Here is a 288358-nt window from a genome sequence, read left to right on the forward strand (position 1 = left end):
AACTGTCCAAAATGTTTTGGTATCCTGGAGCATTCAAAGTTCATTTCACTGGAACTAAGGGGCCAAGCCCAACTCTTGAAAAACAACCCCACACCATAATTCCTCCTCCACCAAATTTCACACTCGGCACAATGCAGTCCGAAATGTAACGTTCTCCTGGCAACCTTCAAACCCAGACTGGTCCATCAGATTGCTAGATGGAAAAGCGTGATATTGTCATAAGAAAATCCAATAATGTGTGCTTACGGACTGTATCCCTTGCAGACTGTATTGATCTATATTGATATATAATGTAGGAACCAGAAATATTAATAACAGAAAGAAACAACCCTTTTGTGTGAATGAGTGTGAATTAGAGTATAAATAGGGGAGGGAGGTTTTTTGGGTTGGTGCACTAATTGTAAGTGTATCTTGTGTTTTTTATGTTGATTTAATAAAAAATAAAAAATAAATAAAATAATGTTTTTTTTTTTAATTTCTTGTGCGGCTCGGTACTAATTGATCGACCGACCGGTATGGGGCCGCGGCCCGGTGGTTGTGGACCACTGCTTTCCACCACTGTATCCGACGCTTTGCATTGGACTGTCATGTCTGTGTAATCATGTTTTGTTTTAAGTCATGTTTTGTTTAGTTTCTGGCTTTTCACTCCCTTGTCTTGTTTGCATGATTACCCATTAGTTTCACCTGTTCCACGTTTGGACTCATTGTGCACTCTTGTTTGTCACCATAGCAACCATTAGTTTTCACCTGTCACGTCACGCACCTGTTTCACGTTTTGAGTCACGCACCTGTTTTCGTTAATCATGTCTGTTATTTAAGCTTTTCATTTTCTGTTGTTCGTCCTGACGACATCCCCGCATTCTTACCCCTGTCACACTCTATGTACCTCTGCGCACTTCATGCCATGTCAAGTAAGTTTTGTTTCGATTCATGCCACAGTTAGTGTTTTGTTCAATTGTTCATAGTTTCTGCCAATGTGCAAGTTTTGTGTTTATAGTCTAGTTTTGTACCTTCGCCCCTGTGCGCGCCTTTTGTTTGATCCTTTCTTTGTAGTTATAGTGTTAAATAAATCATGTATTTACCATGACCAGTCCAATTCACTTGCACCTCGGGAGAACAAACCAAGCCATAGTCCAAGTCATGACATGGACTTGGTGATGTATGGCTTAGATGCAGCTGTTCGGCCATGGAAACCCATTCCAAGAAGCTCTCTGCGTACTGTACGTGGGCCAATTGGAAGGTCATATGAAGTTTGGAGCTCTGCAGCAACTGACTGTGCAGAAAGTCTTTGCACTATGCGCTTCAGCATCCGCTGACCCCTCTCTGTCAGTTTACGTAGCCTACCACTTTGTGGCTGAGTTGCTGTTGTTCCCAAACTCTTCCATTTTCTTATTATAAAGCCGACAGTTGACTTTGGAATATTTAAGCGTGAGGAAATTTCACAATTGGATTTGTTGCATAGTGGCATCCTATGACAGTTCCACGCTGGAAATCACTGAGAGCGGCCCGTCCTTTCACAAATGTTTGTAGAAACAGTCTCCCATGTCTAAGTGCTTGATTTTATACACCTCGGTGCCAAGTGATTAGGACACCTGATTCTCATCTTTTGGATGGTTGGCCAAATATAGTGTAGGTTGTTTATTATTGTTGACATAGGCAGTTTACAATGCTCTATTTTATTTTCAGTGTTCATGAAAGTGTATAAATGGAATTAAAAATATTGTATAGCTCTAAACCAGGGGTCGGGAACCTTTTTGGCTGAGAGAGCCATGAAAGCCAAATATTTTAAAATGTATTTCCGTAAGAGCCATATAATATTGTTTAACACTGAATACAACTAAATGCATGCATTTTTAAGTAAGACCAACATTTTTAGAGTATAATAAGTCTCTCATTCTTTTTAATAACATTGTTATTCTGAAGCTAACCAATAATAAATCAAATACTTCTTACCATTAATGCGACTTCTTGAACAGGTGCGGTATAAAACGGATGAATGGATTAAAATGCATGAGAATGTTTTATATTTTGAACGTTATTTTTAACACTGATTACCAGCGGAATTATTCAGTACATATCCTGTTAAGTAATGTCAACTAAGATTTATCTGAGAGCCAGATGCAGTCATCAAAGGAGCCACATCTGGCTCTAGAGCCATAGGTTCCATACCCCTGCTCTAAACTGTTTTACATAGTAAACATTTTTTTATGTCCCGTTCCTCTCGTCCAACCGACACAAAGCTGTATTTCTCCGTTATCTATAGCTGTACTTCAACATTCACAAACATCTGTCTTACTTTATTCAAATTCTACTACAATATATGCATTTAAGAACTTTGTTGACAATGTTAGAGATGAACGACTAAGAACAAGTGTATCGTGCATACAGACAGTTCATTTTATTAAAACTGCAGCACTTGTATGTGTTCATAGTATTCCACTTGGACATGCATGAAAAAGTAAATATATTCATATGATACAGATATTTACAGTACAAATACATTTTCTAACATCATCAGTCCACAATGGGAGTGTAAAAAAAAAGTACATGCGCAACCGTAACATTGTTGCAGTCTTCAACAAATTGCTCCTTTCACTACAACGACAGGTCAAATTAGTATGCTGGAGACTGTAAAGATAAACGTTATTGGTAATAAGTTAGACCAAAAGACCAAATTAAACTCGTAGGCTATAACAAGAATTTGATTAGAAAGTGTTGTGTAGCAAGATGTCAGGTGCTGAAAACAGCACAGACAACAGGTAATGAAGATGAGAACATTAATACAAGCTCATTTGGCATCAGCAAAGGAGTAAAGGCTAAAAGCAGGTCCATGAAAGGGACTATAGGCTAAGCGGTTCAGTCAAAGGTGAAAAAGAGTTGAACGTATTCCCCCGTTTACAGTACAGACAAAAGGAACATGAGGACATTCAAAATAATCCCAGGTCTTTGAAACAGACTGTCAGAACAACGTGAAAGGCATAACAGTGAACAAATACAACCAAATTATCGCAATGTTTTAGTGCATAAATACATGCTCTTAAATTACTGGACAGATATTATTTTGAAAACACCGGCCAAAAGAGATTAAAAAATATACACAAGACATTCGTATTGTAGAAAAAAAGTCCTAAAATGTTGTCGCCCTGTTTCTCCACCAGATGACAGACCAGCGTTTTCAAATAAACCTCATTCTTTGTCCTTACTTCATTGTCTCAGCAATGCAATGTTGTTGTTTTCTTAGGATATCGATGTTTATGCGGGGAAATAGGAGGCACCGACGTGGTTTTAAGGCAAGACACTGCTGGCAAGTGCAATTTCAAGCAGTGATAGTGTTGTAGATTGTTCACCACAAACATTTACTTTCCTCCCCACGACAAACAGTGAGCAATCTTTGTATATTTGGAAAGATGTGGTTTCATATTCATCTTGTCGATATGGCTTCGTATTGGTTTGGTAAAGATGTAGCATTTATCATATTTCCAAGCAGCAACAAATGTGCGACTGTCCTGAGAAGAAAGAGGCACAAGTAATGTCAATAGTAAAGTCAAAAACACCCTTAACCGTCAGGAAAAACTTTTTTCAAGATGGTATTTTGGTTTTTTGTACTAATTAAGTGTTGCCATTTTGAAGGAAAACCATAGCTGCACGAGGACATGAAATCTACCAGATTAAGAAGATGACACGCTAACAGTCAGAAGTACATCAATCGGGCAGTCTCAAAGAAGCGCGCAAGTTGGGATCAGCACTTTCTAAATCTGCATTACTGCACATTTGGAGCCAAGTATGCTTATAAAATGGTGAGTGCATGTTGAGGCACTATTTCTGGGTGACAACGCTTGAAGAAGTGTTTGATATCAGATTTTGTAGAAGAAGACAATCGTTAGGGCAGTGTGGCGGTCCGGTATAGAGTCTTATTGACAGGGGGTGTGGAGACACAAGTAAGGATAAGGAAATGGGGTAAAACCACCAAGAAAAAGGGGGAAGGGTTGGAGTCCAGCCCCTGTAGTCTATGGCAACATGAACAGGAAGCTCTCTCAAAAGTCTCAGTCCATTTCCAGAAGGCTGCTACTGAGCTCCAGGCCAAAACGTGATGGCTCCTATAGGTAGGGAGAGGGGGTGAAGGGATGGGAAGACGCTGCTTTCTTTTCTTTTTGACCCCCTGGGTGACGTGTGCAGCAAGTCTGTGTGCTCGCATTGTCTATCATCTGGCAGCTGAGTGCGAATGTGCAGCCATGATAATGTGGGAGGCTCCGCTCTCCACCCTCTGCTGCTGACCCAGTCCGGCCAGCACGGACATGGCCATGGCTTCAGCCGCCGCTCTGGAGCTTAAGCCGTTGTAGCCCGCGGAGGGGCTTGGTGCCAACGAGCTGTGCTGGATCACCGGCGCAGGGGATCCTGTCGTCTCTGAGGTATCTTTCATGCTCTCTTCGACAGCTACTAGAAGGAGAAGATGCACAAATGTACTTAAAGCAACAGATAAAGTGGCTACCAAGAAAACCATCACTAAAAAAAACAGTCCCTCCAGGAATTCGATCGCACAAATTCTACCAATTCCCGCAGATTATGCACAGCCTCGCAATTTTGTCCAATGCACGCAACTTCCCCGCACATTTATGCCAATCAAATTAGTCTTTGAGCGGTACTCAAACGGTACTCTGACGGACATCTACACCTCCCGCTGCCTCAACAGAGCCAGTGCCATCATCAAGGACAGCACCCACCCTGGCTCTGACCTGTTCCACCTGCTGCCCTCTGGGAAGCGCTACAGGTGCATTAAAACCAAAACAAACAGGCTAAAGAACAGCTTCTTCCCCAGGGCCATAACCATCCTGAACGGACTGCCCCATTGTCCCTCATAACTGCCTTCTCTTCGGTGCAATAACCCATTCCACCAACCACCCTGTTTTTGTTTTTGTTTTTTTCATGTATATATTCATTTCACACCATATTCATTGCACTTCTACATTTTTTATATTTTTATATATTTGCACATTGTTTTTCTAGCATGCACACATCGCACTGTATGGAATGGCCTCAATCTCGTTACCTTGCGTAATGACAATAAAGCTGATTCTGATTCTGATTCTGATTCTGAACCTGCAAATCAAGTCTAATCAAAACTTGTGTTTCTTGTGTAGGCGAAGCAGGGACACCAAAGTGTAATGTATCAACTCTTTACTCCTCAAACGGCACAATTGTCTTCCTCTTGTGCATCTCAGACCCAGTTTCCTGTCTAAAACGCTAAGCCTTCTGGGTAATGTAGTATACACTCCATACTTGGCATGCATGTATACATTTATTTAACCTTTATCTATTCAGGGTAAGGCAATTAAAACCAGATAAGCTCTCGTCGTCTTCCACTTACAAAGAAAATGAGCACTATGTATCACTCTAAACCAGAGGTCTTTAACAGGGGGTCCGTGAACCCCAGGCGGTCCGCAGATGCACTGCAGGGGGGTCATGATTGTTGTTTAGACTTTATTTTAAATAATTGTTCGTATTGCATTCACAATTTTTCCACAAATTACAATGTCTTTAAATATACATTAACACTTATTCAACAGTGTAGTTATAAAATTGCAGTGGCATGGACACCCTACTCACTGCACCTTGCACTTTTTGTAATAAAAACATTAATATTATTGTATAGTATTTATGTTAACATATAAGATAGCTTTTGACTAGCACTCTAAATGCCAACTAGCCATTAGCGTGTCAATTGTCAGCTGGCAATTAATGTGTCAGTTGCTAGTGTACTAATTGCTAGCAGTTGTCAGCTAGCAATTAACTGTCAGTTGCTAGTGTGCTAATTGCTAGCAGTTGTCAGCTAGCGAATAGCATGCTAGTTGCCAACTAGCTATTGGCGGTGCTATACCAGATTTGAATATTTTAGTATTACACAATAACAAGTTACCTTTAGGACCAGTTTAATTTCAGGGTTTCTTCAGGTATCAGCAAATCTAATATAATGATTTTTATTCCTTTTTTTAATACCACTTAAAACTAATTTAATGCTAATGCCCTTCCAACTGTCTGTATAGACAAAATTGTGAGAATTTGACAATGACAATCTTGAATGGTTGAAAAGTTTACATTACCTGTTACTGTCTACTAGTGAATTTGAATTGGCTCACGAGACTGTTTAATCTGAAAATGTATTTGTACTAGGGCTGCAACTAAAGATTAATTTGATAATCGATCAATTTGTCGATTATTGTCAACTTGTGATTAGTTATTTTGCCCACGCTGCAGAAGGCCTCTCTGGGTTTACAATCGACATGTTTTAATCAGGTTTGGAAAACTTAGCCAGCCACTTTTGCATTTCCCCGACATGTATTCCTTTTTGCACTGTTGCCATAGCGAGAGCACGTTCACAGGATGTAACATTCTAAGCGTACGCTGTTCTGACTGTGTGCAACAGCTGTAGACAATAGCCAATTGAAAGGTTCCGCCTATACTTCCAAATAAATGTATTAAATGTTTATATAATGAAAATAATTTGTGAATAACAATGTTTTTCCAGCCAGTGTGGCTGGGCCATGTGTTTGTTGGTAGACCTCACTCCCTGCCAACTTTAAAAGCAGTGCTGGATACAGAATTGACAGCTCAGGTTATTCACTCGGAGCTAGCACGTTGCACTCACTCGAAGGACCCAGGTTCGAGTCCCGGGCTGACCGGAAACAGGGACTTATAACAGGTGGATTACATGGTCACCTGGGCTGAAAAGTAATTTTGGTGGACGATAAATTGTCCCACAAATTATTGCAGATAAACAACATGATCAAGGCACTACTATAATCAAGATCAAAAACTTAATTATCCCTATTAAGTAAACAAAACAAATTAAATGGCTCCATCTCTGTTAGCAAACATTGCACTTCAATATTGAACATCTTGAAGTCCAAGTTTCCCCAGTTGGGACAACTAGGTTTGGATGCTATTGTCTTTTTTGTACCCGATGCCAGTTAGTCAGATTACTTCTAGACCTCCACCCCAGATCCCACCTCACTCCTACCCACTTCTCCAAAGTGGGCTGGCTCAGGGTGGAGGACAGAGTAAAACAACTTGCACTGAGCCTAGTCTATAAAATCTGCTACACCTCCCTGATACCGAAGTACATGTCAAACTACTTCCTTAACGTAAATGACCGCCATAACCACAACACCAAGGGGAGCTCCACTAACCACGTTAAACCCAGATTCAGATCTAACAAAGGTCTTAACTCATTCTCTTTCTATGCCACATCAATGTGGAATGCGCTCCCAACAGGTATAAAAGAAAGAGCATCTCTATCCTGCTTCAAAACCGCAATAAAAGTACACCTCCAGGCAACTTCAACCCTAAACTAACACCCTCCCCGGATTGTTGTTAATAACCAAATGTAAACAATCAAATGCAGATATTTTTCTTATGCCTTCTGATCTCTCTCTCTCTCTATGTCCACTACTTGCTGTACATATCCTACCAAGTCAGACCTACACTGTTTCAATGTCCATTTCTCTGTTCTCAATAGTTGATGACTGATGATAACAACCAAACCTAACCCCCGCCCCTCCACACCCTGAATTGTAAATAATGTAAATAATTCAATGTATACACCCTGATGATTATCTTGTGTGATGACTGTATTATGATGATAGTATATATGATAGTATACATATGTATCATGAATCAATTTAAGTGGACCCCGACTTAAACAAGTTGAAAAACTTATTCAGGTGTTACCATTTAGTGGTCAATTGTACGGAATATGTACTTCACTGTGCAACCTACTAAAAAAAGTCTCAATCAATCAATCAATGGCATACTTGGCCGTTCATTCGTCCGTGTTGATGGGCTCGTGTATGATGCTCATTCAGTTTGAAGTTGAAATAATAATCCCACACTGGGACATTGTAATCATCTTTTTTCCTCCTAACTGTTGTTACTTAGCTAGCAGTGCTTCTCACTTGTGAGTGGCGACAAACGAGACGATGTCCGCATTCTGCGTGTGTTAGCTAAAGGCTGAAATATACTCTTGCGTCACATAGCTTGCGTTTCACAAGGCGTCTTGCTCCTCCCCCAACGTACCCTCCCCTGACCTTGACGTGCACATCCCAAAAAATCTGGCTTCGCGTCATCGTTCACTAGTGAGGACAAAGAAAAACAAAAAGGTCATGAAAACTTATCACATCCTAAAAGACAATGTAAAGACAATTTTCATCGACGGCAAAATTAAAAAAAAACTTTATTTGATGCTTTTATTAGTTCCTTTGCTCTATTTTCTTTTGTTATCCCTTGCACATGTTTTTTGTTTATAATTTACTATGGTAGTTTTGTTTCAATATCTTAATTACTGTTTGAAAACTATAGAGAAAAATCTTTTCTATGTACATATTTAGAAAACATGTATGGAGACTAGGGTTGTACCATATACTGGTACTAATAAAGTACCACAGTACTAATGAATTAAAAATATACTGTCTTTGAAAAGTATTGTTACTTTTTTTATCCGCGTGCTGCCGTGCCGCGGTGACGTACAGAGCCGAGGAGCATGATGCTGAGAGTGTTAGCACGCACACACAGCTGCACATACAAGCATAAACAACATGCAGAGGAAGAATGGCAAAAAAACGCATTTCTACTGGTTAATAAAAAGGGTTTGTGAAGCGCAATATGGAGGTATTTTGCCTCAAAACTACTGATAAAGGTGACGCTTAAAATACGAAAGCGCCACCTACACACTGAGTTTAAAGTTCACATAGTCAACTTGCTTCCCTGCTGGGCACATACAGTTATGTAAAAGTGCACACAGCTGGTTGGCTTGTTGCCAATTATTAGCGCAGTCAAAACCGGCCACGTAGCGTAAACTAATGCAAGTGAAATGACTGAATTGTGTAACAAATTCCTACAATTTGTATTTTATCTTTAACACTGTGTGTTTTACCTGCTACATGTCTGAACTGTGTACTTTTAGCAGTATTGTTTTTAGTATTTACTAATTATTTTATTTGTCTTAAGCACAGATCAAGAGTGGCAATTATGGCAGACCATATGTAATATATACAATTGTAAATTGTTCTTTATGAGTGCAATAAGAAAAGCCCAGTATGTTTAATGACTTTTAATTTCTTTTTTAATCTTCTAAATGTGTTCTTTGAGTACGATTTTCTGTTCAAATAAAGCCAATAATGACATTTGTTTGTGGTCCGCATTATTTTGCAAAGTATCGAAATACATTTTGGCACTGGTACCAAAATTATGTAAATAGTTATAAAAAAAAGAGCTGTGATTGGTCAGCTTGTTACAACATAATTTCCAGGGTTCGCAAAACCAATCTACAGTACATGAACGTCTTCTCATATGATTTCAAAGCAATGTGTACACTAAAAGTGACCGTTCAAAATGATTAGTTCCAGCTCCAACATTAAAGGGAGTGTTGCTTCAGATGCCATTGGATGCTCATTAGGTCGATTGCGAGCTACCATTCCATCGCGGAGGGGAAGTCGGTGTATTGCCAGGCATTAAAAAATAGACCTAACATCTATTACCTATCATCAATCTTCAAAATGACGTAACATTCATCACTTTATTGACAAACATGGCAAGCGAAGGTCTAGTGAGATAACGCTGTCAAGAACGCACGAAACAGTTTTTATTTCAACACAGACTCTCCCTCCAAACACCTATCGTCAAAAGTGTTAAAATCAACCGCACCGTTCCTGTCTTCGCAATAAAAGTGCTGCTCCATCCTGCCTGCATTAAAAAAATAAGGACTGCGGAAACTGGCACACATAAACTAGTAAGCTAAGGGGTTAACATCCAATGTAGTTCTTGTAAAAGGTATAAAAACGAGTATGGAAGCTGGACGAATTGGAAAGAGAGGACTTTTTTTCCCTCCACAATGTAAATTCGGAAGTTGTGAAACTCATCAGCAATACTAGGAATCCTATCTGATTCCAATCAATGCAAGTTATCCTAATAAAGTAGTACACCAACTCATATTCTTGTCTTTGAGAAAGAAGGGAATCTTTATGCATTTCAACACGTTTGTAGATCTTTTCTGTAGATGAAGTATATCACCTTGACTTGCTCATTTGATATGTAGCTCGCCGGCTAAAAAGCGTGGGCACCCCTGGTTTACTACAACCACTACTACACACAGGAAAACGTGTGGAAGAGAATTGCAAGTAGGTCCCGCCTGTGCCTACCAAAACAAAGATAGTAGGTGACCGACAGGAGGCTGACTCTGTTCTTGTAATTCTACTGTACTGAGAGCGTTGCACATAGTGAGACCTCTTGTATTCAGCTTGAAAGCACAAAACGAGAAAGTAAACACATGTAGCAATTTATCGATGACGGCCCAGGTATAAAGGTCAGTTTCATTTATCGTTCACATAATTGACTTATCAACTACCTACAATTTGATTAATTTTTTTCTTGCTTGATGCAAATGTATTCAATGCTTTTTAGTGCCATTTAGGGCCTTACTCTTTGCAAAATCCATTTAATGACTTTTAATTCTTTTTAATGACTTGCATAAACCGTGAACTTTAAACACAATTTTATACAAGATACAAATAGGGGGTCCCAGCTTTATTTCTCCATCAGTTTGGGGGTACTTTGCGTTAAAATGTTGAAGACTCCTGCTAGAGTTCACAAAGGCTCTTGACATGCAAGGGTAAATAATCTGGAACATAAATGAATGTTTAAAATGCACAACCACTTCAAGTGTAAAATAAACATGGAGGATGTCTGCAACTTGTGGACAACAAAGCAGACAGCAGACAATAAGGAAGCCTTATGTGGTGTTTCTATATTTATGATTAATTATTACGATCTAATTATAACAAATTAAACAATACAGTAATGTGACAATGAGACCGGGGTATGTGCTTTTACTGCAATGTAGGGTCTACTTTTAAGTCTGTGTGATATAAGACGAGTAAAACAACAATACAGTATTGGTTTTCAAATTTTTGTTAAAATCCTGGTGTTTTTTTTAAGTTACAAGGAACACTTAAAACATTGATAAAACATTCATAAAATCCCAAGTTGATTCAATGTTATTGGAAAAAAATTATTGCAACTTTTGCCGCAACTTTCTGAAAAAGCTGCTGCAAATTCAGTCCTTTTAGGCGGCACCAATCACTAAAAAAGCCTGTGATATCTTGGAGGGACTGAATAACTGAGTGGAAAAAAAGATGATCATAATTACAAGAGTACTCCGTAAACTGAAGTCTTTGGACCATAAAATAAACTTAAAAATTCCTCCTCTGCATTCTGCACCCCTCAACGTTGTGGAAACTGGTTGGATAATTTCAGTTATGCTTAAGAAATAAATACTGTAGATGAAGACGCAGTAAAGAAGTCTCACCCAAGTAGGCCGTTTTCTTCTGTAGGGTGGTGACAGGACAGTCCTTGTGAGCCAGCAGCAACTGCTTCAAATGAGCCACCTCGTTCCTCAACAGCGATACCTCATTCTGAACAATCACAACATATCAGGAAAGCGTTACCAAACCAGTCTGCTCCTCAAGGGTAAAAAAGACCAACATTATCTACGGCTTATTCAATTAAAATAATTTTGTACGATGGTTTACAGTCTGGTTTACAGTTCCTGAGGGAACTCACCTGAAGGAATCAATAAAGTATTATCTATCTATCTATCTAGCCATCATAATTCAAACAGTGTGCATAAAGTGTAAAAACTGTAACTCCTCAACTAAACGCAACAAAAAATTTGGAGACAGATCCGGTCATATAGATTATTTTATAACGTCCCTCGACTTGTTAAGTAATTGTAACTAATTCGCTGGAGAGTACTGTTTGAAAGATACTTCTCAAACTTCTCTAACTTGACAGGGGTCTTGTCAGCTGATGTATGATGTATGATGATGATGCAGACAGCGCCACCCCTCAGGGTGAGTTTTCAACTAGTCCGCCCACTCCAAGACCGCTTACGTACCGACAGCGAGACGTTCATAGAGTTGAGCTCCTCTGCCTTCTTCTCTAAGGAGTTGACCCACAGTTTGCGTTTCTGTCTGCAACGAGACGCCGCGGCCCGATTTCTCTCCAGGAAGCGCTGCCTTCGTTCATCTGGGTCATCGTCTCCCGTTCGTCGCCGACGCCCACCTGTGGGTTGTGCTGGAGATACCTAGAGGGGACCAGGGGTGAGAGAGAAATAGACGGGATAGCGGCGACAGAAAAGGGAAACTTGAGTCATAGTTTGGTTATTTAAATGGATCATAGTCATTTCAGTTGGTCTATGTTTTGCATTAAAAGTCCCCTGGGTGGCTGACGAACAGACAGCACAACGTACCTGAGGTTGCGCAGGTGATGGAGCGTCTGGTTGCTGGACAAGCAGTTGGCTCTGTTCTGCCCTCTGTGGAACCATCGGACTGCCTCCCATGGACATCATACCCAAACTATGTCCTGACGGGCTCTGCTGGGACAGCGCGGCCTTCAGTCGCTATATAAAAATAAATCAAAGATGACAACTGAGTGAGCAAAATTAATACAGAGTTCAAACAGAGCAGCGTAACAGTGAATCAAGTGAATAAATCAGTGTGGAGAAAAAGGAAGAGATTTTTTTAGAAATCAAGCCTGCATTAACAAGCTGGCCAAATCAGTTTCTTCACATCAATACCTAATGATTCAGGAGGATTTAGAAATAGTCAGTTAATAATCAGTTACTGGAATTTCAATAAGGCCCGCACCAAACATGTTATGTTATGAAAGACTCCAGTCATTATTTAATACCAAACTTTAAAAACTTTTATTTTTGTAAAGTTTTAGGCATTCATGCTTGTTAGAATTACACAATTCTAGTTTGTAATCTGAAGTCTCATAACCCAATAATAGTAAACCTCAGTCAGTGGAATAACAACAAGTCATAAGATGACTGCAAGGTAAAGATGGAGACAAAAAGACAACATTGATAGAATTAAAAATAGCGTGCTAATCAAGCACTAACCATCTTTGCCTCAGAGTGGATGCTGTAGCCAGAAGGGGAGTTTGAACCGCTGCTGCTGCTTCCCAGTGGAGGACCAGGGATCCCAGGAATGTTTGGTATCATGCACATGGGTCGGGCCAGCTGGAGAACAGAACCACATATTGTAAATAGAATCATTATCCATTAGAATATGATTTGTAATGTTAGCTCTTGGCTTACATTGATGACAGAAGGTATCTGAACAGGCCCAGGTAGGACAGTCATTGCCTGGCCTGAGTGGAGCATCATCATGGGGTAGTGGCTTGTTGGTGAACTACAGTGTAGAAATGAAACATTCAGTCAAGCTGACAAATAGCAAAGCTTCCCTTTTAAACCACATGTACTATTTTACCACGTGAACTAGGGCTGGGCGATATGGCCTTTTTTTAATATCTCGATATTTTTAGGCCTTATCGCGATACACGATATATATCTCGATATTTTGCCTTAGCCTTGAACGATCACTTGATACATATAATCACAGCAGTATGATGATTCTATGTGTCTACATTAAGACATTCTTATTCATACTGCATTAATATATGCTCATTTTAAACTTTCATGCAGAGAGGGAAATCACAACTAAGTCAATTTAGCAAAAGTGTATTTATTAAACCGTTATTAAGCAGTGGCACAAACATTCATGTCAATTCCAAAACAGAAAGTGCAAAATTGTCAGAGACATTTTAAAACAAGCTATAAGTGCACTTTTGTGCATGATGACACACAAGATATTTCAACAAGTGTCACATAAAAATGAGCTGCATATCAAATAGTTTATGTCCTACGGTGTTGATGTGGAAATAGTTGCTTCGGCATTTAGTTGGTGTGGCACCGAACGGAGATGTTGACATGATGTAAAGACATATTTCCGCTTGAAGCCAAACCATGTCAGACGATGGATCCCGTGCTGTTTTTCTTGGGAATTAATTATTCCTCCATTTGTTACCAGATTTGCGTCTTCTTTCTCTCGTATTACCACTCAAACCACACCGTTAGCTGTTAGCATCACAGCTAATGTTACCATGTCGCTACCTCTCGCTCCGCATACGTCACAGTATGTGACGTATGTAAGAAGGTGCGCTTGTTTTAAAGTCTCTGTGAGAAGGAGAGACAGGAAAGAGTGAGAAACACATGCAGTTTAATGCCCCGCAGCTAAAAGCAACTGCGTGAGAACGTATACTCGAATATCACGATATAGTCATTTTCTACGTATATCGCACAGAGACAAGCCCAGCCCTAACGTGAACCCTGACATCAATCAAAGTAATTTGTGTTTTTCTATATGTGCCCTATGTGTAGCAGTCCAGGGTGTACCCCACCTCTTAACCCAAGCCGGCTGGGATAGGCTCCAGCTCACTTGTGACCCTGAACAGGATAAGCGGTAGAAAATGGACGACACTGAATTTCAAGGAATGCTTGAACACAATGATATAGTGTTTCAGGATAATATGTATGAGGTTCTTAATGCTTCGGTAAGGGCAACAAGGGAAGACAGCAAGGTGAAAGAGGTGCACAGGGAAAGAGGATAAATAACTCACCCTAAAGTACGATTAGAAGGTGGTGCCTGTGTAATAACGGAGGTGGGCGATGGCATGGTCGGCTGAACGGCGTCAAAGCCCAAGTGCAGTGGAAGAGAACCGGGACGCACTATTGTTGGTGTTGGTGCCGAGCTCCTAGGAGGGGTGTCCTATGACAATAGCAGTGTAGTGGTATTTAGCAGGAAACATAAAATACAGGAGGTGCCGCGTGTTCCTACCTTAACCTTGATCAAAGGCTCGTTTTTGCTGTCAGGTGTTGTAGAGATGGAGTCTGGGCTGCCTGGTGGTGACGAGTCAACTTCCACAGGCTCCTCTTCTTTCACCTTCACATCTGATGGCGTCTGCAAGCTCATGTCCAAAGCCGCTGGTGTGGGAGCAGGGTGCTAAGCACAATACCAAATAGATACACCGGTAAATATACTGTATGCATTTGCTCGTATTGAGGTATGAAGTGTTTTTTTAGCTCATGCACCCCTAAAATGAATACATGGACACCCAAATAATACATTTCTTCAAGCAGAAAAGTGAACGTTCAAAGTAAAGTGGATAGACACTTGTTGGGCCTGATCTACTAAGGGTATGTGTGTACTAAAACACTGATCGACTTAGGCTTATCAACTAAGCTTGTTTATTGAGGATTGCGACTCTTAAATGAGCAAAATAGGTAGCGCAATCTGTGTATACACAGAATAGGGCTGGGCAATATGGACGAAAAAGTAAATGTCGATATATTTTTACTTAACAGTTTATTTTCTGAGCTGTTAGTACCCATCTTGACTAGCTGAGTTAGTAAAAGTGTCACTGACTGTACAGTTGTCATTCACTTCAATTTCCCTGAATATCGCTCAAAAATGAATATCTTTATATACATACTTTCACCCAAAAATATATGGAGATATATATCAAATATCGAGTTTAACCCTCCTAATTACATAACATAAATGAAATAGAAAAATATTATTTCTACGTAAAATAAATAACATAGCTGTGCAAATAATACAAAATGTATCAAACTCACATTAAAAACTAAATAATAATAATTATAATATTTAAATTTTTAATATAATAATAATTAAAACAATTTTTATACATAAAAATGCATATAACTGCAAAAATACAGAGTGAAAGTTACTTTTAGACTGTCAATCAACATCCATCCATTTTCTACCGCTTGTCCTTTTAGGGGTAGCGGGGGTGGGGTGGGGGGGGGGGTGCTGGAGCCTATCTCAGCTGCATTCGGGCGAAAGGCAGGGTATGTCAATCAACATATAATGCAATAATTTATTTTCAAAAATATTTGGCTGTAAGCAGACAGACTCAGAACTTTTGTCTACATCATGCTCTTTCACTGAAAATATATTTGACTAAAACAATACAGTGTTTATAATGTAATGTAATCATAATGTATAATAATAATAAAAAAGCAATTACCATTTAAAGGATATACACTTTTGTCATTACTGTAGAATTTTTCACCATTGTACTGTAATTGGAAGGTAAATAACTTTGTTATCCTAACCAAAAAATAAAATTGACATGTTTCTGTAAGCAAAAATTTAATCTAAATAGATAGATTTTTACCAGTTGGAAAAATTTGTTTGAGCATTGTCTTTTTGTTATTGCTATCACGTGATCACAACGGCATTTTTGCTCGTTCATCTGTGGAGATGGGCTTATGTCGCCCATTTGAATTTAAGAAATAATAATTTTTTTCCTCCTAATTTATGTTAGTTTGCGCACTTCTCACCAGCGAGTTGCAAGGCTCTCTGTACTGTGCAGGGTTTCTACAGATAACTTAATGCTTTTTAATGACATTTTGTATGCCATTTAAAAAAATGTAATGCCCATGTTCGACTGCATATGGTTATTATGGATAGTCAAAAGCTTAAAATTAGCTGTAAACACACAATTGAAAGCATTTGACAATAATAATGTTGAATAGTTTAACTGTTATTATCTAGTGAATTAGAATTCCAATTCCAATTAGTTGATCAACATAATATACACAAAATACCCTTTTTTTTTTTTTTTTAATTGTATCTCTTTAAAACATACAGTAAAAATGCATATCATCTGAAAATATGCCATATAATCAGTGTTGGGACTAACGCGTTACTGTGTTAGTTTCGGCGGTAACTAGTAATCTAACGCGTTATTTTTTTATATCCAGTAACTCAGTTACCGTTACTACATGATGCGTTACTGCGTTATTTTTTAATGTAGTATCGGCTAGAAACAGAAGAAGTGTCGTCCTTCTGTCTCACAAGGAAAAGAAAAGGCGTGCTTTCCTCGACCGAGGAGCGGAGCGCAGGGGAGACGTTCCTCCAGGGCCTATGTACTTCGGGGCTAACACCCTTCACTTTACCCGGCAGTGGGTCTTTACAGCTCCGGACTCGAGGCTGAATGACGAGGCCGGCGGTTTGTTGCAATTTTGTGACTTTATTGGTGTCTTGCACGCAGCCATCCACCAAGCTAGAGCACCTGCACGCATCCACTGTTGCGCTCCCTCACCTCTCTCGCCCACTCACTCACTGACGTCACTCACTGACGTCACTCACCTCACATGCTGTCATTTCTTAAAGGGCCACACACACACGCTACTCTCGTAACAACTAAAAAGACATCATGGCGAAGCCAGAAGTCGAGTTACATGGAAACATTGTCACTACTTTTCTTTTGTCGAGCACAAAGAAAATAACATTTTAGTTAAATGTAAGTTGTGTCTTGGATCAAAGATCCCATCTACTTAAAGTTAAAGTGACAATGAGTAATGGGTAAATGGGTAAATGTGGAAGTAGTGTCAAAGCGCTTTGAGTACCTTGAAGGTAGAAAAGCGCTATACAAGTACAACCCATTTATCATTTATTTATTAATGATTGTCACACACACACTAGGTGTGGTGAAATTATTCTCTGCATTTGACCCATCACCCTTGATCACCCCCTGGGAGGTGAGGGGAGCAGTGAGTAGCAACAGTGACCGCACCCGGGAATACTGCCCAAAACAGCAATTCAAATCTGCTGAAACAGCTACATAAATGTAAATGGGTTATACCTGTATAGCTTTTCTACCTTTTTCAGGAACTCAAAGCGCTTTGACACTATTTCCACATTCACCCATCCACACACACATTCACATACTGATGGCGGGAGCTGCCATGCAAGGCACTAACCAGGACCCATCAGGAGCAAGGTTGAAGTGTCTTGCTCAAGGACACAACGGACGTGACTAGGATGGTAGAAGGTGGGGATTGAACCAGTAACCCTCAGATTGCTGGCACGGCCACTCTCCCAACTTCGCCACGCCACATAAGCAACATGCTTTGACGAAGCTAGTAAAGAGAGACACAGACTCCGATGCCACTTCACCTCCACCTAAGGATTTTAACGGAGGGACTGCTAGCCAGGACAACATTGATAGAGCCATTGCAGCGTATGTGCTAGAAGACATGCAGGCTATTTCTACAGTGGAGTCACCCGTTTTCTGGCAGCTAAATAGCATGATACCGGCATCAAACAACAAATGGCACAGAAAACATGTTCCAAGTACCTGGACAGTGAGTACATAAACATGGAAAGCGAGCTAAAGAAAACACTCCAAACTCTGCCTCTGCTCATCATTGAAGGTACACACTGTCAATTCTCTTATATACTATTTCATTCTAGACTTCTAGAGTGTTTGATTATCACTCTAAATGTATAGTCTATAAAGTTCACAAACATAAAGAGGGATGCTAGTGGGCCAGGCCAATCTTTCATTTCCTCTAAACTAAAACTGGGGAAATGTGTAGAGTCTTCTGGGCTTCACTACAGTGTTGATCTCCTGAATACATGATTTTATTTCACAATTCCTTGAGAGAAAAAATATGCCTGATTAGGCTTTGTGTATGTCATGTGTGCCTTCCTTGGGTGAAGCCAGCTTTACAGCTATGTTGTTATTATGCGGTTTGTTACTTATGTATGTTATGTTGCAGCTATTTAAAATAGTTTTGTCAATTTGTTGTGGCCTGAAATAAATTGGCCCTTTGAAACATATCTTTGTCTTTGTGTGTTGTATGTAGACCACATTGCTTAGCAGAGTTCAGTGATGCAAATGCATGTCAAGTTGATCAACACATTGTATTATTCTCCAGTGCAATAACAGTACTGAAACGAAGGCTAAAAGGGCATTAATGGGAGCCTTAAAAAAAAGGAGAAAAAAATAAGTAACTAAATAGTTACTTTTCACAGTAACGCATTACTTTTTGGTGTAAGTAACTGAGTTAGTAACTGAGTTACTTTTGAAATAAAGTAACTAGTAACTGTAACTAGTTACTGGTTTGCAGTAACTAACCCAACACTGCATATAATAGCCACAAACTGGAGAGTAAGTTTTTAAACCAGGGTACAATAAAAAATAGTTAAGGCTTTATGGAATAATAAATGAACATCATACTAAGAATGTGTATGTTTGGAAATGGATGATTGATTTAAACAATTTAGAAAAGTACATGTCATGCAATGATATTTGGAAAAATGCCAATAAGCCCTTTAATGCATTATAAATAAACTGAATCAATTTGATTAAATTGTATTTTACACCTAACACTTGTTTAAAATGGGTCCAGTAGATAGCAATTTATGTAGAATGTGTCAGGCAGCTGAAGGAGCTATCATTAATTTACTGTGGGAATGTCAGAGAATAAGAGTTGAGGTCTGCTAGAATTGCCTTGGTTGTCCATTGCACGTGAGGTGCCTACGTCATGAGTGTTGCTAATGCTCACCAAGTTAGCTTGTGTGTTAAACTGGAGAACACTGAAATGACTAGTGTATGAAACAAGCTGAGTGTCCGCTATGGAGGCAACGGTTTTCTCGCCTCATTTTGTATCCAGTTTTAAAGCCAGATCCGAAGAAAAGAAACACACTGACAGATTTAGCAATTTATCGATGACCGCAACGTTAATAAGTTAATTTTCATTCATTGTTTGATCGATTGACGTATTGACTATTGGCCAAGTACTACGATTCCAACATTTTTTTTTCATGCCTCTGGACATCGCATTTAATGCTTTTTAATGCCATTTTATTAAAATCCATTTAAGGACTTTTAATGCTTTTTCATGCCCCGCGGAAACCCAGCTTTTGTCTTCGCCGAGACAAAGATTGTTACTGACTGAAAAGAGGGGTCACTCCGTTCAGTTAATTCCACTGTTAAATAACAAGCTCAGGTGCTAAGACCGATGCACAAAGTAGGACCTCTTTCTTTCTGTTTGAAGCGAGACACGAACAAACACGAGGCTCAACAATTCTGTATGGCGAATATGGCTGTCACTCAAATGCCTGTGACGACAGGAAAAAAATACCTCAGCCTCTTGCGGTTATTTACCACACTAATTAAAACCTTGATGTCGATTCGATTTCGATTAAATGTGCGGCCCAAGTACATATAATAATCTCCTATGGTATATCCCTATGAAAACAATTCTAGAAACATGCTGTTTTTTTGGTGATGCTGCAACATTCCAGAAGTACCATCACAAAACCCCAGAGAACACCTTCGGCATGCCAAAAAAGGTTCTGTTTAGATCGCGCTTCTATCCTGCCTAGAAAAGGTGGTACAAATTATAGTTGTGCGCTGGATTTTCCAAAACAATATAAAACACTACAGGTTGTAGCATATGATGCAATGCGTGTGCAGTAATTATTTAAATAGGGTGGTCAGGATTACCTTAGCACGTATTATCAATTGTACATGCAGTCTTAGTAGGTCACACGTAACACAGCCACTAATAGTTTACGCAATTTTACAGTTTGCACATGCTATTTAGCACTTCTTACTTGGGATCTTAGAAAATCAAGCCCTTTATGTTTGAAGAGAAACTCTACAGATCATTCCCTTCAGTTCTATACAGTAGACTTGAATGACATGCATCTACTATACAGACAGACAAACAAAATCATAAAAAACAGCTACAATCTTACAGAGTTCTTTGCTCGCTTCTCATCGTCATCGTGGTTAAAGGAATTAGCCAGCTCATTGAATATACCGACCTCTTCGCAGTTTTTTAGAAAGCGGGTGGGAGTAGGTGTCTGGTCTGAAAAGAGGGAATGGACACCAAATAAAATATTTCTTAATCTCCAAAATAAATTCACATACTTTTAATTTTACTTAGGTGGATATCAGCGTTTCATAGTCTTTTATACCTGCAATAATGACAGAGTCAGTCCGAGGTGGTCCAAACTTTAGTGTCATCTCATGCTTGTGTTTGTGTACAGCCAAGTGGTCCTCATTGGTAAACCTCTGGAACAAGACAAAGAAAGAAAAAAGAAGAAAGGTAAGTAGATTAAATGGACATTGCTTAGGGCTACAGAAGCGCTAAAAGCAGCTATCATATTGCACTCATCAGAGACAATCGCTTGGTGATGCCTACTGCATGCCCCCTACAACGCATCAATCATTATGTGGTAAACTGTGTCAGTGAGGTTAATGTCCTTGTGTTGTAAATGGCTCCATCATCATGAGGTCATGTGCAGTGCATCCGGAATGTATTCACAGCGATTCACTTTTTCCACATTTTGTTATGTTACAGCCTTATTCCAAAATGAAATAAATTAACTTTTGTCTCCAACATTCGACACGCAATGCCATATAATGACAATGTGAAAAAGTTTTCTTTAGAATTTTTTTGCAAATGTATTAACAATAAAAAAAAACTAAGAAATCACTTGTACATAAGTATTCACAGCCTTTGCCATGAAGCCGAAAAGTGAGCTCAGGGACAACCTGTTTCAACTGATCATCTTTGAGATGTTTCTACAGCTTAATTGGAGTCCACCTGTGGTAAATTCAGTTTTTTTTTGGTAATGATTTGGAAAGGCACACACTTGTAAGGTCCCAAACTGACAGTGCATGGCAGAGCACAAACCAAGAATGAAGTTGAAGGAACTGTCTACAGACCTCCGAGACAAGATTGAGGCAAAAATCTGGGGAAGTGTACAGAAAAATATTTGTTGCCTTGAGGGTATCAATGAGCAGTGGCCTCCATCATTTGTAAATGGAAGATGTTTGGGACCACCGGGACTTTTACTAGAGCTGGCCGGCCATCTAAACTGAGCAATGGGGGGACAAGAGCTCTAGTCAGGGAGGTGACCAAGAACCTGATGGTCACTCTGTTAGAGCTACGGCATTTATCTGTGGAGAAAAGACAACCTTACAAGAGGACAACCATTTCTGCAGCAATCCACCAATCATGCCTGTATGGTAGAGTGGTTCGACGGAAGCCATTCCTTCTGTGACTCTCTGACCATGAGAAACAAAATTCTCTGGTATGACAAGACAAAGAATCAATATTGTAATATACAATTATGTCTGTAAATAAATAAATAAATAAATAAATACAAAAGATTTAACTACTTGGTGGGAATGCCAGATGCCATGTTCGGAGGAGACAAGGCTCATCACCAGGCCGATACCATCTGTAGATTCCTAATGAAGCCTTTAGCTTGATGCTCCTCTACTTTCTCCTGCTCCGCTTGCTGCGGCAATAACAAACAAAACTCCAGACGCTCCTCTTCGTTTTGTATAGTTTACTTAATAATTCAAAAACGTAAAACAATAACGATGTAGGAACAAATTAATGGCAAAATAAAGCGAGTTTGTTACAGTAAAAAAAAAGAGTTAGAAAAAGTAAGAGTATGAAAAAGTAAGAGTGAGGTCAAAAAACTGTGTGGCTCAATTCCCCCGCACCTGACTGCCATTACCCATAATACCTTGTGTCCAAAAACCAACCTACCCCACAGATCCTTCCGCCATTTATGCAATTTGAACAGTTACGTCATCAAATTATTTAGACAAATGTAATAATTACAAATAAAGTGTACCTTATGATTATTCTAAGCATGCAAATAAAGCAAATAGTCCCATGTTGGCTGAATAAACATAAAGCACCTTCCATAAAAAACTTAAATTAACTCAAACAGCATTTAGGCTCCTACACCATCCCTACAGTGAAGTACGGTGGTGGCAGCATCATGCTGTGGGGATGTTTTTCATCGGCAGGAACCAAGATAGAGTGAAAGGTAAATGCAGCAATGTACAGACCAGTGACGTGCGGTGAGGTTGATGGCTGGTGAGGCACTGACTTCATCACAGTCAGATTTACAAACATATGAACCCTAAAGAGTATCTTAGTCACCATTTGATTGGCAGCAGTTAACGGGTTATGTTTAAAAGGTCATACCAGCATTCTTCCCTGCTTGGCACTCAGCATCAAGGGTTGGAATTGGGGGTTAAATCACCAAAAATGATTCCCAGGCGCGGCGCCGCTGCTGCCCACTGCTCCCCTCACCTCCCAGGGGGTGATCAAGGGGATGGGTCAAATGCAGAAGACAAATTTCATTACACCTAGTGTGTGTGTGTGACAATCATTGGTACTTTAACTTAACTTTAACTTTACACATACAAACTGTAGCACACAAAAAAGCACATTTAATAAAAAAAACGTTATTATGGTCTTACCTTTACTTAGAAATTATAAGTCCATGCACCGCAACTAAAGCCCTCACTTAAACTTTCCACGTGCAAGATTGAATCTATTTAAAAAAGTGTAACCGAGGGTTTATAAATGTCGCCTATACTGTATAAATCTACAAAATAACAAACATGGAGGCTCCAGTTTACACGAGGACCACTTTATTTACATTCTTTCAAAAACCTCCGCAACGTGACATCATGTCCGCTCTTAGCGCCTTCAAAATAAGAGCTCAAGGCATATACTGTATAACAGCGCATAACAGGAACTTAACATCACAAAGAGGAAAGCCCATGAAAATAGGTTACAAAAGTTATTTAATAAGAAGCCAAAAAGTGCAAAAAACAATAATGTTCGTGTTGGAGGAGTTGTGAATTAGGTACACCTGCAGTCTGCAGGTGTATCTGCACAGCAGGCCAGCAGTTAGCCGAGTCATTGCGCAATCCATGTTGCGGCACTGAGTGACGTGCCTCAACTGGCTGCTGTTCACCGCACCGTCTCTTCTCAGTATTTGAACGGCAAATGTGAAAATTCAGCGATTTTGAATAATAATAATCTAAAACTGATGAAGTTAAATGGAAAATAACTTTATAGTATAATCACTGGATACATATAACAATTTCATTTTTTTTTTGTCCCTGCAGTCATTCACAACTCCTCCAACACCAACATTATTGTTTTTGCACTTTTTGGCTTCTATGAAATAATTTTTTTAAATAGATTCAATCTTGCACGTGGAAAGTTTAAGTGTGGGCTTTAGTTGATATAACAATTCTACGGCGGGGTGCAGGAGGCGAGCCTCAGCCAGTGCGTCTTTTGCAGCCGTTTTATGATCGCTCAGCACAAGAAATACTTTACACACATACAGTTGTTGACAAAATACACTGCACATTATATACCTCAGCTAACTAAACTATGGAAATGTATAATATAGTTCATATAGCAATACAGTCTCACTGCACAGCAGGCCAGCAGTTAGCCGAGTCATTGCGCAATCCATGTTGCGGCACTGAGTAACGTGCCTCAACTGGCTGCTGTTCACCGCACCGTCTCTTCTCAGTATTTGAACGGCAAATGTGAAAATTCAGCGATTTTGAATAAAAATAATCTAAAACTGGTGAAGTTAAATGGAAAATAACTTTATAGTATAATCACTGGATACATATAACAATTTCATTTTTTTTTGTCCCTGCAGTCATTCACAACTCCTCCAACACCAACATTATTGTTTTTGCACTTTTTGGCTTCTTATGAAATAATTTTTTTAAATAGATATAATCTTGCATATATAACATATAACAATTTAATTTTTATTTTTACATTTTTTTTCTTTCCATGATGGCAGGTGAGGCCCCACCTCACCTGCCTCTAGTGACTGCACGTCACTGGTACAGACACATCCTGGACGAAAACATGCTCCAGGGCACTCTTGAACTCAAGAGCCCAGACTTAAATCCGATTGAACATCTCTGGAGAGATCTGAAAATGGCTGTGCACCGACGCTTCCCATTCAACCTGATGGAGCTCGAGAAGTGCTGCAAAGAGGAATGGGAGAAACTGCCCTTAGATAGATAGGTGTGCCAAGCTTGTGGCATCATATTCAAAAATTCAATCGTAATTGCTCTTAAAGTTGCATCAACAAAGTATTGAGCAAAGGCTGTGAATAAAAAAAGCTCTTAAAAAAAACTTTTCACATTGTCATTACGGGGTATTATTGTGTAACGAATTTTAAGGACAAAAATCATTTTGATCTATTTTGGAATAATAAGGCTGTAACATAAAATAATGTGGAAAAAGTGAAGTGCTATGAATACTTTCCAGATGCACTGTATCTGGTTACTAGGGAAAGGAAAAAATGGCTGATACAACAAATAATTGAGTATAGAAATGCAAATTTAAAAAGGAAAAGCAGTATTTTCTCTTGGATTTTGTTGCATCGGCTCTTTGTGTTATTTTGCAATCGCAACAGTAAAAAGATTACCGCTGTTTAAGGAAGAAGTGCTCCAGTTTAAATTGTTACTCTATATTTATCATCACGGTTGTATGTATCAGTTGTTTCCAGTCACTTTGGCTGTGTGAGTCACTTGATCCTCTGCAGCTATTGACTGGTGAGTATACAGCTGTTCTCTAAACACGTGTAAAACAAAGTCTGCTAACATGAGTAAACATACACAAACACTGTGTGCAACTTAAAACATCCTTTTACATTGGAAGTCAAAAGCAAATGTTACTGATGTATTGACTGAAATGTATTGTTGTTGCAATTCGAACACTACAGGTACAATACAGCATCAAACAGTATGCACCATTTTGTTTTACCGTATTTTCCAGACTATAACCGCTACTTTTTCCCAAACTTTGAACCCTGCGGTTAATATATAGATTTTTTCCCCGCTAACAGCTAAATTATGGAAAATAAGCAAAGAAATTAAACAATGTTCTAAAATGAAACGCTTTAAGAAACTGTTCAAACTCGAAGTGTTTACAAAGTAAAGGAAGAAAAATCCTGATAAAAATCTTGAACCTTATAAAACAGCAGAAAACCTTATTCATCTCATAGACGATGACTAAAGACATAAATGACTTTTCTGTTTTGTTTGATCAGCTGTTTTACTGCAGAATTACAGGCAACGTTTGGAAACAATTAAGGTTTGTAAATAAACATTTACAAAATCTTTCTCTACGTAAACATCTAATTTCACAACGCACCCGTATAATAACCGTGCGGTTTATAGTCCGGAAAATATGTAATTAACTGAAGTCCTTTTGGTGCAAATTGACACAATTTGAGGATGGAGAAGGGTAACCCCTTGTAAAATGTATATATGTCCTGTAAATTGTATTTCACCATTGACCAATGTTCTTTTACTTCTAGTCAAACTAGTCAGGAGGTCAGAAGCTACTGGCATTATCCAGGACGCGACACTTCTTTGGAGAAGTGGTGAGGTGAATCAGTCAGAGGCGTAGGAGTAATAATCTTACTCTGGCACCAGCCTAGTTGCCATTGGCTGCAGCCTATTTTAAGGGTGCCGTGTTGCATTTGTGAATGCTGCTGTGAGAGAGTGAAGTGGAAACACAGTCAAGTGTCAGGGAGATTATTTTTAGCCTTACAGGGACGCATCGCCAATACAACAACTAATCACCGTGCTGGAGATACCGGTAGCTAGGATTACGCCTGCTGAGGTACAAAATACTGGGCGGCATATAATGGGGGTCAGTTGTTGCTGTTGTTGCCGTCGTTAGCCTGGTGAAAGGAAAACCTAGAGAAGAGCCAGGAGTCAAACATCCTCGACAAATTACAGCTATGATTCAGACTTTCCTGGTCGACAACTGTTGCTTATGCTGGGCAGCTGTAAAACTGCACTCAGACACAAAATGTCTTATCATATACTCAATGTCTCTCTCATTAGGCACACCTGCACAACCAAGAGAGGTTATAAAGTTCTGCTTAGACATAGACAATGGCAACAGTACAGTGTAGGCATCTGATGGGTCTCTGGCCCTAAGCCTGTTGTGACGGCAAAAATAAATTCCTTGATCCATAGTTCCATTCCTATATCCATGCACCAAAAAAATGTAATGAGTTTATCGCTTGCTCTGTATGTAAAGTTTTGCAAAATCCTAATAGTAATAGAGCTAACTTCTACAATAATAATGTACTGGACTAAAAACAGGCTAGCACATAACTTACACAGTAACTACAATTTACAAGTGGCATGTTTACTATTGGTACATAGACAAATCCTCCTCAGGAGCTTTAAAAAGTGAATATTACATTAATTGATTACACCGCTCTTCATGATTATTGCATAAGTTTTGGGCTGACATATCAGGTTGTCAAAAAACACTGTTTTTAAAGGGGAACTGTACTTTTATTGGAAATCGCTTACAATCATTATGAAAGACATGACGACGGATGTATTTTTAATGCGTTCTAACTCGTAAATAAACGTAAATAAAAGTCAGTTTACAGCAAAGCTAATGGGAGGTCCTCTATTCCGCCTAAAAAAACCCAATAAATAATCATCCAAAAACTGTCAACAATACCCCATTTATATGTCGTGACTTGAATATTAACCAAGTATTAGTGATATTGTTATTATAAGCGGTAACGCAAATAAACCGTCGTGATCACAAGCTTGCGTGCCAATGTTGACATGATCGACTGATGAGGTGTTTCCTCGTTTCCTTGCTCGTCAAACATTAATCAAGATCATAAATCATGCCTCTCACCTGGATGGTAGAAGAACAACGACAAAGACAAAAAAAAGATAAAGGACAAGAACGTATTTCGAAAAGTTGGTCCAATTTGACCACAAATTCAGACCCGGAAATGGCGAGAACGACACGAAAAGACGCTTGGTTCTATCCCCCCTTTCTTTGCAAGGATTATGAGTCATTCTTCATCTAAAAGGGTATATATGAACATCCTAGCAGTCGGCATCCAAATGACCGCAGACCTTGTACAGTAAGTGGTTTGTTGGCTCTCATCGTTATGTCTTTCATAATGATTGTGAACAAGAGGCAAAATTCTAAAAGAAAAAAGTGCAGTTTCCTTTTAAAGTACAATGGCCATCTGATTAAATCATAGTTATGTGCAAATTTTCTACTCTCAAATCACCACAAAATATTGCATCACCATGAAATATAACCACTCCCCTAATTGTACAAACCATTTATTGCTTTTTGACAACTAAGTTTTCCCTGTTCCAAAAATAGAAAAGTCCTAAAAACAATATAGACCATACCCAGCCCGTAGCTCTTGTCAACCTAGTGAAGCTTGGATTCCTATGGTGGATGTTCTATAATTGAGTTTACTGCATTAATCAACATATGGAAACCAAAGAAAATTCCTGCAAATAAAAGCTTGAAATTAACGCCGTTCCAATATTAAAAAACTAAATGACCTGGTTTTGAGCTGAAGATGATGTTATTCAAGCTGGTAGCGAGAAGATGTTCGTAAGACTAAAATGGGGAGTGACTCAGTGAGCTATTTCTTTGTCCTACAGCAGGGATATTCAACTAAATTGTTTTGGGATCCACATTTCCAAAAAGCTTAGGACCTGGGAGCCCGACTTCTCTTTTCACTTTTATTCTTATTTTGTATATTCCAGAGAACTAGCGTCATCTACTGAAAACATTTAAATTTGGTCTATTTATTTTGTTACTGTTACAGGAGCGTGCTGCTGTTTTTAAAGATCTGCAAAGATGTAAGTCTCTCACAAGTTTTTTTAACTCAACTTGCAGGCCACCAGTTGAATAGTCCAACGTATGAAAAAAGAGGTAAAAAAAAAGTTGGTACCATGAGTAACACTATTAGTCCAGCCAAATAAGTTGAACAATTGACTACTGACTGCATCTGAAATAAACTACAGCAACACTTTAGTTACCTAAATCACATGAAAAAATAAATGTTACTGCCAAAAAGTAGAGGGCTTAAATGGGATCCATGAGGAAAGACTCAGTTATGTAAAGTACAATTTTGGACTGGAGCCCAGTGGTCTATGTTTTCTGGTGGTGTTTTTAGGAATTTGCTGCAAAAATGTTTATCTCCCAAGTTTTGAACTAAACTCAGGCGCTTGTATAATGTTATTCCCGGGCCGAATTTTGGCCCCGGGCTGCCAGTTGAATAGACAATGCCTGGTCTACAGTATATGACCCCAACAAAGTAGCCCAACTTCATACAACTGAGAGTTTTATAAAGTCATGAATAACTTTAGACTGTCAAGCGATTTGTGGGTGCAGTTTATCATATGGAATGGTATAGTCTAGGTGTACTCCCCGGGTAATGCTTATACCAAATTAACATAACATGTCACTGCTTTCCTTTGGACAGTTACCATAAAATGCCATAACACCAGCTGGTGTACAATCATTGTAAATGTTGGTTGGTCAAAAGCACTTTGATCAATCACTATTGTTTTGGGCTGCTTCCTAAGTGTATAAAAATGTTGATAAAAATATAATTCTGAGAGTCAATATTCATTCATTCAACCTCGGTCCACAAACATATCGCTATCCACAACAATTGGGAGTTGAAACTTTTCATTCAGTCTATAAGCCATAGAAAAGCAAAACGTTTATGAGGTAACTTTCAAGTCACTTTAGCCACTCAGAGGTGTGAAAAAAGTAATTTCTGGAAAAGGGAGTTAAAACATAAACATGTGTGTGTTGAATACAGGACAAAACAAAAAAGTAGGCATAAAAAATAACATGTTCATGTAGACCTTACATAAAGCTTTGACAAAGTTGAATTATTATAAAGCATTGAAGGGAAATCCAACCGATTGCTAAAGTTACCTAAACTGCAGAATGAGGACAGCCAGCCGTATCTGTTTATGCAAGAGTTCACAATCAAACAAAGCTCGTCCGAATGCCACAGCTGCACACCAAATGCTGACATTCAGTGTCACTTTGGCTTCCGAGCACCACATGTGACTTTGTTGCTTTAACTAAATTAATCTTGATGTTTACATCACAGAAGAATGCTAAAGGACGATTGAAATGTTTTGAAGTAATCCCTGGGTATTTACAATGTTCATAGAAAAAAAATACATGATACATTTTTTATGTATGAAAAATACATTCTTTTGCCTGTATACCACATTGCCTCTGTTATTTTTGCAAGTGTGGTGAAGGGCTTATTATGAATCACAAATGTTTCTTAACCACTTATGCACTTTTATCTTCCAGAGCCCAGGAGAGGTAATCCATCACAGAGCATAAAACACCCTACTAAACACAACATTAGAAATAATTCTAGCTTGTTGGGAATAGCCTGCAATTCTACCAGACATAGAGTCTGTAACGGCAGTGAAATCAGGCGGCATCCCAACAAGACATTGGCATGTGAGCGTTCGTTTGCCGCTCGGTTAAATCATGGCTGCGGCTCAAACCTGTGTTTGCACGCGCACTGTTTTGAAAGTGACAGGTTAAAACAGTAGCTGGGCTCTGACTACTCAGACAAACTTTCAGTGAGTCACTGCTCAAGGAGACAGCAGTGTCTCACAAGATCGCATGCAACCTTCCCAATATCTTTATATATGTATAGTTTGAACACAATAAACATACACACAGAAATAAAAAGGCAGACTTACCTGTCCACAGCCAGGAGCGCTGCACACAAAAGGTCGATCATCGCCCATTTTTGCAAAGAGCTTGCAATGTAACTGTGGGAGTGGAGAAGGGGAGAACATTATTTTTTCTTGATTTGCCAATTGTGAACCCAGAGGGGCAAAAAAAAAATCCTGTATGGTGCGGGATGGTGTCTCTTGTAGTTTTTGGTCCGAGAAGGAAGCGCAATGTTAATTTAAAAATAACCCTGGCATGGAGAAAAAAAACATGCACAAAGGCAGTGGGACAAAGTTTCCCTGGTGATACTTCCTTTACACAAGGGTGGTTCGGCTGGGCCAATGACAAGCCACGTCCAGGGAGGACAAGAGCTACCGTTTCACGCAAAGACATCTCACTCCTTCGTGTCTTCTGTTCCATTTTGTTTGTGATCCCTCCTTCTCATATTACCACTCCCTCTCGTCACCTCTGTAGCCACACCCCTCTGCGTCTCCTGTTTTTTTATTCAACTCTTAACTGTGCACAGCTCATACATACACTGCTGGAGAATTCTCTGTCTAGCATATGAATCACTATAAATCCACTATGTCTGGGACCAATCAACATAATTACACAACTATTATCATGTACTGCTGTTAGTTGGCTGTGTGCAAAAGGACATCTACAACATACTCTCATTTGTTACACACAAAAGTGCACAGTCTCTGCCATCTGTAAGATTTTTTAGTTTATTTATGCTTGGACACACTATTCTAGTTTAAAACTGAAATGTATTTGTACTAATTGGTTTAGACATAATATTCCCAATCCCACATAGGTTTGAAAAGTTAAGCAAAGCACCTTCAGAACTACATTCCACTTTTCCTCAATACTACGATTTATTTTCCAAGAGCTCACTTTACACACACTTCAATTGGCTTCTCCACTTGTAGTGCGTGAAGCTACAGAGACATAAACTAAAGCGGCTCTTGGCCGGGATTCCATAAGCTGTCTCCACAGAGTAGAACAACTCCCCTTCAAACTCATCCCCAACTAACCCCAAAAGACCCCACCCTGCATCCGATATGCACAGCCAAACATTCCATGTGAAGACAAGACTAGAAAAGTCAGAAATGGTAGCAGCATTAAATTTAAATGACATAATTATGTTAACGGAGGAGGCACATTAATGTTTAAGCCTCCCTAAAAGTGAAGTCTGGCTGCTATTATGCAATGTTGTCCCACCGGCAGCATGGCAACTATCAACATGTATCAAGGGTCTTGCTGTGACTACAAGTAGAACATAAAAAAAAAATCCACTGCATCTTTCATTGTTTATAAAAGCATTGCAACAACTTCGTATGAAAGACACCATCCAGAGTTTCCGACCATGTGAACCTCTGGTGCACCTACAAAATGCATTAAGCGTGCAGCGTCGCATTACAGAGTGGGACAGCTTGTTCATTAGGTTGGCAAGGTATAAATGTCTGAAAATCTTCCCAGTGCTGAAGTCAGTATATTTCCCTCCATGTCCGTCTGCGAATACGGCTGCGACTGAGCCAAAAGCATTACAGAAAAGCTGCAAAGAACGCTACACCCTTGGATGACAGTGGGCTAGGGCTGCACAAATAATAAAATTTTAATCATGATCACGATTTTGGCTGCCACGATTAAATGAGGGTAAACGTCATTTATATTTTAAAAAGCAGGCTACGCTACATGATCAAATCAGGCACTTTCAACGCTTACAGCAGCACGATAGCAACATCGGCTCATAGTGTGGCCCCGTGAATCTGCTCCCCCCAAACCAGAAGCCATTGTGTATGAGCACAGAGCTCCAAGACTGCACAGCTGTTATTAGACGGCGAAGGTGTGGACGCCTGCACACCACACCACTGATAAAGTTTATTTGCAATCGTACTAGCAGGACTAACAGCTAGCCATCGTGCTAAATACAGTCCTGTGACTCTTTCGGTGAGTGCCAACATTTTCGTCAGTTTTCTGGTATACTGTGCTCCTCACTGGAATTCATGCACCCCATGCATCTGCACATGCGTATGAATCCAGGTAATGCAGGAATGTTACTTGAAGGACAATTTCACGTATGGCTTAATCAAATTTCTATTTCAACTTATCACAATCATAAAAATATTACGATCTAAAACTAGCTTAATGGTCCGTGCAATGTGAATGCAATTCCTGAGCCTGTAACAGTGAATGATGATGATAACTGAGCATTTTAGTGAAAGCAAGACCAAATCTACTAAAAGTTTGGGATCTCACCATGGTCCCTACATATTATTTGACAGGGCGCGAGTATGCCTAATCAATAATCACTAAAATCAACAAAAAAAAGTAATGCATTTCCGCGTTGACCTCAAAGACCTCTATGGAAAGTCAAAACCAAGGACCCAGATTTCCCTCACCCGGACATGGATCACCAGAGCTCCCCCCCTCTTGAGCCAGGCTCGGAGATGGGGCTCGATGGCGAGGTAACGTGGGTCCCTCCTTCAATAGACTCACCACTCATAGGAGGGGGCATAGAGGTCGGGTGCAGTCTGAGCTGGGCAGCAGCCAAAGGCAGGGCCCTTGGCGGTCTGATCCTCGGCTACAGAAGGTAGCTCTTGGAACGTGGAACGTCACCTTGCTGGGAGGGAAGGAGCCTGAGCTGGTGCGCGAGGTGGAGAAATTCCAGCTAGATCTAGTCGGACTCACTTTGAAGCACAGCAAGGGCTCTGAAAACAGTCCTCTCGAGAGGGGCTGGACTATCTTCCACTCTGGCGTTGCAAGCAGTGAGAGGCGACGGGTTGGGGTGGCCTCTACGTTGGGAGTTTAACCCAGTAGACAAGAGAATAGCTTCCCTCGTCCTTTGGGTGGGATTCAGAGTACCCGCCCTTTTTGGATTCCCTCGAGGGAATACGAGAGAGTGCTCCCCCTGGTGATTTCCTTGGTCTATTGGGTGACTTCAACGCTCACATTGGCAACAACAGTGAAACCTAGAGATGCGTGACTGGGGGGAACAGCCGCCCGGGGCTAAACTCGAGTGGTGTATTGTTATTGGACTTTTGTGCTCGTCACAGATTGTCCATAATGAACACCATGTTCGAACATAAAGATGTCCATATGTGCACTTGGCATCAGGACACTCTCGGACGCAGTTCGATGATCAACTTTGTGGTTGTGTCAACTCATGTTTTGGACACTCAGGTGAAGAGAGGGGCGAAGCTTTCTACCAATCACCAACTGGTGGTGAATTGGGTCCGATGGTGGGGGGAATGCCGATCAGGCCTGGCAGGCCCAAACGCATTGTGAGGGTCTGCTGGAAGGTCGAGCAGAATCTCCTGTCAGAGAGAGTTTCAATTCCCTCCTCCGGAAGAACTTTGAACATGTCATGAGCGAGGCGGCGCTAGACGTTAAGTCCGAGTGGACCATGTTCCATACCTCTATTGTCGAGGCATCCGGAGCAGATCGGAGCAGTGGCTGCAAGGTGGTTGGTGCCTGTCGTGGCGGTAATCCCACAACCCGCTGGTGGACACAATCAGTGAGGGATGCCGTCAAGCTGAAGGAGTCCTATCTGGTCCTTTTGGCTCATGAGGGTGGTGGTGTTAAGAGCACGTCCGACCGGTAGGAGGCCACGGGGACATCCCAGGACGTTGGGGAGACTTTGTCTCCCAGCTGGCCTGGGAACGCTTTGGGAGGAGCTGGACAAAGTGGCTGGGGAGAGGGAAGTCTGGGCTTCTCTAATAGGCTGCTGCCCCCGTCACCCGACCTCGGATTAGCAGAAAAATATGGATCGATGCGCGGATTTCCACGTTGACCTAATCGCGGATGAAGTCACAGAAAGGGCCAATAAAGCGGAATCCCCTGTAAATGCAGAGTATCATGCAAACTGACATAAATGTGATTAAAAGGCTGTCATTGTGAGGAGAAGGAACGTTTGTTTGGGAAAATAGTGTGTCCGAGACCGCTCATTCATCCCCGAAAGACTTTTTAAAATAAACAAGTTTGAGACGGCCACTTGAAACAGCAACTAAACTACAAAGCCAAAGCCAGCAAGAACAATCCATACACCCAGAGCTAGGGATGTAACGGTAAACGGTATAATGATAAACTGCAGTAAAATTCCTGACGGTTAGTAATACTGTTGAATTTTTTAATAACCGAAAAACTGTCATTTATTAATGCATTTTAGGCAGCAATGCTTACTTAATGGAAACGCAGTAACAGCTGTGCTGGCGCATGCACACTAGCATCGTTTGGCTGGACTTTGCCATGGCGATTTCCCCTCGGAGTAAACAGAGCCAACCAAGCGCTTGGTTCAACTTCATTTTCCCTCGCTTCATTTCTGTGGAGTCTCGGCGTACGTTTAAGAGCGCACTGCTGTTTTTAGATGGCAACAGGTGTGGACAATATTGGAGACAGACTCATTTGTCTCACACTAAAAGTATACAGCGAAGGAGAAATCGATTTAATGTTGCTTTCATTTTCTCAATACCGCGTCAATCAGCTGTGACTGACACATAATGACGTGAGGAAACATGCAGCAGGTGATGTGTCGGGAACGTTGCCGTCGATTCCACATGTCAAGCTCACAACAGCAGTACCCCCCTTCACAGTAACAGCACTCTGTGCAACATCCGGTTTAAATGTGCTAACAAAGAAAACGTTTTAAAAAGTAACTTACCGGCACACAAGGATAATGTACTTAAAGCACTTATTAATGTAATTATAAAAATATTATGCTTGGCCTTAAATAATGGTTTAAAATTGTCCAAAGGTGTATTGCACCGCTAAATGTGAGCATTTTTTCATTTTATTAAATGTTATTTATGACACAAAATGCCCACACTGTATGGTGGTAAAATAAGTAACAGGTAAAAAACTGAATAAAAAATGTATAAACTGGAAAAAATGAATGTTATTGTTTTATTATATTTCTATTGTTATTTTAAATGTATTATGATAACTTTACTTGTTGTTGTATATGTATTAGTAATTAATATCTGTTGTCTGTTCAAAAAATATTTGAGTTTTACATTCAGGTTTGGTGGTATAATAAATACTCATGTTTTCAAATTAATCAGATTGTCATATCAATCGCCATTTCATAATCAATCAAAAATAATCGTCATTATTATTTTTGACGTAATCATCCAGCCTTACTTTCACGTGAATACAATTATTACATTAAATCATCCTATATTTTTGTATTTTGTCATTTAAAGTACCAGTGGAATGGAAAAACAAGTTGCCTCTATATTGAAGCTATTATCATAAAAATAAGATTTTATGACTCCGAAAGACTTCCAAAGTTGCAATAAATAGATATGATCAAAATAGTATCAATCTCACAGAGATTCCCAAAGCATTTTGAGAGATAATAAGGAAAACAGTCATGTGATTGTGTGACGTCACGCTGGGAACCTAAATTCCCTTCCCCATCAACAACAATGCTAATAAAGCAGACTTTGTAAGAGGCAACTACGATTACTTTAGGAAAAAAATATGATATATATTTTTGTGCCTGAACACAAAAAGGATGAGCAATAAGTTTTAGAAAGCCAACTGCTGACCGGATGCAGCTTTATTGTGACACTAGCATCCACGTTATTGTTAGGTGCTGAACATATAAACCAACTAGGGATGTCCGATAATGGCTTTTTGCCGATATCCGATATTGCGATATTGACCAAACCCTTAATTACCGATACCGATATCAACCGATACCGATATATACAGACGTGGAATTAACACATTATTATGCCTAATTTGGACAACCAGGTATGGTGGAGATAAGGTCCTTTTTAAAAAATTTTAAAAAAAAGATAAATAAATTAAAAACATTTTCTTGAATGTAAAAGAAAGTAAAACAATATAAAAACAGTTACATAGAAACTAGTAATTAATGAAAATGAGTAAAATTAACTGTTAAAGGTTAGTACTATTAGTGGACCAGCAGCACGCACAATCATGTGTGCTTACGGACTATATCCCTGCAGACTGTATTGATATATATTGATATATAATGTAGGAACCAGAATATTAATAACAGAAAGAAACAACCCTTTTGTGTGAATGAGTGAAGGGAGGTTTTTTGGGTTGGTGTACTAATTGTAAGTGTATCTTGTGTTTGTTATGTTGATTTAATAAAAAAAAAAAAAAAAAAACGATACCGATAATAAAAAAAACGATACCGATAATTTCCAATATTACATTTTAAAGCATTTATCGATATAAGATTTGTCTTTAGATGTAAGGATAACGTTTTTTTAGTCTATGACGCGTTCAAATTATGACGTCATGTTAACGCTACCGCCCAACACTGTTTTACCTATTAAAATGAATAATCGTGATTAGTCATTTTGATTTCAATATTGATAAAAAATAATCGTGATTAATATTTTGGCCAAAATCGTGCAACCCTACTTTGGACCTTAAACACTCAAATTATTCTGCAATGGCTCCTGGTTTAATGAAGCAAAGGTCTCGGGTCCTCGTCTATGTCTGCACAGATCAAAACAGTTGTTTCTTCACACTCTGGAGAGAGGAAACATGTCAGTGTCAGTGCCCTCGCATAGTGCTTCCAATCCACTGAGCCTATTTGGGCAGAGACCCATCTGTAAACGGGACTTCGTCTGGTTCGTTATAGAGGGGGTGTGGACAATGAGTGGTAAGTTGACACACTTCAAGTGTTCAAATCTTACTAAAGTGATGCAAGATGCGAATTGTCACATTTGGTTTTGTGGGAAGTCCACCATAAACACCAAAATGACAAGCGTAAGTAGCTGTAATAACTGATATTTCAAGAAAGGCCGTTTATTTTCCGTAATGGAGGTGATTATTATTAGTTTAGGATCGGTGGCCGATCAATCGGCACATCCCTAGTACTTATGATGCTATATGTCAATACAAACTCTGCTATGGTACACAATTAGGAAAGCAACCAAAAATGTAGGAAAACAGTAGTTAAACAGAAATTTGTTTTAACGACATTCATCATGACTTCACACAGAACTTCAGTAAATCCTCCAAGACTTCAGCAATTGTGAGTATTAACTCTAAAGGTGTGTTTCGTTATCCATCTCACTTTCTGACTTTTAGTACGAATGATGGTGAAGAACAAAAATGTGAATATGACCATATAAGTAAAATAAACCAACCGCTAAGTATCTGCATTGTAGCGACAAAAGTCCAGGCTGTTCAGTATAATACAATGGTACCTCAACTTACGAGTAATTTCAAAAGGCCCGACTACCTCAGCGCTGTCAGTCTCTCAAAAGCATAATTTTGTTTCCCCAAAACAACATCCACACAGCAGACGTAAATCCATGAAAATAAAGAGAAGCTGCCGAAAAGTCTGCCTAACGTGTTTCAATTTGTTCTGTTCTCCAGACTCTACAAACTTGACGAGCAAGCAATAACTTTGCTGACTGGGTCTTAGCAGACATACATGTCAGTTGCTGTCAACTCTGACCTTGTCAGTCTGTCACTCAAAGAGGTCTGTGTGCAAAATAAAAAAGTATTTCCTATTTCTTATTGTTAGAGGACAGAGACAGTGTTGCCAATCTCATAAAAGAAACAAGCCACCAGCTCTATTTAAACAAGCCCAAAGTCACTTATAATAAGCAGATTCAGATTTTCAACTACTGTACAGTAATGGTGAATACTAGAGCTGTCTTCAAAATAGTCGAAGATTCGACGATTCGATTCGGAGGAGTCTGATTCAACTATCAGGCAGTCGAATCGTCAGACATTAAATCCCCCGTCCTACCATAGTGGGAGTTAAGTTTGTGCTGAGGCCCCGCAACAAGAATTTTTTTACTAATAGTGTTGGTAAGATGTTTCTACATGGGGGACCAGGTTTTTCGGACGCTCTGCAGTCAGACAGGAAGCTCTACGTGCCACCGCAAACCTCTGGTCGAGAGGTATAGCTTTCTGCTGCTGATAAAGGTAAAGGTAATGACTTTTACTTCCCCTATTTAGTAAAGTTTGATGTATTGTCAGCACAGCGCCAGAGATCTCACTAATTATTTCCAATCTCCAGCGTGTTTGTTAATCAGTCTCGTTTAGCCTTTTTTTTTTAGGTGGAAAAAGTTGCAAAAGACTGTTTTGTCCTTGTAAGTATTCGAAAAAAATCACGTTAAAGCGGCTAGATTTAGATTATGAGACATTATACTGACACCTAGTGACCAGACAGTAAAAGTTAAAGTTAAAGTTAAAGTACCAATGATTGTCACACACACACTAGGTGTGGCGAGATTATTCTCTGCATTTGACCCATCACCCTTGATCACCCCCTGGGAGGTGAGGGGAGCAGTGGGCAGCAGCGGTGGCCGCGCCCGGGAATCATTTTGGTGATTTAACCCCCAATTCCAACCGTTGATGCTGAGTGCCAAGCAGGGAGGTAATGGGTCCCATTTTTATAGTCTTTGGTATGACTCGGCCGGGGTTTGAACTCACAACCTACCGATCTCAGGGCGGACACTCTAACCACTAGGCCACTGAGTAGGTAGTATATACTAACATAGTCACAATCTGTTTATTTCTCACTTTAAAAAACAATACCATAGAACAAACTGACAGTCAACTATGGGCAAAATCTAACAAATCAGATTGGACTATGAAAATCCTTAGTTGAAGTAAAATTTGACTTCTTCTTCTAAGTTTTACTATACCAATTTCTCACTGTCACCAGCCGTCAAAGGGTATTTTAATTTATTTATTCTAATCTTACAAAGCATTATTACAGCAGTTTTTTTAAGTTTTACTTTACAAATTTCTCACTGTGACCAGCCATCAAAGGGTATTTTCATTTATTTTAATCTTACAAAGCATTATTACAGCAGTTAGCTTTTTTTCACATAAGAATGTTGAATTGTTCATTAAAAGTTTGCCTGTAAAGTTTATAGAGGTTTTATGATGACAGTCTGACTGAAAGTTAATAAAGGTTTTATGATGACAACAGTAAGCTTCCACTGCAGTTCAAAAAGGTGTGGGACACATCCTTTATATTCATTCAAACATTGACTATCAAATCCGCCTATTTTCAGAAATTTAATCCAAGGTGACAAGGAAGCCTTTAAACTGCCCAGTTTTTTTGTTCCCATTGAGCTGCAGCCAAGGTCCCTCAGTTTAACTTGGGTTTCTCCGACTCAGCAGGTGTAAGGGAACAGGCCCCCGCTATAACAAGCCACAGCCAACAAATGTTTGATGCAGCTTGCTAGGAAACTGACTAAACAAACTGTATTAATAGCTCACACTGAAACCATGACGCCGGAATCTGATGCTTGATTTGCCAGAGGGTAGGGGAGACCCCTGCAATAAGAAATTAGTAAGGGTGGAGGGTAGAGAACTAAAGCTGGCTATTGGTCAACAGAGGGATCTGGAGGTCCTGTTAATATGGGTTACGAACTTAAAAGCTCTAGGCGGAAATTGGGTGTGTACATGTATTGATGTAAGCAAGTGAACCTGAGATTTGGACAATGGAACAAATGAAATCCTACACTCACAACTGCATAACTTGTGGGGTGTAAAAGCTAAATTCATGCCATTCTACCACTATGTGCAGGATAATGAAGAAAGGTCACAAGGTACTTTTCTAAAAAATATACATATATAAAGTTAAAGTTAAAATACCAATGATTGTCACACACACACCAGGTGTGGTGAAATTAACCTCTGCATTTGACCCATCCCCATTGTTCCCCTTGAACTCACGACCTACCGATCTCAGGGCGGACACACTCTAACCACAATGCCACTGAGCAAGTGTACAACATATAACAGTAGGGATGGGTGATAAGGCCTAAAATATATGTCACGATATATATGCAGCCTCTTGCAATAACAATATATTATTTGGCATGTAAATGATGATAGAACCATTTCAAAACTGGGTGACAAACGCTGCTAATATAGCTGTAGACAAATACGGTAACAAGTTGCGTAATTTTCAGTTGTATTATTTTCTCAAAACTATTATTAACCTACTAGATAATTTATTGTTAGCATTGGGTTACTTTCTGTTGTAACATGGTTCGATCTACACTTCTGTTAAAATGTATTAAGCATTTATTCTTCATTGTTTTCACATTTTACATTAGTTTTGGGCGATACAACAAATTTGGGTATCAACACAATACCAAGTAGTTACAGGGGCTGTATTGATCATGCCAATGTTCATACTTAAAATTTTCAGGACCATTAAATAATTCCATTTAATGTATGTACTGTAATCAAACAAAAAATAGGATATGATAGGTTATCTTTTATTTAACCCACAATGGGAAAATTACAGTGCAGGTTTTTTTACATACGGTAAAATAAGTAAAACGTAATGACAAACAGAAAATGTGCAATAAATACTACATATTGCGCAATAAATGTATAGGTAAGAGATACAATAAAACAAAAACACTAACAAGAAAAAAGATCACAGTAATCACATAAGTGCGTTGTAAAAAGTCTTCTGGCTGTGGGTAAAAAGGACTTGCGGTAGCGCTCCTTCTTGCACTATGGTTATAACAGTCTTATTCCCTTTTATTATATACAACATTTATAATAAAGTCAATAGTAGGGCTGGGCGATATGAGGAAAAAAATGATGACGATTAATTTTTTCATATCATCCGATCTCGAATAATATCACAATGTTTTTTTCATTAAAGTCGGATTGTCCTGTGCAGAATTATATTGAGTACCTTTGCATCCCTACTGATAATACTGCAGTATCTTGTAACAGACATTTCCAACATGTTTGATCAAGGTAATATATGCTAATAGCTGACAACTGTCATTTTGTTCATATATATAATTGTGTTTACCAGAGGTGCAACAGTACAGGTAACCCACGCTACGGGCCATAACTGGGTTTTAGAGCCAAGGTTTTGCTTCTTTTTCGGTTCATTTTGTGTGAGCAAAGACAATTTTTTTCCCTCTCAAAGTTCTTTTGCTTGTCATCAGACACTTCATTCTGCAGTAAACAAAGTATCAGTAGTGTACTGAATACTATAAGACTTTTATTTTAAGTTAACATTTACTAAACATCACTTTCAAATGGTAAATTATTATTTGTACTCTTTAATTACCGTATTTTTCGGAGTATAAGTCGCACCGGAGTATAAGTCGCACCTGCCGAAAATGCATAATAAAGAAGGAAAAAAACAAAAAAATAAGTTGCACTGGAGCCTGGCCAAACTATGAAAAAAAACTGCGGTACTTGTATACATCAGTGCTTTGGCAAACAACATGCGGTGACCCAGATTATGGGGTTTTTTTACAACTCAAATACTGTAACATACATTGAATAAAGTTACACTAAAGTGCAGTTTGAATTTCAGGGAATGTAAAATAATGTATACCGACACATAAAACAAGTTTAATGATTATTTCAGGAACGAAATGTCTGCAGAGTTTTTCAGTTCATGTTTTATCAGAGCAGTTGAATCTTTGCAGATACATAAACAAAAAGTCGAAATAAGAAATGTTTAGATATAAAAATGCCATGTTCTAATTAAATTAGTGGGTGACTAATAAAGACTCATGTGAGTGCCTGCAAGCCCGCATTCAGGAGAGGATTACTGGTAAACTGCAGCAGATAATGAAACTAAAGCCGCAGCTCCTTTTAAATGGTGTTTCAACTTCTATGCGAGTGTTGGTCACAGTTCTTTATTTTATTTTTTATGGGCTTCACTTCCAGCTGTGTAAGGGGAAGAGGCACAATGCTGATTGAACATGAATTACGTCGGGACAAGACTGACTTTTGCGCAGTGGAATGGGAGGTCACGGACACCAACACTTTCACACAAACGCACGCGAACGTACAAAAACATACACACAGGATCACGGTCGATAAAGGCAGATTGTTCCGTGTAGGAATATACCGATCATTGTTGCTTCCCTACTGTTTACTACTGCGGTAACTTCTTACAGACATTTCCGCCATGTTTGATCGAGGAAATATGCTAACAGCTCATCACCGTGATCAAACTCAGATTAATTGCGATCAACGATCACAATCATATAATCGCCCATCCCTAGTCAATAGTGCAAAATAACTAAACTAAACAAAAACTACTATTGACTATTTTTCCTGAGTTTGTAAACACTAACAAAAACAACAAAAAACTGTTCTCTGATAATCAAAAAATATCGATCGAGTCATTGTAGTCATTGGCATTGACCATATAAATCAACAATACTTGATATCGTTGTCCACCCCTGTTTACATTCAAGAGCTCCAGATTAGCAGTTATCTATGCTTTTTCTTACTGTGGGTACACCAGCAATAATTATACTATAATTAGCAGAGGTGGGTAGAGTAGCCAGAAATTGTACTCAAGTAAGAGTACTGTTACTTTAGAGATGTATTACTCAAGTAAAAGTAAGGAGTAATCACCCAAATATTTACTTGAGTAAAAGTAAAAAGTATGTTGTAAAAAAACTACTCAAGTACTGAGTAACTGATGAGTAACATACACACACATATCATATATATATATATATATATATACACAGGTAAAAGCCAGTAAATTAGAATATTTTGAAAAGCTTGATTTATTTCAGTAATTGCATTCAAAAGGTGTAACTTGTACATTATATTTATTCATTGCACACAGACTGATGCATTCAAATGTTTATTTCATTGAATTTTGATGATTTGAAGTGGCAACAAATGAAATCCAAAATTCCATGTGTCACAAAATTAGAATATTACTTAAGGCTAATACAAAAAAGGGATTTTTAGAAATGTTGGCCAACTGAAAAGTATGAAAATGAAAAATATGAGCATGTACAATACTCAATACTTGGTTGGAGCTCCTTTTGCCTCAATTACTGCGTTAATGCGGCGTGGCATGGAGTCGATGAGTTTCTGGCACTGCTCAGGTGTTATGAGAGCCCATGGGGTGCCATGTCATCTGCTGGTGTCGGTCCACTCTGTTTCCTGAGATCCAGGGTCAACGCAGCCGTCTACCAGCAAGTTTTAGAGCACTTCATGCTTCCTGCTGCTGACCTGCTCTATGGAGATGGAGATTTCAAGTTCCAACAGGACTTGGCGCCTGCACACAGCGCAAAATCTACCCGTGCCTGGTTTACGGACCATGGTATTTCTGTTCTAAATTGGCCCGCCAACTCCCCTGACCTTAGCCCCATAGAAAATCTGTGGGGTATTGTGAAAAGGAAGATGCAGAATGCCAGACCCAAAAACGCAGAAGAGTTGAAGGCCACTATCAGAGCAACCTGGGCTCTCATAACACCTGAGCAGTGCCAGAAACTCATCGACTCCATGCCACGCCGCATTAACGCAGTAATTGAGGCAAAAGGAGCTCCAACCAAGTATTGAGTATTGTACATGCTCATATTTTTCATTTTCATACTTTTCAGTTGGCCAACATTTCTAAAAATCCCTTTTTTGTATTAGCCTTAAGTAATATTCTAATTTTGTGACACACGGAATTTTGGATTTTCATTTGTTGCCACTTCAAATCATCAAAATTAAATGAAATAAACATTTGAATGCATCAGTCTGTGTGCAATGAATAAATATAATGTACAAGTTACACCTTTTGAATGCAATTACTGAAATAAATCAAGTTTTTCAAAATATTCTAATTTACTGGCTTTTACCTGTACGGTATATATTAGAGATGCGCGGTTTGCGGGCACAACCGCGGAGTCCGGCGGATGAAATTTAAAAAAATTAGATTTTATCCACGGGTCGGGTCGGGCGATTGAAATTTAAAAAAAATTAGATTTCAAATAGATTAAGGCGGGTGGCAGTTAAACCAATTCGGAAATATATATACATAGTTAAATGTTGTTACCCACATACGAAAAACGAGCAGGCACCTGCAGCATATGCCACAACAGAAGAAAAGAAAAGAAAAGAGATGGACACTTTTACAGGGCGGAGAAGGGACGCCTCGCCGGGGTCCGGGACCGAGGCCCCTTCCCCCGAGAGGGCCCCACCGGGAGCCGTAGCTGAGGCGGTCCGCGAGAAGGGCCCGACGCACGTCCAGGGTCACCACCGCGCCCACCGCACCGACACCCCGCCTCGTCCGCCTTCGCCGCGGCCGGCGTCACGCGCAGCAGGTAAGCAGCTTACCTGCCCGCCACCCCCGTGGCCGGGGGCTCGTAACAGGGGTCACTCCGCGCGCTCCGCCCGCGCAGCTTACCTGCCTGCCACCCCTGTTGCCGGGGGCGCGTAACAGGGGTCACTCCGCGCGCAGTGCGCTCACGAAAGGGGTGGGGCTCACCCTGGTTGATATAGAGAGCAGGACGGTGGCCATGGAAGTCGGAACCCGCTAAGGAGTGTGTAACAACCCACCTGCCGAATCAACTAGCCCTGAAAATGGATGGCGCTGGAGCGTCGGGCCCATACCCGGCCGTCGCCGGCAGCGAGACGCGCTTGGAGGTGCGCTCAGCGCGGCTCCCATATGATTGCGCACTGGTGTGCGTCTGGGCCGTGACAGCGTGGCAAGCGAATGTCTGTGCTGCATTGGATCAGTCTCCTTTCTTTAACAGGCAAAAGCTTTATAACCTCACCATACCTGCCAACTTTTGAAATCAGAAAAACCTAGTAGCCAGGGTCCAAGGGCCGCAGGCCCCGGTATGTCCAGGACAAAGTCCTGGTGGAGGGTTCAGGGCTTCGCCCCTCGACGCAAAATGATTATTAGCATTCAGACAGGTTAAAATGTTGCTAAAACCATCACTTTTCTATCAGTCACAGTGACTTTTCAAAACAAAAATATTACAGCAAAAATCATATGGGTTGATTGGCATGTTTATTCTGTAAGCTAACTTCAATAGTTTGAAATTATTTTGACAGTTAATGACAGTTATCCTGTCAACCTTTCACAAGACTTCAATTTGTTAATTGAAAGTATAAACAGTATAAACACTTTTTACAGTAAACAAATGGTAAAACAGTACTAAACAATTCCATTAAAAAAAAAATTGGTGTCATTATTAACTTTCTGTCCAAGCTTGTATAATCTACTGCCTTGTTCAATTGTAAAAAATATTCTGTGCCTAAAATTCACATTTCTATCACAATTATCATACTGTAAACATGGTAAGCTAACTTCATTAAAATTAATAGTCCTGTCAATAGCATGGAATTACAATTCAAATGTAGTTTTTTTGTAAGCCTTTCAAAAGAATTCAAAATATGAAAAATTAATGAAAATTAATTTAAGCCATCAGACACTTGAAAAGTGGCACATCACATCTCTAATGTAATCATTTGAACTTTTCAACAGAAATAGCACTGCAAAAATATTAAGGACATACTTCTGTATTTTGGTAGTTATGCTGTCAACATTTAACAAGATTTCTTCAACTTGGACTTGAAAGCATAAATAGTATAAACACTTTTAACAGTATAACAGTACTAAACAATTCCAATAGATAACATTGGTGTCATTACCTTTTTGTGGCTAAAATCCAAATTTATTCTATCAGATTGATCATACTGCAAAAATGATATGGTAACTTTATTGCGCACCAAACACGAAGCAAGGCCAAAGCGCATGCATGGTGCAGGAGAACAAAGGACTTCTTTCATTTAAGGTTTGTGATAAACCATCAAACTCATTCGTTAAAAGGACTCTATAGTAATATAAAGCGAGTTTTTCTGGACATTATCATGCAAGAAAAGTTTATTTTTGGGACCGCGATCACCGCGTAATGATTTTTAAAGGTTGCATTACAAACATTTAACTGTCCCATGTGATCAGCCAGTGCGATTGGAAGTCCATGCTCAATTATTGCCTCCGTAAATAAAACTTCGGCATTTATCACATCCAAAGAATCTGTTTGGGCGACGAAAAACGTTGAAAGTTTTCCACTTGTATCGCTAGCAACGGCATTAGACTTGTGGTTTTTTGTCCCAACATGGTCTTTTACATCGCTAATTCCTCCGTGTCCGATCGAAAAATCTTGTCTGCACAAGGTGCAATTCGCGTAGTTTTCACCCTTTTTTTTTTTTTAATTAATGAAAAAACGTATTTTTTATCACTTGCTGGTAGACAGCTGCGTTGACCCTGGATCTCAGGAAACAGAGTGGACCGACACCAGCAGATGACATGGCACCCCAAACCATCACCCAACCATGCAAATTTTGCATTTCCTTTGGAAATCGAGGTCCCAGAGTCTGGAGGAAGACAGGAGAGGCACAGGATCCACATTGCCTGAAGTCTAGTGTAAAGTTTCCACCATCAGTGATGGTTTGGGGTGCCATGTCATCTGCTGGTGTCGGTCCACTCTGTTTCCTGAGATCCAGGGTCAACGCAGCCGTCTACCAGCAAGTTTTAGAGCACTTCATGCTTCCTGCTGCTGACCTGCTCTATGGAGATGGAGATTTCAAGTTCCAACAGGACTTGGCGCCTGCACACAGCGCAAAATCTACCCGTGCCTGGTTTACGGACCATGGTATTTCTGTTCTAAATTGACCCGCCAACTCCCCTGACCTTAGCCCCATAGAAAATCTGTGGGGTATTGTGAAAAGGAAGATGCAGAATGCCAGACCCAAAAACGCAGAAGAGTTGAAGGCCACTATCAGAGCAACCTGGGCTCTCATAACACCTGAGCAGTGCCAGAAACTCATCGACTCCATGCCACGCCGCATTAACGCAGTAATTGAGGCAAAAGGAGCTCCAACCAAGTATTGAGTATTGTACATGCTCATATTTTTCGTTTTCATACTTTTCAGTTGGCCAACATTTCTAAAAATCCCTTTTTTGTATTAGCCTTAAGTAATATTCTAATTTTGTGACACACGGAATTTTGGATTTTCATTTGTTGCCACTTCAAATCATCAAAATTAAATGAAATAAACATTTGAATGCATCAGTCTGTGTGCAATGAATAAATATAATGTACAAGTTACACCTTTTGAATGCAATTACTGAAATAAATCAAGTTTTTCAAAATATTCTAATTTACTGGCTTTTACCTGTACTGCTTGCCAGACTACATTGCGTTGAGGACGACTTTGTTCGCTTGTCAGGAGGGTCGGGTCGTACGATATTGACGATATACCATATATTTGATATAAATTTGGCCGACGATTGAGCTTTTAATAGTATTATATCGTGATAATGGGTTGGGTTGGGTTATACTTGTATAGCGCTTTTCTACCTTCAAGGTACTCAAAGCGCTTTGACATTATTTCCACATTCACCCATTCACACACACATGGTAGGAGCTGCAAGGCCCTAACCACGACCCATCAGGAGCAAAGGTGAAGTGTCTTGCTCAAGGACACAGCAGACGTGAAGCTGGGGATCGAACCAGAAACCCTCAGATTACTGGCACGGCCACTCTCCCAACCATGCCACGCCGTCCCCGATAATGCCTCTTGATGACACATTCTAGTTAAATGATAAATAAATAAATGGGTTGTACTTGTATAGCGCTTTTCTACCTTCAAGGTACTCAAAGCGCTTTGACACTACTTCCACATTTACCCATACATTCACACACTGATGGAGGGAGCTGCCATGCAAGGCGCTAACCAGCACCCATCAGGAGCAAGGGTGAAGTGTCTTGCTCAGGACACAACGGACATGACGAGGTTGGTACTAGGTGGGGATTGAACCAGGGACCCTCGGGTCGCGCACGGCCATTCTTCCACTGCGCCACGCCGTCGACAGTGATAAGCAAACAAACAACGCAATGAAGCATTCTTGTTCGCGCCTACCGTCCTTCCACAGTGCAAAGCCACTTCTAAGTCAGTAAACAAAGTGAGCGGATCGATACAGAAATTGTCAGTAATGATACCAAGAAGTATAGTATCATGTCAATACCACAGTGATTAGATTGGTATTATTTGTTTTCAAAAAATATTTTGTTGTTTTTGTTATCGTTTACAAACTCAGGAAATAAGTCCCTAGACACAGGACGACTTAAGAGCAAAAACCAAAAAATTTTTAAATCACGACCAGTAGTAGGAAATAATTCAAATTAGGAATGTGTCGATCGATCGGCCACCGATCAGCATCGGCTGATTTTCACAGATTCCTTCTGGCCGATACTGTATCTGAAGTCCCTCTGTTTACAAGCTAACTAGCTGTGTACCTCCACACTGTTAATAATCATCTCCTCCATTCATCCCTCTTACTATGAATTGATTACGTAGACCCCGACTTAAACAAGTTGAAAAACGTATTCGGTTGTTACCATTTAGTGGTCAATTGTACAGAATATGTACTGAACTGTGCAATCTACTAATAAAAGTTTCAATCAATCAATCAATCAATCCATTTCCCTCTCGGGGTCGCCATTACAGGAAATAAACTATTTCTTGATAAAGATACCAAGTATTAGAACAGGGTTAACTAAACAAAACCAAATGAGAGCAAGCAGGAGCAGGCATGCTAGCTAAGATAGCTAGCTTCAAACAACTGAAGTAATAAGTGCATAGTAAAAGTTTAAGACAGCGGAAAGTAAGCAGATATAACCAGGAAATTAACAAGTAGATTAATAAGAGTCCAGCCAGAGAATAATGTAACAGCTGGTAACTGTTGAAGTGTCAGCATTGTCACAGCCAGAAGTAGTGCATGACACACCAAGAGGGCGGACCGATTCATAAATTCAACCACATATGCGGTCCTCTCCAAAGTTTCTCATAGTCATTCACATCGACGTCCCATTGGGGTTGTGAGTTTTTCCTTGCCCTTATGTGGGCTCTGTACCGCGGATGTCGTTGTGGCTTGTGCAGCCCTTTGAGACACTTGTGATTTAGGGCTATATAAATAAACATTGATTGATTGATTGACACACACACTAGGTGTGGTGAAATTTGTCCTCTGCATTTGACCCATCCCCTTTTTCACCCCCTGGGAGGTGAAGGGAGCAGTGGGCAGCAGCAGTGGCCGCGCCCGGGAATCATTTTGGGTGATTTAACCCCCAATTCCAACCCTTGATGCTGAGTGCCAAGCAGGAAGGTAATGGGTCCCATTTTTATAGCCTTTGGTATGACTCGGCCGAGGTTTGAACTCACAACCTACTGATCTCAGGGCGGACACTCTAACCCAGGGGTCGGCAACCCACGGCTCTTCTTTAGCGCCGCCCTAGTGGCTCTATGGAGCTTTTTCAAAAATGTATGAAAAATGGAAAAAGATGAGTGGAAAAATATATATTTTTTGTTTTAATATGGTTTCTGTAAGAGGACAAACATGACACAAACCTCCCTAATTGTTATAAAGCACACTGTTTATATTAAACATGCTTCACTGATTCGAGTATTTGGCGAGCGCCATTTTGTCCTACTAATTTTGGTGGTCCTTGAACTCACCGTAGTTTGTTTACATGTATAACCTTCTCCGACTTTCTAGAACGTGTTTTATGCCACTTCTTTTTCTGTCTCATTTTGTCCACCAAGCTTTTAATGTTGTGCATGAATCCACAAAGGTGAGTTTTGTTGATGTTATTGACTTGTGTGGAGTGCTAATCAGGCATATTTGGTCACTGCATGACTGCAAGCTAATTGATGCTAACATGCTATTTAGGCTCGCTATATGTACATATTGCATCATTATGCCTCATTTGTAGGTATATTTGAGCTCATTTAGTTTCCTTTAAGTCATCTTAATTCAATTTATATCTCATGACACACTGTCTGTATGTAATATGGCTTTTAATTTTTTGCGGCTCCAGACAGATTTGTTTTTGTATTTTTGGTCCAATATGGCTCTTTCAACATTTTGGGCTGCCGACCCCTGCTCTAACCACTAGGCCACTGAGTAGGTGTTAAATTGTGGTATGCATGAATAAGAATACCAATTGATTAAATATCTGTAAAAAAAAATAAAAATGTAAAGTGTCTGTCCGCTAACAATACGAGACAATATGGTGATGTCTCAGCATGCAACAATTATGATGTCCTGGGGTGAGTTTTTCCTTGCCCTTATGTGGGCTCTGTACCGAGGATGTCGTTGTGGCTTGTGCAGCCCTTTGAGACACTTGTGATTTAGGGCTATATAAATAAACATTGATTGATTGATTGATTGATGTAATTGATCAAGTTACAGCTTTCAATAATGATTTTTAAGTTAGTCAAACTGTGCCAAAAATATGACCTACATTCTTAATGAAAGTGTTGACATGCATATGGTTACATATTGGCGTGTTCAGCATCTGAAGTATCAATATCAAACATATCTGTGTTCAAGCTATATATTCTAAATTTAAACTTGCAGACACTAAAAAAATGAGCAATAAAAGATGGAATTCTGTTAATAAGTTGCTAGTTGAGTTTTGTCTTTTTTTAGCCTCCCATCAATTTTAAGCACTCTTAGCCCCGCCTCTTACCGTAACAGGGGCCGGAGGTCGCTCCCTCCATTGGCGTATCAGCACGTCAATCAAGCGCTTCTAAAGCAATCAAAGCTTCCGAAGCTGTCACTTGGCTCTCCTAGCAGAAGCTGATTGGCTAAAAACCCCGAAATCAACTTTTTGTATCCACGAAAAAAAAAAATAATGGCTAACTGCTGTGGCTAACAACAGGCCAAAAGCACACTCGGCGTGGCTCATAACACCGTTATTGACACTTTCTGACACCAAGACAGCGTTAAACAAACGCTGAATCACGCGTACCCGAGGAAATGTGGAGTGTTTTAGATACTTAACGCGGCGTCAAAGTGAGCAAAGTTGTGGCAAAGACGATAGTTTGCTAGCACACTGACACTTGGTTCAAAGCGACTCGCAGGCACAACAGTTGGAATACTCCAGCCGAGGTGCACTTTTAAACACCAACACAACACGAAAACCACAGACTTTAGCGTAGTATAGCTTCAAGGGCAAGGTCAGGTTGAAATTAAATGTTAATAAAGTGTTTACAAACTCACTCTTGCGCCCCTCTTTTTGGCTCTCTCTCTCTCTCTCTCCCTCTCCCCTCTCCTGGAATTTGACACTCCCCTCGACGTCGAGTTATCGCGAGATCTCGTGTCATTCTCGCGGTGAGTTTTGACTGACGCACGCATCAGTGTTGTAAATGTGCATTAGTTTTAGGAATATATTTGTAAATTGTAAAGTAACGCATACTTTATAACAGAACCATTGTACATTAATACAAATATAACATATACAGGTTAAATAACCCCATCCACACTTTAATAGGTATACGTATATAGGTTCCGCAGCCTCCGAATCAGAACCTCCAGGTTCTGTAACAGCTTCTTCCCTCAGGCCGTAAGACTCTTGAACGCATCATAATTAAATTATCACCTCAACTCCCCCCAAAATGGATTAACTCGCTGGAATAAAAAAATACAATATAACATACATCCATAAACGTGGACGCATGTGAAAAAGTGCTATATATGTATCTGTACAGTAATCTACTTATTTATTTATATATATTTATTTATTTTATATATATATATGTATATATTATTTATATATATTTATTTATTTATATATGCACCTTATTGCTTTTTTTTCCTGCACTACCATGAGCTTATGTAACGAAATTTCGTTCTTATCTGTGCTGTAAAGTTCAAATTTGAATGACACTAAATAGGAAGTCTAAGTCTACATAGATACATACTAGAATGCAGTGGCGGACCATGCGTTTCCCACCTAGGCCTTCAGTGATCTCCGACTTCAATGGTTACCTCTCAAAATACCATTGATGTCACCACATGATCATTGCTGGATAAATACTATACTGGAACATCAACAGTATACAAAGCGGGTTATTTTCTGGCGCATTTAAAAAATAAATGATAACGCATCAGCAATTAAAATATATACCGTAAATTTATCTGCTTGGCTTCTGAAACTTCCGGTCAATAAAGTTTGGTTCAAAATACACACTTCTCAAAGATATATTAACTGCCCTGACCACATGATGGCGACAAATACACATGTAACAATGTTAATTAAATGACAAGCATGACACACTTTAACAACAAGAGTTTACAACTTTTAGTTGTAACAGAACAGCTGCAGTCAACAACTTGTGATCTGATTGGCTATCGCAACTGTCTATCAACTGTATGTTTTCTCAAATTAATCCGCACGGTCCTGTTGAGTATCAAATCACAGGACGTGTAAATGTCCGGGTGAACGTGAGGCCATCTGGAAGGCCTTACTAACAGCAACTCGTGATCTGATTGGCTGTCTATCAACTGTATGTTGATTCTGAAGGCGTCTGGCGGATTTGGTACAGCATGGCAACAATTCTGATTGGCTACAAACTAAAACTAAAAACAACAGCGCTGGAACGTTCATAATATGACATGAAGAGAATATGAATAATTATAGATATTTAGGGAAAGTAAATAAAAAATACTTGAATCTTTAATTATGATTTGATTGATTGATTGAGACTTTTATTAGTAGATTGCACAGTACAGTACATATTCCGTACAATTGACCACTAAATGGTAACACCCGAAAAAGTTTTTCAACTTGTTTATCGGGGTCCACGTTAATCAATTCATGATGATTTCTGATTATGTTAGGCCAGCAGAGAAGGCCTAGTAGAATGTTTAATTTCCATAAAAGTATTAAGTGCACTTTTGGCTTGGGACAAAAAGTGATGCTTTTTCTTTTTTTTTTCTGACAAAATCCTTCTGTCACGTCTGCACAAAAAAAGCTAAACAAGACCATAGAGACCCCCAATGGATCACTTGAGTAGTGACCTTCCCCGCCCCATCCACCCCCTGTCAATTTGCATCAGTATGAATCAGCTAAACCCTACAGCCAATGTCATAACACGGTCACATGGGCCACGCATGGGCGGGTGTCATAGGTTCGAGCGGGATTTGGAATTAAAAAAAAAAAAAAAAAAGACTGAAAAGACGTGGACTTACCCGTGCCAGTGCGCCTGATAAGTGAATTATACCAGGTAAGTGTAGCGGATTGTTAGGCATGGATGGTTTGTTGTACCCTTCAAAGTTGTGTTGTCTTTTCAGTCCAATAAAAAAAAAAAAAAACACCTTTGTCTCTGTGACGCTGCTGCTGCTGACTGTGACGTTTGCAGGAACTTTCCTCTTTTGATCTCATCCGCACAGGCTGAAATGCACTAATAATATTCACAAAACAGATGCAAAGAAAGGCAAAAAGAGAAGGCAAAGATTAGGTCAACTGGATTGCACGGTGAGTAAAACGCTGCCTTTTATTTACCGCCCTTTAGAAAAGATAATGTTCAATTAAGACTGCAAAGGCTTTTGGAGGATAAAAGCTGAAAGGCTCTAAAGAGATTAAAGGATGCTTGATTGATTAAGTAATTCATTACTCATAAAAAAATACCTCATGTACAAACCTTCATGCAGACTGTCTATGAGATCACAACTCTTTTAGAGCTTATATCATACTGTCGACAGTACATTATATTATTAATACATATTGGTATGTCATCGTGTTGGATATAGGTAAATGTTAAGTCAACCTATATTTTCAGCTATAATAAAGGCCAATCAATAATTAAGATAATGTCGACCAAAATAGCCTATTTTCATATTGCTTACATTATTTCATCGACTTTAAAGAGATGCTGCAACCGCAGTTAACATCCATGAGTAATGTTGCATCAACTTTATGTACAAAATGTGTCAACAAGTTGGCATATTAGATATGTGTTTGTATTATGCAACACATGATCCAGATCACACAAAAAACAGGAATGGCTTTGGTATTTCATATCTTACAGAGATCCATCCATCTTCTACCGCTTGCCCCTTTCGAGGTCACAGGGGGGGGGGGGGGGGGGGGGGGGGTGCTGGAGCCTATCTCAGCTGCATTTGGGCGGAAGGCGGTGTACACCCTGGACAAGTCGCCACCTCATCGCATCTTACAGAGATGTGGCATTTATATATATAATGCATACTTAAAATAAGCTCAAAAACACTAATTACTATAATAAGTGTCAAAGTAACACACAACAACATAATCTTGCAGGTATTGTTTCATTCGCAAAGAAAACATGTAGTATAACAATAATCCAAATTCATAACAATAATGCATTAGTTCCAGCCTTTGAAAGTGGTGCAGAAACGATCAACTGACATGTTTACTTCCTTATGCCCAAGAATTGGCGAGTACAGTATTTGGCAGCACATCCACCCTTACAGGGCGTGTGTTTATTTCAAAAGGAACACTCTGTAAATGAGCAAGCACTTGAGCATTTGCTGAAGGAAAAAGCTTTAGCTTGCATGGAGCTTGCAAGGAGAACACCGCGCATTCACCGACACCAAGCATTTCAGTGACTGGCAGGTGAGACTGTTCAGGAACACATACATGAAGTACACACAATGCACAAAGTTGTTTTGGCAACACTAGTTCTGGTAAAAACAAGTCCTGCAAGTGAAAAGTTGATAGCTGGGGAAAAGATGGATATCCCAATTGATGTGTCCGTTACTGTCCATTTACACTTAATCACACCATACAAGTTATTATAGGACTTAAGGAAAACTGTTAGCACCTGTCCAGAAGCAAAAGGTTATTTAATTCCCCAATATAAATACCCCAAAATGTAAAAGGCAAGTGTATACAGTATTTTTTTTTCCAGTGAAGACCAATCTAAATGGGCTTTCAACATACGCACCTCATTATTTATAATTTGTAGCTTCCTGGGGGAGAATGGAGTGGAGAAAAGCATAGATTACCAAGGCCTTTACTTTCATTAAAGCGACAACAAAAAAACTATATTGAAAACATAAACAGGATTGATTAGTTTGTACATCTGCAGCACAACAACACAATGTTTAACACAAACACACTTAGATACATAGTACAAAGCTTAGAGAGAGAAAATGTTACTTAATCAATGTTTGTGTTTAGATGAATTAATTTGGAAGTAATGAATAGAGTGACTGATGGGGAATAAACCCAATCATTCGTCTATGACAACAGCACCCTTGCTTAAAGTAATGTCCAGGGTAACAGCAGGCAAGTTATCATGTCATCAGACATCAAACACAACATTTGATACTAGAAAATAACAATCTGTTCCCTATTTCATGGTTTTATTTGACCTCATAGTGTAAAAGACAGTTGATCCCTGGATTCTTTCTCTCGGACATCCACAAGCACTTGTCTTTCAGTTAAAAGCGTATTTCAATTTGGCACAATCAAGACTTGCGCACGGCAACAAATATACATGCTCTTTATGCATGAGTTTGTTGAGTGCTTTGAGAGCGACTATGACAGGTGTTTCAAGTGTTTAGCGTTTGATAGGTGCACAGAGTTTAAAAGCAATAATATCATGTAAGTGTCCTGGTGCGTGAGTGCTCATGTGATTCTACCTGAGCAAACGCACCATTCCAAATTTGGGCCATTTTGAATTGAAAGATATTCTGGACAAAGTGTCATCCAATACCATGATGCGATGAAGGAGTAGTATTAGAAGTGTAAATGTAAAAATATGAATTAGCCAGGGCTCAGTCTCTCAGAAGAAGATATTCCTTGATGGTCTCTGGTAAAGGAAGCTCCTTCACAGCAGTGGGGAGGAACTGCACCCCCAGACTCTGTCGCACAGCACAGCGCGCCAGAGAGCGAAGCGTGGGCGCCTGAGCTACCATGTTGGTGAGCCTCGCAAGCAGCTGGGGATCCTTACTCAGCTCCCTCGGAAGCGTACCGTCGGCTCGTCGGATCTCGAAGCGGCCTGCCGCCCTGCACAGCAGTTCCAGGCACTCCTCTTCTTGTTCAGTGCCCAGGCCCCGGGCCAAGAGAGCCACCAGTCGAGAAATGGGCGTCTGACCCTTAAGGTTGGTCACGTGTACCTGGGCTCCGTAGTCTAATAGCACTTTGACACTTTCCAGGTTGCCTTTCATGGCGGCCCAGCTCAATGGCGTGTCGTTGTTGTAGTCTCTGGCATTGGGGTAAGCCCCGCTGTCAAGCAGCGCTCTTACACACTCCGGGTTATCTTTGAAGGCGGCCCAGTGAAGTGGAGTGTCCTTGTTGCCGTCCAGTGCGTCAGGTTGAGCACCGTACTCTAACAGCAGCTCCACACAGCTCTCATCTTTTTCTGCTGCGTAGTGGAGTGCCGTGCGGTTATAGCCGTCCAACGCATTTACCTGGTGTGGACATTTCAGTGTTAGTACACACGCCGTGACCCTCAAGAGTCAGACCTAAACTTGCTGGCATACTTTAGTCACATGACTACACTGTATAGCATCTTTAAAACATCACACGTTTCCCTCAATGAACCGCAGCTCTCCGTTGTCAGCAGTCCTCATGCCGCTACCACAAGGTTGCCTGTAGGCAAGACACTATTATCTTGGTATTCACTTGTGTTGCCAGATTTACAAGCTATGGACTGTGGGGATGCAATGATTATAGATTTGGACTGTACGATTATTGTCTGAGTAATAATCACAGTTTTACAATCAGCCCAAATACTATGCGTTAAACAAATTTCACAACAAAACATTTATAAAATCACAGACGTTCCTTAGAGATTTTGATGTGTTATTTATCACTGTCGAAAATAACAGTGATCAAATAAAAAACATTACAATAACAGGACAAAATAATGTTACAAATATTAATAATATTACATTACCGATTAATAATTGTAATATTAAAGTAAGATTGAGACTAACGTTATTGATCTTCCAAGGTAAAATGTTACTCCTGTGGGTAATAAACTCAAGTGTTATTGACATCAACTGTCATCTGTCTATTTATTCATTTTTTTAATTCTATTTTATGTTGTGTTGATAAAACCTGGAAAGCACATAATTAAATTCCCTTCAGGGTGTTGTTATTCTACAATATCCTGTTAGTGTTTTACACTTGGTATAACTTAAAATGCCGGTAGTTTATTGAAAACACACAGGAAGAAACAATCTCTATTGTTAAAATGGTCACTGAATGAAGCCATTGAGAGGAGTACCTGTTGCTGTTTGTTTGCACTGAATTGACTCAACGTTAAGCTGGTGATTGTAAGGTAATCCTTTATATTTAACTCAATTCTTCATGAAGTAACTTGCTACTAACACAATTTCACTCTGTTATCGAGTGTTATCTTTACAGCGGCGTGAAAAAGTAGGTGGCGATCCCGCAAACGCTGCACCATATTGGATTTATTAGAGCCTATAGCCACAACGTTCTTTTGGCAGGTTTTGCATAGAGATGTGCCATTGTCTTCAATGATTCCCTAATAATTTTTAAGTACCTGAAATGTTAATACACTGCAGTAAAATTTGCTGCTTTGTCCTGCTGCCATTTTTAAGCTAATACAGCATACTAGCGTGTCTCTCGATAGACTTAGACTTAGACTTGGATTTCCTTTTTATTGTAATTCAAATTTGAACTTTACAGCACAGATAAGAACGAAATTTCGTTACATAGGCTCATGGTATTGCAGGATAAAAAAGCAATACGGTGCATATATAAATAAATAAATATATATAAATAATATATAAATATATATATAAAATAAATAAATATATATAAATAAATAAATAGATTACTGTACAGATAAATATTATGCACTTTTTCACATGCGTCCACATTTATGGATGTATGTTATATTGTCTTTAGGTGCGTGTGAGCGTATTCACCTGGTGTAACTTTGTTTTTGTTCCGTGCAGGTTGTGCCGAAAATACTGTACAAGCATAATGTATGTTTATAGAGAGTGAGGAGGACTGAAACACAGTGTAGTAGAGCCCTTGTTATTAAATCACTGATGTTTTTAATCACGGTTAATAGTAAAACCGGTTAATCGTTGCATCCCTAATGGACTAATTACTGTAAAGAATATACACCAGTCATATTTTTGGAGAATTTTCCCTTCAGATGATACAACAAATATATGAGTGTACTCACATTTGTGTGATATTGTACATGTACACAATTGAAAGGTCCCGGGGCTCATAGAATGTGTCAGTCTTATAGCATGACTGCTATTTTGGTTCATGTGTGTGCAGCACTTAAATGTCAGGGCAGGTGGAATATAGTGGAGCGGGGTTCCAAATTTGGCTGCTATAGGTGGAAACAGAATACCCAGAAGTAACAGACAGTTCAGGGAAATTATCTAAAGCAGTGGTGTCCAAAGTGCGGTCCAGGGGCCATTTTTGGCCCACTGTTTTTTTTATTTTTTATTGACATGTTCTCAAAATTAAATGATTACATTATCGAAAAAGTGCATCCTGAAAGTATTCACAGCACTTCACTTTTTCCACATTTTGTTATGTTACAGTCTTATTCTATCATGGAATAGATTCATTTTTGTTCTCAGAATTCTACCCACAATACCCAATAATGACAATGTGAAAACGTTTTTTTAGAGCTGTTTTATCTGCACGTTTTCAAAAAACTGTGATTGATAACTGTATTTCAATAAGTTCATGGACTGACTGCCACCAGCTCGCAAGCTTAAATGCTAACATGAAAACAAGAGACATTAATGTACATTAAGAAACGATGCACCCCAATCTAAACTTTTATAAATACATTGCTGTCTGAGCAACGATAATGTTCAATTGTGCACATTAAACCTACAAGCTGTGTTCTCTGATCGTTCTATATTCAGAGGAATACGAGACGAAGTTGTGTTTACGGTGCATTCAAGGACCGCTGAACTGAGTCGATCGCCATAACGCCCGCCACAAATAGTAATAATACTATATTTTATTTGTTATTTCTCCATTAAGAAACGATACACCCCAATCTAAACTTTTATAAATACATTGCTGTCTGAGCAACTATGATGTTCAATTGTGCACATTAAACCTACAAGCTGTGTTCTCTCAGTGCAGAGTGATTGTTCTATATTCAGAGGAATACGAGACGAAGGTGTGTTTACGGTGCATTCAAGGACCCCTGAACAGAGTCGGTCGCCATAACGGCCACCAGAAATAATAAATAATAATAATATATTTTCTTTGTTATGCACTTTTCATTTAAAAAAATCTTAAGTGCTACACTGTAAACCAATTTTTAAAACAATAAAAGCTTAGCCATTAAAACAGATCAAATACTAAGACTAAGACTAAAACCCTATCAATGAAGCATAAGAATGCAAAATAGTAGGTTTTCAAACTGTGAGTCTATTTACTTTAGTTTAGAGCTGCAGCTATCGAATATTTTAGTAATCAAGTATTCTATTGAATATCCCGATCGATTAATCGAGTAATCGAATAAATCATATTTTTGCTTAATTTTCTTTTCTTTCTTTTTTTCTGTCCAGCTTCTCAGGCAAATCATATTGTTGATGTAGATGCCCATATCGGCTGTACAAATTTATTTTACAAAAGAGAAGTGTGGGATACTTCTCTTGTTGCCTTATTTGTATTTTGACTTTATTATATGGATTTATATTATTATTTGGTGCAGCCGGGCTGGAGCAATACTTTTGCTTAATTAAGGTTTAATTATACATGTTAAGATGTGCCCTCAATTCTTGCGTTTGGCCTAATTGTCTTATTTCCTAAACGCCTGTTTTCATTATTGAAGGCTGACACACACAGCTGAAATGCGTCCGCGGGTGATTGTGCCAATTTGTGTGTGCTAATAAAAACAGGTGCGCTCACAGCCCTATGTGCTGTGTGGTGTGACCGCATAAACAAAGTTCTTGTCTCTCGTGTGTTTTTGATGATTATTATACGGTGCTGTTTAAATGGTGGTTTCTCAACGCAAATCCGCAGAGCTGTTTTCAACCTGCCAACAATACATAAACAATATAAAATGACAAACCACTTAATAATGACGACAACAGTTTCACATTTTAAGAATGCAATACAGTTCATTGCATCTTTTGCATGCAAAATAGTAATCAATGTTCATTTTGCCATCACAACATGTTTGAGATGAAAACATATATATATATATATATATATATATACATACACATACATATATATATATATATACATACATATACACATATATATACATATATATATATATACATATTTATACATATATATACACACATATATATATATATATATACACATACATACATATACATATATATATATATATATATATATACATACATATACATATATATATATATATATATACATACATACATGCTATTGTGGTATGCGAGCTACACTTAGCAATGTTTGCATACGACTGCGTTTTCCTTCGTTTTTAGTGTGAAGTGTACTCACACCTTAGACAACTTTTGTCGCTTCTTAATTCCCTCGTTTTGCTTTGGCTCTTGTCCACTGATTTCTGCGTCTGCCATTGCGAGTTATGTCGGAGAAAAAGTTTACTAAACTCAAGCGTATTAAAAGGAGCGGTGTTGTGCAGTGCAGGGGGCGTATGATCTGACGTAAACACGCTGTGCAATACCTAAACTATCTATCTAAACAGTCCGTGCGAAACGTGAGCTTTGACTACTGAAGAAGGCAAAATTACATAAAAAAATAAAAAAAAGAAAGAAAAGAAAAAAAAACTTAACGACGCCTCGAGGTAGCAAAAATTCCTCGAATATATTTTGTCATCGAATTACTCGAGGAATCGTTTCAGCTCTACTGTATTTTTCGGATTATAAATCGCAGTTTTTTTCATAGTTTGGCCGTGGGTGCGACATATACTCTGGAGCGACTTATGTGTGAAATTATTAACACATTACCGTAAAATATCAAATAATATTATTTATCTAATTCACATGTCAGCAATCGTCACACACACGTCAACCAATAAGAATTCGGCGGGGGAGGGTCATGGCAGAAGTGCATTGTGGGTCATGGGATGCTAACTGCTATATGCTACTGCCGTAGCTATTAAAATGGATAATTTCTACATTGGCGGTAACTTATAAAAACAACAAGGGCTGAACAAAAATGGCACCGAAAAGGAAATCATATACTGCAGATTACAAACAGGACGTAGTGAAATATGCAGCATAAAACGGCAATCGAGTAGCAGAAAGAAAGGACGCTAGCGGCGCATACCAGGAGCGACAACGAGGAAGAAGATTTCATCGGGTTTAGCGATCAGGAGTGACAGATTGTTTGGTAAACGTATAGCATGTTCTATATGTTATAGTTATTTGAATGTCTCCTACCATAATATGTTACGTTAACATACCAGGCACGTTCTCAGTTGGTTATTTATACGTCATATAGCGTACACTTATTCAGCCTGTTGTTCACTATTCTTTTTTTTATTTTAAATTGCCTTTCAAATGTCTATTCTTGGTGTTGGATTTTATCAAATAAATTTCCCCCAAAAATTGCGACTTATACTCGAGTGCGACGTATATATGTTTTTTTCCTTCTTTATTATGCATTTTCGGCCGGTGCGACGTATACTTTGGAGCGATTTATAATCCGAAAAATACGATACTTTAGTTATTTAAAAAAAAATAACTTGGTCAAAAGATTTCTTGTGTGTACAAGTACTTTTTGAGCACATTCAACAATATAGCGATAATAATGATAACCGTGATATATTGGGGCGGTATAGCTCGGTTGGTAGAGCGCCCGTGCCAGCAACTTGAGGGTTCCAGGTTCGATCCCCGCTTCTGCCATCCTCGTCACTGCCGTTGTGTCCTTGGGCAAGACACTTCACCCACCTGCTCCCAGTGCCACCCACACTGGTTTAAATGTAACTTAGATATTGGGTTTCACTATGTAAAGCGCTTTGAGTCACTAGAGAAAAGCGCTATATAAATATACTTCACTTCACTATAAGATTTTCATATCATTACATCTCTATTTTCACAGCTAAGATAAATGTTTTTTTTCCTAAAATTGTTTAGCATAGAATGATGTACATTGAATTGGTTTTAGCATCTTCAATGTACAAAACGTATCCAAGTGGCCCCACTCACATTATTTTATTTGTATTGAATCTACTACACCATAATAAAACTTTGAAATGTGCCTGTAGTTAGAAGGTTTTATGTTGGTGACAGATTGACTTTGGGACAGATTTATTTAATTTCTATTATTTTCTATGGGAGAATTTAAATTAACAAATAAAAGGGTGGTTTACTTTGGAGGTTTCACTAGATGAGTGGTGAAATACTGTATGACGGTCGACATGTGGTGTCATGCATAGGTCATTAAAGTGATCAATCATCTAAACTCACCTCTGCTCCCTTCTCCAACAGCAGCTCCACACAGTCAGCATCAGCAACCATGCAGGCACAGTGTAAGGGCTTCAGTGTGCCATGCATCCGGTTTACATCAGCACCCTAAGTAGTGCAATACATAAGTTATGGATCATATACACAGATGGAATATGGAATATGGAATAAAGATAATTTTTAAGACAGGAGCAGGAAGATTACCTTACGGATGAGATCCTCCACATTGTCGTGCGGAAACGAGCGGATGGCTGCGATGGTGCGGATGAGCCGTTCAGACAAGGAGTATTTACTTTGAATGCTTTGCATGATGTACCACATAGTAGAGCTCATGTGTAACTGAAGACCATGGCACCCATGCAGGGGTGACACTGTGACAGTTTGCAAGAAACATTAGTTAGGAAAAACACAATAATTTCAACTACAGCAGTATCTCGACTTAAGAGTGTTTTGCAAAAAGAACTGTCTCTTGTCTAGTTATGCCCTTAAAATGCAAACAAAAACGTGTTACAAGCATCCCCGTCGTTAGTTGGAGTAACAAATGTCACATTAAACCCAGTAAGATCAAACCAAAACATCTGTTTTTACTCACTAGCATTAGCTTATAGCTAGAGATCTACACAACTTTGTTTCCCAACCATGGTAAGGAAGAAAGTGAGCGTGAAGGACAGTGCTTATAAAAAATTGATTATTTTCATTGAATTAAAGAAAGGAATCATCAAAAACATGACTCAAGCATATAGTCAACTTGGCGAAGCAATTCGAGCGTATCACTGCTAGATTGCGCCATACTGCAGCAAAATTAGTTTAACGCCAGACAACAATGTTAAAATAGTATCTAAACGGACAACATTTATCTATGAAAATTGTGTAAATTATTGCTACATTACTTCATAAAGCTAATGTTGTTGGTATAAATGGATTTGTACAAAACCCAAAACCAGTAAAGTTGACACGATGTGTAAATCAAAAATAAAAACAGAATACAATGATTTGCAATTTCTTTTCAACCAATATTCAATTGAATACACGGCAAAGACAAGATATTTAGGGTTTTAACTGGTAAACTTTGTTATTTTTACCAAATATTAGCTCATTTAGAATTTGATGCCTGCAACATGTTTCAAAAAAGCTTGCACAAGTGGCAAAAAAACTGAGAAAGTTGTGGAATGCTCATCAAACACTTATTTGGAACATCTCACAGGCGAACAGGCTGTTGGGAACAGGTGGGTGCCATGATTGGGTATAAAAGCAGCTTCCATGAAATGCTCAGTCATTCACAAACAAGGATGGGGTACATACAGGTTTTGGAGCGACATACTGTATGTTGCCATCCAAGCAAGGTCTTTTTCATGGACACCCCTGCATATATCAGCAAGACAATGCCAAGCCACATTCTGTACGTGTTACAACAGCGTGGCTTCTTAGTAAGAGAGTGCCTGTAGTCCAGACCTGTCTCTCATTGAAAATGTGTGGCGCATTATGAAGCGTAAAATACGGCAACAGAGACCCCGGACTGTTGAACAACTTAAGCTGTACATCAAGCAAGAATGGGAAATAATTCCACCTGAAAAGCTTCAAAACTTGGTCTCCTCAGTTCACAAACGTTTACTGAGTGTTGTTAAAAGGAAAGGCCATGTAACACAGTGGTAAAAATGCCCCTATGCCAACTTTTTTTGCAACGTGTTGCTGCCATTAAATTCTAAATTAATGATTATTTGCAAAAAAAAAAAAAATTAAGTTTCTCAGTTCGAACATTAAATATCTTGTATTTGCAGTCTATTCAACTGAATATAAATTGTAAAGGTTTTGCAAATCATTGTATTCTGTTTTTATTTACCATTTATACAACGTGGGTTCCCTCCGGGTACTCCGGCTTCCTCCCACCCCCAAAAACATGCACCGGGGATAGGTTGATTGGCAACACTAAATTGGCCCTAGTGTGTGAATGTGAGTGTGAATGTTGTCTGTCTATCTGTGTTGGCCCTGTGATGAGGTGGCGACTTGTCCAGGGTGTACACCGCCTTCCGCCCGAATGCAGCTGAGATATGCTCCAGCACCCCCGCGGCCACGAACAGGACAAGCGGTAGAAAATGGATGGATGGATGAACAACGTGCCAACTTCACTGGTTTTAGGTTTTGTAGATTATTGTATTGTTTTTTCATACAATACCTTATCTAAAAGACGTGTTGAAATTGTGCTGTTTTGGGGGGAACCAAGCACCGATTTTAATTCATTTCAATGGGTGACGGTGATTTGAGATCAAAGTGTTCAGAGAGTTACACAACTCTGTCACACAACCAATTACGCTCATAAATTGAGGTACTACTCTATTAAAATAAAACACCACCATTTACCAAAAACACATTCTGCATGTGTTCATGCATCATATAAATCATATTTCCGCCAACGATATCTGCTGCAACTGTTTTCGTGCAGTCAGTCTTAGGCTATGTCTACACTAAGCCGGATAAACCCCTTAAACAAATAATTATTTAGCCTTAGCCCCGTTTCAGTCACACTAAAGCATCGTTTAAGGTTCCCCTCCTTGGATAATTATTTACACGGGTAAGTGCGCCGTGTATTTCTTGAATCTCCGGCTCTTAACTTTGTGTGGACTCATTGATCGTTTACAAACTGAGTTCGGAGAGGAAGTGACGTCAGAAAGAACGCGCCACAGCCAGCTTCATAACAACCGAAGCTAAACACTGGAAAGATGGGAGGCAAGTCATCCAGACATGCCCGTGTTTCTCATTCTTCTACATGTACAGTACAGACACTTGTGGAAATCACAAATGAATACCTTAAGAGAAAGCGATTGCAGCTATTTCAGATACAACACTTCTCAGACGGCAAGAGAACTTTCAAATGTCGAGGTCAGCAGTGATTCTACTTACCGAAAAACTTTGTCCATTTGTCGAAGGAGACTCAACGAAAATGCGGTCTCCCGTGGATGTGATTTAAAAAGGTAGCATGTGCTTTGTATTAGCTGGCCGACTGGCAAAGCAGACTGTATCAGTTATTGTCCGCCATGTATGTCGTGGACTCGACGTCTAGGTCCAGAGTATATAAAGTCACAAAAAAGGAATGGACAATGAAGGTGAAGGCAAAAGAGTGAGGAGTGTCCTGACCAGATATCTAGTTCCCTAGATTGATTAATGTTAAATGTTCTTTATCACATTGTTTACGTGTTTAATAAAGATTTTATTAATTTACGATTGCTCAGGTGTGATTCACTACAAAAGGGCCCCACAGCACACTGGATTCTAGTTAATTGAAATACCACAACACTGGATATTGTTGAGATAAGTTACATTTAAGAACTTGCACACAAAGCAACACTGGAGGTGACTATGACGTGCGCATTTTCCAAGCATGCGTATTAGGTCGCGTTGCGCCAGAGGGGGTCTTAAACGACCATTGTGTGTGTGTGGACAAGGATAAGGTAAGGTGGGATTTACCCTGGATAACCTAGTGCAGTGGTTCTTAACCTTGTTGGAGGTACCGAACCCCACCAGTTTGATATGCGCATTCACCGAACCCTTCTTTAGTGAAAAAAATAATAATAATTTCAAATTCAAGACAAAGTGATATGTTTTTGGTAACACTTTAGTATGGGGAACATATTCTAAGTAACAGAGACTTAATTTAAAGTTATTTGGTTAGGGTTAGGGCCAGGGTTAGAGGGTTAGGGTTATAATAAGGCCATGCCATTTAAAGCATTAATAAGTACTTAATGACTAGTTATGAGCCAATATGTTACTAATTTGCATGTTAATAAGCAACTAATTAATGGTGAATATGTTCCCCATACTAAAGTGTTACCATGTTTTTTTACTGGTGCACAAAATGAACCGTGCATGAACATCACCTTGTTCAAAGAACAAAACCAACACAGTGCATAAACTCACAACAAATTACACGCCTGCAAATCAGTCTGACTTCTGCTGTTGCCATGTCCGTAATACGCCCGATAAGGGAGAAGTTTTTATTTACACGATGAGTTGGGTGTGTTTTGACCTCCGCCGAACCCCTGAGCCCGACTCACCGAACCTCTAGGGTTCGATCAAACCCAGGTTAAGAACCACTGACCGATTGTAAACAGGGCCTCAAGTACTGGGCCACAGTGAGGTGCGGGGGAAGGGGGGGGGAGACTTCCAGTGCTAGTGTCAATTCAGGGACGGAGTTACAACGGGGGAGAAATAAATCCTGGAGCCGTGCCTGTGTCCATTTATTTATGCTTAAACATACACACGCCTACATCTAATTGATTGGGGGGCATAGCAGAAAATTATTGAGAACCCCTAATTAAGGCCAAAACCATACACACAAATCCTATTTCCGTGTTCATCTCCCATTTTCTACCGCTTGTCCCTCTCAGGGTGGCGGGGAGTGCTGGAGCCTATCCCAGCTGCATTCGGGCGGCAGGCATACCACAATAAGAAAAAGTACGATAACTAACGGCATAATTCAAATTCCACTTTGCACAAAATTGCAACTTGATTGTGAGAATTAATGCTCATGCCTTTTAGACACGGCGAATGTTTTATTTGGTTGAATGTACATTATTTGCTCACGTTGCTGTCAAAGATGATCATATATTATTATGACAGCGGTGGCATTGACACAATACCAGACTAGCAGTTCTTTGACAACCTTGATTTTTGCTGGCTTGGCGAGAAAGTGCACACATATTAAAACGGCGCACAATGTACACAAACCGCGAAAGATAGTCAAGCAAAAAGCTGACGAGCATTCTTGTCTATTTTTGCAACCAATGCCTAACCACCCAAAGATAGCTAGCTAACAAGCTAACGCTACTACTAGCATCGGGGTGCGGAGGACCTTCGAAGCACATACAACACCAATGACAGCAATTTGAAGCATTTTCATCGGGCTTTGTGGTGACCCTGGCTTTGAATGTCCGAAATTCGACGGTTCCGAGTGAATACTTACCGTTTGTGGAGTACAAATTGAGGCGTTGACAGCTTGTGGTCTCGGCCGTTTGCTGCTCGGGTTTGACACAAAAACACTACGTCATCGCGTAACCACGCCCATTTCCTCGTGAATCGATCCCCTGCTGCTCATGTCTGACAGTATTTAAGAGTGTCATTCATCATAATTGTGATTGATTGTGATCGTGATTGATTGCCGTTGTTTCCGACCCCTGAAAAAAACGGATTTAATCTTTGGAACAATTGAGGCACGATGGGGTGTAGTACTGACTGCAACCAGCATTGACGCTGTTTTTCATAAAACATGAGATAGGTTCCAGCACCCCCCGCGGCACCCAAAAAGGGACAAGCGGTAGAAAATGGATGCATGGATTATGCTGTATACCTGTGGTCCCCAAACTACGACCCGCCAGCGTCCAAAGTCTGGCCCGTGGAAAGTCCTAAGTAAAAAAAAACAAAAAATTATTATATCCATCCATTTTCTACCGCTTGTCCCTTTCGGGGTCACGGGAGGTGCTGGAGCCTAGCTCAGCTGCATTCGAGCAGAAGGTGGTGTACACCCTGGACAAGTCGCCACCTCATCGCAGGGCCAACACAGAGACAACATTCACACTCACATTCACACACTAGGTATTTTTTAAATTGTATTATTATTTTTCTAAATCTGTCTTTTCTAATCCATTTTCTACCGCTTGTTACTCTCGGTATCTCCTAGCCGCTCAGGCAAATCAAATTGTTAAAATGCATATTCCCATTGATACCGTGACATCATCGCGCTCGGAATCAGTGGTGTGCCGTCAGGGCCAGCAAAGCCTTCTCTGCTGGCCTAACATAACTAGAAATCATGATCATAATTAAAGATAAGTTATTTTTTATTTACTTTCCCTAAATATCTAAATGGATGGATGGATATTCGTATTGTCTTCATGTCATTTTATGCTCCTTCCAGTGCTGTTGTTTGTTGTGCAGAGGCCTTCAGATTCAGCAATGCGGGCGTCCGTGCGCTGTAAGTGAACGGGGACATACAGTTGATAGACAGTTGCAATAGCCAATCAGATCACGCGTTGTTGTCAGTAAGGCCTTCTAGATGGCCTAAAGTAGATATATAGTGACGTTATAAGCCAGGTAACATAAGAACTTCATTACCCAGCATTCCACAGTAGTGAAGAGCATGCGCAGTAGCCACGTTTATGTTGTTTAATGTAGACATGCCAGCAGCAGGATGTTTTTGATGAGCACGCTGTGGAGTAAACTTTAAGAAGTCAGCCTACACGCCTCGTCTGCATCTTTTATGATTAGACAAGACAACACATAGGCCATTTTCAAGAAGGATATTTAAAGAGAAACTACACCTTGTGAGACGGTGTCGGCCAACCCCGGAAGCGAGCTCAGCTGTCGATGAAATGTGAGTTCAGATATTTTATTTTATTTTTTCATGTTTAAAATGTTTTTTGCAATTTTACTAGTACCACTGTAGATATATACACACATATAGCCCGGCCCCCAGCCAAATTTTTTTTTAACCCAATGCAGCCCCCCCGAGTCAAAAAGTTTGGGGACCCCTGTTGTGTAGTCATCTTACCTATGAAAGCTCTCATTCATCCAGGTCGTTGTCATCTCAGGGCATTCAATCGTTCGGACTAGATCTGACTAATCCAAGTCCATGAGCACGAACTGATGAAGGCTACTCGGATGAGCGGCAAAACGTCTTCCAAGACAAACCAAGCAGTCCAGTTGGGGACGATTGAACGCTCTATACAGTCATCACATTATCAGCAATACATTTTTCTTAATACAATGTAGTGCTTTGAATAACCTTTAGAACAGGGGTGTCAGACTCATTTTAGATCAGGGGCCATATGGAGAAAAATCTACTCCCAAGTGGGCTGGACTGGTAAAATCACAGCACGATAACTTAAAAATATAGACAACTTCAGATTGTTTTTTGATTAAACATAGAACAAGCACATTCTGAAAATGTACAAATCATGTTTTTGTTTTTTTTAAACTTACATGTGGTTAATATTCTGTCTTTGTCGTTATTTATATTTTCTGAATAAATAATGTGATAATGTTCGTCAACTCACTGGTGTCAATTTTCAATCTATCAAAATAAAAAAATATCAAAATCAAATTGCAGGATGTTATTTATGTTGTTTGCTCAATTTCCTTGACTGATGTACTAAAATCATATGGTTTATTTTGTACATATGTAGGATTATCTACAAAGATACAAATAATTGCTACCGCGGCATCTCGTGGACACATTTAGAACAGCAGTTTCATTTATTCAAACATTTCAGGTTAATTTTTATACTTGGTAAACTCATCCCGCAGGCCGGATAAAACCTGTTCGCGGGCCTGATCTGGCCCTTCGTACGTTTGACACCCTTGCTTTAGAGCCTGACTTTTAAGTGAACTGTGAAAGGAGCAGAAATAAATGTGAGACAGGAAAGTTCAAATCAAAATAATTTATTTTTTGGTGACAATTCTTGCAGTTCTAGGATTGTGTCTCAAACACTTGTTTGATCAATTAACTATATTTCCTTTTACAATCCCAATCAAAATGAACAAAAATAACCCAAACATAAAAAGGACAGGGGTAAAGGGGTGGCGGGTTCTTTTATCGGTGGGTATATGCAAGCCTGTCAACCATATGCTTCTAAAAATGATTTCACATTATTTTGAGCAAATTCATCTTGATGTTAGTGCATTTATTTAATTAGACAAAATCACTGGCTGCTCAAAACTCATTCATGAAAACCAAATAATAGCTCCAGTGATCGGTTACATTACTGTATTTCTCGCCCTCAAAGTCGACGCATCAAGTATTCTCTCTCTGCCAGCATTTTCAACAGTTACAAATGACAGGCATGATTTGATTTTTGCCAATGCGATTTCGCACAGCTGTGGGGGAAACCGGCCTTCCGAGATTGGGAGAAAAGCCTTGTGCATCCAAAACATTTAAAATAAATATTTAAAAAGCAATACATACAAGTGAGTCAAACCTCAACATTCTAAACTAGTTTTTGTCCAAATTTTAGAAAGGAAAAAAAAAGCAAACCCACCCTAAAAAGCACAAACAAGCGGTCAGAAGCCTCAAACTGTGATTTCCATACTATAGCAACTGAAATCTCCCACTCTAGTGAAGGGTAAGAACTAACAGCACAGCCGACTATATCTCTACCGTCTCTTCAAAATCCAGTTTTGCTGGGCCAAACCATCTCCACAGACTACATTATTATTTAGCCGACTGTATCCTAGCACACTGTTGTAGCAGGCAGCTGGCGCATAGCACAAGAAAACAATGGCAATTATTTTACATCCATGACCTCCAAATGTAGTGTAGCCATTATTCTTAGCTAAAACCACTGTCCAGTCTTTATATGCGGTGCTGCAGTTCACAGATAGAAGCATTACCTGGATATCATGTGACTCACCAGGGAAATCAAGTCACATTTAACCACCTCGGCCTCTCGCTACACTAAACAAACATGTAAACAGAGATCCTGACTGATTATCAATGTTTTGTACTCATCCAGGGCGATATTAGAATGATCGTGAAAACTCTGGACCAGGCTTGCAGATCCACACCGCCCAACAGGACAGTGCGCAGCCAAGGGTGGATTTTATCTTGAAAACAAAAAGGCGCATAAACTCATTAATCGTCACTTTCTGGTGTCTGACCATCGTAATTTTAAACCCGGCCGTAGAACATGTTATTAATATACATTACAAGAGCACGGTGTCCAGTATCAGGACTGAGTCTCTCCATCTCTGACACCCTTTCATTAAATCAGTGCAACAGCACAATGCAGCACTTAACAATCAATGCATAAACAGTCAACCCTTCAGTCATACTTGCAAACCTAAGCACACACACAAAAAAAAAGACATCTCATTGTGTGTTAGTGATATCTTTGTATATGTACATGACATATGCATGTTTTCCTTTAGTGCATAATGTTCTTACAGACCTGACGTCTAGTCTTGAAATCAAAACCGGTAGATCAGCATCCTACCTCTCCCAAGCAGAAAATAAATGAGATGACCTCCAATAAAAATCACTTAAATTCTTTTCAGCATAAAGCTAAAGGCCAAGTACGATTCATATTTCCTTTTTTAAATCACTCATTTAAGTTCATCAGGCGCCATTTTGCCCGTCAGTCCTGGGTGTCCCACTCTTGTTGCCCTTTTAAAAGCTTTTCTGTGGACAAGTTCCAGGGGGAAGGTAGCTACCATAATGTTGTTGCTTTTAACGTATTCATTTTAATATAATTATACATATATATCCATGTATATTTTCATACATCTTTTTTTCTATTCATAAAGTTTGTTTGTCGTCTTTACTTTGGCGACACTGGTGGAATATTCTGCTCTTTGCCAGTGTGCCTGTAACCTCCCTGCGGAGAGTGGCGTCGTGCTAGAGGCGGCCGCTTCTGGTCGCGGAACTTGAGCCCGCCAGTGCCTCTGGGGCCATTGCTGCGGTAGTGGGCTTTAAAGTCACGGTCACGCATGGGCCGGCTGTCTTTGAACTCCCGTCCACCCTCCCTGACATGGCCTCTCTCCTGCTTGTCTCCAGGAGCGCTGCTGGAGCCTGGCTCCTCAGCCTTGTTCACACGCAATTCACGCAAAGGCTGGCCTGACGCCGTGCTGCTGGGGGATGCCGAGGCAGGGGCTGCAGGTGGGGGGTCTTTGGGAGGCCGTTGGCACACCTCAGCATAGCTGAGCTTACGTGGCTCCTGAACAAGAAGAAAAATGAATGAAAACATGCAAACTTTCAAACTGATTAATTTAGTCAATTGTCTTTGTTTAGAGCAACTTTTTAGACGACCTCAGTGATTAAGTGGCATCACTTGTGATTGGTTGTCCTCAGGCAGTTTCTCCCAATTTGTAAAGATTGTCTTGACCATCTCAGTCCTAAGCATCTCTCAGACTTCTCATTCCAGAACATGATAAAAACAAGTCTGGGAAGGCTTGAAGATTTCAACAATGGTACTTTGTATTAAACTAAGTGCAGCCGCTTAACTTTTAAAAGTGTGTATACGTTATGTAATTCAGTTAGGTGGCCTTAACATGTCAAAGTGTCAAAAGTAAGCTGATGACTAACATCTTTGATTTTTAAAGTCATTTTAGGCCTGGGCAATATGGCCTATAAACAAAATCATTAGGGGGGGATAGTGTTGTATGTGGGAGACAGAAGGTTATGCAGACCACTTCTGTTTAGGGATGGTTTCTCAACCTTGACTTAAATGGCTTCCCTCACTCTTTCGTATCATCCATCCTCCCTGTCCAGAATCTGTACATTTCTGTTCTCAAACAGAAAGAAATGCTGTTTCTCCCTGAGGTGCACGGAGACAGCTGAGTCTTGGCCTGAAGAGTTTACCCGTCTCTGCTGTGCCAATGCGTCGTGCCTGCGTCACCAGAGCTGCTATTAGCTGTGTGTGTCGAAGTGGATACGACTGAAATAAAAGATTTGTGTATGAAACAAGCTCAGCTTTCTTATTAACATGACATGGTGTCACAGTTAAGGACTACACATCTACAGTGACCAACCAATGGCAAAGTTCGGGCCCCCAGAGCCGTTTCATTTTGCCGTATTAAGGTAGCACTTTTCACGCTTTTGGACCAGACCTTACAAGACCTCTTGTATCCAGTTTGAAAGCCACAGCCAAAGAAAAAACAAACAGACGTAGCAATGTATCGATGACGGCAAAGTTATTAAGGTCATATTCATTTATTGTTCAATTGATTGGCTTACTACTATAGTTCTAGTCCTACAATTGAATACATTTTGTAATGCCTCTGGAGATTGAATTTAATGTTAATGCCATTTCAGGCCTTAATTTTTGCAAAATCCATTTAATGACTTTTAATGCTTTTCAATGCGTCGCCTAATAAACTTGAATTTATCGATAAAACCACTTTAATCGCCCAGGCCCAAGTAGTGTAGATAAGATGTGAACGTGACAATTGTCAAAAAATCTTTAGCAGTTAGGGGTCAAGACGTTCACAGGCCAAATAAGAAAAAAAAAGTGGCATAACTTCTGCCCCACTCTAAGGGACCGAAGGAACAAGTGGCAAATACATTTCTGTTGCTGAGACAACTTCTACCTGCAGAGGGAGCCAAATTCTCACCTGTGAAAGGGTCGGAACAGTGGCAGGAACAGGTGTAGGCATGCTGGGCTTCACTGGGGTGGAGACAGTAGTTGCTTGAGGCCTGGCGCTGGGCACGGCTTGTGTGGAGGACGGGCTGACTGTCGCTTGGATGGGTGCTGTGCTTTGGGTCACTTTTGGAATGCTGAGCTCCGGTCGCTCAACCCTCTTCTCCAGACTCCCCATACTATCAAAACATGCGATTTTAAACGTCCACACAGCTATTACAGACCATTTAACTTGTCAAACCGTTATTATGCAAGTTACTTACCTAGGAGCTGAAGTTGCGAGTGGTTGTGTGACAGGCTTTGCAGATGTTCTGGTGGGACTTAAGCTTGTCAAACTATCTTCTGTGACCACAGGTTGGCTTGGAGCTGGGCTTACAGTGGTTTCTTTATTTACCGGTTCCATCTTAAAACAATAAAAAAAAAGTTGCATGTTTGTAGCAACACTGATGTACATTTTCTGTTTTTGTCTATGACTTTTCCCCCTACCTTGTCCCTGTACAAACCGCGAACGACATCCGACATTCTGTTTTCGAGCACTGGCTCTCCTTGAGTACTGATCACACAGCCAGGAAGAGGAGGAAAATTAGTGGCAGCCAAGTCAAACTTGGGAGGTGACACTTTTACTTCAGCCAGCGGTACAGGCCTCTGAGGGATGACAAGGACATGTGGCCAAACAGCAAGGTCAGGTATTTCTGCCATTTTAAATTAATGTACAAAAAAAATGAAGGTGTGTACCATAATACGGTCATCTTCTCGCCGCCTCCGTGTTCCTCTGTAAGTGGTGCCTCTTCTGAAATGCAAGAAGAATGAAAGGTCAAAGTTTGAATTCATGACCCCACTCATCAAACAGCAATAGAAGTAAAACCATGGTTACCGTCCACGTGCAGCCATGCTACTGTCATCATTAGGGTCCAAAGATGAGGAGGAGGAAGAAAGATGCGAGAACATAGAGCTTAGGTCAGAGGCCGGCTGGGCTGGGTTAGAGATGGCAGAGCTAGGGACAGGAGGCTGTGGACTGCGCAGTCCTGTCAGACTTTCCAATGACACAGGAGTTACGGACGATGTTAACTCGTTCGGCCTAACCTGGGGTTTTGTGTGGTTTCTGAAGGAGAGGAACACGTAATAGTCAACTGAAAAGCTTGCACTTCAAATTAGAACTGGTAACCAGTGTTTTCTGCACTGCACCGCAGTAATGGAAACACCGGTCAACAAAAAGATAACTCTGCCTCCTTAAGCTAAACATTTATACATGCAAAGAGGGGTTTTTGGACACCTGTGCTTGTGACAGGTGTCCAAATGACTCTTTGGAGATAACGCATACCATTTTGTTGGTACTTTGCAACCAATCAAATATCTGATAGCCATTAAGGCATGCACAAGCTTCTAATAGCACATGACAAACACTAATTTCTCTGATGACATCAAAATCCCCCCAGCATGGACTGATCTCACACGTATTTGACCCTCAGATCTCATAATCTTAAAAATCATTGGGATTAGAGTGAAGCACTTGACTTTGTCAGGCAAGGACAGAGAGAAGATAGAGAGAGAAGAAGAGAAAGAGAGAACCAAAGACAGTTACTTCACACCTCAATTTCCCTCTGAGTCATGATTTCATCATTGGGTCTGACTGAAGAAGTGTCCTTTGAGATATTTCTATTTGAAGCGGACATTTAGCAGCAAAAAACAGAAGTGCTGTTGTCTCCTTGCAAAAAGAGCCAGGCGGACTTCCGATTGTTAAAGCATCACAGTACATAGCAAACGGCAATGAAACCCCGCATGAAGAAAAAAAAAAACAACTAAAAAAACAAGATGGATGGTTCATTAAAATGAAAGGGTGAAGTGTTATATGTAATGCATCAAGGCAGTGTGGCAACAACTGGAAAAGCCAATTGCTTTAAATCACATAGCTTCTGCTGCTATTTCTCAAATAATTTTGTAATGAGCTAGCACAGGAATTTAAAGGGGTCATATTATGCGGAACCTGCTTTTCTTGCCTGTTGGTACCCTTTTTTGTTTATTAGGGGGTCCCATAAGTGCATAACATTTGAATTCTTACCATGGAGGTGTTGTAGAGGATACTTATTGAACAATTTTGCCGTGTTCCAAATGAGCATTTTAGAATTTGAGACAATAGTGACTGAGTTTGACAGCAGACAGCTATATATGTGAAGAAGTAAAAAGTGCCTGCTTAACTTTTGTGTTTCCTGACCAGGTACCTAATCGGACAGGAAGCAGCCAATCATGATGCAGACCGGCAAAGTAAGCGCTGCCTCGGTAAAAAGGCAAAATACAGAAGGATTTACCCAAAACAATTAATTGCAAAGTCGGATCATACAATTTATGGCACGGTGAGTTTTAAGACAGACACTGGCACATGTATTTACAGTACAGTAGGGATGTAACGATAAACAGTAAAAATGATAACCGCGGTAAAATTCCCGACAGTGTGTAATACCGTTTTAAACTAAAATGATGGAAAAATCATGATTGATAAATGCACTTTGATTAACTCAGAGACTGACTGTCGCCAGCTCGCTAGCTTAAAGGCGATCTGCACTTTTTGGGGAATTTTACCAAGCGTCTTTTCATGTCTTTCTCACCATTTCCAGGTACAAATTGCCTTTCAAAGTGTACCAACCTGTAAGATTACGTCCTCACCTTTCAACTATCAAGGTGAGAGGCATTATTTATGATCTAGCATATAAACTTCCATTAACTCCAAGGCAAGAAAGCAGTGCACCAGCCGATGTCAACATAGTTATACAACCTTGTGATCATAGCCCCGCTATAAATAGTTTGTTGGCATTGGCGCTTATAATAACAATCTCACTAATATTTGGTTAATATTTAAGTTGCAAAATGTAAATAGGGTATTGTTGGCAGTTTTTGGATGGTTATTTTTTGGGTTCTATGTGCAGAATGGAGTACCTCCCATTGGCTCCATTGTAAGCAGACTTTTATTTACGAGTAAGAATGCATTAAAAAAAATACATGTGTTGTTTCGTCTTTCATAATGATTGTGAACAATAGGCAAAAATCCCCAAAAAGTGCAGTTCCCATTTAAACGCAAAAATGAAAACAAGAGGCATTAATATCGTTCCCCATTAAGAAACGACCCAACCCAATCTAAACTAATTTAAACAACTCTGAGCAACTAAGCTTTTCAATTGTGCACATTTAACAGAAAAGCTTTGCTCTCTTACTACAGAGTGATCGTTCTATTCTCAGAGGAAAAGAGACGTAGGATTTTTATATGGTGTGTTCAAGGACTACTGAACAGAGTAGGATGCCACAACGCCCGCCAGAAATAATATTAGTTTTATAATTTTATTTTTTAATCAATGCATACTTTTAATTAAAATTATTTTAAGCGCAACATAAACCAATATTTAAAACAACAAAAACTTAGCCATTAAAACAGATACAAAAATAAGAAACTACCAGCAAAGCCTAAAAACAAAACATCCAAGAAAATAGTGTTTTTTTTAACAATGTGTATTCACTTTAGTTATTTAAAAAAATAACAGTCAGTGTGTGTAAAAGTACTTTTTGAGCACATTCAACAATACCGTGTTAATAATAACTGACAATTTTGGTCATAATAACCGTGATATGAAATTTTCAAATGTTTCCTAGATTAGAGTTAGGGTTTAGCCTACATTGTTAATGTATTGTTTTACATTTTAATAATCTTTTTAGTCTGCACTGCACTATATAACTATTATTAAATAACTTGGTGTCTGGCTGAATACAGTTCCTTAAAACTACAAAAATGGCTGTTGGTGTGGAGCAAGTCTTACTCAGCTGAAAGAAACGGGGTGTGGAGGCGTGTAGAAGACAGTCCTACAAATTCTCATTTTCAGAGTCAGAAAGTGGCTTAAAATGGTCTGTTAAGCCAAATGTATGCAAAATGTTGACCACAGCACCACCATTACATGTAATGTAGACCACAAGGAAGTGTTTTACATGTAGATTTAAAAACATCGTAATATGACCCTTTTAAATCATTAAAAAACGTTTAGAGGCAGAAAAAATGGCTACCCAGAGATATGGATTCAGTCATTTGGCTGCCGTATGGGAAGATATGAGGGTAGCAATGAAGCTTATTATGAAACATAATATTTGTACCTGAAGGCATTTATTACATTCTTTCTTGAATAGAGGGGTACACTGTAGGGATAGTAAGAAGACAGGGAGTGAAGAACAATTTTCTCTTTTGGTCATTGTAATGATCATATCTATTTAATTATTTGATTGTCTCCAGCAAATAAAAACAAGAGCGTTTTGAAGAAAAGCGCAAATGACCAAATGGAAGAATCCTTACCGATTTCTGTTAAAAGGTCGAGTGACTGTAAGAGAACCAGAGCCAGTTTTATAGTGTCCAGAGCCAAATCCATTCACAAAGGTACTGTTGGGAAAAGGTGCCTGCAGAAAAAGGAATTAGATCAATTTTAAATGGCAATTGGCTAACAAAGCAGACATAATAAAGAAGGAAACAAACTAATTAGTTATTTTATGCTACTAAACAGTCATTCTAACACAACAAAGCGCACTTGAAGACATTAGTAAAGTTAAGTTAAAGTTAAAGTACCAATGCTTGTCACACACACACTAAGTGTGGCGAAATTATTCTCTACATTTGACCCATCACCCTTAAGCTGTAAAATGGCAGCCATATGACTGACATATATCGATCTCAAGTCATTTGACCCTCAGATCTCATAATCTCTTGGTTCATTGGGGTGTGAGTGAAGCTCCGGACTTCAAAAGTCAAAGACTGACGAGAGAGAGAGCGAGAGAGAGCGAGAGAGAGCGAGAGAGAGCGAGAGAGAGCGAGAGAGAGCGAGAGAGAGATAGAGAGAGCGAGGGGGAGGGAAAAAGAGATGAATAAAGTCAGTTACTTCACACCACAATCTCCCTCCATGCGTCATGATTTCATCATCGAGTCTGACTGAGCTGTGTGTGGTCGTGGATTCTATTAACAGTCATTTGTTTAACGATTCATGCCTACACGGGATTGGACAACCACACATGCATGTCATTATGGCTGAGTTACAACAGCAGGACTTTTTTTTTTGCTATCGATTTTGTGAACACCTAACATTGCATTCATTATATTTGGAATACTAGATCGACAGTATGTGTGTGTCTCACCAAAGGAGTTTCAAAGTACGGCGTGGGCGAGGTTGTCCAGGTGGGGGGCACAATGCCGTAGACCGGGTACTGCTGCTGTGGGTAGATGTGCTGCATGTACAGGGGGGAGCTGTACTGGGAATGGCTCTGGGACTGCTGGGAGTACAGGCTGCTGTCCATGCTACGGTAGCCATTCTTTGCAAAGAATGTGTTGATTGCCTTTATTCTGGCCTGTCAACATAGGAGGGGGAAGTAGGTAAACCTATGTGACAAATACACCAAACCAAAAAAAAAAAAGGGAATTTTCTCACCATTATGGGTTTTCCCTGAAATGTTTTTACTTCCTCTCGCAAGTATTCATATGCCTAGGGACAGAATAACATACAAACCTAAGAAAAGTCTTACAGCAGCCTTTTGTCTGATTATACGAGAAGTTGCTCTTACCTGCTGAGCATCGGTGTCTGACTGGAATGTGATGTACCAGTTGTTGTTATGTGCAAACTCTACACTTATCACCTTCGGACAGTTGTCGTTTTTAAACAGGGACTCTACTTCCTAAAAAAGTTAACCAGCGTGTGCCGCCTCATGTTACAACAAAATAACAGCTTTACTTCACTTGCCATTATTGTGAAGTGCTATTTACCTCAATGGGTGTGGTTTCAGGGACTTCCCGCAGTATGATAATACATCGTTTGTGGTTGGGGCGCACCTTCTCCCCTTTCTCATCCACTTGTACCATAGGCGATGCTGAGGGGCAGGGGGGATAGCCGCAAATTAGATTCATTTTTTTACAGCATCGAGGAGCTGAAACATGTCACTTACATCTCAACACATCCAAAATGAGTTCCATGTCACTAGTGAGGACCTTAATGCCCTCCATGCTAGCAATGGTCCAAATAGGGACAAACTGGTCACTGTCCATCTGGGACATTAGGTACAGGTCCTTGGAGAGGTTCTCTCTAAATGTTAAAAAAAAAACATTTGTAAAGATGAGTCCTCTTTTAAAAATTGAACACAAGGTTAAGTGAACTGAACTCTTACCTTGAGAAGTAAAACTCCAGCTCTTTTTTCAGAGACTCACGTAGGTTCTCAGATGAGACTGGCTGATCTTCAATTTTGGACTCTAGAGCGTGTAAAAAATATTTTTTTATAGGGGGTGACAAGATGCGTTTATAATAACGGTCTTTGGAAGAAACGCTCTCTTTATGACAAACTTAAATCTATTCCCACCTTGACCTATCAAATCTACTACAGAATGCAATGCTGTGTGTCAAATAGCAAAATAAACCTAATTGGAAGAAGTTAAAAAAAGTGTAACAAAGTGCCTTCATTAGAAAACAGGGTTTGCCTGGTCATGTTATTCACAAAAATCAAGCATTTGTGTTAGCATGTGGCAAAGCAGTCTCGTGGGTTCTCTTAAATAGCAGCAGGACTAGTAGTAATAATGGCGTATGCATGTCCGTCCACCTGCCCGAGCAACGACGACACAACATTCATTCATACATACATACATCAGTGTGAACGGCATTGGGAAGCTGGATAGTTTCAAATTAGAAACTAGTTTCAAAAATAAGGCGCAATCAGCTGGCACATACCAATCCAACCGCAGGACCTGCCCACTGTTTTGGAGTCTACCATTCACCCAAATTCAGCTTGTGGGAAAACAAAGGTGCAGGTGGGTGCATGCTAATGTGCCGCGATGGAAAGTGCACGTGTGACATCGGTCTTCTTGGATATTGTTGTACTTCAGGCCATCTTCAAACATTGCTGTTAGAATGCATGTCAAAAGCCTCTGAGGCAGATTTTGGAACCAAGTTTTCTGGAGAAATGTACCACGTATAGCAAGTATGGATGGCACTGAGCAAGATATCGGCGCACTCACGAGCTCTCAGTTCATAAAGTTCCCCAAATATTACAATGAAATATGGGAATTTTAATCACCCATATACAGGGCTCGAATTTAACCACGGCAACCACCCTCATCATTTGCCGTAATGGCCTAAAATTGACCAGCATCTGCGGCAAGAACATGCCGTGACCGCCCTTAACTTTTTACTTGTTAATGGATTAAGGATGTAACAATAAACGGTATAATGATAATCCATCCATTTCCTACCGCTTGTCCCCTTATAATTCGCAATCAAATTCCAGACGGTTAGTAATACAGTCTATTTTTTTAAATTACCGAAAAACAGTAATTTATTCATGCATTTTAGGCAACACGAAGTCAGGCGCATGTGCACTAGCGTTGTTTGGCTTGATAATCATGGCGGACTAACTACACAGACTTTGCCCCGGAGATTTCCCTCAGAAAACTGAGCCAAGCGCTTGGTTTAACCTAATTTTCCCTCGCTTCCCGGCGTGCTTTCAAGGGCGCACTGCTGTGTTTGGATAGAGACAGGTGTGGACATTATTGGAAACAGACACTTGTCCCCACACTAAAAGTATACAGCGAAGGAGAAAACTATTTGATGTTGCTTTGATTATTCTCAATAGAGCGTCCATCAGCTGTGACAAAGTTACTGATGTGAAGAAACATGCAGCTGGTGATGTGTCGGGAACATCTTTAGTTTGTTTACTGGGATGATCACTCCTTTATTTAACTGCAAACTGTATCAGTGTTCAAATAACAATACTAGCTAAAATGTTTTGTCATCTCATCGAATTGAGCGCAGCCAGTGAAGATTGTGTATTCGATGTGGGAGGTGTCACTCCTCTTTATTTTTGTTGGCCAAACTGTTGCACTGAACCACAAGGAGGCGTTGTTGGAAAATAACAAAGCTTGTTTATTAGACTTCATCTTCATTAGCCAAACTGCTTCAAGTTTAATATTGATATCAAACACCCTGTTTTTTTTACATTACTTGTGTTTTTTCATGTCACAAAGGTATTACTTCAAAAACCATTCATGTGACACAGCATTTTGTTATGCGTTATTGTGTATAGTTAATTTCTACAAGACATTTCTGTTCAAACTCTTAATGGATCTGTCCTGATACAGCATTTACATAACTTAAAAAATAAAATAATAAAATAAATACTTTCCTCTATCAAAATGTGAAAATAGAGATAAAGGCATCATGTAATGACAAAAACCTGACAAGTTGATATTAATAACGAATTTAAAAAAAACTGTTTATATGTTTATATGTATGTGTGTGTATGCATGCATGCTTTGGATCACCTGCCTCGAAAGAAAATAATGTTTGCCTTGGTGCCCTTCCAACTTGCCTTGGTGTCCTAAAATATGAGCCCTTCTTTAAGGCAACACTTGCCTTGACCTTAAAAAGTTAAAATTTGAGGCCTGCATATAAGCTTGGAAGCCGAGCTGACAAGGTACTAGAAATAGAACCAAGTACAGTCAATTCCTGGCCAAATAGTAATAAAAATTAGCACTATATGCTTCACTGTATCTGACAGAGTTTCTGCAGTTATCAACAAATGTACCGTAATGCCATTTAATGCAACTAAAAACTAATTTAATGCCCATATCCTACTGCAAATCAAAAAATGTATGTACGGTATAGACAAAATTGTCAGCATTTGAAAATGATAAAATTGAATAAGTTAAGTTTACATTAACTGAGGCCAAATTAAGAACTAATGTAATCATAATATATAATATTAATGCAACTTAATAACCATTTCAAACGCAATAAACATTTTTTATTACTGTAGTACTTTTACCATTGTAATTGGAAGGTCAATAAATCCTAAATAAGTAAAGAAACATGAAAATAAAATGGTCACTCAAGCTCTGTTTGCAAATAACTGCACTTCAATACATTTTAAACATCTAGAAAGTGCAGTTTCCCCCAGTTGGAAAAACCATCACGACATACTTGCTCATTTAACCTTGCTGATGGGCTCATGTTGCTCATTCACTTTGAAGATGAAATATTCCCCCACAGAGACATTTGGCTTTATAATCATTTTGTTTCCTTTTAACTGGGAATGTCACTGAATGAAAATTTCTTATCACGTTTGTGACCAAAATTATCACGGTTATTATTATTATGGTATTTTTAAATGTGCTCAAAATGTACTAAAACTTTTTACAGTGAAATATTTTAACCAAGTTCTATTTAAAAAAACAAAAAAAAAACACAAACACTTTCAAAATGTATGTATGTACCTCAAGTAGAAAATGTCATGTGCATATGAAAGCAACAAAAGCATTATAAACAAAGTAATATAGCAGAAACAAAATAACAAATGTGAAAATTGTGCAAGATGGCACCTTTTGGACCTAAGACATAACAGGCCTTTTTGTCCATATAGATAAAAACAGTGTTCATATATAAGATCTCGCCTTACACATAAGGCTGCACGATTATAGCCAAAATAAAATTGTTATCAATATTAAGAAATCACAATTATTAAACACATTTATTCATTGTTTGGTAAAACATGTTGGGTTGTAAACGTTATGTCATCATGTAATTTGTAATGTCTAATAAAAAGGCAAAAGAAAAACGCTATCCATATATTTAAAGACACATTTTTGTCTTTTTGCTCATTAATAGCATCAACATGTCAGGTTTTTCCTCATTACATGATGCATTTAGTTGTATTTTTTAATTCTCACAGAGGGGGTATTTTGCAATTATATCGCCTGCTGGATGGTAACTCCCAGTCCCAGCAGCTGATGGAAGGACGCTATGTTGCACTTTCAAAATGAAACTTTAGTGTGGGACAAATGTGTCCGTCTCCAATACTGTCCACACCTGTCATGTAATTACAGCAGTGCGCTCTTAAACGCATGCCGAGACTCCATGGAAGTAGAATTGAATGAAATGAAGTGCAACGAAGCAATTGGCTCCGTTTACTCAGAGGGAACAATTTCAGAGCAAAGTCTGTGTATTTGCCGCCATGTTTTTTCAAGCCGAACGATGCTTGTGCGCATGCGCCAGCGCTGCAGCGCCTCCGTTTCCAGGAAGTAAGCAGTGTTCTCTAAATGCATTGATAAATGATGGGTTTTCGGTAATTAAAAATGTTAACTTTTTTTTTTCAATTCCTAACCGTCTAGAATTTCACCACGGTTTTTCATCATACCGTTACATCCCTACTCCTAACTTTTGTAACTTTGCAATGCTTCTCACTATTGAGTCGCGACTAATGAGGCGAGGTCTGTGTATTCTGTGTAAGCACGCGGTCCCGCCTCCTCATATTGAAACAATTGTGGATGACTGACACAAGGCTTCACTCCACTCTTTTTATTCAACTTTCAAATGAACATGTTCAGGGGCTAAGAGAGACAGAGACCTCTTGTATCCAGTTTGAAAGCCAGACCCGAAAAGATAGACACACAAACAGCAATTTATTGATGCTGACAAAGGTACAAAGTTTATTTTCTTTTATTGTTCCATTAATTGACTTATTGACCATCAACCCAGGCCTACAATTGAATTATTTTTTTTAATGACAGTGGACATCGTATTTAATGCATTTTAATGCCATTTCAGGCCCTTAATTTTCGCAAAGTCCAACTAATGACTTTTAATCCTTTTTAATGACCCGCAGAAACCGTGATATGATTAAAAGAAAGGGGAAAGTAGAGGGTTAGGTGTGTGTGCCGTGGCACTTCATGCGGTGTGGCGTGACAAACCTGAGGTCCCCGTGGTGCACTCGGCAGGGGAAAAGCCCAACTCTGGAGGGTCCATTCCATTTACTACTATCTCAGCTGTTGCTGTGGAGCTGCAGTTATCCAGGCCTGTGAATCCCACAGTGTACGGCTTGCAACCGGCAAAGGGCGGCTCCGAGTAACCTGGTAAGAGTTACATTTTGTAACGTTAAATTGATGTCCTGTGAGGCTGTTAGTAGTGCACGTGTGATCATATCTACATTTTATCAATAACAAAAAATGGCCAAAGTTGTATTTTACACATGGGCATAGTGGATCATTCCCAAGGCAGACAGAAGCAGATCTCACCCTCACTGAGGTCCGAGGGGGGCCAATGGGGGCTGTTTGATACAGCTTCACTGGGGGTCATGGGCATCTCCTGCCATACTTTGGCATTAGGGTTCAAACTGGTGCCCTTAGATGTAACCTGTAAAGTAAAAATGTCTGGTTAAATAAATGGAAACTGAAAATAGCATGAAAAAATTAGCCCGGGACCATAAACTAACATGGACAGATGTCTGTCGTTAAAACATCATTGTTTACCAGACCGCTGCAAAATAATCACCTTTGATTGAATTAGTGATGGGCATTTATTCAAATTGACAATCAAAATGATTAATTGCTATCGGTTTAGATATTTATAATGGGCTAGGAGAGTCTAAATGCTGAATACCCTTTTAACACCAGTGTGTAGAGGTAGCTAATAATGTGTCTCACTCTGGTCAAGTTCCTTTAGACTGCAAACTAATTCAAACTATTTAACAGAAGGACTGATAATCTCAGCGTAGTTCATGATATGATACCATATAAGATAGTGTATGACTTAAATCAATGATGTCTTGCTATGGCCATGTGTCAATAGGAAAAAAAAATTAAATAAGTAATTTTATATTTTGCTGCTAAATTTAACCCGAGAAATAGTGCATAAATGATGACATCGTTTTAATGCAACATAACTGCAACCATGATATTTTAGGTGTCTGACAAACAGTGACACTACTTTAAATGTTTTTAAACTCTAAATACAAATATAAAAATAAATATTTAGCATTTAATATAAAAAAAAAAAGTAGTCTTCATTCATTAGGATGGAGATTGTCAGTATAGGCAATTATGTTACATTTATAGTAATTAGTGAATTATAGTAATGTGACAGTGACACTACCTTATTTTATCAAATTTTGATTAGTGGTGTAACAATTTGTTTTAACGATTAGACTCAAAATTTGTGGTTGCCGAGCAGATTCAGGAATTATATTTTTTTAGAACGATTTAATCCAGAACAATTTAGTGAATTGAAATCTATCAAGTAACTTTTTAGCAAAGAAATTCAACCAATGTGACTGTAAAAAAAAACGCTGGATACTGGACACTTCAAGTGAAGTTTCCTATATTTTTAAAAAAAATTGTAAGGGAGTTGGATATAATTGAATTATGGCTACAATCAAGCAAGTGAACAATTAATGGCCAATGCATTTGCATCATATTTGAATAAAGTGCAACCAAAACTTTCGGTTGAATTAACCTTTTTTGCACCTATTTTCAATATTCAAGACATTTACGGTACAATAAAAGTACAGTAACCAACATTTTGAACTTTTGCTGTTGTTTTTCAACATAATACAAAATTATTATCTAAAATAAAGTCTTCAGGTTCATCAACAGTAGATTTGCCTAAGAAATTAAGTGCAACAAAATATTTTTAGATTAAATTAGCAGTAGTTTGAACTGCTTCTACTCTATAAACACGGAACATCATACAGACATTGTTTAAGTGACAGCCGACAAATTTCGGCGACACACTGACAAAATGGCCGGAAGTGTAATGAACAAAGTTGGAAAAGTAAGTAAAGTATGACAACTTTTTCAATCATAAAAAACTTTACTTTTTCCAATAATACTACTCTGTTCATTACACCGTTTTAACCATCCGTCTCAACCTGGTGCGTCGGCGAACATGCTCTGCTGTCACTTTTGTTTTGTTTGTCGCAGCCTTTGTGGTTTAAAGTTAAGTTGTGGCTTTATATTATTGTGCAGCTGCGTTTTTATTTGTTGTGGCTTTTGCAATTGTGCTGGAGCTGAAAGTTTTTGTGTTGTAATTAATGATAATGTCTTGTGTCTTATGCATTTGTTATGACCTTTCTCGACCAATGAAGGTATGCGCCATTTTTGTTTTGATGACAACGTTTAGCGTACTTAGCATTAAAAAGTGCTAAACTTCATATAAAATCTGCCGTTTCTAAATGCAATGTTTTCTTTTTTCTAGTACCGGTATCAATACAATCGATATTGCCTTTTAAATCGATGTTGGATTGATACCTATCTTACCGAAGGCCAACTTGCTGAGCACAGATCCATATATTTGAAATTTAGGAGTATAAATCCATTTACCGATCAATTGTTACACCCCTAACAGAAATGCATGCAACTGTCTCTTTATGACAGTGCTTTGTAATTACTTTCTGTTATGCCTTCTCTAGGAAGAAGTAAACATTTTGAAACTTAAATACAATTATCGATATTCTCTCCCCGCAAATATTTTTTTTTGTATCGCTCTGAACTTATTTTATCATTCCTCTGTAATCGGTCAAATTACTGTTGTGGGAGACCAGATCCAGAAAATGCCTTGGCTTACTTGTGTGTTTTTCTGATGTAGAAAAACCTATGGCATCAGAACAGTGGCCAAATTATCATACGCTAAAAACACACACTGCATCCGCAAAGTCGTTTTGTGAGGTATTATGTTTTTACTTCAGAATGGGTTATTTTGTCTAAACTTTAAGACTGTACAGACTACTCTTCTTCAGAAGAAATACATTTTGACGGCAATAGCTCCCTCAAATCAGCTCTGACCAGGTAACAGTGGGCATTTAATGTGACTGAGCAGAAAAAATGGGAGTTGCTGGGCCAGGTATTCAAGGCACAACCCTAAGTGCCAAAAAAGTTGGAAGGTCGCACAAAATTAGTCAGCACGCGCAGTGTGTTTTTATTATGCGTAACAATTTTGCCACTGCTCTGATGCCATATAAAACTTCCCAAACTCTGATAAAAAGAAGCAAGGAAATAGCGTTATTCTACAGCCCTAACATTTTATTTACAGCCCTTACATTTTATTTACGGACTATTTTAACGTAAGTAATTTCTAAAGAGCAAACACTACACACTATAAAAATCATGTGGCTTAATTGACGTTATTGTGCCGATGCTAGGTCTGGGCGATATGGCAAAAAAAAAAAGATAAATACATTTTTTCATATCATTTGATCCCGATTAATATCACCGTTGATTTTTTTAATTAAAGTCAGATTGTCCCGCGCAGGATTATACCGAGTACTGTTGCATCTCTACGGTTTACTACAGTAGTATCTAGTTAGCCATTTCCACCATGTTTAATTTAAGTAATATATGCTATCAGTTGACAACTGTCATTTTGTTCATATATATACACACACAGTCGTGGTCAAAAGTTTACATACACTTGTGAAGGACATAATGTCATGGCTGTCTTGAGTTTCCAATATTTTCTACAACTCTTATTTTTTTGTTATGGAGTGATTGGAGCACATTGTCACAAAAAACATTCATGAAGTTTGGTTCTTTTATGAATTTATTATGGTCTACTGAAAATGTGACCAAATCTGCTGGGTCAAAAGCATACATACAGCAACATACATGATCAATTTTGGTGATGTAGAAAAGTTACAAGCAAATCAAATTAGCTTCATGGCATGGCCTCTTAACTTCATGTGAGTGATTATGATTGACGACACCTGTTGACTTCTCTGAGCCCATTTAAATAGGGCTCATGTGATGCAGTCATTAGACTCGGTTACAAACGCGACAATGGGAAAGTCAAAGGAACTCAGCACAGATCTGAAAAAACAAATCATTGACTTGAACAAGTCAGGAAAGTCACTTGGAGCCATTTCAAAGCAGCTTAAGGTCCCAAGAGCAACTGTGCAGTCAATTGTTCGTAAGTATAAAGTACATGGCAAAGAATTGTCACTGCCACGATCAGGAAGAAAATACCAGCTATCACCTGCTGCTGAGAGAAAATTGGTCAGGATGATCAAGAGTCAACCGAGAACCACAAAAAAGCAAGTCTGCATGGAAGGTGCTGGAACACAGGTGTCAATGTACACAGTCAAGCGTGTTTTGCATCACCATGAACTGAGAGGCTACCATGCAAGAAGGAAGCCCTTGCTCCAGAAGCGACACCTTAAGGCTCGTCTAAAGTTTGCTGCTGATCACATGGACAAAGATAAGACCTTCTGGAGGAAAGTTCTGTGGTCAGATGAAACAAAAATTGTGCTGTTTGGCCACAATACTCAGCAATATGTTTGGAGGAGAAAAAGTGAGGCCTTTAATCCCAGGAACACCAGGCCTAACGTCAACAATGGTGGTAGTAGTATTACGCTGTGGGCCTGTTTTGCTGCCAATGGAACTGGTGCTTTACAGAGAGTAAATGGGACAATGAAAAAGGAGGATTGCATTCAAATTCTTCAGGACAACTTAAAATCATCAGCCCAAAGTTTGGGTCTTGGGCGCAGTTGGGTGTTCCAACAGTACAATTTACCCCAAACACATCAAAAGTGGTAAAGGAATTGCTAAATCACCTACCTACTCAGTGGCCTAGTGGTTAGAGTGTCCGCCCTGAGATCGGTAGGTTGTGAGTTCAAACCCCGGCCGAGTCATACCAAAGACTATAAAAATGGGACCCATTACCTCCCTGCTTGGCACTCAGCATTGGGGGTTAAATCACCAAAATGATTCCCGGGCGCGGCCACCGCTGCTGCCCACTGCTCCCCTCACCTCCCAGGGGGTGATCAAGGGTGATGGGTCAAATGCAGAGAATAATCTCGCCACACCTAGTGTGTGTGTGACAATCATTGGTACTTTAACTTTAACTTTAACTTTAGAATTAAGGTTTTAAAATGGCCTTCCCAAAGTCCTGACTTAAACCCCATTGAGAACATGTGGACAATGCTGAAAAAACAAGTCCATGTCAGAAAACCAACAAATTTAGCTGAACTGCACCAATTTTGTCAAGAGGAGTGGTCAAAAATTCAACCAGAAGCTTGTGGATGGCTACCAAAAGCACCATATTGCAGTGAAACTTGCCAAGGGACATGTAACCAAATATTAACATTGCTGTATGTATACTTTTGACCCAGCAGATTTGGTCACATTTTCAGTAGACCCATAATAAACTAATAAAAGAACCTAACTTCATTAATGTTTTTTGTGACAAGTATGTGCTCCAAAACCTCTATCACAAAAGAATAAGAGTTGTAGAAATTCTTGGAAACTCAAGACAGCATGTTCTTTACAAGTGTATGTAAACTTTTGACCACGACTGCGCGCGCGCGCACACACACACACACACACGCACGCACGCACACGCACACGTTTGATCAAGGTAATTGTGGTAACAGCTGATCACAGTGCTCAAACTAAAATCAATCGCGTTCATTGATCACGATCATATAATCACCTAGCAGACGCTGATTCACACCTGAAGTTTCAGACAAATAAAACAAGTATTTGACTTAATATGGTCAAATCTACTTTTCACACATTATTGTCTCACACCTGCTAGCTAGTTAGCAAAGTAACAAGCTAACTATTTTACAGAGTTGAGATCGCATCCTCTAGATGTCGAACATTATGCCTCCGCTTTAAATGCTCCCGTATCACAGATGTATTGCCATAAAAAACAAGGTCTGCTTTGCAAAATAAGCAAGGTATTCATGTCCTTAACAAGATTAGGGTGATATGTTCACACACTATACATATGTGGCGAGTGGTTGCGCTGACTCGCTCCCATCCGTAAAAACAAGAGTGATGACGACAGACTATTGCATTCATCTGAGCGGGAGCCTTTTCAGGTAGCCCTGCAGTCGTGTTTTTGGGGTTAAAATGCGTGCCTGTAGGTACCCGGTAGCTGTCAAAATCGTGAACACAATTCAAATTTGATTAATTGTGCAGCCCTAGATGCACCCCATTTTTTTCCTAGCGAGGATTATGATTCATTCTTCATCTAAACGGGAATATATCAACATACTAACAGTCAGCATCTCACGCAATTTAACTCCGGACATGACCACACACCTCGTCGTTCTTTAGGCACTCCCGCTTGTTTCCCAAAACCCGTAAATGTTGCGCACGGACAAACCAACAATAAATGGCACAACAAGTTATACGGCAAAGCTGTGTTGGTGTGCACATCCAAACAAATAATCGAGTTGCAGCATTAACAACACTTCCCATCTTTTCTCAACCGCCGTCATTATAAAGCTGGTTTTGCAACAGAGCGGGCTATTGCCACCGGCACAAAGCCCTTACCATCAGCTACAATAGCGGGGGCACCCAAAATACAGACAACTGTAACATTAACCATGCACTGAGGGACTATCCATCTACGTCTTAAAGACATGCCAAAAATAACAGATGTAATGTTTTATTTGACCAAAGACATGTCTTATATATACTGTAATCTGTTCCTTTCGTCCATAATCTTACTTTTTCCACTGGTTTGCACTTTATGATTGCACTCTGCTATAGCATATTTATTCTAGTTAGCCCTTTGTCTTTTGTACAATTTATTACTTAACAGTAAATAATCGTGATTTCAATATTGACGAAAATAATCATTATTTTGGCCATAATCGTGCAGCCCTATTGTACAGTAAGTGTTTTCATTAGTGCTGGGCCGATGATACGATATCAATATATATCGCGATAGACAATCGGTATAAATATAAAATGCATTCGATAAAATATTCGATATATATATATATATATATATATTTATTTTTTGGTAGGAAGAAGACAGAAAATTATGCAAGATTTGGATCATTAAGTCCCTAGCGCTTTGGGAAAACAAAGCGTCACTGAGTAATGAGAGGGACACGCCAACAGCCAATCAGTTAACAGTATTCACTGAGCTATGGGAGGGACACGCTAACAGCCAATCACGTAACAGTATCAACTACACCTTTCCTGCTGCTGTTCGGCTCCCAGACCGTAGTCGAGGAGATCAGGGGAGACGTTCCCTCCAGGGCTGATGTTTTCGTCGGGGGGTAACACCTTTTACTTTACCCGACAATGGGTCTGCTAAGCTCCGCTTTCGGGTCGGAATGACGAGGCCGCCGATTCGTGACAATATGGTCGCTTTATTCCTATTTCTGCAGGGCACAATCAGACACATTTGTCACTACTGCTGCATGCTACCGCTCCCTCTCCTCAATCACCCAACATACTGCCATTCTTAAAGGAGAGCACACACACATACAATACTCTCATAACACTTGAGTGGTTGCACCGTCTGTCTTGCCGTGGATTCTCTGCATGGAGTGAAAAGAGAAACTGTGATATCTTATTATATCAACTCAATAACAGAAACTTGTCGTTAGTTTTGTTGGTTTTAATGCAGACCGCGCGGCAACATCCTGTCAATTCCAATGTGTGGGTTTCATTAGTTGCTTCTCAAAGTGCTCTGTGTAGTGTTCAATAGCTTATACACTACGGCCAACTAGTGTCTCAAATCTGCAACTACCTTCAAATCTACTTTATTTCATTGCCTTAGTAATAAAATATATGATATTACCGCGCACATCCTACCTGGCTACCAGACAGTCTCTCCACTGACAAATAGCACTGCTGGTCAGTTGAAAAACTGTTTTACTGTAAGTCACAAAAAGTATCAATAATTATCAATATAAAAACTGTATATCGTGAAATAGTTTTCAGCCATATCGCCCAGCTGTATGTTTCTCTAGGAGTCTGCAGTGAGTAGTAATCAGTGATGCTGTTGAAAGAAAAAGGGAACGTTTTGACGCGGTTGTGAAATTAATGTGCCGCCGTATAGCTAAAATGAGCAAAATACATTAACATTACATGGTAACATGAATGCGGCGGTTACTACATTACATAATTATATACTTACCACATGTCTATAAAACCTTGATGGAAGTGTTTGGATGGTTTTTTTTAACTTAATCAGCATAACAGAGCGACTCCCATAGACTTCATTGTAAGCGGACTATTGCTTGCATTTTATTAGTTGCACTGCATAAAAAACAAAAGCATGTGTGCTTGTCTTACATAAGGATTGTGAATTATAGGCAAAATCCAGAAAATATTGCAATTCCCCTTCAAAGTACTCTGGTCAATGGTGTTTTAAAATCGTGTTTTTATCATCTTCGTCTTTTAGTAAAGGTAAAACCGTTTTTATCTTTTAACCTTTTTGAACAAGTCGTGCATGCTTTTATTTCAAGTCGCCTGGACTACTGCAATGCACTTTATGCTGGCATTAGCCAAAAAGCTATCTCCCGGTTGCAGTTAGTCCAGAACGCGGCAGCACGACTTTTAACAGGGGCCAGGAAACGCGAGCATATAACCCCAATTCTTCAGAGTTTACTCTGGCTCCATGTTCATTTTAGAATTGATTTTAAAACCTTGCTGTTTGTTTTTAAAGCTTTACATGGACTGGCACCTCAGTATATCTCGGACCTCATCCAAATGTACACTCCTGTGCCCGCTCTGAGGTCCGAGAGCCAACTCCTGCTCGTGGTGCCCAAGACCAGACTTAAATCCAGGGGAGACAGGGCCTTCTCTGTGGTCGGCCCTAAGCTCTGGAACACTCTGCCCCTCCATGTTCAAACTGCTCCCACAGTGGAGTGTTTTAGAATCAGAATCAGAATCAGCTTTATTGTCATTACGCAAGGTAACGAGATTGAGGCCATTCCATACAGTGCGATGTGTGCATGCTAGAAAAACAATGTGCAAATATATAAAAATTTAAAAAATGTAGAAGTGCAATGAATATGGTGTGAAATGAATATATACATGAAAAAACAAGACAAAAGTCTCGTCTTAAGACCCACTTTTATTCTTTGGCTTTTAACACTACGGTAGTTGTGTGGTCCTCTGTGTTTTTTTTATACATTTTGATTTCTATTTACTGTTTTGATTGGTTTTACCCTTTAAAATCGTTTTTAATCATATTTATTTTTATATTGTTTTTATATTTATTTATTGTTTTTATTCAGTCATTGGTAGAGCTAAGGATAATATTTGAATATTGCTTTTAATATTGTTGTGCAGCACTTTGGAAACATTTTTGTTGTTTAAATGTGCTATATAAATAAAGTGGATTGGATGAAGTCTGCAGTGAGTAGTAATCAGTGATGCTGTTGAAAGAAAAAGGGAACGTTTTGACACGGTTGTGAAATGAATGTGCCGCCGTATAGCTAAAATGAGCAAAAGACATTAACATTACACGGTAACATGAATGTGCCTGTTACTACATTACATAATTATATACTTACCACATGTCTATAAAACCTTGATGGAAGTGTTGGATGTTTTTTAAACTTAATAGGCAGAATAGAGCGACTCCCATAGACACCATTGTAAGCGGACTATTGCTTGCATTTTATTAGTTGCACTGCATAAAAAACAAAAGCATGTGTGCTTGTCTTACATATGTGTACAGCTCCACTAATAGACATTGGAGTGTTACTTTCAAAGGCAAAATTAAAGTATTGCTAGAAACATAATTTTATATGGGACTTTATTGTATTATACGTATAGTACATGTTCCAAAAAGAAAAAAAACATAAAACACCACCAGAAATAGAGATATTACAAGTCAAAGTGATGAAGCTTAGTGTTACGCTCATGACTTGGTGTAACTACACATTAAAGTTAAAGTACCAATGATTGTCACACACACTCGGTGTGGCGAAATTATTACCCTATAAGATGAAGGCAATTGCATTTTATTGATATTTGAAATGTTTTCAATGTTTATAAATGAATATTTAAATATACTAAATGTAAAAAAGGGGAATAAATATTAAAAATAAGATCATTAAATGAAATCTAGTTTGGTTACGCCATCATGAACGCAACACAAGGTTGTAAAAGTTTCAACTACAATTCTAAATAAGATGTCAAAAGCAAAATGAAATCAAATACACACAGCTTAAAGATTGATCGATACCTATTTAAATTTAGTAATACATAAATATGATTTATCAAAATATAAAAGAAATATACCTGAACAGAACGCTCATGATGGTTACACCAAAAAGTAACGCTATGATTTGCGTTTTTCCAAGTTTTTGGGGCATTTTTATGCTATTTCCAAGCATCTCCTTTTTATTATCGTTGATTTTAAATGGTCAAACTAATGCATATTATAAATGCATGCCCGAATAAACAAAAAAAAAGTCATATTTATTTTGATTGTTACATTTTGAAGTACATTTGTGCAGGTGGGTGCAAATGTACCCATTACCAGAGCTGTACACATAAGGATTGTGAATTATAGGCAACATCCAGAAAAAGTGCAGTTCCCCTTCAAAGTACTCTGAGGTTGAAAGCCCTGGTAAAATAAATATATAATGAAGGCAGCAACAGGTCTGAATACTTGGAAATAAATGACCCTGGAGTGAGGACAAACTAAAAAGTCAGGTAAATGTGCACCTGTTGTAAAAACAGACGATTTGACTCATTAACATGCAATCCCTGCTTTTATCTCACGATAGACGCACGGGGAAAAAGCTCAATAGAACTAAGACGGGACGGTGCAAGTAGTCCACAAAGTCTCTTCTTTTGACATTGGCCACCTGCACACTGAAGCAGCCCTGCCCCCTGGCTGGAGCGGTCGTGGGCCTGACAAGAACAGCTGTCAGGGGGGAAAAAACGGAGACCGAGACACTTTTTGGAAAAGAACGAATTAGCCTTTCGCGACATTGTTGGGAGTCCCAAACTAGTACGTCTCTCTCTCAAGTCCAGTCAGCTGACGAGACGGCGCAGCACCAGGCCGGGTCCTTGCGGCGCATGTTCCCGTGCTAGCTCGCCTAGCTTAGCCTGCAAGAGCGATTAGCTAACATCTACGTTGGGGGCTGAAGAAACGTTTCATATTCATTCCTTGGAAATATATTTCTATAATCAACCGTGGACCGTTTTAGAGATCAGCTGACTGTAGCCGAGTTCAAAAAATGACGCCTCGCACTTGAAACGCGGCTTTATAACTTATTAGCTAATGATTACTCAGCAAACGACTTAATGAGCTTGAAGCTAACGTTGTGCTAGCTGTCTGTCGCGAAGGACTGCAGTGATAAGAATGTTACTCATTATACAAATAAAACGACAAAGTGCGCCTGCTTTGTCTAAGACTGCTTACGCATTGTAATCAATAACTTGATCGGAGTGTGCACATGGAGGCAAAAATTACAACTTTGTAGTTTAGAGTTAAGTGGATATGGGGTTAAATATCTCAATAACTGCTAATCGTGAAGATTGAGGTGTGGAGTGTTAGCCGGTGTAGGCCGCACTCACCATGCCGCCTGACCCTCCCTCGTTCCTCGGCGGAGCCTCGTCCTTCGCACCGGTCTTCGGTCCGGGGTCAGCCTCCTCCTGCAGCAACGGCGGCTCTCCGCTCTGGTCTGAACTCATCAGCCGCTCCTGGCACACTTCCACGCCGTCGCGTTCTCCCGACCCCGCTGCTGCTCGCCACCCGCCGCCTCCTTCCCGAAAATGCTAGGCTAGGTTGAGCAGTCGACTCGGCGGTCTGGTCTCCCTTGGATCGTCAAACTAGCTCCCGAGCAAGCTAGCCGGCTAGCAGGCGTGCTAAAGGACCTAGCGTGCTATATGAATCAACGAATATGGCTAACGTCGGCTAGCTCAATGAATCAAACTTGCTGTGGTTTGAATGACATACACGACTCTCCCCCGCCCCCACCGCACGCCGACTCTTCTTACGCCGCAGTGTCCTCGGTCACTTTATGAAAAAGAACGCCGCACAGCAGCTTCGCGAGGCGCAATCCCGACTCGGCGAGCGGACACTGGGGACACGCACCTTTCCTCGGCGCAGGCACAGTCCGCCGACTTCCCAGCAGCCACCGCGAGTTCGAGATGACCTCTGCGACAGCCACTTCCGTTTCCGGTTTCACCGTTGACGTTCCACTAGCAAACTTTTTTTTAAACATTGATAATGCTATTTTGTATTCATAAATGTAAGTTTCTCAATACCCGACCTGTTTTCTGTGCCTTTAAAAAAGAATTACAACTGATTGATTGATTTAAACTTTTATTTGTAGATTGCACAGTCCAGTACATATTCCGTACCACTAAATGTTAACACTCGAATAAGTTTTTCAACTTGTTTAAGTCGGGGTCCACTTAAATCAATTCATGGTAACTCTACATTAAAACACTCTACCTCTAACAACCAAAAAGCAGTGAAAACGATGATGCTGTGTTCCAAATTTAAATGATTTACTTGTGTGAGCCTATGGCTTTGCACTTTCTTTCTTTTCTTTCTTTAGTTTATTTCGAACATGAACACACTTACATCATAATACATCACACAATTTCATATCATTTCATTTTACATCATGCCCGAAAAGGAGTAGGAAGAAGCAAAGCTTATTTAATCCTACCCCTTTCCCACTTCAAAGCGTTTACAAATATTTAGAATCATTTACTGACCTTTTTATATAATAAAATAACATCTATGAATTAGTATACAACAGTTTTGTAATATGTAATTAATTAATTAATTCAGTCATTATTAACATACTGAGATGAAGAATATCTTATTTTCAATAAGGTTGGAAGTATTTCTCATAATTCTTCTTCTTTGTACTCTGTAAGCACTATTCATTTGAACAACCTCTTGAACTGGATCATATCAGTACAATTTTTAACTTCTTTACTTAATCCATTCCATAATTTAATTCCACATACTGATATGCTAAAAGTTCTAAGTGTTGTACGTGCATATAAATGTTTAAAATTATTTTTTCCTCTAAGGTTATATTTCTCCTCTTTAGTTGAGAAGAATTGTTGTACATTCTTTGGTAGCAGGTTATAGTTTGCTTTGTACATCATTTTAGCTGTTTGCAATTTTACCAAATCACCGAACTTTAATATTTTTGACTTAATAAATAAAGGGTTTGTATGTTCTCTATATCCAACATTATGTATTATTCTAACTGATCTTTTTTGTAACATGGTTAGCGAATGTAGCGCACATTTGTAGTTATTTCCCCATATTTCTGCACAATAACTCAGATATGGTAACACTAGCGATATAACTTTGTTATATATATATATATATATCCATCTATCCTCCCTTCCACATCCCACCTCCCCGGATTGTAAATAATCACATGTAGATACTTATTCTTATGCTTTCTGATCTCTCTCTCTATGTCCACTACTTGCTGTACATATCCTACCAAGTCAGTCCTACACTGTTCCAATGTCCATTTCTCTGATGATGCAATTGTTGATGACTGAAGTGCAGATATCAACCTAACCTAACACCCCCCCCCCCTCCACATCCCACACCCCGGATTGTAAATAATGTAAATAATTCAATGTATATACGCTGATGATTATCTTGTGTGATGACTGTATTATGATGATGCTATATATCTGTATCATGAATCAATTTAAGTGGACCCCGACTTAAACAAGTTGAAAAACTTATTCGGGTGTTACCATTTAGTGGTTAATTGTACGGAATATGTACTGTACTGTGCAATCTACTAATAAAAGTTTCAATCAATCAAATCAATCTACCTCTTACAACCAAAAAGCTGTGAAAACGATGATGCTGTGTTCCACATGTAAATTATTTACTGAACTTATGTGAGCGTATGGCTTTGCACTTTGTTTTATTTTTATATATATATATATATATATATATATATACATACATACATACATTTTCTACCGCTTGTCCCTTTTAGGGTCGCGGGGGGTGCTGGAGCCTATCTCAGCTGCTTTCGGGCGGAAGGCGGGGTACACCCTGGACAAGTCGCCACCTCATCGCAGGGCCAACACAGATAGACAGACAAAATTCACACTCACATTCACACACTAGGGCCAATTTAGTGTTGCCAATCAACCTATCCCCAGGTGCATGTCTTTGGAGGTGGGAGGAAGCCGGAGTACCCGGAGGGAACCCACGCAATCACAGGGAGAACATGCAAACTCCACACAGAAAGATCCCGAGCCCGGGATTGAACTCAGGACTACTCCGGACCTTCGTATTGTGAGGCACATGCACTAACCCCTGTTCGCACCGTGCTGCCCATGCTATTTTATATTCATAAATGTAAGTTTCTCAATACCCGACCTGTTTTTTGTGCCTTTAAAAAAAGAATTAGAACTCTACGTCAAAACACCCTACCTCTAACAACCAAAAGCTGTGGAAACAATGATGCTGTGTTCCAAATGTAAATTATTTACTGAACTTGTGTGAGCCTATGGTTTTGCACTTTGTTTTATTTATATATATATATATATATATATATATATATATATATATCCATCCATTTTCTACCGCTTGTCCCTTTTGGGGTGGCGGGGGGTGCTGGAGCCAATCTCAGCTGCATTCGGGCGGAAGGCAGAGTTTTGATTGATTGATTGAAACTTTTATTAGTAGATTGCACAGTACAGTACATATTCCGTACAATTGACCACTAAATGGTAACACCCGAATAAGTTTCTCAACTTGTTTAAGTTGGGGTCCACGTTAGCCAATTCATGGTAGACATATATACTATCAGCATAATACAGTCATCACACAAGTTAATCATCAGAGGATATACATTGAATTATTGGATGTGGAGGGGGTTGGGGCGGGGGGGGGGGGGGGGGGGTAGGTTCGGTTGATATCAGCACTTCAGTCATCAACAATTATATCATCTGAGAAATGGACATTGAAACAGTGTAGGACTGACTTGGTAGGATATGAACAGCGAGCTGTGACCATAGTGAGCTCAGAAAGCATAATAACAAGTATATACATTTGATTATTTACATTTTATTATTTACAATCGGGGGAGGTGGGATGTGGTGGGGGAGGGTGTTAGACTAGGGTTGTATTTGCCTGGATGTGTTCTTTTAGTGCGGTACACCCTGGACCTAACCCTAACCCTGCTAGTAGGCGCACCATAGGCAGCCTCCTGCAGCTGTGAGGAGGTGCCGGTCGTCTTGGGTTTCCCTTGCCAGTGGATACAGCTCCCCACAGCTAAGAAGTGACGTTGGAGTCTGTGCGTTTCCCTCGTCGAAAAAGACCTCAACGGCAGAGTGGGCGGGTGATGGTTGCATAGAAGCTCCACAACGGTCACAAAGGCGGAGGAAAGACTGCAGCAAAGATGGGCGCCCAATTGTCTCCATGCCATTGGACCCTGGCCTTCTCTTTGCCAAGGACAGTGTCTGTGCACCAGGCTCCCCACTTTAAAAGATTTCACGCACAGGCGTTCTCCTGAAGGCAATCCAACCAACAGGAGGACAATCACTCGTTTCGAGTGATCGATCGCCGACGACACCCTGGACAAGTCGCCACCTCATCACAGGGCTAACACGGATAGATAGACAACATTCACACTCACACACTAGGGCCAATTTAGTGTTGCCAATCAACCTATCCTCTTATATATACAGTATTGCATTCTATTTTAGTTACTTTATTGAGTTTACAACACCCTGGCGCTGTTTTGTACTGGTTTTGATTATTATTATTTCTCAATTGTTAGTGTGTGAATGTGAGTGTGAATGTTGTCTGTCTATCTGTGTTGGCCCTGCGATGAGGTGGCGACTTGTCCAGAGTGTACCCCGCCTTCCGCCCGATTGTAGCTGAGATAGGCTCCAGCGACCCCGAAGGGAATAAGCGGTAGAAAATGGATGGATGGATGGATGGATGTTTGTAAATGATGCAATTTATAAATAAAGGCTTATAAAATAAATTTAAAAAAAGAATGCTATTTTAAAATATTTACAAAAAACGTTATTATCGTGGAAGTTGTAAATACATTTATACTAAGTGTTCATGGCGATATCACAGTTTAGTAATAATAGAAAACACAAAAAATATAAATACACTGCAATGTATGGATCAACTAAATGGCACATTATAAATGTCTGTTAAAAAACGATACGTTTGAATGGCTTAATTTTTTAGCTTAAAGTGGCCTTCAAGGAGGAATGGCAAGTAGCAGGTGTTGGAAGAATCTGCACTGTCGAGGCATCGCTAAAAGCCATATGCAAAGGTAAAAAAGAAGTCAAATACTGTACTTAAAAAATATGTCATATTATTCTTTTTCATATTAATGAGCTTATGTATGCAGTGCAATATGTGTGTCTGACTTGCCAAATTTAAGACATTTTAGCTCAAAGGTGAGATCATAGAGACAGAAAAGCAATGATGTGTAAATGATATCATGACATGGCCAGAAGATCATAGCACTTACTTTGCAAGCATCCGACCACTAGATTAACCGAAAGCAAGGGCACCCAAACTTTTTCCACTGAGTGTCACAGACTGACAAATCAAAGAATGTGGGGGCCATTTTGGTCATTTTCATCTTCAAAATCAGTACAATATATACATTTATTTTACAAGAATTGTGTATTTTTTTGTGAACGCTGAAGATCCAAAGCTGAACTGAAACATTGACAGTTGGCACGCTGGCCAGATAGCTTCGAGTAACAAAAATATGAGCAAAATAAGCTAAAGATAGAGATAGTAAGAGATAGTAAGCAGCACCAAGTTCCTGGGGGTGCAGATAACTGACAATATAACCTGGTCCCTACACACCGGAGCTCTTGTAAAAAGAGCTCAGCAGCGCATGCACTTTTTGCGTCGGATGAAAAGAGCACAGCTCCCTCCCCCCATTCTCACCACATTCTACAGAGGCACTATAGAGAGCCTGCTGACCAACAGCATCTCTGTCTGGACTGGAGCCTGCAATGCCTCAGACTGGAAGTCTCTGCAGAGAGTGGTGAGGACGGCGGAAAAGATCATCAGGACTCCTCTTCCTCCTATCCAGGAGATCGCAAAAAGCCGCTGCCTGACCAGGGCTCAGAAAATCTGCAAAGACTCCCCCCACCCCCACCAAGGACTGTTTTCACTGCTGGACTCTATAAAGAGGTTCCGCAGCCTCCGAAGCAGAACCTGTTACCTTCTGTAACAGCTTCTTCCCTCAGGCCGTAAGACTCTTGAACGCATCATAATTAAATTATACCCTCAACTCCCCCCAAAATGGATTAACTCGCTGGAATAAAAAAGACAATACAACATACATCCATAAACGTGGACGCATATTTAACTGCACAGTAATCTATTTATTTATTTATATATATATATATTTATTTTATATATATATGTTTATATATTATTTATATATATTTATTTATTTATATATGCACCGTATTGCTTTTTTATCCTGCACTACCATGAGCTTATGTAACGAAATTTCGTTCTTATCTGTGCTGTAAAGTTCAAATTTGAATGACAATAAAAAGGAAGTCTAAGTCTAAGTCTAAACAAGCTATCATGCTAATAACAGCGTGCTTACAGTTAGCATTAGTGAAATATCAAAATATGACACTGCGGTGTATATCTGCTAAATAAGCTACAAAGCTAATGATAGCATGCTAAAAAATATACCGGTAACCCAACATGTGTAAAGTACCAAAATATATTAATCTAAAGTGTGTACCTGAAAAGTTCAAATTTGAATGACAATAAAAGGAAGTCTAAGTCTAAAAAAGCATGCCAACATTAGCATGAATCAAGTACTAAAGTATGGCTGAGTTAAAAACATACAAAATTCCATCCATCTTCTTTCTCTTATCCTAGGTCGGGTTGCGGGGGCAGCAACCTAAGCAGGGAATCCCAGACTTTCCTCTCCCCAGTCACTTCGTCCAGCTCTTCCCGGGGGATCCCGAGGCGTTCCCAGGCCAGCCAGGAGACATAGTCTTCCCAACGTGTCCTGGGTCTTACCCATGGCCTCCTACCGGTCGGACGTGCCCTAAACATCTCCCTAGGGAGGCGTTCGGGTGGCATCCTGACCAGATGCCCGAACCACCTCATCTGGCTCCTCTCGATGTGGAGGAACAGCAGGTTTACTTTGGGCTCCCCCCGGATGGCAGAGCTTCTCACCCTATCTCTAAAGGAGAGCCCCGCCACCCGGCGGAGGAAACTCATTTCGGCCGCTTGTACACGTGAATCTTGTCCTTTCGGTCATAACCCAAAGCTCATGACCATAGGTGAGGATGGGAACGTAGATCGACTGGTAAATTGAGAGCTTTGCCTTGCGGCTCAGCTCCTTCTTCACCACAACGGATCGATACAGCGTCCGCATTACTGAAGACGCAGCCTGTCGATCTCACGATCCACTCTTCCCTCACTCGTGAACAAGACTCCGAGGTACCGGGTACTTGAACTCCTCCACTTGGGGCAGGGTCTCTTTTTGACCTCCCTACTTTTTATTGTTTCTCCTCTCTAAAAAAAAAAAAAAGTCAGTGGGATTTATTTTTGATATTGATTTTTGCTTACAAAATGTTCATAGTTATTTGTGCTTTGCTGTTAGACAATGCATAAATATGCAGATTAGTCCTTCATTCATTCACTTGACATTTCAACATGTCTTGTTACCTCTTAAGTGCTTGTGCTTTAATGGAGAGTACAGAATATACACTTAAAGAGTGCATAATCATGTTATATTTACAGTATTTGAACAGTTCAACAATCATCGTTGATAATAATTATTGTGCTTTGATGTAATCACAAAGTTATAGGCCCAGATCCAGTTTTTTTTATTGATACTGGAATGTTCTCTACCCAGTTTGATGTTCTTTTTTCTTTTCTTTTTTTTACATCAAAGGTGAGATCATGGCATTCAAAGCAACAATGTCACATCATTACATTAAAACACTTTTTAAAGGTCCAGTCCCATTGGACCTAAATGTCTAAACTCATTCCTATGCAACTCAAACCCTAAGAGGCGTAGTTAAATACGCTGCTTTGACAAATAAAATCTGTAATAATAGGATCGCAGACCTCCACCAAGTCCAACCTCCAAATAGTACAAAAAAAAAAAAAAGTGCTGAGTCCCTGAACCAAATGCTCTAACAAGTGGACTATTTGGGGTAGACACTCTGTCATCTTTTCTCATCAAATCCAAAAAGAATGTGGTGGAATTCTACTTTGTTAGCAAGAATACTTATTGTGCTTAACTGGAAGGCTACAGCGCCTCCCTATTACGCCTGATATTTTTTATTTCTTTAAATTGACTAGACTTAGACTTCCTTTTTATTGTCATTCAAATTTGAACTTTACAGCACAGATAAGAATGAAATTTCGTTACATAAATTGGAGAAAATAAGCTGACATTGAATGGTTGTTCAAAGTCCAAGAAGTATGGGATGCTTTCTTAAAATATGTAAAAGGAGAATACCCCCCAGTTTAGCCCCGTTTGAGACATGGTTGAATTGTGGGTGATTGATGGGGCTTTTGTTTGCTTTTGTGTATTTCTGAATTCAGAACCATTCGGAAGTGCAGTCGTCTTTGGCTTTATATCAATATTTGCATGTATTTATTTGACTGATATTTGTTCTTATGGGTGGCGGAAAGAAGAACATTTGATTTGTGTTTTATTGTATTTCTGTTAACTTTGTGTCAAAAATGTTTTTTTTTTTTTTTAAAGTGCTGAATCCAGACGGTGATCCGGACTGAAACATTTCAATTATCCATAGGGGAATGAAATAACTGAGTGAACCCTCTTGTCAGTCATCTACTCACTTGTATCTGTGGGTGGAGGTGGGACACATGGCTGTTAGCATGCATACAAACGTAAGGTTATGTGGTAGAAATTATCCAGATTATTATTGGAATTATTATGTTCTTACCATATTGCTAACGGTCTTGTTGTATTCATTAGGCTAAATCTGGGACCTTGGTACTAAATTTCATACCATCAAATGTGTGCTTGTATAATAAGTTTCTTTATTCTTTGATCTAACAAACAAAGTGACATACAAACCCCAACAATTACATAACCATTTGGGGGTGGTCATCGCAACTTGCCAAGTCTATTTTAAATGTCCACATTAAATGCAAAATCATACGAAACAAGTTCAAAATATAATATTTAATCGTTCATTTGAAACCCTGTTGCTTGTGTAAAGTAGACCAATAAAGGAAACACTTTTCGACCAAAATACAGAGTGTCATTCACCGGTGTCCCCTTAATTTCCGAGGGTAGTCCTCTTCTTGATCACATGCTCCATGTCGGCATGTTCGGATGTGTCCAGTTTGATGTTGTACTTAGCCAGGATCTTCATGATCGGCCTGATCTTTAGCCACCACTGTGTTTTTGGAATGCGGTGTCTGCAGCAGTCAACAGAAAAACTGATTATGCCAAACAGCCATCAATAATTGGGAGTACAATGCTGCTGACAGATGCATCATACTCAAAATCGGTGTCTCCCTTTAAATCAGCCAGGGGCTGGAAGGTGAGCGCCCGCTTCTTCATGCCCAACACACAGGCAGAGGCTGGCGTATTGGCAAAGATACGACCTATGGCAGCCAAAAAGATATATTACATAATTCCAGAACACAACTCATATCACTGTATACTATCAATGGAAATACCAGCAACATCAAAGAGGTCATCTTACGATATTACCGTCTTTTCAGAGTGCGCCATTTTGTGTGTGCTCTTATTTACGAGCCTCCACTTCGACTGCGGCTAGTCCCAGTCATTCATGTTGTAGTTTTTAGCACTTCAAAATGGAGTCGACTGACAGATATAAGTTAGAACTATACGCTACTTTGGATTAGAAATGGAATAAGCATAGGATGCATGTACATGTACGAGACAGTCTGCCCCACAACACGAGGATAGAGAAAAATAAGGAGCTTAATGACTACAATGGCAGACTCGCGCAAATGTCTTCAGGTAAATTTCTACCATATATGGAGATATCCGCTGTCATCACCAATTGGAAAAATTTCACAAATTTGTCAAATTCTATACATCTCATTTGAAGGACGTATTAAGGAAGGCAAGATTGTTTTATAAATATCTCCGCCATGCCTCCATGGTTTAATTTCAAATTTTCAGGACTTATGCAGATCCTAAATACACAAAAACTGGTATCAATAGGTAAGACTAGTTAAATGAATAGGTCCCCTTCGACATTGTGTATTTAGTTGTAAAGTAGAAATTACCTGTACTCACACAGGTCTGCATGCATTCAGGCTTTGGCTCATTTACATTATTGTACAACACTAGCACTGCATCTGTCCTGACTTATTTTGAGATTTTTTTTTACAAAACCCAAAACCAGTGCAGTTGGCACGTTGTGTAATTTGTAAATAAAAACAGAATACAATGACTTGCAAATTCTTTTCAACTTATATTCAATGGAATATACCGCAAAGACAAGATATTTGATGTTTGAACAGAGAAACTTAATTTTTTTTTTGCAAATAATCATTAACTTAGAATTAATGGCAGCAACACATTGCAAACAAGTTGGCACAGGGGCGTTTTTACCACTGTGTTACATGGCCTTTCCTTTTAACAACACTCAGTAAACATTTGGGAACTGAGGAGACCAATTTTTTAAGCTTTTCAGGTGGAATACTTTCCCATTCTTGCTTGATGTACAACTTAAGTTGTTCAACAGTCCGGGGTCGCATACAGTTCAGACTCCATATTTCTGACATTTTAACTAACAACAATATTTAATATTATACATGACATTGTCATATTACAGCTTTTATCTGAAAAATTAGCAAAAATAACTGCTGCAACAAAAGAGGTGTGTGACACATAGGGCCTGATTGACATATAAAACACGTGCAGATTTGATAGCACACGCAAAGCTGATCTACTAAATGTGCAGTAAATGATTAAGGAGCACCATGGTGTAAGACCCGTTGTACATGCAAAAACCTAATTTAAATAAGACGGTGTCTACACCAATTTTCAACTGCACACGCAGTCTTACTAGATCACATGCAACAGGCCCACTAATAGTACACACAATTTTTTGGTTTGCACACGCTGTTTAGCGCTTGTTATTTGATTTTAGTAGGTCAGGCCCATAATGTAGTAATGTTAATGTGAATGAGTAAATGCAAAAGCAGCCACTTGCACAGCATAGACTCAAACAATGTTTCTGCATGCACTACATGATGAGAAATATCGTATAGGTCACCTAAATTGCGAGTCTCGAAGTGGTGGGTCAGCGAGTGTCTGTTGTCTAAGCGTTCTGGCGGGCTTTTTGCCTTTCTCAAAGAAAAATGCGCTATGCTTGGGTTGTTTTAGAAAAGGATAGTATAAAGGCGAAAAGGATAAAAGTTTCTTCAGAGTTTTTCAAGGTAATCATCAAGAGAAAAACATGTCAAGAAAGAAGACGAGAAAAAGGGGCACGTACTCTAGTCAAGGAAGGCAGAGTCGAAGAATATACGGGTTTGCAATGATCACATCGTTAAAAGGTTTGTTTGATATACTTTTAGCGTTTAGTATTTCCCATTGAAGTATTATCTTGATATTATTTGTACTTCTTAAACACATTTTAAGTGTTTTGTAAAGCACTAACTCAGTGAGTCTAAATAAAATAAATCAAATGTGAGCAAACCTAAAAGAGTTACATTTTTACCAAAGGCAGCAATCATAAATTAATCTTTCAAACACATACACAATGTTGACATCCATAGTTATATTTTGATGAAGACGGGGAAAACACGCTACTCGTAAACGTTTACAACAGCAACAAAGCAACAAACATGACTGTAGAGGCAAAGTAAAATAATGAAATGCAACCTCATCCTAACAAAGACGATGCATGATTTATCCAGCATTATATATTCTTGACCCTGCCACACACAAAGAAGTTTTCCTAGTTTTCATCGGTTTTGTTGTGTAGAATGAAGTCTGGAGCACACGATAGTTCAACATGTCTGGGAACGCGACCGACGGATCCTTGAGGTCACTCGACAAATCTTATTTTGATAACGTATAGGGATAGATTCTATTGCATAGATAACATTTTTTACTCATATCTGCTTTTAGTGGTAAGATCTTGCGTACTGAGATAGGTCACATTCGGCTTGCTGCACAGTAGCCATGTTGGTTTGGTGGCCCAACATTTCGTTCACTTTTGTTCAAAAGTCACATGTCCGAATAAAACCTACTGTTACAATGTACATTTTAAACCATCTTACCGTGTCTATAGCACTCTTTAAGCTTTTCAGTGACCCACAGGACCGACTTGGCACCCATCTTAGTGCCAAAGTTCCTGTCAAAAGGTGTTGGAGTACCGCCCTGCAATGGACACATAGGAAATGAGTAGGTCATCCAGTTTAGTGAGGTATTACTTATAGTCTCTTCATTGATTATTATTGAATAGATTATGTTAAATATGTAGACTTGATAGTTGATCCATCATGTCTTGAGGCAAAATAAAGTGCACTATTTGGATGCAACCAGCAGGGCGTTGTCGAAGCAGTAGTAAGTGTTGTGTGTGTGTGTGTACAGTCCTCTCTCGCCACATCGCGCTTCAAATATTGTGGCTTCACTATATTACGGATTAAAAAATATATATATATTTTTACTCCTCTCTGAGCTGCCACCTTACCGTGTTAGAGGAGTTTGCGTGTCCCAATGATCCTAGGAGCTATGTTGTCCGGGGGCTTTATGCCCCCTGGTAGGGTCTCCCAAGACAAACTGGTCCTAGGTGAGGGATCAGACAAAGAGCAGCTCGAAGACCTCCATGACGAATAAAAATAAAGGACCCAGATTTCCCTCGCCTGGACGCGGGTCACCGGGGCCCCCCTCTGGAGCCAGGCCCGGAGGTGGGGCACGATGGCGAGCGCCTGGTGGCCGGGCCTGTCCCCATGGGGCCCGGCCGGGCACAGCCCGAAGAGGCAACGTGGGTCCCCCCTCCAATGGGCTCACCACCCATGGCAGGGGCCATAGAGGTCGGGTGCATTGTGAGCTGGGCGGCAGGGCACTTGGCGGTCCGATCCTCGGCTACAGAAGCTAGCTCTTGGGACGTGGAACGTCACCTCGCTGGGGGGGGAAGGAGCCTGAGCTAGTGCGCGAGGTTGAGAAGTTCCGGCTAGATATAGTCGGACTCACTTCGACACACAGCAAGGGCTCTGGAACCAGTTCTCTCGAGAGGGGCTGGACTCTCTTCCACTCTGGCGTTGCCGGCAATGAGAGGCGACGGGCTGGGGTGGCAATTCTTGTTTCCCCCCGGCTCAGAGCCTGCATGTTGGAGTTCAACCCGGTGGACGAGAGGGTAGCTTCCCTCCGCCTTCGGGTGGGGGGACGGGTCCTGACTGTGGTTTGCGCTTACGCGCCAAACCGCAGCTCAGAGTACCCACCCTTTTTGGATTCGCTCGAGGGAGTACTTGAGAGTGCTCCCCCGGGTGATTCCCTCGTTTTACTGGGGGACTTCAATGCTCATGTTGGCAGCGACAGTGAAACCTGGAGAGGCGTGATTGGGAAGAATGGCCGCCCGGATCTGAACCCGAGTGGTGTTCTGTTATTGGACTTTTGTGCCCGTCACAGATTGTCCATAATGAACACCATGTTCGAACATAAGGATGTCCATATGTGCACTTGGCACCAGGACACCCTAGGCCGCAGTTCCATGATCGACTTTGTAGTTGTGTCATCGGATTTGCGGCCTCATGTTTTGGACACTCGGGTGAAGAGAGGGGCGGAGCTTTCAACCGATCACCACCTGGTGGTGAGTTGGCTGCGATGGTGGGGGAGGATGCCGGACAGACCTGGCAGGCCCAAACGCATTGTGAGGGTTTGCTGGGAACGTCTGGCAGAGTCTCCTGTCAGAGAGAGTTTCAATTCCCACCTCCGGAAGAACTTTGAACATGTCACGAGGGAGGTGCTGGACATTGAGTCCGAGTGGACCATGTTCCGCACCTCTATTGTCGAGGCAGCTGATTGGAGCTGTGGCCGCAAGGTAGTTGGTGCCTGTCGTGGCGGTAATCCTAGAACCCGTTGGTGGACACCGGCGGTGAGGGATGCCGTCAAGCTGAAGAAGGAGTCCTATCGGGTTCTTTTGGCTCATAGGACTCCTGAGGCAGCGGACAGGTACCGACAGGCCAAGCGGTGTGCGGCTTCAGCGGTTGCGGAGGCAAAAACTCGGACATGGGAGGAGTTCGGGGAAGCCATGGAAAACGACTTCCGGACGGCTTCGAAGCGATTCTGGACCACCATCCGCCGCCTCAGGAAGGGGAAGCAGTGCACTATCAACACTGTGTATGGTGAGGATGGTGTTCTGCTGACCTCGACTGCGGATGTTGTGGATCGGTGGAGGGAATACTTCGAAGACCTCCTCAATCCCACCAACACGTCTTCCTATGAGGAAGCAGTGCCTGGGGAATCTGTGGTGGACTCTTCTATTTCTGGGGCTGAGGTTGCTGAGGTAGTTAAAAAGCTCCTCGGTGGCAAGGCCCCGGGGGTGGATGAGATCCGCCCGGAGTTCCTTAAGGCTCTGGATGCTGTGGGGCTGTCTTGGTTGACAAGACTCTGCAGCATCGCGTGGACATCGGGGTCGGTACCTCTGGATTGGCAGACCGGGGTGGTGGTTCCTCTCTTTAAGAAGGGGAACCGGAGGGTGTGTTCTAACTATCGTGGGATCACACTCCTCAGCCTTCCCGGTAAGGTCTATTCAGGTGTACTGGAGAGGAGGCTACGCCGGATAGTCGAACCTCGGATTCAGGAGGAACAGTGTGGTTTTCGTCCTGGTCGTGGAACTGTGGACCAGCTCTATATTCTCGGCAGGGTCCTTGAGGGTGCATGGGAGTTTGCCCAACCAGTCTACATGTGTTTTGTGGACTTGGAGAAGGCATTCGACCGTGTCCCTCGGGAAGTCCTGTGGGGAGTGCTCAGAGAGTATGGGGTATCGGACTGTCTGATTTTGGCGGTCCGCTCCCTGTATGATCAGTGTCAGAGCTTGGTCCGCATTGCCGGCAGTAAGTCGGACACGTTTCCAGTGAGGGTTGGACTCCGCCAAGGCTGCCCTTTGTCACCGATTCTGTTCATAACTTTTATGGACAGAATTTCTAGGCGCAGTCAAGGCGTTGAGGGGATCTGGTTTGGTGGCTGCAGGATTAGGTCTCTGCTTTTTGCAGATGATGTGGTCCTGATGGCTTCATCTGGCCAGGATCTTCAGCTCTCGCTGGATCGATTCGCAGCAGAGTGTGAAGCGACTGGGATGAGAATCAGCACCTCCAAGTCCGAGTCCATGGTTCTCGCCCGGAAAAGGGTGGAATGCCATCTTCGGGTTGGAGAGGAGATCTTGCCCCAAGTGGAGGAGTTCAAGTACCTCGGAGTCTTGTTCACGAGTGAGGGAAGAGTGGATCGTGAGATCGACAGGCGGATCGGTGCGGCATCTTCAGTAATGCGGACGCTGTATCGATCCGTTGTGGTGAAGAAGGAGCTGAGCCGGAAGGCAAAGCTCTCAATTTACCGGTCGATCTACGTTCCCATCCTCACCTATGGTCATGAGCTTTGGGTTATGACCGAAAGGACAAGATCACGGGTACAAGCGGCCGAAATGAGTTTCCTCCGCCGGGTGGCAGGGCTCTCCCTTAGAGATAGGGTGAGAAGCTGTCATCCGGGGGGAGCTCAAAGTAAAGCCGCTGCTCCTCCACATCGAGAGGAGCCAGATGAGGTGGTTCGGGCATCTGGTCAGGATGCCACCCGATCGCCTCCCTCGGGAGGTGTTTAGGGCACGTCCGACCGGTAGGAGGCCACGGGGAAGACCCAGGACACGTTGGGAAGACTATGTCTCCCGGCTGGCCTGGGAACGCCTCGGGATCCCCCGGGAGGAGCTGGACGAAGTGGCTGGGGAGAGGGAAGTCTGGGCTTCCCTGCTTAGGCTGCTGCCCCCGCGACCCGACCTCGGATAAGCGGAAGAAGATGGATGGATGGATGGATATATATTTTTAAGCATATTTTACATATTTCTGACCTAAATTATGTGTTAAAGGGGTCCTACTATGCAAAATCAACTTTTCTTACCTGTTGGTAATTATGTTAAACATATTTAGTAGGTCGTAAACCGATTTGTTATGTTCTAACTATGTGAATATTTGATTTATTATTAATATTCCTACTAAATTCGTTTACAATGGCCAGGCTTGGAACCAATTAGCCGCGATAAACGAGGGACGACAGGAGTGTACAAACACACAGCTTATGTCAACAACTGACCTGCTGCATGTGTCCCAGGACATTCTTGCGACAGTCAAAGATGCCTTTTCCTTCTTCTGAGTATAAATTGAAGATGAAGTCTGTGGTGTAGTTGGCATTAGAGTTCTCGTTCCTATTGCGGACATAGCAGCACCAGATGACGACAATATCCACTTTGCTGCATTTTTGATTTCCAGCTGGAAAAAAATCATACCTGAGAACCAAGCCTCTTTTTACCGTTGTCTTCATCTTCTCCAAAAGATGCTCAACATTCACCTTAAGAAAGAATACACAACTCATCACTGATCAAATTTTTACGGACGCTCACAAATGTTTCCCGTTTTTTAACCTCCAGATCTTTAATGTTGAATTTTTCCTCAAAGATGTAGGCAGCGTCAGCCCCAGCAGCCAGGCCTGCCATAGTGGCCAAATAGCCACAGTAGCCACCCATCGTCTCAACGAGGAAAACGCGACGTTTGGTCCCTGCTGCTGACTGCTTAATCCTGTCACACGTCTGCAGGTAGCACCAAGCAGGAGGTTGATTAACACTTGTGTATCTTTGCGTGAAAGTGTGTGTGCGTGTGTGTAATGGTAGTCAAGCTACTGACAGAGGTGATCGTGTTGAGAGCGGTGTCGGCGCCAATGCTGAAGTCAGAGCCAGGAACATTGTTGGAAACGGTGGCAGGGATAACCACCATAGGGATACACATTTCCTCGTATTTCTCTCGGGCCTGGACCAGCTCCAGACCTCCCACATAGGCCTGCAAACAAGGATGATTAGGAGTTGCTTGGTTTGATGTTCTCTCACTTGGTTTAGTTCCTACCTCAAATCCTCCAATGATCACCAAGGCATGGATGTTAAACTTTGCAATGTTCTGGCTGATGTCCTCCATCAATTTAGCTGGAAGAGTTCTTTTGGAAACCAGTGACAACATTTGTGTTTTTACGGTAAATACAAATGGGGAAGACATGTTTTTTTACGATGGGAACTAAAATAATTGCAGATACAAATCTTTACCTCTTGGTGCCCAACTGGGAGCCTCCCATTCCAGTCCAGCCACTCACGGAAGTCCAGTTGATTGGCTCTACCTATGGTGAGAGAACACATAGTCGTGGTCAAAATTTTCCATACACCTTTACACCGCTTGTTTCTTTGGATGTCGCGTGGGGGCTGGAGCATGGCAGCTTACCATCTGGACAAGTCGCCTTCTCATAAACTGTCACTGAGAAAATATATTTGAAGCCAGCGAAGCCAAACATCAGTTTGTGAGGTATTTACATTATTAAAAGTTAAATTGTTAATTAACTTTTCGGAGAAACAACATATTCCAGACCGATACTAACACGTCCACTGTGGAGGACACTGCTTGTCAGAGAGTAAAAGTTGAAAGACACTAAAGTGTATACTATTGTGTTACACAGGATGTTTACATTGCTACTTTAACACACGCAACTGTAAGTTTTTTTAAATTATATTTGCTTGAAACAGTGGATGTCCCTTCACTATTCTTTGCACTTAACACATTTGTAGTAATACATATGATTAGAACATTTGAGCATTATGTATGTTTGTGTTCAATTACAGTAAGTGTGTTTACCACTTCATTTTATACATAACATTAAGGCTTTATTATTTATTTTTTTACATAAATAATATTGTCGTGGCCATAATGCTCTAATATCGTACCGTGAGATTTGATACACACACATACATACATACATATAGAGTTCTAATGTAATTATAGATACATCAAATATAATAAAGTCAATATCTACATCACTACATTAACTTCAGAACTGTCTAAAAGAAACTTGTATTTAAAATTTTAAGGAAAAAACTTTCTAATTATTTATTCCCTATTATGCATCACTGTGAGAGTGCGTGTGTGCGGTTATCACAGTTAAACCGATGCTTTAATTTGCACGGGACGGCGATACCAGCTAGCCACTTGTACATGGACAACATTTATTTAATTTGATCATCATTCGGATTAAACTGTTATTGTGTACATGGACTCTGAAAAAAATTATCTGATTATGACGTGCATTTTAATGCATCACACCTTAAATCGGAATACTTTACTTTGACATGCACAAAACCTAACATAAATGGAAAGGTGTGCTATTATTTGTGCTATGGCACCATCTTTTGGATGAGTTTACTCACTGCAGGTGCTGAATAAGCAGTGACTTCCACAGTAAACAAACATGGCTTTGTGCATTTCTACTTGCCTGACATTATCACAGTATTTATTTATAATTTTTTTACTTCTGTTCAATAATTTTGTTTTACCTCTCTTTTTGAAATGGAGCTGTTCTGTGCTTATTGTGTTGTAATTATGCACGGGTTGCGGCGTGTCTTCATGTTTCAACATTGTGTGTATATGTTTGAGGCTATCAGTGAGCACTTGGAGTAGATGTAATGTTGTGAATAAAACAGTTCGTTAAGACGACAACTGTATCCCTCCTTTTCTTGTTACATCGACACATGACACTCCAGACCAAACTTTTGGGAGCGGCCCTCCCTTCCAGACGCCCGACGACAGTGCCTGCTTCCTTTGTGCTAAACTTGTCACTGGGCTAAAGACTGTCCTGCCAAAAAAACGATGGGCTCAGCGAACCCGTGGCAATGGCTACCGACATGATCCAGACCAGCGCAACAACCAAGACTTTTACCAATAACGTGATGAGCACAACTGGAAGGGAGGCCCTGGAGTCTCGATCAACGCTTCCGACTGACTCTATGTCGGCCCTCGTGCCGAAACATCAGATGGTGATATGCACCTACACAACATACCTGTACACACTATCATCACTGATCCGTACAACCTGTTGTATAGTAATGCCCACTTGCCATGGTTATAAATGATGAAAAAAATAAATTTTTTGGTAGATTCTGGTGCTCAGAACTACTGATCTGTCGGTACCACTCAGTCGACGCTCTGTAGCCTCGCGATGCACGGACGGCACAACCGTGTGTGAACCCCTCTGACGCCTAGTCATGAGTTCTTCAACTCAACATCAATTTGTTGTTTCATCAAAATGCCTGGTAAACTTTTCTGGCCTAATGCTAAAAATGGGGATGGTTTTGACATGTATGCCTGATGGTATTGTGATCAATCACTCGGCAATGTCACCCAGCATGTTTAAACTGACGTCACTCGCACCCTTGTACGTGTAGCCCTCCGTATACGGCCAAAGGCAACTGTAACTTTTGGACGCCCAAATTGTCAAAGGCCTCCAAATTGAAGGCACCTCCAAACTAAACTTCGCCACACATGTTTTCCAAGGTCCAGATGAGCCCTATGCTGACACATACCTGGACGAGTTAACTGTTAACGACGGTGCCGGCCCACCCATGGGCATCTCATAAACATGATGTCGGTTTGATTAAAAATTGCGACCCAGTCGAAATCACACCAACATCTAACTACAGAACAGCCAGACGTCAATATCCGCTCAGACCTGACGTTGAACAAAGTATTGCGCCTGTTTTCCAATTATTGCTTGAAAATGGCATAAAGGTTTCATCTCTAGACAACGTCACGCGTGTTAAAACGTTCAGAAAACTATCAGCTGGCTTTATGCTTATATAAATGTGTATTTATAAATATTATACCATTATTCAGCTGTCTCCTAGAGAAAAAAAAGGAGAGGAGTATGCTCGCAAATTTAAAAAGCCTTGAAAGCATCTCATCACCGCGGCCTTGGAGAGGACAAGTGCCTGATAAGAGAACAAAAGCCCATTATTCTACCCCCTTTTTTGCGATGAGAAAAAAAGGAGGCAAAAGGGAGGAAAGCGTAGAAGCGGCCTCGACTAAATCTAATTAACTGACTCACATTCCAAAGGAAAAAAGGTGGAGACCAACACAAAAAATCGGTATAGACTTAACAATCTTAAATAAGTAATATAATGTAATGTAAAAAACATGGCGTTTACTTTTTGATATCAAAATAAAACCCAAAGTAGTTTGGCTAATGAAGACTCATAAACAAGATTTGTTTTTCTCTAACGCCTCCTTGTGGTTCAGTACAACAGTTTGGCCAACAAAAATAAAGAAGAGTGATAACTCACACATAGAATACACAATCTTCACAGCCTTCGTTCAGTTCGATGAGATGACAAAACATTTTACCTAGTTATTTGAACACTGATACAGTTTGCAGTTAAATAAAGGACGAGTGAACATCACAGTGAACAAACTAAAGAATATATAAACAAGTTGTGACAGCGTTCCCGACATCATCTGGAATCTTATCGCGAATTATCATTGTACTGTTTACAGTTACATCCCTAGTCCATTAACAAGTAAAAAGTCAAGGGCGGTCACGGCCTGTTCTTGCTGGTCAATTTTTCAGGGCATTACGGCATATGACGAGGCCAGTCGCGGGTTAAATTCGAGCCCTGCAATGGCACCTACTGAGTGATCTTTAAGAGAAATCAAAAAAGAACCTGAGAAAAATTGTAAGTGACTTAGAAAATGAGGTACAAAAAGATGATGGATGTGATGAAGATGTGAAGTAGGAGATTGAGAATAAAACTGAAAGTATATGTGAACATTGTGTTGTACCGAGTGAGTGTGACAGGGACATCCCCTAGCAATTTGAATTAAAGATAGGGTATGATAAACCCTTTCGCCACCTGGGATGCAGTGAGACTATTGGACTGATCACCCCGAGGATCATTGCACTCCTAGTGGTGATTTCAATCATTTTTTAAACAATACAATTATTAAAATCACTTGAGGTGTCAAAATCTTAGCCTGCGATATTAAGATATGGTAGGCCTTAAACTTCTCCAAACGAGGCTTCCGCTTGATTACTGTTAGTACCAGATAATCTTAAACTGGTTGACATGATTAAGGCTAGTTTTGCGGGTGCTTTTTCACCCCTTTTGTTAATGTCGACAGGTCAGCTTCCCATGACCCTGACATTGGCTTCCCCCTGGTTGGCTTTGCCTTGGTTGATGATCATGACGTTGTCACCTCTTCTTCTATCGCCTCCTTCCTCTCAGCTCAGGCTGCGGAACTTATTGCGCTCACCACTGCATGCACATTGGCCAGTGGCAAATCCTTTTAAATTATAGTCCTGATGGCAATTCCTGATGCCAGCTACCTTTTCCCAGTGTACGCTAAATTGTCACATGGGTTCGATCATGTGTCAAAAGAGGTTGATTATGACTGTGTAAAGCAGTGGTTCTCAAACATTTTTCACCAAGTTTCATCTCAGAAAAAAAACTTGGCTCTCCAAGTACTACTATAATGACCAACAATAAATTACAGTATCGTATTATGGCTAAATATTCATTAAAAACAAGACAGAGGTTTTATTTAACAAGTATATTTAATGTTTTGGCCACTGTATCATCAGTTTGAGAATAGAAAAATAAAACACTGTACTTTATTCAATACATTTTTTGGCATACCACTAGTGGTACACGTACCACAGTTTGCGAATCTCTGGTTTGCATGTTCTCCCCGTGACTGTGTGGGTTCCCTCCGGGTACTCCGGCTTCCTCCCACCTCCAAAGACATGCACCTGGGGATAGGTTGATTGGCAACACTAGATTGGCTCTAGTGTGTGAATGTGAGTGTGAATGTTGTCTGTCTGTTTGTCTATGTTGGCCCTGCGATGAAGTGGCGACTTGTCCAGGGTGTACCCCGCCTTCTGCCCGAATGCAGTTGAGATAGGCTCCAGCACCCCCCGCGACCCCAAAAGGGACAAGCGGTAGAAAATGGATGGATGGATGGTCCAAAGTATGTGGTTCATTAAAGGGTTCTGTACATGCACAGACATGTTTTGCCAACGCTGCATGAATTGTGCCAGGCCCAATCCCGGTAGGCCGCTAAGGTCTCCGTCAGCCGCCAACCCCCCACCTGAATTTTCTGATCAACATGTACCGGTAATGATTGATTTGATGGAACTCCACCCATGTGAAGGGAAGAAATATTGCTTGGTGATGGTCAAAGCATTCCACACAAGGAATGCGACAGCTAACACCGTAGCAAAGCGAGAGGTAATTCCACGATAGGACATCCCGTAAAACATATCTTCCGACAATGGCCCCCATTTTGCAAATGCATTAATGACCAACATGAGTGAGACTTTAGGTGTCAATCTGAGAAACTACTGCAGTTACCACCCGCAGTCGGGGGAGCGGTAGAGAGAGAAAACGGCAACATTAAACAGAAAATAATGCTTTTATGAGACCGACATGAATTGGATACGATGCCTATCCCTGGTACTGATGCAGATGAGAGTTGGCAGTTAAAGCAACCTGTCTCCCTTTGAGATTTTGTTGGGTGCCCTACCAAATGTGCTGATGGGTCCCAGGTCACAACGATCTCTCCTTCAAGGGAGATGATATTGCTTGCACTTAACCAATTCTCTTACTGCCATCAGGAGGACAGTTCGAGAAGCACTTCTGAGAACCGCCAACAGACTCCTGCACAACATCCAACCCTGTGATTTCCTTATACGGAACCCGAGCCCAAAGAAGTTCAAGCTCGGACGCTGGCTTGGACAGTTCCAGGTTTAACTGACAACCCACACTGCAGTCAAGGTTGCGGGACGTGCTACGTGGGTCCACGCCACTCAATACAAACGAGTCCCACAGCTGACGACGGTTCCGTGTGTCATGTGCAAGAATCACACACGCGCAAGGAGTGAAGTGCTAGTAACCTCTCCTCTGAGGTCATAGAAGAGCAAGCCCTTTTGCACCACACAAATAACCTTGTTATAGGGCCAGAAGTAGACGAGACACTGTGGTTCCGAGGCAATGCACCGGCCAACGTCACCACCAACAAGCCCGACCACCCAACCTCAAACTGTGCTCTTTTTCCAACCTTCAAATCCCACCGCTGTTATGTGACTTGTAAATGTTTTAATTCTTGTTTTTAGTGATTCCTTTGGAATCAAATGGAGGAAATGTGTTGGAAAACATTCATGTACCTTTGTGTAAATTGCAATAGTGTTGTGCAGAAAGCACATTCTGGCCTGTGTGAGACATTGTCCGCATTGACTCACTGAAAGTATCTCTTCTCCCTTCTTGTTGCTCATTCAACAATTCACCATTGTTCCCAGTGTGGGCACTTTCCACAGAGTTGCGTCATATGCTCTTACTCCCCTCTATCCCACCTTTATTTCAGTGTATAAAGAATAACGCATCTCTCTTCCTATTGCGCACTGCTTACATACTTTGCTATGAATGTGACCTGTTCCCTTTGAGATGCTTGAGCTTTTCAAATACATTTAGGACAGACAATTTTGTTTGACTACTTGACTTGAAAAAATTCTAATACAAGCTCTTGGGACAGTCGTGAATGTCATGTCTCTGGGTGGGAAGGAGCCTGAGCTGGTGTGAGACCTTGATAAGTTCCAGCTAGATATATGTAGTGTGATTCACATCGACACACAGCAAAGGCTCTGGAGCCAGTTCCCTCGAGCGGGGTTGGGCTGTCTTTCAATCTCGCGTATTAAGCAGTGACAGAGAGGTGACGGGCAGGTAGAAATAGCGGTAGAAATACTTGTTGCCCCCGTCTCAGAGCATGTACATTGGAGTTCAACCCAGAAGACGAGTGTAGTCTCTCTTCGCCTTCGGGGGACAGGTTCTGACTGTTTTTTGCACTTATGCACCATATAGCAGTTCAGAGTACGTATCTTTTTGGATTTGGACTACTGAAGGGTACTCCTTCAGCTGATTCCTTTGTTCTTGTGGGGGACTCCAACGCTCACACTGGCAACGACAAAGAGACCGGGAGAGGCATGATTGGGAACAACTATTGTGGACTAAAAACTCCTCATCCTTCCTGGAAAAGTCTGTACAGAGGTACTGGAGAAGAGGGTCCAAGTGATAGTTGCACCTCAGATTCAGGGGGATCAGTGTGGTTTTCTGCGTTTTCGTGGAACTGTGAAACAGCTCTATACCCTTGGCAGGGTCCTTTAGGGTGCATGGGAGTTTGCCCAACAAATCTACATTTTTGTGGACTTAGAGAAGGCTTCCACAATGATTATCAGGAAATCCTGTGGAGAGTATGACAAAAATATTTGCCAAAATCTGGCAGTCCACTCTGTGTATGACCAATGTCAGAGCTTGGTCGCAATTGTCGGCAGTAAGTCGAACCTGTTTCCAATGAGGTTTGGACTTTGCCAGGGCTGCCCTTTGTCACCAATTCTGTTCATAACTTTTATGGACAGAATTTCTAAGCACAGTCAAGGCGTTAATCTGATAGATCCGATTTGGTGGCTGCAGGATTGGGTCTATTTGCTTTTTGCAGATGATGTAGTCCTGCTAGCTTCATCTGGCTGTGATCTTCAGCTCTCACTGGATCGGTTTGCAGCTGAGTAAAGCGACTAGGATGAGAATCAGCACCTCCAAGTCCAAGAAGAACGGATTGTAAGATCGAAAGGCAGATCGGTGCAATATCTACAGTGATGCGGACTCTGCATCGGTCCGCCATGGTGAAGAGGCAGCAAATCCGAAAGCAAAAACGGTCTATTTACCGGTTGATCAAACATTTTTACCCTCACCTTTGATTATGAGCTTTGGGAAGTGACTGAAAGGACCAGATGGCAGGTACAAGCTGCCGAAATGGGTTTGCTCCAAAGGGTGGCGGGGCACTTTCTTAGACAGGGTGAGAAGCTCTGACATTCGGGAGGAACTCTTGAGTCAAGACACTTGTCATCCATATTGAGAGGAGCCAGACTAGGTGGCTGGGGCATCTTGTCAGGATGCCTCACAAATGCATCACTGAGGAGGTGTCCAGGGCATGTCTGACCAGTAAGAGGCCTTGGCAAAGACCCAGGAGACAGTAGAGAGACAATGTCTCAGCTGGCCTGGGAGCCTTGTGATACCTCAGGACGAGGGGTAAAGTAGTCGGGGAGAAGGGAGTTTGGGATTCTCTGCTTAAGGGAAGTTCACACATTGCTGGTTTAGATGGTGGTTTGTGACGATTTGGCAATTAACCGTGCTCCACCTAAGCTCGTGTTAATATCGAACACAAAACCTAGAACCGGGACACCCTCTATATTTGCGCCGCAAGATCTGTGATAGTACCGTGTTAACATCGGCATAATTAGTCAGCCTGAACCTTCACTAAGTGGACATGGTAACTTCACGGAAGTGGCGGAATTAAACATAGAAGCATCTCGGCCTTATACGATGGCACTGCGGTTGATGCGGAGTAGAGGTTGGAGGACTTCGCCATCTTTCGTGGAGATTTGTGATACTACCGTGCCAATCTGCGTTGTCGCCATGTTCAAAACATTTTGAAAAAGGCCTACCACCATCGTTAAGACATGATTCACGGCCATTTGAGAAATGCAATGATGCGCCATCTAATCAGGCAGTGTGTGAACGCCCCTTTAGGCTGCTGCCCCTGCGACCTGACCTCGGATAAGCAAAAGAAGATGGATGGATGGGTACTTTTCTTAATAAAAGGTTACAAAAGTCATAATTTTCATTTTGTCAAGCTGTTTTGGACCTGATTCTAACCTAAGGAGGTGTTAATACTTATGTGATATGACTCACCTGTCCATGTGCGAGGCCGTCAAAGCCATCGTGAACAGCCAACATGTTGTGACCCTGGATGATGCCCATTCTGACCGCTGAGCGCACTGCTGCATTCATGCCAGCACAAGGAGCGCCAACATTCATAATGGCTACATTGATGTTGCTCTGACATAAGGGAAGGATAACAAATATGAAAATACTTGGAGTAAATCTATAAATAATGGTTAATTTTAGTTCATAGTGCAGATTGTCCTTACTTTAACATCTGGGGGGTTAATGTGGGCCAGCAGCTTGTATGTGTTCCAGTTGTTTTCAAAACTCCTACAAGTTAAGAGTTGATTGCATTTTTTTAAACGTTTTTTTTTCCAAACCTCACTGCTATCAATCTGAAGTAGATTTAAATAATAAACTTCTTACTTTCCTCTGAGCTTGATAGCATCCTCAAACCTGCCTTCAGCCATGGCAGCAGTCACATCTTTGGTCTAAAAAGGGTGCAAAAGATGATTTAAACCAGAACTGACAAAAGTTTATTCTTTTTAGCGTGATGATACACCAACATACCACTTGCACGCACTCCATGAGCGGCAGCCTGACCGCTTGGTTCCCAGAGAGGCTGACCACGCAGGCTGGGGTTTCTGGTGTGGCCTCCAAAAGCGCCATCACCGCCTCTACTCCCATTCTGCTGCCCTGCAAGACACAAACACGTTGCTGCATCTTTTGGAAGAGCATGGGTAGAAATGATTTTCTGGTCTTTATTTTGTCGATTTGGTCTGCAACAATTACTTAAATCTGTCACAGTCCGAAATCAAGATCAACATTAAGATTGAATGAGGTGAAGTCCTTGTTCTCTTGTACTTAGTACCTATCTCGCTAAGTGTTAGCATATACCGTATTAAATACAAAATAGTACTCGCTAGGGCTGTGAATCTTTGGCCACCACACGATTCGATTCGACTTTTCCACACGATTCGATTCGACTTTTCGGGGTACGATTCCATTTAGAATAGATTCTCAATTCAAAACGATTCTCGATTAAAATTCAATACCTTTTAAAAACATTGGGTGCCAGTTCTATGATTAAGTACATTCCTCCATAAAATAAATAAGCAGCTGTAATAAATTTCTATATTGCTTCACAGAAAACTGGTTTTGTTTAATACAATTCTACCCAAGCATTTAATCAAGTCAAATACAAATAAGGCACAGGAGAAGTATCCCACACTTCTCTTTTTTAAAGTAAATCTGTACAGCAGATATGGATTTTTTTTAATTGATTAACAATCATTTCAAATAAGAATCGCGACTCATTCTAAAATCGATTCTAAATGGCATGATGTAATATCCCTTTAGCGCTGCCTGAGCATGTCCTATATCTAATATTTATATTTGATTTGTGTTAGCATAGATATTGTATGAATCCTACTTAACACACAAATCGTTAGCATTTTTTGTATCCATTCTCCTTTTTTTATTTCTTGCTCTCTCAACCAAAGCAGACGCTTCCCTTCCCTCTCTATTACCTCTCCTGCAATTTCTTATTGGTCTCGTATTGTCATATCTTATCTTTCTTGGGGCCTCTTTTTGCACTGCTCTCCAAAATCAAAACAATGGAATTGATCAACTTGCCTCTTAACAAAATTGACAAGATGAGAAGCTTGGATTCGGGGGAACTTTTCTGTCCTGGCAGAATGTTTGTTGCTGGGGAGAAGTAGAGGGTCGTGTGCCTGGCGAGGACATTGAAGACATTCTCGTAATCATGGTAACAGGACTGATTGAAGTAAGCGTTGTTGCCCTGATGTATCTACAAATTCGGAAGATACTAGCAGCCGTTCAATGTACCCAAAAGCTGTTACAAATCATTGATAGGATGAGCAGAGCTGTGAAATTAAGGTGACATTATGATCCATTTGAGAGGCAGAACGTACAACAAGAGCAGACGAACCATAGGAATGCATCTGCTCACCCTAACCAAAATCCCTTTCTGACTAAAAGGTATGACGTAAAAATTCCTGGCACATTTGCATGCTATCTGGTAGCATACAGCTATTAGCATGCTATAATTTACAATTCAGAATACTCAAAGTTAAAACCCAAGTTAGACTTGACGAAAGTTTGGTAACGGTTGCAAACGACGTGTTTATGGGCGGCAGCTCCTTCAGCAAGATCAAAGGAGCCGTTGCCATGGAAACCTGCGTTAAATGGGACAATTGACAACCCCCTCCCTTCTTGAGGACAATAGATCTGCTTTTGGGACGGGGCAGGAAGCAGACATTTTGAGAGGAGCCAAGGGTGGCATGATGTCTCCCCTTTTCTGCTTGTGGACATGAGGGAATTATATTTATATGCATTAAAACATTCACACTGTAAAATAACTCTAAGACAGTGAATCTAAAAATTGACGGCCGGTTTGTGAGTTTTCATTTTACAAACTATGAACCACTGAAAAGGACAGCAGTGTTTTTCTATCAAGACCCATTACATTTTTTCCTAGTTATTATCGTAATATTAAAATCACTATATATATATATATATATATATATGCTTTGTTGTACAAACCTTGTCTCAGTGTATGAACCTTTCATCCACCTATTGTGTACCTTGCAGCACAGCCATTTTGTGCCTGCAGCACATCCATAGTGGGCGGGCTGATAGATCTCCATCAGCAGATCAGTGCTGTTGTTAGCTACTGTGCCAATTGCTACTTTGCATGTTTTTCAACTGTTGTTTAGCCTTTTTACAGCATGTTTCTAGTTTTGCTAGCTCACTTGTCCAAAGAAAACAATGGACTAACGATGTGTGGTTTGAAACATTCAGGAAGTATCTACAGTGTTGTCGGCACTGCCTCACCTGTTCCTTTCAGATTTTCTTTGGCTCAACACCAAGAAGATTAACCAACAAGGTAAAGTGTTTTTTTATTTTTTATTCCAAATCATTGTAGCGACCTGGCTGTTAAAGTTAAAGGAGTTGTGTGATTTTAAACTGTTTGTGCAACACAGGGCTAGTGTGTGTGCATGTGGCAGCTGCACAAGAGAACAGTTCAACTGTTGTTGTTTTGACTTTGTAATTAAATAGAAAGTTGATCTATCATCACCTTGTTATGTTTGTTTCATATACGGTGCTTAGCACTTTAAATTGTGTTCAAAGTACACTAACTTTTACTGAAATATAGACATTTGTTGAGGTTGAAACCCATTATTTATTTTACATTGTTTATTACCAAGACATTTGCTTCAATATACAAAACTTTCTATTTTTGTTCAAGAATCAATTAAATCCGTAAATCGAGGTTCCATTGTATAATAATATTGTTTTGACACAACGGGATGTTTCTGCAAGATACCATAAAGTTAAAGTTTAAGTACCACTGATAGTCTCACACACACTAGGTGTGGTGAAATTACCCTCACACTTATGTTTTATAAAGTTTTTACCAATGTACTTACAAGGATTCTGTCAAAGGCAGAGGGTGTTCCTCCCCTCTGCACGTGTCCAAGGACGGTGGTGCGCGTATCAAACCCAAGTCTGTCAGTCACCAGCTGGAAGAAACACAAATCAATCATTGTCACGTTCCCGGTGCAATTTACATTGCCAGTGCGACCTTGCCTTTTTAATTTTGTCAGATGAAATCGGTTTGCCGTCTCTGGAAATTGCTCCCTCTGCCACAATGATCACATTGAGACGAGAACCTCTGGCCCTTTGCTGAAAACACACTAGAGAGTTGATAGAATATTGCATGCAAAACAACACAAACAATAGAGCTAGTGCAGAGACAATCCCACATCTGCCAGCCTCCTGCATAGGTGGTTGTCCCAGCCATCATCTGGTGGCATCTCTGGAATGAAGACCCAGTCTGCACCACAGGCCAGAGCAGTCACCAAGGCTAGGTACCTATGGACACACACACACACACACACACACACACACACACACACACACACACACACACACACACACACACACACACACACACACACACACACACACACACACACACACACACACACACACACAAAATACACTATCACTGTATTTTAGAGATTAGCCTCTGCAAAGTTATTGTATCGCTTCATGTACTGACCCACAGTGTCTGCCCATCACCTCCAGTATGAAGGTCCTCTGGTGACTGTGAGAACACACATAGATAATGTACCCTTAGAATCATTATGAATTGGGTCAATTTTGGGTTCACATGACTGTTAGAGTAGAATACACGCTTGTTGCAATACAATGAGTCTTGATGCGAAACATGGGGTGGGGGCTCATGTCTGAACTGACCTCTGTGCGGTTGTGGTAATGGCGTCCACCACCTCTATGATGCGGTGCAGGGCTGAGTCAGTACCAATGGTCATGTCGGTACCACAGAAGTCATTGTCGATGGAGCCAACCATGCCCACGATGTTCAAGTGAGAGGATTTTTTGGCTTCATCTTCCGTAATTTTACCTGTAAGAGTGTTAAATCCATTACAACATGAGAAATGTATCTCACATCTTAAATACAAAAATCAGTAAAAAAAAAAAAAAAAAAGAGTACACTCCTCACATTTAAAGGGACCCATGAATTGATTAACGTTGACCCTGACTTAAACAAGTTGAAAAACGTATTCGGGTGTTACCATTTAGTGGTCAATTGTACGGAATATGTACTGTACTGTGCAATCTACTAATAAAAGTTTCAAATCAATCAATGAACTCTCTAATGCCGACAACATTGGCACTAATTCCATAGTTCTGGACCTAAAAATTATGTCTACAGGTAGAATTCCACCCAAAATAGACACAGTAGTGATTTTAGGCCTATTTTCTAAGAAATATTAGTACTTTTTGAATGCCTACTTCCAGCTCTAAAATGTGGGCAGGCCTGTATCAGCCAACAAAAAACATGCAATTAAGATATCAAAATAATACTGTTATATGCCTTTATCTACTCTGTCTTTGGGGGAAATGAGCTCCATTTCTGTAGATGATGTCACACCAAGATGGGGTGGCATATCAGTTCTGGTGATGGAAAGGGGGCATTCAAAGTACATTTAGTTATCTACCAATTGCTTAAAAACTAATCAGTATATTGGGAAATTACTACGAGATTAATTTTCAGGAGCAGAAAATGCATAAACATGTATTAGTGAAATTTCAGTCATCTGGACGCTATGGGTCATTTAAGCCAGGGATTCTTAACCTTTTTGACCTCGGACCCCATTTTTTCACTGCAGAAGGCCTTGGGGCACACTGAAATATTAAAACTGAATTAGTAATCTTGCACTTAATTTAAATCATATTCAATAACTATATCTAACTTAACTTGTCAAATTATATGAAAGCAATTGTTAATCACAAAGATTATTATCAAGACTTAGGTCAGGTTGATTACAAAAGTAAAAACTAATCAAATACAATATACTGCAAAAGAAGGCACTCATAAAAACTGACAATAAATGAATGTACATACAATTTTGCAGTGCTCAAACAAATTCAAACTAAATTAATAATATTAATAAAACATGTATATATATTTCTTAAATTAACTGTTGATAAAATGTAAGTGTAAAGAAAAATACAGCTTCAACACCTAAGTTGTAATTTGTGCACTTAAGAAACTTCTCTATGACTTAAGCTCCAGACTGCTGTTTGTTTGATATTGTCATTACTGCCACAAGTGGAGGAAAAGTGCATTACAACTGAGTACTGGGTACCGCTGCAGCCCATAAGGTCCACAGCTGAGAAACAAATATTTCTGGCAGCCCTGTAGGGGGCGCTCACGGCCTATGGTTAAGAAACACTGATTTAAGCGACCACTTTATTTGATCTTTTAACCACTTTAATATATATTTAAAAGCAGACAATATCGCAACGAGCTGTACACTGACTACTGACTACTATGTTCATGTCTCATAGCAAAATACGAAATTTTCGACCTTCCCCTGTCATGGGTCAGTCACCACTGTGAGTCAAATACATTATAACGGTTTTAGTATCCACACTGGATGCCCTTCCTGACCATTACACCATCAGGGATATAGGAAAGAAGCATGTCTCCTTACCAGCTCGGACCAAGTCAGCCAGAAGTCCGCTCCACTCTGTCCTGAACTCGTTGGCCCCGGTGAGGCTTCCGTCACCTCCTATCACACACAGGTTGGTGATGCCGAGCTTCACCAGGTTGCAGGCCGATTTCATGCGACCCTCCCTGGATCTAAAGTCTTTGCAGCGGGCACTGCCAATGACAGTTCCTCCCTGAAAACCAAAGGACGGGAACAAATATGAACTCTGCCTGATCCCTAAATGAAACAAGACATTGTTGCATGGGATTGAGCCACATATTAACTCACCAGCTGAAGCATCATGGAAACACTCTCCCATGTAGCAGGACGAATGTTGTCTCCTCCATCCACCAGGCCCTGGTAGCCCTGAAGCACAAATTAGAATAGAATACATAACATGACGTACAAACATTAAAAAATAATAAATAAAACAACAATAGATAAAATAAGAGGTTTGCCTTAGAGCAGTGGTTCTTAAACTTGTTGGAGGTACCGAATCCCACCAGTTTCATATGCGCATTCACCGAACCCTTCTTTAGTGAAAAATAAAATGTTGGGTTTTTTTCTAATTCAAGACAAAGTTATATGTTTTTGGTAACACTTTAGTATGGGGAACATATTCTAAGAAACAAAGACTTAATTTAGAGTTATTTGGTTAGGGCCAGGGTTAGAGGGTTAGGGTTATAATAAGGCCATGCCGAATAAGGCATTAATAAGTACCTAATAATGACTAGTTAAGAGCCAATATGTTACTAAGTTGCATGTTAGTAAGCAACTAATTAATGGTGAATATGTTCCCCATACTAAAGTGTTACCATGTTTTTTTACTGGTGCACAAAATGAACCGTGCATGAACATCACGTTGTTCAAAGAACAAAACCAACAAAGTGCATAAACTCACAACAAATTACACACCTGCAAATCAGTTTGACTGATGCTGTTGCCGTATCCGTAATACGCCGATAGGGAGAAGTTTTTATTTTCACGATGAGTCGGGTGTGTCTTGACCTCCGCCGAACCTCTGAGCCCGACTCACCAAACCCCTAGGGTTCGATCGAACCCAGTTTAAGAACCACTGCTTTAGAGGCCTTCGGACAGTGCTAGCATTTGCCTCATTTCAGTGTGCAGCACCTACCTCATGAACAAAGTAGACTTTGGCTCCAGTGTAGAGACCAACTCTGACTGTAGCTCTCACAGCAGCATTCATACCTGAGAAACAAGGAAAATGTCACTTTGATTTTTTTCAATGCCTCTTTTTTGTAAGACTTATCGGTATACAAATTGACATTAGTATCATGCATTTGTAGACATGAAAATTAAGTAGAGCAATTCCTCAAAAGTGTACAAAAAAAACAACCCATTTAGGACAACCAGCCATCACGGGGAACGTGATGCAAGACTTCATCTCAGAAAGCATCCAAACTGAATTAACTCTATTTGCGTTATGCCATTTATGCGATTGAAGTGCCGACTTTCAACTTTGTCACAAAATTATGTTTTTAGGGCGGGTAGAGCGGGGGTCCAGAAACTTCAAGGTTCATAGTTCGATTCCAGCATCCGCATCCTATAGTCGCTGCCATTGTGTCCTTGGGAAGGACACTGCACCCACATTTCTCTCAGTGCCACCCACACTGCCATGTAGCTTACCACCAAGCTAGAATGTATGGGTTACCCAATATAATACAATTCATTCATTTCCCATTAGGAATTAAGCTACAGGTACAAGATAGCATTGGGTGAGCCCACATACACTCTGAAAATATAACCGCTACTTTAACACTTGGATAAAAATAATTTGTGGTGACATGATTAAATAATGAGTAATGAACAAGATTACTATATTTACAACTATGTCAGTTGAATAAATGAAAAGGAAGTGGATGTTTTCTACATAATGTAAATGTAATTTCTACATGGTAAATGACCTATTTGTGTCAAACTTTTCAGTTAATGCTGAAACTCAACACTTGAATCACGTTTTTTTATTCATTTATTTCAAACCCCTTTGCAGTTTTATACAAAATGTGTATACTTTAAAGGCAAAATCATAAAAAATGGTCACTCTTCTACAGCGCATCTGGTAGGTATTCACATCACTTGACTTTTTCCACATTTTGTTATGTACAGCCTTATTTCAAAATTGATTACCGGTACATTTATTTTTATCCTCAAAATTCTACAGACAAATACCCCATAATGATAATGTCAAGGTTTTTTTTTAATTTGCAAATGAATTAAAAATACATAATAATTCTCATGTACATAAGTATTCACAGCCTTTGCTCAATACTTTGTTGATGCACCTTTGTCAGCATTTACAGCCTCAATTAGTTTTGAAATCGATGCCACAAGCTTGGCACACCTATCTTAGGGCAGTTCGCCAATTCTTCTCTAAAGCTATATCAGGTTGGAAGGTTTCATCCAGAATGTTTCGTAACATTGCTGCATTTATCTTTCCTTCCTTTCCCTTTATACTGACTAGTCTCCCAGTTCCTACCATTAAAAACATCCCTACACCATGATGCTGTCACCACCATGCTTCACTGTAGGGATAGTGTTGGCCTGGTGATGACCGGGGCCTGGTTTCCTCTAAACATGATTGCCTGGCATTCACGCCAAAGAGTTCAATCTTTGTCTCATCAGATCAGAGAAGTTTGTTTCTCATGGTCTGAGAGTCTTTCAGGTGCATTTTGGCTAACTTTTTTCGAATAAATGGCTTCTGTCTGGCCACTATACTATACAAGCCAGATTGATGGATTGCTGCAGAGATGGTTGTCCTTCTGGAAGGTTATCTTTTCTCCACAGATGAATGCGGTAGCTCTGACAGAGTGACCATCGAGTTCTTGGTCACCTCCCTGACTAGATTAAGATGAATGCAGCAATGTACAGAGACATCCTGGTTGAAAACCAACACTTCCATCCAACCTAATGAAGCATAAAAGGTGCCACAAAGAGGAATGGGTGAAACTGGCCAAAGATATGTGTGCCAAGCTTGTCGCATCATAATCAAAAACACTTGCTGTAAATTCTGCCAAAGGTGCATCAACGAAGTATTGAGCAAAAGCTGTGAATACTTATGTAAATGTGATTTTTTTTGTTTCTTTATTTGTAATTCATTTGCATAAACATTTTTTAAAAACCTTTTCATATTGTCATTATTGGATATTTTGGTAAATTTTTGACAACAAAACTGGTTTTATTCCATTTTGGAATGTGGCTGTAACATAGGCTCCAGCACCTCCCACTAACCCCGAAAGGAACAAGCGGTAGAAAACGGATGGATGGATGGGTAACAAAATGTGGGAAAAGTGAAGCACTGTGAATACTTTCCAAATGTACTGTACTTTTACTTCTGGACCTTACTGTATCTACAGCAACAACATTGATATCAATCAAAGTTTACTTATAAAGCACAAATGTCTCAAAGGGCTGCACAAGCCACAACGACATCCTCGGCTCAGATCCCACCCACATTAGGGCAAGAAAAGCAAAAGATGTAAAAAAAGGTGGTTACTTACTGCTATAAATAAGGTGTTCTTAAACTATTGACCTAAAGTGTATACGAACATGAGTATTTGTGACAAACAACCCCAACTTGATGTTTTTTTTGCTAGCATCAAGGCTAACAACTGTGTAACAAAATAATTTGCAAGCTAATCATCTAAATCTATACGTTTCTCTTCACACTTAAAATGTAAGAATTGTATTGTTAAAAACCCACTGTGTAAAAGCCTAAAAGACAAACACTGAGTCGAATAATTACAAATTGACAAGAAAAACACCAAGTATTTCACCTCTCGTTCAGCCACACTCCAGAGGGGACTGAGCAGGTGAGCTCTGACCCCAATTTCTTGAGCCACAATTTTTTTACACTCTCCATTAGGTCTGTTCTGCGGCATCAAGTACCGTATTTTTTGGACTATAAGTCGCAGTTTTTTTCATAGTTTGGCCGGGGGTGCGACTTATACTCAGGAGCAACTTATGTGTGAAATTATTAACACATTACCGTAAAATATCAAATATTATTTAGCTCATTCACGTAAGGGACTAGACGTATAAGATTTCATGGGATTTAGCGATTAGGAGTGACAGATTGTTTGGTAAACGTATAGCATGTTCTATATGTTATAGTTATTTGAATGACTCTTACCATAATATGTTATGTTAACATACCAGGCACGTTCTCAGTTGGTTATTTATGCCTCATATAACGTACACTTATTCAGCCTGTTGTTCACTATTCTTTATTTATTTTAAATTGCCTTTCAAATGTCTATTCTTGGTGTTGGCTTTTATCAAATACATTTCCCCCAAAAATGCGACTTATATATGTTTTTTTCCTTCTTTATTATGCATTTTCGGCCGGTGCGACTTATACTCCGGAGCGACTTATACTCCAAAAAATACGGTAATAGTTTTACTTTATTATAGTAGCATAACACAGTGAAGAAGTATTTATAAAGAAACAAAGTAGTCAATTAGGACAACACATCTAATCAATTAAAACTTAAAGCCCACCTGACCTTTTAGTAAACCGTCAGCAGATGAGCCCAAAATAGGCACATGGAAAGGACAGAGAGGCGCGTTAACTGCATGCTCTAGGTCTCGCACCTGGATGTCCTCGGACGCCAAATGCCACAGCATGAGTTTGTGTTGTGACAAGTTGGCATGCTGCAGATCTTGTTTCACCAAACAGCTGCTGTGCGAATGAGGGGTGGGATGGTGGTTGTGGGTTCTCCCTACCATGCTAAAAAAAAGGTCATCGCCACTAAAATTAGCCCCAAAGACGTAAATTAAGGGAATTCTCGAGTTGAACGAGATTTGTATTAGCTATTGTGCAGGAGGTATTAAAGGAATAGATGTCACCTTTTAGACAAGAGGTTGTTGGAGGAGGTATCCGTCCAACAAAAACACAACATATTAGAATTGAATTTCTCCCATGATGATCCATTATAGTGCAGACATCACACAGTATTATGAGCATGTATTGTCCAGCGCTTCCAAAGTACAAATGAATGATTCAAGAATAGCATATTGTTGTGCAATGATTTTACAATTGTGTTGACTCAAGGATAAAAGGTAGTAAGGGAGCGTCAGGATCTAGTGTGTATGATCTTCTTACCTTGAGCATCTCCTCCTGACGTCAGCACAGCAATGGAGCGTCCAGCTCCCATCTTTGTGGGGTCCATGGTGGGGTGAAGATCCTTTGACATGTTTCCAGAGGACGCAAGCCGTCTGAGGTTCTCTATTAAAAGGGGGGAGGAGGAAGAAGAGGTTGAGGCTGCTCGACCAGTCTAAGCACTGGTTTTATAGACCACTTGTGTCCGCAGTCCCCTCCCACTGAAACCCTCCACCACCTAAATATACTTCCAAGCACCTGCACAGGACATGAGAACACCGTAATAGCAAAGAATCATCATTGTGTAAATATGGTTTTGGGTCAGCTACTACTGTTAAATAACATAAAAGGTTCCAAAATGACATAGTGAGACAAGACACAAATTTATTCAACATAAAATTCATTATATTGCTATTGCTCTTGTGTCTAAAAAGGTCCTCAGGTGCAGATGTACTGTACACAAAAATGACAGGTTGAAAAATCACCAGTCATTTGCATGAGTACATGCAACACATAGGAACAAAAACTGTAAATACTGTAATACTGTAGTGTCTTCATTCAGGTCCTGCACACATTGAAAGCAGTTCAAAGTATAGATGGGTGCATGTGCATACAGCACCAGCAACATTGTGTGAACCGGAGTTAGTGGGCCAAAATTAAAGACACATAAATTAGTCACATTAGGACAACCAAGGGGCGAGGTTTGTGATCCTGGGGTTAAACTGTAGTTAAAAAAAACAACACTTTATGCTGGAACCATTCACTTGTATAAAAGTGGCGGGCATCATGGAGAAGCTTCAAAGTTCAGTGGAACAAATCTCTGAAAAGAAAAAAGAAAACACACTTTATAGTAACTTGTGATTGCATATACCGCATTTCTGACAGACTTTCATGTATAACCCAAAAAATATAGAAAACACTGGCTAATAATTTTTTTTTAAAAAGCAGGCGTTCTTCTTTGGCACTGACTCGATTCACATCTGAATCGTAATTCTTATTTTTCCAATTCTGTATCAATTATCCCCCCGCGACCCCAAAGGGAATAAGCGGTAGAAAATGGATGGATGGAAATATATCAATTATAATTTTCAAGCATCTATTTTTAAAGGAACGTTTTTGTAGGCCATTGTTGCGCTTCCTCTGTGCATATACATCATGTCAGTGGCCAAAAGCAGCTTTTGTAACATGTAACCCGGTTTTGAAAAGGTTTGATCATAATTTTCATACCAAATAATATATTGCAAGAATAGGTTTGAATCAAAATTGCGTTAAATAGAGAATCGATTCTGAATCAAATTGTCGCTTCAAAGAATCTCAATCGAATTGTGAGTTGTAAGATTCACATCCCTATTGTACAGTATTCGGTACTGACTATACTAAAAAAAAAAGCAGGATTCTATGTATTTTTTGTGTGGTGATTAAAGTATCGATACTTTTGACAATCCTAAATCAGATAGTTGTTTACTGTAAAACAAATAGCTATAATAATTCCTTAATTTCTCTTGTAGGAGTAATGAAGTACATCTATCTATGCATCTATAAATTAAAAGCACAACAATAAATGTTCAAGCAATTGTGATAAGGCTTTTAAATCAGGCATCAACATTATTGTACGCATGTAAAATGTATATTAATGTTGCTCATGTTTGTACTCACAGTGGATTCTTCAAAGTACAAAAGGAACGCCACCGGATTTCCGCAGCGGGGTCGAGGATGGGGGAATGCATGATCGTCTGAGACGGAAAGAGAGGTATAGATAGAAACCTCCTCGTCCAAACGCAGCTCGGCGGGAGGCAGACGCTTACGCAGCAACGTGACAGCTGTGTTTGTCACACAGGTCTTCTGGTCTGTAACAATTAAGGGTGACTTAAAAAGTTTATGAGGATGCAGAAAAGATGGGGTAGGAGTTGTTACCTCTGTGCACAACGTGACTGACTGGGTTGACCTTACGAATGGGGTCACACACTTCTCCCAGTTCTGATGTAGCCGGACCATGTCGCTCCTGATGGACCGAACGCTCCTGCTTTTCAAAATGTGCAGTTCGGACCATTTTTTCGCCAGTTGAATAAAAGATAACCGACTCTCTTGGCAGTGCTGGCATAAATGGCTTAGCCTCCTCTTCATTGTTACAGATGTTATTGGTCGCTGTTTTTTCTTCACAATGGGTTTGAATCTAAAACAATGACAGACAATTAATATGTTAGGAGTTTCTCTAAGGTTACAATTTGAACGTTTTTTCTTACAGGTGAGGCATCAACTGGGAAATGTGCTTCCTGCGTGCCATCTTTAGTGGCACTTTGCCCATCCTCTTGGTCATCAAATAATCTTTGGACAATCTCCTGCCAAACATGGAAAGAAAATTTACATTGCCAGTGTGATAAATAGTATAGCCATTAATCTTTAAGAAACTCCAGTCATTTTTTAAACTTGCCACACAAAAACATTTTCTTTGTTGGTATGAATGATGATGAAGGTTTATACCTGAGGTTTTTTTAGTTAAATTATGATGGAAAAGTGCGAGATTGGTTTTCTATTTTTTTGTAGTTCTGTCTCAGGAACACAGACAGACTTTGCACAATGACAATAAATTGCTCATAGTGATAATGGTGTGGCTATGGCAACATAACTATTCCCAAAACAGTGATACCTCTCTTAACAAATGCCCTACTTACTGTTACTCTTGGTTAACGATGGAAATCTTTACCAAAATGTTGCCTCGGTGAACATTTGTCTTTGTTTGTGTCCAATATTGCGCATAACAAACAGTTTTATTTTACCCTTGGTGTGTTGACAGCATCGCTTGCTTATTCAGCCATCTTGATTTACATGGGTAAAATCAAATTTTTCTATACACTATGGTCCTGTACATTCTCGCCTCCCCCCTCTCCTCTTCCTCCATTAATCCCCTAATTTCCCAAAGTATTGCGGCGTTAATCAATACGAGTGCTCGATGAAGTTAAAACTTATGTTTAATGTTCATTTGTTCCTATATTGCCATTTATTTGGCCGTGATTTATACATGTTAATAATTACCAAAACTCCTTCAATCCAGCACCCATTCATCCATTTTCTACCGCTTGTCCCTTTTGGTATCCAATTTAAAACAATTCTCCCCACTTTCAAAGCCACCTGTAAACTTGCCCCGTCATATCTTTCTGACCTGCTCCATGTCGCCACGCCCTCACGTTCCCCAAGATGCTCGTCATCTGTCCGTCTCACTGTCCTCTTATATGGACTGTCCACCATGGGGACCCAAGCTTTCAGCCGCTCAGCCCCTCATCTTTGGAACTCACTACCACCAGACTTTTGCAATATGGACTCAATTTCCCTATTCAAATCAAGACTCAAAACACACCGCAGTATCTTGTTACAGACATTTCCGCCATCGATCGAGGTAATATATGCTAACAGATGACACCTGTCATTGTGTTTACTAGAAGTGTAACACCACAGGTATCCCACGCTATGGTCCGTACCTGGTTTCAGGGCCATGTTTTTCTTCTTTTTCGGTACATGATGTGGGGGTAAAGAGAACATCTTATTTTCCTCTCAGAGTTATTTTGTTTTTTTTTGCTTGTCATCACAAACATTCTGCAGTAAACATAGTATATGGTGTAGTGAAAACTATACTACTGATAATACTTTTTTTCAAGTTAACATTTACTAAACAACACTTTCAAATGGTAAATTATTTTTAGTGTTCTTCAATTACTTATGTACATCAGTGCTTCTCACCCGTGCTTTGCCAAACGGCAAGCGGTGACTCACATTGTAGAGTTTTTTAAAACCCAGTACAGTGGCGTATATTAAATAAAAGTACATTAAAGTGCAGTTTAAATTAATGATAAATTATTATTTCAGGTTATTTCAATGTTTTTTTAATCAACAAACTCAAAAATGATTTGAACAAACAGTGTCTGCAGAGTTATTTAGTAGTTATAACAGAGAAAGGGAGACCATAGCTGGTGCTCTTTCTCAATGTTGTGTTTAAACGTATTTCTTTATTTTATTCTTCTAGTCTGCACTTCCAGCTGTGTAAGGGGAAGAGGCACAACGCTGAATGAACATTAATTGCATTGTGACAAGCTTGACTTTCGCGAAGGTGGAACGGGAGGTCGTGCACACAAAAACACACACAAATTCACAGGATCACGGTCAATAAAGGTGTATTGTTCATCATAATGACATTGTGATAGTTTATTTTTTATAATTTTGCAAATTCATCAAAATTGAAAATAATCCCATGTACGTATTCACAGCCTTTGCTCAATACTTTGTTGATGCACCTTTCGCAGCAATTACAGTCTCAAGTCTTTTTGAATATGATGCCACAAGCTTGGCACACCTATCTTTGAGCAGTTTCACCCAATATTTTTTGCGGAACCTCTCAAGCTCCATCAGGTTGGACGGCAAGTGTTGGTTTTCATCAAGGATGTCTCTGTACATTTCTGCATTCATCTTAGTCTAGTCAGGGAGGTGAACAAGAACTCAATGGTCATTCTGTCAGAGCTACCACATTCCTCTGTGGAGAAAGAAGAACCTTCCAGAAGGACAACCATCTCTGCAGCAATCCATCAATCAGATCTGTATGGTATAATGGCTAGAAGAAAGCCATTTCTTAATAAAAAATAAAAAGCCAAAATGCTTTCAAGACTCACAGACCATAAGAGACAAAATTATCTGGTCTGATTAGACAAAGATTAAACCCTCAGCCTCAGGCGTCATGTTTGGAGGAAAACAGGCACCGCTCATCACCAGGCCAATACCATCCCAACAGTGACGCATGGTGGTGGCAGCATCATGCTGTGAGGATGCTTTTCAGCGGCAGGAACTGGGAGACCAGTCAAGATTGAAGGAAAGATGAATGCAGCAATGTACAGAAACACCCTGGATAAAAAAAACAACGCTTCCCATCCAACTGGATGGAGATTGAGACGTGCTGCAAAGAACAATGGGCAAAAATTGCCCAGAGATAAGTGTGCCAAGCTTGTGGCATTGTATTAAAAAAGACTGTAATTTCTTCCAAAGGTACATCAACAAAGTATTGAGCAAAGACTGTGAATACTTACATACATGTGATTATTTCTTTTGTTTTTTATTTTTAAATACATTTGTAAAAAACCTTTTCACATTGTCATTATTGGATATTGCCTGTAGAATCTTGAGGACAGAAATGAAAATATTCCATTTTGGAATAGGGCTGTAACATAAAATGTGGAAAAAGTGAAGCGCTGTGAATACTTTCCGCATGCACTGTACTTGCTTGCTTTGGTTAACGTACTAATGTTTTGCTTAATGTCAGCACTTCCGGAAATGATGATCGACATTAACCGTTTTTGTTTATGCACAAGATATTTATATTGTTGGACAATTTAATTTCCATCCATCCATCCATTTTCTATATCGCCTATTTAATTGAACCCTGCGCCATATTGCATTTGTTTCTCCTTCATGACTTTGCTAATGTAAAATTCAAATTTTATTCATGTAATATTTAACTATTCTCTAAATTTGTTGTTTACTGTCCAATATCTTATTCTGAGTGGTCAAATGTTCCTCCAATTTTTATTTTAAAAGGTGATTTCCCTAAATCAATCAGAGCATGAAGCCTACCTATTTTAAATACATGACATAGAAGTTAACTAGAGTTGAAGTTGAAATGTAGGTATTTTGTTTCCCCCACACCACACTACAAGAACTACACACTGATTGACAACAGCTTTTTTTAGCCTATAAAATATTTCGAAAAAAACAATATGATTTCCTGCTCTGACCTCCCGGTGGGGGGTTTTGCTGTTAGACTCCATCAGCCTGGGAGTGATGGGTGTGTTGAATTTCTGAAATAGCATGACATAATAGGAAAGTAAGTGACTATACAACAAGTTAAATGAAGTAGAATGTGAACACTGAGTTGTACACACCATGGCAGACATAGGCTGATGTCTGGTTCTGTGAATTCTTTGTGGTCTCCCTTGTGTGCAGCAAAGACCAAAAAAACAACAACAGTGTCACAATATTGAAAGCAGGAGAGTGAATCAGGCTTCAATCTACCTGTCGTTGCACCCTTGGCTGTCTCTGTCAGATTCTTTCTAACTGGAACTCTTTGTACCTGCATGAAAAAAACAAATCGAGTCAGTAACTAAAGTCATCTTTGAACAACCACCACAATGCAGAAAATGTATTTGTTGAAATGTATGACGCACTTAGTATTGGTGCTCTTGTAATAAAGTTAAAATTGTATTCTTGTAATATTTTAACAAGAGTATTCTCTAAATTCTGGTCCTTTTCCATCTGTGGTGTACAATTTTGATTGACTCAATTATTGTTTAATATGTTTGTACTGCTCAACATACCTATCATGACATTTGCTTAATCCATAAAAGACATTCTACAAATAAATTGTTAAGTGTAGACTTCCTGTGATTATTAAGATTACTGTCCAATATCTTATCCTGAAACACTCTGGTTTATGACACAGTCATCTTCCTTTTTGATCAAGTTATTTCCCTAAATCACAGCATGAAGCCTACTTATTCTGAATATAAGATCCTGGAGTAAGTTTGGGTCGAAGTTAAACATGACGGAAAGCGTTGGATTCGTAAAGATGAGCGATGAGACATTGAAAATAGAAAGCTGCTGCTTGCTGAATCATAGAACATTTGAGAACATATGAGGACTGTGCTGATCGGCGCAGGATAATATAACATGTATGTAGGGGTAGTGTAGTACGTACGGCACCGCCCACCTCGTGTAGAAATGTTCCTATAGGTTTACGTCAACTGCAATGAGCCTCATTGTTAATTGCTGTAATGCATTAAATGATCAAACAATATGGAAGAAACCACAAAACTACCGGTAATCATATCATAGCAAGTTTAAAATAAAAACGGTAAACAGTACGGATGTAACAGTATCAACATCTCACGGTACGATATCACGGTATTAAGGACACTGTACGATATTATTGTGGTATATTATCCAAGGTGATGTTTACTCGTATTTCCCGCGATCTAGTTTTTTGGGTGATTTTCATCCTTGTGCTGCGCTGTGACGGCTGACTGTGTTGCCTTGAAAACATTCGAGACGAAAGTGGTGCGCTTTGCTTTGCAGAACGCAGACTTTCTTACCTCCGCCAAAGAGGTTATGTTTTCGCCAGAGTTTGTTTGACATTTTGTTAGAAACATAACTCAAAAGGTTCTGGACAGATTTTGATTAAATGTCCGAAAACAAAAATGTTTTCCATCTTCTACAAACACGCTTCACTTCCTGCTGAAGGCGTTCCACGCCCCCATCTTGCCAGTCCTGCGCTCTGCAGACGATTCTGGGAGATGTAGTTTATTTTCAGACCCAGCCAAAACTAAAGTGCCAGAAAAAAATTACACACCAAGTTTTTTTGTTTGATACCGTCACGCGTCACGGCATTATTGTGAAGACTTTGAAACTGAAATACAGAGTTATCTACAAAACCGATACATCCCTATTAAACAGTTAAACAAAAACAACCTACCGCATTACACAGCCTTTTGCACAGATTGGGTAAAGTGGGACAGGAAGTACGACACAAATAAAATAAATCTGATTGTCAGGATAAAATGCCTGGTATTTGATAATAGGTTACTTAACTTTGTTAAAAGCCCAACAATCCAAACAAGTCCACCCATCATTTACTTCTGCTTGTTTTTTGTTGAATAAATCCCACATACCAACTGTATCATGCGGATGTACGTGTTGAACTTGTCTGTTGGTGTCGAAAAGCCACGCCGCCCGCTGCAGTAGCCGGTGAGTGTTGGAGGAGCACTGAGCACGCAGCAAACTTACAGCACAGCCGCAACGCAACTGTACTCGGTGGAATTTATGGGTAAGACTCAATATATCAATAAATTGCATCATTGCCACAAATGTTAATACAGTCTTCCCTTCCTACATCGCGCTTCAAATATTGCGGTTTTAACACACGGGAGATTTTTTTAAAGCATGTTCTACAATTTTTTGGTCCTAAATTAAGTATTTTTATGCATAAAAGTGGCTGAATAAACCAGCAATATCAATACAACAGTAGTATTAGCAACTAGACAGGGCTAAACCAATTAGGGTGTGCTGCTCAATATTGTAATAATTATCTCAGCCTCAAGCAGCATTACTACATTGGATTAAAGGAGTGTTAATGTGACTAAAAAGGTGATATTTAATGTGTAGGGGGCTCTCATAATGTTGAAAAACGTATTTAGAAAGTTAACAGTTTTTCATGATGTAGCTATGAAAATATTTGACTCATATTTAATAATTCCTACTTTGTGGGAATTTATTTATCACGATCATGTCTAGAACCAATTAACAGCAATAAACGAGGCACGAGTGCATTAGGGGCCGCTACAGGGAGTAAAACAATTATGCCGAGATGTAAAACAAATAGCAGCATGAAACAGGTGGGCGTTACAGCCAAGGTTTATACCACTACGGAGGAGATTTTGCCGTTATTGGCAAGTGTTCGCCATAAGAGAGATGGCCTTGTATGTGTTTTTTATTTTCCTCACACTGCTAATCAAGTCTTTACTTACAAACTGTCTAGTAACAGTTTTTAGTCTATATGATATTTAGGAAATACAATATTTGTACATTTAGAAAAACATTTGAAATGGACTTTGACACAATTTTCTGTTCTGACCTCCCAGTGGGGGGTTTTGGTGTTACAGTCTCTCAGCCAGGGAGTCATAGGTGTGTTAAATTTCTGAAACGGCATGACATAAGAGAAAAGTAAGTGACTAAACAACAATTTCATGTTAAATAGAACAAGAGCACAGAGAGTTGTACACACCATGGCAGATACAGGCTGATGTCTGGTGTTGGGAAGTCTCTGTGGTGTCCCGATATTCTCTGTGTGTTGCAGCACAGACAAAAAAACCAACAACGTCACAATATTGAAAGCAGAGGAGTGTGCATCAGGTTTCAAGCTACCTCTTAATGCTCCTTTTGGTGTCTCTGTAAGATGTTTTCTAACTGGAACTCTTTGAGCCTGCATGGGAAATTACTTTAGCTCAATATACTGTACAAAGGACATACATTAGACTAAAAAAAATGTACATACTGTGTAGATAGAGGTGTGTCTGCTGGATGAGTTCTGAGGTGTGGCACGCAAGGTCCCTCCAGACTTCACCCCTGTGTTCTGTAGGATACTTCTCAGGGCACCGGGGTCAGCGGAGAAGGCCAACGACTTCACTAATGCAGTTATAAACCAAAAAGGAGCACATATTCACTGGTGTACAAGGATGTACTTATTTGTCATTTAACTCACATCGATCTCACTCATACACAATACTTGTGGATATTTTAGCATGTGATCATCTCACAAATGTTATCTTTATCATAAACACTGACTTTTTGGACTATTTTGACTCTTCTGAAACATATTGACAGTGTGTCTCAGGACATATCGTTAGACAAGCTTGTGTGAATGTGAAGCTTAAGCTACCTATTAAAGTTAGACCCATTATGGGTGGATGGATTCGTTTGTTTTGGCGGAGATGAAAAGAAGTATGAACTGTGGGAAACTACGTTTTTGCATCTGCTGGACTCAAAAAGCACCATACTGGGTGAACTGCCCGGTGAAGATGACGACGATATTGCGGGAGAATAAAAATGAAGAGGTGTATGCAGCTCTGATTTAACTACTGTATAATAAAAGTTTGTCCCTCGTCATGACAGACTCCGCAGGTGATGACAGGAAGGCGCTGCAGATCTTGAGAAATCATTATGCTGGTAAGGGGAAACCACGCCTAATTAGTTTGTACACAGAATTGACATATCTTCAAAAAGGAGTGAACAAGGGTGTCACAGATTGCATCATCTATGCAGAGAACGCTATCACAGCACTGCTCAATCCAGGAGAAACCGCAATGATATTAAAAGGCCTGTCCGAAACATTTAAACCATTCTCTGTTTATGAGACAGATTGGTGACAAGTTAACATTTGCTGAACACAAAACCAAGCGGAGGAGCTATAAGAGCACGGAAAAGTTTGGTGCAGCTGGAGAGGACAGCATGATGAAAGTCAAAGGAAGAGACGATTGGAAGGAGAATATCACCTGTTACAGCTGTGGCAAGAAAGGACAAAAAGCGTCGGAGTGCACGTCAGCCGCTGGTGAGTGCAGCAAGCGGAAACAATGGTGTCATTTTTGTAAAAGTGACGGAGAAAGCGGGACAGAGTGAAGCAAGCAGTGGATGAGGACCGCACGTTCTCACTCAAGGTGAACGGTGCCCCGCTCAAAGAGGTGGAGCTGCAGGGCTTTATGGTGGACTCGAGAGCATCAAAGCACATCATCACAGACAATGGCTATTTTGTGACCTTTGACCCCACTTTTAAGTCCCACAGCCATATATTGGAGCAGGGAGATTACGTTATGGCTAGCGGGGTCGGCACTGCCGATTGAGCTTGAGTGCTTGAGAGACAAAGGCCGAAGTGTGGATGTGATCCTGAAGGAGGCGCTTTACATACCATCATTTTCCCAGGACTTATTTTCTGTCAAAGCTGCGATTGCGTAAGGAGCAACAATCATTATCAAAGGAGGACAGAATCCACTCTTTCACAAAATTGGTATTTGACATTCATATAATTGATTGACTGTTTTATTTAAGCACTGTCATGAATGATGTTGATGAGTGTAATGTGTGCTGCGACATACAGACGTGGCATCAAATTTAAGCCACTGCAATTATTATGACGTGTTGAAGTTGGAAAGTGTCACCAATAGGATGAAAATGAAGGGCAAAACTGAGAAACTTAATTAAACACGTGAAGTTTGTCTAAAAGGAAAGTTTAGAAAGCAAAATATGTACTTGATCTAGTTCATGTTGATCTTGCTGGACCTATAGAGCCAGCAGGTAAAAATGGTTTTAGATATGCCTTAGCATTCACAGACGACAGGAGTTATATTTACTTATTTCCTGGAAGCTAAGAATGATACTGTTAAAACCACAGATAATTTCATTTCTGATGTTGCAACTTAAGAGAATCAAATGTATTAGATCATAAAATAGAGCCGAGTTTATGTCTGCTTTATTCAAATCGCTCTGCTTTGAACAATGCAATTAGACATGAAACCTCAGCTCCTTATACGCCCCAACAGAATGGGACAGCTGAAAGAACCTGGAGAACCTTTTTCAAAATGGCAAGATGCATGCTGACTGCCTGCAAATTGCCAAAAGCAGCCCGAACTACTGCTTTTATAAGAAATAGATGTGGGGCAGACACCATATTACTTAACTGGAAAATACATGACCTCTCTAAAATGAATATATCCATCCATCCATTTTCTACCGCTTATTCCCTTTGGGGTCGCTGGAGCCTATCTCAGCTACAATCGGGCGGAAGGCGGGGTACACCCTGGACAAGTCGCCACCTCAATATATTCGGTTCAAAATGTTATGAATATCAGTGGCCTCGTGGTTAGAGTGTGAGATCTGTAGGTTGTGAGTTCAAACCCCGGCCGAGTCATACCAAAGACTATTAAAATGGGACTCATTACATCCCTGCTTGGCACTCAGCATCAAGGGTTGGAATTGGGGGTTAAATCACCAAAAATGACTCCCGGGCGTGGCCACCGCTACTTCCCACTGCTTCCCTCACCTCCCAGAGGGTGATCAAGGGTGATGGGTCAAATGCAGAGAATAATTTCGCCACACCTAGTGTGTGTGTGACAATCATGGGTACTTTAACTTTAACTTAATAAATAAATACGACAAGAAAAAGTTGGATACACGTTGTAAAAAAGGAATCTTTGTTGGTTATGACAAGAACAGTCCTGCATATATTGTTTTCTATCCTGACACAGGGAGAATACTCCGAAACAGGCTGGTAAAGTTGTTGGGTTTTTTTTTCCACAAAAGGCACCATAGTGTGATACTCAGATGGATAAAAGTATGTATAATCACCTTGAACATAGGAAGCAAGATGAGACTCAGTGTCCAAAAACAATCATGACAAAAGTAATCCGACAAGACATAAAAATGGAGACGTGTGACCCGGATGATACAAATTAAAAAAGTGAAAGTGACCAGTGTACATGTTATCTGAGTAGAGAGAGAAGAAACCCTGATTTTTATACAGACTATAAGTGTGAAGTCAAATGTGGCGAGGATCAGGCACAAACAAATGTTGCTTATTTTTAGAGTTGTATGTGATGTAGCCCAAACATTGAAGGAAGCCATGAGCTCCCCAAAAGCAGAAGAATGGGTTAAGGAAAGGAAGAGAGAAACAGGTTATTTGATGGAAAACCACTTTTACATTAACATTACCTGAGGGTAAACATGCAGTGGGGGGCAGATGGGTTTACACAATTGAAGATAATCCTGTCGAGACAATTTATTAGGCCAGATATGTGGCAAAAGGTTATAGTCAGGATGATTATAACGCTTTTATTGATCATATTTATTTTTAAGGTTTTATTGATCCTATGATTTGATGACATTCTTACTGCAGCGAGTGATGGGGAAACATTCAAAAGTGTGAAGCTGAATACATGGCGTTAACAACTACACAGGAAAGCATGTATCTGCTACATTTACTGAATGATATGCAACGGTACCGGTTTGAGGACAATCAAGGTGCAATTGCGCTTGCGACAAATGTTGTGTGTGTCGTCAAAGATGTAAGAACATTGACATTAGATATCATTTTGTCCGATTTGCACTTTGTGATGGAAAAATAAGTCTTAAGCACAACTGTCCAACTGCAGATATGGTAGCTGACATTTTCACCAAGTCTGTAACTAAAATGAGACTAGACACAATTGTATTTTTTATTTTTGGGATGTAAATATAAGTAACTGGATATGGAAAAATTGTATCCTGTCAAACCAAGAACATGTGGGGGTGTTGAACTTCGTTATTGTATGTTTTTGTGAACTATTAGTCTGACTCTTGGTGTGGGTGGAGCTAACACACCGGTGCGCCTAATTATCAATAAACGGCTGCAGATGGTTGATGCCAGGTTCAGGCAGACGCAATGCTGTGTGCTTTTTGCTGTCCTCTATCCGCAGGTGATTCTCGCTCTTTGCAAAATGTCCGTGCAACACTAAACACTACTTTACCTAATACTTAAAATATGGAGCTACTGCGATCTTGTGGAGTTAAGAAAAACTATCAGGAATATGCCAACAGCCAAAGCTGTTATTGGGAGTGTAACCTCTGTGGTTATGTTTTTATATTTACTGTACCGTAGTATATAGCTACAAACCCCGTTTCCATATGAGTTGGGAAATTGTGTTAGATGTAAATATAAACGGAATACAATGATTTGCAAATCCTTTTCAACTCATATTCAATTGAATGCACTACAAAGACAAGATATTTGATGTTCAAACTCATAAACTTGGTTTTTTTTTGCAAATAATAATTAACTTAGAATTTCATGGCTGCAACACGTGCCAAAGTAGTTGGGAAAGGGCATGTTCACCACTGTGTTACATCACCTTTTCTTTTAACAACACTCAATAAACGATTGGGAACTGAGGAAACTAATTGTTGAAGCTTTGAAAGAGGAATTCTTTCCCATTCTTGTTTTATGTAGAGCTTCAGCCGTTCAACAGTCCGGGTCTCCGCTGTCGTGTTTTACGCTTCATAATGCGCCACACATTTTCGATGGAGACAGAACTGGACTGCAGGCGGGCAAGGAAGTACCCGCACTCTTTTTTTACGAAACCACGCTGTTGTAACACGTGCTGAATGTGGCTTGGCATTGTCTTGCTGAAATAAGCAGGGGCGTCCATGAAAAAGACGGCGCTTAGATGGCAGCATATGTTGTTCCAAAATCTGTATGTACCTTTCAGCATTAATGGCGCCTTCACAGATGTGTAAGTTACCCATGCCTTGGGCACTAATGCACCCCCATACCATCACACATGCTGCCTTTTACACTTTGCGTCGATAACAGTCTGGATGGTTCGCTTCCCCTTTGGTCCGGATGACACGATGTCGAATATTTCCAAAAACAATTTGAAATGTGGACTCGTCAGACCACAGAACACTTTTCCACTTTGCATCAGTCCATTTTAGATGATCTCGGGCCCAGAGAAGCCGGCGGCGTTTCTGGATGTTGTTGATGAATGGCTTTTGCTTTGCATAGTAGAGCTTTAACTTGCACTTACAGATGTAGCGACAAACTGTTTTTAGTGACAGTGGTTTTCTGAAGTGTTCCTGAGCCCATGTGGTGATATCCTTTAGAGATTGATGTCGGTTTTTGATACATTGCCGTCTGAGGGATCGAAGGTCACGGTCATTCAATGTTGGTTTCCGGCCATGCCGCTTACGTGGAGTGATTTCTCCAGATTCATCCATCCATCCATTTCCTACCGCTTATTCCCTTCGGGGTCGCGGGGGGCGCTGGAGCCTATCTCAGCTACAATCGGGCGGAAGGCGGTGTACACCCTGGACAAGTCGCCACCTCATCGCAGGGCCAACACAGATACACAGACAACATTCACACTCACATTCACACACTAGGGCCAATTATAGTGTTGCCAATCAACTTATTTCTCCAGATTCTCTGAACCTTTTGATGATATTATGGACCGTAGATGTTGAAATCCCTACATTTCTTGCAATTGTACTTTGAGAAACGTTGTTCTTAAACTGTTTGACTATTTGCTCACGCAGTTGTGGACAAAGGGGTGTACCTCGCCCCATCCTTTCTTGTGAAAGACTGAGCATTTTTTGGGAAGCTGTTTTTATACCCAATTATGGCACCCACTTGTTCCCAATTAGCCTGCACACCTGTGGGATGTTCCAAATAAGTGTTTGATGAGCATTCCTCAACTTTATCAGTATTTATTGCCACCTTTCCCAACTTATTTGTCACATGTTACTGGCATCAAATTCTAAAGCTAATGATTATTTGCAAAAAAAATTGTATCAGTTTGAACATCAAATATGTTGTCTTTGTAGCATATTCAACTGAATATGGGTTGAAAATGATTTGCAAATCATCGTATTCCGTTTATATTTACATCTAACACAATTTCCCAACTCATATGGAAACAGGGTTTGTACTCTGTGATTAATTGAATAGTATGTATTATTGGGTGATTTTAAGGAGTTCAATTTATTGTAAGAATAATAGATTAGCAGGTTGATTTTCACTACAACAGCACCAAGAACCCCCAAAGTGAGGGAGAGATGGACCGGGTACCCTCTACTTACATAACCTCGTATACAATTGTGATTGTTTTTAAGTAAACTAGTCCCAGCCAATGTTCCCTCTAAAAGGCGCACGTCTGCTCAATTGTGCACTATTCCTGTGTCCTTCGCGCACGGAAAATCTATGCAACACACACAATCCAAATTCAAAATAAAACCTAAACTCTAAACAATATATAACACATCATTTATTCTGTACCATTTTCACTGCAACACAGTGACAGGTAATAAGTGGTCACACTGCCTAAACCTGTCATTTTATTGAGCAAAACTTATTACTGTTGGCCGTAACCACACCAAAACGACATCAGCAACAAAACTACTATCTAGCAAAACTGGTCACTTTCTGCCGTAATCACACCAAAACCAAATATAAGTCGTATTGACAGCAGCCGCTCTCTCTTTTTCATTTGCGCCCAAAGTCGCACACACTCGGCTAAGCGAGTAATGCGTTCACAGCCACAAAAACAGTCGGACAAGACCAACACCACACATAATCTGTAACTGCCAGGTCGTTACGCTGTGATTAATTGATGCCCTTAACAGCGTGTGTGCGTGTTGCTGTTTTGCAGGTTAGCTTATAGCAGTAAATACTGCATGCTGACTCTTGGCAAAACAAAGAAGAATAGCACAAAACCCATCCATCCATCCATTTTCTACCGCTTATTCCCTTCGTGGTCGCGGGGGGCGCTGGAGCCTATCTCAGCTACAATCGGGCGGAAGGCGGGGTACACCCTGGACAAGTCGCCACCTCATCGCAGGGCCAGCACAAAACCCATTTCTGCTATTATAGTGCCATGAATTTAAGAATGTTAATTTATGGATATCAATCATGAAATGCTCTTAGAAGATACATTAAAAAAAAACAATTTACATTGACATTTAAATTTGTGGATAAATTGCAAGGAGATATAAAAAATATATTAAAATTGAGTCCAATCAACCAAAAATGTCACTAACCCCCTGCAGTACTTTTGCGGATTTACTGGTAAAAAACCCTGCATTAAAGTATTAAAATTACGTATATGTAATCCTTTGTTTATTACTGTTAATTGGTCCCAGACATGACCACGATAAATTATTTTTTGCAAAATAGGAATTATGAATCCAATACTTTCATAGTTATGGCCTAAATAACCTGTTTACTACATTCTGAATACATTCTTCAACATTATGACAGCCCCCTAGACGTGAAATAACACCCTTTTGTCACCTTTACAATATTTTAATCCAATATTAGTAATGCTGTCTGAGGCTGAGCCAATCAGTGGCTACTATTCTGAAGAGCGTGCTCTGATTGGTTTAGTCTCATCTAAGGCGTGCCAAGCTTGTGAGATCATATTCAAAAAGATCTGAGGCTGTAATTGCTGCCAAAGTTGCATCAACAAAGTATTGAGCAAAGGCTGTCAATACTTATGTACATGTGATTTTTTTGTTTTTTTAATGTTTAATTAAGTTGCCAACATTTCTAAAAAAGATTTGTTTCACATTCTCATTATGGTCTATTGCAGTGGTTCTCAACCTTTTTTCAGTGATGTACCCCCTGTGAACATTTTTTTAATTCAAGTACCCCCTAATCAGAGCAAAGCATTTTTGGTTGAAAAAAAGAGATAAAGAAGTAAAATACAGCACTATGTCATCAGTTTCTGATTTATTAAATTATAACATTGCAAAATATTGCTCATTTGTAGTGGTCTTTCTTGAACTATTTGGAAAAAAAGATATACAAATAACTAAAAACTTGTTGAAAAATAAACAAGTGATTCAATTATAAATAAAGATTTCTACACATAGAAGTAATCATCAACTTAAAGTGCCCTCTTTGGGGATTGTAATAGAGATCCATCTGGATTCATGAAATTAATTCTAAACATTTCTTCACAAAAAAAGAAATCTTTAACATCAATATTTATGGAACATGTCCACAAAAAATCTAGCTGTCAACACTGAATATTGATTGCATTATTGCATTTCTTTTCACAGTTCTTTTTAACAGACATTTTAGTGAGGGTCAAACCATCATGGCATGGGGGAAACTCTGGGTTTATGGTAATGAATGGAATAGCCTACTTGATTTGATGTTCAGTTTATGAACATACATTCATATTTTGTTGAAGTATTATTCAATAAATATATTTATAAAGGATTTTTGAATTGTTGCTATTTTTAGAATATTTTTTTTTAAACTCACGTACCCCTTGGCATACCTTCAAGTACGGTACCCCCAGGGGTACGCATACCCCCATTTGAGAACCACTGGTCTATTGTGTGTAGAATTGTGAGGATGAAAATGTATTTAGTCCATTTTGTAATAAGGTTGTAACATACTTTTTTTTTTTTTTTTTAAAGTGAAGCGCTGTGAATACTTTACAGATGCACTGTTTGCACGCACGCACACACATATACACAAATATATACTGTATACACATATATACATATACCGGTACACATGATTTTTTTATATGATCTAATGTAATGCGGTGACATGCTGAGTAGAGTTAACACTTTTCTGACCTGTGGTGGGTGGAGCTTTTTGCTGCCTCTTTGCAATAGAAACTTGCTGGGGCTGCAGAAATGAAGAGGACTGTTACAAACCCAGATCACAATAAGTAAAGTTACAAGAAACCGTAGATGATCCCAACTATTAAAAATAAGTCAACTGTAGTGCACAATCTCACAACAATAGCAAAAGGTTTAGACTTTGGAGTTGCACATACTGTACCTGCATGTGCACGCCCTCATTACACAGGATGCTTTGCAAAGCAGTGTGATCAGGCTGGAATTCCTCAGCTTTGTCTGAAAAACATTGCAAAAAATTACCCGCAACAACTGTAGCAGGAAATTATGTCAATGCTTATTTGATACACTAATAAAGCAGTTCTCCAGTCAGCAAATGTATTAGTCGTGCTTCCAAAGTCAAAAGTCATAAAACAAAATGGAGTTCAACCAATTCTTTAACAAACTTGCCGATTGAAAAGAAAATCTTGTGAGCTCGCAGAGCATCAAAAGCAATACTTTACACAAAGTGTGACAGACACCATTTATATTTATTCCAGCAATAATGATAAAACTGCCTGAATTGCTCTGTTAACACCTTCTTGTTACCTCAACACTACTTGTCGGTCAGACCAAAGGGTTATTAGTAGAATTTCTTCACACTTGAGCTTAGAATGCTACTAAAACAATGCATGTAGAGTTAATAAAGGTTTTATGATGGCAACAACCTGAAATAATTAATTTCACATTGAATGTTAAAGGGGTCATATGACTTTTTCCTACATTTAAAACACTTCCTTGTAGTCTACACAACATTTAATGGTGCTTCTTTGGTCAAAATTTTGCATATATTTTGTTTTACAGCCTGTCTTCAAGGCACTTTCTGACTCTCTTCAGAACGCGCCATTTCTTATTTACGTGCTGAAGCCCTCCTTTAGGCCAAAACCCCTTTGACTGTGTCACTCTTTCAGCCATGTTGTAGTTTTTAGCGCTTCCTTATCGAGTCTGACATATTTAAGTTTTAACTATACGCTACTTTTTATTAGAAATGGCAATGGCAGAGGATGAATGTGCATGTACAAGCCAGTCTGCTCCACAAAAAGAGGATAGAGAAAAAGAGAGATTTTATTGACTACAACTTAAGACTATTACTAAATAAAAACTGGGGACTCCCGCGAAGGTTTTTGGTTAAACCGTTACTATATATGGATATATCCGCTGAAGTAACTAAAGTACAATAGGTCGCTTAAGTCTCAAAATCCAAATGGCTCAATACGTCACTAAAGTCTCAAATTCCAAACGGCTCGTTTGAAAGCAAGTTTGGAAGAATGCAAGATTTTTCTTTATATAAATATCTCCACCATGCCTCCATAGTTTGATTTCAAATGTTCAGGACTGATGGGGATCTTAAATACACAACAAATATTATACAAGTTAAAAATAATTATTAACAGGTACTAATAGGTAAGAAAAGTTGGTTTTGCACAATACAAACCCTTTAGGATAACTTGGATGTCACCCAACGTAATGTAATGGATTTTGTTCAACTTTGGAGACTCCGCTGTTGTTCTGTAGTAAACAACATTCTAACAAGGCTCAACAAGTCTTACTTATTAATTGATGCAAAGAACAAACACGATTCTCAAATATGCATTAGATGTATTGAAAAATTGTTACACAACTGCATGTCTGACCTACTGTACACGTGAACTTACCAGATGGGTCGTTGGAAAGGTTTCCCCGCACGTTCTGGCTTAAATAGCATAATTTGGTTGGCTCTTTGATACTGAGATGAGTCATATGGTCTAAACAGACTTCCACACTGTCTGAGACACTGCTTTGATGTGCAAAATTTTTTGTCCTATAAGTGGCAGAATGTCCACACTGTCCTGCTGCAAGCCTTGCCATTCCATGAGATTCCAGCTTCCCCTTGTTTGAGTCTACGGTGCTTTTTAACCCAGCTGGACATTTAGAAGGCTTGGCAGTTATATTTGGGGTTTTCACAAGGACATTGTTTTCACGTGGACCTCTTCTTGACTGTAGAAAACTCCTTGGCTGTAAAGCTTCAACGACTGCTTTCTTTTTCTGCGGCCCGTCGAAAGGCATGGGCCGAGTGTATGGCTTTTTCTTTTTAGCTTTACCCTGTATGTAAATGATGAAGTGTTAGAGGGCTGGGCAACAAATGATAGAAAGAAGACACTCACAGTCAAAGCTTTTTCCTCCCACTGAGTGAAGTCAGATGCTGAAGGTCGGAGGGACTTGACAAGCACAGGAAGTCTGCTCCTTTTTAAGTATGCTGGATCTTGGTTCTCAGATTCTTTGTTAGGAAGGTGCACTGCTGGCACAGGCTTCAAATTCTTGGGGTCCACTGGCATTTTGTTATTTTCACTTTTTATCCTAAGTAAAAAACAAAATAGTGAGCGTTATTGAGAATGGATTATAATGTATGATCAGGGTGAGTGTGCCTATAACTTGGCAATGTTGCATAGAAGAAACCATCCATAACTAAAAAAATGTATGTATTCAATATCATGGCATAGCAGAAAAGTGAAATAACATGTTAAAAGCTGTAAAATTAGCACTCGCCTCAAACTCCCTTTTTTCAAGGCAGACATCCACTATGAGGCACCCGGAGAGTTCAGCAGATTGACAAAAATTAAATGGGAACTGCTATTTTGGGGGGAATTTTGTCTATCGTTCACAATCGTTTTGAGAGACAAGAAGAGAAAATGTTTTTTCTTCTTCTTTCAAACATAAAAATCGGCTCGTTCTTGGCTGCTAGCAATGCAGCTAATGGGAGCGATCATTTCAACCTCTAAGTCACTTTAAAAATGTCTTCAAAAATCGTCAACAGTACTTAATTTACGTTCCGCAGCCTGTATAATAACCAAGCTGTAGCAACATTGTTATTGTAAAAGCGAACACTGAGGAACTCTTTTTCCTATCGTAGTAACACATCGGCGTGCTCTGGTATTAGTTGTAAATGCTAACTACGGCAAGAGATAAGCTACAATCTACAACAACATGAAACGCGTTTGGGTTTGTAATACACAACACTACGATACAACACTAATTTGTACTGACTGAAAAACATGAATAATCATATTACAGTATCTGTAACATATTAGCCTGTATTTCATGTTTTGTTTGTACACAGTTGAGCTGGCCAGACAGCGTATGTAATGTAGTTGTATTAACACGCATGGCGTGCTGCGTATATCATGATCGATATTAAAATGACTCACTCGGGGACATTATCTGTTGATTTTGGGTAAGCAATCCATTTATGTCGAAATAGCCTGGCTCCAATTTCCATATTTATAGCGTCAAAATCGCTTTCATCCCCCTCTCCCGGCTTCCGTCTGCTCTAACGTCTCACTCTACGTTCGTGCTCGCTTCTGTAAGCAGCAGTATATTAAGCTTCAAAGGTATAAGGTTGTAAATCCTCATTGGTCCAAAAATAGTCGTCCTTGTTGTCTGTTACCAAGTCTGACATGATTAGAAAACACTTGCATTTGATTCCAGAAGTAGGAAAACACATGTTGCCAGAAGACAAACGTGCGCTGCTATGGAAACAAAAATCAATGTGCAGAATAAATCAGTCCTGGAAATTACTAAAATTGTCAAAATACAGTAAATATACATATTGCATATTGTTATGAACGTGTCTGTTACTACATCATATATAGACTTGCACTGTGTATATACAACGTTGCTGGGGGGTTTTGAAGTTGTTTTAGAGTGCTTTGAAGGCTACAATGGTGACTCCCATTAGCCGCATCTTTCAAGTGTTTTCTTTCATCTTTAAAATCGTTAAAAAAATTAAATAAATAAAGACATGTGTGTTCTTGTCTCTGATAATGATTGTGAACGATAGGCAAAATTCCAAAAAAAAGTGCAGTTCCCCTTTAAGAAAATACATATTTTTCAAATCTGCTTAAGCCAGCGATTGTCAGTATTTCCTGTAATACCACTTTAGAGTACACAAATTACTCTTACTCATCTAATGAATTGAAATATTATTGAGAACCTGATATTTATTTATTCATTTGTATGTGTCAAACTAGATGTTGTCTACCAGTAACAGGCTCTGACGCACCTGTGACCCCTCACCCCTCACCCCAGGGGAAAAACATACTATTCGAGGAGCACTGTGCTGATAAGTTATGTCAAAGACCGTAGATGCCGATTCTGTGGGTGCTTCGGGCCCGAGTACCCACGGACAATGCCGAGCACCCATGTGAGATTGATGGCAACTTTCAATCTTTAAATACATTTTTGATAAATCAATCTTGTTGTTGTTAATTTTGTGGCGAGATTAGTCCGTTTTATGTACTAAAAAAGTCACAAATCACAGTCTACAATTACCAAAGCCTGACCAAATGTTATTGTGCCCTATAATGAACTAATGACAAAATCATCTTGACTTTAGACACGAGCGAATTAAGTTAAAGTTAAAGTACCAATGATTGTCACACACACACTAGGTGTGGTGAAATTTGTCTTCTGCATTAGACCCATCCCCTTGTTCACCCCCTGGGAGGTGAGGGGAGCAGTGGGCAGCAGCTGTGCTGTGCCCAGGAATCATTTTTGGTGATTTAACCCCCAATTCCAACCCTTGATGCTGAGTGCCAAGCAGGGAGGTAATGGATCCCATTTTTATAGTCTTTGGTATGACTCGGCCGGGGTCTGAAGTGCATACTTACTCAACAGCCATACATGTCACACTAAGGGTGGCAGTATGAACAATGCCAACACTGTCATAAACATGTGCCATATATGAAACCACACTAAACAACAACGACAAACACATTTTGGAAGAATATTTGCACCGCAACACAACAAACAACACAGAACAAATTCCCAGAATTCCCTGCAGCACCAACTCTTCCAGGAAGCTACAATATAAACAAACGCCTTTGGTGGATCTACACCTAACATCCACTGTAATGATACCACATACAATAGCGCAAGGGTCACCAACGCGGTGTCCGCGGGCACCAGGTAGCCCGTAAGGACCAGATGAGTAGCCCGCTGGCCTGTTCTAAAAATAGCTCAAATAGCAGCACTTACCAGTGAGCTGCCTCTATTTTTTTAATTGTATTTATTTACTAGCAAGCTGGTCTCGCTTTGCTCGACATTTTTAATTCTAAGAGAGACAAAACTCAAACAGAATTTGAAAATCTAAGAAAATATTTTAAAGACTTGGTCTTCACTAACTGACAAAGAAACAGATAACAGATTTGGTGTCCAGTTCAAAGTGTGACATGATTTATTTAAAAAATTTGAGAGTTGACTTTTGTATTTTACAAGAGTTATTATTTGTACAAACATGGTGCAGAGTAATTCATGATTTGTTAAAAAATTTTAGTGGCTAGCTAGTTAAAATGGGATATTGTGATTTCACAAGACTGTCTTAGAAGTGATCATTTGAAAATGTTCAATTTGAAAAATGTGCACTTAGAGAAAATATAAAAATAAAGTGTTGCATATTGATATTTATCTGTTTTTATATATATTTATTGTGAGAAATCATTAAGATAATCAGTGTTTCCACAAAGATAAATATAATTAATTATTAATAATAACAGAGTTAAAGGTAAATTGAGCAAATTGGCTATTTCTGGCAATTTATTTAAGTGTGTATCAAACTGGTAGCCCCTGCGATGAGGTGGCGACTTGTCCAGGGTGTACCCCGCATTCCGCCCGATTGTAGCTGAGATAGGCTCCAGCGCCCCCCGCGACCCCAAAGGGAATAAGCGGTAGAAAATGGATGGATGGAAACTGGTAGCCCTTAGCATTAATCAGTACCCAAGAAGTAGCTCTTGGTTTCAAAAAGGTTGGTGACCCCTGCAATAGCGTATCTAGTCGATACTACTATGATTACATCGATATTTTTTAACATAACAAATCTTCTTTTTTAAATTTTTTTTATTTATCTTATATTTATAAACTCAGGAAATATGTCCCTGGACATATGAGGACTTTGAATATGACCAATGTATGATCCTGTAACTACTTGATATCGGATTTACACCCAAATTTTGTAGTATCATCCAAAACTAATGTAAAGTATCAAACAACAGAAGAATAAGTGATTATTACATTTAACAGAAGTGTAGATAAAACATGTTGAAACAGAAAATAACCAGATATTAACAGTAAATGAACAAGTAGATTAATAATTATGTCTACCACTTGTCCTTGATAATGTTGACAAAATAATAGAATGATAAATGACACAATATGTTACTGCATACGTCAGCACCTAAATTAGGAGCCGTTGTTTGCTTACTTACTACTAAAAGACAAGTTGTCTTGTATGTTCACTATTTTATTTAAGGACACAATTGCAATTGATTGATTGATTGATTGATATATTTTTATTTCAAATATGCATAAAAACAAGAGCAAGCCTCATCCAATACAGTGCTATAGCTTTAACAGACATTATAACAAAATGAAAACAATGGAAAACAAAAAACAAAAACAAATGAGCATTGGACTTTCTTTTTTGTTTTACATATTTGAAAAGGAGTGAGAAGAAGTTTACACTTATTTAATCCCACCCCTTTTCTTTAAATCATAAATTACTCTGAGCTAGAACTACCTGTTCACTCTAAGTACAAACTTAATTAACTTGTATATACATAAATTATAGATATATACATACATATGCACACTACACACATACATAGCCACACCAATACCACTAGTGATCATGGAAATGGTATCATGCCACCACAGCAACACCACTGCCTCAATTATCATGCCACCACAGCAACACCACTGCCTCAATGGACAGCCCCACACTCTTCTGTAACATAAACAACCCAATATCAAAGCCCTTTTTCATCTCTGTACGTCTGGAATACCATGTACCTATACTTTTTTTTAAACTGGTTTATGTTTGGACATTGCTTTAACTCCACATTCAAACCATTCCATAATTTCACTCCACAAATTGAAATACAAAAACTTTTAATGGTCGTTCTATAACTACCGTATTTTCCGCACTATAAGGCGCACCTAAAAACCACAAATTTTCTCAAAAGCTGACAGTGCGCCTTATAATCCGGTGCGCCTTATATATGGGTTAATATTAATATTAATTTTCATAAAGTTTCGGTCTCGCAACTACGGTAAACAGCCGCCATCTTTTTTCCCCGTAGAAGAAGAAGAAGCGCGCGGTGCATGCTGGGATATGTGACGTTTCATTTCCATTTGTGTGTTTATGTAAAGACCCCAAAATGGCTCCTATTAAGTGTGTTGTCTGTCTAATTATAAATAATGCAGACGAGGCGTGTTAACTGAGTTCTCAACGTTTACTCACAGCGTGCTCATAACCACATTCTAACTGCCAGCATACAACAACGCTTCTCAGGGCTACCGCATGCTCGTCAGTATCGTTGCATGCTGGGTAGTGTAGTTGTTATATTTGCTAGCTCATAACATCACATTAAGAGACACGCTTACGCGCTTAATTCAATACTCGCCGTCATTCCGGGTGGATTGACAAAAGACCTCCAGCCACTAGATATTGGTGTCAACAGGGCATTCGAAGCTAGACTGCTAACTGCGTGGGAACAGTGGATGACCGAAGGCGAACACACCTTCACTAAGACAGGGAGACAGCGCCGGACGACATACGCCAACATCTGCCAGTGAATCGTAAATGCCTGGGCAGATATTTCGGTCACAACTGTGGTCCGAGCTTTCCGGAAGGCAGGATTCACAGAACTGCTGGACAACAGCGACACTGACTCCGATTACTTCGACGAGACGGAGCCGGCCATTTTGGATCCCATATTCGCCCAACTTTTCAATTCGGACACCGAAGGAGAAGAATTCGAGGGATTTATGAATGAAGAATAACTTCAGAAAGTGAGCGTTATGTTTATTTTGTGTGTTGTGACATTAACGTTCGAGCAACATTATGTTGCTATTGCTCTGCACTATTTTGAATTTTACTATGTTTGTGATTGCACATTTGCGTACATTTTGGGACAGAGTTGTTAGAACGCTGGTTTTTAATATATTATTAAAGTTTGACTGACCTATCTGACTGTTTTTTTGACATTCCTTTAGCGCAGTTAGATGCGGCTTACAACACGGGGCGGCTTATAGGTGGACAAAGTTTTGAAATATGCCGTTCATTGAAGGCGCGGCTTATAACCCAGGGCGCCTTATGGTGCGGAAAATACGGTAAGCATTTTGAAATTTAAATTCCCCCTTAAATTATAACCACCCTCTCTTGTGCTGAACAATTTTTGAATGCTTCCTGGGAGTTTATGTATTTTGGCTTTATACATTATTTGTGCAGTTTGATACAAAATAATATCATTAAATTTCAATATTTTTGACTGTAAGAATAGTGAGTGAGTATGGTCCAGATATGCAACCTTGTTGATGATGCGTACAGCTCTTTTCTGAAGTATAGTTATTGAATTTAATGTGCAATAAGAAACATATGCGTAATGTACAGTAAGATTTTTTTTGTTAATATAAAGCCAATAATGACATTTTTTGTGGTCCCCTTTATTTAGAAAAATCCCGAAAAGTACCGAAATAATTTTGGTACCGGTGTTGTACCGAAATCTGTTACCCATCGGAATTTGTAACTCCAGGGGGCGATGTTCCCATGGCGTTTGTTTGATGGTTAAACGGCAAGCCCAAAGAGGAGAAGAAGAACGCTTGCGTAAATGGCGTAAACTATCCTTAATGCTGAAACGTCAGTTGTCAGAATTTCAGCATTAATAAATTACACATATTCATTGAAATCAATGACTTGCCTGGCTTAAGAATAGGGAACATACAGCCATAACAAACAGAACAACTGCATGTGCATGTATAGCCTTATCTATATTGGAAAATGTATGTGTGTGAGAGAGAATCAACAGCTGATACAATGGACTCATACTATAATGAAAGTAAGTCATTGATTTCCAGAATATGTGTAATTTATTAATGCTGAAATTCTGACAACTGACGTTTCAGCATTAAGGATAGTTTACGCCATTTACGCAAGCGTTCTTCTTCTCCTCCTCTTTGGGCTTGCCGTTTAACCATCAAACAAACGCCATGGGAACATCGCCCCCTTGAGTTACAAATTCCGATGGGTAACAGATTTCGGTACAACACCGGTACCAAAATATTGGTATCAGGACAACACTAATACACACACACCGAGCACCCACTGGCAAAAATGTAGATTGGCGCCTATGTCAAAGACAAAACTAATTGATGTTCAATTCTTTAAGGGAGCAATTAAACAAAGTTGAGGGTGAGCAGAAATCCTCAAACTATGCTGCAGAATTAATAGGGTTGGCCACAACCGTATGATATTCTATTAAACGAGACCGTGCCACACTTTAAAACCCTCTTGATATTATTACTTGTGAAATAAACAAAGAAAACTATCAATACCTTATGCACAATGTATTGACATATTCTATTGCAAAATAGGAAAAAGAATTCAAGGCTAAACACTGTAGTGACGTGGTTGCTTACCTGAAACAGTCAGTGCGGATTTTGTTGTGACTTTGCGCACGAAGAACTGGAGAGGAGTCCATTACGACTAGAGTGGATTCAAACAAGTCAAATGTGAGCCACCAAACAGTGCATGACAAGCATTCATTTATAAATATGTGATACATCACTTCATTTTACGGTGAAGCTCAAATTACCTTCGCTTTACCTCATGTTAACACGAAAAACACATTCGCACAATAGATGTAAACAAACATTGTTTTAAATGAGTTAAATGCGCAAATTACGATACATTTAATAAAGCCAACGTAACACAAACTACATTGTTGTTAGCATCCAAATAGCAATTACCACTTTGCAGTTGGCTTGCAGCTCAACCGACGGCTAAACACTCATACATACGCTAACCAAACACTTCCAGACGTTAGATTACTTGCTGCTTCTCTAAAACGTGCTAATTATTCTAATTTTATTAATTTAGTACCTGTTTAAAGATCTCCTTGGGATGCTGTTCTACACGGCAACGTTGTGTACAACTTCCTAGAACTGCAACCGTTTGAATGTAGCGCCCTTCACCATTGGCCACATTTGGAAACTGTATCAGCCAATCAGCGCGACTGCTGTTTGGTTGTATTTTCTTTTGGCCAATGAGCGACGGTTTTGAATAAACTGCTCCATGGCAACGAAGCGAAAAGGTCTATCATATAATTTCATTGCACTTTCTCGCTTTTTTGAACATACAATATATATATATATATATATATATATATATATATATATATATATATATATATATAAATACATACGTATATATACATTTACATAAATAAAAAAAATATAAAAGTAACAATGCTTAAAAATTATTGTATATGAATAGGAAAAAAAAAAAAAATATATATATATATATATATATATATATATATATATATATATATATATATATGTATATATATATTAGAGATGCGCGGTTTGCGGGCACAACCGCGGAGTCCGCGGATTATCCGCGGATCGGGCGGATGAAATTAAAAAAAAATTAGATTTTATCCGCGGGTCGGGTCGGGTCGGGCGGTTGAAATAAAAAAAATTTGATTTTAAATAGATTCAGGCGGGTGGCAGTTAAACCAATTCGGAAATATATATACATAGTTAAATGTTGTTACCCACATACGAAAAACGAGCAGGCACCTGCTGCATATGCCACAACAGAAGAAAAAAAAAAAAAGAGATGGACACTTTTACGGAGCGGAGAAGGGACGCCTCGCCGGGATCCGGGACCGAGGCCCCTTCCCCCGAGAGGGCCCCACCGGGAGCCGTAGCTGAGGCGATCCGCGAGAAGGGCCCGACGCACGTCCAGGGTCACCACCGCGCCCACCGCACCGACACCCCGCCTCGTCCGCCTTCGCCGCGGCCGGCGTCACGCGCAGCAGGTAAGCAGCTTACCTGCCCGCCACCCCCGTGGCCGGGGGCTCGTAACAGGGGTCACTCCGCGCGCTCCGCCCGCGCAGCTTACCTGCCCGCCACCCCTGTTGCCGGGGGCGCGTAACAGGGGTCACTCCGCGCGCAGTGCGCTCACGAAAGGGGTGGGGCTCACCCTGGTTGATATAGACAGCAGGACGGTGGCCATGGAAGTCGGAACCCGCTAAGGAGTGTGTAACAACCCACCTGCCGAATCAACTAGCCCTGAAAATGGATGGCGCTGGAGCGTCGGGCCCATACCCGGCCGTCGCCGGCAGCGAGACGCGTTTGGAGGTGCGCTCAGCGCGGCTCCCATATGATTGCGCACTGGTGTGCGTCTGGGTCGTGACAGCGTGGCACGCGAATGTCTGTGCTGCATTGGATCAGTCTCCTTTCTTTAACAGGCAAAAGCTTTATAACCTCACTAATGCCTTGCATCGTCTATATTAGATATATAACAACGGGCGGGTGCGGGCGGGTGCGGTTCTGATCAAATGTTACATCGGGTGGATGGCGGATGGTTGACGACTTTCTGATGCGGTTGTGGATGAAATAATTGCCTATCCGCGCATCTCTAATATATATATATATATATATATATATATATATATATATATATATATATATATATATATATATATACATATATATATATATTGTATAACTAAAAAATAAAAAAGTAACAATGCTTAAAAATTATTGTATATAAATAGAAAAAATGCTATTTTTTGGTATTTTTATATAGTATCAATAATACTGGATTGACAACACCATACAATAAATAAATATATATATAGGGCAGCACAGTGGAACAGGGGTTAGTGCATGTGCCTCACAATACGAAGGTCCTGAGTAGTCCTGAGTTCAATGCCGGGCTCGGGATCTTTCTGTGTGGAGTTTGCATGTTCTCCTCGTGACATGCGTGGGTTCCCTCCGGGTACTCTGGCTTCCTCCCACCTCCAAAGACATGCACCTGGGGATAGGTTGATTGGCAACACTAAATTGGCCCTAGTGTGTGAATGTGAGTGTGAATGTTGTCTGTCTATCTGTGTTGGCCCTGTGATGAGGTGGCGACTTGTCCAGGGTGTACCCCGCCTTCCGCCCGATTGTAGCTGAGAAACAAAGTATGAAGAAGAACAATTATGATGAACATCTTGAACGTTTAAAAAAAAAAGAGATAATGATTATTTATGCTTAATATTTGTTTACTTACTTATGATATATTTGTTTTTTTTAAATTATTTATGTATTTACTGTTCTGTTACAAACAGAGAACACGGAACAAGGAACAAAGAAATGGGATAAAACTTCTATGATATGAAAAGGGGTACGATTTTGATTCCCGAGCCCGGCCACCGCTGCTGCTCACTGCTCCTCTCACCTCCCAAGGGGTGGAACAAGGAGATGGGTCAAATGAAGAGGGTAATTTCACCACACCTAGTGTGTGTGTGACTATCAGTGGTACTTTAACTTTAACATCACTGCCATCACTAAGAAGGCTCAGCAGCGGCTGCACTTCCTGAGAGTCCTCAAGAAGTACAACCTGGACTCCAACCTGCTGCTGACCTTCTATCGCTCATCCATTGAGAGCCTGTTGACATACTGCATCACAGCATGGTACAGCAGCTGCACCGCTGCAGACAGGGAGAGGCTCCAGAGAGTGGTAAAGGCAGCACAGCGGAGCATCGGCTGCCCTCTCCCCTCCCTGATAGACATTTACACCTCCCGCTGCCTCCGCAGAGCTACCAACATTATCAAGGACAGCTCCCACCCTGGCTTTGACCTGTTTGACCTGCTGTCCTCAGGAAGGCGCTACAAGGTCATCAGGTCTAAGACAAACAGACTCAAGAACAGTTTTTTCCCTAAAGCCATAACTACGGTGACCTCTCACAGATTTTATAGTTTAGCACCTCTATGTTTGCAATTTTTACTTTCCACCCACAGTCTGAATGCTTCTGTATATATGTATATATTATAATATTTAATATTTAAATAACACTTGGCCAGGGTGTACCCCGCCTTCCGCCCGATTGTAGCTGAGATATGCTACAGCGCCCCCCGCGACCCGAAGGGAATAAGCGGTAGAAAATGGATGGATGGGCATTCAGGACATTCGTTCTCAGGACTGGACTGTGCACCTTACCTCCTTTCGCACTATTTTTCTTTTCTTTCCTTCCTATGATTTGCATATTTTGTAGACTGTCGCACTGATACTGGAGTTGCTTTTAATCTCATTGTACCTGTGTATAGTGACAATAAAAGGCATCCTATTCTATTCTATTCTAAATATGTGATGCATTACATTGTATCGTATGCATGTTCGAAATAAACTGAAACTGAACTGAAACATCATTGTCAACATATTAAAGGCACAAAGTATACAATTATTCAATGATCTTGAAAAGTGTTCAAGGAAAAAAGTATTAGTATCCCTCTATTTCAGGGGTCACCAACGCGGTGCCCGCAGGCACCAGGTCGCCCATAAGGACCAGATGAGTAGCCCGCTGGCCTGTTCTAAAAATAGCTCAAATAGCAGCACTTACCAGTGAGCTGCCTCTATTTTTTTAAATTTTATTTATTTACTAGCAAGCTGGTCTCGCTTTGCTCAACATTTTTAATTCTAAGAGAGACAAAACTCAAATAGAATTTGAAAATCCAAGAAAATATTTTAAAGACTTGGTCTTCACTAACTGACAAAGAAACAGATAACAGATTTGGTGTCCAGTTCAAAGTGTGACATGATTTATTTTAAAATTTGAGAGTTGACTTTTGTATTTTACAAGAGTTATTATTTGTACAAACATGGTGCAAAGTAATTCATGATTTGTTAAAAAATGTTAGTGTCTCGCTAGTTAAAATGGGATATTGTGATTTCACAAGACTGTCTTAGAAGTGATCATTTGAAAATGTTCAATTTGAAAAATGTGCACTTAGAGAAAATATAAAAATAAAGTGTTGCATATTGATATTTATCTGTTTCTATATATATTTATTGTGAGAAATCATTAAGATGATCAGTGTTTCCACAAAGATAAATATCATTAATTATTAATAATAACATAGAGTTAAAGGTCAGTTGAGCAAATTGGCTATTTCTGGCAATTTATTTAAGTGTGTATCAAACTGGTAGCCCTTCGCATTAATCAGTACCCAAGAAGTAGCTCTTGGTTTCAAAAAGGTTGGTGACCCCTGCTCTATCTACTTGGTATCGGATTGATACTAACTTGCCCGCCGCCACTGTTTATGTCCACTAGATGTCGCTGCAATCAAGATGTGATCAACCTTTTTTGCCTGCGTGACAGCATCATCATGGTGGGGGTTGGGGTGCATGTCACTCAGAGGCAGTGACAAGAGCAGAGGGAGGAAGAAGAAGAAAAGTGGAAACTACAAAATAGTGACACTGGTGCAGATATGGACCTGCGGTCAGAGCTGCTAAAGTCCATCTGGTACGGCTTCACGGCACTGGACCTGGAGAGAAGTGGAAAGGTGTCCAAGTCTCAGCTCAAGGTGAGTGAAAACAGTAACTTTTTCTCTTTTTTTAAATTTTGCTGCTCAGTTTCCGCCCTCATTTACTGTAGCGTGTGGGTTTACTTTGAGGAAGATCAAAAATGTGTCATGAGTCAGGAAAATAATTGCCCCTCACATTTGTATTCTCTCAAATCATCTCTAATCATTGGTGACGATTCGATGGAACACAAATTTACAGTTTGCTGTGAGTCCAGAATACAGAGACAACACTTATCGCCAAACTGCGCTTCTTAAGTTGCTGCCAGTGTGCAGTGCGAAGAGGTCCCTGTGGTACTAGTCCTGTTGGATGGAGTGTAAACAACATGAGGTCTGTGTCTGTCAAAAGAACATTGTTGCCGTGAGAGGGGACACGATGTTGAAACATGTTGGTGATTGTTGTTTCTTGCCACTGGTTTCAATGCAGCCTCTGTGTTTTCCTTGATGTCACGGTTATGTCACTTGTCCATTCCAGCCACCTCCATGTTCCTGCCATATACCGCCCCCGTCCCCGAGGGCTCGCAGAGAGTCAGACCCATGATTCGGCTTATCCCCCTTACGCATGCAGCCCCGTGTGTGCAAGGTGCAAGATACCATGCTCACAAAGTGGTTGTGCATGTGGCCTCAATAGATGCAGATGTTTCAGTAGCAGGGAGACATGAGACAGGATGTGGTTATTGGGCCTTCATGCAGAGACCTTGTGTTTTACAATACTTTCAAGGTGAAGGCACTTGTTGCCGAAATGCACCTACTGCACTTATAATAATAATGTGCAAGGTAACTTATTGCGTAGGGTAAGGTAATGCGTAAGGTCTCTGCAATAAACATTTTGTTTTCCTTTTGATTATTTTTACATCTTGGCACAAAGAAATCTGTAGTTTCTGTGGACCAGTGGTTTGGCTTACCCTCTGTATAATAGTAATAATATTTAATTTTATAAAATTACAGGTAGCACAAAATAAGGTTACTGAACATCCATCCATCCATTTTCTACCACTTGTCCCTTTTGGGGTGCTGGAGCCTATCTCAGCTGCACTCGGGCGGAAGGCGGGGTACACCCTGGACAAGTCGCCACCTGACATTTCAGGGACAAAACATATTAATTCACACACTCAGAATTATTTGAACAAAAGTTTCCGTAAAGGTTTTCTAATGAAGATCTGTACGCTGAATTCCATTTCAGTGTTTTTTACTTTTGAAACAATGCAAAACAGAAAAAACAGTAGAACCTCAACTTACGAGCTTAATTGGTTCTGCGACAGAGCTCTTAACTCAAAACACTTGTATCTCAAAACAACACCTTCCAATGAAATTCATTTAAATCAATTAAATTGGTGTTTAGCCACCCCTCCCCCCACCCCACCTCCCTGCTCCAGTTTTAACATGTAACATGTCTTTAAAATAAAAATAAAATAAAAAATTTAGACAAAATGTATGAAAACAATACAATATAATAACTATGGTAGTTTCATGAAGTAATGTAATAATAATGTACAGCATTTACCTTGGCGAATGGACATGTACGGTTTCTCCTTTCAGCTGCTTCTCCGTCAAACACACCATCAGCAGCATCTCTACATTTTCATGGATTCATATCTGCCCTTTAGATATTGTTTTAACATTCTGGCTTGTATTAAACTAATTTTTTCTTCATTATGTTGCAAGCTAGCAGCGAAACGCTCAAATTGCTTCAACAAGTTGGCGCCAGACTTGTTTAACTGCAGTAGTTGTATGAAGTAATGTAGTAATAATTGACAGCATTTACCTTCTACGGGACTTCCTTCCAGCTTCTTCTCTGTTAAACACACCATCAGCAGCTTCTCCATATTTTCATGGATAAATGTCTGCCGTTTAAATATCATTTTAACGTCCTTGGATGGCGTAAGACTCCTTCTGTTTCAGTATGGTGCAGACGAGCAGGGATACGCTCAAATGGCTTTGTCAAGTTGGCGACATGCTCGGTTATGTTTGTGATGATTTATTTCTTTAATGCAATGACTCTTCTTCTCAAAACGGTCCTTTACTCTCACTTTCTTCCCTCCAATGGTTGGAAAAATTTGGTTAAATCCATCTCTAGCTATAAGCTAATGCTAGCAAGTAAGACCAGATGTGGTGGTCGGCTATTAAAGGGTTCACATTTTCTACTCCAACTAATGGTGGGGATGCTTATAACTCAAATTTTTTCTTGCAACTTAAAGCATAACATTTAGCCAAGAAACAGCTCTTACCTTAAAACACTCTTAAGTTGGGGCACTCTTATGTTTATTTTTTATTTAGCCTTCATTTAACCAGGTAAAATCCCATTGAGATCAAAGATCTCTTTTCCAAGGGAGACCTGGCCAAGAGGGCAGCAGCAAGGTTACATAAAAAACAGTAAACAACACATAAAACATCAAATTTACAACATTAAAACTTGCTCACATGACACATGTGCACACAGACAAGGTAGACTGCAATCCTTTCACAGAAGCTTTAAACTCATTTACTGTAAGAAGGGTTTGAAGTTGAAGATCCGATTGTAGGTTATTCCAAGCAATCGGTGCTGAAAACCTAAATGCTTTCTTGCCCAGTTCAGTTCTTGCTTAGGGGACGACAAATTGCAGAACATTCATTGAACAAAGATTGTGACTTCCTTGTTTCTTTGTTAAAAGACAAGACAGATAAGATGGAGTGATACTCATAATTTTTTTGTAGCTGAACACATACCAATGATTGAGGCGTCGAGCACATAAAGATGTCCAGTTAACCATTGAGTATAACACACAATGGTGAGTAAGGGGAGCACAGTTTGTGGTGAATCTCAGTGCCCCGTGGTACACACTATCCAGCTTGTGGAGACAACCAGCAGTAGCATTCATGTACAACACATTTCCATAGTCAATAACAGGTAAAAAGGTTGTTTCCACCTATTTCTGTTTGACAGTAAAAGAAAAGCAAGACTTGTTTCTAAAATAAAATCCCAGTAAAAGTTTCAGGTTTTTTTTTTACAACATACTGAATGTGCTCCTTAAAACTCAAGTGGTCATCAATTAAAAATCCTAAATATTTAAAAGAAGATACTAACACAAATTGTTGCCCATTTCTTGTTAAAATGTTCTCACACAGTGTTGATTTTACAGTTTTTGATGTGGTAAAGAACATACACTTTGTTTTCTCTGCATTTAAAACCAGTTGAAGATAGCAAAGTTGTTCTTGTACTCTGTCAAATGCATGTTGTAAATATTTAAAGACCTCAGTAGGAGTGGGTGCTGTGCACTATATGACAGTATTATCAGCGTAGAAATGGAAAGTTGAGTTTGGAATATTCTGTCCAAGATTATTTATGTAAATAGTGAATAATAATGGGCCCAACACAGAACCTTGAGGGACACCCTTTTTCACTTGTAGTACATCTGAGGAGGAAGCCTCTATCTGAACAGCCTGAGTTCTACTTGTGAGGTAATTTGCAAACCATCTAACTGCTTGCTGAGAAAAACCAATAGCTGAAAGACGTTTGATTAAAATTACATGATCAACAGTATGAAAAACCTTTTGAAAAGTCAATAAAGAGGGACAGACAGCACTGCTTCTTGTCAAGAGTTTCAGTTACATCATTTATAAACTTCATAGCAGCACTCACAGTAATGGGATTTTTGCGAAAACCTGACTGAAATGGTGACAGAATAGAGTTGGTGGCCAAAAAGTATTTTATCTGTTCACTGATAAGGGATTCAAGCACCTATGCCAGAACAGAGATTAGAGATCGGTCTGTAACTATTTAGGTTACTAGGGTCACCTCCTTTTAAGAGGGGGATTACAAGGGCAGATTTCCAATTCAAGGGGATTTCATTTGAAATTAGAGTAAGGTTAAAAATGTGAGTCGGTGGTCCAGCTATAATTTCAGCTGCCAACTGTAAGAAGAGCGGCTCCAACTTATCTGAGCCAACTGGCTTTCTAGGTTTAAGTTGTTTCAGAGCCCTCATGACCTTTGTTGTGGTAAAGGGCGTAAAGTTAAAAACCTGGGTATTTTCAACGGTTCTTTCTGGAGTTAGCGGAACTTCAGTAGAGTTGTCAGAATTATAAAGAAAACCAGAGGAAATAAAATGATTATTAAAATGATTACCCATTTCTCTTGTGTCACTTACTCTGAGACCTTCAACAAGTATACTAGGTGGGAGATTGACTGAATTACAGCAAGCGGACAAAGATTTGATTATTTTCCAAAACTTCTTTGTGGAGAAATACAATTCTGATTTTACTTTCCGAAGGAGAGAGGTAAATTGATTTCTTAATTGTCTAAAATTCAGCCAATCTGCTTTTAACCCTGACTTGCGTGCCCTGGCCCAAGCAGCAATACATCTGACAGGTCCGTTGTAAACCACTGATTGTCACGTCCTTTAACCCTAAATTTTCGAAAAGGGGCATGTTTGTTCACTATACTCAAGAAGTTTTCGTGAAAATATTTCCAAGCCAGTTCAACATGATCAAAAAGAGCAATTCTATCCCAATTAAAAAGATGCAAGTCATGTAAAAAAGCTTGCGTGTCAAATAATTTCATATTATGTTTTTCAACAAGACGAGGCTTGCTTTTAGGAATCCTTGTGTCTCGCGCTACTGCAATCACACAATGATCACTCACATCATTAGGGAAAACACCAGATGCAACAAATTTAAAGGGCATATTTGTTAGAATTAAGTCAATGAGTGTAGCTTTTTGAGGGCATTTAGGATTAGGTCTTGTAGGTGAGTTAATTCATTGTGTTAAATTTAGAGATTCACACTGTGCTTTCAAAGAGTCAGACACAGATGTGAGCCAGTCCCAGTTCAAATCACCGATCATCACTATTTCATTGTATTTCAGTTGAGACAGAAGCTTCACAAGACTAGATAGGGAATTACTAGGGGCAGATGGAGGCCTATAACTCCCCACTAGCATAATGTGGTGATTTCTAGCTAATTAATTTTCAAGTGCTAACAGCTCAAGTTTACTTTACTTACTGATTCAGAGAGCACTAATTTAACATCAAACCTCTGCTTAATATATATGGCCACTCCACCACCTTTTCTTTGTCGGTCAGTACGATAGACATTATAGCCATAAATGTGAATATCCTTATCAAGTACAGATTGTTTAAGCCAAGTTTCAGATAAGACTACAATATCAATATCAGCATTTGTTGAGTTTATCCAGATCTTTATCATATCCAGTTTAGGGAGTAAACTCCGAACATTGATATAAATAATCCCAAGACCAGATCTAGTTTTAAAATCCGCAGGTGTAAAACATTGTGTAGGACTATCAGGGCCTGGATTAGCATCAACATTTCCTGAGAGCAATAACAATACTATAACTAAACATTTGCGCTTAAAGTTACCATTTTTTGAGTCGGTCTTTAATCTGTGAAAGTAAGTGCTCACAATAGGGGATGATGGATTAATTTTGAAGTGATTTCTCAAAACAAGGAAACAATAACAATGAATGGACTCTACAATAGTTTGCAGCCATTTTGTTTTGTCCAAAGTCACATAAATCTTCAACTGAGGTAAGGCCCAGGTTATTTTGTAGCTGCCACTATGATGAAATGTCACAAAAATGGTGGAAGGCTAGCTGCAGGCAGGCTGATGGTGGAAGGCTAGCAGTCAGGCCAATGGTGGAAGGCTAGCAGCAGTCAGGCCGATGGTGGAAGGCTAGCAGCAGGCAGGCCAGTGGTGGAATGCTAGCTGCAGGCAGGCCGATGGTGAAAGGCTAGCAGTCAGGCCAATGGTGGAAGGCTAGCAGCAGTCAGGCCGATGGTGGAAGGCAAGCAACATACAGGCCGATGGTGGAAGGCTAGCAGCAGGCAGGCCGATGGTGGAAGGCTAGCAGTCAGGCCAATGGTGGAAGGCTATCAGCAAGCAAACCAATGGTGGAAGGTTAGCAGCAGGCAGGCCGATGGTAGAAGGCTAGCAGCAGGCAGGCCGATGGTGGAAGGCTATCAGCAGGCAGGCCGATGGTGGAAGGCTAGCAGTCAGGCCAATGGTGAAAGGCTAGCAGCAGTCAGGCCGATGGTGGAAGGCTATCAGCAGGCAGGCTGATGGTGGAAGGCTAGCAGCAGGCAGGCCGATGGTAGAAGGCTAGCAGCAGGCAGGCCGATGGTGGAAGGTTAGCAGCAGGCAGGCCGATGGTGGAAGGCTATCAGCAGGCAGGCCGATGGTGGAAGGCTATCAGCAGGCAGGCCGATGGTGGAAGGCTAGCAGTCAGGCCAATGGTGGAAGGCTAGCAGCAGTCAGGCCGATGGTGGAAGGCTATCAGCAGGCAGGCCGATGGTGGAAGGCTAGCAGCAGGCAGGCCGATGGTAGAAGGCTAGCAGCAGGCAGGCCGATGGTGGAAGGTTAGCAGCAGGCAGGCCGATGGTGGAAGGCTATCAGCAGGCAGGCCGATGGTGGAAGGCTAGCAGTCAGGCCAATGGTGGAAGGCTAGCAGCAGTCAGGCCGATGGTGGAAGGCTAGCAGCAGGCAGGCCGATGGTGGAAGGCTACCAGCAGGCAGGCCGATGGTAGAAGGCTAGCAGCAGGCAGGCCGATGGTGGAAGGTTAGCAGCAGGCAGGCCGATGGTGGAAGGCTATCAGCAGGCAGGCCGATGGTAGAAGGCTAGCAGCAGGCCGATGGTGGAAGGCTATCAGCAGACAAGCCGATGGTGGAAGCTAGCAGCAGGCCGGTGGTGGAAACCTACCAGCAGGCAGGCCGATGGTGGAAGGCTAGCAGCAGGCCGATGGTGGAAGGCTATCAGCAGACAGGCCGATGGTGGAAGGCTAGCAGCAGGCCGGTGGTGGAAGGCTAGCAGCAGGCCGATGGTGGAAGGCTATCAGCAGGCAGGCCGATGGTGGAAGGCTAGCAGCAGTCAGGCCGATGGTGGAAGGCTGGCTGCAGGCCGATGGTGGTAAGGCTATCAGCAGACAGGCCGATGGTGGAAGGCTAGCAGCAGTCAGGCCGATGGGGGAAGGCTAGCAGTCAGGCCAATGGTGGAAGGCTAGCAGCAGTCAGGTCGATGGTGGAAGGCTAGCAGTCAGGCCGATGGTGGAAGGCTAGCAGTCAGGCCAATGGTGGAAGGCTAGCAGCAGTCAGGCCGATGGTGGAAGGCTAGCAGCAGGCAGGCCGATGGTAGAAGGGTAGCAGCAGGCAGGTCGATGGTGGAAGGCTAGCAGCAGGCTGATGGTGGAAGGCTGGCAGCAGGCCGGTGGTGGAAGGCTAGCAGCAGGCCGGTGGTGGAAGGCTAGCAGCAGGCAGGCCGATGGTGGAATGGCTATCAGCAGACAGGTCGATGGTGGAAGGCGAGCAGCAGTCAGGCCGATGGTGGAAGGTTAGCAGTCAGGCCAATAGTGGAAGGCTAGCAGCAGTCAGGCCGATGATGAAAGGCTAGCTGCAGGAAGGTCGATGGTGGACGGCTAGCAGACAGGCCGATGGTGGAAGGCTAGCAGGCAGGCTGATGGTGGAAGGCTATCAGCAGTCAGGCCGATGGTGGAAGTAGCAGGCAGCCCGATGGTGGAAGGCTAGCAGGCAGGCCGATGGTGGAAGGCTATCAGCAGGCAGGTGGATGGTGGAAGACTAGCGTCAGGCAGGCACGTTGAGGTACCATTGTACAGAAACTTGGAATGTCAATTATAAAATAATTTCGCTTTGACATTCAACACAATGCCTTTTCAAATGCGTTAGCTCAATGCTAATTTACTTTGGAAAATCTCATATACGCGCTAGTCGGTGATGAATTTGAAAAAAGAGTAGACAAATAATATGGGAATTCAGTGTGGCCAGGTAGGAAATGACATATCAGAAGCTTGAAATGGTCATATTTAGAGAATACATACTCGATTTAACATTTCTCGGGACCATCTGCTACACAAAACTTTGCCACAGCACAAACTCTATAGTATAGTTTATAATGGATTTTTATATTTAACGAAACTATAGCAGCAGATGATGAGGATACTCTGACTAGTGTGCTTGCTTTCAAATGTTGCTTTCAAATAAACGCTGACTGTACTTAAGATAAGTGTTAACTGTTAACAGGTTTTGAACAAATGAATTACGTGTGTTCAATTTAAAAAAAAATTCCTCATGTGTAGCATTCTGACAATTAAACTGCATTTGTGTCCAGGTATTGGGGTCTTTTTTTTTTAAATAATTAAATTTATGCAAGCAAGTAATAATCTGTGATTAATCATGATTATCAAAATGTAAAAGTGTGATTAAACTGATTTTAAAAATTGTCATTCAGCAGCACTAATAAAACACATGAATACTTACAGGCAAAAACTTTCTAAAGCTCAACAAGAGACAGGACAAACACATTTAACATCTTGATGGCAGTAACTACAAACAGTGGAAAGTGACACATCTACCAATGTTAGTATACTGAAGTATTTTTTGAAGATCACCTTAAAACGTTGTACATGCATTTATACTTAGGTATGTCTTTATTTTTTATTATTTCACTTCTGATAATGTTGTTTTTCCTTTGAATGATTTCACATCAGTGCAATTTATTCATGGTTTATTTATTTTTATGTGTCTCTGCACCTGTTTTCTATTGCGTTTGTTGTCATCCTTGTTTAAACGAGTTAATAACATGGTGATTTTTCAGGTGTTATCACACAACCTCTGCACTGTTTTGTGCATCCCACATGACCCGGTGGCTTTGGAGGAGCACTTCAGGGATGATGACGACGGCCCAGTCTCCAGTCAGGGTTATATGCCCTACCTCAACAAATATATCTTGGATAAGGTGATTTTTTTTCTTTAAAAAAATAAAAAGTACATTTTGAGTACTAGTCATGGATGCTGTACTGACAATTTGTTTTTTTTTACTCAGGTAGTACAAGGCTCCTTCAACAAGGAACATGTAGATGAGCTGTGTTGGACCCTCACAGCAAAAAAAAACTACAAACCGGACAGAAGTTCAAACACTGTTCTGCCAGAGCAGGATGCATTTCGGCTATGGTGCCTTTTTAACTTTCTGTCTGAGGACAAGTACCCTTTAGTTATGGTCCCTGATGAGGTTGGTTTAAAATATTTACTTTTATTTGATGGTGAAGGGATACCAAATATTGTAGAGGAAAAAAACTATGTGTTAACTATGTGTTAAAAACCACAAAAGTATACAAAAAAAATAATTGAATTGGTCCAATACAATACACTCCTGTCCTTTAACATTGCTTATTTAAAAAAATAAAAAAATAAAATAAAAATAAATAAATATATATATATATATATATATATATATATATATATATATATATATATATATATATATAATTACAGTGATTGTAATATATATTAAAAAAAAATGAGTACAGAGAAAAATAAATAAATATATAATTAGGAGAACTACAAAAAAATACAAAAAGCAAACAAAAACACTCCCATCTCTACATACTCTTTTTTTTTCTTTTTTTTTTTCTCTACATACTCTTAATATCACAGTCATCCTATTTGTACTCATTTCACAAGTAGAGATGGCATGCTTAACTAAACTTACTGTGTATATATATATATATATATATATATATATATATATATATATATATATATATATATATATATATATATATATATATATATATATATGTGTGTGGGCAGCACGGTGGGAGAGAGGTTAGTGCATCTGCCTCACAATACGAAGGTCCTGAGTAGTCTTGGGTTCAATCCCGGGCTCAGGATCTTTCTGTGTGGAGTTTGCATGTTCTCCCCGTGACTGCGTGGGTTCCCTCCGGGTACTCCGGCTTCCTCCCGCTTCCAAAGACATGCACCTGGGGATAGGTTGATTGGCAACACTAAATTGGCCCTAGTGTGTGGATGTGAGTGGAATGTTGTCTGTCTATCTGTGTTGGCCCTGCGATGAGGTGGCGACTTGTCCAGGGTGTACGCCGCCTTCCACCCGATTGTAGCTGAGATAGGCTCCAGCGCGCCCCGCAACCCCAAAGGGAATAAACGGTAGGAAATGGATGGTTAGATGGATATATGTGTGTGTGTGTGTGTGTCTTCAGTAATGCGGACGCTGTATCGATCCGTTGTGGTGAAGAAGGAGCTGAGCCGGAAGGCAAAGCTCTCAATTTACTGGTCAATCTACGTTTCCATCGTCACCTATGGTCATGAGCTTTGGGTTATGACCGAAAGGACAAGATCACGGGTACAAGCGGCCGAAATGATATGATATGATATATATCTCTCCCTTAGAGATATGGTGAGAAGCTCTGTCATCCGGGAGGAACTCAGAGTAAAGCCGCTGCTCTTCCACATCGAGAGGAGCCAGATGAGGTGGTTCGGGCATCTGCTCAGGATGCCACCCGAACGCCTCCCAAGGGAGGTGTTTAGGGCACGTCCGACCGGCAGGAGGTCAAGGGGAAGACCCAGGACACGTTGGGAAGACTATGTCTCCCAGCTGGCCTGGGAACGCCTCAGGATCCCCCGGGAGAAGCTGGACGAAGTGGCTGGGGAGAGGGAAGTCTGGGCTTATCTGCTTAGACTGCTGCCCCCGCGACCCGACCTCGGATAAGTGGAAGAAACACGGATGGATGGATGGATGGATGGATGGATGGATGGATATATATATATATATATATATATATATATATATATATATATATATATATATATATATATATATATATATATATATTAGGGATGTTAATCTTCAGGCACCACACACCTCCATTCGATTCTTGAGGGTAACGATTTGATTCAGAATCCATTCTCATTTCAAAACCAATACTTTTTAATAACATTGGGTGCCAGTTCTATGATTAACTACATTCCTCTACAAAAAAAAAACAAAACACCTCTGTTAAATTTCTATGTTACTTAAAAGAAAATTGGTTTTGTTAAATAAAATGCTACCCTAACATGTAATAAAGTAAAATACAAACAAGAGAAGTATCCCACACTTCTGTACAGCAGATATGGACAGAGGTGGGACCAAGTCATTGTTTTGCAAGTCACAAGTAAGTCTCAAGTCTTTGCCCTCAAGTCCGAGTCAAGTCCCGAGTCAAGACAGGCAAGCCCCGAGTAAAGTCCAAAGTCAAGACTGGAAAGTCTCAAGTCAAGTCCAAAGTCCTGCATTTTGAGTTTTGAGTCCTTTCAAGTCCTTTTAACCACAGACTAATATATTAACACAGATTGTGTATGCTTTTCAAACGCTGTATTTATTTATTAAAACAAGTGCATTTTAAATTGCAGGAAAGAAAATTGTGCTGACATTACACTTTATAATAGCACTATTAACCAGTCATTTTAAACATTAACTCATTCCTTTACAGAACAAACACATTGAAAAATAAAGTACTTATTTGTACAAAAGTGTTAACATTGAAAAAACATGACATATACGTGAACATAACAAAAAAGTTGTACTTTTTATATGTCAGGGCCCTATGCTGCATTGCATTTGCAAAAGACCAAATTAGCCAAGAGTCTGTCAGTCATTTGTGCACGATGGGGGCGTAGTATGATGCCACCATGGCTGAAAACTCGCTCCACTGGAGCACTGGAGGCAGGCACTGCCAAGACTCTCATGGCCACTCGGAACAGTGAAGGAAGAGTCTTCATGTTCAATGCCCAGAACAAAAGGGGGGAGAGAGTTGTTTTGGGTTGGTGCACTACTTGTAAGTGTATCTTGTGTTTTTTATGTTGATTTAATTAAAAAAAGAAAAAAAAAAAAAAAATTCTTGTGCGGCCCGATACCAATCGATCCACAGACCAGTACCGGGCCGCGGCCCGGTGGTTGGGGACCACTGAGGTAAACAACCAACTGTATGTCAGAAAGCTAGCTAAAACGGTACACATATTCATAATATAGTATACATTTTAACTGACCTTTATTTTACTATTTTTGTCTTTTTTTAGGTGGCTAAAATACGCGGTGCTGCTGACCGCCGTCTAACGTTACGTGTGATATATTGACTAACGTAACCCTGCTTAAAAAAAATCACTGAACAAAAAGTATGAATAAGGTAGTGAACTGCAACAGATTCCCGTGTTTGCAATAACGTTATAACGTTAGCAGTGAGTTTACAGCCTCACTGATTTAACTACACAGCAAATAAAAGTCACGTTACTTAGCCAATAAACGTTATCTTTCATTCAAAATTTACCGTTCTTTGTGCAACTTCAAATGCCGGACGAAGTTGGAAGTTGTTGCCTCTCCATCAGTAATTTTCGAACCGCATGTGTTGCATACTGCAAACCGTTTTGTGTTGACCACCTCATAATTTTTATACCCAAACAAAATTATTTTAGGTATCATTTTTTGTTCACTGGCGTGTGGTTTGGACATGTCTTCTTCGTTGGTTGTCCTGCAATTTGATTGGATGAATGCTGTGTGATGAAAACAAAGTAGATCTAATTTGATTGGCTGTTGTACTGAGACCACACCAGCTGACACACGCAACGCTGATAGACAAGTACACAATGAAAAATACGGAGCGCTCCCGAATAACTTTTTCATCTTTGGGTTTTGGGGAAAGTAGCAAGTCGTGTCAAGTCATGTCAATTCAAAAGGCTCAAGTCCAAGTGAAGTCACAAGTCATTGATGTTAAAGTCTAAGTCGAGTTGCAAGTCTTTTTACATTTTGTCAAGTCGAGTCTAAAGTCATCAAATTCATGACTCGAGTCTGACTCGAGTCCAAGTCATGTGACTCGAGTCCACACCTCTGGATATGGACATCTACATCCAGATATATGATTTTCCTCAGTCGCTGGACAGGACAGCTTTAATCAAAACAAAAACAAAAATGTTGTTTTATTTTTTAAATTCAATTGTTTTTTTTATCGATTAAGAATCGTTGCCAATAAGAAACGCGATTGATTCAAAAATTTAAAAAAATTAAACATTTGTTTATTGGATTGTTTACATATACGGTCCAGAAATATGATTAAACAGATGTCAAATGTTATTTTTTCCCCCAAAAAAGTAATCCATCAAAATGATATATAAAATAAAATATATTAAAAAAATAGATAAATAACCTATCAGTCAAATAGGTACATGCAAATATTGACATGCAGCCACAGACAACTGCACTCCTGCATGTCCCCAACACGGTGCAGCAATATGCAAAAGCAGACAAAAGGTTAATCAATTATATACCTTTCAATTACTTTTCAATCGGGGTTAAATTTGAGATGAGTCATTTACACATTTTAGGAAACCACTCTATACTTCCTGAAACTTCACAGAACAACCGTTCAATGTCAGCCTAATTTTCTCCAATTCAAGGAAATAAAGAGTATCTATAATCCAGCGAGTGTGGCAGGCAGGCGCTGCAGCTTTCCAATTTAGCACAAAATGAGTCTTCAAGCCAACAACCAATTTTTAAGACCACAGAAGACATTTCAAACCACAAGCAATGAAATGTTGAAAACAAGCAATCAGTCTCAGACCAGAATATGTTATAAATAATTCCATAAAAACAAATAACTTCCATCTTTCATCTTTGTTTCCACTCGCCCAATGGCATACGTACTGTAGGTATACTTTACCAGATGAAAATGTTACTTGGGTAAATTTAGCTATGTGGATGTCTTAGGTGATACTGTTGCTCTTGTTTGTTGAAATAAGAAGGCGGTAATCTGTAAAATAAATATGTCACACTTAGGATCATTTACAACCACTAACTATCACAACCTGACTGAAATCTTGTTCCTTGCCGTCATGGAATACACAGGATCTATTTATGCCGCCATTTGGCTCCTGTCTCACTTTCATAGTCGTGTTTTGGTTTCCTGTCATGTATTTTATACGAAGACACTTCCAAGAAAAGGGCTTACATTTTAAGAGGAAACTAGTTTATTTCAAATTGATCAAACGTTGCTGTTGAAACTGGGAATGAAGTAGAGCTGTTAAAATGTGAAATACAGCGCTACTACTGATTTTGCATCTATTTTATTTAATGCAGATTTGAAAACAAATATTAAGTCAGAGTGACATTTAAGTCATGGAGTTTCAAAGTTTCTCACAGTGAGCCTTCCTTCTGAGAACATACAGTTTGGGGAGGGCCTGCCCTCCTAGCTCCTCTCTGGAAAAAAATATTTTCTGAATATGTCGTTTTTGGTCACACAAAACAGTTTACTCTCATAGTAGTGCAAATGTTGGATGTACACGATGAAATGAATCATATTTCATCCATCTATTAATACCTCTACCTCAGTTGGAGTATCTACTGAAGAAGATCTGCTCAGCGATGAGTACTGAGCTCAACTGTGTTGAATTGGAGGACTTCTTCTCCCAAGATGCAGTGCAACAGAGAGGCATCACTGTCTGGATTTTTCTGGAGATGATGGACACAGGAAAGATAGTTCGAGGAATGGATAGGGCAGCCATCAGTATGGGTATAGAGGAAGTATACAGGGAGATAGTTGGTGATGTCCTGAAAGAGGTAGGAGGCCAAAGTATGTGGTCGACTTCCCTGACAGGGTCTACTTTGTGCCCTGACAGCATGTGTGTGTGTGTGTTGTTTGGGGTGAATGCAGGGTTATCTGTGGAAGAAAGGCCAACTGAGGAGAAACTGGAAGGAGCGCTGGTTCACGCTGAGGCCGAGCAACTTGTCCTACTACACCACGGAGGACCGCAAGGAGTGCCAGGGCAAAATCCCTCTGGATGGGAATTGCTGTGTGGAGGTAAACTACAGCTTTCAGTAGCATGACTTTTTGCACATGTTTTCCACATAAGACGATAAACCTGGCCTCTAATCTAAAGGTTAGGTACTCCCCAATAACAATCATAATAGGTTTTATTAAGAGATGTCCGATAATATCGGCCTGCCGATATAATCGGCCGATAAATGTGTTAAAATGTAATATCGGAAATTATCGGTATCAGGTTTTTTTTATCGGTATCGGGTTTTTTTAATTTTATTTTTTATTAAATCAACATAAAAAACACAAGATACACTTACAATTAGTGCACCAACCCAAAAAAACCTCCCTTCCCCATCATTCACACTCATTCACACAAAAGGGTTGTTTCTTTCTGTTATTAATATTCTGGTTCCTACATTATATATCAATATATATCAATACAGCCTGCAAGGGATACAGTCCGTAAGCACACATGATTGTGCGTGCTGCTGGTCCACTAATAGTACTAACGTTTAACAGTTAATTTTACAAATTTTCATTAATTACTAGTTTCTATGTAACTGTTTTTATATTGTTTTACTTTCTTTTTTATTCAAGAAAATGTTTTAAATGCATTTATCTTATTTTATTTTATTAATTAAAAAAAAAAAAAGTACCTTATCTTCACCATACATGGTTGTCCAAATTAGGCATAATAATGTGTTAATTCCACGACGGCATATATCGGTTGATATCGGTATCGGTTGATATCGGTATCGGTAATTAAAGAGTTGGACAATATCGGAATATCGGATATCGGCAAAAAGCCATTATCGGACATCCCTAGTTTTATTCATAGGTGCCTTTCAAGACGGAGAGGGCAGAAAGTAGGGGTTGTGGGTAAGAGAAGACTCAGTAAAGTTTCTAACATATGGGGGTGATGTGATTTGCAGAGGGGAACCAATTTTATTAGCACCTCTTAACTTACCTGAGAGATGGACCATACACTGAAGAACAACATTTTATCAGAGATGATCTGTGTTGGCCCTGCGATGAGGTGGCGACTTGTCCAGGGTGTACCCCGCCTTCCGCCCGATAGTCGCTGAGATAGGCTCCAGCGCCCCCCGCAACCCCGAAGGGAATAAGCGGTAGAAAATGGATGGATGGATGGATTTAGGGACATGATGAATTTAAGTAATTTATGAGTGCACCGGGGTTTGGTGAAAGAGTTGGACTTGGCTTGAATGTTATGTATTTCATCCCAAATTTCCTTCAAAAAATACAGCTGGGATAGGCTCCAGGGACAAGCGGTAAAAAATGGATGGATGGATGGAAATCAACATGTGGAAGGATTTATCTGATATGTAACTAATGAAGATGAGAATACATAAAACAGAACCCTGGGGAATACCACTAGAAGCTGATGATATAGTTTGACCATTTTCACAATTTCCCCTATTTAGCTCAAGCCAAAACATAACTCATGCCAGGAACAAAGATTCTGAGCAATCATCTTTTAACTTATCTGGAGGAAGCAACCATAAACAAGACGGTAGCAATAGGAACACATTATCATATTTTTTAGGGACTCTTTACATTTTTGTAATTACTAAGTGTGGATTTGAGCTAAATAGGGGAATTGTTAATAAGGATTTGATGTCTCGGACCCTAGTTCTCAAATGGGGTTTCTGCTACCTATTGGGACACATGAAGGCTACATTACTTGAGACTTAAGAAAAACAGAACTAAAGATTATGAATTGATTTGTATTTTAATTTTAAGAACGCATCTTAATTTTAATCGCAAATGAGTGCACTTTAATTTGATAACTATCTTATGGGAACAACGCTTTTGTTGTGCGCTGTGCAAGACAGCTGAGAAGAATCCCAGGATGCAGACCAATGGTGAGTTAAATAGTTATTTTACTAATGAACAGTACTCACAAGTCTTTACAAAATATGACTGTGCAAAAAGGGGGGGGGGGCATAATGAGCACGGTGGGGAAGAATAGAACTTCTAACAAAAAAAGTTAAAGTTAAAGTACCAATAATAGTCACACACACACTAGGTGTGGTGAAATTTGTCCTCTGCATTTGACCCATCCCCATGTTCACCCCCTGGGAGGTGAGGGGAGCATTGGGCAGCAGCGGTGGCCGCGCACAGGAATCATTTTTTGTGATTTAACCCCCAATTCCAACCCTAGATGCTGAGTGCCAAGCAGGGAGGTAATGGAACCCATTTTTTAGTCTTTGGTACGAAGCTATCAAACAAACATGCAAGAAGTGATAGCAAAATACAAAATAACTACATGGCACTGGGAAAAAAACACTAAACTAACGGGTTCAGCAGAACAGCAACTATGCAGGCATGACAGACCAGGAAGACAAGACATTTGCAGAGTGCCAGCTGATAGTCAGGATACACTTAAGTAGGCCCAGGCTAATTGGTTTCAGCTTGGGCATGTCCTGCAACTCCGCCCACCAGGAAAAAAACGGAATCTGGGCTGAAAGAAGCACAAAGCAGTAAATGATACAAAACAAGACAAAACCAGACCATAAAAAGTAACAAAAAGTAAAAACCAAAAAGTGGCAGCATAGCTGACAGCTTTCTTTGTATTTGTGTTTACAATTAAAGTTATTATTTTTATTCAAGCAAGAGCACAACAAATGAACACACCTCGTTTCAACCTCAAATGCTTTTCTCTGGTAAGGGGATACTTGGTTGAAATAAGTATTTGACAGGAAGTACTTCACTGAAAGACAGTTTCGATAGTCAGAGGGGGGAGATGGCGAAATAGTTGAATTTGGCTTGAAAGACAGGTATTGCGTTCCAAATTTCATAAAAAAATAATAACAAGTGAAAGGACTTAACTAGAGATGTCCGATAAATGTGTTAAAATGTAATATCGGAAATTATCGGTATCGTTTTTGTTTTTTTTATCGGTATTGTTTTTTATTTATTTATTTATTTATTTTTATTAAATCAACATAAAAAACACAAGATACACTTGCAATTAGTGCACCAACCAAAAAAACCTTCCTCCCCTCATTCACACAAAAGGGTTGTTTCTTTCTGTTATTAATATTCTGGTTCCTACATTACATATCAATATATATCAATACAGTCTGCAAGGGATACTGTCCGTAAGCACACATGATTGTGCGTGATGCTGGTCCACTAATAGTACTAACCTTTAACAGTTAATTTCACTAATTTTCATTAATTACTAGTTTCTAGCTGACAGCTTTCTTTGTATTTGTGTTTACAATTAAAGTTATTATTTTTATTCAAGCAAGAGCACAACAAATGAACACACCTCGTTTCAATCTCAAATACTTTTCTCTGGTAAGGGGGTACTTGGTTGAAATAAGTATTTGACAGGAAGTACTTCACTGAAAGACAGTTTCGATAGTCAGAGAGGGGAGATGGCGAAATAGTTGAATTTGGCTTGAAAGACAGGTATTGCGTCCCAAATTTCATAAAAAAATAATAACAAGTGAAAGGATTTAACTAGAGATACAGTCCGTAAACACACATGATTGTGCGTGCTGCTGGTCCACTAATAGTACTAACCTTTAACAGTTAATTTCACTAATTTTCATTAATTACTAGTTTCAATGTAACTGTTTTTATATTGTTTTACTTTCTTTTTTATTCAAGAAAATGTTTTTAATTTATTTATCTTATTTTATTTTATTAATTTTTTAAAAAGTACCTTATCTTCACCATACATGGTTGTTCAAATTAGGCATACTAATATGTTAATTCCACGACTGTATATATCGGTTGATATCGGTATCGGTTGATATCGGTATCGGTAATTAAAGAGTTGGACAATGTCGCAATATCGGATATCGGCAAAAAGCCATTATCGGACATCCCTAGATTTAACTGATAAAGATGAAATGACCTAAAACAGAGCCGTGGGGAACACCCTTATTAACAATTCCCCTATTTAGCTCAAACCAGAACATAAGTCGTTTCACAAAAATTCGGAATAACATCACCTTTTTTAGACAAGGATGATAATCATTTTAGAGACTGTCGCCTGCAGTCAGCTACAGGGCATATGTACTAAATACTCTAAACAACCATTCACATTCACACACTGCCTCTGAGAGGGAATCAGTTTCATGCTGGCTGTGTGAAAGTCAGCTGTATCAACCACAGCTCCATCACTGACCTAGTTTGGCTTGATCCACACACACATTATTGGAATATGACAACATATTATCCTGCTATATTGTTTTGCATGATTAGTGATGTTGCATTTCTTGTTAAAAGGTGCTTCCAGACCGTGACGGTAAAAGATGCATGTTTTGTCTAAAAACCCTCTCTAAAACTTACGAGATGAGTGCATCAGACACCAAGCAGAGGCAAGAATGGACAACAGGTCAGAGGAAATAAAATGATCAACTGAAAAAGTGTAAAAACAAAACAAAAAACACATTTAGGTGTATGTGCATTCTGCCGACAGCCATCCAGACAGCAATCAGGCTGCATGTGGAAGGGAAGAAGTCCCTCCATAAAGATTTGAAGCTAAAGAGGCGTGAGCAGCGGGAGCAGCGAGAGAAGAGAAGGCAGGCCAAAGAGGAGGAGCTGCAGAGATTGCGGGCCCTTCAGGAGGAACGCGAGCGTAAGCTGGAGGAGCTGGAGCTCCTGAGGGAGGCGCAGAGGCAGACACAGGTCCTCCTCGAGCAGGACGAAGAGAGGAGGCGGCGGCAGCATGAGCAGCTCCAACAGGCCTTGGAAGTCCAGCTCCGGGAGGCTGAGGAGGTGAGAGTGGAGGTGAAAGCAGCGTGCATGAAACAGAAGACTTATTGTTGGTTGTGTATAAAGGCGCGAGTCAGCATGCAGGCAGAGATGGCTCTGAAAGAGGAGGAGGCAGAAAGGCAGAGGAAGAGGATCCACGAGCTGGAGGAGATGCAGAAGTGTTTGGAGGAGGCGCTGCAGCAGGAGATTAAAGCCAGGATGGATGAGGAGGCTTTCCGCTACGCTCAGGCTGGGTAAAGTTACCATTGATACACAGCAGCACCCATTAAGCCAAATTATTTAAAACCGAAAATGTGTTCAATTGTGATGCTCTGTGTGACATACTGTTGTCCATTTTGTGCTGACGTGTTTGCTGTGCAGCAAATGTTTCAAATGAGAAGAGATCATGTTGCGTTATCTTCCTGAGGAAGCAGAGCTGTTAGCAGAGGAAGTCCCCGCCACTCAGATCTTTTGTGTGCACAGCCAATCATGCAGTGATAAAACACAAAGACCTGAATCGGTCCGTCGTCCAAACCTTCTGAGAGATCTGTCTTTACGCTCAACCATGTGCCTTGGAAGATTTTGAATGTTCTATGCTGGGTGCAGGCTTCTTGCGGACGAAGAGGAGAAAATGAAGGCGCTGATGAACCTACAGGAGGAGCAGGAAGAATACATTCTGAAGACTCAGAGGGAGAAGCAGGAGCTCAAGCAGGAAATGGAGGCCAAGTCGCAGGCCCTGGAGGAGGCCCAAAGACAGTTGGAGGAGGTCAGAGCCAACCGGCACAGGGTGGACCAGGATGTGGTGGTAAGCAAAAAAATTGTTCATAAATAGGATAACACAATCATCTATTTAACCTCAATATAAAAGCTTGAAAATATTTTATAGTAAACTCGCTTGTATTGATATAATGTTACGACTCCTCTGTCACTGCTATATGGCGACTCACTGTAGTAACTTAGTGGACCTGCCTGGACACCTTCCGGGTTGTGTTGTTTATTGTTTATTGAATGGATCCCCATTAGCTGACGCCAAGACGACTGCTAGTCTTCCTGGGGTCCATATAGGAGCATACAAAATTAAAATACAAAGAATACATGCATTACCAGACATTATACAATGGAAAAATACAACATAAGATAAAAAGCTAGTTAAACCCAGTATTAAAAATTCACGTCATGTGGGCAGCTGCAATAGGTGTATCTTCAAAGCTGTCTTGAATGACAATTTACTTTGTGAGAGATTAATGTGAGATGGCAACCGATTCCAGAAAGATGTACATCTATACATGACTGTATGTTTGAGGAGATTGGTCCTGGGAGCAGGAAGTGCCAAATAGCCATTGCTGGCATTCCTAGTGTCATGAATATTTGTGTTAGTTGATTTTAAAAACTGCTTGTAAAAGTAATCTGGTGATTGATCTAAAATGATAGTTCTAAAGAACATAATGAGACTACAATGCATCTTTTGTTCAACAGACAACCAGGACAGACGTGAATGCATAAATGAAATATTAGTGCGCAAAGAACATTTAAGTAGCAGTCTAGCCGCTCTGTTCTGAACAAGTTGCAGTTTGTTCAGGTCAGACTTAGTTGTAGCGGACCATATTATAGGACAGTAATGAAGATGACAGAAAACCAAGGACTGTATAACTTGACCCATTTTTGAGGATGTCAAGAAGGTGGAGCACTTCCTCACCATGGCTAAACCTCTTCCCATTTTCATTAAAATACCATCAATATGATCGGACCATGACAGTTGACTGTCTAATAGCACACCAATCAGTTTTGCTTTTTTGACCTGCTCAATACATATGTCTGACATTGAAATATGAAGCTGCGGGTCATCAACAAGCATATGCCTGGATCCAAAAAGAATGCTTTTTGTTTTGTCAATATTTACAACAAGTTTACTATCATTTACCCAGCGTGACACTCTCTCCAGGTCCTGATTTAAGTTATTTTGTAGGTCATTTAAGGTAGAGGCAGTACTGTATAGAGTTGTGTCATCTGCATACATAACCATATTGGTGTTTGTTGTAACACAGGGAAGAGCATTAGTAAAAATCATAAAAAGTAAAGGACCTAAGCAGCTTCCTTGAGGCACGCCGCAGTAATTGTACTTGCGTTCGGATAGGCTACCATTAAAACACACTGTCTGTGATCTTCCTGATAGATAGCTCAACATCCAAGAAAATGACATACTATTAAAACCATATTTTCTCAGTTTGGAGATCATTATATTGTGATCTATGACATCGAATGCCGCACTAAAGTCAATCAGGACAGTCCCAACCATCTTCTTGACATCCATTTGTGACAGCCAGTCATCAGTCAGCTGAGCTAGAGCAGTAGATGTTGAGTGACCTTGCCTATTAGTACTGTACAATCTATGTTACTGTTCAGAGCTTTGTGCAAGCATGTCAAACAATTTTTTTATTAAGAGATGATTTAGCATTTTCAACATATCTTAAACATTTTCAAATACATATACTGTAACAAAAAAATTGCTATTAATGTAAAATATAAAACAATTTTCCAAAGTTTACAATGTAAGCATTTAGATTGTACAAAACAGTTTCAAATTATAAAAAAAAGACTTTTCAAACAATAACATACGTTTAAAAGTAATACATTAATTTAATGATATAACAACAATGTAGTACAACATAAATAATCAAGTACTCCTGTTTGAATGCAGTGTTGGTTTTATCCATCAAACACCTCAATAGTTTTTTTGTTGACTACCTTTTTTGTATGCTGTAGAACTGTTTTACCTTAAAATTGCAAAATGTTAGTCATTGGTTGCAGGGGTGCTGATGGGATTTTTGAACTGGGGATACCAAGCTGTCAGCAAAATATTTCAACTCATTGAGTTATTTCCGACGAGACTATGAGATGTGGCCTGTGTTAGCTCCTGTTGAATGTGTTAATAACTGCATGTTGTTAGAGCTAAAACAATTGAACGTGCTTCGGTGGCTGTATTTCCCCTTGTCTACAAATGGGGGTGTTGTAGAATTACATGGTGATCACTTCTTTAATTTTTTAAATTATCACCCTGTAGCAGTAGCATTAGTAGTAATAGTAGTAATTGTGTGACTGTCATAGTAGACAGTTGTCTGATCACTTCTACAGGCACAGATGGACTTCCCAGTTTGGATTGTTGCCTATCGTTCGTAATCATTATGAGAGGCAATAAGACAAATTAATTTTTTTCTGTGCATTCTAACCCGTAAATATACGTAAATTAAAGTCTGCTTACAATGGAGTCAATTGGAGGTCCTCTACTCCTCCCATAAAGCCCTCTAAATAACATCCAAAAAGTTCCAACAATACTACATTTACATTTCGTGACTTGAATATTAACCAGTGATATTGTTATTATAAGCGCGACCGCAGACTAACTATTTTTAGCGGTGCATTGTCACAGACAGCTAACTAGCTTATGGCTGCTGTATTGATGTCATGAGCTAGTGACCTGCTTTCTCGACTCGGAGCTGGTGAAAGTTTATTCTAGCTCATAAATAATACCTCTCACCTTGATAGTAGAAGGATGAGGACATAATCCGGACAAGTTGATCATTTTTGGCATCCAATTTAGACCCGGCAATGGTAAAAAAGACAAGAAAGGACGTTTAGTTTCACCCTCTTTTTTTATTTGCGAGGATTATCAATCAATCAATCAATGTTTATTTATACAGCCCTGAATCACAAGTGTCTCAAAGGGCTGCACAAGCCACAACGACATCCTCGGTACAGAGCCCACATAAGGGCAAGGAAAAACTCACCCCAGTGGGACGTCGATGTGAATGACTATGAGAAACCTTGGAGAGGACCGCATATGTGGGTACCCCCCCCCCCCCCCCCCCCCCCCCCCTTCCTAGGGGAGATCGAATGCAATGGATGTCGAGTGGGTCTGACATAATATTGGATCCAACATAATGGTAAGAGTCCTGTCCATAGTGGGGTCAGCAGGAAACCATCCCGAGCGGAGACGGGTCAGCAACGCAGAGATGTTCCCAACCGATACACAGGCGAGCGGTCCACCCCGGGTCCCGACTCTGGGCAGCCAGAACTTCATCCATGGCCACGGACCTTTGTTTCCCCCTCCACAAGGGGTAGGGGGAGCAGAGGAGAAAGGAAAAGAAACGGCAGATCAACTGGTCGAAAAAGGGGGTCTATTTAAAGGCTAGAGTATACAAATGAGTTTTAAGATGGGACTTAAATGCTTCTACTGAGGTAGCATCTCTAATTGTTACCGCGAGGGCATTCCATAGTACTGGAGCCCGAATAGAAAACGTTCTATAGCCCGCAGACTTTTTTTGGGCTCTGGGAATCACTAATAAGCCAGAGTTCTTTGAACGCAGATTTCTTGCCGGGACATAGGGTACAATACAATCGGCAAGATAGGATGGAGCTAGACCGTGTAGTATTTTATACGTAAGTAGTAAAACCTTAAAGTCGCATCTTAAGTGCACAGGAAGCCAGTGCAGGTGAGCCAGTATAGGCGTAATATGATCAAACTTTCTTGTTCTTGTCAAAAGTCTAGCAGCCGCATTTTGTACCAACTGTAATCTTTTAATGCTAGACATAGGGAGACCCGAAAATAATACGTTACAGTAATCGAGACGAGACGTAACGAACGCATGAATAATGATCTCAGCGTCGCTAGTGGACAAAATGGAACGAATTTTAGCGATATTACGGAGATGAAAGAAGGCCGTTTTAGTAACACTCTTAATGCATGCTGTTACAATTTCGCTGCGCTTGTTGACAAAAACAAGATGGCGGAGTAGAGCACGTCCAAAACTGAAGCTCCCCTGTGCATGCTCTAAACAACTTTAAGCTACTTGGATTTCTGCCATATTTTTATTTTTCCTTTATGAACAACGCTTTCCTTATTTGTTGCACACCCGTTACAAACGTTTAATGAAAAAGGCAACAATGGAGTCAGGATCGTCCTCGTCTCAAACACCTGTCGTCACGGAGGCCTATCTTGAGACTTTACTCAGGAAATTTTTCAATGAGGCTGAGGATAGATCCCAAAAGCGATTCCAGCGATTGGAGGATCAACTTGGTTCAATTCAAGATACTTTATCCAAGCACGCTGCCGATATAGAATCTGTCCGCAATGAAGTGTCTTCTATTGAAACACGTGTCCAGAGCAATGAGGACGCCATGCTCAATTTCACCAGCACGCTCAGGAAGATTGAGGAAAAAATGATAGATCTTGAGGACAGAAGCAGGAGGGATAACATTAGAATAATCAACATCAAAGAAGGCGAAGAAGGAAATAACGCGCTGTCTTACCTGTCCGCCAACATCCCCAAGTGGTTCCCTGCCTTGGCTGCAAATCCTCCGGAGCTCATGCGGGCCCATCGCATTGGCCCCCCGCGACAATCTCCCCGTCCCAGGGCGATGATTGTGAAGTGTCTGCGGTACACGGATAGGGACCGCATCCTAAAGGAGGCTAGGAAAGTTCCTCTTCAGCTCTCCGGGAACTCCGTTCGCTTTGCCCCGGACTACAGTGACGCGACGGCCAAGCTGAGACGACCCTGCTACTCCACTATGTACAGCGCTCGGAAAGCTGGTTTTGAAGCCTTTCTCATTTATCCAGCAACTATCAAACTCTCCAAAGGCTCCCAACAACACTTTTTTGACAATCCAGCAGAGGCTGAAAAGTTCATCTCCGCAGCCTCGTAAACTCCACTGAACTTGGGGGTACTCACACAGAGACATGGACATACGACACTTGGTAAGACTATTTTTTGTTAGATTTTTCTTCAGTGAGACTTTTTCATCGCAGTGCTTGTGTGCCGGAGACAGGCATGGATCTGTTTACTTCCTGGGTTGTTGACGCGTCATGTTGCCACGTGACTGTTTTTCTTTTTTCTGTTTTGCTTTTTTTTTTTACTAAACCACAATATTATTTTGTACACATAGAAGATATATAAGAGTTTGTTTTTTTTTGTTGTTTTTTTTGTTTGATATTCGAACCTAACTACGAAAATGGTGTGATGAATGGAAATTATTTAGGAAACTATTTTTGCATTTTGAAGTTGTTCCATATTAAATATGTGATACTTACCACGCCTCATAAATATATAGTATATATATATATATATATTTGTTAATATTACTTCTTTAGTTTTTTTTACTTTTGCAATCGGATATTTAGAAGCTCTTGGGGGGAGCTTTTTGTTTTTTTTTTGTTTACCATGTTTATTTTATTGCCTGTAGTGTGTGAGTGTATGTTTCTGTGTGTGTGGATGAGAGATTGTTTATGTGTTTGCTTGAGTGGTCCAGTTGTTGTGTGCATGTTTGTGTTGTGTGTCTGTGGCCCACAGTCCTTGACCATATGCCCTCTTCTCTTGTTCATGTTTCATGAACAGAGGAATGATTTATCTGACCATGATCACACACCCTCTTCGTCTTTTCATGTTTCTGAAATAACTCTATATGGATAGTTCTGATAGTGAATTCTCCTCTGAAATAGAGGAGAATGAAGATTTGACAAACTCCCACAATTTGGAATCAATCAGTTTCTCAGACCACATTAACTACAAATCACAAAGATTTATGAGCGAAATGGACCCAGATAGAAATGCTCCTCAAAACACCAACAATGATTGTTTATATTATACTGATGTCACATTTGATAAAACATTTATGCAAGATAAAAACATATCTCTAGTACATTTTAATAGCAGGAGTCTATACTCTCATTTTGATGATATCCAGGACTATTTGAATCAATTCAAATCTCCATTTAATATTATAGGTATTTCAGAGACATGGATGAATGAGAATACAAGTAATGAGTTTGAATTAAATGGGTATGAAATGTTTTGCACCAACCGTAAAAATAAGAGAGGAGGAGGTGTGGCTCTGTATGTGGACAAAAATATCAGCTGTAGTATTGTAAATGATATGTGTTTAGCTGTTGAGGAACTCTTCGAATGCGTCACTGTGGAATTATCATTTTCAAATAGGAAACACATTATTGTAAGCTGCGTTTATAGGACACCAGGATCCGACTTAAAAATATTTAATGAATGGATGGAAAAATTATTTAAGAGAAACAAAAAATATATAGTATGTGGTGACTTTAATATCAACCTTTTAAATCCTAATAAACACAAACACACAGCAGAATTTATTGACACCATGTTCTCCATGGGCTTATTCCCACTGATCACACGACCCACAAGAATCACATCACACAGCACCACACTTATTGACAACATATTTTGTAACATTGTAGATCAGACTGTAACTGGAGGCTTGTTAGTTAGTGATGTCAGTGATCATTTACCAGTGTTCATGGTGTACAATATTAACTGCAAAACATCCAAACCTGTAAATAGTGAATATTATCGTAGAGACACAACAGAAAGATCATTAACAGCACTAAAGAATGATTTAGCGAAACAAAACTGGGATTCTGTTTTTCAAACGTCAGATATAAATGCAGCTTATAATTTATTTCATGACATTTTTTTCTCACTTTATGATACACACTGCCCCATCAAAAAATGCACTATAACTAACTCCACAAAAACTCCATGGATAACCAAAGGGCTTGCGAACGCTTGCAAAAAGAAAAATTATTTATACAGGACTTTTTTTAAGCATCAAACCATAGAAACAGAACAAAAATACAAAACATATAAAAATAAATTAACCAGCATATTAAGAGCAAGCAGGAAAGAATACACCACCAAATTATTAATCCAAAAGAAAAATGATATAAAGGGAATTTGGAAGGTATTAAATACAATTATTGGGCACGGTTCAAACAGTCCTTGTTATCCAGAGTTTTTTGTTGAGAACGACCAAATCATAATTGATAAGAAGATGATTGCTGACGGCTTCAACGTGTTTTTTGTTAATATTGGGCCTGAGCTGGCAAAAAAATCCCAATTAATGATGAACAGCCCACGGAACTTATTGAAAAAAATCTTTATTCGATGTTCCTTACTCCGACTGTCGAAAAGGAAGTCTTAGAGGTTATTCAGAAAAGCAAGAACAAAACATCACGTGACATTTATGACCTCGACATGAGGACCGTCCGGAACGTAGCGGAAGAAATCATCAAACCATTCACATACATCTGCAATTTATCTTTTCAACTTGGACAATTTCCTTCACAATTGAAACTCTCAAAAGTCATCCCCATCTTCAAATCTGGAGACAAACACCACTTCACAAATTACCGGCCCGTCTCTCTTCTGCCACAGAAAAATTATTTGATAATAGACTTCGTGGCTTCATTGGAAAGCACAAATTATTATATGATTGTCAATATGGGTTCCGACAAAATAGGTCAACTTCATTAGCTTTAAGTGATTTAATAGAGAACATTACTAATGGTATCGAGAAAAACAAATTTGTTATAGGAATTTTTATTGATCTGCAAAAGGCTTTCGATACCATTGACCACCAGATTTTGGTAAATAAACTGGAAAACTATGGCATAAGGGGAGTGGCAGGGAAATGGCTGAAGAGCTACTTGAATGAGAGACAGCAGATTGTTCAGATCGACCAACATCAATCTACACTCATGAACATAACCTGTGGAGTCCCCCAGGGCTCGATACTAGACCCACACTATTTATAATGTATATCAATGAAATATGTAAAGTATCAACACTGCTGAAGTTCATCCTCTTTGCTGACGACACAACCATTACATGTGCAGGTGACGACCTGAAGCAACTTCTGGCCTCTGTAACTGAGGAGATGATCAAGTTAAAAACTTGGTTTAATACCAACAAATTGTCTCTGAATTTAAAGAAGACCAAAATCATGCTCTTTAGCAATCGCAAAAGTGAAATACCCATCAGGATTGTTATTGATGATACACCAATAGAATATGTCCAACAAAATTCATTTTTAGGAGTGGTAATAGATGAAAATATATCATGGAAGCCTCATATAAATTACCTAAGGACAAAAGTTGCTAAATGTGTTGGAATGATGAGGAGATCATGTCATTTATTGAACACCAATGCTCTGCTTTTATTGTATCATTCATTTATTATGTCATATTTAAACTATTGTGTTGAAGTCTGGGGAAATTGTTATAAATCTCATCTACAGCCTTTAGTCACTCTGCAGAAAAAGGCCATTAGGATTGTGTCCAATGTTCACTACTTACATCGTTCGAATCCACTATTCATGGAGTTAAAGCAACTTAAACTGTACGATGTAATCAACTTTAAAACTGCTCAAATGATGTTTAGGGCATCCCAAAACTCTCTACCATCCAATATACAAAACCTATTCCAGGATAGAGATGCTCACCATAGTTACAGTCTAAGAGGAAACAAAAAATTACATTTGCCTAAATTTAGAACAACTTTAAAATCAATGTGCATTTCAGTGCGTGGAGTCAGTCTGTGGAACAACTTAGGGGAAGAGTTAAAAACCTGTTCTAACATGATTACATTTAAAAGACTGTTTAAAAAAGAAGTACTGAAGAAGTACGAGGAGGAAAGAGAGTGATGCCTTCAGCACAGAGCGATGGGAGAGAAGTGTATGGTCAGAGAGTGTTTGGGCCTGTGTGAGTGTGTGTGTGTGTGTGTGTGTGTGTGTGTGTGTGTGTGTGTGTGTGTGTGTGTGTGTGTGTGTGTGTGTGTGTGTGTGTGTGTGTGTGTGTGTGTGTGTGTGTGTGTGTGTGTGTGTGTGTGTGTTTTGTCTCGTCTTGTCTTGTCCCATAGTAACAGTGGTACTACTGTATTGTTAGTGTATAGGAGTTTTTCTTGTTTTTGTTTGTATAGTATTGTTCTTGTATTATATTGTTTATGTTAAATAGGGAGGGAGTGAGAGGGGTTGGGATATTATAAGCAATTGCTTCATCCAACCCCTTTTCAAGCCATGTATAAATGTCTCTGCCAAAATGTAAAAAAAAAAAAAAGTGTGTTGTTGTATTGTGCAGGTTTGAAATAAATACTTCAATCAATCAATCAATGTGTGACTCAAACGAGAGAGTTGGGTCGAAGATAATACCCAGATTCTTTACCGAGTCGCCTTGTGTAATTGTTTGGTTGTCAAATGTTAAGGTGGTATTATTAAATAAATGTCGGTGTCTAGCAGGACCGATAATCAGCATTTCTGTTTTCTTGGCGTTGAGTTGCAAGAAGTTAGCGGACATCCATTGTTTAATTTCATTAAGACACGCCTCCAGCTGACTACAATCCGGCGTGTTGGTCAGCTTTAGGGGCATGTAGAGTTGGGTGTCATCAGCATAACAGTGAAAGCTAACACCGTATTTATATTATGAGTCAATCTTCATCTAAATGGGAATATATCTACATCCCATCATTTGGCATCTTTGTGACAACAGGGATGTTTTATTATGTTTGTTGGCTCTCATGATGTCTGCCGTGAGTAGTAATCGGTGATGTTGTCGAAGGAAAAAGCGAACGTAGTGATGCGTTTGTGAAATTAATGTGTGCCATATGCTTAAATTGAGCAAAATACGTAAATAATATATGTTATTATGAACGTGCCTCTTACTGCATTACATATATACTTGCAGCATCTATATAAAACCTTGATGGAGGATGGACAGATCTGTATCACTATGAATCTGAAGGGGACATGTCTCCCTTTCCCCATTGCCATTTGTGACAATGGTTGGTTGACAAACTACCAAGGCTTGCTTTGACCTTCTCACAGGCTGCCCAGAGGAAACTTCGCCAAGCGAGCACCAACGTCAAACACTGGAATGTCCAGATGAACAGACTGATGCGACCTATTGGACCAGGCGGTAAATTTCCCACAAGGCAATCCTACATGCAGTCGGTGCCTTTTTCAAGATGTACAAAATGTGTTGATCCACAGTTATATTTTGGTTTCTGGATGAAAAAAAATGAATGTGTTGTTGTTTGTCAAGCAACTTGCCTCTGCGAGTGTTTTGCAGATAATTTGTAAGATAAAATATGTCAGTCTATTTTCCAAGCATGTACATCTTGACTCACCTTAGAAGTAGGGGTGTCCTGATCCAATATTGATATCAGACTTTTTTACCGATACCAGCAAAAAACAAACAAGTATCGGGTGAAGTATCAGCTAAAATCTACGATATAAGTGCTCCGATACAAGCAGTCCTGCATAGTGTGTACTTGTACATTTAATATCTAAATGTCCTCCAATAAGCACACAAGGATGGTCTTTTCTTGTATTTTCGTAAAGTAATTTAAAAAAGGTAAACATGGTAGACTACAGGCTACTAGAGCTAGAAGCTACACAACAGTTAAGCACACAGTAACACATGTGTAATACGGGTCCTTAATTGAACAATATTGCAGTCTAAATGACCAAATTTTTTAATATAAAAAAGTATCAAATATTTTAAGTTGCATATTACTTACAGATACAAAGCCTCCAAGACAAAAGCTTATCAGAAAGTATCCGGTAACAAATGTGTCTGCGTCATCCAACTTACTGTGTCATAAGTTTATCTTGATGAATTATTGTGGCCAAATATTGACAAAAAATAAAATGACTCCTTTTCTTCAACTTAAAGACTACATAAGACAATTCCATCCTTAATATTAAATAGGCTAGTGTTTTTATTACCTACAATTGTTCTCGGAGTAATTATACTTGATAAGGCCTTTTCTAACATTTCACACTACAAAATAATAAAAGAATGTATGATTTGTGCTGATATTGTATTGGATCAATTTCTATATTGGCCAATACTCAAGGGTTTAATATTGATATTGTATTTGAAGTGACAAAGTTGTATCAGGACACCCTTAATTAGAAGTGTCATTATTTCATGCAGGTGATATAAACATTACATTCTGTGTCATTGTCTCTAGAAAAAAGACCGTTGTTGGGAAGTTCCTTGTCACATTTCCAGATTCCAACCCAGAGAGACCCGGGACTGCATCTCAGAAGGATATCCGGTTCGGAGGATCGAGACGAGGAGTGTAAAGAAAATGTTGACGGACCCGGGTGCGATTTAGAGAGACACAACTCCCACACTTCTAATGGAAAAATGGATATCCCTTAAAAGAACAACTCATACAAGACTGTGTCATCTCCAATTCCGATGTAGAAACTAAAGTGACTGTAATAGATTGCTCACCAAATGTAAAATATACTGACGTCTTTTTTTTTTGGAAAGTGTTTTAAAATGTTTTGATAATAAACTGTGTTTGTTTGACCACCGATGTTTGACGGTGTGGGACAGGAAACGCCTCAGTGCCTTGTACAAATGAAATGGTGAGCAATTTAACTGTGATGTAAAAATGCTGACATGTACAACTGAAGCCAATTATGCATATCAATATTCCCTATTGAATGTATGCGTGGTGTTTGATTTAACATGTAAAATAAAAAATGAGGAGATGTTTAATGTTAAGTCGTTCATTATTTTTCACTTATACGTCAACATGACAAAATTATGTGTAAAAGCAAAGCTGGGATATACGTTAAAATAGTGAAACAATAATGGTTGGATTGGTATAAAATATCTTATTGGATGTCATCGACAGTATCTTTATGCATCAAGTGATACCATATAATTACTTTGTTGATTCTTTGGGGTATGTGTGTGCAGACATAACATGAATGTATACCTTTATTTAAACACAAATATCATAACACCATCAAAAAACAATCAATAATACAATATTACTGTGTATAATAATCAATTCCGGACATTCCCACACATTGTTTAATTTGGAAGATTAATAGTTTCCTTTTCGCCCTGGTATAGGTTATAGAATGAATGGGTGCTCATTCATCCTTTTTGTAGTTCAGTGGCACAGTTAGACAATGCTTCCATTAATCATTCTTTATCATCCTATTCATTAGTGGCCTAAATGAGTACTGCAGTATGTTTAGTGTGTCAACTGTGTGTAATACTCCTGAGGCTAAGCTAAATAAAAGTTTTTGGCAATAAATATTGTTTTTGTAATGTCCTTTTCAGTATGTATTATCTTTTTTTCTGTTGTGATAAGAAGAACAATTTTTTCAAATTATTAAATAAACAAAACAAATAACTAAAAATAAGACTATTTTCAACAATAACGCAGTTTGTAACTAATTAACAGAAAGGACACAGACAAACCAATGGGAACAATTACATAATCTTCTGACAGTGGCAAAGATGATGCATGAAACAATATGCTTTTTTGCATCTTGATCAACCATCTACATACAACAGGGGTGTCAAACTCGTTTTCACTGAGGGCCACATTGCAGTTATGGCTGCTCTCACAGGGCCGTTTGTAAATGACTATAAATGTACCAGGATTCACCTCATGATATTATTACACAATTGCATATGCATTGGATCATGGAATATTGTTTCAAACATTCTCTGTAGACAGGCAGCTCAGTCACCAGAATTTTACCGTATAATTTACTATGTTTTAATTTTTTTAATTTTTTTTACAGCCTTCTATAAATGGTACCATTAAAATATATTAATTAATTAAGGCAACTAAGCGGTCAGTTTGTTACTGTTTATTGTTGTTTTTGCAGTGTATTACTTTATGTGGTAAAACAGTACCACTATTTTTATTATAAAATTCCGGCGACCGAGCATACTTTTTTTTTTTTTTTTTACCGTAAAACGTATTGTTATTTTTACAGTACACAGTTTATTGGATAACTCGCTCTGACATCACAAGTCAATCAGATATTTATTTTTATTTTGACAAAAAAAACCTATATTGTTAGTGAAGTGAAGTATATTTATATAGCGCTTTTCTCTAGTGACTCAAAGCGCTTTTACATAGTGAAACTCAATATCTAAATTACATTTTAACGTAGCGCACGAGCACAAAACTTCACTGGGTTTTTCTTATATATATATATATATATATATATTTATTTATATATATATATATATATATATATATATATATATATATATATATATATATATATATATATATATATGAAAGACTTTAAAGGTATACTAGAGCATGTCGTGGATCATGTTGACTATTGGTCCTCCTAATTGTATGATGATGGTATGAATCAGGGGTACAAAACCTATGGCTCTAGAGCCAGATGTGGCTCTTTTGATGACTGCATCTGGCTCTCAGATAAATCGTACCTGTCATTGCTTAACACGATAAGTAATGAATAATTCCGCTGGTAATTACAGTGTTAAAAATAACCACGTATCAACCAGACTACAAAGCCATCAGCAAAACCATCCAGCACCAGAAGTCGCATTAATGCAGTGGTTCTTAACCTGGGTTCGATCGAACCCTAGGGGTTCGATGAGTCGGGCTCAAGGGTTCGGCGGAGGTCAAGACACACCCGACTCATCGTGTAAATAAAAACTTCTGCCTATAGGCGTATTACGGATACGGCAACAGCAGAAGTCACACTGATTTGCAGGTGTGTAAGTGGTTGTGAGTTTATGCACTGTGTTGGTTTTGTTATTTGAACAAGGTGATGTTCATGCACGGTTCATTTTGTGCACCAGTAATAAAACATGGTAACACTTTTGTATGGGGAACATATTCACCATTAATTAGTTGCTTATTAACATGCAAATGAGTAACATATTGGCTCTTAACTAGTCATTATTAAGTACTTATTAATGCCTTATTCGGCATGGCCTTATTATAACCCTAACCCTCTAACCCTGGCCCTAACCCTCTAACCCTAACCCTAACCCTCACCAAATAACTCTAAATTAAGTCTTTGTTACTTAGAATATGTTGCCCATACTAAAGTGTTACCAAAAACATATAACTTTGTCTTGAATTTGAAAAAAAAAAACATTTTATTTTTCACTAAAGAAGGGTTTGGTGAATGCGCATATGAAACTGGTGGGGTTCGGTACCTCCAACAAGGTTAAGAACCACTGCATTAATGGTAAGAAGTATTTTATTTATTATTGGTTAGCTTCACAAAAACACTGTTATTAAAAATAATAAGAAACTTATTATACTTTAAAAATATTGGTCTAACTTAAAAATGCATGCATTTAGTTATTTTCAGTGTTAAACTTTTTTATACGGCTCTTACGGAAATACATTTTAAAATATTTGGCTTTCATGGCTCTCTCAGCCAAAAAGGTTCCCGACCCCTGGTATGAATGATATTTTATGAAGTGAGGGGAAACTGAGTGAATAATGACAGGTGGTTATATGATTATTTATTTAAACTCACATTCGGGCCACTTTATAATGAAAATGTCGGCATGTATTTGTAAAAAAAATAAAAAAAAAAAAAAAAAATAATAATAATAAATAAATAAATATATATAACACCAAATTATTTAGGGGGGGGGGTTAAGAATATTAGGCCTAACAACGCCAATGATCACCGCATATGTGTGACAATTTCTAAGCGCCAAATAAGTGCATGTTTATTTGCTGGATTGTTGTCGTCAGGCGGCAGCGAGGTCTTGACATGTGACGTCACGTGGTGGGTGGGATTTAAACATGGGGGGTACGCAGAGCGAAACTGGGAAACAACAAGAAGTCAGTCGGTTCGGGATTATCGGTAAACTCAGTTGACCGACACGGACGATAATGCGTACCTCGGAAGGTGTACGTGTGGTTGTTTCTCCCCTCTTTAGACTCTATGTGGACGTTTTCAGCACGGAGGCCCGAGTCAATGTTGAGTTTGTGCGAGCCCTGTGACGTTAGCTTGTGCGGCTAGCTGGCGACTTCAAACAAACTTGTCAACAGCGGATCGATCGGCGGTGCAACTCTGGGACTGTGTTCGACACTTGCTCGCGGGAGCACGGCCACGCTTTGTCGGTGCGTCAACGGATTGTGAACCTCCAGCACTTTTTTCGGAGAGGTAAAGTGGCGTCGGTGTGTTTTTTAAAGGCACACACACGCACACACATACACACACACACACACACACATATATATATAGGGGAATGTGGGTCAGCCACGCTAACATAGTTGTGTCCATCAAGGTTAGGCGCTAACTAGCTTAGTTAGCATGTCGTGCCAATGCTCTTCGACGGCCTCTTGACAGACCCTAAAGCCCTTATAACTGCTTCTACCATTGTTTATGTTTTGATTGCTATTGCTTTAACTTATTATCCCCCGAAACAATGTGCTCACCGGATGGCAATACATAGAATCTAGGTATTGCCGTGAGATACAGTCTGGGGTGCCGTGGGAGATTATGTAATTTCACCTATTTGGGTTAAAAATATTTTATGCAAACCAGTAATTATAATCTGCAAATAAAGTGCTGGTGCTGTCTAGAGCTCGGCAGGGTAACTGTGTAATACTCTTCCATATTAGTAGGTGGCAGCAGGTGGCTAATTGCTTTGTAAACATTGTATCTAATAACCTGACTCTCCCCAGATCCTTGTAGTTCGCTGAGCTCCACACAAGGATCTGGGACATCTCAATAGGAGATGTATTTCAGAAGGCGGTAAAAAAAAAAAAAATCACTGTATGTGATTGGATAAACCACTCGTTCGTTATCTTGAATGACGTGCTACTTCAACCACTCACATCGAAATCAACCCGTGACGCTGATGATCCAAAACAAAACAGAACAGCCGACATATTGGATAACGACAGAGCGAAGAGTTAGAGAACTTTTACTGAAACAACACAACAATGTCAGTAGACGATCGGAAAAAAGAAAAGAAAATATGTCAGCACACGACTCCTCGCTGCGTGTCGCCATTGTTGTTTGAGTCAAACAGTCGCTTCAGCGCTACGCCACATCTATGAAATCCCGCCTGGCGATCTTGATTGGTTCCTTATTTTTTGCTATCTTCAAGGAGTTTACATTGCCTTCGAGCCCAGATCCTTGTGTGGGTGTAGCTCAGCGGACTACAAGGATCTGGCGAGAGTCAGGTTCGTATCTAATGCTTAAACCATTAGATATCTTTTTAAAGTAAATCTGAACAGTCGACATGGGCATCTACATCAACTATATAAATAAATAAATGATAAATGGGTTGTACTTGTATAGCGCTTTTCTACCTTCAAGGTACTCAAAGCGCTTTGACACTACTTCCACATTTACCCATTCACACACACATTCACACACTGATGGAGGGAGCTGCCATGCAAGGCGCTAACCAGCACCCATCAGGAGCAAGGGTGAAGTGTCTTGCTCAGGACACAACGGACATGACGAGGTTGGTACTAGGTGGGGATTGAACCAGGGACCCTCGGGTCGCGCACGGCCATTCTTCCACTGCGCCACGCCGTCCTGATTTGCCTGAGAAGCTGGACAGGACAAAAAAAAAATGCTTAAACCAAAAATAAACAAAAGGCAAGTGCCCCTAAAAAGGGCATTGGAGCTTAGGGATGGCTATGGAAAACGAAACTAAAACTGAACTGGCTACAAAGTAAACAAAAACAGAATGCTGGACGACAGCAAAGACTTACAGCGTGTGGGGCAGACGGCATCCACCAAGTACATCCGTATATGACATGACAATGAACAATTTCCACACAAAGAAGGATAGCGCCCGCACAACTGAAATAGTCTTGACTGCTAAAACAAAGCAGGTGCGGGGAATAGCGCTCAAAGGAAGACATGAAACTGCTACAGGAAAATACCAACAAAACAGGAAATGCCCCCAAAATAGGAGCGCAAGACACTACTACACACAGGAAAACACCAAAAAAGTCACGGCGTGATGTGACACTTACTTTGAGACAAGAGCTATAGTGATGCATGGTTGGTTATGGTTTGAATTCATATCCAACAATTGCAACAATTACTTTTTATTGTCAATATCAACTACCGAGTTTAAATTTTTTATGTTTTCTGCTGGTGGTGTGCTTCCGCATTTTTTCAATGAACAAAAATGTGCCGTGGCTCCAAAAAGGTTGAAAAACACTGACCTTGATTCAAATTAATGCTAGCATGTGTGATTTCAATTAATTGTAGCGAAGGAACCAGCCAACACATACTTTTCATCATGTTTCGTTCATTTCCAGTAAGCTGACACAGGCTGTTTTCCTGGTCAGAGCCAACGCTAAAATGCTACGTAGACTGTTCAGTTCCACTAGGGGGCTTCCTGGGAAGTATTGTCCACTCACCCACTCATAGAATTGCCCACCCTGTTCTCCTTTGGCCCCCCCACCTGAGATCAACACAGTTTAGTGTGTACATAGTGCATGCACCCTGTCCCTTTGTACACTGTGCACACAATAATACAGATGGCCCTTCACTCTTGTCATAGACTGCGTTTACAAGGTTTTAAAGATAGTAGAGAACACACAGAACTTCTCAGCATTCATCCTTGTGCTTCCTGGGAATCTTTACTTGTTTTTGTAATATATTTGCTGGCAAGTGTTTGTGCACCTCGCTTGGGAACCGTTAATGTAATGCATCTATGCTTGCTTCTATTGTCACAGGAGTGGAACCGACATTTCAAATTTGTTTTTGTAATCAGCAGATAGCAGTTTGGCGAATGGAGGCCAATAGTAGTAAGGTTGTAATATTCCGATTAGGAGTGTTGACTTTTTATCAACATATGAAACTATTGCATTTTTTTAACCTTCCGATATGATAATTGATAAACTCCACCACTTATTGTTTTTAAATCGTTATATTTTACCCTTAGGTACATTGTATATTGTTACACTATTAAAGATGTAAACTGACACATCTGCTGTCTTGGATAAGACCAATGCCTCTCAATTTTTTTCTGTTAGAAGAAAATATTTTGTGCCCCACTCTCCCCTGCGATTATAAATAGTATCATTTGTCTATACACATTGTATCCTTATTAACATTAAAGGGGAACTGCATGTTTTTATAGAATTTTCCTGTAATTCACAATCCTAACTCGTATATAAAAGTCTGCTTAGATTGCGTCTATTCCGACCGAAAAGTTGGCACACTTTTACAGCCAACTTTGACCCAGAAATGGTGAAAAAGACACGAAAATACGCTTCGTTCCACCCCCCTTTTTTCTTTGAGAGGATTATGAGTCATTTTTTATCTAAACAGAAATGTGTTCAAATTCTAACAGTAGGCATCAGCTAAAGAGCAGACATTGTACATTAAGTGATGTTTTATTATGTTTGTTGGCTCTCATGGTGTCTACAGTATGTAGTAAAGTGATGTTGCTGAAGGAAAACGCGAACGTTGTGAAATTACTGCAGTGCCATATGCTTAAAATAAGCAAAATATGTAATTATTACATGTTATTATTAATGTGCCTTTTACTACATTACATATATACTTACAGTGTGTACCGTATTTTTCGGACTATAAGTCGCAGTTTTTTTCATAGTTTGGCCGGGCTCCAGTGCAACTTATATATGTTTTTTTCCTTCTTTATTATGCATTTTTGGCAGGTGCGACTTATACTCCGGTGCGACTTATACTCCGAAAAATACGGTATATAAAACATTGATGGAAGTGTTTGGTTGTTTTTTTCATGGTTTTATAGGCAGAATAGAGCAATTCCCATAGGCTACATTGTAAGCAGATTTATTTACTAGTTAGAATACATTAAAAAAAAGAAAAACGTGTGCTTGCCTTACATAAGGATTGTGAATTTTAGGCAAACTTCTCGAAATAGTGCAGTTCCCCTTTAAAGAAAACAACACACCAATCTTTTCTCCTCTCCCACCGTAGTCACAGTTAAGCCGAGCGCTACATGCACTTCGTCATATTGTATTGTAGCTGGAGCCTATTCCAGCTGCACGTGGGCGCAAGGCGGGGTACACCCTGGACAAGACGTCACCTCATTGCAGGGCCAACACCGATAAAGAGACAACCATTTACACTCTCATTGACACACTATGGCCAATTTACTGTTGCCAAACAACCTATCCCAAGGTGCATGTCTTTGGAAGTGGGAGGAAGCTGAAGTCATCGGACCTTCTCGCTGTGGGGCACAAGCACTAACCACTGTGCTGCCCCTCGTCATGTTGTAGAAAGGCAAAAAAGCATCCTCCCCGAGGCATTGCACCGTGCCCTCCCAGGGGGGGCTACCCCACTATTTGAGTAGGACTGGGTTATACACACAACACCAAGTATCGCAATGCCTTTTAAACACAACTTCATCCCGTAAGGCACATGAACTTTGCTCCTCACGCAAGTCACAGAAGTAGAAATAAAGGTGCTACCACGGTATACAAAAACCGAGGTATCACTGTAATAATATTATGACAAGAAAGTAACAAGGTTAGAATAGAATAGAATGCCTTTCGTTGTCACTATACACAGGTACAATGAGATTAAAAGCAACTCCAGTATCAGTGCGACAGTCTACAAATATGCAAAACATAGGAAGGAAAGAAAAGAAAAATAGTGCAAAAAGGAGGTAAGGTCCTGAGAACTAATGTTCTGAATGTGTTGTTTAAATATTAAATATTATACTATATACAGAAGCATTCAGACTGTGGGTGGAAAGTAGAAATTGCACACAGAGCGGTGCCAAACTATAAAATCAGTGCCTATGAGAGTTCAAAGAGTTACAAGCTAAAATAGTTGTAATACAGCCAAAATTGAAAGTGAAGTTGAAATCAGGGCTGCAGCTATTACCGTATTTTTCGGAGAATAAGTCACTCCGGAGTATAAGTCGCACCGGCCGAAAATGCATAATAAAGAAGGAAAAAAACATATATAAGTCGCACTGGAGTATAAGTCGCATTTTTGGGGGAAATTTATTTGATAAAACCCAACACCAAGAATGGACATTTGAAAGGCAATTTAAAATAAATAAAAATAGTGAACAACAGGCTGAATAAGTGTACGTTATATGAGGCATAAATAACCAACTGAGAACGTGCTTGGTATGTTAAATTAACATATTATGGTAAGAGTCATTCAAATAACTATAACATATTGAACATGATATACGTTTACCAAACAATCTGTCACTCCTAATCGCTAAATCCCATGAAATCGTATACGTCTAGTCTCTTACGTGAATGAGCTAAATAATATTATTTGATATTTTACGGTAATGTGTTAATAATTTCACACATAAGTTGCTCCTGAGTATAAGTCGCACCCCCGGCGAAACTATGAAAAAAACTGCGACTTATAGTCCGACAAATACGGTACTTATTTTAGTAATCGAGTCATTGGATAAAACACACTTATAGCATCAATGTGCATTTTATGGAAAATAGTTTAAACTATTTTTCGGCTTGCCATTACCTCAATCCTTTTTTTCTAATGAATGCACTTCATCAACATTGAAATTACACACACACACATCTCAGTGATAGTTTTTGATGATTTCCTTCTTTAATGTAAGTTCATCCGCTTCTTCCCAGGTCTGTCCTTTGCGCTCACTTTCTTCATTGCCAGGGACAGCTTGATCCCAAATAACTTGTGAGCTGAGGCACTTGTAAGCTGAGGTACCACCAGATATTGTCAAAAATAGCATATCCCATAGCAACAACATACAGTATTGAATTGTATTGAAAAGCTTTATTTGATTAAGACAATGCATATTGATCAACATATGAGCAAAGCATCACAGTAAATATGCCAGAATTAGCGGCAATAGCTCAATTTAATCTGTTGTCCTAAGGCAGGCACCATAAAACCACACATTTACAGACAAATATAACATACATTTACAACAGACAATATAATAAATACATTACATTTTGACTTACAATAAATATTGACAATAAAACAATCAACATAAGAAGAACAGCTGTATCATGATAATGCTAAGCTTTTAAACCTAACGTTTACATCTTACAGAACACCTAATAAACAATCAAATAATCATTAGGCTTAATAAAAAGTTAATTTTGAAGAACAAATAAAGCTAGTGGAGGGTATTTGGTGAGAATCTCTTGATGCTAAAAATTGCTCCATACGCGCTAAACAACAACACAAATCCATTACACACCATAGTTTTCTAAGGAAAGCTGTAAAAAGTAACTAAACAGGTTTTTCAGTTTATTTGTAAGTTCATAGAGACCTTGACAAAATGGTCACTGCAAACCTGAGCGTGTTTAGACTAGGCTTCACTTGAAAAGAGTGGCGGGTTCAGCAGCAGTCATTTTTCTCTTTTTTGTTGTTGTTTCTTTAACCTTTTTTTTTTTACCTGTATAATGAACTATCTTAAGAACTCTACAACTTTTTCCAAAAAAGTACTTATTTGATCGAGTCCCACATGTGAGAACAGTGCATACATGTGGCATTTTCACTCTGATTTCACTTGCAGCTGGCTGTGAAGACACTTGTTTGCCCCCCCAGGGAAAAAAGTTGTTGAAACAACCTGCTGCTGGGGTCGACTCGACAACAAGATTGAGTAGCAGTTGCAGTGAACACTTTGTCAATATTCGTATGAACTTGAGATAAACTATAAAATTATGTTTTATTTCGTTTACTTTTCTTATTCTCTATATCAGGGATGTCAAACATGCGGCCCGCGAACATGTTCAATCTGGCCCGCAAGATGACAGCTTTTAAATTAAAGAAACTGCTGTTCTAAATGTGTCCACCGGATGTCGCAATACTATTTTTGTTAGGCAGGTAAATCGTTTATACCAGGGCGAGCAAGTATACAAAGCAAGAGGTACACGTAAAGCCGGGCTGTGACACCTCCCCCTCGACCCAATGTAAAACAAACCATTGGTGACCCCACTTAAAATGCTACATGAGACAGTGCACATTGATATAGTTCTTCTGTGCAAATTTAAAGAAAGTGAACAGTGTGTGATATACTGCAATACTGTCAGTCTTCTAATTTTGTATTTTGGGTTTTTTAACCCTTTTGAATAGTTTCAACCTCAGTTTGTATGGTTTGGTTGGTTAGCACAGGATTAATATGTGGAAATGACAAATGAGGTAGTTGATACATAGTTTTTAGTTATGCTTTGTTTAGTTTTTTGTGCAATCCTAGATGGGCTGTGACTTAAAGTTTAATTGCTTTGTAGATACACTTAGATTAAGTATAATTCATTGTGGTGTTTTTAAAACTGCACCAATTTTTCACTTAGAATTTTCAACTAACTTGAAGTGTTTTTTCAAGAGGATTATTTGTGATATGGTCATTTTCAGAAACTGCTTGTTCTATTTTGGGCCGAAGTAAAACAAAGAAAACAATCTGAAGTTATCGTCGTTGTATTTCTAAGTTTTTATGCCATGATTTTACCTGTACGGCCAACGTGGGAATAGATTTTCCTCCATGCAGCTAAAATGAGTTTGACACCCCTGCTCTATATACTTACATATGAGCAGTTTTCTTTCGGAAACTTCTACATGGAATTAATTTGTGCGTTGTTTTTAAGCACTTCAAGCACTTAAGTATTTCTTAGGCTAACCCAGCGGTACTGTTACTGAACTGTTGAGCATCTTGGTAAGTTACACTTTAGTATACGTTTTTACAAAAGTGCAATAGTCAACACCATTACGTGTATGAGCAGTTTAATGTCATTCTTGAGAAAGAACTACATTAACTTTGATTTTTCCATTTGTCAACCAGTGGGCTATGATGGCAACATGACAGGAACTTCGTCAGCTTCAACAGGAACCATGGAAGAGTTACAGCAGACTGGTTCTGAGCAGCACGACAGGGTCAACGGCTACTGTCAGCCTAAATCCCCTCAGGATACGGCTGATGTTAGGTGGCCGGCGCCAGGGGGGGAGTCGCGGGGTTCAGACAGCTGCGGGGCTGCGAGTGCATCGGATCAAACGGACCTAGAAGACTTGAAAGCCAATGAGAGTGAAGACAGGGAGGACAGAGAGAAGGAGGACGCATCTGGTCAGAAAGGGGACCAGGAGAGAAAAGAAAGTCCAGATGAAGAAAACAATCACAGCAGTGCAGCATCCAGCTACACGGGTGAGACCTTTTTTTTTTCTCAAGCTCTTGTTACATTCTCAGTGGATATGTTGAGCCTCACTATTGATGCTTTTCTCTAAGCAGACCTTTCCCACACACCTTCTCCCTCGCTGTCAGAGCAGCTGCGTCTGGGTCGAGAAGACAGCACAGGCGCTGGCATCAGCGTAGAGTGTAAGGTCTGTGGGGACAAGGCCTCTGGCTTCCACTATGGTGTGCATGCCTGTGAGGGTTGTAAGGTATTGTATTTTACTACAAATCTCAAAAATATGACTGCAGTGTGCCCCTCTTACTGTATTGTTGTTATTTGGTCCAACCAGGGCTTTTTCCGACGAACCGTGCGAATGAAATTGGAATATGAGCGCTGCGAGCGTTCCTGCAAAATTCAGAAAAAGAATCGCAACAAGTGCCAATATTGTCGTTTCCAGAAGTGCCTATCTTTGGGAATGTCTCATGATGGTGAGTAAGATATGTCTTCTACTCTCTCACTCGGTTTTACACTCATCTGACCTGCAGCCTGCTGAGAACCCTCACATTTTGTTTTTGCACTAGTTTTCCCAAAACCTTGCTGTTGTCAGCTTTGACCCATAGAGTAACTGTAATTACTGTAATCATTAAGAATAGCCATTAGAACAAGCAGTATTCACACCATCATTGATACTGTACCCATTTCCTGCAAATGGCAACATGCTGTTAATTATTCAATGAGATATAAAGAAATGTCACAGAATGTCCGTAGGGGAAATAAATGATTTTATTCATGCCAGAAGTTCTTGCACAAAGTTTAAATGACTTTTTGCCTAATCCCACAAACTGTGATACAAATTTCCCTTTATGGAGTTAATCATTTTCATAAATTCAAGCATCAAACCACATTAACCTGAACTTCTGATTTTGAAAAGACCTAGGGGAGAAAGTGTAAAAGGCTAGATCATATACAGGGTCTACAGATTTACACATATAAAACCAACAGGGCCTGTCAAACGGCTTTTTCCAAGTAAGTCAGGGTGAGTGAGTTTATTTCTCTTCCTGTTACACACACCAGTAACCTGAAGAAATTAAGCCAGGACACCAAACTAACCTGCTCTAGAAGATGTCTAAAACGTTGGGCAAGTTAGCAAGCAACAGAGGAAAAGTTCTGATGCTGGGTTTAGAATAACTGTGATCAATGAAGCAAGGTAATCAAACAATAAGAGGTTCTAGTTACTCAATGTGGTCATCTGGAGTAAGTAACACATCGTTTGGTTCACAGTCTTTGGAAAAATGGGTAATCTGTGATGTCCATCAATATATAGTACAAGTCAGGTAATTCAGAAGAGCCTTTAAAAATGACTTAATTCAGGCTTTTATTGTAGAATAAAATGCCAATGTGCTTGGATTTGTGTCTTTGCTCAGCAATCCGATATGGTCGCATGCCTGAGGCTGAGAGGAAGAAGCTGGTGGCCGGACTGCTTGCTGAGGAGCTAAACGTCGGAAAACCGGGTGGCTCGGACTTGAAAACTTTGGCCAAACAAGTCAACACAGCGTACTTGAAGAACCTTAGTATGACCAAGAAGAGGGCCCGCAGCATCCTGATGGGAAAAACCAGCAGCACATCGGTACTTTCACTTTTTTTTTGCCGTTTACCAAACATTTTATCACATGATCTCACAATCATATCCTCTGTAGAGAAAACACTATATGAATTTAACTCTGATATACTTTAGTCACCTTCTATAGCAGTATAGATTGAATGTCCTCTGAAAATAAGTCTCACGGATGTCCTGCCCTTAGCCATTTGTGATCTACGATGTGGACACACTGTGGCAGGCTGAAAGTGGTTTGGTATGGAGCCAGTTAGTTCCAGGCGCTCCCCTGACCAAGGAGATTGGGGTCCACGTGTTCTATCGCTGCCAGTGCACTACAGTGGAGACGGTGCGAGAGCTCACCGAGTTTGCCAAGAGCATTCCAGGGTTTGTCGACCTCTACCTTAACGACCAGGTCAGTTGTCCCCACCTTCGGCTGCGCCATGCTGCCCAGGATTTGTGTACCGTCTTTGGGAGAAAGATCATTCCAGTGCGCATGTGTGCTCCTCTGTAGGTAACGTTGCTGAAGTATGGCGTTCACGAGGCAATTTTTGCGATGCTGCCGTCTCTCATGAATAAAGATGGACTCTTGGTGGCCAACGGTAAAGGCTTTGTGACCAGAGAATTCCTGCGCAGCTTACGAAAGCCTTTCAGTGAGATCATGGAACCCAAGTTTGAGTTTGCTGTCAAGTTTAACGCTCTGGAGCTTGACGACAGTGACCTGGCCCTCTTTGTTGCTGCCATTATCCTCTGTGGAGGTAAAAGGGAAGCGACTTCTCATCACAAATATTTGCTCCCATGTTTGCTCAACTGCGACTCATGTCTCTCCAGATCGCCCCGGCTTGATGAACGTGAAGCAGGTGGAGCAGAGTCAGGACAACATCCTCCAGGCCTTAGACCTCCACCTGCAAGCAAACCACTCTGACTGTGTCTACCTCTTCCCCAAGCTGCTGCAGAAAATGGCTGACCTGCGCCAACTTGTTACCGAGAATGCTCAGCTTGTCCAAAAGATCAAAAAGACCGAGTCGGAGACTTCGCTCCACCCTCTACTACAGGAGATCTACAAAGACATGTATTAGGCATCTCCAGCACAAACTGCTTTAGCAATACTGTTACAGACTGAATGCATGCTTATAACAATACACTGTGTTCAGTACAAACACTGTTCCACATAATGTCATGTGCATATTTGTCATCCTCGTCAGTACCGTAAGCACACAATGTCATTTGCGCTCGTGTGATGAGCGTCTGGAATGATTTGCTGCAAGTCTCTCTTTTCCACAAAGGTCACATAACTGAGAATGGTATGTTTTCTTACCGAAGCTGCTCCCATTTCAACCTCCGAGCAGTGCTGAGCTGATAGTAGTGTTTTTAGTGAGTTTCTCTCTCACTTTGGCTCAGCGGTTTGCTGGAAAGGGGAAACCTTTCATGTTAACGTACGCGGCGCTGCGAAGGAAAGCCATCAGTTTGGATGTCAACAGTTCTCAGTTTTTGGTCAAAGCGAAATATGCACAGGTTGCTTTTGTTTACATCATCATTAATCAGTAGCCTCTATCTTTGCCACAAAGTAGGCAGGCTACAGCTGCGTGGAGCTCCCTTTAAATGCAGATCTGTGCAATAAGATATCCATCTGTCAGTTGACATTCAAGTTATTTTTGGTTTTATTTCAAATCCTTCCACTCTCATGCGAAACACCTGCTTCAACCAGTCTGTTTGGAATAGTTGCGCTATACATGATCCTCTCAAGTACAAGGGACAGTCATTGTTTTTAGATAGACATGTAAATTATCACCAACTGACATTTTATGTGTCTTTTTCTTAGTTTACTCATTGTAATTATGTCCATTTGTAATTGTCAATTATATTTGTAAAACATGACCTATCACATCATCTGTACGTATTGGGCTGTATGTATTATTTCTATTTGGTTTACCAAATATACCTTTAAATATGCCAACCAACTTTTACTGGGCGAGGGATTTCACCTCATGCATGGAATATCATTTAGATTTTTACTTATGAAACCAGAGCAGTATTCCACAAACAGACTCGGCCTTAAGAGCCCCAAGCTTTCTTTTGTAGACGGATTTGTCCTTTAGCTGTAATTGAATGTTGCAAGTGTTTCTCATTTGCTCTTGGCCTTCTTTTCTTTATCCATATGATTCACCCTCATTCATCTTAATCTACCTCTATTGTATGACAATATCTCATTGGATGATCTCCACACTTGCCTTAAATCTTTTTAAATGGTTTACAAGCATTTTCTTAATATTGGCTGTTGTGGACAGGAATCGAATAAGAAAGAGAATACCTGAAATAAAGACAAGAGAAGTTGCACAGTTTATTATCTTTGTAAGAGGTCGGATGCGGAGTGCTGAGCGGTCGGTCTGTAGGTGTCTGGCCAAGAGTGGATTACCGACACACTCATATGCAAATGATTGACATTAATAAATATCAAAAGGAGACTCATTTCACCAGGAGCTGTTGTGTTTAAGTAAAAAAGTTACAACAAAAGAAGACAATTAGGGTTTTTCACGCCTCCAAGGGTACTTCTCAGTTATTTTTTGTCATGATCCCACTGGGGGACAATATTTTTTTCACGCTATACTCCTGAGTTGAATTGCTATTGAGAACTTGATAATATTGATAATATGTATATTATCAACTTGATAATATTGATAATATATTTTACAAATGATCATTTTTCATTTTTGTGCGAGGTTCCAATGAAGATGTCTCATTACTGAAAAAACAGGAGTTTTTAGCCTAAAATCAGCAAATGCATAAAATTTAACATTAAATGTATGCTCGTCAACAGTGATTCAACACTCAATTGTATTTGAAATATAAATAACATATTTAAGATGTAATAAGGCTCGTTGTAGTTGAAATGGCTAAACAAAAAAATGAACTAGAACTTACTTTTGGCCGGCAAATGATCTGAATATTTGCGACTTCCTTTGGAACATGTGACTTGAAGACTCATCCATTTTTTTCAGAAGTGGTTGTTGGGTTAAGTAAAACTAAGCAGGGCATTCTACCAAATTAAAAGCAAAGTGCTGTCCCTTAACCAACATGTATTTTTACTTACTTTATAATATGATTTGTTTAAACCCCGGGCATTAATTGAGGTAGTGATAAGATAAATAAATACAAAATCATCTTTTGTTGGGTACTTTCTATTGAAATGTAGCTGTCCCCCAAACGTGACCCCTACATTTAAATGTATAAAAATACCACTTAAAACATTTTTGAGATTTGTTTCAATGTTGTAATTTAAAATATATTTATGATTAAGCTCAGACAGAGGTTGAAAGACATACATTTATTGTAGGTTTAATTTTTAAATTAAAAAAGTGCTAAAAGAAATAATGTCTATAGTTTTTATGTCACTCCCGAAACACAAGAGTTTCAGGGGCGTGGCTGATTCTAAATTTAGGCCACACCCCTACATTTGTGACCCGGAAGTGACATTGCATTATTGCCCATCACGGCTGCATGGTAAGTAACTTAATGATATACCGGTAGTTTTTAAATAAATGTGTTTCAAAGTCTGAAAATCAGTGTGTATCTTTAAAAATTGTCAAACACCAATTATCTTCAATTACGTAAACGTTTTAAGCTTTTATTCAACATATTATGTTTTTGTGTAACTCTTCAAATGTGTGTTTTATTAGCCATATGCTTGCTAGCATTATTTACTTATGGTCAAAATGAGCTAGGATTGTCACACAGGAAACAAATGATAACGTTTCGGGGGTGACATGATCATTTCGGTAGTGACAAAATGAAATGCAAAGTAGTTTAATCCTAGCATATAAGCATACATTTTTAATGTACTGTTGGTTTCTATCTGTAATTGTATAGTTCAGAGAGAGAGAATCAAGACACCAATATGCCAAAACAAAATAAAAAAGTCAAAAAGAAAGGTTGAGAGAACAAGGAGAAAGAGTGAAGGCTGACCCAGTTAACACCAATGATTTTGAAAAAATAATAAAAGAAAGGAAGAATGAAAGTTGAAAGTGATCAACGATTTATTGGCCAGGAGCAAAAGAAGGCTAACCCTAAACCTGGAGGTCAAAGACTGTGTGTACACTGCAAGCCAAAGTGGACCAAATCAGATTTTTTTTAAATATGATTTTTTTTTTTTACAGCTCACTGTTTAAATTATAAGTATTGATTGATTGAAACTTTTATTAGTAGATTGCACAGTGCAGTACATATTCCGTACAATTGACCACTAAATGGTAACACCCGAATAAGTATTTCAACTTGTTTAAATCGGGGTCCACTTAAATTGATTCATGATACAGATATATACTATCATCATAATACAGTCATCACACAGGATAAGTAACATGTGATCTTTATCAGACTCCAGTATAAATGCGCACAGGCCCAAATGTGGCCCCAATGTGGCCTCGATGTCACAGGTGCAGTTCGATAAAGGAAAACAAAGGAAGTTGACTGGATTTTGTAAATAAACAAGGGAGTCGCTACCAAAAGAGAAAACTTGGCCGCCACAGATCAGCGTGTTATTGGGTTTGTGCCGTGGCTGTTGTGTAGGGGAAGTCGTCAGATGGTGGAAAAGAACTGAAGGTTTAGGAAGAAAAGATGTGCACACGAATGACGTAGCTCGACCAAAGATGATGTAAAAGTCGCAAACAGGTTGCATTGCCGTTTATACTGCAGTCACATTTGAAAAGATCCGAATCCAAACAGATTTGGACTACCTCCTGATGTAAATGGATTACACAGCCCAATAATATACGAAAATATTAGATTTGAAGCACTTTGGAGCGTTTCGACTGGCAATAATTATCCAATCGAATTTGGAGCCAAAGTAATGCACATTAGTTTTCAGAAGCCTGACAGTAATATGAAGTGTTTTCTTGTTCTCTGAATTCTGAATATATCCATTTCCTTTCGCTTATCCCTCTTGGGTCGCGGGGTTGCTGGAGCCTATCCCAGCTGCATTCGGTAGGAAGGCGGGGTACACCCTGGACAAGTCGCCACCTTATTGCAGGGCCAATACAGATAAACAGACAACATTCACACTCACTTTCACACAATATGGCCAAAAAGACCCCGTTTACACTGCACACCAAATCAGATTTGTTTGGCCTCAAGTGACACAGATCTGATTTAATCTGATCTGAACGCTGTAAAGTGCTTTAACACTGATCTTTTGGCATCAGATTCAGGCCACATCAGGAGGTAGTCCTGAATCTGATTAAAATCTGATCTTTTCAAGTGTGACTTTAATCTAAACGCAATGTGACCGGAATGTGATTTTTTTCGTCAGCTATGGGTGAGTTACGTCATTTGTGTGCGCCGGAAAGACGCAGTCGCCAGTGGAAATGGATAATTCATCACAACTGATTTCGGTTTCTATTTAAGATGATGGAATTTTCCGTGCATGACTTGTCAATCATGTGCATATAATAGGCTATATGTAATATATTAATATATATTTTGATTCTGAAGAAATAGCAATTGTTGAAAGACCGGAATTGACCCTGTGGCGCATTTGCTTACATGTGAGTAGAAAATTAAAGCTCTCATAGATCCATGCTGATGTCCGTGTCTCCTCTACTTAACAGCCATAAACAGATTACAACCCTCCCAAATATATTACACTATATACATCCATTCATACATTCCATCCATCCATTTTCTACCGCTTGTCCCTTTCTGGGTCACGGGGGGTGCTGGAGCCTATCTCAGCTGCATTCGGGCGAAAGGCGGGGTACACCCTGGACAAGTCACCACCTCATCGCAGGGCCAACACAGATAGACAAACACACTCACATTCACACACTAGGGCCAATTTAGTGTTGCCATTATATTGCTTTAATTTACTTTCACGTAAAAAAACCCACTCATTTTTAAGGTGTTGCAACTTTTATTTAATTTTGTAGTAGTAGCGACTTCCTCCCAGGCAACATCCTTTGTTTTCACTATATCGTAGTGCGCATGCAAGACTCAGTTTACACTGCAAGCGAAAGTGGCCCAAATCAGATTTTTTTTTAGATCTGATTTTTTCCAGCTGATTGTGTACACTGCAAGTAAAATGCGATTTTTATCATACTCCAGTGTAAACGCGCACAGGCCCCAATCTGGCCCCAATGTGGCCTCGACGTCACTTGCATGTGCCCTTTGATAAAGTGAAAATAAAGGAAGTTGACCTGGAGGAAGTCGCTAACACTACAAAATAAAATAAAAGTCGCAACATCTTAAAAATTTTAGTTTTTTTACGTGAAAATAAATTCTATATGAGCTTTATTTATCTATATGATCTATATGAGCTTTATTTGTCAACTCACATGTAAGCAAATGTGCGCAACGGTGTCAATTACGGTCTTTCGACAATTGCTATTTCTTCTGAATCAAAATATATATTCATATACTGCATATAACCTATTATTTGCGCACTATTGAAAAGTGATGCACTGGAAATTCAGTCATCTTAATCAGAAACCGAAACCGGGTGTTGTGGTGAAATATCCATTTCCGCTTGCGACTGCGTCTTTCCAGCGCACACGAGTGACATAGCTTGTCCAAACCTGATGAAAAAAACTCACATTCAGGTCGGAAGTCACATTTAAAGATCAGATTCCAATCGGATTCAGGAGTACTTCATGATATGGCCTGGATCTGATGCCAAAAGATCAGATTTGAAGCATTTAGGAGTGTTTAGACTGGCAAAAAAAATGTATCTGTGACTTGAGGGCAAAAAAACCTGATTTGGTGTGCAGTGTAAACACGGCCAGAGTGACATAGGGGCCACATTGGGTTCTGTGTGTATTTACACCGGAGTCTGATAAAAATCCCATTTTACTTGCAATGTAAACAGTCAGCTGGAAAAAAACAGATCTTAAAAAAAATCTGATTTGGGCCACTTTGGCCTGCAGTGTCAGCCTATCCTCAGGCCACCTACTCAGTGGCCTAGTGGTTAGAGTGTCCGTCCTGAGATCGGTAGGATTGGGGGTTAAATCACCAAAATGATTCCCGGGCGCAGCCACCGCTGCTGCCCACTGCTCCCCTCACCTCCCAGGGGGTGATCAAGGGTGATGGGTCAAATGCAGAGAATAATTTCGCCACACCTAGTGTGTGTGTGACAATCATTGGTACTTTAACTTTAACTTTAACTTTTAAGGTGGGAGGGCCCTATATCCCCTTTGGTATGTTTTTGGAGGTGGGGGAGAAAGCCGGAGTACCCAGGGAGATCACACACAGTCACGGGGAGACCATGCAAACTATACACAGAAAGACCCAGAGCTCGAGAATGGGACCTAGGAGGCACAAACACTGCCCCACCGTGCTGCCGCTGAATACTGAACCCACATGGGTACTTATTTTCAACTGATATCCAAAAATAAATTATTTTATTTACCACAAAACATAAGTGTTGGCAACATTTAATATTAGAGTTAATATTAGGCAATAAACTTGAGGGAATATGATACAACCTTGGTGGTCACTACCTAAACACTCGGTGTTTTCAAAGAAAATAAAGTATATTGAGTTATCAACTAAAATATGATGACACTGATTGGTTAAATGTATGTTCAATTTCATAAATCAATAACTATGAAATCAATTTGATCATTTCATTTTAAAAAGAAAGATTGCGTGTCGATTTTGACTAATTTCATTAGTAAGAAGTAAGGAAATGTGTTCAAAATTTTATTTTTATGGGTTTTATTATGAAAAACCTTAATTATTTAAAAAAACAATCTTTACACAAGGTAAGTAAGCATGATATCAACAATTCCCAAATATTCTGAAAATACAAGTTGACTGTTCTTTTGATAGAAATGTGTACTTCAGATATTGTAAAATATAATATATATAGGGACAAAGTTTTGAAAACAACATTTTTAAAAGATATTTCCAATTTCACTGTGAACCAATTCGGTAGAATGGCCGAGGCACGACTGTGAATTGTAACTAAACTGTTTTGTTGTTGTTTTTAAGTAAAGTTTGGATAGCACACACTTGTTTATTCTTTTGAATATTTATGGTAAAGTCTCATACCAAATGCTATTTTCCCAGTGTTCAAGTTTGCATCCAGGGCACTTTTTTTATTTTTGAACATTTTAATTATTGTCATTAAATTACAGTCAATTGCATTCATTCATTTTATTTACGAGGGACGCAAATGAATAAGGCTCTTTTAATACGTTTCTCCGTCACGTGATCAAACAAATTCCATAGGCTGCAACAGAATGAAACAAAGAGATAGTGGACCGGAAGTTGAAACCGACCTCGCTGTCTGTCTTCAAAATGTGGATTATTTGCCATATATGTTCACCAAATGTCTCGAAATGATCGTCAGATGTTTGGAAAAATGATATCTCGATAAACTTTTGATTGCACCCACATTTACTCTTAATACAAAGAGTGCTGACATTCCGTTGGTCACGAGGCTCTTGGACTGCACGTCCCAGAGTAGTTTTGAGAGATAAAAGGTCATATGGGTAGATTGCAAACGGTGACGATCAAAGAGGACGTCACGTTTCTATTGGCTCGTCGCTACGCCAATTGGCAAAGCGACCAACTGCCAACTGTTTAAACAGTCGGTTGGGGGAAGCGGCCAGATCGCATGCACAGCAGCAGGAGCAGCACAAACACACACACACACACACGCACACACACACACACCAAGGGAGGATTCCGCCATGGATCGCTCGTCCTCCAACCGTAGCGGGACTATCTGCAGGTAAGCGACATTTATCGCTTTTTTGGACAAAAGAAATACATATTTTTTACCACAATCGAGAAGCAACCATTTTAAACCGCACCGTCGCTGAAGCTGATGTATGTTTCTAAACGGAAACCAAAAGTTGAGTCTTTGGTTCGTCAACATGGTGTTGTGTGGGCTTAACCGTCAGCACGGAAATCAGACAATGAAGAGTTTTAAAGTGTTTTTCTTATGTGTTGTGTCCAACTTGTAATGTTGGTTAAAAATCTCGTCTAACGCTTATGTCAAGTGACAGTCGTCTTAAAATCAAAACTTTTGACTTGTTTTAAAGATTGGTCGTAGCTAACGTGTAGCCGCAGCCAAAGAGTGAGATTAGGATCTCCGAGGGTTATTGAAGAAACAAACCTCGGCATAAGGGAGTGGATGGTGTTTGTTTCGAAGCGGGAAAAGTTCAGTTACACCCTGGTAGCCATTTTCCCCAAAAATATGGCTTAGTTTTCTCACAATAAAGTCACCCAGTTTCTTTAAGTCTAAACGTGAGTAGTGAATTCCAAAGCGGCAAAATACGTGTTGGATTCGTTAACTTTCAACGTTCATTAACGGAGCTGATAAATAGTTTTTATTTGTGTAACCACCATTGTAAACCAAATTGAATGTTAAGCTTTTGCCTATCTTTTTGTAAAACGTTCATTTCGGATTGTCAGGGAGTAATAAAATGTTGCTAATTGCACATTCCAATCTCATGCACATCTCGAGATCTGTTTTGATATGTTCCTTTTCCCCCTTTTTTTAATTTGCAGATATTTCATAAATGGTTCATGCCGGTATGGCGAAACATGCAACTATCGACACGAGTATCCCACTGCACTGTCATCCCAAATATGTAGATACTTTCAGAAAGGTGGATGCTGGTATGGTGAACACTGCAGGTAATAAAACAATGCTGTTTGATCAGTTGTACCATAAAGAAGAAAGTAATGTGCATTTCTGAGCAATGATTGTGTTTCTTGACAAGGTATATCCACCTGCCTCAACCTGAAAGTCATGGGGATGGTGGCGGTCGAAGAGCGACTGCACAAACTGTTTCCTCCTCCTCCTCTCCCTCCTCATCCTCTTCCTCATCTTCTATCTCCTCCATGGTCCAACCTCCTGCTGACCGCAGAGGGTCAGTGATGTCTGAGATGACGTCCAGGCGGGAACGCCACACTTCAAATACTGGGAACCTTCAAGCGGAGGAACAATTCCAATGTAATTTGTTGCTATTCAGCATTAAGTGTATCCAATCAGATTTTCACTTCTTCCCCTTTTTAAAAATTTCTGCAGATGCTTCTTACCAAAGATCACCTAAGAACTCAGAATGGGCATCTGCAAGTGATGGCAAAGAGGTTTGTGTGCGCTTTATTTGTGAGTTAAAGTTGAACCCAATAGGTTAGAGTTGATGTTTAAAGTCAACGTTTCGTTGTACTTATGCAATGACAATAAATACCTACCTACCTATGTTTAAAGTCATTTGGACAGGAGGCCCCAACCAATTCCACTGAAGACGTGGGTGCTGCTGCTGCGGCCTCTAGTTCCAGCAGGACATCAGAGGCTTTCCTCAAGAGTCGAGACGTCATCTGTGGTATTTGCATGGACAAGGTGTATGAAAAGATGGATCCAAGAAACCAGATGTTTGGAATCTTGCCCAACTGTACCCATGCCTTCTGCCTACAATGCATCATGACATGGAGAAAAACGAAGGACCTCGGACAAGAAGTCGTGAAGTAGGTCTTGTACGTCTACCTTTTTGTAAAAAAAAAAAAAACCTTTCACAAGTTTGACATATTTGTGTTGTCTGCTTTAGAACCTGTCCACAATGCAGGGTGAGATCCCCCTTTTACGTGCCCAACAAATACTGGGTTGAAGGCCAGGCCAAGGAAAGTCTTATAGCTGACTTCAAAGACAAATTCAGGTAAGCTGAGACTTTTTGACTCCATGATTGGAAACTAGAGAGCATGTGGCACTGTAAGTCTCCCCTTAGAAAATAGACGGTTGAGGTTAATGCATAAAGCCTAATGTTATAAGACTTTCTTTTATTGTCATTCAAATTTGAACTTTACAGTACAGATAAGAACAACATTTTGTTGCATTAGCTTGCTGTAGTGCAGGATAAAAGAGCAATAAGGTGCAAATATAAATAAATAGAGTACTGTACAGATAAATATATTGCGCGTTTATCAATGTATGTTATATTGTCTTTATATTCCAGCGAGTTAATCAGTTTTTGGGGGAATTGAGAGGATTATTATGATGTGTTCAAGAGTCTTACAGCCTGAGAGGGAAGAAGCTGTTACAGAACCTGGAGGTTCTGCTACTTAAGCTGCGGAACCTCTTTCTAGAGTCCAGCAGTGTAAACAGTCCTTTGTGGGGGTGGGAGGAGTCTCTGCAGATTTTCTGAGCTCTGGTCAGGCAGCGGCTTTTTGCGATTAAGCTCTTTTCAAGTCGGGATGTTTCGACTAGGGATTTATGTTGCTGAGTCCAATACCGATCATTCATGGGTGAGATTGGCCAATACCGATATCACATGTATTAACTGTAATTTTAACAGTATTAAAATTATGGTGAGTGCTATTGACCGTTTTAACAATATTGACAAAATAAACGGCTGTTTGTTTGAGCAAAACAAAGTCAATAGTACATAATAACTTAAAAAAAAAAAATCAAACACTAATATCTAGGGCTGTACTAAAAAAGTACAGCGGTACTAATGAATTAAAACGTTACTATATTGCCTTTGAAAAATACCGGTACTTATTTTTTAACGTACAAAGCTGAGGCGAATGATGTCAAAACGCGTACACAGAGCGCATACAAGCCAAAAGCGTGTGGGGAGGAAGAATTGCAAAAAACACATTCTACTGGTTAATAAAGAGGGTGCATGAAGTGCAATATGGAGGTATTTGGGCTGCAAAACTCAATAAAGGTTATAAGCTTAAAACACGGAAGCGATTTAAAACGTGCCTCGGCAAAGGTAGCAATGCAGTTGCCTCTAACGTAGGTAGACAATTAAATAACAAGCATCCAGATCTGCATGATGAGTTTAAAAAGGGACAGGTAATATAGTTAAACTTGCTTCCCTGCTGTGCACATACAGATACATAGACGCATGCACAGATGTTTGGCATGTTGCCAAATCGCTCATCTAGGGTAAATTGTTTTAGACAGTCAGGTAAAATGACTGAATTACTTACTAGATGTCTTATCTGTGTAGTTTTAGCCATAGTATTGTTTTTTAGTAGTATTATTGTATTTTTCTCAAAGCCAAACCAAGAGTGACAACCATGAATAATGAAGCATTTTTGTCAGTAAAGCTTTATATTCTACTTTAACCTAATTGTAGATTATGGCAGGCTATATGTATATGAAAAATTGGAAATTTTACATACTGTGTTTAATGCCTATTTTAATCTCTCAAAATTATTTGAGTGCAAGAGGAAACATGTTTAATGTATCATAAGATTTTCTGTTAAAACCAAGCCAATGTGACATTTTTTGTGGGCCCCTTTATTTTGAAAATTATGGCAATACACTGATATCAGGACAACCCTACTACTACATTAGCCTTTAAAATTCTTTGTATGCTCAGTCTTACCGTGTCTGAATTTATATACATTAACAAAAACATAAAAATATCGATCATATAGTGCTCCTAGCCTTGATGTAGACCACACAAATTTATGGATGCATCCGTCCATTTGCATTTTGTGTACTAACTGCGACAATGCTGACACATCAACAGTTATTACATTACTCTTTAAAGGCTCTTACTGACCTACTTGTTAATAGTGGTTTATTTTTCGCTGTAATGTAGTTCCATCTACACTCAAATTACTAAGAACTTATTTCTTCTGTTGTTTGAAACTAGATTAGCTATTGGCATGCCTTTTCCTGTCTTGCCCCATTGGCGTCCTAATATTTGATAACGATACTAAGAAATGCAGTTTATTTGCGAGTTCACGTACTGTTGTAGACACCTGTGTCAGTTGAAATTTCCAACTGGGAAATAAAAAATTCTGACTTTCCAGTAAGGCTGTGAATTTTTGGGCCCCATTCGATTCTTGGGGGTAACTATTCAATTAAAAAATAGAAACAAACACACACGAACATGGCATTTATCGATGCTGGCAAAATTATAATTATTTTTTTATTTTAACTTGCAGTGCATCTGGAAAGTATTCACAGCTTTTTACTTTTTCAAATGTTTTATGTTGCAGCCTTATTCCAAGAGGGATTCAATCCATATTTTGTCCTCCAAGATAGGTTTGCCAAGCTTGTGGCATCGTAGTCAAAAAGACTTGAGAAAACCCCCAAAACATTTTACGTTGTCATCATGAGGTTTGTGTGTAGAATCCGTTTTGGAATAAGGCTCTAACCTAACAAAGTGGAAAAAGTGAAGCGCTGTGAATACTTTCTGGATGCACTTAACTATATGATTAATTGACCTATTGATTATTGGTCTAGATGTGCCCTTCACAAAAAGGTCTGCCATTGATTATTTATAGCTGCAATAAGTGAAGTGATATATATTTATATAGCATTTCTCGTCCACCTGCTTACAAGCTAAGTAGTTGAGGCTGCTCACAGATTTGACGTCGTAAGACACGATCAACTCTGATAAAGCGCTATTAAAACGGGGATGTCTGAAGTGTGAGCCAGGGGAAGTATGTGGGGGGGAAAAAACAAAAAGGAAAAAAATAGAGCAACTGCATTATTTACTAAGAATGTTGACTCTTAATAACTGAAATCAAAGTTTTGCCTTTTTTTTCTTACAAAATTCAAGCTATGAACATTTCAAAGTGCAAACACCAAACAGTTAATTCATGTTGTCTGTTGGCCCTTTGACATTTTAGCACAGATCAAGCAAGACACGTTGAGGATTTCTGTTGGTGCAGACGTTTGCATTAACATTCTTACTCAACAGATTGAAACTGTTCTTGATTAAGATGGTAGACATCAGGACAAAGGCACTGTGTGAGCAGTCAAGTTGTGCCCCCCATAGTCTATATACTAAGTAAGCACTTAGTTCGTTTGGAGGGAATGTTTTTAGCTTGGACGATCAACTTTTACATTTACAGATGAAATTTAAGAACATTTAACATGCAAAACAAAACAAAAAAACAAGATCATTTTCAATCCTAATTCTTAATCATTTGGATGAATGACCAATGTAAATTAACACTCTCTCTTGTCTTTTTTTTAGTAAGCGTAGCTGCACTTACTATGCACGATACAAATGCTGCCCCTTCAAGACAGAGTGCCTTTACCGGCATGACAAGTCTGCACGACGTAGCTCATTTCTGGTATGTATCACACAAACCTCGACTAATCATACTTTGGTGAACACGAGTTAACATGTATTTTACTGCTTAGTGCAACACGGATGATGATGACGACGACGACGATGATGACGACGACGATGACTACGATGGCGTAGACCTGCTCAATTTCTTCATTGCCATGACTCTTCTCAGTGCTGATGACGACGACGACGATGACAGTGACGATTTTTTATTCCTAGACAAGTACTGTTTCTGAGCCTTTTCCTTTCTTTTTTCAGTGTTTGAACCACTGAAATAGGCCAGTAAATTGTAACCCCACAGTTGTAATAACACAACTGCTCCTGCCCTTGGACAATTAGAACTGTTGGGGCAGGCAAGGGTATTCATACACCATGCAGGTTTATGTGAGGTCATACTATATAGCACCTGTTTTCACTGACTTGCTCAAACCAGAGAGACACTAATCTGACCTGACCTGCTGCAGTAGACGGCAAACATGAATTGTACGCACATCCTTACTCAAACTAATGTAAGCCGTCTTGTGAGGATGAATAAGGATTGGGTTTCGGCTATGCCCCCCGGTTGTTTTTTTTATATAGAGTATATATCTTTCTGCAGCCATAGTGATTTAAACCTTGACAGATACATTTACTTTCTTTGCCTCTTGTTAGATTAGAGGGCTCAATACTGAGAAAACTAGATATATGGGTATTTTAAAAGTGGTGTGTGAATGGTGTTTTTCTTAAAAATTGTCTAAAGATTTAAAAAAAAAAAAAATTGTACTGGACTCCTTTACGGTTAATGCCAATTAAAGATTACTTTTGAATAAATTACAATGACACCATTCCCTAGTTTTGGCATAACTATTAAGGGCTTCCTTTTTATTTCTTTTAAAACAAGTTGTACTCGTACACTAAAAATAAACTACTTCACATTTTGTCTCACTGAAAACGCGTCATGCTCTTTATTGACACTTGTGCAGTGTAAGTGAGGTGGCTGGCCAGTAGATGGGGGTGTGGTGTCTTAAACCCAGCTACACTCACGAAGAAGAAAAGTAAACAACTGGGGCGGATGTTGGTGTTCTAGCTCAAAATGAACGTTAACCATTTTTTGAGCCGCTTTGACGGCCAGTCGAAGTTGTTGATCCGGTCATTGCTCTCTGGAGTCTCCGGTGCCCACAGGGCGCTGGATGTCTTCCGGAAGCAGCAGCGGACTAACCCCGAATTATCGTCGTGGACGAACTTGGTAGACACGCTTTGTCGAGACGAAGTAGTCTACCCAGGGACGGATGGACGACTTACAGTGTAAGTCAGTGCTGGAAGAAATAACTTAAGTAGTGTTCATTTCATTTCACTTTTAGTTTAACGAAGCGGCATAGAGGTCATTTTTGTCTTTATTTATCGAAGCTGTTTTTGACAAGGAATTATGTAACTTAATTTTGAGCTGATTTGTTGACATGAAATTATGCCGACAATTTCACTGAATACACTTCTGAAGAAAAAAAAAAACCTGTGTTTAAAATGTTTTAAAATTCAGCTTATACTACAAATGAAGTGTAAAAAAATATGTAGTGCTTAAATAACGTCCGGTAAGTTAAGTCACTCGTGTCTCAGAAACAGCCAATGTGGTGTTAAGTTTGTAGTCACGTGACACGGGTCTTGCGAGGCCGCGGGAAAGAATCAGTATGTCTGCATTAGAGATGCGCAGTTTGCGGGCACAACCGCGGATTATCCGCGGATCGGGCGGATGAAATTTAAAAAAATTAGATTTTATCCGCGGGTCGGGTCAGGCGGTTGAAAAAAATAAATTTTAAATAGATTCAGGCGGGTGGCAGTTAAACCAATTCGGAAATATATATACATAGTTAAATGTTGTTACCCACATACGAAAAACGAGCAGGCACCTGCAGCATATGCCACAACAGAAGAAAAAAAGAAGAAGAGATGGACACTTTTACGGAGCGGAGAAGGGACGCCTCGCCGGGGTCCGGGACCGAGGCCCCTTCCCCCGAGAGGGCCCCACCGGGAGCCGTAGCTGAGGCGATCCGCGAGAAGGGCCCGACGCACGTCCAGGGTCACCACCGCACCAACACCCCGCCTCGTCCGCCTTCGCCGCGGCCGGCGTCACGCGCAGCAGGTAAGCAGCTTACCTGCCCGCCACCCCCGTGGCCGGGGGCTCGTAACGGGTCACTCCGCGCGCTCCGCCCGCGCAGCTTACTTGCCCGCCACCCCTGTTGCCGGGGGCGCGTAACAGGGGTCACTCCGCGCGCAGTGCGCTCACGAAAGGGGTGGGGATCACCCTGGTTGATATAGACAGCAGGACGGTGGCCATGTAAGTCGGAACCCGCTAAGGAGTGTGTAACAACCCACCTGCCGAATCAACTAGCCCTGAAAATGGATGGCGCTGGAGCCTCGGGCCCATACCCGGCCGTCGCCGGCAGCGAGACGCGCTTGGAGGTGCGCTCAGCGCGGCTCCCATATGATTGCGCACTGGTGTGCGTCTGGGCCGTGACAGCGTGGCGCGCGAATGTCTGTGCTGCATTGGATCAGTCTCCTTTCTTTAACAGGCAAAAGCTTTATAATCTCACTAATGCCTTGCATCGTCTATATTAGATATATAACAACGGGCGGGTGCGGGCGGATGCGGTTCTGATCAAATGTAACATCGGGTGGATGGCGGATGGTTGACGACTTTCTGATGCGGTTGCGGATGAAATAATTGCCTATCCGCGCATCTCTAGTCTGCATGTACCGAGTTGTTTTACGTGAAGCGTGAAAGTAGCATTTGCATTGACAAGAGTTGCTAGACAAACGTACGAGCAATAATTTTAAAACTCCTATAATGTGCGATAATTTGACCTGTTAAATCAATGCACGACTATTAACAAACACATAGGAATCCTTTTTATCCCAAAACAATTCAATTTAAAACATCAGGGGGGGCAACATACAAAGTGAAGTGAATTATATTTATATAGCGCTTTTCTCTAGTGACTCAAAGCGCTTTACATAGTGAAACCCAATATCTAAGTTACATTTAAACCAGTGTGGGTGGCACTGGGATCAGGTGGGTAAAGTGTCTTGCCCAAGGACACAACGGCAGTAACTAGGATGGCGGATGCGGGGATCGAACCTGCAACCCTCAAGTTGAAAACCATGGGATAGACTTTCAATATCCATTTGATACAAATTATACACCTTTTGTTGCCTTGGTGCAGACACCAGTGTGGACAGAACAGACACTCATCCATGTTTTGTATGAAAAGAAAAGCTTACCAGTATATAGTAGGAAAAGAGAACAATATGATGCAACCAGCTGACACTTCAGCAGTGTGATTTCTACATAGAGCTACAAAAGTAAAACAGCGAAAAACCAACAAATGACCAATAAACAATAAACAGACCCAACAAAGCAACCAAAAGAGCCAACTCTGTATGATACTGCCCACTAGCTCTCAAGACAATGTCCGTTTGCCGTGGATGAGGGAGAATCCGTCCAGCTAGACCAAAGTGTCCAATACATGCTCGATCAGCAAGGGCTCATGAAGCTCGTCCATCCCAATGCTCAACGATAGCTCCGCAGTCCTGTCTTTTCCTCCGCATCTCCTCCTGTCTCCATGCCGAATTAGTACCTGATTAGTAGGAGTTCCTTATTTGCTTTAGTGAGTGACTCAGTAAAGTAGGTGTTGAGTTTCCTATCACTGGACTACACTTCAGGATAGGGTAGGATAGACTTTATTCATCCCACAATGGGGAAATTATGTGGTTGCATTGTAGATACAAAAAGTCCACAAAATAAGGTGAAAACAAGAGAGAAACAAACAACATTAAAGGAGCGCAGAGCTGATGCAACCAGCTGCCATTTCTGCATACAACTACAAAAGTAAAACAACGAATAACCAAAAAATGAGCAATCATTAATAAATATTACAGACCTAGGATTGCAACATACATAGACAAACAACTGAACAAAAACGCCATTTAACATCCATATAGACTGATGGCCTCTGACATACTCCACCCATTGTCTGCTGTCTGAGTGGGAGTGCAGCAAGGCCAGAGATAGGACCAGGCTCAACAAAGCAACCAAGAGAGCCGACTGTCCAAGGCTGCCTACGAGGTCTTTGCCAATGTTCTGTCTGCGCGGATGAGCAAGAATCCGTCCAGAGAGACCAAAGTGTTCGATACTTGCTCAATCAGCCGTGAAGCTTGTCCATCTCGACGCTCAGCGCTAGCTCCGCAGCCCCGTCTCTTCCTCCACATCTCCCCCATTCTTTCCACGCGGACTTTGGTGTGGCAGAGAGCAAGCAGACAGTCATACTAGTCAGCTATCCATGGCCAAAAGGCATCCCGAAAAGCAGATCCAAAAGTTGACAAAAATGCACCAAAAAGCGCTGCAGAATTACAATATTACTGAGCATGGCTATTGAACTTGCAGCTTGGGACCCAGCTCGGGTATAACACCATACCGGACCCCCTGGTTTTTCATCATTTGGGATATTCAACTGGTGGCCCATGAGTTTGGTTCAAAAAACCTGTGTGAGCCTCACATTTTATGCTGCATATTCCTAAAAACACTAGAGTGCTGTCATAGAGATGATCTTTGATTACCGGTAGGTTTTTTTGCAGAAGGTCCTTTGAAAACAGCAAAGCACTCTGTAACTCTGAGAAAATTAAAAATACTGTAGAGGACTCTGATGATCAGGAATTTAAAAAATAGGACAAATACAAAGGGAGAAGTCCCCACCCCTCAGTTCTTATAGCTTTCTGGAAATGTGGCCCCCAAAACAGTTTAGTTGAATATCCCTTTGAAAGAGCAGCCGATAATACCAATGAGACCAAGTGTTTTACCATATGGGGACATTCATTCCTTCCCCAAAGCCATCCCTCAAATTGTACACTGTAATAAAGTTTTCGGATTCATATTTATTTTACTTTTTCTATTCACTTTTCTCAATAAACTTCAGACCTAAACAAAAATATCAAACATGTAAGTTGTTTTTTTTATCCTTGTGAAGTCTCTTTTGATCAGAAAATGTCACAGGTTTAAAATGAGTAAAACAACCAATGTTATGCACATTTATACTAATTGACAACTGTGACATCATTTGATCAAAAGGCCCTCAAAGGGGTAAAAAAAACAAAACCCATATATATTTGTTCATGGCTGAAGTTGATTGACAGATTTGACCTAAGAAAGTAAAAAAAAAAAATCTGATTCCAAAATGTACTTTTCATTTGGTCGCTTCAATAATCAGCTGGTCATCCACCTCATCATATCTTTAGAGATGGACATCCCTCAGGTCTTGCTCTCCTGCAATCTTATTGTAAGCAGACTGATTACAGATATATATTTTGGAATCTTGCAGTTGGGACCATAAGAGCCATAATTCAGAAGTGGAAAGAACATAAATACCCCGCACATATTTACTATAGGAGGAAAGTTGGCGTGTTTTATAATTATTTTCCTTACAGTGCAATGTCTAAAATTGCAGTATTGTGCCTCATGTAATTACCATTTTTCTATCTCACATATTCTAGCAAAGCCCTGGTGTGCCTGTTTCCTGCATTGTTCAAACAGAACCTGCTGACGTTCATCTACCTGATCCACTCCCTTCTTCCCAAAGCTGCTGTTCTCCGTCTACTTCAGTGCCTCAGTCAGGACAGCAGCCCTAGTCCTTGGGTTAGTGCGCTAACGACACAACTGGAGAGAAATCTGGGCTCCCTCAATAAGGAGCACCTTTTTACTCCAGTGTGCCGTGGCAGACTTGAGGAGCTTTCCCAGCGATTGGGTGGAGACACTGGAGGGTGGGCTGAGTGCTTCAGCCTTGAAACAGAGGAATCTCAGAATACACCTTGTTTGTTGGAGTTGGGGAAACAAAAGAAAAGGAAGGGTAACTTTGATATTCTGGATTCGGATGAGGAAATATTGCAGCAGAGCAAGCGATTGAAGATGGAGGAAAGTAGAAGTGGGCACGTGCATGCAGAGGAAGTGAGAGAGGAGAGATTGGATGCAGAGGAACCAGCACAGGAAAGCAATCAGGATCATCTGCCTGATGACATGAAGGTACATACTAGTTTTACAATTTTACCTAATTTCTATACAAATGGAGAAATATGAGTATTCTGGTAACCTTGACATTTGTAACACGGTCCTAGGTGGCAGAAAAATTGGAAGGGGATGCTTCAAATGAGGTGACTGGACAGGACAACAGCTGTGATTTTCTACCTGAACATATCATGGTAAGATACATGGCTTAATGTCAGTTATGACCATTTTTACATTTCTTTTTCTAAAACGCAGGTGTAAAACTCCAGGCCCAGGGGGCTGATCTGGCCTGCCACATCATTTAATATGGCCCGCAAAATTCTTAAAAGTACTTAATCTTTTCTTAATACATGTATTTGTTCTTTCTATTGTGACAGAAAAATAATACATGTTCTGCATGTAACTGCATATCTTTTAAACTGTAATATGATCTAATAATGCAATACATTTTTTTTGCTAAAATAAAATAAATTCCGGTACTTAAATATCTGCTAGACTTATGACTTTAAAACAAGTTATCCCTCAAATTGTACACTGTAAAAATAATATATTTTACAGTAAAATTCTGGCGTTGAACTGTCAGTGTTTTACCGTAAAATTGACGGTAGTTTTTACAGCATTTTAGTGTAAATTGAAAAACATTACCACTGTTTTTTTTTACAGAAAAACTCTGGCATCTGAGCTTCCATTTTTTTTACCTTAAAAAACTGGTAACGTTTTTCCATTTGCTGTAATACGCCGATAAAACAACTGTAGATTTTACTGTGCCAGAATTTTACCATTAAAAAAAACAATGGTACTGTTTTTCCATTTTAAATTGTAAAAACGCAGTAAATTTTATTTAAAAAATTGTGGTAACTGAGCTGACTGTTTTTACCGTTAAATCTAGTACAAATGCATATGAAAAAATGCGCAGACAATTGTGTTAAAGTATTATGAGGAGAATCTACATACATTTATATTCATTTATTATTAATTGTTACAAGCAGCCCTCTGAGGGCCGCCATAACTGCGATGTGGACCTCAATTAAAAAAAGTTTGACACCTCTGCTCTAAAAGGAGAAATATGATTATCGGACGCTGTCCTTGCTAATATTGATAGCCAATAGATTAAACATAAATTGTCTTTCTATGTTGTTGCTCAGGCATCTGCTCTCCAAATAAAGGAATTGCTGGAAAGCCAGACAGAGGTAAGAAATTAGTGTTTTTCTATTTTACCGCAGATTTGTCATAACTGTCTGTGACTGTCGTGTTTTTCACAGTGGGACCAGAGCTCGACAGATGTGTTTCAAGTGTTTAATGACTGTGACCCCAAACAAGTATGTTCTGGGATCATTTTACATTTGAAAAGAAAAACGCTTTACAGTGGTACCTTAGGTCACAAACACATTGCGCTCCATGAACAAGGTCTTAACTCAAAACACTCGTAGCTCAAATCAGCCCGACCCATTAAAGTGAAGCACCACAAGTTTAACATGTGACATGCCTTTTAAAAAGAAAAACAAACTTTTAGGCAAGAAATTTGGTTGGTAGAACATTACAGTAGAACGTAGTGCGAGTAACTACAATGCCTGCTCAGTGTCCTAGTGGTTAGAGTGTCCGCCCTGATATCGGTAGGTCGTGAGTTCAAACCCCGGCCGAGTCATACCAAAGACTATAAAAATGGGACCCATTCCCTCCATGCTTGGCACTCAGCATCAAGGGCTGGAATTGGGGGTTAAATCACCAAAAATGATTCCCAGGTGCGGCCACCGCTGTTGCTCACTGCTCCCCTCACCTCCCAGAGGTAGGGGGTGATGGGTCAAATGCAGAGGATAATCTCACCACACCTCGTGTGTGTGACAATCATTGGTACTTTACCTTTAATAGTTTTATGAACTAATGTAATAATTGTGTTCCCTTGTGGTGTTCAGTATTGCCAAGTCCATGCGACTTGTTTTTGTAAAGCTTGTAACTCGTTTCTCTCGTGACATCTGGCAACACTGTCTCCTTCGTGTAACAATAGGAAACAGGAAATCGCTGTTTATGTTCCACGAAGACGTATTTGAGTGACGGACCGGAGAAGTTTAAAGCAATTATATCTGTGTACCAAATGTTATGGTCGACCACGCAGTTTGTTGAGTCAGGACTATACAGAACAAATTGAAACACGTCAAACACAGCATCTGCCGTTTGTCAATATTTGTATGGATAAATGTTTGTCGTTTGGACGCGTTCAGCTTGTGTGATGCGGACTGACGCTACGTGCAGGACATATTGATAAAGGTTTCCTTTCCTTTGCACCAACTTTCTTAGTTGCGATGGTTGGAGGGCAGGATCTCGATCTCTGCGCATCTCAACGGTCTCATCAAAACTTATGTTGGTTTTTTGTGTAGTCAGAGCGGAAATAACAAAGTGTAACAATTTATTAGCTCTTTTTTGGTCAGTTTTGTTTTTTGTTTAAACAAAACAATCACAACAATGTGTAACATTATAATTGCTCAAACGGCACAGCCTTGTTACAAATATTACTTAAACCGACGATAAATATATAGTATCGTAGTAGCAGTTTAGTATATATTTATATAGTCTGTGACTCCCTAATCACAAGTGTCTCAAAGGGTTTCCAAACTCACATCAACATCCCCTGATCTAAACCCACATCTGGGTAAGGAAAAACTCAAAAGACTCCAGCTGGGGAAAAAGAAGAATCCTTGATAAGGGGCCGCAGATGTAGGCACCTACCTTCTGGGACGATGGTCTGCAAAGGATGTCGAGGGGGTATAGTTAATGAACTGTTGTCCATCAGGAAGACAGCAGATAGTCATAGGGGAATGTTATTCTTCTTGTAACTTAAGGTATACTCACAACTCAAAGCATAACAAGCAGCTGAGAGACATCTCCTATCTCAAATTACTTGTAAGTAAGATACTTGAAAGTTGAGGTACCACTGTACAGTCTATTGTAGTCATGTATCAACAAGAGCATCCAGGCAAAGATTGGGATTTGATGACGCAGGAGAAAAAGGCATAATTCCACATCTTCTCTTGTGTAAAAAGGTGGAGGTGCTCTGTTCCATGCTGAATTTGTCTGACATAGCAGAGCAGACTCTGCCTAAACTTTGCAGCAGCATACTGGCTCTCTCGCCTGACCTCAGCTTCAGCACGGCAGCGACGCTCATCAAGAGCCTCCTGCTGCAGAGGGTACATGCTCACTATTCACCTAAATGTACACAATGCTGTCAGGGTAAGAAGTCATTGCTGTGTGCAGGTCCTGTCCCTCACAGAGCCTGCCTCCAGATGCCTGGTGACCGTGGTGATGTCACTCTGCAGCCGCTACACTAGATCAATGTGCCACGCTTTGATTGGACCGCTTCTCCAGGATGAGAGTTTAGGTGAGGAAAATGTCACCTCATCGTTGAAGCATAGATTGAATTCTGATTGTTTTTTAGGGAATGCCCAAGCTGAGCTGCTCAACAAGCTGATAGAAGGCTGTCTTGACTCCCACTACACACTTCTTGTGCTTCAGTAAGGCAAAACTTTTAAATATCCCCTACTATGCTAAATAAACATTTTAAAGATGTTAAAAAAGTAACAGGTGTCCCTAAACCCAGTGTATGACCATTGAAGGACAACAAGCTTAACCATTGAGAAAATATGTATCTCAAACACTCCCTTTTGAAGAAGTTTTGGGTATTCATAACATCATCAATAAAAATAAAAAACCTCCTTCCTAAAGGACATTATGGACTGCCCTTAGTTAGATGAGCTCAACTTGTGTATGTGTCCACCATTTCCCCGAAGACAAATTTGTAAAAAAAAAAATTAAACCATAGGCTTTGCTACATATCTTAAAATAATGCCTGGTCAGCTACAGTTTGATCATTTTGTTTTTTTTCAGTAAATATGTTAACTGTAGCTTACGGTACATATTTACGCTAGTGTTAATAAAGTTTATGTCCTGTGTATGTTGTTGTATGCAATGATATATGTCATCTACAAACCCCGTTTCCATATGAGTTGGGAAATTGTGTTAGATGTAAATATAAACGGAATACAATGATTTGCAAATCATTTTCAACCCATATTCAGTTGAATATGCTACAAAGACAACATATTTGATGTTCAAACTGATAAACTTTTTTTTTTGTTGCATATAATCATTAACTTTAGAATTTGATGCCAGCAATACGTGACAAAGAAGTTGGGAAAGGTGGCAATAAATACTGATAAAGTTGAGGAATGCTCTTCAAACCCCTGTTTGGAACATCCCACAGGTGTGCAGGCTAATTGGGAACAGGTAGGTGCCATGATTTGGTATAAAAACAGCTTCCCAAAAATGCTCAGTCTTTCACAAGAAAGGATGGGGCGAGGTACACCCCTTTGTCCACAACTGCGTGAGCAAATAGTCAAACAGTTTAAGAACAACGTTTCTCAAAGTGCAATTGCAAGAAATTTAGGGATTTCAACATCTACGGTCCATAATATCATCAAAAGGTTCAGAGAATCTGGAGAAATCACTCCACGTAAGCGGCGTGGCCGGAAACCAACATTGAATGACCGTGACCTTCGATCCCTGTATCAAAAACCGACATCAATCTCTAAAGGATATCACCACATGGGCTCAGGAACACTTCAGAAAACCACTGTCACTAAATACAGTTTGTCGCTACATCTGTAAGTGCAAGTTAAAGCTCTACTATGCAAAGCGGAAGCCATTTATCAACAACATCCATAAACGCAGCCGGCTTCTCTGGGCGCGAGATCATCTAAGATGGACTCATGCAAAGTGGAAAAGTGTTCTGTGGTCTGACGAGTCCACATTTCAAATTGTTTTTGGAAATATTCGACATTGTGTCATCCGGACCAAAGGGTAAGCGAACCATCCAGACTGTTATCGACGCAAAGTTCAAAAGCCAGCATCTGTGATGGTATGGGGGTGCATTAGTGCCCAAGGCATGGGTTAACTTACACATCTGTGAAGGCACCATTAATGCTGAAAGGTACATACAGGTTTTGGAACAACATATGCTGCCATCTAAGCGCTGTCTTTTTTATGAACGCCCCTGCTTATTTCAGCAAGACAATGCCAAGCCACATTCAGCACGTGTTACAACAGCGTGGCTTCGTAAAAAAGGAGTGCGGGTACTTTCCTGGCCCGCCTACAGTCCAGACCTGTCTCCCATCGAAAATGTGTGGCGCATTATGAAGCGTAAAATACGACAGCGGAGACCCCGGACTGTTGAACGACTGAAGCTCTACATAAAACAAGAATGGGAAAGAATTCCACTTTCAAAGCTTCAACAATTAGTTTCCTCAGTTCCCAATCGTTTATTGAGTATTTTTAAAAGAAAAGGTGATGTAACACAGTGGTGAACATGCCCTTTCCCAACTACTTTGGCACGTGTTGCAGCCATGAAATTCTAAGTTTATTATTATTTGCAAAAAAAATAAAAGTTTATGAGTTAGAACATCAAATATCTTGTCTTTGCAGTGCATTCAATTGAATATGGGTTGAAAAGGATTTGCAAATCATTATATTCCGTTTATATTTACATCGAACACAATTTCCCAACTCATATGGAAACGGGGTTTGTATTATGTCAGACAAGTGGGGATAATAAAAAGTGGATAACGTGCACTTTTTTATAGATAGGCATGGACAAACACGCCACTCATTAGCATTAAAACTACAGACACACAAAACGGCATGTTATAGGTGGGGCTTACTAAAAGCTAAAATTCACCATCAAGACCAGACTGTGGGCAACACTCTTCAAATGCACTCTTGTGAACTCAAAACGTCTTTATTATAGTCTAAAAATAGTAGTAAGTGAGACTTTTAAACGCTGCATTGCTTGTAACAATCAAAGATGCACTTTTGTTACATTTTTGTTATTCATTTATTTTATTTTACTTCCAGAATTACATTCAAAATATCATGGAGTGAGCCAGTGCTTTCTGTTATTCACAGCTTGCTGGACTCCAAGGTTAGTAAATGGAACCCGTAGTCATAATATTCCCTTTCACTGACATGTCACGTTTGCTTTGCAGCCTGATATAAATGAAGAACTGTTCACCCAGCTGACTGCCCAGCTGGTTTGCCAGGGTCCTCGATTCATAAAGTCTATGAACTTTGCCAAAATGTTGTTGACTATCCTCACAAAGTATGCCAGCTTTGTAAGTATTTTTGATTGCGCTGTGTGTGTATATAAGCTGACTTTTTTCCACTTCGTTTGATCCATCAGTTTATGATGGTCTGTTTTATTTCCTAGGTGAAGCCTCCAAACAAACAATCCTTATCTGAGTGCTTGATGATCCATGAGACATTCTTAAAAAAGTCTCTCCAAGCAGCATTGAAAAGAATCCCATAAATATGTGTACAGTTTTCAATACACATATTGTTATTGTAGTGAATATTTACCGTACTATTTTTGTCTACAGGTCAATGTACAGTTCAGACATCCATCCATCCATTTTCTACCGCTTGTCCCTTTTGGGTCGCGGGGGGTGCTGGAGCCTCTCACAGCTGCACACGGATGGAAGATGGGGTACACCCTGGACAAGTCACCACCTCATTCAAACTCATTCATCGTTATTACGACTGTGATGGTTAGGTACAAGAAGGACATTGATGTTACCTGCACCCTGTGTAACATGCATCCAGAGACTGTTTACCACCTGTTTTGGACTTGTGAAAGCACTTGATCACTATGGCAAGGCATCTGTCGTTTCATCTTGGACAATATTTATGACAAATTTGTACTTTGTCTTAAAGATGTGCTATTTGGATTTACACAGCATGAGAAAAAATGTGAAGAGGAATTTTACCTTTGCAACCTCATTATACTATTGGCTAACTTTTATACTCATAAATGTAAGTTTCTCAATACCCAACCTGTTATTTGTGCCGTTAAAAAAAGAGTTAGAACTTTACTTTAAAATGCTACCTCTAACAACCAACAAGCTGTGAAAGCTATGATGCTATGCTCCAAATTTAAACTATTTACAGAACTTGTGTTACCCTATAACTATACACATTACTACATACATATACTTTACATTGTACTATAATTACCTTATTGAATTAGCAACATCCTGGTACTGTTTTGTACTTGTTTTAATTGTCCTTGTTCATATGTTTGGTTGTAAATGTTGACTTTATAAATAAAGGTATACAAAAAAACGTTAGCGACGCTTGATGATGACGTCACGTATTGGACCCCTTTTCAATACGCAATTTCCTTCCGCTCTTCCTTTTCTAACGTAGCGAGACAAGAGGGAGAAGCTTCCATCATGAGGTAAAATGCACTTTAAATTAAAGTGCAATTTCGACTGCTTGTCCACTTATATACGTTTTTCACATACGAATTTAAACAACGGTAGCGTTTGACCTTTTATTAGGCAGGCCTTTTAACCACATCGCAATATTTTTTACCACCAGTAGTTTCCCCGGTGTTGGTGTCATGTTAAAATCCTAGTCCATCCACTTTCATCCGACCCCTTAAAGCTCACATTTCGCTACATAAAACATTAATTGGTAGTGTAACATGACGGTTTTTATAATATGAATGCATTTGTACTGTTTTGACCTGTATAACACGGTCACTACTCGAAGCTAACACGTCAGCTAACACGTTAGCTCCGAGAGTCGCCACGGTTCACACGCTGCTGTCACTTCCAATACTTGTAGTTATACTTGAACATGTTTGTATTGTTAGTTAGTTTATTTCTTCGGTCAGTGGTCAACAAAATAAACAGTTTTATATTCATAATTTGACAATGTTACAGACCGAAAGGGTTTACGCTGTAGTTGAGCACTTATTTCGCCTAACCCTATAAATAAATTTAATTACAAGACGACCGTCTTAGAAATATAACATTTCCTTTACACAACATATTATAAATACACCTTGTACACAACATAAACACCGTTCAAATATATACACAGTAAAGACATAGACAAACAGTTGTGGAATATCCCTGTACACGTGTTGGTTAAACATTTGTACCAATAATATACTATATACAAACACTTCCATTATTATTTATATCCCACATTTTGTTCTGTAATTAACATTGATCATAGTATTCACTACTGGTGTTGTTTGCAGTAAGGTTTCCAGAGAAACGTTGTCTGATGCTGTGAAGGAGGTCCTGCAGAGCTCCAAGACTAAGAAGAGAAAGTAAGATATTGGACATTGTTTTTGTAGGAAAGTGTGCTGAGGTACTAACTTGAGATTTTTATGTAAAGGTTTTTGGAGTCTGTGGAGCTGCAGATCAGTCTGAAAAACTATGATCCCCAGAAGGACAAGCGTTTCTCCGGCACCGTCAGGTTTGTTTGTCCCACCCAACCTTTTCCTTGATTGCGTCCAGCCCTGTCTGAATGTTAAAAATTAGGACTTAATTGAGGCGTAGTGAGGTCCAGACAGGCTAGGGGCAGCCATGGAGAAGTACTCTGGGTAGTCTGACTAAGCTGACCCTGCTTTGGCTGGCGGAGGCTAGGCAGACGGACCCCTACCCTGGGTCTTAAAATATGAGGGGAGACCTAAAGGGATTGAGCTGTTTAGGTTCATGACCTCAGGTCGACCAATGTTCAATTTATTATGAATGAAGTAACCTGGACCGCTGTCATTTTGGCGGTATGGGTAAGAAACCTTTCTCTTAAACGGAGGAAATGGATGTCGTGAATTGTGAGTAATGTTGTTTCTATTGCAGGCTGAAGACACTCCCCAGGCCCAAATTCTCCGTCTGCGTTTTGGGAGACCAGCAACATTGTGATGAGGCCAAAGTAGCCAGTCTGCCACACATGGATGTGGATGCCCTTAAAAAGCTCAACAAGAACAAGAAGCTGGTCAAGAAGCTTGGTGAGGACTTGCCTTACACCTCAGGGTCAGGCTCAGCGATTAAACAAAATTGATATTCATCGAGAAATAACTTTGATACGATAGTAATAGACACATTTCTATAGTGTTAATTTGTCCATGTTTTAACGGATTAGCCTGCTAAAGATGACTGCAGCAACATCAACTTAACACAAAGATTTGGTGAAATAGCGATCTCGCTCCGTCGTGAGTTAATAGGATAGGGCGACTTTAACAAAAGCGTAAAATGCTCTCAATAACCTTCAAGACATTTCGGAAGTATGGTTTGAATGTTTTCGTTTTAGCGTAGAGTACCGTATTTTCCGCACTATAAGGCGCACCGGAATATTAGCCGCACCTTCAATGAATTACATATTTCATAACTTTGTCCACCAATAAGCCGCCCCGGATTATAAGCCGCGCCTACGCTGCGCTAAAGGGAATGTCAAAAAAACAGTCAGATAGTTCAGTCAAACTTTAATAATATATTGAAAACCAGCGTTCTAACAACTCTGTCCCAAAATGTACGCAAATGTGCAATCACAAACATAGTAAAATTCAAAATGGTGTAGAGCAATAGCAACATAATGTTGCTCGAACGTTAATGTCACAACACACAAAATAAACATAGCGCTCACCTTCTGAAGTTATTCTTCATTCGTAAATCCTTCGAATTCTTCGTCTTCGGTGTCCGAATTGAAAAGTTGCGCAAGCGTGGTATCCAAAATGGCCGGTTCCGTCTCGTCGAAGTCATCGGAGTCAGTGTCGCTGTTGTTCTGTGAATCCTGCCTTCCGGAAAGCTCGGACCACAGTTGTGACCGAAATATCTGCCCAGGCATTTACGATCCACTGGCAAATGTTGGCGTATGTCGTCCGGCGCTGTCTGCCCGTCTTAGTGAAGGTGAGTTCGCCTTCGGAGCTGTGTGAAAAAAGCCACCCGGCCTCTTCGCGTAAACTTCCCTTAACCACTCGCTCATCTTTTCTTCATCCATCCATCCCTTCGAGTTAGCTTTTATGATGACGCCGGCTGGAAAGGTCTCTTTTGGCAAGGTCTTCCTTTTGAATATCACCATGGGTGGAAGTTAGCATGGCAAGCTAGAACCACAGTGAAGGATGACTTCTCATTCCCTGTGGTGCGAATATTCACCGTACGTGCTCCCGTTCCACAGTGCGGTTCACAGGAATATCAGTTGCTGTGAAATACGGTAGTAATCCGTGTGCGGATGGAGAGATTGCGTCTTTTTATGAACCGGATCCTTTTCGCTTAGTAGGAGCCATTTTGTGGTCTTTACAGATGTAAACAGGAAATGAAACGTACGGTGATATCCGCACGTTTTTTCTTCTTCTTCCGGGGGCGGGCGGTAGCTTACAGTAGAAGAAGAAGCGCTTCCTGTTCTATGGGGGCGGGTGCTTACCTTGGCGGTTGCTTGCGTAGAAGAAGAAGCGCTTCCTGTTCTACCGGGAAAAAAGATGGCGGCTGTTTACCGAAGTTGCGAGATCGAAACTTTATGAAAATGAATCGTAATAAAGCGCACCGGGTTATAAGGCGCACTGTTAGCTTTTGAGAAAATTTGTGGTTTTTAGGTGTGCCTTATAGTGCGGAAAATACGGTAGATCATGTGTATTGTGTATCTTTATATCACATGATCTATAGAGAAATGGTGTCACTTCAGGATGTGTAAATCTTCAATTATTTCTATCATAATTAAACTCAGCACACTTCTGGAGGAGAGAGTAGTTGTAATCGCCTGTGTATCATAAGGCAAGACATGCAGCTGGACGAAATTAAACGACATTTGTGTTTAAATAAATGTATGTTTTGTCAAATAAGTGTTAAAACATGAGATAATGTCACACATTGCACTGTTACTGCATGTTTGGTTTATGAGGCAGCAGACATGGTTGACTCCTCGCTCTTTCACCCGTGTGCATGTAACTTACACCACAATAGCTTTAATGATAACATACATATGGACATTGAGAGCTGTGAGCACAATTACATTTGTGAACTATTGGCAGTGTGTAACTATGCAGTAAGATACTGTAAATGGAGCCTGTAATCTGAAAGTATGTTCTTCAGAAGACTAGGTATGTTCAAACCCTGACAAAAAATATTTAAATAAAAAATAACCCAATGTTTTTACATTTCACTTATTACCAACATTTAAAAAATAGTTATTTAACTGGAATTTGTATCACAATATAATCGACCAGGAATGGAACGATATCACAATTTTACGATAATATTGTGATCTATGTCCAAAAAAACATAAAAATATCAAAGTGTACAATTAAGTGCGGGAACATCCACAGTCTCTTAACTTAAACTTTCAGGGAAGCAGTGTCCTCTACAGGGGACAGGGTTTGTCTTATCAATTTTGAAAATGCAGTTTCTCAGAAAAGTTAGCTCACATTTACACTTTTAATAATGTAAATACCTCACAATTTGATGTTTAGCTTTGTTGGCTTCATCTTTTCCGAGTGATGTAGCTTAAGAAGACCAGTGTGCAGCAGGTGCTTTCCCTTGGCACTGCGCGCCTTCACAGTCTGTTTTAGCTTGGAACACTCGTGATAAACGTGGCATGCCTCTGCCACATAGTTTTTCACAAGGATTTGTCTCTTAGCAACATACCTTAAAAAGTTATGAACGGGTTTTGAAAAATACCCTACTATGAACTGATCCACATTTCTTCTGCGCTGCACAGATGATTCTGGGAGATGTAGTTTATTTCAGACTTGCCACAGTAAAAGAGCCAGAAAAAAAGTACACTCCCAAGTTTTCATTTGGTACTGTCACACATCACGCCATTATTGAGAACATTTTGAAACTAATACCGCCGTATCTACAAAACTGTTACATCCCTACTATCGACTGATATAAAAAACACTGCGATTACTTTTTTCCATATCACCAAGTTCTACTTCAGGGAATTATTTATATCAAAATTGTTAATGTTTTCTACTTTTCTAGCTAAGAAGTACGACGCCTTCCTGGCCTCAGAGTCTCTGATCAAGCAGATTCCTCGTATCCTTGGTCCTGGCCTGAACAAGGCCGGAAAGTTCCCCTCGCTGCTCACTCACAACGAGAACCTGAACACCAAAGTGGATGAGGTCAAATCCACTATCAAGTTCCAGATGAAGAAGGTACGTATGTAGCATCTGATGCTTCTGGTTCCTCCCAGCTTGTAGTTATAAACACTCAACCCAACGTTTGTGTTCAGGTACTCTGTCTGGCTGTGGCTGTGGGACATGTGAAGATGACCGAGGATGAGTTGGTGTACAACATTCACCTGGCCGTCAACTTCCTGGTGTCCCTGCTCAAGAAGAACTGGCAGAACGTGCGTGCCCTTTACATTAAGAGCACCATGGGCAAACCTCAACGCCTCTACTAAACCGTTTTTCTATAAATAAATAAGTGGAGATTCTCTAACAAAGATGGTGTGGGTGGTTCTTTCTGTTTTTTTTTTTTAAAGATTTGAATCCTGATATCTAAAAACATCCAGTGAATTGGGCACTAATAGAATAGAAAGTACTTCATTGATCCCTGGGGAAAATTCAGCACCACAGTTCACTCACAATAAACATTTAGGTATTTTAACATGTGAATATTATAAATACAGTCTATTATACAGCATTATTCACATGTGAATAACATAAATATAGTATTTTATGTTTAAGTACAGTCAAAAAGGAACATGCATTATACAGTCTGATGGCTGTCAGTATGATGGATAATGGATATACTTTTGGTACTACAGTATAAGGATGCAATCAGGAGCAAGTTTAAATACGGATGTGCAAGGACTACAAGCTACTTAGGTTGATTAGTGCTTTCAAACTAGAATGGTAAAGCGTGTGCTCAAAATAGGTTGATTAGTGCTTTCAAACTAGAATGGTAAAGCGTGTGCTCAAAATCTGTGATTAATATAATTGTGATTAAGCTCATGTTGATGCTTACATTTTGGAGGCCGTATATTATAGATTACTGTGATTCATCTATCCATCCATTTGCTATACAGCTTGATTTCTAGTGATACGGATGAGCTGGAACCTATCTCAAATCTCTGACGCATTATGAGGGTTAAAAGAGGTTACACCCTGGACTGATTGCCAGTCAAACCTATTGTTAATTTAGTCTCCCGTTAACCCAGTGCTTCAATCATCAATCAATATTTATTTATATAGCCCTAAATCACAAGTGTCTCAAAGGGCTGCGCAAGCCACAACGACATCCTCGGTACAAAGCATGCTTCTCAATTATTTTCTGTCACATCCTAGGAAGAAAAAAACATTTTTGGGCCTTTGGCCACTCCCTGACCTGACCATAAATAGTATTTGTCTATACAATTGTTCTAAGTACACTTCTGCAGAACATTGTATCCTTATTAATAGATAATCTTACAACAAATAACTTTAAACATTGTTTTTGAGTCTGTACCAGAAAAGATTTAAAGTGCATCAATTTGCCTGAAATAAAAAAATCAAATCCCTATATAAACTAAAACATTTTTGACAGACTTGACCCATTTGATATTTGAAAATAAAATACATTTAACTGAATTAATTCAAATCAATCAGCAACATTGATTCAGATGCACAATATATACACTTTTTTTTTGTATATGTAGAAACCCTGCTTTTCAAAGCAGGGTTTAAAGCATGATACTGCATGATGATGTTACCCTGGGTCGTATGCGCCCCCCTGGCATTGCACTGCGCCCCTACTTGAGAAGGACTGCCTTAACCAAATATGCTACATGGGCTCAATAACAAATAAGCTAAAAAGTAATTTGGCTTTGACGGTGGCATCTAAAAGTATAATTGTGAACATTTTAAAGTGTATTCAAGTAAACCTAAAACTAACAATTACAAAAACGTACAATGTAATCTCAGACTTTAAAATCCTTTTGCAACTAATTTCAAATTTAATATGTTCAATTTGAACAACTGTATTAAATCTTTCCAACAAATGTGTCACTTTTAATAACCTAGTTATATAGTGTGGCGACTTGTCCAGGGTGTACCCTGCCTTCCGCCCAAATGCAGCTGAGATAGGCTCCAGCACCCCCCGCGACCCCAAAAGGGACACGCGGTAGAAAATGGATGGATGGACACTGGTGGTACAACCTGACATAAAACATGTAATAACATGCATGGGACTTCAAAGAAGCTTTTTTTAAATCCATAATTGGAAAAAAAACTACAAACATTTTCACTCAGCCATAAAGGTCAGTTGGAGTTCTGCAATATCCTGTTTACTGTTTTTTTTTACTTCACAATAAAAGTCCAGTGGTTTTGGTTGAGCCACCCTAATATTTGACAACATACAAAATTACTGGACAAAATTTTAGCAATTATCTCTGCAGCTTTAAAATGAGTATTTGTGCAGTGTAAGAATATACCTTAGTCATTTATTTTAAGTGTTTGAAAGCACCATAGTGCGTTTATTTGTGCAGACATCTGACATTTTGGTGGTTCGAGCTGCCAAACAACAACAAAAAATTTGAATGTGAAATATTATTCAAACTAAAGAGTAAAGTTGATTATGTAGCTTGAACATGCAATCATGTAGATGTGAACGCAGATCTGAGTCAGATATTAGATTAGATTAGACAAACTTTATTGATCCACAAGGGAAATTGTTCCACACAGTAGCTCAGTGACAAATGATGGAAAGGATAATGCAGGTATAAAGTAGACTAAAAATGTACTGTAGTAGCAATATAAAATATAACATATCTGTAATATTTACATATTATATTTACAGTATATGATATATACTGATATATTATTATGTTATATTTTTATATAATATATGCTGCTATTGATCAAACAATGTAGAAAAGTGGAGTTCATACAAATATTTGTCAAGTTGACTTTTACATTCAATTAGTGTATTTAAAGCTTGGGAGTATTGTGTACAATGGACAAACACAGCAAGTATATGACTCACAACGTTACCCATGAGCCTCTTGGGGCGCCTGTCCTGTTCTGCTTTGACTGTGGATCTCTTAATGGGATTATCTATTCTCAGTCCTGGAAGAAGGCGGCGGCACAGCATGTTGAAACGCAACCGTGACATACCTGTGAGTGACCTCTGAGGAAAGGTTTTCATATGTCAAGCAGTTAGGAACCTTCTCCCCGCGCAGCCATGCATCCTGAGGTGAGTTTAACGTCCACCATGACTGAGCTACAGGATTCATGTCACAGGATAACTTTCTCTCTCTCAGCCAGATGGAGAGACCAATGGCCGGGATGAGGTGGCCATCTTTGACAGCGACGACAGTGATGAGGGTAAGTTTCATTCTCGTGCAGATAGTTCATGTGACCAACTGTACTCTTGTCACAGAAAGCAGTCAGGAGGAGCCACCGACTCCTAAATGGAACGAGTTGTCCATCATAGAAAGAGTCGGCTTTAACAGGTGAAGTCGGACATCCACGAAACAAAAAGTGTGGATTTTTTATTGACTTCCATTCTCCTGCAATCCAACAGTGGGGAGATGTCAGAGACTGACTTGGAGGTAAGTCATGTTTTTTTTTTTTCTTACCGCACTCCCATCATGTTTGCACATACCGGTACTCTCACCGGCCACAACGTTAGCTACATCTCTACAATATAATGCAAGGCTATATTCCTTTTCTGTATATCAGCGGTTCTCAAAACACTTGGCTCTCCGACATTAAAATACAGTAGCGCAGTAGGCCTAAGTATTCATTAAAAACAAGGCCGAGGTTTTATTTAACAAGTGTATTTAATATTTTGGCCGCTGTGACATTACACACAGTTTGAACAGTAACACTGTGTTTAAATATAGGAAAATAAAACACTGTACTCTATTACAGCAACTTGAGGGTTCCAGCTTCGATCCCCGCTCTACATCTCTACAATATAATGCAAGGCTATATTCCTTTTCTGTGTATCAGCGGTTCTCAAAAAACTTGTCTCTCCGACATTAAAATACAGTAGCGCAGTAGGCCTAAGTATTCATTAAAAACAAGGGTGAGGTTTTATTTAACAAGTGTATTTAATATATTTGGCCACTAAAGTTAAAGTACCAATGATTGTCACACACACACATGAGGTGTGGCAAAATTATTCTCTGCATTTGACCCATCACCCTTGATCACCCCCTGGGAGGTGAGGGGAGCAGTGAGCCGCAGCGGTGGCCGCGCCCGGGAACTGCAACATTACACACAGTTTGAACAGTAACACTGTAATATGTAAAGCGCTTTGAGTCACTAGAGAAAAGTGCTATAAAAATGTATTTCACATTCACATTCTGCCGTTGTGTCCTGGGGCAAGATACTTTACCCACCTGCTCCCAGTGCCACCCACACTGGTTTAAATGTAACTTAGATAATGGGTTTCCATGTGTAAAGCGCTTTGAGTCACTAGAGAAAAGCGCTATATAAATATATTTCACATTCACATTTATATGACAGGAGTGTGCTGTTGTTTTTAGGGACCTATTTCAAAAATACTTTTTACAGAGCTTTTACTCTGCAGTTTTTAAAGACCTACTGCAAAACCGAGTCACTTTATTTGACCGGAGTACTTTGCTATTTTTAGGGATCTAATTTAAAACACTACAAAAAGATGCACAGCTGTTTTTAGGAATCTGTTACAAAAATACTATTCAGAGATATTTTGTATGACATGATGAGCACTCGGCTGTTTTTAAGGACTTACTGAAAAAACACAAGTCAAAGGTCTTCTTTATGGCCGAATTCTCTGCTGTTTTTAAGGACCTACTGAAAAAGCAAGTTAGCCAAAGATCTATCTTCTATATCAGGGGTTCCCAAACCTTTTGACTAGAGGGCCAATTCATATTGTCTAAAAATGCATTTTCCCATCGATAACGTGACATCATCGCGCTCGGAATATATGTATATGTGTGTATATATATATACCGGTAATGATAATAAATAAATGGGTTGTACTTGTATAGCGCTTTTCTACCTTCAAGGTACTCAAAGCGCTTTGACACTACTTCCACATTTACCCATTCACACACACATTCACACACTGATGGAGGGAGCTGCCATGCAAGGCGCTAACCAGCACCCATCAGGAGCAAGGGTGAAGTGTCTTGCTCAGGACACAACGGACATGACGAGGTTGGTACTAGGTGGGGATTGAACCAGGGACCCTCGGGTTGCGCACGGCCACTCTCCCACTGCGCCACGCCGTCCCGTATATATATACATATATATATATATATATATATATATATATATATATATATATATATATATATATGTATATATATACACACACATATACATATACATATATTCCGAGCGCGATGTGTATATATATATATATATATATATATATATATATATATATATATATATATATATATATATATATATACACACACATATACATATACATATATTCCGAGCGCGATGTATATATATATATATATATATATATATATATATATATATATATATATATATATATATATATATATATATATATGTATATGTATATATATATATATATATATATACACACACATATACATATACATATATTCCAAGCGTGATGATGTCACGTTATCGATGGGAAAATACATTTTTAGACAAAATGAATTGCTTGAGCGGCTAAGAGACACCGAGAGTAACAAGCGGTAGAAAATGGATTAGAATGGACCGATTTAAAAAATAATAATAATTAAAAAAAAAAAGTTTTTAAACTGGGACTTTCTGCGGGCCAGATTTTGGGGACCCCTGTTCTATACGATAGGAACGCTCCGCTGTTTTAAGGAATCCACTGCAAAAAGCCTAGACCGGTGGTTTTCAAACTTTTTTCGCTAAAAACCACGTAAGAAAACACTTGGCTCTCCAAGTACCACCACAGTGACCAACACAGTAGCATAGTAGGTCTAAGTAATCATTAAAAACAAGGCAGAAGTTTTATTTCAGAAGTTTATTTCATATTTTCGTCCACAGTTTGAACAGTAACACTGTGTTTACATATTTAAATAAGTGATTTTTGGCGTACCACAGTTTGAGAATCACTGCCCTAGACAAAGATCATCTATATAACAGGAGAGCTCTGCTTTTTTCAGGACTTACTGCAAAACCCTAGTTGAGAGGTTTCAATCTAACAATACAAAAAAGGAGAATAACGCTGAGTTTTGAATGACAGCGTCAGATATATAAAAATATGTATTACTGTGAGCGATATCCTGTACTCCCCCACCACAGAACTCCTTCTCTCAGATTGCTATGGCCTTCAGCTGTGACCAGTACACCCTGAAGCAGAGACTGCAGGCGGAGGAGCACGCCCGCAACTTGGCTGAGAACAACATCCAGCTGGAGCTGTCCCGAGGCCGAGAGACCCTGGAGGTGCACACCATGCACCATTATTAGCTTGTGGACAGAAACATGAAACTATAACCCGCGGCTGTGCTTTCATAGGCACTAAAGGGATTATGTCTGGACAGTAAGCGCAGTAAAATCTTGCAGAGGTTAGAGTTGTCTCTGGACATCCTGGCTGGAACCGTGGAACGCATCTCCAACACGGCTGAGGTGCTTGGAGCAGTGCACCAGGTACGCACACCTGATCCGTTGTTGGCCTTCACAATGAACACAATTAAACATATAGTAGATATATAACTCACTCTTTTGGTATAAATAGATACAAATACGTGTGTCATGAAATAAGTATAGTACTATTATTAAAATATTTTAATATATCAATTAATTAATTGATAGAATTATAATTTTTTAAGTTTTTGACCTTGCGGGCCAACTTTTCCACGAGGGAGGGGCCCAGAGCCCACTTAAATATTAACACTGAATTACTCTTGATTTGAATCATATTCAATCATTTGATTGATTGATTGAGACTTTTATTAGTAGATTGCACAGCACAGTACATATTCCGTACAATTGACCACTAAATGGTAACACCCCAATAAGTTATTCAACTTGTTTAAGTCGGGGTCCACGTTAATCAATTCATGGTACAAATACATACTATCAGCATAATACAGTCATCACACAAGTTAATCATCAGAGTATATACATTGAATTATTTACATTATTTACAATCCGGGGGGTGGGATGTGTAGGGGGTTGGGGCGGGGGGGTTAGTTTTGGTTAATATCAACACTTCAGTCATCAACAATTATATCATCTGAGAAATGGACATTGAAACAGTGTAGGTCTGACTTGGTATGATATGTACAGCGAGCAGTGAACATAGTGAGCTCAGAAAGCATGAAAACAAGTATGTACATTTGATTATTTACAATCCGGGGAGGTGGGATGTGGTGGGGGGAGGGTGTTAGTCTAGGGTTGTAGCTGCCTGGAGGTGTTCTTTTAGTGAGGTTTTGAAGGAAGATAGAGATGCACTTTATTTTACACCTGTTGGGAGTGCATTCCATATTGATGTGGCATAGAAAGAGAATGAGTTCAGACCTTTGTTGGATCGGAATCTGGATTTAACGTGGTTAGTGGAGCTCCCCCTGGTGTTGTGGTTATGGCGGTCATTTACGTTAAGGAAGTAGTTTGACATGTACTTCGGTATCAGGGAGGTGTAGCGGATTTTATAGACTAGGCTCAGTGCAAGTTGTTTTACTCTGTCCCCCACCCTGAGCCAGCCCACTTTGGAGAAGTGGGTAGGAGTGAGGTGGGATCTGGGGTGGAGGTCTAGAAGTAACCTGACTAGCTTGTTCTGGGATGTTTGGAGTTTAGATTTGAGGGTTTTGGAGGTGCTAGGGTACCAGGAGGTGCATGCGTAATCGAAAAAGGGTTGAACGAGAGTTCCCGCCAGAGCCCTCATGGTGCTTTTGTTGACCAGAGAGGAGATTCTGTAGAGAAATCTCGTTCGTTGGTTGACCTTTTTGATTACCTTGGTTGCCATTTTATCACAGGAAAGATTAGCCTCTAGACTGGAACCTAGGTAGGTGACCTCATCTTTCCTGGTGATAACAATGTCACCCACTTTAATAGTGAAGTCACTGACTTTCTTGAGATTGATTTGGGACCCAAATAGGATGCATTCCGTTTTACCCAAGTGTATGGATAGCTTGTTGTCAGCGAGCCAGGTGCAAATGATCCAACCTACTTCCATTTTACCACCTTGTCAAATGATGTGAAAGCATGTGGTAATCACAAAGATTATTATCAAGGCTTAGGTCAGGTTGATTACAAAAATAAACACTAACTAAATATACTGCTTAAGAATGGAATCATAAAGAAACATATATTTACACACAATTATACAGGGCTATTAAAAATAGACGGATTTAACAATATATATGTTTCTCAACTAAAGTTTGAATTCAATTAAAGTGCAAATAAAAATAAAGGTTCATCACTTTAGGCATCATTTTTGACCTTAAGAAACTTCTCTAAGCTGTGTCCCAATTCAGGGTCTGCATCCTTCAGAGGACCTGGCCTACGCAGCCTCAGAAAGCTGGACCTTCGGAGGCACCTCTGAAGGATGCGTCACCCGTTGTTAAATGGGACAATCTAGCCTGCGGAGGATACTTACATTTGAAAGTGTATTCGGTGCCGGTGCCGCTGCTTGCATTTGCCGCCATCGTCAAAAAAATCCGGGTTGAACAAAAGCGGGCAAAGCATCTGGGGATATGGGAGGCTACGAAGCATAGTCCTCCGAATTCAGGGAAAAGGAGAGCGCAATCGTCGGTGGCATTTGAAGGAGCCTTTGAATTTGAATGAATTGGGACAGCCTTCGCGCAGCGTTGTGACGTTCAAATTCGCCCTTCGAAGGATGCAGACCCTGAATTGGGACACAGCTATTGATTGATTGATTGAGACTTTTATTAGTAGATTGCACAGTTAAGTACATATTCCGTACAATTGACCACTAAATGGTAGCACCCGAATACGTTTTTCAACTTGTTTAAGTCGGGGTCCACTTAAATTGATTCATGATACAGATATATACTATCAGATATACAGTATACTATTATCATAATACAGTCATCACACAAGATAATCATCAGGGTATATACATTGAATTATTTACATTATTTACAATCCGGGGTGTGGGATGTGGAGGGGGGAGGGTTGGGTTTGGTTGTTATCATCACTTCAGTCATCAACAATTGAGAACAGAGAAATGGACATTGAAACAGTGTAGGACTGACTTGGTAGGATATGTACAGCAAGTAGTGGATATATATATATAGAGAGAGAGATCAGAAAGCATAAGAAAAATTATCTACATTTGATTATTAACAACAATGACTTCAGCTCCAGACTTCTTCTGTTTGTTGGAGATTGTCATGACTGCCACCAGTGGAGGAAAAGTGTATTACAACTGAGTACTGCAGCAGCCCATAAGGACCACAGCTGAGAAACAGATATTTTTTGGCGGCCCAACAAAGGCTAAAAAATACTAACATAAACCACACCGCTACTGTGCTGTACTTGTAAACGTCATGCAATGTTTTCCAGATCCAGCAGATGGCATTGTTTGTATTTCTTTCCAATGTCCATCCATCCATTTTCTACCGCTTGTAAATTTGCACAAGTAATTTGGTTTTCATCCGTATATAGCAGCGTTTTGGACTCATGCGTCCTCTTCCTGTGTCCAACAGGAGGCGCGTGTAAGTCGTGCAGTGGAGCTGATGGTGGCTCACGTGGACAATGTGAGGAGGCGGCTGGACCGACACGAGGCAGAGCTGGACGAGGCCAAGAAGATGATCCTGCTGCAGAATTCCTGCAGAAGCATTGTGGAACCAGGCGCACCTTTAGGTGACTTTGTCACTTTTATCACCATGTTTGTCTCTAATGTTTGACTTGACCCCTGGTCACCCCCCCTATAGATCCAGATGAATGTGACGGCTGGAAGAAAAGCTTTCAACAGGTATAAAACTACATTTGAGTCATAAAGCCTGTTGGCGCTCGCTCGCTGACGTCTGTCAAATTCAAACCTTTCCTCTTTGCTAGAACGGCTGTCGCCGCAGAGTCAGTATGTCGTTAATTCCAAGTGAAATCCTGGTGAGTAATCACTTTTTACTTAGACTAGGGGTGTCCCGACCGAGGGCCCGCATCTTCGCTACATGCTGAATCCAATCCAATGTAGGATACAGCACACTGCTAAAAGTCAGTGTTCAAAAACAAGAAGAAAAAAAAAAATTTAGGTATTTTATTTGAACTAAGCAAAATTATCTGCCAATAGAACAAGAACATTTGGCTTGTCAAGACTTTCTAAAACAAGTAAAATTAGCTAACCTCAATTAACCAAAAAATACCTTAAAATAAGTATATTCTCACTAATTACAACTGTACTACTATATGAGTACGTATTTTCTATTGTTTCATTGAAAATAAAACAGCAAAGTCCATTTGGCTGTCATCTGTTTTAATATGAGACACAATTGTGTCAAAGTCATGATTTTTTTTTTCATGCTTGAAATAAGAAATTATTACTTTAAAAAAGCAGTTTTATACTTGTGAGTGATGATGACACAGCTTTGTATCAGTTGATATTCTAGTTTCAAGCATGTTTTACTCAATATAGGTCATAAAATCACAGCAACAAGCTGTAATATCTTACTGAGATCATTTAGGACCAAAACCCTTAAAACAAATAAAACTAACATAAAATCTGTTTAGTGAGAATAATTATCTTATCAGACAGAAAATAAGCAAATATCACCCTTATTTGAGATATTTAATCTTACTTAGATTTTAGTTTTTGCAGTGTACATACTGTACTGTAAAGTTCACATTTGAATGACAATAAAAAGGAAGTCTAAGTCTAGAGACAAAAAATGTTTTCAGTCTAAGCCTGGGCCCCTGGAGAGGGGGTCCAAACTGAGGCCAAGCACACATAAGCATGTAAGAGGGAAACATTAAAGAACACAAAGGACATTAAAGACATTAAAAGAGCAGAGCTGATGCAACCAGCTATTTCTACATACAGCTACAAAAGTAAAACAACAAAAAAATATATTAAATATAGAAAACAATTAGGGATGTCCGATAATGGCTTTTTTGCTGATATCCGATATTTTGATATTGTCCAACTCTTTAATTACCGATACCAATATCAACCGATACCGATATCAACCGATACATACAGTCGTGGAATTAACACATTATTATGCCTAATTTGGACAACCAGGTATGGTGAAGATAAGGTACTTTTTAAAAATAATAATAAAATAATATAAATAAACTAAAAACATTCTCTTGAATAAAAAAGAAAGTGAAACAATATAAAAACAGTTACATAGAAACTAGTAATTAATGAAAATTAGTCAAATTAACTGTTAAAGGTTAGTACTATTAGTGGACCAGCAGCATGCACAATCATGTGTGCTTACGGACTGTATCCCTTACAGACTGTATTGATATATATTGATATATAATGTAGGAACCAGAATATTAATAACAGAAAGAAACAACCCTTTTGTGTGAATGAGTGTAAATGGGGGAGGGAGGTTTTTTGGGTTGGTGCACTAATTGTAAGTGTATCTTGTGTTTTTTATGTTGATTTAATAAAAAAAACAACCAAAAAACCCCGATGCCGATAATAAAAAAACCGATACCGATAATTTCCGATATTACATTTTAACGCATTTATCGGCCGATAATATCGGTAGGCCGATATTATCGGACATCCCTAAAAACAATGCATAAATTGTATTGAACAGGCATATTCAATATATTTGGCCACTGTCACATTACACACCGTTTGAACAGTCACACTGTGTTTGAATATTGGAAAACAAAACAACGTATGTACATAATGAATCAAATCTTTGTCGTCCCACTAGTGGTACATCTACCACCGTTTGAGAATCACTGCACTAAGCTTTTATAGAAAACATTGATATTTCAGCTTTGTCTTATAGGTGATAAAGCCAACACAATCATATCTTATAATATGTTATTATCTTTTCATTTCTTTTTTTTTTTACAATATGCAAAAGGCTAAACTTTGGACACGCCTGGCTTAGACTCTTTCTGACCACAACATTAGGTACACCACCACTATTCAGAACTACTCATTTAGAAAATAGTTGAGTATTACAAACACACGGACTCCAAGGCAATAATGAACATAATGTTGCATGAATAGAACTCCATGTTCAATACAATTATCGTATCGAAGCTCATGAAATATTATGGAAAGCGAATTGAAAGGGGGCAGCACGGTGAAAGAGGGGTTAGTGCATCTGCCTCACAATACGAAGGTCCGGAGTAGTCTTGGGTTCAATCCCGGGCTCGGGATCTTTCTGTGTGGAGTTTGCATGTTCTCCCCGTGACTGCGTGGGTTCCCTCCGGGTACTCCGGCTTCCTCCAGATCCAAAGACATGCACCTGGGGATAGGTTGATTGGCAACACTAAATTGGCCCTAGTGTGTGAATGTGAGTGTGAATGTTGTCTGTCTATCTGTGTTGGCCCTGCGATGAGATGGCGACTTGTCCAGGGTGTACCCTGCCTTCCGCCCGATTGTAGCTGAGATAGGCTCCAGCGCCCCCCGCCACCCCAAAGGGAATAAGCGGTAGAAAATGGATGGATGGATGTGATTGAAAGGGACAAGCGGTAGGAAACGGATGGATTGCATCGAGATGATGCCTATATGTGGAAGTCAAAGACACATTTTCTCTATGATGTTTTCACTATCACTATCATCTTTACTTTTTGCTAACCTGATGAGCCTTTTGTGTGCCTAAAGTGGCTAAGTACCGTATTTTTCAGACTATAAGTCGCAGTTTTTTTCATAGTTTGGGCGGGCTGCAGTGCGACTTATATGTTTTTTTCCCTCTTTATTATGCATTTTCGGCAGGTGCGACTTATACTCCGGTGCGACTTATACTCCGAAAAATACGGTAGATGTGTTTTTTTCATGGTAGCCTCTCCAGAAGAAGGGAAAGAAAGAGTCCAAGAAGCGGGCCTCTCATGGAGAAGGCAAGACGGCCAGGAAGTCCTCCCCTGCCTGCCCGTCTCCTACCCTGAGCTCGGAGTCTAACTGCAGCGCCGTGACTAAGGAGGACAACTCTCCAGTGGAGGACAGGTGACATGACCACATGCTTGTTGTCCACTACCTCCACTCATTTTTCATCTTTTTCCTCATTTCCAGGACGCATGATCCAGATGAAAATGTGTCCCACGTCGCTGCTGTGGTTCCGTCAGACGCGCTTCCCCACCCCACTTCTACTCCCATCCCAGAATGCTCTGTCCCACCCAAACCAGCAGCCGGCACAAAGGCCCACGACAACAGGTATCGTCACAGGTGTATGCAGAACATAACTGTAATGATATATTCCTAGCAATTTACATGCTTATTTAAAAAATGTGTTTCACTTTGTGTTTGTGGTCGGGTTGTCACAATGCCAGAATTTCACAAGTCGATATGGTACCTATGGATTTCCACGATTACCGATACTACACTTTGCCTTCATGGTGAAATAAGCAGACCTGTTGTATTGAAAGTGTTGCCGAATGATGAAAGAGTGTCTTTCAGCTGTTTTCTTAGCACTGTGGCAATGCACACTCCCTGGGCTTGTGGTGGCGGATCTCGTGGCGGGAAATACTTTTGTGATCGTTTATATTAGAGTACCAAATAAATGTATGGTGCAATTCACACCTGTCTTTCACTTTTAATTAGAGATGTCCGATAATATCGGACTGCTGATATTATCGGCCGATAAATACTTTAAAATGTAATATCGGACATTATCGGTATAGGTTTCAAAAAGTAAAATTTACGACTAAAACGCCGCTGTACGGAGTGGTACACGGACGTAGGGTGAAGTACAGAGCGCCGATAAACCTTAAAGGCACTGCCTTTGCGTGCCGGCCCAATCACATAATATCTACGGCTTTTCACACACACAAGTGAATGCAAGACATACTTGGTCAACAGCCATACAGGTCACACTGAGGGTGGCCGTATAAACAACTTTAACACTGTTACAAATATGCGCCACACTGTGAACCCACACCAAACAAGAATGACAAACACATTTCGGGAGAACATCCGCACCGTAACACAACATAAACACAACAGAACAAATACCCAGAACCCCTCGCAGCACTAACTCTACAATATACACCCTCCGCTACCCCCTACCTCAACCTCCTCATGCTCTCTCAGGGAGAGCATGTCCCAAATTCCAAGCTGCTGTTTTGAGGCACGTTCAAAAAAATAATGCACTTTGTGACTTCAATAATAAATATGGCAGTGCCATGTTGGCATGTTTTTCCATAACTTGAGTTGATTTATTTTGGAAAACCTTGTTACATTGTTTAATGCATCCAGCGGGGCATCACAACAAAATTAGGCATACTAATGTGTTAATTCCACGACTGTATATATCAGAATGGGTTGATATCGGAATCAGTAATTAAGAGTTGGACAATATCGGAATATCGCATATCGGCAAAAAAGCCATTATCAGACATCTCTACTTTTAATATGTACCTTTTACCAACTCAGTGGCCTTGTGGTTAGGGTGTCCGCCCTGAGATCGTGAGTTCAAACCCCGGCCGAGTCATACCAAAGACAATAAAATTAGGACCCATTACCTCCCTGCTTGGCACTCAGCATCAAGGGTTAAAATTGGGGGTTAAATCACCAAATGATTCCCGAGCACGGCCACCGCTGCTGCTCACTGCTCCCCTCACCTCCCAGGGGGTTGAACAAGGTGATGGGTCAAATGCAGAGAGTAATTTCACCACACCTAGTGTGTGTGTGTGTGACTATCAGTGGTACTTTCACTTTTTTTTTTTTACTTTACCTCTACTCACTTAATATAGCAGCAAGTCGCTAAGTCGCAGATCATTTCTGCTATGTCTTATTCTCTGAGTGAGGGAGTGAGTTTACCAAACGTTTTTTTAAACCAAGCTCACGGGACACTAGTTGAAAAGCCCAAATGACAAAAAAGAGGGGACCTAAAATAGAACCTTGAGGAACACTACTGGTATAGCTAAAGAAGTTGAAGATGCATCTGACGTAAACAAGCTACAGCAATATATATATTGTAAATGCCAAAAGAGAGAGGACTTAAAGGGATGCCTTGAGGGACGCCTCAGTTATGTAAATCACAGGTTTGGACCCCAGTGTTCTATGTTTGCAATGTTTGCAAGGTTAACATGTCAATGCAAGGATCTGCCAATGTGTTCAAGTTCCATTCTAGTAGTTTTAGGAATTTGCTGCAAAAATCTCCCAAGTTTTGAACTGAACTGGGGGGGCCGGTATGATGTCATTCCTGAGCAGGATTTGGTTGAATAGTCCTGTCATTCACTAAAGAACGCACAATAATTTAATGTAAACAAAACAACTCCATGTGGTTAAACCTCACGGTCTCTGACAACGTCAATCCAAGTACATACATTTTCTTTGTAAACATTTTTTAGATACATCGCTTGTCCTGGATCGGATTTGAATGTGCAGGTGTGCTTACTGTAATGTTGCGTTGAAATCTGCAAACTTATTTCAGGAGCACAGTGGACACGACAAGACACAGGAACAAAAGCAGAGCTGCTCTATCAAAGAAAAAGACTGACAAGGAGAAAAAAAAGGCAAACATCCACCGGCGAATCTCTGTCAACACGTAAGTAGTTTTTTTTTTGGTTTGACAAGTCCTTCTTTCTTCAAAAAGTATGACAATGTGTATTCGTCCTCCTCAGCAATGGATCACCATGGAGGCGATGCTGGTTTCATTATTGTCGCTGGCTGCTTTTCTGCGTCTGTGTGCTTCTCTCTGTCATAACCTGGATTTCCGTCCTGTGGATGTTTCATGATGATGCACCCCAGCCTTGACATCCGAATCTGGATGCTGTGATCCTCCGATAGAAACTATGAGTGAGTCTGGGATAGGGTTGTACAGTATACCGGTACTGATAAAGTACCGCCATACTAAAATAATTGAAATCGGTACTATACTACCTTTGAAAGGTACCGGTACCGAATGCCGCTGTGCGGTGGTGACTACAGATGCATGATGTTGAGTGTGTCAAAACGCACACACAAAGTGCATACGAGCAATAACATCGTGGAGTGGAAGAATGGCAAAACCGGCAATTGTACTGGTTAGAAAGAGAGTGTGCGTGAAGCGCACTATGGAGGTATTTGGGCTTCAAAACTAACAATAAAGGTGAAGCTTTAAACAGGCAGGCGCTGTGCTGCCAGTGTTGCTTTAAAACATGCCTCGCAACGTGACGATTAGTATTAGCACCCTTGCTTCAAACTTAGGTCAACATTTAGAAAATAAACATTCAGATCTGCACAAGGAGTTATAAAGAGTGACAGGTGATAATGTAGTTGTTACACCTGTCCTGCTGTTCAGCTCCGGTGCAGACCGTAGCCGAGGAGCACAGGGTAGACATTTCTTCCAGGGCGGATGTTTTCATCGGGGGTAACACCCTTCACCTTACCCACCAATAGGTCTGCTAAGATCCGCTTTCCGGTCAGAATTCGAGGCCGCCGATTCGTGACAATCTGGTTGCTTTATTATTAGTTTGACAGGACACAACCGGACCCGTTCATCCTTCTACTGCGCAATGCACGCGCTCCCTCTCTCTCTCTTTACTCGCCCACTCACTCACTGACGTCACCAGCTCCTCTGTCGTGCACATGTAGATAGTAGACGCTCACACAGCTGCTTGGCTTGATGCCAAATATTAGCAGAGTTAGGACTACTACTTACAAATTAATAAAATTTGTAACAAGTTGCTACAATTTGTGTTTTATCTTTAACAAATGTGTGTTTTACCTGCTACATGGCTTATCTGTGTACTTTTATCCATAGTTTAGTTTTTAGTACTTACTAATAATTGTATTTTTCTTAAAGCACAGACCAGGAATGGCAACCATAAATCCTGAATAATTTTATATAATGTCAGTAATATTTTCTGTTCTATTCTAACCTAATCCTTGATTATAGCAGACTATATGTAATATGGAAAAGCCCAATGTGTTTAATGCCTTTTAATTAATATTTTAACCTTTGAGTGCAAAAGGAAACATATGTTTTATGTATTGTAAGATTTTCTGATAAAATAAAGCCAATATTGACATTTTTCGAAGTCCCCTTTATTTGGAGTAGCATCAAAGTTTGGTACCGGTACCAAATATATAGGTATCAGGACAACCCTAATCTGGGAGGTTTTTTGTGGCATAGTATTAAACCTTTTGATGTAAAAAAAAAAGCTTTGGTTTTAAGTTCTCAATTGAATAAAAAGCCCACAATGCAATGTTAATTTGCACATTCTTTACTATAAATATAGAAAACAATACAATCACCTGGTTAGTTGGTAACATTCTGCAGTGGAAACAGTCATCAAGACACTCTTAAAGGCATCAAGGAAGAGTAATTCATGATTCATTCATGAATTGTTCAAATCTGAACTAAATAAAAGAAAAAGCAACACATTTAGTAGTCTTTATGTTTAGAGCAATACTCTTTAAATAGTGGATAATTATTAAAATTATATTAGGAATGGAGAAGCAATCTTTTGTGCAAAATGTGTGTTTTCCATCAAACGATGTGACACATCCTTCTAATTGCATCGATTCACCTCACATTTTTTTTTTTTAATAAAAAAAGAGTCTACTCAGAATAAAAACATTTTAAATAAATAATATTGGCATGTTGCCTTACGTTAAGTTTTAAATTATATGATAAAAAAGGTGAGGTATCTACCGTACTGTAGGTCCGCATTGTCTGCATCAACGTATCATTCTCATAGAGAGTCCAAGGACTTGAATAAATACAGCCTAAATGATAGACAATATAGAAAGTGGTAGCATAGATCTAATAAACACACTATGGAGTCACGGCTACACCTGGCTCACAATTTCTGCATCCTCTGCCACAAACCACTGGACTGGGGTTCCATCTGCAGCTCTCTGGAGGACCAGATTACCAGAACCCTGCAAGAACACAACAGAAGACGTTGATCGAGTGCAATTTACATTAAAAGTCATGCATTAATGCCCATTTTCTTAAATAGCAGCAACAAGCATTTATGAGAGGCGAGGTGGTAACTGGAGATGGTCTTCTAATATGTCGCAAAGCATTTCTAAATTAAATTAGAAGGGCATTATGTAAACACAAATGCATTACTGTATCATAGAAATATAGAAATGCATTTTCTACATATCAAAAACACCTCACCTCTAATAAATTCTTGCTACTTTCTAGTAAGTTAAAGTTAAAGTTAAAGTACCAATGATTGTCACACACACACTAGGTGTGGCGAAATTATTCTCTGTATTTGACCCATTACCCTTGATCACCCCCTGGGAGGTGAGGGGAGCAGTGGGCAGCAGCGGTGGCCACGCCCGGGAATCATTTTTGGTGATTTAACCCCCAATTCCAACTCTTAATGCTGAGTGCCAAGCAGGGAGGTAATGGGTCCCATTTTTATAGTCTTTGGTATGACTGGGCCGGGGTTTGAACTCACAACCTATCGATCTCAGGGTAGTACTAGATATCGTCATTAAGTTGCAAAATATATGTTACATTTTAAGATGAACAATATTTAATATATTTTTTTTTTTTTCCATTTTGTTTTCATTGTTAACCCTCTAAGGACATTCGATTTCAATTATATTGAAGCTCAAACAGGACGTAAAAGTCCTTAGTTTTCAAAATTATGGGTTTAAATAAATGTTTTTCTATTTTGGCGTCAACATATTTTGGATTCATATTTATTTCTTCAGTCCTAAACAAAATGTATCTTTTAAATTTGGAGATTCCCGAAGACCTTTTGATCAGATATTGTCACAGGTTTATGCATAATTATACTACCGTAATTGAAAATTGTGACATTAATTGTTTAAAAGGCCTTTTCACAAGTTAAAAAAAATGTGTAAATTAATATTACGTGTTTGATATATTTTGTTCAGAGCTGAAGTTTACTGAGCAGGAAAAGGTAGAAAAAAATGTGTTATTAAAAAATATTTTTATGCCAAAATAAAACTATTAAACATTTTCTTTAGTCCTTAATTTAAAAAAGTAAGGACTAAATCAAATAAAAAAACAACCCTCAGAGGGTTCTGTGTGTGTGTGTGTGATTTGTGATAAAACAATAAAAAAAATTCATTTAATTTTCAAGATGATGTACCGCTACTAAATACAAATGTTAATTGTTTTACTGTAACAATTCTTATTCAGTACTTGATTTAAAAAAATAATGGACTAAATGAAAATGGTCAAAACAACAAAAATTGTAATTGATTTCATTTGGCATAAACATATTTTAGATGCATGTTTATGTTTTACTTTTGTTTTTTTTTCCTTCCGCCCTAAACAAATCACTGCTTGTGTCCTGGACATATACATTTTAATATTTGAACTTGAAAAAAAAACCCTCTCAAGAAACATCATGCATAATGGAGTACCGGTAATACAACAAATGATGGCCAAGAATACAGTAGAGAGGTACTGAAAGGACAAACAAAAAGTCAGCTTTTGTCCCCCGAGGGTTAAGAGTCACTATTTATGTGAAAATACATGGTTCAATATTAATAGTATTATTGATATTATGTAATTAAATATGTTTTATATAAACATCACTTATTCAAAATAATACAATGATGTAATAACAAAACATGCAAACATACAAAATGTGTTACAGAAGAGTGTGGGGCTGCCCATTGAGGCAGTGGTGCTGCTGTGGTGGCATGATACCATTTCCATGATCACTAGTGGTAATGGTGTGGCTATGTATGTGTGTAGTGTGCATATGTATGTATATATCTATAATTTATGTATATACAAGTTCATTAAGTTTGTACTTAGAGTGAACAGGTAGTTCTAGCTCAGAGTAATTTATGATTTAAAGAAAAGGGGTGGGATTAAATAAGTGTAAATTTCTTCTCACTCCTTTTCAAATATGTAAAAAAAAAAAAGAAAGTCCAATGCTCATTTGTTTTCGTTTTTTATTCTCCATTGTTTTCATTTTGTTATAATAGCTGTTAAGGCTATAGCACTGTATTGGATCAGGCTTGCTCTTGTTTTTATGCATATTTGAAATAAAAATATATCAATCAATCAATACAATCAGAATAAATGGTACTGTACACTAGAAAACCATGAACTAGGTATTTATATAGATTTTTTTAAATACCTTTTTTTCCACTAATAAATAATGATTAATAAATGATTTGAGGGAATCCAGTTTATCGATGATATAATCAGTGTACTAACCTGATGGAATGGCGGCATGTGTGGTGAAGTGGGGCTCTTGACCCCCAGAGGGCTCTGCTGCTCCACCAAGTCGGGGTTGTGACTGCGTTGGTGCCAGGACTTGAGCTCCTCTGACACCACCTCCCTGGGCATGGCACGGATGGCGTGGTTGGGGTACTCCTTCAGCGAGGGTGTTCGCGCCACCCTGGTGTAAGGAGGCGGCAGCTTGGGTGTTGACGCCTGCTCCTGCCAACGTCTTTGCTGTGGGATGCTGCGCGTGACAGGCGGGGAGGACACAAAGCGCTTGCCCAGGTCTTGAGGCGAAAGCGGGGTACGAGGCCCGAGCTGAGGCTGGTTGCTGTTGTTCTTGGGTGAGTCGCACGGCAGCACTTTTTTGGGCGCTCCAAAGTGGAAGCCGTATGGCGGAGGGCAAAGCTTGGGGATCTCAGTGGGTCCCTCCCTGCCTGGCGAGCTCAGGTAGGACGAAGACGAGTGCTCGGAGCTGCTGTCCTCAGAACTGGACTGGTACGGCCGCATGGGAGAGGACTCCGGAGACAGCACGATAAAGTCAGCTGCGCAGCGTCGCTGGGGCAGACGGCTTCGCCCTTTGAGGTTCTCCAGTCCCAGGCGCTCCTTGTCCGTAGCAGGCTTACTTTTGGGGAGCCTGGGAAGACGCACTCGCATAAATAATTTTGCACATTATTTATATATAGCGCATATTTTGTGTGATTAGTGCACCTGAAGGATTGAGAGTACTGACGGCGCACGTGCAGCTCTGGGGTGGAGGGGGCGCTGGTGGAGTGCTGGTGACGAAGGGCTGAGTTCTTGATAAACTGAGAGAGAGGAATTCTGTTGGTGTCTGCCGAGACCCGAGTTCCTGCTGGACTACTGGAAACAAAATGACATAAGACAAGGACGTATACAACATATGGACAAACGCTTGGAAACACCTTGTCACGAACCCTTGTGTGTGTTCCTCATGTGATAATAATTTAAAAAAACTCTCACTGTTTTGATTGCAACAGTGTTAAAATAGGATATAAACAAAGTACAAACCCGTTTCCATATGAGTTGGGAAATTGTTTTAGATGTAAATATAAACGGAATACAATGATTTGCAAATCCTTTTCAACCCATATTCAATTGAATGCACTACAAAGACAAGATATTTGATGTTCAAACTCATAAACTTTATTTTTTTTGTTGCAAATAATTAACTTAGAATTTCATGGCTGCAACACGTGCCAAAGTAGTTGGGAAAGGGCATGTTCACCACTGTGTTACATGGCCTTTCCTTTTAACAACACTCAGTAAACGTTTGGGAACTGAGGAGACACATTTTTGAAGCTTCTCAGGTGGAATTCTTTCCCATTCTTGCTTGATGTACAGCTTAAGTTGTTCAACAGTCCGGGGGTCTCCGTTGTGGTATTTTAGGCTTCATAATGCGCCACACATTTTCAATGGGAGACAGGTCTGAACTACAGGCAGGCCAGTCTAGGACCCGCACTCTTTTACTATGAAGCCACGTTGATGTAACACGTGGCTTGGCATTGTCTTGCTGAAATAAGCAGGGGCGTCCATGGTAACGTTGCTTGGATGGCAGCATATGTTGCTCCAAAACCTGTATGTACCTTTAAGCATTAATGGCGCCTTCACAGATGTGTAAGTTACCCATGTCTTGGGCACTAATACACCCCCATACCATCACAGATGCTGGCTTTTCAACTTTGCGCCTATAACAATCCGGATGGTTCTTTTCCTCTTTGGTCCGGAGGATATGACGTCCACAGTTTCCAAAAACAATTTGAAATGTGGACTCGTCAGACCACAGAACACTTTTTCACTTTGTATCAGTCCATCTTAGATGAGCTCAGCCCCAGCAAAGCCGACGGCGTTTCTGGGTGTTGTTGATAAACTGTTTTCGCCTTGCATAGGAGAGTTTTAACTTGCACTTACAGATGTAGCGACCAACTGTAGTTACTGACAGTGGGTTTCTGAAGTGTTCCCATGTGGTGATATCCTTTACACACTGATGTCGCTTATTGATGCAGTACAGCCTGAGGGATCGAAGGTCACGGGCTTAGCTGCTTACGTGCAGTGATTTCTCCAGATTCTCTGAAGCCTTTGATGATATTACGGACCGTAGATGGTGAAATCCCTAAATTCCTTGCAATAGCTGGTTGAGAAAGGTTTTTCTTAAACTGTTCAACAATTTGCTCACGCATTTGTTGACAAAGTGGTGACCCTCGCCCCATCCTTGTTTGTGAATGACTGAGCATTTCATGGAATCTACTTTTATACCCAATCATGGCACCCACCTGTTCCCAATTTGCCTGTTCACCTGTGGGATGTTCCAAATAAGTGTTTGATGAGCATTCCTCAACTTTATCAGTATTTATTGCCACCTTTCCCAACTTCTTTGTCACGTGTTGCTGGCATCAAATTCTAAAGTTAATGATTTGCAAAAAAAAAATACGTTTATCAGTTTGAACATCAAATATGTTGTCTTTGTAGCATATTCAACTGATTATGTGTTGACAATGATTTGCAAATCATTGTATTCCGTTTATATTTACATCTAACACAATTTCCCAACTCATATGGAAACAGGGTTTGTATACAAACTTTCTCTTAAAGGGGACACATTACAAAAAAACTACTTTTCCTACCTATTGGTACTGGTTTTTGTGTATTTGGGATCAGCACAAGCGGTAGAAAATGTCCCGTAAATTTGGAGGCATGACGGAGATATTTATGAAACAATTACCCCGCCTTCCGCCCGATTGTAGCTGAGATAGGCTCCAGCGCCCCCCGCGACCCCAAAGGGAATAAGCGGTAGAAAATGGATGGATGGATCTTGCCTTCCTTCGTACTTCCTCCAAACGAGCCATTCGGATTGTTGTGCCCCATTTATTTTGTTTTTGCCATTGGTGACGTCAGCGGATATTATGATAGGAATAAAATACATGCACATCTGTCATCTGCTGTTGCCATGCGTGTACTTCTAATTTATATCCGTCTTGATACGAAAGCACAAAAAATTATACAACGGCGCATCTTGAAGAGGCGGTCAGAAAGCCGCTTGAAGATGATCTGTAAAACATAATCTATCCAAAAGTTTGACCAAAAACACACCTTTACACTTTATATGTTATGTAGACCACAGGAAGAAAAAAAATCACAATATGAACCCTTTAAGATTTATTTTGGTCCCATTCACTCCTATTAAACTGCTATTTTAACAGACTGTAATGCTGGTATATTACTATGCTTTTTTTTCCATGAAAACCAAATTAATCTCATTCTTGCCAATTGAAAAACTAGAAAATATTGTTTTGGTGTAATTGCATCTCTTGCTGAGCATAATTCTCACAGCTTTGACAAGTGTAAATGAGTTAAAGTGTCAATAAATCACTGAAATGCAATGAAAGGGATCTAGATAGCATTTCAAAGTGTTTATAAACTTCTGACTGGTAAATATATATTCATAACACATTTTTACAGTATAAAAATTATATTTAATATAATTAGGGATAGGTACCTTTCCCATTTGAACAGATACAGTACCAATTCCCAGTATTTGGTACTCGATACCTGTACTCAACAGTACCAATATTCAATACTTTTGTGTGTGTTACTAAATGTTAATTCCTTAATGACAACATATATTTTTATGCAACGTTTAAAAATGAGCTAAATTATGATACCTGTGCTTTCCATTTGTAATATCTTGCTTTCTGTTTCTCATTTGCAAGTATTATATAGCAGACTTTACATGCAGATTAGATGGCATTAGTATAGACTACGGAGGGTTGTGGTCAGGAAATAGTCTTTGCCATTAAATTAGATTTGCCTTGTCTCTTGTTGCGCCCTACAAAGTGTTTATACTGTAAGTACTGTACTTAATACGCACCAGCTGTTTGATTGTAAAGTGCATATTACGGTAGTTGTAGTTTTTATGGCCAAATTTGGATATGTTGAAATCGCCATGTAGAATAGCTAATGCTAACCAGTATCACGTATATGCAAATCCAATGTAAATTAGCATCGAGCGTGCGCATTTTGGAAACATTCCAGTGTTTTCTATCAGGCATACTTGCGTACACAATTGTAACATTACCTAGAGGCAGTTTGGCTGAGTCTGCTCTGAGTGATTGTTTCCTCGCCAAGTGTTTGAGTCCGCAACCGAACGTGACGTTGAGAGCAACACAAATAGCGAACTATAGCACCGTTTGATTTTACATGAATCGATAGTACAGACAGAATTTGGTCGGTGCCTATAAAATTACCACATTTGGTGCCCATCTCTGATAATAAACAATTAATAATAAAAACAGTTCTACAATTACATATTGATACTTAAAGGCGCTGTTAGCGACATGCTCAAAGTTACATTTTTCAAAAACGTAACAAGAACACCCCCAGCTCACTGAGATTATTATTTGTGGTTTAACAGAACAGATGCCATTAATAAATGTCTATATCCATCCATTTTGTACCGCTTGTCCCTTACGTCAGTGGTCCCCAACCACCGGGCCGTGGCCCGGTACCGGTCCGTGGATCGATTGGTACCAGGCCGCCCAAGAAATTAAAAATATATATATTTATATATATATTTTTTTTAATAAAAAAATAATTAAAAAAAATAAAAATATATATATATATAAAGGGCAGCACGGTGGAAGAGGGGTTAGTGCATCTGCCTCACAATACGAAGGTCCTGAGTAGTCTTGGGTTCAATCCCGGGCTCGGGATCTTTCTGTGTGGAGTTTGCATGTCCTCCCCGTGACTGCGTGGGTTCCCTCCGGGTACTCCGGCTTCCTCCCACTTCCAAAGACATGCACCTGGGGATAGGTTGATTGGCAACACTAAATTGGCCCTAATGTGTGAATGTGAGTGTGAATGTTGTCTGTCTATCTGTGTTGGCCTTGCGATGAGGTGGCGACTTGTCCAGGGTGTACCCCGCCTTCCGCCCGATTGTAGCTGAGATAGGCTCCAGCGCCCCCCGCGACCCCAAAAGGGAATAAGCGGTAGAAAATGGATGGATGGATGGATATATATATATATATATATATATATATATATATATATATATATATATATATATATATATTATTATTATTATTTTTTTTTTTTTTAATTAAATCAACATAAAAAACACAAGATACACTTACAATTAGTGCACCAACCCAAAAAACCTCCCTCCCCCATTTACACTCATTCACACTCATTCGCACAAAGGGGTTGTTTCTTTCTGTTATTAATATTTCTGGTTCCTACATTATATATCAATATAGATCAATACAGTCTGCAGGGATACAGTCCGTAAGCACACACGATTGTATTTCTTTATGACAAAAAAAATAAAAAAATAAATACATATACCATAATCCCCGCCTCCCCTGCCCCCCCGGTCCGTGGGACAAATTTTCAAGCGTTGATCGGTCCGCAGCTACAAAAATGTTGGGGACCACTGCCTTACGTGGTCGCTATATTTGTCGTGAAATTGTAGCTTTGATCGGCTTTTATCTTTTCCACAGTCCTGCCACCCACAGTAAAGATCTTCACGTACAAAAGGATTAAAAACTGGATGCAATGGCAACGGTCAAAGGAGATGATATTCATTGAATTAAAGAAAGAAATCATCAAAACTTTGACCAAGTGTGTAGTCGACTTAATGAAGCCGTTTTAGTGTATCACGGCGAGTCTGCACCGTACAGAAGCAGAGTGAGTCTAATGTCGGCCTAGAATGTTAAAATAATATTGAAACAGCAGACATTTAAACATGTAAATATGGAGAAGTATAATTAATATTATATGGTATTATTCATCCATCCATTTCCTATACTGCACTACACTACAGTAGCAAATCATGAAATAAGTGTTTCCATCTTTTTTTCACAAATATGATACGGTCAAATAATATATAGAAATTCAAATAAACATAAAAAAAAAACATATATTATGTCACCTGGAGCTGCTGCTGCCGATAGACAGAGGTTTAAGATTTTTCTGGTAAGGCTGGTCCAGACTGGACTCCTTCCAAGGAGAGTTCTGAATGGGAGAGCGTTCATATTCCACAATGGATGACTGCAGGTTCTTAGAAGGTGGGTCTGTAATGGACACTGGAGTGGAGATGGGCCCGAGGGAGTCCACGTCTACAAAAGCACAAAATCAAATGAGTCTGTGTGATGCCCTCTTTATTTAGTTTTACAAAACGGTCTATTTACCGTTATACTTTTTGTGCATATTGCCTCACGGCCCATTATTATTGTATCTGTAAGGGCGTTTGAAGACAATAATGTGCATGTAAGACCAAACAAAGTCTCCTCTCACCATCATCCAGGGCCACCACGTCAGAGAGGGAGCTGTCATCGGACATATTCAAGTCTGTTGCACACAAACACACAAATAAATGACCCTGTGCAGTACATGCTTTGGTCTGAGGGGGGCAGCAGTGTTACTCACCATTCCTTTTACATGTTGAGTTGCTGACGCATGGAGAGCTGCACTCGCTCTTGATCCTGTGCTGGAACACAGCCTCCTGCAGATCCTTCACTTTCTTTTCCTCCCTCTTGCACTGCTGCACCCGACTTTTTTTCTGGGGCTTGCTGAGGTTGCCCTCCAGGGAGAGTCTTCGGGCCGCCTCGTAAATCTGCCGCTGAAGAGCCAGCTCGGTTTCCAGCCCTTGTAGTTCGGAATCCTTCATCGGAGACGCCGAAACTTTTAGCGGGTGATACATTTTTTCTTATTTGCTTGTCCAAATTGTGTACTGTACCTCGTTTTCCAAATAGATCAGACCTTCGTCCAGCTTGAAGGAAGCTCCGATCCTCCTTCTGACCTGAGGTGGCTTCTCATCAGGCATGAGAGGATAGTCTGAGGGCAGTTGACCAGTCAGCTCCTGTGGAAGAAACACTGCTCAGCGCATTTTGACACAGAACATACACGCTTGTAACCATTGATGGGTTACTCACAGCTTCTCTGATGCACAGCTTCCTCAGCTCTAGCAGGCAGAGCTCCAGACGCTCCTCCAGAGACTGGTGCTTCAGTTTGAGAGCTCTGGTGTGCGTGGTCAGGTCCTTGACAGGAGATGTGGGGCTGTCTGAACCTGTTGGATGGATGGACATCTTACTATCTAGGCCAGTAAATGTCAGACATTTAAGTGTAAACAAAGGTTAACCACCATTAATACGAATAGATGCCATACTCAGTCTTAACTGATAGGGATGATATTTTAATTGATGAATCCAATGTTAAGAATTGTTCATTGTCTTGAAGCAACTGAGTGCACTACTTGGCTGCAACCAGCAGAGGTCACTGTTCGAGTTTGTGGTCCAGAGCAGTTGATTCTCAGCTGGTATAGGTTAAGAACCAAAAGTGGGTAGCTGATCTCCATCCATCCATTTTCTACCGCTTATTCCCTTTGGGGTCGCGGGGGGCGCTGGAGCCTATCTCAGCTACAATCGGGCGGAAGGCGGGGTACACCCTGGACAAGTCGCCACCTCATCGCAGGGCCAACACAGATAGACAGACAACATTCACACTCACATTCACACACTAGGGCCAATTTAGTGTTGCCAATCAACCTATCCCCAGGTGCATGTCTTTGGAGGTGGGAGGAAGCCGGAGTACCCGTAGGGAACCCACGCAGTCACGGGGAGAACATGCAAACTCCACACAGATTGAACCCAAGACTACTCAGCTGATCTATTTTGTGTAAAATATGCTGGTCCAAAATAACGTTAATGTTATCGTATGATTTTTCGTGCACTCCGAGAGATTGGTGCTCGTGCTTCAGACGGGGAACAGAGATTCCTTTGTCCTATGTGTGTCAATATATTTGCATGGTCTTTCAGAAATAGAAAATATTGTGCATATCGTCTATTCAGCAACATCCTTTTATAATGTTAAGGCTGCATGCTGGGTAAGTTAAGGGGCTGATTAAAACACAATCAATTGCTGCGTTTTGGTGTCTGCTGGCTTTATTTTTTTTTTAATAGCGTTCACTTTTTCATTTAGAATATATAATATTAATATATCTCCTATATTTAAAAAAACTTCTTGAAGTACGCATTTTTTTTGTATCTTGAGCACAGTAAGTGCAGCCTGTCTCCCATGAGCGCATCTGCAGCACACCCAAAAAAGTGGGTTTCATTGTGGATGCACTGGACTGCTTCTAAAATGCCCATAAAAAGTGGAACATGTCTTTTGCAGGTACAAGCATGATAACATGAATGTGCAGTAAATGATCCAGTGTCTCCATGGTGAAAGCTGTGTAGTAAACACAAAAACCTCATTTAAAATAAGGCAGGCTGTTCCAGTTATCAATAGCACATGCCATGATAGTGGATTCCTTCGCAACACGCTCACTAATAGTACACGCTATTTCATGGGTTGCACACGCTGTTTAGCGTGTGGGAGGGACCAGTGTATCAATTCCCTGGAATCGCTTGCCATTTATTCAAACGGTTCTCTTACCGATTCTTCCGTGTGGGTATGACCTCATTACACAACATGCGTAGTGACTTCAGATCACAAAATGCCGGATTTCGGGCGCAACAAACGCAACAGCGCTACTTGTAATAATTCTAAGGCTGCCAGTTCATCAAGAGGAGGACATACGAGCAATATGCTGAAACATTTGAACACACAGCATGCAAAAATTATAATGAAAGTCGCGTTTTGAACCGCTCTGATCTCATCCCAACCTTGAGACCTCCGATTTCGGGAGGTGCATGTGTGTGTGTGTGTGTGTGTGTGGTGGTTGGGGGCGTGGTTAAGAGGGGAGGAGTATATTTACAGCTAGAATTCACCAAGTCAAGTATTTCATATATATATATATATATATATATATATATATATATATATACATATATATATATACAAATATAAGAAATACTTGACTTTCAGTGAATTCTAGCTATATATATATATATATATATATATATATATATATATATATATATATATATATATATATATATATATATTTATTTATTTTATTATATATATGTATATATAAGATAAATACTTGCATTTCAGATTTCAGTGTTCATTTATTTACACATACATAACACTCATCTACTCATTGTTGAGTTAAGGGTTGAATTGTCCATCCTTGTTCTATTCTCTGTCACTATTTTTCTAACCATGCTGAACACCCTCTCTGATGATGCATTCTGCTTCGTCTCCTTGTTGTGTGCGCAGTTGTGCACTGCACTCTCTAAAAGCCGTAGATGTTATTGTCACATATGCATGTACAGTAGATGGCAGTATTGTCCTGTTTAAGAGTGTCACAACATTGCCGTTTACGGCAGACGAACTGCTTTACGGTAGACGAAAATGTGACTGCTGTTGTTGTGTGTTGTTACCGCGCTGGGAGGACGTTAATGAAACTGCCTAACAATAAACCCACATAAGAAACCAAGAACTCGCCCTCCATCATTCTACAGTTATAACGTGATTGGGCAGGCATGCTGTTTATATTGTGGGAAAGCGGACGTGAAAACAGGCTGTCACACTCAGGTCCGCATGAATTTCGGGAGATTTTCGGGAGAAAATGTGTCCCGGGAGGTTTTCGGGAGAGGCGCTGAATTTCGGGAGTCTCCCGGAAAATCCGGGAGGGTTGGCAAGTATGAGTAATGCTGACACGTCACCTGAATACAACAGGTACTAACTAACGCCTCCTATCATGTTAGCGTTAGTATTTGTTAAATTTAAATGAATGCCTTCTCATTTAGATGAGAATGACGAGAGACAGATTCTGACTGGCTCCGAGGCAAGCAGCCCCAGTCAATGTCTCCGCTAGACGAATGTCACACAGCAGCGACTAAGTTCGTGGTCTAAAGTTTGCGTTTTCAGTTGGTGAATGTTCAATTGTAGTGAGGGAAAAGTTGCATGTTTTCCTGCAACCACATTTTGTCCCAGTCATTATATTATACAGGTGAAACTCATACAATTAAAATATGGTGTACAAGTCCATTTAAGTCAGCAATTAACTTCAAATGTGAAACTAACCTGTGGTATAAAGTGAGATATGTCAAGCATTTATTTGTTATCATTTTGATCATCACGGCGTACCGTTTTTGTAACCTTACATTTTCGGAGATTTTCAATTCAAAGTTTTCATAAACTGAAAGCCATGATCATCAAAATGATAACCAATTAAGAATTTACATATCTCACGTTGCATGTACCGTATTTTTCGGAGTATAAGTCGCACCGGAGTATAAGTCGCACCTGCCGAAAATGCATAATAAAGAAGGAAAAAAAACATATACAAGTCGCACTGGAGTATAAGTCGCATTTTTTGGGGAAATGTATTTGATAAAAGCCAACACCAAGAATAGACATTTGAAAGGCAATTTAAAATAAATAAAGAATAGTGAACAACAGGCTGAATAAGTGTACGTTATATGAGGCATAAATAACCAACTGAGAACGTGCCTGGTATGTTAACGTAACATATTATGGTAAGAGGCATTCAAATAACTTTAACATATAGAACATGCTATACGTTTACCAAACAATCTGTCACTCCTAATCGCTAAATCCCATGAAATCTTATACGTCCAGTCTCTTACGTGAATGAGCTAAATAATATTATTTGATATTTTACGGTAATGTGTTAATAATTTCACACATAAGTTGCTCCTGAGTATAAGTCGCACCCCCGGCCAAACTATGAAAAAAACTGCGACTTATAGTCCGAAAAATACAGTAATAAGTTATCACATGTTACTAAATGTTACATTCTTGTGTATTTTGCACATAATTAAATTCTACAGAAGAATATTAATTTATTATTTTTATTTCCCAAAAATGTATTACTTTTCTTCTATGTTACGCATGTGTCTCTTGAGACCTCATTGTAGGTTTTGTAAGGTCATGTTACCTCCAAACTAAACAAAACTGATGATAATCTACCCTTTTTTCTCTAAATAAGAATCGATAAGAGAACCGTTAAGGAACCGAATCGTTAAGCGGAATCGGAATGGGAAAAATTATAAATTCCCATCCCAAGCGTGTGGTATTTGGATCTTAGTAAATCAGGTCCTTGATATTTTTTTAAACAAAATAGGCCTAAGAAGACTGCAACTTTTGCCGCAACTTTCTGAAAAAGCAGCCGCGAATTCAGGCATTGTAGGCCGCAGCAATCACAAAAAGAAATAGAAAAATCCTGGAGAGCCTTGCATGGAAAAAGGAGTCGAGAAAAGTTTCTGATGACAAACAAGTGTGCGTATTGTTGTGATTAGCATGAGCAATCTTACCAGAGTGCAGGATAATCCCGCTGTCAGTGTCACTGATCTCTTCTTTGCTCTCGATGGCCGTCATCTTGTCTTGTATGGAAATATCTGCTGGAATGAGATAATTGGAAGATTAATAAGTGCTGCTGCTGCTGCTGCTGCTGCTGTGTTGTTTTTCTCCCACCCCATGTGGCTTCGTTCATGCCGCCCTGCTGCTCTCCTTAACAAAAGTGAGTGGAGAGTGTCTTTTCACACACTTATTCCCCCCCCTCCGCCTCCTTCTTCTTTATTCCATCACAAAAGAGGCAGACCCCCACGGGTGACTCGGCACATGTGCAGGGGTTACTACGAATGGCGGTGCCATGGCGACGGAGCGCGGCCCGGGCCAAGGGAGCGTGTCGCCATGCGCGGTGTCACAGGGGTGTTTAAAGACCCCGAAAAAGAAAGCAGATGGTGGCAAGAATGACACCGCCCTCCCCCCTACCCCTCATGGACTGCACCTGTTCTCCCAATGCGCCCCTCCCTCAGCCTCCCTTTCAACCGGTGTCCACACAACCCTCTGGGGGTTTTGAAGTGGAAGAATGTCTCAATGCGGGGCTTGTCCACGCAGCATCACATCACAAGGTCCCTGCTGACTCCTGCGACACCTTGCACTTACAAACCCCGTTTCCATATGAGTTGGGAAATTGTGTTAGATGTAAATATAAATGGAATACAATGATTTGCAAATCATTTTCAACCCATATTCAGTTGAATATGCTACAAAGACAACATATTTGATGTTCAAACTGATAAACTTTTTTTTTTTGTTGCAAATAATCATTAACTTTAGAATTTGATGCCAGCAACACGTGACAAAGAAGTTGGGAAAGGTGGCAATAAATACTGATAAAGTTGAGGAATGCTCATCAAACACTTATTTGGAACATCCCACAGGTGAACAGGCAAATTGGGAACAGGTGGGTGCCATGATTGGGTATAAAAGTAGATTCCATGAAATGCTCAGTCATTCACAAACAAGGATGGGGCGAGGGTCACCACTTTGTCAACAAATGCGTGAGCAAATTGTTGAACAGTTTGAGAAAAACCTTTCTCAACTAGCTATTGCAAGGAATTTAGGGATTTCACCATCTACGGTCTGTAATATCATCAAAGTGTTCAGAGAATCTGGAGAAATCACTGCACGTAAGCAGCTAAGCCCGTGACCTTCGATCCCTCAGGCTGTACTGCATCAACAAGCGACATCAGTGTGTAAAGGATATCACCACATGGGCTCAGGAACACTTCAGAAACCCACTGTCAGTAACTACAGTTGGTCGCTACATCTGTAAGTGCAAGTTAAACTCTCCTATGCAAGGCAAAAACTGTTTATCAACAACACCCAGAAACGCCGTCAGCTTCGCTGGACCTGAGCTCATCTAAGATGGACTGATACAAAGTGGAAAAGTGTTCTGTGGTCTGATGAGTCCACATTTCAAATTGTTTTTGGAAACGTCGTGTCCACCGGACCAAAGAGGAAAAGAACCATCCGGATTGTTATAGGCGCAAAGTTGAAAAGCCAGCATCTGTGATGGTATGGGGGTGTATTAGTGCCCAAGACATGGGTAACTTACACATCTGTGAAGGCGCCATTATTGCTGAAAGGTACATACAGGTTTTGGAGCAACATATGTTGCCATCCAAGCAACGTTACCATGGACGCCCCTGCTTATTTCAGCAAGACAATGCCAAGCCACGTGTTACATCAACGTGGCTTCATAGTAAAAGAGTGCGGGTACTAGACTGGCCTGCCTGTAGTCCAGACCTGTCTCCCATTGAAAATGTGTGGCGCATTATGAAGCCTAAAATACCACAACGGAGACCCCCGGACTGTTGAACAACTTAAGCTGTACATCAAGCAAGAATGGGAAAGAATTCCACCTGAGAAGCTTAAAAAATGTGTCTCCTCAGTTCCCAAACGTTTACTGAGTATTGTTAAAAGGAAAAGCCATGTAACACAGTGGTGAACATGCCCTTTCCCAACTACTTTGGCACGTGTTGCAGCCATGAAATTCTAAGTTAATTATTATTTGCAAAAAAAAAATAAAGTTTATGAGTTTGAACATCAAATATCTTGTCTTTGTAGTGCATTCAATTGAATATGGGTTGAAAAGGATTTGCAAATCATTGTATTCCGTTTATATTTACATCTAACACAATTGCCCAACTCATATGGAAACGGGGTTTGTACTTTGTTTATATCCTATTTTAACACTGTTGCAATCAAAACAGTGAGAGTTTTTTATTTTATTATTATCACATGAGGAACACACACAAGGTGTTTCCAAGCGTTTGTCCATATGTTGTATACGTGTTGTATACTTGCAGGCAAGCACAATTTGTGTTTAGGGGCCCGCTCGCCCTTTCTTTTGTGGCTTTACTACAAATAACCGATAAACAAAACACAACGTGGACAACACATTGAGGGCCCTCTGACGACATAACGGCAGCTTTTATTCCCCGCTCTCTTTTAGGTCAATCCATTTATTCTGCTTCTCACATGCTTGCAAAGCCTGCAGATCACAAGGCATGGCATTAGAAGAACCAACATAATTAGAGGATGTCTCTTGTGATAACAAAACAGGAAGTAAACATTTGGGACATGAAAACAGGAATATGCTTCCTCCAGTGGGCGTGCAGATGAGTATCGGGCCTTTTCTCCCCTGGGGATCAGGAAGGATGAGATAGGATATTAATGTGAATCCTATACAACCTGAGCCATTCAGCACAGCAACTCATGTGGACACAGTAGCAGCCGGTGGCACAATGAGGCACAGGCAGCCCGAGTCAGTAAAACAACACTGCAACAAAAGGCCTGGCATCCACCGAGAGGCTTCCATATCCTGCTGAGGGCGTCATATCTGCTGACAACTCAGCTTGTTTGAGGCAGCGGGCAGACGTCACTATCCGAAATCCAGAAATCTAATGTGGGACTTACCCACTTGCAAACCATGTTTGATGTTGGGGAGAGGCAGCAACTACAGCGTCGCCAAAATGTTTGCTGCTTGTTGGAAAGAATTCTCCTTTCCTTCCTTGATAGAAACCCTACATTTTTGGAACTCTTTTCATCGCCGCTTCTGCCGCCTCTCCCTGTCCTTTCCACGCAAGTCCCAAAAAGCTGATTCCACCAAGTGACGCCTGCAGCGAAGTAAGCCCTAATCGTGACTACTAAAACCTAATCGTGACTACGCAAACAGTGTGATGCCAGAGCATATTTAACTGCAAACAAAAAAGGAAGTAAAAATAAAAAAGTAAAATGCCCCCTCATCCTTTCTTTGAATTATCCATCCATCCATTTTCTACCGCTTATTCCCTTCGGGGTCGCGGGGGGCGCTGGAGCCTATCTCAGCTACAATCGGGCGGAAGGCGGGGTACACCCTGGACAAGTCGCCACCTCATCGCAGGGCCAACACAGATAGACAGACAACATTCACACACTAGGGCCAATTTAGTGTTGCCAATCAACCTATCCCCAGGTGCATGTCTTTGGAGGTGGGAGGAAGCCGGAGTACCCGGAGGGAACCCACGCAGTCACGGGGAGAACATGCAAACTCCACACAGAAAGATCCCGAGCCCGGGATTGAATTATCCATCCATCCATCCATTTTCTACCGCTTATTCCCTTTCGGGTCGCGGGGGGCGCTGGAGCCTATCTCAGCTACAATCGGGCGGAAGGCGGGGTACACCCTGGACAAGTCGCCACCTCATTGCAGGGCCAACACAGATAGACAGACAACATTCACACTCACATTCACACACTAGGGCCAATTTAGTGTTGCCAATCAACCTATCCCCAGGTGCATGTCTTTGGAAGTGGGAGGAAGCCGGAGTACCCGGAGGGAACCCACGCAGTCACGGGGAGAACATGCAAACTCCACACAGAAAGATCCCGAGCCCGGGATTGAATTAGTTCATGAAAATATGTTACAGTTAGAGATGTCCGATAATATCGGGCTGCCGATATTATCGTCCGATAAATGCTGTAAAAAGTAATATCGGAAATTATCGGTATCAGTTTCAAAATGATCGGCATCGGTTTCAAAAAGTAAAATTTCTGACTTTTTAAAACGCTGCTGTGTACACGGACGTAGGGAGAAGTACAGAGCGCCAATAAACCTTAAAGGCACTGCCTTTGCGTGCCGGGCTAGTGACATAATATCTACGGCTTTTCACACACACACAAGTGAATGCCAAGCATACTTGGTCAACAGCCATACAGGTCACACTGAGGGTGGCCGTATAAACAACTTTAACACCGTTACAAATATGCGCCACACTGTGAACCCACACCAAACAAGAATGACAAGCACATTTCGGGAGAACATCCGCACCGTAACACAACATAAACACAACAGAACAAATACCCAGAACCCCTTGCAGCACTAACTCTTCTGGGACGCTACAATATACACCCCCCCGCTACCCCCTATCCCCCCCCCCCACCACCACCTCAATCCCACCTCTCCAACCCCCCCCACCTCAACCTCCTCATGCTCTCTCAGGGAGAGCATGACCCAAATTCCAAGCTGCTGTTTTGAGGGATGTTAAAAAAAAAAGAATGCACTTTGTGACTTCAATAATTAATATGGCAGTGCCATGTTGGCACTTTTTTCCATAACTTGAGTTTATTTATTTTGGAAAACATTGTTACATTGTTTAATGCATCCAGCGGGGCATCACAACAAAATTAGGCATAATAATGTGTTAATTCCACGACTGTATATATCGGTATCGGTTGATATCGGAATCGGTAATTAAGAGTTGGACAATATCGGAATATCGTATATCGGCAAAAAAGCCATTATCGGACATCTCTAGTTACAGTCGTCCCTCGTTTATTGCTGTTGGATGTGTTCCGGACATTACCGCAATAAATGAATTCCCGCAAAGTAGGATTTTTAAATTACAAATCAAATATTTGCCTAGCTAGAGCATAAAAAAACGGTTTACTACCTGTTTTTAAAACAATTGTTTAAAACGTTTGACACAAAGTTAACAGAAATACAATACAATAGGGACCCAAGCACCCACGGACAATGCCGAGCACCCACGTGGGATTGATGGCAACTTTCAAGCTTTAAAGTAGTTTTTGAAAAATCAATCTTGTTTTTGTTAATTTTGTGGCGAGTGTTGTCCGTATTACAAAATAATAAAGCCACAAATCACATGGGACATTAACTTCGCTGAACGTCTTCTTTTTTTTTTTTAATATGTGGGCTATACCGAGGATGTCGTTGTGGCTTGTGCAGCCCTTTGAGACACTTGTGATTTAGGGCTATATAAATAAACATTGATTGATTGATAATACACACACACCGAGCACCCACTGGCAGGAATGTAGGTCGGCGCCTATAAATACAGTTAATTTCCCCCACCCAATAAATAAATAAATATCAGTCAAATAAATACAGGCAAATATGGATATAAAGCCACAGACAACTGCATTTCCGAATGTCCTCAACATGGTGCAGCAAAACACAAAAGCAAACAAAAGGCTCATCAATTATCCACAATTCAACCACTGGAGATCAGTCTTCTTTACATATTTTAAGAAAGCACAGCATACTTCTTGACATTTTACAGAACCGTTCAATATCAGCCTAATTTTCTCCAATTTAAGGAAATAAAGAATATCCCTGATCTAGTGGGTGTTGTGGGGAGGCGCTGCAGCCTTCCAGTTAAGCACAATAAGTCTTCTCGCTAACAAAGTAGTGAATGCCAACAGATTATTTTGGGATTTACTGAGAGAAAATGATACCCCGAATAGTCCTGTTTACTACCTTTTAAATAAATGTTTTTAACATAATGAGAGCCCTCACCTTTACACTGCTTTAATCCAATATAGCTAATGCTGCCTAAGGCTGAGCCAATCAGTGGCCACGATACTGAACAGCGCACTCTATTTGGTTTTGTCTCCTCTAGGGGCCAATACTACTGTAGTGTTGATAATTTTTGTTTATTTAGCCATTTTTATGTCAAAAATGCTGACCCAAATTTTTTTGAATATGGTTTGAAAAAACAATCTGCGATGTTGGGAAGCTGCAATATTTGGAGCGCGATGTGGTGAGGGACAACTGCACATTATAAGCCTTATGCTATGAATCCGCAACAAAACTATCCATCCATTTTCTACCGCTTGTCCCTTTCGGGGTCGCGGGGGGCGCTGGAGGCTATCTCAGCTGCATTCGGGTAGAAGGCGTGGTACACCATGGACAAGTCGCCACCTCATCACAAATTTAACTGAACAAAACCACACTTTGTGGATGTTAGCGATGGGCATAAAAAAACTAAGAGTGCAATGAAGTGCAAAAAAAGCTTTGATTTATAAACTGTTGCTTCATTTTGTTGGTTAATTAGTGTGACTGATAAAAAAATAATCAAATCCAGACCAGTGCCCAGAACTTTAAATACGCAAACAAAGTTTCTGAAAAGAAGGGAGGTCATGGCAGGCAGAAAACCATTTTTATTTCTACTATTTCCCCTAAAATATGCATTGAGGCTATATGGTAGAATACAAAACAAACAAAAAATGGATTCATTTTCCTTTTAACTGAAGTCTTTGTTATTTTTTCAGAAGTTGCTGCGCCTCCCCTAAAATCTTCTGGTCGCTCTAAGAGGAAGTTTTGCACTTGAAAAATAAAGCTGGATTCATTGATTCGACTCAAAAAAAGTGTATGGTTTCATAATGAATCCCATAGCTCAGTGACTCTCAAACTTTTTTCACCAAGTACCTCCTCAAAATGCACTTGGCTCTCCACATACCACCATAAAGACCAACATTCAAATACAGTTCCATAGTAGGCCTAAGTAGTCATAAAAAACAAGACAAAAAATCCGTACTAAATGCGCAAATAAATAATTCAAACAGGCTGTGCATAGCTGCAATTCTTGTGTGTTGATTAGCTGGAAGGCTGGGAAAGGGTGGACGTAAGCGGAGAATGTGGACAACAATTGGTTCCCACGCGTGTTGAGTGGTAGAAATGACAGTAGTCGAATTGTAACAACTTTCATTGAAGGCTGATAGACCTTGATAACGGCTCGAGTCTCATCTTTACAATATTCAGTTACCGGTAACTGATTCTTTGACGTACCACTAGATGGAGCCTCTGCACCGTTTGAGAATCACTGCCATAGATTAGTGGTCCTCAAACTTTCTTCACCAAGTACCACCTCAGAAAATACTTGGCCACCATCATGACCAACATTAAACTACCGTACCATAGTAGGCCTAGGTATTCGTTAAAAACAAGGCAAAGGTTTTATTTATCAACTGTATTTAACATTACACACAGTTTGAACAGTAACAATGTGTTTGAATTAGGGATGTCCGATAATGGCTTTTTGCCGATATCCGATATTGTACAACACTTTAATTACCGATATCAACCGATACCGATATCAACCGATATATACAGTCGTGGAATTAACACATTATTATGCCTAATTTGGACAACCATGTATGGTGAAGATAAGGTTTTTTTTTTTAAATTAATAAAATAAAATAAGATAAATACATTAAAAACATTTTCTTGAATAAAAAAGAAAGTAAAACAATATAAAACAGTTACATAGAAACTAGTAATTAATGAAAATTAGTAAAATTAACTGTTAAAGGTTAGTACTATTAGTGGACCAGCAGCACGCACAATCCTGTGTGCTTACGGACTGTATCCCTTGCAGACTGTATTGATATACAGGTAAAAGCCAGTAAATTAGAATATTTTGAAAAACTTGATTTATTTCAGTAATTGCATTCAAAAGGTGTAACTAGTACATTATATTTATTCATTGCACACAGACTGATGCATTCAAATGTTTATTTCATTTAATTTTGATGATTTGAAGTGGCAACAAATGAAAATCCAAAATTCCGTGTGTCACAAAATTAGAATATTACTTAAGGCTAATACAAAAAAGGGATTTTTAGAAATGTTGGCCAACTGAAAAGTATGAAAATGAAAAATATGAGCATGTACAATACTCAATACTTGGTTGGAGCTCCTTTTGCCTCAATTACTGCATTAATGCGGCGTGGCATGGAGTCGATGAGTTTCTGGCACTGCTCAGGTGTTATGAGAGCCCAGGTTGCTCTGATAGTGGCCTTCAACTCTTCTGCGTTTTTGGGTCTGGCATTCTGCATCTTCCTTTTCACAATACCCCACAGATTTTCTATGGGGCTAAGGTCAGGGGAGTTGGCGGGCCAATTTAGAACAGAAATACCATGGTCCGTAAACCAGGCACGGGTAGATTTTGCGCTGTGTGCAGGCGCCAAGTCCTGTTGGAACTTGAAATCTCCATCTCCATAGAGCAGGTCAGCAGCAGGAAGCATGAAGTGCTCTAAAACTTGCTGGTAGACGGCTGCGTTGACCCTGGATCTCAGGAAACAGAGTGGACCGACACCAGCAGATGACATGGCACCCCAAACCATCACTGATGGTGGAAACTTTACACTAGACTTCAGGCAACGTGGATCCTGTGCCTCTCCTGTCTTCCTCCAGACTCTGGGACCTCGATTTCCAAAGGAAATGCAAAATGTGCATGGTTGGGTGATGGTTTGGGGTGCCATGTCATCTGCTGGTGTCGGTCCACTCTGTTTCCTGAGATCCAGGGTTAACGCAGCCGTCTACCAGCAAGTTTTAGAGCACTTCATGCTTCCTGCTGCTGACCTGCTCTATGGAGATGGAGATTTCAAGTTCCAACAGGACTTGGCGCCTGCACACAGCGCAAAATCTACCCGTGCCTGGTTTACGGACCATGGTATTTCTGTTCTAAATTGGCCCGCCAACTCCCCTGACCTTAGCCCCATAGAAAATCTGTGGGGTATTGTGAAAAGGAAGATGCAGAATGCCAGACCCAAAAACGCAGAAGAGTTGAAGGCCACTATCAGAGCAACCTGGGCTCTCATAACACCTGAGCAGTGCCAGAAACTCATCGACTCCATGCCACGCCGCATTAACGCAGTAATTGAGGCAAAAGGAGCTCCATCCAAGTATTGAGTATTGTACATGCTCATATTTTTCATTTTCATACTTTTCAGTTGGCCAACATTTCTAAAAATCCCTTTTTTGTATTAGCCTTAAGTAATATTCAAATTTTGTGACACACGGAATTTTGGATTTTCATTTGTTGCCACTTCAAATCATCAAAATTAAATGAAATAAACATTTGAATGCATCAGTCTGTGTGCAATGAATAAATATAATGTACTAGTTACACCTTTTGAATGCAATTACTGAAATAAATCAAGTTTTTCAAAATATTCTAATTTACTGGCTTTTACCTGTATATTGATATATAATGTAGGAACCAGAATATTAATAATAGAAAGAAACATCCCTTTTGTGTGAATGAGTGTAAATGGGGGAGGGAGTTTTTTTGGGTTGGTGCACTAATTGTAAGTGTATCTTGTGTTTTTTATGTTGATTTAATTAAAAAAATAAAAAAATAAAAAAATTTAAAAAACGATACCGATAATAAAAAAACGATACCGATAATTTACGATATTACATTTTAACGCATTTATCGGCCGATAATATGTCCGATGTCCGATAATATCGGCCTGCCGATATTATCGGACATCTCTAGTTTGAATGTAGTACAACTGTACACTGTACTGAAAAAATTACATTACAAAGTTGAATTCAGTGATTTTTTGGCGTACCAGTCGATGGAGCTCGAGTATCACTACCACAGTTTGAGAATCACTGCCATAGATTGATTGTTGTTAGTAATAAAAAGCACATGAGACAAGTAAGAGAAATTAGAGGATATTTTTTCTTGGATGTATGAACCTACCTTAATGATTGATGCCCTACTTTTTTCCCGACTGCTCGGTATCCAACAAACGTGCTGAGAAATGATGATGAGCGTCCCACCCATCCTTGCTGCCCAACCGACCGTGACGCTGTAACATGCACGGAAGTCAGTGTTTATGGCGAGAGATTATGCTCGGGGATTCTCTGTCTCCCAGATTCCCCTATCCCATGAGCCTTGGGAGCTGCGATCCCCTTGGAATGCCGCCACAGCCGTGCTTGTTATACCACTGCGGTCGGCCCTGGAATTACCAAGGGGGACCGGCCTCACCTCACCAAGGAAATAGCGAGGGAGGCCTGGAATCTTGGCTGAAAGCTATAATTAAAATTGTCCACGGAATGCTGATGCGGTGGAAGAAACCAAATGACTTTTCAGCATGCCTTATTCCAAAATTAAGCCGAGCTGCACTATGGGAAGAAAAAAAAAAGTATCAATTTGGGGAAGTTTTTTGTTTCCATGTCCTGGCAGTGGATGGAAGCCACACACATGAAACAATACCAAACACAACAACGCTCACGCCGCTTCTTTCTTTTTGACATTCGGCCTAGTCATGCAAAGGGGCTCGTTTTCCAGCAGAGACAATGCAAGAGGTAGCAACAATAAGCCAAGAGCAGCAAGCCATATGCTGAGCAGACACAGCAGCTCTGTCCGGCCCAGCGTAAACACAAACCACAAGGAGAAGAAGAGATGCTCCATTGTTCTCAGATAGAGGACAGCCTGCGGATCATGACACCTCGTCACTTGGAGTCATCATTTCTCAGCCCTTGGAATGATCAGGGAGTCATCCCTGCAGGATGTAGTCGCACTTTCTTTTTTACCCTAAAAGTGCTGAACGCATGTGGATCAGATTGAATTGGAGTGTCCCTCACCCCCCATAGTGCAGACACACACACACACACACACACACACACACACACACACACACACACACACACACACACACACACACACACACACACACACACACACACACGTGTTGTCTTTAGCGCCACTATATCACCCCGAGTGTGTCAACATGTGAAGTGGGAAGTTTATTCCACTGCAAACATCTCACGTCCTGTTGTTATCCCACTGAATAATACATGTCTCATATTGACACACAAAAAATACTTTTTAGACTCTTTATTGACTAATGAGCACACCATATATTTTATTCTCTGCTGTTTGGATGTAATTGTTTTTTTTAATATAGCAACAAATGCAATGCATTTGTGTTAGACAATCTTTTTTGGGAAACTACATATATATATATATATATATATATACACACACAGACACACACACACACACACACACACACACACACACACACACACACACACACACACACACACACACACACACACACACACATATATATATATATATATATATATATATATATATACATATATATATATATATATACATATATATACATATACATACAGAGGTGGGTAGAGTAGCCAGAAATTGTACTCAAGTAAGAGTACTGTTACTTTAGAGATTTATTACTCAAGTAAAAGTAAGGAGTAGTCACCCAAATATTTACTTGAGTAAAAGTAAAAAGTATGTTGTGAAAAAACTACTCACGTACTGAGTAACTGATGAGTAACCTGTTCGTTTAATGATGACGGCAACAAATAATGCACAAAAACATAAAAATAGCAATGAGCAAATTCCGAGCCAGGAATATCTCTTAAGCAACTAAAACAATAATATATATTAAATAATAATACATTAAAATAAAAAACATTAAGGCAAATTGAGCCACTATAACTTAACAGCACCATAGGCTCAGTAGGCATTCATTGATTGATTGAAACTTGTATTAGTAGATTGCACAGTACAGTACATATTCTGTATAATTGACCACTATATGGTAACACCCCAATAAGTTTTTCAACGTTAACCAATTACTTAATAAATACACACACATATCATATATATATATATATATATATATATATATATATATATATATATATATATATATATATATATATATATATATATATATGTGTGTGTATATATACATACATATATATGTATATATATATAGATGTATATGTGTGTGTGTATATAATATACACACACACACACACACACATATATATATATATATATATATATATATATATATATATATATATATATATAGATAAATATTTATATTTATATGTAGATAAATTCTGAGTATATAATAATTCTTAAGTACAAAGTACATATGTAGACTTAAGGGTTCCAAAACAAAATGTCTTATATTCATTATATTCCCAAAAAATATATATTTTACACTGCTTTCCTGTATTTTTTATAAGAACAAAGAAATTGAAACGCAGCAATTTAGATTTAGATATGTAACTGATGAACAAAAGTAAATAGTCATTAGTCTCTCTAATTATCAATAATCAAGGAGCATTTGAAGTATTTACCTGTATGCATGATTTTGTTTATCCAATTCAAACCACATGAAATTCAGTTTCCTTAGTGTTATAAAAACCAAGCAGTTTTGTGTAAGAAAGCCGTCTCTAAAAATGAGTGAACTCAAATATTGTACATTACCATTACCATGAATTGATTTACGTGGACCCCGACTTAAACAAGTTGAAAAACTTATTGGGGTGTTACCATTTTGTGGTCAACTGTACGGAATATGTACTGAACTGTGCAATCTACTAATAAAAGTCTCAATCAATCAATGCATGAAGTAGCTCCACTTACACAACACTACTTACAATGATGCTGGTGTTCAGCCAACACATTTATCAAGTTTCAACAAGTAAATGTAAACTTAATTTACTTACAGTTTGTGTGTGATCTTCTTCTTTTACACGCTCATGGCTGGCGCATCAGCAGCTTGAGTGTGACTTTCTCCCGTCAAATGTGAGAGTAGAGCGGTTTAGGACATCTGTTCTAGTCGACTCCAACTCACTCCCTCAAGGGGATACAACATCCGTAATTTTATCAAAATATTTTGTTTTACCTGAACCTTCCACGAGGTTTAGTTTAAATTGTATATTTTATGTCTAAAACACAATATTATCCGTAGTATATCGGTTTAAATGGTGGAGGTAATGGATTTAATAGAAGTAATCCCCCCCTGGCTGTGTTTAAATGGTTTGGTCCGACGCTGCTAACAACAGACACGCTTCATCCATTGAACGTGACTCAGCAACACGCTAATTGTTGTTAAAGCCACGCTTTTCTAGCTAGCTTGGAGACAACATGCAGCAACACAGGATGAATACAACTACTTTGTACACAAATAGTGGAAAGAATTGAAGAAGTGTTATTTTATTTTATTTATTAAAATGTACTTAAACCATGAACAAAGTTTAGTTAGTTAGTTAATTAAAAAGATACAATAATACTAACTTATGAATTAATTAATTTAAAAAATTCTCACATCAATAATAAACCCTGTTAAATATGCAACTGAACATGAATATTTTCGTACAGGCAGAAGTTTTGTTATTTAGTCATGCAGTTACAAAATCGTATTATTAATATTTGTATTATATTGTTACAGAGGAAAAAACAACAGTAAAAATGTTGGAAAACCCCCGCCCCAAAAATCGTTATGTAATAAAAAATATCAATATGGTCCCCGCATCCTTTGACTTTTCAGTATGCGGCACTTGGGAGGAAATAGTTTGGACACCCCAGAATTAAGTATCAAAAATATCGATATTTTAATTTGAGAATAAGCATAATGATCTGATATTTCAGTATCAATCCGTACATCACTGGTACCCCAAGGTAAAAAAAAAGTTGCTTTTGCATAGCAAGTCTCCTTTAAGTTTTTTTGGTTTTACATTTCTGAGCCATAACTAACATGTGTTAACCTCTAAATACATCGCACACTTTGCTGCTCTACAGGTACGCATTTTGCACTCCCTGTTTTGATTCAAGTCTCTCAGTACGCATACAATTTGGTCAATGCTGGCAGGTTTGTGTTTTACCAAAGACAATCAGGTTGTGTAAAATCAAACACTCATACAAACCCCCTTTCCATATGAGTTGGGAAATTGTGTTAGATGTAAATATAAATGGAATACAATGATTTGCAAATCCTTTTCAACCCATATTCAATTGAATGCACTACAAAGACAAGATATTTGATATTCAAACTCATAATTTTTTTTTTTTTTTTTTGCAAATAATAATTAACTTAGAATTTCATGGCTGCAACACATGCCAAAGTAGTTGGGAAAGGGCATGTTCACCACTGTGTTACATGGCCTTTCCTTTTAACAACACTCAGTAAATGTTTGGGAACTGAGGAGACACATTTCTTAAGCTTCTCAGGTGGATTTTTTCCCCATTCTTGCTTGATGTACAGCTTAAGTTGTTCAACAGTCCGGGGGTCTCTGTTGTGGTATTTTAGGCTTCATAATGCGCCACACATTTTCAATGGGAGACAGGTCTGGACTGTAGGCAGGCCAGTCTAGTACTCGCACTCTTTTACTATGAAACCACGTTGATATAACACGTGGCTTGGCATTGTCTTGCTGAAATAAGCAGGGGCGTCCATGGTAACGTTGCTTAGGTGGCAACATATGTTGCTCCAAAACCTGCATGTACCTTTCAGCATTAATGGCGCCCTCACAGATGTGTAAGTTACCCATGTCTTGGGCACTAATACACCCCCATACCATCACAGATGCTGGCTTTTCAACTTTGCGCCTATAACAATCCGGATGGTTCTTTTTCTCTTTGGTCCGGAGGACACGGCGTCCACAGTTTCCAAAAACAATTTGAAATGTGGACTCGTCAGACCACAGAACACTTTTCCACTTTGTATCAGTCCATCTTAGATGAGCTCAGGCCCAGTGAAGCCGACGGCGTTTCTGGGTGTTGTTGATAAACGGTTTTCGCCTTGCATAGGAGAGTTTTAACTTGCACTTACAGATGTAGCGACCAACTGTAGTTACTGACAGTGGGTTTCTGAAGTGTTCCTGAGCCCATGTGGTGATATCCTTTACACACTGATGTCGCTTGTTGATGCAGTGCAGCCCGAGGGATCGAAGGTCACGGGCTTAGCTGCTTACGTGTAGTGATTTCTCCAGATTCTCTGAACCCTTTGATGATATTACGGACCGTAGATGGTGAAATCCCTATATTCCTTGCAATTGCTGGTTGAGAAAGGTTTTTCTTAAACTGTTCAAGAATTTGCTCACGCATTTGTTGACAAAGTGGTGACCCTCGCCCATCCTTGTTTGTGAATGACTGAGCATTTCATGGAATCTACTTTTATACCCAATCATGGCACCCACCTGTTCCCAATTTTCCTGTTACCCTGTGGGATATTCCAAATGAGTGTTTGATGAGCATTCCTCAACTTTATCAGTATTTATTGCCACCTTTCCCAACTTCTTTGTCACGTGTTGCTGGCATCAAATTCTAAAGTTAATGATTATTTGCAACAAAAAAAAAAGTTTATCAGTTTGAACATCAAATATGTTGTCTTTGTAGCATATTCAACTGAATATGGGTTGAAAATGATTTGCAAATCATTGTATTCCGTTTATATTTACATCTAACACAATTTCCCAACTCATATGGAAACAGGGTTTGTACATTTTGCTTGATTTTCCCAAAATATCTCCAGTGCCTTTACTGGACTCTTGGGTTTAATTCCCATTCTGTATATCCTGAAAAGCCTCCCCCAGATGGCCTTCTTTCTCACTCTCATTCCGTGAAGGAATGAAAAGATCAGCTAATTAAACAAAGAGTCATATCCATGTGAAAGAGGCGCGAGTCCTCAGGGGAGAAGAGCTGCATGCAAATCAATACCCAGGCGCTTTGAATAGTGTCCAATAAAACATGATGCGAGTCTCTGCAAACTGTGAGCTTTATTTCCACTGCACTCTGGGACACGTAAAACAAACCAAAAGTCCAGACAGAAACAATTCAATTTGTAACACTGAGGGATGTGCATTGTTTTGTTCAGACACGCTGACACAAAACCTCCTGGAAATGTCTCACAGGACAGGCAGGGCTCTGCCACTGAACAAAAGAAAAAAAAAAAACAGATGATTAAAACAATAAATAACATCATGACAGTAAAAAATATATTTAAAAAAAACACTTAAATGTTGCGATAACTTTACCTGACCTCCATAATCAACACAAACAGAAGAGTGAATAACACTAGAATGTGTTTTCTGGTGCGGGTGAGTCCTTAAACACACAGTAGGTACAAACAAAAACAATGACATGTAACGACGGGTGTGACACATGCAGGAAGAAGGTTGTTGCAGGTTTTTCTGGCCCTCACTGCTCGGACATCTGTGTGCGTCTCAGGTTGTCCTTCACGCGAACAAACTCTGGTATCTTCTGCTTGCTCTCTTTCTGCCTGATCTCCTCCTGCTCATACTGCCAAGACAAAATATTGGCATCAATCAGTATATTGGTTAAAATAGCTCTGTTAATTATTTTCTATGCTTTGGGCTTTGCTTTTATTATCAAACAGATTCCATGTCCCTCAATGAATCGCAAGTCTCCAGTGCTGGCGGCACTCATGCACCACCATGCTTGACTGTAGTGGAGGCAAAACATTTATTTTGCTATTTACTTGTTGTTGCCAGCTATTTTGACAATGAAGGGTGTGTCTTGCCCTTTTTTCATTGGATAGTAAATCTAATACACTGTTATACAAGCTATACACTGCCTCCTCTAAAGTTTACCTTAATAGGTTCTTGAACCGGGTTTGTAAATAGAAAAGTTTGTATATTGACGGAAAGTTCTCCATTAGAAAAAAATGTAAACATGAATAATTGGTTCCAGCCACAAC

General features: G+C 39.9%; 13 protein-coding genes across 22 annotated transcripts in view; 6 read left to right on the forward strand and 7 right to left on the reverse strand.

Moving 5' to 3' along the window:
* Nucleotides 1-2391: 2391 nt before the first annotated feature.
* Nucleotides 2392-53187, reverse strand: atf7a (activating transcription factor 7a). 2 transcript variants are annotated; one of them, XM_061987025.2, is made up of 12 exons: nt 52887-53187; nt 30118-30189; nt 20694-20790; nt 20472-20584; nt 14730-14894; nt 14512-14660; nt 13151-13244; nt 12953-13072; nt 12299-12448; nt 11945-12133; nt 11357-11462; nt 2392-4434 (listed from the first exon to the last, which is right to left on the reverse strand). In XM_061987025.2, exons 1-12 carry the CDS (start codon nt 52944-52946, stop codon nt 4202-4204), a joined length of 1548 nt encoding a protein of 515 aa, XP_061843009.1. In that variant the 5' UTR covers nt 52947-53187; the 3' UTR covers nt 2392-4201. The 2 variants fall into 2 exon arrangements, with proteins under 2 accessions (XP_061843009.1, XP_061843001.1); XM_061987017.2 differs by having other exon boundaries at nt 2392-4437; nt 52887-53186.
* Nucleotides 53188-53967: 780 nt separating this feature from the next.
* asb8 (ankyrin repeat and SOCS box containing 8) lies at nt 53968-67134 on the reverse strand. Its single transcript, XM_061987048.2, has 4 exons — nt 67027-67134; nt 62274-62440; nt 62073-62177; nt 53968-56090 (listed from the first exon to the last, which is right to left on the reverse strand). Exons 2-4 carry the CDS (start codon nt 62400-62402, stop codon nt 55455-55457), a joined length of 870 nt encoding a protein of 289 aa, XP_061843032.1. The 5' UTR covers nt 62403-62440; nt 67027-67134; the 3' UTR covers nt 53968-55454.
* A 2347-nt stretch (nt 67135-69481) lies between these two features.
* larp4aa (La ribonucleoprotein 4Aa) lies at nt 69482-95863 on the reverse strand. Of its 3 annotated transcripts, XM_061987075.2 has the most exons (18): nt 95301-95863; nt 90946-91135; nt 84258-84375; nt 83934-84092; nt 79367-79448; nt 79148-79284; nt 78969-79072; nt 78770-78880; nt 78637-78690; nt 78347-78556; nt 77517-77617; nt 77321-77362; nt 74064-74291; nt 73925-73979; nt 73676-73834; nt 73453-73592; nt 73164-73368; nt 69482-71767 (listed from the first exon to the last, which is right to left on the reverse strand). In XM_061987075.2, the coding sequence occupies exons 3-18, from the start codon at nt 84322-84324 to the stop codon at nt 71372-71374; spliced, it is 2250 nt and encodes a 749-aa protein (XP_061843059.2). In that variant the 5' UTR covers nt 84325-84375; nt 90946-91135; nt 95301-95863; the 3' UTR covers nt 69482-71371. The 3 variants fall into 3 exon arrangements, with proteins under 3 accessions (XP_061843059.2, XP_061843043.2, XP_061843049.2); XM_061987059.2 differs by lacking the exon at nt 90946-91135; XM_061987065.2 differs by lacking the exons at nt 77321-77362; nt 90946-91135 and having other exon boundaries at nt 95301-95862.
* Nucleotides 95864-103017: 7154 nt separating this feature from the next.
* Nucleotides 103018-131804, reverse strand: LOC133623740 (ATP-dependent 6-phosphofructokinase, muscle type-like). Its single transcript, XM_061987087.2, has 22 exons — nt 131667-131804; nt 127680-127753; nt 126833-126910; nt 126548-126737; nt 124785-124950; nt 124588-124632; nt 124289-124397; nt 124113-124208; nt 123953-124045; nt 121071-121196; nt 120927-120991; nt 120767-120830; nt 120528-120674; nt 112017-112087; nt 111823-111910; nt 111607-111759; nt 111348-111512; nt 111213-111274; nt 111020-111131; nt 106999-107098; nt 104235-104340; nt 103018-104151 (listed from the first exon to the last, which is right to left on the reverse strand). Exons 1-22 carry the CDS (start codon nt 131755-131757, stop codon nt 104010-104012), a joined length of 2343 nt encoding a protein of 780 aa, XP_061843071.2. The 5' UTR covers nt 131758-131804; the 3' UTR covers nt 103018-104009.
* A 218-nt stretch (nt 131805-132022) lies between these two features.
* troap (trophinin associated protein) lies at nt 132023-159457 on the reverse strand. Its single transcript, XM_061987100.2, has 17 exons — nt 159322-159457; nt 158859-158925; nt 151553-151745; nt 151064-151490; nt 149575-149648; nt 149367-149418; nt 140749-140879; nt 140619-140676; nt 140479-140537; nt 140329-140391; nt 137715-137772; nt 137585-137634; nt 137438-137500; nt 133907-134002; nt 133578-133836; nt 133320-133510; nt 132023-132483 (listed from the first exon to the last, which is right to left on the reverse strand). The coding sequence occupies exons 2-17, from the start codon at nt 158918-158920 to the stop codon at nt 132448-132450; spliced, it is 1872 nt and encodes a 623-aa protein (XP_061843084.2). The 5' UTR covers nt 158921-158925; nt 159322-159457; the 3' UTR covers nt 132023-132447.
* LOC133623752 (differentially expressed in FDCP 6 homolog) lies at nt 142108-195908 on the forward strand. Its single transcript, XM_061987115.2, has 12 exons — nt 142108-142254; nt 163547-163799; nt 172396-172536; nt 172624-172809; nt 177955-178182; nt 178277-178423; nt 182648-182756; nt 182841-183139; nt 183203-183369; nt 183722-183920; nt 193796-193886; nt 194947-195908. Exons 2-12 carry the CDS (start codon nt 163704-163706, stop codon nt 195138-195140), a joined length of 1857 nt encoding a protein of 618 aa, XP_061843099.2. The 5' UTR covers nt 142108-142254; nt 163547-163703; the 3' UTR covers nt 195141-195908.
* A 2770-nt stretch (nt 195909-198678) lies between these two features.
* ppardb (peroxisome proliferator-activated receptor delta b) lies at nt 198679-210763 on the forward strand. Its single transcript, XM_061987128.2, has 8 exons — nt 198679-198907; nt 206508-206864; nt 206949-207100; nt 207182-207320; nt 208257-208459; nt 208635-208841; nt 208941-209184; nt 209258-210763. The coding sequence occupies exons 2-8, from the start codon at nt 206525-206527 to the stop codon at nt 209503-209505; spliced, it is 1533 nt and encodes a 510-aa protein (XP_061843112.1). The 5' UTR covers nt 198679-198907; nt 206508-206524; the 3' UTR covers nt 209506-210763.
* A 6146-nt stretch (nt 210764-216909) lies between these two features.
* On the forward strand, nt 216910-223054 carry mkrn4 (makorin, ring finger protein, 4). The gene is made up of 8 exons (XM_061987147.2): nt 216910-217151; nt 217934-218062; nt 218149-218381; nt 218457-218518; nt 218640-218896; nt 218977-219084; nt 222373-222472; nt 222543-223054. The coding sequence occupies exons 1-8, from the start codon at nt 217111-217113 to the stop codon at nt 222705-222707; spliced, it is 1095 nt and encodes a 364-aa protein (XP_061843131.2). The 5' UTR covers nt 216910-217110; the 3' UTR covers nt 222708-223054.
* A 458-nt stretch (nt 223055-223512) lies between these two features.
* On the forward strand, nt 223513-235640 carry fance (FA complementation group E). Its single transcript, XM_061987142.2, has 11 exons — nt 223513-223755; nt 227992-228517; nt 228610-228693; nt 229645-229689; nt 229762-229818; nt 231538-231681; nt 231749-231872; nt 231930-232005; nt 234401-234467; nt 234532-234657; nt 234753-235640. Exons 1-11 carry the CDS (start codon nt 223544-223546, stop codon nt 234849-234851), a joined length of 1560 nt encoding a protein of 519 aa, XP_061843126.2. The 5' UTR covers nt 223513-223543; the 3' UTR covers nt 234852-235640.
* Nucleotides 235641-235686: 46 nt separating this feature from the next.
* Nucleotides 235687-240775, forward strand: rpl10a (ribosomal protein L10a). The gene is made up of 6 exons (XM_061987157.1): nt 235687-235778; nt 236592-236663; nt 236732-236812; nt 237196-237344; nt 240313-240485; nt 240563-240775. The coding sequence occupies exons 1-6, from the start codon at nt 235774-235776 to the stop codon at nt 240731-240733; spliced, it is 651 nt and encodes a 216-aa protein (XP_061843141.1). The 5' UTR covers nt 235687-235773; the 3' UTR covers nt 240734-240775.
* Nucleotides 240776-243379: 2604 nt separating this feature from the next.
* LOC133623781 (uncharacterized) lies at nt 243380-257369 on the forward strand. Of its 3 annotated transcripts, none has more exons than XM_061987170.2 (13): nt 243380-243504; nt 243572-243635; nt 243691-243763; nt 243835-243862; nt 246561-246701; nt 246774-246905; nt 249929-250085; nt 250157-250197; nt 250281-250331; nt 253199-253359; nt 253426-253566; nt 255788-255901; nt 255978-257369. In XM_061987170.2, exons 1-13 carry the CDS (start codon nt 243493-243495, stop codon nt 256108-256110), a joined length of 1248 nt encoding a protein of 415 aa, XP_061843154.1. In that variant the 5' UTR covers nt 243380-243492; the 3' UTR covers nt 256111-257369. The 3 variants fall into 3 exon arrangements, with proteins under 3 accessions (XP_061843154.1, XP_061843163.1, XP_061843172.1); XM_061987188.2 differs by having other exon boundaries at nt 243381-243504; nt 243576-243635; XM_061987179.2 differs by lacking the exon at nt 250281-250331.
* Nucleotides 257370-257381: 12 nt separating this feature from the next.
* Nucleotides 257382-284711, reverse strand: inavaa (innate immunity activator a). 3 transcript variants are annotated; one of them, XM_061987207.2, is made up of 10 exons: nt 284367-284711; nt 271753-271836; nt 267457-267590; nt 267261-267383; nt 266951-267185; nt 266819-266872; nt 266454-266640; nt 261221-261370; nt 260504-261146; nt 257382-258222 (listed from the first exon to the last, which is right to left on the reverse strand). In XM_061987207.2, the coding sequence occupies exons 2-10, from the start codon at nt 271814-271816 to the stop codon at nt 258130-258132; spliced, it is 1683 nt and encodes a 560-aa protein (XP_061843191.1). In that variant the 5' UTR covers nt 271817-271836; nt 284367-284711; the 3' UTR covers nt 257382-258129. The 3 variants fall into 3 exon arrangements, with proteins under 3 accessions (XP_061843191.1, XP_061843200.1, XP_061843182.1); XM_061987216.2 differs by having other exon boundaries at nt 257383-258222; nt 261221-261367; nt 271753-271839; XM_061987198.2 differs by having other exon boundaries at nt 257384-258222; nt 271753-271839; nt 284367-284710.
* Nucleotides 284712-287413: 2702 nt separating this feature from the next.
* Nucleotides 287414-288358, reverse strand: part of LOC133614055 (protein FAM107B) — an 11618-nt gene continuing 10673 nt past the window's right edge. For 2 of the 3 annotated variants that reach the window (XM_061971947.2, XM_061971946.2), the window contains exon 5: nt 287414-287940. In XM_061971947.2, coding sequence (XP_061827931.1) covers nt 287839-287940 — 102 coding nt within the window. In that variant the 3' untranslated portion in view covers nt 287414-287838. The remainder of the gene's footprint in view (nt 287941-288358) is intronic. The other variant, XM_061971948.2, reaches the window with a different exon arrangement.

This window comes from Nerophis lumbriciformis, linkage group LG01 (assembly GCF_033978685.3).
Source record: "Nerophis lumbriciformis linkage group LG01, RoL_Nlum_v2.1, whole genome shotgun sequence".
Classification (NCBI taxonomy): domain Eukaryota; kingdom Metazoa; phylum Chordata; class Actinopteri; order Syngnathiformes; family Syngnathidae; genus Nerophis; species Nerophis lumbriciformis.

Coding starts and splice junctions, on each gene's coding strand:
- mkrn4 (XM_061987147.2), top strand. CDS start 217,111: ATGGATCGCTCGTCCTCCAACCGTAGCGGGACTATCTGCAG. Junction 217,152..217,933: donor CGTAGCGGGACTATCTGCAG/GTAAGCGACATT, acceptor TTTAATTTGCAG/ATATTTCATAAATGGTTCAT. Junction 218,519..218,639: donor CTGCAAGTGATGGCAAAGAG/GTTTGTGTGCGC, acceptor CTATGTTTAAAG/TCATTTGGACAGGAGGCCCC.
- LOC133623781 (XM_061987170.2), top strand. Junction 246,702..246,773: donor GAGGCCGAGAGACCCTGGAG/GTGCACACCATG, acceptor GTGCTTTCATAG/GCACTAAAGGGATTATGTCT. Junction 253,360..253,425: donor AACTCTCCAGTGGAGGACAG/GTGACATGACCA, acceptor CCTCATTTCCAG/GACGCATGATCCAGATGAAA.
- fance (XM_061987142.2), top strand. CDS start 223,544: ATGAACGTTAACCATTTTTTGAGCCGCTTTGACGGCCAGTCGAAGTTG. Junction 231,682..231,748: donor AGAGCCTCCTGCTGCAGAGG/GTACATGCTCAC, acceptor TGCTGTGTGCAG/GTCCTGTCCCTCACAGAGCC. Junction 234,658..234,752: donor TCACAAAGTATGCCAGCTTT/GTAAGTATTTTT, acceptor TTTATTTCCTAG/GTGAAGCCTCCAAACAAACA.
- rpl10a (XM_061987157.1), top strand. Junction 236,813..237,195: donor CGTTTCTCCGGCACCGTCAG/GTTTGTTTGTCC, acceptor TTTCTATTGCAG/GCTGAAGACACTCCCCAGGC. Junction 240,486..240,562: donor TCAAGTTCCAGATGAAGAAG/GTACGTATGTAG, acceptor GTTTGTGTTCAG/GTACTCTGTCTGGCTGTGGC.
- inavaa (XM_061987207.2), bottom strand. CDS start 271,816: ATGACGGCCATCGAGAGCAAAGAAGAGATCAGTGACACTGACAGCGGG. Junction 266,641..266,818: donor CGTGGTGGCCCTGGATGATG/GTGAGAGGAGAC, acceptor GTGCTTTTGTAG/ACGTGGACTCCCTCGGGCCC. Junction 261,371..266,453: donor ATCGGCAGCAGCAGCTCCAG/GTGACATAATAT, acceptor TTTTGTTTCCAG/TAGTCCAGCAGGAACTCGGG.
- LOC133623740 (XM_061987087.2), bottom strand. CDS start 131,757: ATGTCAAAGGATCTTCACCCCACCATGGACCCCACAAAGATGGGAGCT. Junction 111,760..111,822: donor TGATCATTGGAGGATTTGAG/GTAGGAACTAAA, acceptor CCTTGTTTGCAG/GCCTATGTGGGAGGTCTGGA. Junction 111,275..111,347: donor TCAACATTAAAGATCTGGAG/GTTAAAAAACGG, acceptor TTCTTTCTTAAG/GTGAATGTTGAGCATCTTTT.
- troap (XM_061987100.2), bottom strand. CDS start 158,920: ATGGACTCCTCTCCAGTTCTTCGTGCGCAAAGTCACAACAAAATCCGC. Junction 151,746..158,858: donor ATCCGCACTGACTGTTTCAG/GTAAGCAACCAC, acceptor TTTTTTACTTAG/GATAAAAAGTGAAAATAACA. Junction 132,484..133,319: donor TGTACTTTGAAGAATCCACT/GTGAGTACAAAC, acceptor TTTTCTTTTCAG/AGATTTGTTCCACTGAACTT.
- atf7a (XM_061987017.2), bottom strand. CDS start 52,946: ATGCCTAACAATCCGCTACACTTACCTGGTATAATTCACTTATCAGGC. Junction 30,190..52,886: donor TATCAGGCGCACTGGCACGG/GTAAGTCCACGT, acceptor CCACTCCCACAG/TTACATTGCAAGCTCTTTGC. Junction 12,134..12,298: donor CATCACCTGCGCAACCTCAG/GTACGTTGTGCT, acceptor GGTCCCCTCTAG/GTATCTCCAGCACAACCCAC.
- ppardb (XM_061987128.2), top strand. CDS start 206,525: ATGACAGGAACTTCGTCAGCTTCAACAGGAACCATGGAAGAGTTACAG. Junction 206,865..206,948: donor TGCAGCATCCAGCTACACGG/GTGAGACCTTTT, acceptor TTCTCTAAGCAG/ACCTTTCCCACACACCTTCT. Junction 208,842..208,940: donor ACCTCTACCTTAACGACCAG/GTCAGTTGTCCC, acceptor GCTCCTCTGTAG/GTAACGTTGCTGAAGTATGG.
- asb8 (XM_061987048.2), bottom strand. CDS start 62,402: ATGAGCTCTACTATGTGGTACATCATGCAAAGCATTCAAAGTAAATAC. Junction 62,178..62,273: donor TGGAGGATCTCATCCGTAAG/GTAATCTTCCTG, acceptor TGCACTACTTAG/GGTGCTGATGTAAACCGGAT. Junction 56,091..62,072: donor TGTTGGAGAAGGGAGCAGAG/GTGAGTTTAGAT, acceptor TGTCCACACCAG/GTAAATGCGTTGGACGGCTA.
- larp4aa (XM_061987059.2), bottom strand. CDS start 95,417: ATGAGTTCAGACCAGAGCGGAGAGCCGCCGTTGCTGCAGGAGGAGGCT. Junction 79,449..83,933: donor GTGCACCACGGGGACCTCAG/GTTTGTCACGCC, acceptor TACACGCTCTAG/AGTCCAAAATTGAAGATCAG. Junction 79,073..79,147: donor CATTTTGGATGTGTTGAGAT/GTAAGTGACATG, acceptor CCTGCCCCTCAG/CATCGCCTATGGTACAAGTG.
- LOC133623752 (XM_061987115.2), top strand. CDS start 163,704: ATGGACCTGCGGTCAGAGCTGCTAAAGTCCATCTGGTACGGCTTCACG. Junction 178,424..182,647: donor ATGGGAATTGCTGTGTGGAG/GTAAACTACAGC, acceptor TCTTGTTAAAAG/GTGCTTCCAGACCGTGACGG. Junction 182,757..182,840: donor GAGGCAAGAATGGACAACAG/GTCAGAGGAAAT, acceptor TTCTGCCGACAG/CCATCCAGACAGCAATCAGG.